The sequence below is a fragment of the Salmo trutta genome, chromosome 14 (assembly GCF_901001165.1).
Source record: "Salmo trutta chromosome 14, fSalTru1.1, whole genome shotgun sequence".
In the NCBI taxonomy this organism is placed as follows: Eukaryota; Metazoa; Chordata; class Actinopteri; order Salmoniformes; family Salmonidae; genus Salmo; species Salmo trutta.
In genome coordinates this window covers 84,490,334-84,752,833 of record NC_042970.1, presented here as the reverse complement: position 1 = coordinate 84,752,833, position 262,500 = coordinate 84,490,334, and the positions used below count along the sequence as shown (strand labels likewise).

Below are 262,500 nucleotides of genomic sequence, written 5' to 3'. Positions count from 1 at the left end.
TGACCAATAGAATGTGATTTGATTTGTAAAGCTCGCCATCATTGAACTCTGGAACAGTGGAAACGCATTCTCTGGAGTGATGAATCAGGGTTCACCATCTGGCAGTCCGACGGACAAATCTGAGTTTGGCGGTTCCCATGAATACGCTACCTGCCCCTATGCAGTTAAGTTCCAGTTAAGGGAAATGTTAACGCTACAGCATACAATGACATTCTAGACTATTCTGTGTTTCCAACTTTGTGGCAACAGTTTGGGGAAGGCCCTTTCCTGTTTCAGCATGACAATGCCCCTGTGCACAAGCGAGGTCCATAGAGAAATTGTTTGTCGAGATCGATGTGGAAGAACTTGACTGGCCTGCACAGAGCCCTGACCTCAACCCCATGGAACACCTTTGGGATGAATTGGGACACCGACTGTGAGCCAGCCCTAATCGGCCAACGTCAGTGCTCAACCTCACTAATACTCTTGTGGTTGAATGGAAGCAAGTCCCCGCAGTAATGTTCCAACATAGTGGAAAGCTTTCCCAGAAGAGTGGAGGCTGTTATAGCAGCAAAGGGGGGACCAACTTCATATTAATGCCCATGATTTTGGAATGAGATGTTACATACTTTTGGCCATGTAGTGTATCTACACTGAGTTGACAAAAAATTATGAACACCTGCTCTTTCCATGACGTAGACTGATCAGGTGAATCCAGGTGAAAGCTATGACCCCTTATTGGTGTCACTTGTTAAATCTACTTCAATCGGTGTAGATGAAGGGGAGGAGACAGGTTAAATACGTTTTTTTAAGCCTTGAGACAATAGAGACATGGATTGTATATGTGTGCTATTCAGAGGGTGAATAGGAGAGTCAAAATATTTAAGTGCCTTTGAACGGGGTATGGTAGTAGGTGCCAGGCACACCGGTTTGTGTCAAGAACTGCAATGCTGCTGGGTTTTTCACACTCAACAGTTTCCTGTGTGTATCAAGCATTGGAATCATCATGGGCCAGCATCCCTGTGGAACGCTTTCGACTCCTTGTAGAGTCCATGGGGCTGTTCTGAGGTCAAAATGAGGGGAGATATTGTTCTATGATCTATATACAGTGAGGGAAAAAAGTGTTTGATCCCCTGCTGATTTTGTACGTTTGCCCACTGACAAAGAAATGATCAGTCTATAATTTTAATGGTAGGTTTATTTGAACAGTGAGACAGAATAACAACAAAAAAATCCATAAAAATGCATGTCAAAAATGTTATAAATTGATTTGCATTTTAATGAGGGAAATAAGTATTTGACCCCCTCTGGATCAGAAAGATTTCTGGCTCCCAGGTGTCTTTTATACAGGTAACGAGCTGAGATTAGGAGCACACTCTTAAAGGGAGTGCTCCTAATCTCAGTTTGTTACCTGTATAAAAGACACCTGTCCACAGAAGCAAACAATCAATCAGATTCCAAACTCTCCACCATGGCAAAGACCAAAGAGCTCTCCAAGGATGTCAGGGACAAGATTGTAGACCTACACAAGGCTGCAATGGGCTACAAGACCATCGCCAAGCAGCTTGGTGAGAAGGTGACAACAGTTGTTGAGATTATTCGCAAATGGAAGAAACACAAGACAACTGTCAATCTCCCTCGGCCTGGGGCTCCATGCAAGATCCCACCTCATGGAGTTGCAATGATCATGAGAACGGTGAGGAATCAGGCCAGAAGTACACAGGAGGATCTTGTCAATGATCTCAAGGCAGCTGGGACCATAGTCACCAAGAAAACAATTGGTAACACACTACGCCGTGAAGGACTGAAATCCTACAGCGCCCGCAAGGTCCCCCTGCTCAAGAAAGCACATATATATGCCCGTCTGAAGTTTGCCAATGAACATCTGAATGATTCAGAGGACAACTGGGTGAAAGTGTTGTGGTCAGATGAGACCAAAATGGAGCTCTTTGGCATCAACTCAACTCACCGTGTTTGGAGGAGGAGGAATGCTGCCTATGACCCCAAGAATACCATCCCCACCATCAAACATGGAGGGGGAAACATTATGCTTTGGGGGTGTTTTTCTGCTAAGGGGACAGGACAACTTCACCGCATCAAAGGGACGATGGACGGGGCCATGTACCGTCAAATCTTGGGTGAGAACCTCCCTCCCTCAGCCAGGACATTGAAACTGGGTCGTGGATGGGTATTCCAGCATGACAATGACCCAAAACACACGGCCAAGGCAACAAAGGAGTGGTTCAAGAAGAAGCACATTAAGGTCCTGGAGTGGCCTAGCCAGTCTCCAGACCTTAATTCCATAGAAAATCTGTGGAGGGAGCTGAAGGTTTGAGTTGCCAAACATCAGCCTCGAAACCTTAATGACTTGGAGAAGATCTGCAAAGAGGAGTGGGACAAAATCCCTCCTGAGATGTGTGCAAACCTGGTGGCCAACTACAAGAAACGTCTGACCTCTGTGATTGCCAACAAGGGTTTTGCCACCAAGTACTAAGTCATGTTTTGCAGAGGGTCAAATACTTATTTCTCTCATTAAAATGCAAATCATTTTATAAAATGTTTGACTTGCGTTTTTCTGGATTTTTTGTTGTTGTTATTCTGTCTCTCACTGTTCAAATAAACCTACAATTAAAATTATAGACTGATCATTTCTTTGTCAGTGGGCAAACGTACAAAATCTGCAGGGGATCAAACACTCTTTTCCCCTCACTGTATCTGTGGGGATAATGTTCTATGATCGATATATCTGTGGGGATAATGTTCTATGATCTATATATCTGTGGGGATAATGTTCTATGATCTATATATATGTGGGGATAATGTTCTATGATCTATATATCTGTGGGAATAATGTTCTATGAATATATATATATATATATATATATATATATATATAGTGGGGAGAACAAGTATTTGATACACTGCCGATTTTGCAGGTTTTCCTACTTACAAAGCATGTAGAGGTCTGTAATTTTTATCATAGGTACACTTCAACTGTGAGAGACGGAATCTAAAACGAAAATCACATTGTATGATTTTTAAGTAATTAATTTGCATTTTATTGCATGACATGAGTATTTGATCACCTACCAACCAGTAAGAATTCCGGCTCTCACAGACCTGTTAGTTTTTCTTTAAGGAGCCCTCCTGTTCTCCACTCATTGCCTGTATTAACTGCACCTGTTTGAACTCGTTACCTGTATAAAAGACACCTGTCCACACACTCAATCAAACAGACTCCAACCTCTCCACAATGGCCAAGACCAGAGAGCTATGTAAGGACATCAGGGATAAAATTGTAGACCTGCACAAGGCCGGGATGGGCTACAGGACAATAGGCAAGCAGCTTGGTGAGAAGGTAACAACTGTTGGCGCAATTATTAGAAAATGGAAGAAGTTCAAGATGACGGTCAATCACCCTCGGTCTGGGGCTCCATGCAAGATCTCACCTCGTGGAGCATCAATGATCGTGAGGGATCAGCCCAGAACTACACGGCAGGACCTGGTCAATGACCTGAAGAGAGCTGGGACCACAGTCTCAAAGAAAACCATTAGTAACACACTACGCCGTCATGGATTAAAATCCTGCAGCGCACGCAAGGTCCCCCTGCTCAAGCCAGCGCATGTCCAGGCTCGTCTGAAGTTTGCCAATGACCATCTGGATGATCCAGAGGAGGAATGTGAGAAGGTCATGTGGTCTGATGAGACAAAAATAGAGCTTTTTGGTCTAAACTCCACTCGCCGTGTTTGGAGGAATAAGAAGGATGAGTACAACCCCAAGGACACCATCCCAACCGTGAAGCATGGAGGTGGAAACATCATTCTTTGGGAATGCTTTTCTGCAAAGGGGACAGGACGACTGCACCGTATTGAGGGGAGGATGGATGGGGCCATGTATTGCGAGATCTTGGCCCACTACCTCCTTCCCTCAGTAAGAGCATTGAAGATGGGTCGTGGCTGGGTCTTCCAGCATGAGAACGACCCGAAACACACAGCCAGGGCAACTAAGAAGCATCTCAAGGTCCTGGAGTGGCCTAGCCAGTTTCCAGACCTGAACCCAATAGAAAATCTTTGGAGGGAGCTGAAAGTCCGTATTGCCCAGCGACAGCCCCGAAACCTGAAGGATCTGGAGGAGGTCTGTATGGAGGAGTGGGCCAAAATTCCTGCTGCAGTGTGTGCAAACCTGGTCAAGAACTACAGGAAACGTTTGATCTCTGTAATTGCAAACAAAGGTTTCTGTACCAAATATTAAGTTCTGCTTATCTGATGTATCAAATACTTCTGTCATGCAATAAAATGCAAATTAATTACTTAAAAATCATACAATGTGATTTTCTGGATTTTTGTTTGAGATTCCGTCTCTCACAGTTGAAGTGTACCTATGATAAAAATTACATTTACATTTACGTCATTTAGCAGACGCTCTTATCCAGAGCGACTTACAAATTGGTGCATTCACCTTATGATATCAGACCTCTACATGCTTTGTAAGTAGGAAAGCCTGCAAAATCGGCAGTGTATCAAATACTTGTTCTCCCCACTGTATGTGGGGATAATGTTCTATGATCTATATATCTGTGGGGATAATGCTCTATGATCTATATATCTGTGGGGATAATGCTCTATGATCTATATATCTGTGCGGATAATGCTCTATGATATATCTGTGGGGATAATGTTCTATGATCTATATATATGTGGGGATAATGCTCTATGATCTATATATATGTGGGGATAATGCTCTATGATCTATATATCTGTGGGGATAATGCTCTATGATCTATATATCTGTGGGGATAATGCTCTATGATCTATATATCTGTGGGGATAATGCTCTATGGTTCTGGAGTTATTTCTATCAGAGGGGATAATGACTTGAATTCTAAGGAATTGTGCCATGTCATTATGTCTGTGAGAACTAATCTAGGCCGGATGTTATCAGTGATGTTATAATGTGTTATTGTTGTTGGGATGTTTCTCTCTAGCTCTACTTTACTGAGATGCCATCTATGGATGTGTACGTGCGTAGCTACGGAGGCTGGATGTTATCAGTGATGTTATAATGTGTTATTGTTGTTGGGATGTTTCTCTCTAGCTCTACTTTACTGAGATGCCATCTATGGATGTGTACGTGCGTAGCTACGGAGGCTGGATGTTATCAGTGATGTTATAATGTGTTATTGTTGTTGGGATGTTTCTCTCTAGCTCTACTTTACTGAGATGCCATCTATGGATGTGTACGTGCGTAGCTACGGAGGCTGGATGTTATCAGTGATGTTATAATGTGTTATTGTTGTTGGGATGTTTCTCTCTAGCTCTACTTTACTGAGATGCCATCTATGGATGTGTACGTGCGTAGCTACGGAGGCTGGATGTTATCAGTGACCTCCAGGCTTCATGCTCACCTACTGACCAAGGAGCTGGTCAGAGTCCAGGCTGACTACAACCACACCTACCACTACGGAGTGGGTTACGACAGGTAGGCCTGGACACACACATATGCACAAACACATTTTTGCATGTACACACACACACACAAACTAATCTCAGATACACACACACACACACACACACACAAACTAATCTCAGATACACACACACACACACACACACACACACAAACTAATCTCAGATAAACACACACACACACTATGATCTCATAAATACACATACACACCCCTCTCTCTCTCTCTCTCTCTCTCTCTCTCTCTCTCTCTCTCTCCCCCTCTTAGTTTTGATTCTGTCCTGTGTTTCTGTCTGTCTCTATCTATCCCACTTCCTATATGAACTATCTCTGTCTCTCTGTCTCTCTGTCTCTCTGTCTCTCTGTCTCTCTGTCTCTCTGTCTGTCTGTCTGTCTGTCTGTCTGTCTGTCTGTCTGTCTGTCTGTCTGTCTGTCTGTCTGTCTGTCTGTCTGTCTGTCTGTCTGTCTGTCTGTCTGTCTGTCTGTCTGTGTATTGATTCTTTCCTGTGTTTCTCTCCAGTCCTCTGAAGCTGCTGAACAGACACAATGAGGTGTGGTACGTAGCTGAGGGAGAGGCCGTCTGCTCTGACCCCCAGGAACCAACCCCACCACACACACCTACCCCCCCACACACACCCAACGCCACACCCAATGCCACACACACACCCAACACCTCACACACACCCAATGCCACACACATCTCCTCCAGCACCATCGCTGACTCCCCCTCAGATCTCCCAGCCAACCGGCCACCCACCCCCTCCCAGGCCCCCGAGGTGACCCCCTCTCAGGGCCCGGTGGTCGGGGAGAGCCCCTCGGCCAACAGCTCTGACTCCCAGGTGGACGGCCCCTGGAACAACACTGTCGAGGCCTCCCTGGAGGACACCCCCTCTGATAACTCTGTAGCCGACCCCACTGACCTCAACCTGGCCTAGCCCTGGAATACTATATATGACCCTGAACAGTAGAGGGGTACGGAGGGCTGCTGTGTTGATAGAGCTCCTTCAGTTAGATGTCCATTTGGGATTGGGCCCTTGCCTCAGTATTTACTGTAATACACCACTGCCCCCTACTGGTGTCATATTGTTACTACACATATTAGCTTTATTCACCTGCCGCTCACCTGCTCTCCATGTTACCACAGTGATCTGTTATCCATGTTACCGCACTGATCTGTTATCCATGTTACCACACTGACCTGATATCCATGTTACCACACTGATCTGTTATCCATGTTACCACACGGACCTGTTATCCATGTTACCACACTGATCTGTTATCCATGTTACCGCACTGATCTGTTATCCATGTTACCACACTGACCTGATATCCATGTTACCACACTGATCTGTTATCCATGTTACCACACGGACCTGTTATCCATGTTACCACACTGATCTGTTATCCATGTTACCACACTGATCTGTTATCCATGTTACCACACGGACCTGTTATCCATGTTACCACACTGATCTGTTATCCATGTTACCACACTGATCTGTTATCCATGTTACCACACTGATCTGTTATCCATGTTACCACACTGATCTGTTATCCATGTTACCACACTGATCTGTTATCCATGTTACCACACTGATCTGTTATCCATGTATCATATCAACTAATTAATCAATCGACCAATCAACAACAGACTTGGAGCTGCTTATCATATCCCTCTTTCCATAATGAATGTCAGCCCTACATAACAACTGTGTTGGTTTGAGTCAGCCCTACATAACAACTGTGTTGGTTTGACTCAGCCCTACATAACAACTGTGTTGGTTTGACTCAGCCCTACATAACAACTGTGTTGGTTTGAGTCAGCCCTACATAACAACTGTGTTGGTTTGACTCAGCCCTACATAACAACTGTGTTGGTTTGAGTCAGCCCTACATAACAACTGTGTTGGTTTGACTCAGCCCTACATAACAACTGTGTTGGTTTGAGTCAGCCCTACATAACAACTGTGTTGGTTTGAGTCAGCCCTACATAACAACTGTGTTGGTTTGACTCAGCCCTACATAACAACTGTGTTGGTTTGAGTCAGCCCTACATAACAACTGTGTTGGTTTGACTCAGCCCTACATAACAACTGTGTTGGTTTGACTCAGCCCTACATAACAATTGTGTTGGTTTGAGTCAGCCCTACATAACAACTGTATTGGTTTGAGTCAGCCCTACCTAACAACTGTGTTGGTTTGAGTCAGCCCTACATAACAACTGTGTTGGTTTGAGTCAGCCCTACATAACAACTGTGTTGGTTTGAGTCAGCCCTACAAAACAACTGTGTTGGTTTGAGTCAGCCCTACATCACAACTGTGTTGGTTTGACTCAGCCCTACATAACAACTGTGTTGGTTTGACTCAGCCCTACATAACAACTGTGTTGGTTTGACTCAGCCCTACATAACAACTGTGTTGGTTTCAGTCAGCCCTACATAACAACTGTGTTGGTTTGAGTCAGCCCTACAAAACAACTGTGTTGGTTTGAGTCAGCCCTACGTAACAACTCAAGATCTAACCCTGGCCAATGGCAGCGCTGTAGATCATCTCACCCTGGCCAATGGCAGTGCTGTAGATCTCACCCTGGCCAATGGCAGCGCTGTAGATCTCACCCTGGCCAATGGCAGCGCTGTAGATCTCACCCTGGCCAATGGCAGCGCTGTAGATCTCACCCTGGCCAATGGCAGTGCTGTAGATCTCACCCTGGCCAATGGCAGTGCTGTAGATCTCACCCTGGCCAATGGCAGTGCTGTAGATCTAACCCTGGCCAATGGCAGTGCTGTAGATCTCACCCTGGCCAATGGCAGCGCTGTAGATCTCACCCTGGCCAATGGCAGTGCTGTAGATCTCACCCTGGCCAATGGCAGTGCTGTAGATCTCACCCTGGCCAATGGCAGTGCTGTAGATCTCACCCTGGCCAATGGCAGTGCTGTAGATCTAACCCTGGCCAATGGCAGTGCTGTAGATCTAACCCTGGCCAATGGCAGTGCTGTAGATCTCACCCTGGCCAATGGCAGCGCTGTAGATCTCACCCTGGCCAATGGCAGCGCTGTAGATCTAACCCTGGCCAATGTCAGCGCTGTAGCAGTATGGTAGCTTTATTCTCCTTTATCATTATTCATTGTTTACAGAGAAACAGTTTTATTTCTGTCACACTGACTAGAAGGTTCTCCACTCGTTGTCGTCTCCGTTTTGTATTTATTTGTCATTATTTATAAATGTATTTTGTGTAGTTTGCGAGCAGCCTTTACATTCAGCTTGATATCAGTCGGTAGTGTATAATTACTCACCATGTTGTCTGTATGACTCTATGGTGTGTGTGTAAATGCTTAACTTGTATCATTAGTAAAATAGTCGAAATGTAACAATTTAAAAGTGATAGACTGATGTTTCATCTGTAATGTACCTGAGAGGGTTTGTTCGTCTGGTTGTAATATCTGTCAAGTCCTGAGGATGGCGCAATAAACCACTAAAACAAACATACTGAGTCATAGAATTATTACTGTGTGGATTTGGACTTCACTAAACCAGAGTTCATATATTTATATGGCTTCAACACCCTTTGAATGGAGATTGGTGTTTCTTCCAGGGCAAGGTTTAATCTGTGTCTGGGACACCAGTTTCTAAATGTAAAGTCACAGATCCAGGCTGCATCACATCCGGCCGTGATTGGGATTGTAAATAAGCATTTGTTCTTAACTGACTTGCCTAGTTAAATAAAAATAAAAGATCAGGAGGGAGCATATAGTCTGAAGTCAGTTGATGTTCATTCAACCACATATTGACTCAATTAACCCTAGTCAGGATTAAACCTACTCCTGGATTCATCTAATCTGTGAAAACAGCCCACAAAAGCTAGTTTCTCAGTCCCAGATTACGCCTCTACTCCTGGATTCATCTAATCTGTGAAAACAGCCCACAAAAACTAGTTTCCCGGCCCCAGATTACGCCTCTACTCCTGGGCTCTGGTATTCATGAAGCGTGTCTGAGTGCTGATCTAGGATCAGGTTCCCCTGCCCATTGAATTCCATTCATTCTTATCTAAAAGACATGTATCATAGATCATAATCCTTTGATTTAGCACACGATCAATGCAGCGTCATCTTAAACAATGAAATACTCAGTAAAACACAAAGAAAAACACCATCTCATTGTAGGGTCAGGTTTTTATTATAAATGGAAACGTCAAATGTAATTTAAATAAAACAGAAGAGAGAGAGGCTACAGGTCATGATGTTCAGGTCAGAATGTGGACTGTGTGTGTTCTGCCAGGTGAGCTGTGTGTTAGTAGAAGAGAGAGGCTACACGTCGTGTGTGTGTGTGTGTGTGTGTGTGTGTGTGTGTGTGTGTGTGTGTGTGTGTGTGTGTGTGTGTGTGTGTGTGTGTGTGTGTGTGTGTGTGTGTGTGTGTGTGTGTGTGTGTGTGTGTGTGTGTGTGTGTGTGTGTGTGTGTGTTGGGGGGGTAGGGGGTTCCGTGGTCCTGGAGAGTGTTGTGACGTGGATCAGAGTAGGGAATCACTATATGGGAACTTTGGTAATATCACCAGTAGAGACTTTACCTGAGAGAGAGAGAGACGGAGAGAGAGAGAGAGACATTGAGTAGCAAAATCATTTTTTCAATGTTGTAATATCTCTATCCTCACCTTCCATGGTGGAGCTGGTCTAGTTATTATATCTCTATCCTCATCTTCCATGGTGGAGCTGGTCTAGTTATTATATCTCTATGTTCACCTTCCATGGTGGAGCTGGTCTAGTTATTATATCTCTATGTTCACCTTCCATGGTGGAGCTGGTCTAGTTATTATATCTCTATCCTCACCTTCCATGGTGGAGCTGGTCTAGTTATTATATCTCTATGCTCACCTTCCATGGTGGAGCTGGTCTAGTTATTATATCTCTATGTTCACTTTTTATGGTGGAGCTGATCTAGTTATTATATCTCTATGTTCACCTTCCATGGTGGAGCTGGTCGACAAGCTGGTGGAAGACGAGTTGCTACCGGACACGGTCATGCCCCCGCCCGATGACATCATGATGGAACCTCCGCTGGACACCGTCGCGGCACCTCCTGATGACACCGTGGCTGGTCCCCCACCGGACACTATCGCGACGCCTCCTGATGACATAAGAGCTGGTCCCCCGCCGGACACCATTGCAACGCCTCCGCCTGATGGCACCGTGCCGGCTGCTGCTGGCGCAGTGCCGCCTCCTGATGGCGCCGTGCCGCCTCCTGATGGCGCCGTGCCGCCTCCTGATGGCGCCGTGCCTCCTGCTGATGGCGCCGTGCCTCCTGCTGATGGCGCCGTGCCGCCTGCTGATGGCGCCGTGCCCCCTGCTGATGGCGCCGTGCCCCCTGCTGATGGCGCCGTGCCCCCTGCTGATGGCGCCGTGCCCCATGCTGATGGCGCCGTGCCGCCTGCTGATGGCGCCGTGCCGCCTGCTGATGGCGCCGTGCCGCCTGCTGCTGGCGCCGTGCCGCCTCCTGATGGCGCCGTGCCTCCTCCTGATGGCGCCGTGCCGCCTGCTGATGGCGCCGTGCCGCCTCCTGATGGCGCCGTGCCTCCTCCTGATGGCGCCGTGCCTCCTCCTGATGGCGCCGTGCCTCCTGCTGCTGGCGCCGTGCCTCCTGCTGCTGGCGCCGTGCCGCCTCCTGATGGCGCAGTGCCGCCTGCTGATGGCGCAGTGCCGCCTGCTGATGGCGCCGTGCCGCCTGCTGATGGCGCCGTGCCGCCTGCTGATGGCGCCGTGCCTCCTCCTGATGGCGCCGTGCTTCCTCCTGATGGTGCCGTGCCGCCAGCTGATGGTGCCGTGCCGCCAGCTGATGGCGCCGTGCCGCCTGCTGATGGCGCCGTGCCTCCTCCTGATGGCGCCGTGCTTCCTCCTGATGGAGCCGTGCCTCCTCCTGATGGCGCCGTGCCTCCTCCTGATGGCGCCGTGCCGCCTGCTGATGGCGCCGTGCCTCCTCCTGATGGCGCCGTGCTTCCTCCTGATGGCGCCGTGCCTCCTCCTGATGGCGCCGTGCCTCCTCCTGATGGCGCCGTGCCTCCTCCTGATGGCGCCGTGCCTCCTCCTGATGGCGCCGTGCCTCCTCCTGATGGCGCCGTGCTTCCTCCTGATGGCGCCGTGCCGCCTGCTGATGGCGCCGTGCCTCCTCCTGATGGCGCCGTGCCTCCTCCTGATGGCGCCGTGCCTCCTCCTGATGGCGCCGTGCCTCCTCCTGATGGCGCCGTGCCTCCTCCTGATGGCGCCGTGCCTCCTCCTGATGGCGCCGTGCCTCCTCCTGATGGCGCCGTGCCGCCTCCTGATGGCGCCGTGCCGCCTGCTGATGGCGCCGTGCCGCCTGCTGATGGCGCCGTGCCGCCTGCTGATGGCGCCGTGCCGCCTGCTGATGGCGCCGTGCCTCCTGCTGATGGCGCCGTGCCTCCTCCTGATCGCGCCGTGCCTCCTCCTGATGGCGCTGTGGCTGATCCGCCGCCGGACACCATCGCGGGGCTTCCTGATGACATCATGGCTGGTCCCCCGCCGGACACCATTGCTGCGCCTCCTGATGACATCATGGCTGCCCCGCCCCCAGAACTGCTGGAGGTAGAGCTAGTGGAATGCATGGAACTTCCTCCCGTCCCCACTCCTCCTCCCGAGGATTTCACCTCCAACACAGTGGTTCTGGTCACAACAGTCTTACCTGAGTACATAGACAAACGTGTTAATAAGACGTTTAAAACATATACATATAAAGCAATAGTCCGCCCCAGTGGACGAGTCATATTACCCATAAAAACACCAGAAATGGTGGTAGAGAGAGAGGGGGGAGAGAGGGTGGTAGAGAGAGAGGGGGAGAGAAGGTGGTAGAGAGAGAGTGGGGAGAGAGAAGGTGGTAGAGAGAGAGGGGGGAGAGAGGGTGGTAGAGAGAGAGGGGGGAGAGAGAAGGTGGTAGAGAGAGAGGGGGAGAGAGGATGGTAGAGAGAGAGGGGGAGAGAGGATGGTAGAGAGAGAGGGGGAAGAGAGGGTGCTAGAGATAAAGAGTGGTAGAGAGAGAGGGGGAGAAGAGGGTGGTAGAGAGAGCGGGGGAGAGGAGAGGGAAGGGAAGGGGAAGAGAGGGAGCGAGGGAGAGAAATGGAGAGGTAATTTACGATTGAACACCAGGAATGGTTCCAATGATTTTTCATGCCATTAATATTTCACGTCGTGAATTTTACAAACACTTCAAATGAAGCGTGTGTTTGGTGTAGGTTACGGTGATTCGGAAAGCATTCAGACCCCTTCCTTTCCACATTTGTTACGTTACAGCCTCATTCTAAACTTGATTAAATAAATGTTTTTCCTCAATCTACACCCAATACCCCATAATGACAAAGCGAAAACAGGTTTTTAGAAATTTTTGCAAATGTATTAAAATTTTTAAAACAGAAATACCTTATTTACATAAGTATTCAGACCCTTTGCTATGAGACTCAAAATTGAGTTCAGGTGCATCCTGTTTCCATTGATCATCCTTGAGATGTTTCTACAACTTGATTGGAGTCCACCTGTGGTAAATTCAATTGATTGGACATGATTGGGAAAGGCACACACCTGTGTATATAAGGTCCCAAAGTTGACAGTGCATGTCAGAGCAAAAACCAAGTCATGAGGTCAAAGGAATTGTCCGTAGAGCTCCGAGACAGGATTGTGTCGATGCACAGATCTGGGGAATTTCTGCAGCATTGAAGATCCCTAAGAACACAGTGGCCTCCATCATTCTTAAATGGAAGAAGTTTGGAACCACCAAGACTCTTCCTAGAGCTGGCCGCCTGGCTAAACTGAGCAATCGGGCGAGAAGGGCCTTGGTCAGAGAGGTGACCAAGAACCTGATCGTTGCTCTGACAGAGCTCCAGAGTTCCTCTGTGGAGAACCTTCCAGAAGGACTACCATCTCTGCAGCACTCCATCAATCAGGCCTTTATTGTAGAGTGGCCAGACGGAAGACACTCCTTAGTAAAAGTCACATGACAGCCCACTTTTCCAAGAGGCAACTAAAGGACTCTCAGAACATGACAAACAAGATTCTCTGGTCGGATGAAACCAAGATTGAACTCTTTGGCCTGAATGCCAAGCGTCACGCTGGAGGAAACCTGGCACCATTCCTACGGTGAAGCATGGTGGTGGCAGCATCATGCTGTGGGGATGTTTTTCAGCGACAGGGACTGGTAGACTAAAAGTACAGAGAGACCCTTGATGAAAACCTGCTCCAGAGCGCTCAGTACCCTAAGCAACAACCCTTAGCACACAGCCAAGACAACACAGGAGTGGCTTCAGGACAAGTCTCTGAATGTCTTTGAGTGGCCCAGCCAGAGCCCAGACTTGAACCTGATAGAACATCTCTGGAGAGACCTGAAAATAGCTGTGCAGCGACGCTCCCAATCCAACCTGACAGAGCTTTAGAGGATCTGCAGAGAAGAATGGGAAAAATTCCCCAAATACAGGTGTGCCAAGCTTATAGCGTCATAACCAAGAAGACTCAATGCTGTAATCACTGCCAAAGGTGCTTCAACAAAGTACTGAGTAAAGGATCTGAATACTTATGTAAATGTGATGTTTCCGTTTTATATTTTGTATTTTTTTGCTACAATGCATTGTCATTATGGGGTAACGTGTGTATATTCATGAGGGAAAAAAACGATTTAATCAATTTTTAGAATTAGAATATAATGTAACAAAATCTGGAAAAAAGTCAAGGGGTCTGAATACTTTCCGAATGCACTGTACCTTGGCGTGATGTTTTGATAGCCGTGTAAATCTCGGACAGTGTGAGTTTTACCAATATATTCGCCTAAATTTACTCCCAAAAAATTGGACATGCTAATTGTTGACAAAAGTTAACTTGTCCGGCGGGAGAGATTTGTGCAGTAATCAGAACTTCACGCCAGTGTAAGCCTACACCAGACACAGACCAGGTTATCAACACGTCACGCCAGTGTAAGCCTACACCAGACACAGACCTTGAATAAAAGTAGTTCCAAAATCCCAGATGGAAAAATGAATGGTGAAAAAACCATTGGAACCATTTCTGGGTTTTATGACTCATACTGTGGTACTCAATACTTGATAAGCCTTCCCTGTGGCTCAGTTGGTAGAGCATGGTGTGTGCAACGCCAGGGTTGTGGGTTCGATTCCCACGGGGGGCCAGTACAAAAAAAAAATGCATGAAATGAAAATGAAATGTATTTATTCACTACTGTAAGTTGCTCTGGATAAGAGCGTCTGCTAAATGACTAAATTGTAAATGATAAGAGCTGTGATTCCATAACTTTGTACTTCAAATGTTTTCTTTTTGTATTTAACAGACTCTTGAAAGATCAGCCTTTCATGCATGGGCTGAGAGTGATCCTAACTAACAAGTTTTACCTGCCGACCTCCTGGCCCCTCCAGAGACCACCATGCCCCCTCCCAGGTCAGCCCCTCCAGAGATCATGCCCCCTCCCAGGTCAGCCCCTCCAGAGATCATGCCCCCTCCCAGGCCGGCTCCCTCCAGCAGATGCTTATACTGCTGGATCTCCATCTCTAGACGACTCTTGATGTTCAGAAGGATCTGGGAGAGCGAGTGAGAGAAGGGGAGGTAGAGCGCGAGAGAGGGGAGGTAGAGAGCGGGGGGGGTAGAGGGAGAGAGAGAAAGAAAGAGGGGGAAAGGAGGGAGAGAGGGTGGGAGAGAGGGTGGTAGAGAGAGAGGAGGGAGGGAGGGTGGTATAGAGAGAGGGGGAGAGAGGGTGGTAGAGAGAGAGGGGGAGAGAGGGGAGGGAGAGAAGGTGGTAGAGAGAGGGAAGGGGGAGAGAGGGTGGTATAGAGAGAGGGGGAGAGAGGGTGGTAGAGAGAGGGGGGAGAGAGGGTGGTAGAGAGAGGGTGGTAGAGAGAGGGAAGGGGGAGAGAGGGAGCAAGGGAGAGAAGTGGAGAGGTAATTTATGATTGAGCCGGCATTCGCAGCACTTACCATGAATGCGATATCCGTGAATGCTGGAGAAATTACGCATTGTGAGCTGTCTGTAACGCTGCTCTGTAACGCTGCTCTGTAACGCTGCTCTGTAACGCTGCTCTGTAACGCTGCTCTGTAAGCTGTTCTGTAACGCTGCTCTGTAACGCTGCTCTGTAACGCTGCTCTGTAACGCCGCTCTGTAACGCCGTTCTGTAACGCTCCTCTGTAACGCTGCTCTGTAACGCTGCTCTGTAACGCCGCTCTGTAACGCCGCTCTGTAACGCCGTTCTGTAACGCCGCTCTGTAACGCTCCTCTGTAACGCTGCTCTGTACGCTGCTCTGTAACGCTGCTCTGTAACGCTGCTCTGTAAGCTGTTCTGTAACGCTGCTCTGTAACGCTGCTCTGTAACGCCGCTCTGTAACGCCGTTCTGTAACGCTCCTCTGTAACGCTGCTCTGTAACGCTGCTCTGTAACGCCGCTCTGTAACGCCGCTCTGTAACGCCGTTCTGTAACGCCGCTCTGTAACGCTCCTCTGTAACGCTGCTCTGTACGCTGCTCTGTAACGCTGTTCTGTAACGCTGTTCTGTAACCCTGCTCTGTAACGCCGTTCTGTAACGCCGCTCTGTAACGCCCCTCTGTAACGCCGCTCTGTAACGCCGTTCTGTAACGCCGCTCTGTAACGCCCCTCTGTAACGCTGCTCTGTAACGCTGTTCTGTAACGCTGTTCTGTAACCCTGCTCTGTAACGCCGTTCTGTAACGCTGCTCTGTAACGCTCCTCTGTAACGCTGCTCTGTAACGCTGTTCTGTAATGCTGTTCTGTAACGCTCCTCTGTAACGCTACTCTGTAACGTGCCTTGGATTGAATCCCTAATCAGTGATTGTGAGTGATTCAGTATAGAGGTATGGTTACTGTACCTGATAGTCCTGGCTCTGCTCAGTGGTGCTGGCCCTTATAGAGGTCAGTTCTCCCTCCAGGCCCATCACCTTGCCACTATACCCAGACAGACGTTGCTGGAACTGGGACTGAACCTCCAACAGCCTGGCCTCTAGGTTAGCCATCTGGAGGAGGGCAGGGTGGGGGGCAAACAGAGAGAGAGACACGAAGGAAACACACACACAGGGAAGACACACACATTTAGCATGATTGGAAGGGATTGGAGTGGGGACAATTGGGGGGTATAGTGAGTGAGTGGGCATGGTAGGGTTTGTATAGTGTGTGTGTGTGTGTGTGTGTGTGTGTGTGTGTGTGTGTGTGTGTGTGTGTGTGTAGGACCCACCCCCATACGTAGTCCCTGGTATTCCATCTGTAGAGTTTGTATAGTGTGTGTGTGTGTGTGTGTGTGTGTGTGTGTGTGTGACCCACCCCCATACGTAGTCCCTGGTATTCCATCTGTAGGGTGAGTGTGTGACCCACCCCCATACGTAGTCCCTGGTATTCCATCTGTAGGGTATGTGTGTGTGTGTGACCCACCCCCATACGTAGTCCCTGGTATTCCATCTGTAGGGTGTGTGTGTGACCCACCCCCATACGTAGTCCCTGGTATTCCATCTGTAGGGTGTGTGTGTGTGTGTGTGTTTGACCCACCCCCATATGTAGTCCCTGGTATTCCATCTGTAGGGTCTGGTAGCGGTTCCGTAACTCTGTCATCTCCGACGTGGTCGTCGTGGTCGTCTCCATCAGCACCGCCGACTCTGCCTGCTTCATCTCCACCTGACACACACACCACACAGAGAGCCACACGTCACACACACACCACACAGAGAGACACACGTCACACACACACACCACACAGAGAGACACACGTCACACACACACACACCACACAGAGAGACACACGTCACACACACACACACGCACGCACACACACACACCTCTGATACATGTTTTAATGTTGGCCTGCTGTCGTGCCTGTGTTGGCGTGGTAACAGACCTGTTTCATGTACCAGGCCTCGGCCTGTCTGCGGTTTTTCTCCACGGCCGCCTCGTACTCCGACCTGACTTCAGCCAGCATCAGAGACAGGTCCTGGCTCTTAGCAGCCTGGACATCCACGTTCACCTGGCCTGTCATCCCCCCACGCATGGACAACAGCTCCTAGAGAGGTCACAGGTTAGGGGTCAGAGGGTGAGAGAGAAACACAGAGGAAGAGAGAGATAGACCAAGAGAAACACAGCGGGAGAGAGAGATGGACAGAGAGAGAAACAGAGAGAGAGAGAGAAACAGAGAGAGAAACAGAGAGGGAGAGAGAGATAGACAGAGAGAGAAACAGAGAGGGAGAGAGAGAGAGAAACAGAGAGGGAGAGAGAGATGGACAGAGAGAGAAACAGAGAGGGAGAGAGAGATAGACAGAGAGAGAAACAGAGAGGGAGAGAGAGATAGACAGAGAGAGAAACAGAGAGGGAGAGAGAGATAGACAGAGAGAGAAACAGAGAGGGAGAGAGAGATGGACAGAGAGAGAAACAGAGAGGGAGAGAGAGATGGACAGAGAGAGAAACAGAGAGGGAGAGAGAGATGGACAGAGAGAGAAACAGAGGGAGAGAGAGAGACAGAGAAACAGAAAGGGAGAGAGAGATAGACAGAGAGAGAAACACAGAGGGAGAGAGAGATAGACAGAGAGAAACAGAGAAAGAGAGAGTGAGAGAAAAAGAGACAGAGACAGGTGTGCCCTCACCTCTTCATGGCTCTTCGCCATGGAGACCCGTTCGTTCTCGTACCCCTGCAGGTCCTGCATCATGGCTGTGATGTTCATCTCAAACTCCCGCTGCAGGTTCCTTAGACCCCCAATGTCCCCCTCCACACACTGGCGCAAAGACAGCTCATTCTCCCACCTGGCAGAAATACAATGAATAAAGATGACACCATATTAACAGGCCCAGAGAGTTGAGTGACAGATCCGTTAGTTCTGTGGGGTTTTAGGCTGGGTATCTGTAAAGCCCTTTTGTGACAACTGCTGATGTAAAAAGGGCTTTAACTCTACAGGATTGGTGGGTCCCCCCGCGGGACGGTTGAGCTAACGTAGGCTAATGTGATTAGCATGAGGTTGTAAGTAACAAGAACATATCCCAGGACATAGACATATCTGATATGGGCAGAAAGCTTAAATTCTTATTAATCTAACTGCACTGTCCAATTTACAGTAGCTATTACAGTGAAAGAATACCATGCTATTGTTTGAGAGTGCACAATTATGAACTTGTATTTTGTGTTAATAAACCAATTAGGCACATTTGGGCAGTCTTGATGCAGCATTTTGAAAAGAAATGCAATGGTTCATTGGATCAGCCTAAAAGGTTGCGCATGCACTGCTGCCATCTACTGGCCAAAATCTAAATTGCGCCTGGGCTGGAAAAATACATTATGACTTTTCTCTTGCGTTTCAAAGATGAAACGCACAAAGATGAAACGTACAAAAAAATAATACAAAAAACACACGTTTTTTTCTTTGTACTATCTTTTGCCAGATCTAATGTTTCATATTCTCCTACATTAATTTAACATTTCCACAAACTTCAAAGTGTTTCCTTTCAAATGTTATTAAAAATATGCATATCCTTGCTTCAGGTCCTGAGCTACAGGCAGTTAGATTTGGGCATGTCATTTTAGGCTAAAATTGAAAAAAGGGGCAGATCCTTAAGAGGTTGTTTAAGAAATGACTGTGATTGATTGACAACTGCAAGATAAGGACCAATAAAACTAGTTCATAGCCTACACGCTACACACAGTGAGCATTTCAACCATAGAAACAGAATCATTCTAGTTCTATTATTTCAACACCGGGTCAGGTGAACTCGATAACTGCCATGGTTTTGTTATAAGAAATATATGTTTTGTAATCTGAGAGTGATAGATAATGAAGAAAATCAGTGGGGTTCCAACTACAAGGAAAGACCCTATAGAAGTAGCCTATGATAACGGTGAGCATTTCATCTCCCGAACCAAAGCTGTTAGCCTGGGCACCTGTCTGTTAGTGCTATCGTTCCACTCCTTGCCACTCCCTGTTTGGAATGTGACACGACGTAAAAATGAGTGGAATGTTAGCCTGGTACCAGTCTGTTTGTGCTAACAGCTGTGTCTTCTAATTCACGTCCTTGCCATTTCCTGACAAGAAATTGTCCAATAAACTTGGTCTGTAGGAGAAGATGAGGATTAAGTAATGAATTGAGTTGTTTGGACTATCTATAGGCTACAGCTGATTGAATTATTTTCTTTATTGGTCCCTACTTCATTGAGACAGTGTATATATTGTTGATTAATTCTATAGGTAACAACTGGTACCTACAGTACTTCATTGAGACAGTGTATATATTGTTGATTAATTATATAGGTAGCAACTGGTACCTACTTCATTGAGACAGTGTATATATTGTTGTAACAACTGTGTGGGAGTTGTGCATAAAGAAACATTCTCCTCCAGGACTTAAAACCTGTTTCACTGTTCAGGATATGTCCACTATGTATCAATGAGATACCTTAATGAAGAAAATAATTCAATCAAGTTTCCATGACAATCTACTCAAAATGTTGCCAAGGACACTAAAGTATTCATCCATCCATTTATCCATCCATCCATCCAATCATCCATCCATCCAATCATTTATCCGTCCATCCAATCATTCATCCATCCATCCAATCATTCATCCATCCATCCAATCATTCATTCATCCATCCATCCAATCATTCATCCATCCAATCATTCATCCATCCATCCAATCATCCATCCATCCAATCATCCATCCATCCATCCTACTTGACTCTGAAGTCGTCAGCGGTCAGCTTTGCGTTGTCGATCTCCACAGCAATCTGAGAGTTCTGTATCAGGAAACCCATGAGCTGCAGACAGAGACAGGAGTCAGACACTGTGTGTGTGTGTGTGTGTGTGTGTGTGTGTGTGTGTGTGTGTGTGTGTGTGTGTGTGTGTGTGTGTGTGTGTGTGTGTGTGTGTGTGTGTGTGTGTGTGTGTGTGTGTGTGTGTGTGTGTCCCACAAGCCATTTCACAAATGATGATGCTTTCCAAAAATATCATAATTTTTGGAGAAATAATTTCCAAAGACGTTTTTAGGGCATGTAGTAAGGTATTCAAATGATGCACTCAATAACATACCCCATAATGTACTCAATAACCATAATGTACACAATAATCATAATGTACTCAATGACATACCCATAATGCAGTCAACAACATACCCCATAATGCAGTCAACAACATACCCCATAATGCACTCAACAACATACTCCATAATGTACTCAATAACATACCCCATAATGCACTCAACAACATACTCCATAATGCACTCAACAACATACCCCATAATGCACTCAACAACATACCCCATAATGCACTCAACAACATACTCCATAATGTACTCAATAACATACCCCATAATGTACTCAATAACATACCTCATAATGTACTCAATAACATACCCCATAATGCACTCAATAATATACCCCGTAATGCACTCAATAACATACCCAATAATGTACTCAATAACATACCTCATAATGTACTAAATAACCATAATGTACTCAATAACCATAATGTACTCAATAACATACCCCATAATGCACTCAATAACATACCCCATAATGTTCTCAATAACATACCCCATAATGTTCTCAATAACCATACCTCATAATGTACTCAATAACCATAATTTACTCAATAACATACCCCATAATGTTCTCAATAACATACCTCATAATGTACTAAATAACCATAATGTACTCAATAACCATAATGTACTCAATAACATACCCCATAATGTTCTCAATAACATACCCCATAATGTTCTCAATAACCATACCTCATAATGTACTCAATAACCCTAATTTACTCAATAACATACCCCATAAGGTTCTCAATAACATACCTCATAATGTACTAAATAACCATAATGTACTCAATAACCATAATGTACTCAATAACATACCCCATAATGCACTCAATAACATACCCCATAATGTTCTCAATAACATACCCCATAATGTTCTCAATAACCATACCTCATAATGTACTCAATAACCCTAATGTACTCAATAACATAGCCCATAATGGACTCAATAACATACCCCATAATGGACTCAATAACATACCCCATAACGCACTCAACAACATACCCCATAACGCACTCAACAACATACCCCATCATAATGCACTCAACAACATACCCCATCATAATGCACTCAACAACATACCCATAATGCACTCAACAACATACCCCATAATGCACTCAGTAACATACCCCATAATGCACTCAGTAACATACCCCATAATGCACTCAATTACATACCCCATAATGTACTCAATAACGTACCTCATAATGTACTCAATAACCATAATGTACTCAATAACATACCCCATAATGTACTCAATAACATACCCCATAATGCACTCAATAACATACCCCATAATGCACTTAATAACATACCCCATAATCTACTCAATAACCATACCTCATAATGTACTCAATAACCATAATGTTCTCAATAACATACCTCATAATGTACTCAATAACCATAATGTACTCAATAAAGTACCCCATAATGTACTCAATAACATACCTCATAATGTACTCAATAACATACCCCATAATGTTCTCAATAACATACCCCACAATGTTATCAATAACATACCTCATAATGTACTCAATAACCATAATGTACTCAATAACATACCCCATAATATACTCAATAACATACCCCATAATGCACTCAATAACATACCCCATAATGCACTCAATAACATACCCCATAATGCACTCAATAACATACCCCATAATGTACTCAATAACATACCCTATAATGTACTCAATAACATAGCCCATAATGTACTCAATAACATAGCCCATAATGCACTCAATAACATATATGACTATAGCAAATATAGATAAGATCATCTACAATACTGGATATTATTTTAGCAAAAACATCCCAAGACATTTAGCAGTAGGCTGCCACTGGGCACATACTGTATGTCAATTCAACGTCTGTCCCACATTGGTTCAACGTAATTTCAATTAAATGATGTGGGAACAAAGTTGATTGAACCAGTGTGTGCCCAGTGGGATAGTTCTTTTACAAATGGCAAGCTCGCTCAGGGAGAGAGACGGAGAGAGATAGTTTTAACCCTACCTGCTCCATGAGTGGTTTGAGTGTTGCGTCGTAGATGGTCAGGTCGTGCGCCTCCACCTTGTTGAAGGTGAAGGTCTTCAGCTTCTCCTCCAGCTGGTGGTTGGTGGCCTCCAGCTGGCGAACCTTCTCCATGTAGGTTGCCAGGCGGTCGTTCAGGTTGTGCATGTGCTGCTTCTCGTTACCGGCGAACCCGAGGGACGTGTCCTCAACACCTCCACCGTACCCGAAACCTCCTCCTCCACCACCTCCACCGCCCCCGAACATCCCGCTTCCGCCGCCACCAGTGCTCATCCCACTCCCCAGACCTGCCATGTGGCTGGAGGATGACATCCTGAACCCTCCTCCTCCACCGTCTACAAAGCCCTTCCCGAAGCCCAGACTAGCGCCTCCTCCTCCGGCCCCAATGCCCATTCTGCTCCCGAAGCTGGAGCGCATTGACGACCCCCCGGCGGAGGACAATGCCATCTTCCGGCTCCCGAACCCGGAGAAAGAGTTGGCGGAGAACCGCTGCTTCCCGGACAGACTCATCGATCACGACTACAACAGTGACTACGCTCTAGCCGAGAGAAAGAGACTGCCTATCTTTCAGTCTTCTGTCCTCTACTGCTACTGCTGCTTTTGCTGCTGCTGCTGAGGTGGCGAGGGTCTGAAGAGGCTGAGAGAGCCTGTGACCGCGGCTACTGTCACCGAGCTTCAAGTGTTAATATCCAGAGTATTAAGTGATGGATATATATATACAGCGGCACTGGCTCGCTCTCCACGCCCCGGTAAAGCGCAATTGGCCACTGGTAGCCGAACCCCCCAGCCCCAGGCCAATGTTCCTTGATCTTTTGGGTGGAGCTGAAGGTACAGGGAGGTGAACTGTGTATTAATGTGACTGTCACGTGGCTAAGGGCGTGGCACTGCACACAGGACAGCCCACAGGGCTCTGTGGAAAAGTAGTGCACTATGCAGGGATGTAAAGTACTTAAGTAAAAATACTTTAAAGTACTACTTACAATTGGGTACTTTAACCACCACTGGAAAGTAGTGCATTATGTAGGGAATAGGGTGCCATTAGGGATGTATCTTAAGGTAAAGTAGTGCACTATGTAGGGAATAGGGTGCCATTAGGGATGTATCTTAGGGTAAAGTCAAATCAAATCACATTTTATTTGTCACATACACATGGTTAGCAGATGTTAATGCAAGTGTAGTGAAATGGTTGTGCTTCTAGTTCCGACCATGCAGTAATATCTAACAATTCCACAACAACTACCTTGTACACACAAGTGTAAAGGAATGAATAAGAATATGTACATAAAAATATATATGGATGAGCGATGACCGAACGACATAGGCAAGATGCAGTAGATAGTATAGAGTACAGTATATACATATGAGATGAGTAGTGTAGGCTATGTAAACATTATATAAAGTGGCATAGTTTAAAGTGACTAGTGATACATTTATTACATCCAATTTTTAATTATTAAAGTGGCTAGAGTTGAGTCAGTATGTTGGCAGCAGCCACTCAATGTTAGTGATGGCTGTTTAACAGTCTGATGGCCTTGAGATAGAAGCTGTTTTTCAGTCTCTCGGTCCCAGCTTTGATGCACCTGTACTGACCTCGCCTTCTGGATGATAGCGGGGTGAACAGGCAGTGGCTCGGGTGGTTGTTGTCCTTGATGATCTTTTTGGCCTTCTTGGCCTGGTGCACTATGTAGGGAATAGGGTGCCATTTGGGAAATATTTACAAGTGTTTTTCTATTACTTTTACATAACGGTCCATTAGGGCGCTTCTCATTAAGCGAAAATTCTGAATATGTGTGTGCGTGCGTGCGTGCGTGTGTGTGTGTGTGTGTACCATTAGGTGTGTGTGTCAGCCAGTTTGTGTGTACCATTGGGTGTGCCAGTTTGTGTAAGTGATGATGATGACAGTTTGTGATTGATTGTTGATTTAACACCCAACATAATGACAGATGCCTGGCTGAGACAGGCCTACATGGCACAGAAAGTGATTCAATGCAAGACACACTTGAATTTATGTAACCCAATCAAAATCCTCCCAGATGATGGCCTCTCTTTTAGACTTTCTGACTGATTCCAAAAGTTTGCAACAGATTTTGATCTTCACAAATTAAAAGTAATAAAAACAAATAAACAGAATAGAGAAGACACCCTTCAGGACAAATCCCTTCTTCGATTCGACCCACAGTGGGGAAAGATCTCTCCTTTCGCGATCCCACGGTTTGCAGCCAGCGCATTCACACTGCCTGCAGCGGTGTGCAAAAAAAGTGGCCCGGTTGCATTTCTTTACCAAGACCAAGGGGTTGGGTGTTGTTGTTGTTGTTCATCACAGCGAAAGTAATCAAATGAAGCATAACGACGTTTACATGTAGCTTCGAAGGGAAGGAATGGTTTAAATGCACATATCAAAGATAGGTTTATTTGAAGTGTTGTCCGTGTGCGCACTGCACATCTCGAGGCCTCCCAACCGCGAGCCCTGTGCCTAAACTTTTGATACACATTTAAGATTGATTTATGGATTGTTGGAGAGAGGAAGAGTGGTGAGGGAGACACTGGAGAGAGAAATGGGGAGAGTGTGTGAGAGAGAAGAGAGGGAGGAGATAGAGAGAAAGAGATAAAGAGAGAATGATAGTGGGAGAATGGAGAGAGAAACGACGAGATAAAGAAAGAGATTGCCTCTTGGCACAGCAGTCAGGGTGTTGTGATTGAACCTGTCAGGATGCTCAGGTGTTCTGCTCATCTGTCGCCCCGGGAGTCCTGGGTACAATTATAGGCCTTATTATTAAGGAGGGGGAGAGGGGGAGGGGGAGAGGGGGAGGTGGTGTGGGAGATTAAGAAGGGGGAGGGGGACACAACACCTTGAGTGGGAAAGTGTGTAGTAATTTGGAGAATAAAAACGTATTTAAAGCTTATGTAACTATGGAGATATAAAACGTATATAAAGCTTATGTAACTATGGAGATATAAAACGTATTTAAAGCTTGTGTACCTGTGGAGATATAAAACATATTTAAAGCTTGTGTAACTATGGAGATATAAAGCTTATGTAACTGTAGAGATATAAAACATATATAAAGCTTGTGTAACTATGGAGATATAAAACGTATTTAAAGCTTATGTAACTATGGAGATATAAAACGTATTTAAAGCTTATGCAACTATGGAGATATAAAACGTATTTAAAGCTTGTGTAACTATGGAGATATAAAACGTGTATGTGTACACCTAAGCAAATAACTTTTACACGTATGGTTATACACACAGGGCCTACAACCGTAAAATCATTTTGATAACAACAAGCAATGCAGTTTTATAATAACTTCATTTGTGAAACGCCTATCTGACGTTCTTCTTCTCACCTCTGAGACAATGGCTGGCAGCGGCCCACGTTGTGTGGTGTCTAATGGTTAATCTAATGTTTATGTTCGTCCTGTGTGGTTTTCCCCAGCCCAGCCCTGTGATGGGAGGACTGCTGGAGGAGTAGTACTAGAACACAGTGTACAATCTGTCTGCCTAGCATTTGTCTCCTTATCCTAGCTCCTAACCTTCTATATCCCCTAGCTCCTAGCCTGTGTCTCCTTATCCTAGCTCCTAACCTTCTATATCCCCTAGCTCCTAGCCTGTGTCTCCTTATCCTAGCTCCTAACCTACGTCTCCTTACCCTAGCTCCTTGCCTTCAATATCCCCTAGCTCCTAGCCTGTGTCTCCTTACCCCAGATCCTAGCCTTCTATGTCCCCTAGCTCCTAGCCTATCTCCTTACCCTAGCTCCTAGCCTTCTATGTCCCCTAGCTCCTAGCCTATGTCCCCTAGCTCCTAGCCTATGTCTCCTTACCCTAGCTCCTAGCTCCTATGTCCCCTAGCCTATGTCTCCTTAACCTAGCTCCTAGCCTTCTATGTCCCCTAGCTCCTAGCCTACATCTCCTTACCCTAGCTCCTATGTCCCCTTGCTCCTACCCTGTCTCCTTACCCTAGCTTCTATGTCCCCTAGCTCCTAGCCTATGTCTCCTTACCTTAGCTCCTATGTCCCCTAGCTCCTAGCCTGTCTCCTTACCCTAGCTCCTATGTCCCCTAGCACCTAGCCTGTGTACTTACCCTACCTCCTATGTCCCCTAGCTCCTAGCCTATGTCTACTTTCCCTACGTCTCCTAGCTCCTAGCCGATGTCTCCTTACCCTAGCTCCTATGTCACCTAGCTCCTAGCCTGTCCTTACTCTAGCTCCTATGTCCCCTAGCTCCTAGCCTGTCTCCTTACCCTACCTCCTGTGTCCCCTAGCTCCTAGCCTGTCTACTTACCCTACCTCCTATGTCCCCTAGCCTGTCTACTTACCCTACCTCCTAGCCTATGTCTACTTACCCTACCTCCTATGTCCCCTAGCTCCTAGCCTATGTCTACTTACCCTAGCTCCTATGTCCCCTAGCTCCTAGCCTGTCTCCTTACCCTAGCTCCTATGTCCCCTAGCTCCTAGCCTGTCTACTTACCCTAGCTCCTATGTCCCCTAGCTCCTAGCCTGTCTACTTACCCTACCTCCTAGCCTATGTCTACTTTCCCTACCTCCTATGTCCCCTAGCTCCTAGCCTATGTCTCCTTACCCTAGCTCCTATGTCCCCTTTAGTCCCTGAGGTAATATCTAGATCTGATTGTAGCAACATGACTTTCAAATGCTCTCAGGTGTCTAGTGTGTAGGGAGGGGGTAGGAGATGGGGGGGATTCTGATGAATTTCTTTGTGTACGCTGATAAACGTGAGTCCATGCCTCAGCACCTTGGAGGTATGCAGACACAGAGAGAGGGGGGAGGGTGGGAGAGAGAGAGAAACGTAGAGAGAGCCAGAGAGAGAGAAACAGGTAGAGGCAGAGAGAGAAAGGGGACGGGGGAGAGAAACAGAGAGAGAAAAGAGAGAGAGAGAGAGAGAGAGAGGGATGATGTATTGTAAGACAGTGAAGTGGTGCATCTTGGGTAATAATGAGTGTTAATCAGGGTGTCATCAGATCTCTCATCACACCCTTTATTCTCCATTCACATGGCTAAAGCAATTACACAGCAGGAATCACTAACAACACCTGTGTGTGTGTGTGTGTGTGTGTGTGTGTTTGTGTCTGTGTGTCTGTGTGTTTGTGTCTGTGTGTTGTATTTGTGTCTATGTGTTTGTGTCTGTGTGTTTGTGTCTGTGTGTTTTATTTGTGTCTGTGTGTTTGTGTCTGTGTGTCTGTGTGTTTGTGTCTGTGTGTTTGTGTCTGTGTGTCTGTGTGTTTGTGTCTGTGTGTCTGTGTGTTTGTGTCTGTGTGCACCCAAGAGAAAGCCTTTGTGCACACGTACGTGTGTCCATCTTTCAGAAAGCAAAAAAGTGCATGTTGTGTGTACGTGCGTGCATGTGTGTGTTTGTATGTGTTTGTGTGTTGCATCTCAATTATATAAATTTACCACTCCTTGTTTAACCTACAGAACACAGACATAACTCTATCACTATACATACCCTAGTACAGGGATTTCCACTGTGACCCTACGAGGTCCGGAGCCGGCTGGGTTTCTGTTCTACCTGATCATTAACTACACCCACCTGGTGTCCCAGGTCTAAACCCGTCCCTGATTAGAGGGGAACAATGAAACAATGCAGTGGAACTGGCTAAGAGGTCCAGAGTTGAGTTTGAGGACCCAAGTAGAATGTACATATATTATAACTATCACTATACCCTAGTAGAATGTACATATATTATAACTACCACTATACCCTAGTAGAATGTACATATATTATAACTATCACTATACCCTAGTAGAATGTATATATAACTACCACTATACCCTAGTAGAATGTACATATATTATAACTACCACTACACCCTAGTAGAATGTACATATATTACAACTACCACTATACCCTAGTAGAATGTACATATATTACAACTACCACTATACCCTAGTAGAATGTATATATAACTACCGCTATACCCTAGTAGAATGTACATATATTATAACTACCACTACACCCTAGTAGAATGTACATATATTATAACTACCACTATACCCTAGTAGAATGTATATATATTATAACTACCACTATACCCTAGTAGAATGTACATATATTATAACTACCACTATACCCTAGTAGAATGTACATATATTATAACTATCACTATACCCTAGTAGAATGTATATATAACTACCACTATACCCTAGTAAAATGTACATATATTATAACTACCACTATACCCTAGTAGAATGTACATATATTATAACTACCACTATACCCTAGTAGAATGTACATATATTATAAATACCACTATTGTCACGCCCTGACCTGAGTGAGCCTTTTTTATGTCTCTATTTAGGTTTGGTAAGGGTGTGATTTGGGTGGGCATTCTATTTCCTTTTTTCTATGCTTTGTATTTCTTTGTTTTGGCCTGGTATGGCTCTCAATCAGGGACAGCTGTACATCGTTGTCGCTGATTGGGAGTCATACTTAGGCAGCCTGTTTTCCTTTGGGGTTTGTGGGTAGTTATTTTCTGTTTTGTACATTTTGTGACCTGACAGAACTGTTGGCTGTCGTTCATTTTCTTGTTTGTTTGAAGTGTTTCTTATTATTAAAACATTAACATGAACACTCACCAAGCTGCGCTTTGGTCCCCTTCTTCTACAGACGACAAGCGTTACAGAACTACCCACCATAAGAAGACCAAGCAGCGTTGATTGGAGCATCGGGTTGACGGATGGACTTGGCAGAAGGAGCGAAGATTCTGGGAGGACAAGTTACGGGAGCTACGGGAGCCCAAGAGGCAGCCCCCCCCCCCAAAAAAATGGGGTGGGGGGGCACACGAGAAGTTGGCCTGAGTCAGGATGGAATACTGAGCCAACTTCCCGTGCTTACAGGAGGCATCATAGTACTGGTCAGGCACCGTGTTATGCGGTAGAGCGCATGGTGTCCCCAGTACGTGTTGAGAGCCCGGTGCGCTACATCCCAGCTCCTAACGTCTGCCGGGCGAGAGTGGGCATTGAGCCGGGGCGGAGTGTTCCAGCTCAGCGCATCTGGTCTCCGGTGCGCTGTCTCGGTCCAGGTTATCCTGCGCCGGAGCTGCGTACTGTGTCTCCGGAGCGCTGGGATGAATCAGTCCGTCCTGTGCCTGCGCTCCACCCGCGCCGGGCTAGGTTGGGTATTCAGCCTGGAAGATGGGCAACAAGCATACGCACCAGATCTCCAGTGCGACCCCACAGTCCAGTACGCCCTGTTCCCGCTCCTCGCACTAGCCCTGAGGTGCGTGTTTCCAGTCTGGCACATCCAAAGCCAGCACCACGCACCAGGCCTTCAGTGCGTCAGCCCAGTCCAGGATGTCCTGTTCCCGCTCCTCGCACTAGCCTTGGGGTGCGTGTCTCCAGTCTGGTACCTCCACTACCAGCACCACGCACCAGGCCTCCAGTGCATCAGCCCAGTCCAACTCGTCCTGTTCCTGCTCCTCGCACTAGCCTTGAGGTGCGTGTCTCCAGTCTGGTGCCTCCACTACCAGCCCCACGCATCAGGCTTCCAGTGCGTCAGCCCAGTCCAGAGCTTCCGACGACAGTACCCCGTCCAGAGTGTCCGGCAACAGTGCCCCGTTCAGAGTGTCCGGCAACAGGGCCCCATCCAGAGTGTCCGGTGACAGTGCCCCGTCTAGAGATTGCCCACAGTCCGGAACCGAGAGAGACGGCCTACAGTCCGGGACCGAGTGAGACGGCCTACAGTCCGGAACCGAGAGAGTCGGCCTACAGTCCGGGACCGAGTGAGACGGCCTACAGTCCGGGACCGAGTGAGACGGCCTACAGTCCGGAACCGAGTGAGATGGCCTACAGTCCGGAGCTCCCAGAGTCGCCCGCCTGTCCTCCGGCGCAGCCAGAGTCGCCCGCCTGTCCTCCAGCGCAGCAAGAGTCGCCCTCCAGTCCGGGGCCCGCGGCGAGGGACCCCGCTCTAGAGGCGCCACCAAAGTGGGGTGAGCCAGTGGTGGAGCGGGGTCTGCGTCCCGCTCCAGAGCGGCCACCGCGGAGAAATGCCCACCCAGACCCTCCCCTATAGGTTCAGGTTTTGCGGCCGGAGTCCGCACCTTTGGGGGGGGGTACTGTCACGCCCTGACCTGAGTGAGCCTTTTTTATGTCTCTATTTAGGTTTGGTCAGGGTGTGATTTGGCTGGGCATTCTATGTCCTTTTTTCTATGCTTTGTATTTCTGTTTTGGCCTGGTATGGCTCTCAATCAGGGACAGCTGTACATCGTTGTCGCTGATTGGGAGTCATACTTAGGCAGCCTGTTTTCCTTTGGGGTTTGTGGGTAGTTATTTTCTGTTTTTTACATTTTGTGACCTGACAGAACTGTTGGCTGTCGTTCATTTTCTTGTTTGTTTAAAGTGTTTCTTATTATTAAAACATTAACATGAGCACTCACCAAGCTGCGCTTTGGTCCCCTTCTTCTACAGACGACAAGCGTTACAACTATACCCTAATAGAATGTAGATTTATTATTACTATCACTATATCCTAGTAGAATGTACATTTATTATAACTACTAGTAGAATGTACATATATTATAATTATCACTATACCCTAGTAGAATATACATATATTATAACTACCACTATACCCTAGTAGAATGTACATATATTATAACTACCACTATACCCTAGTAGAATATACATATATTATAACTACCGCTATACCCTAGTAGAATGTACATATATTTTAACTACCACTATACCCTAGTAGAATGTACATATATTTTAACTACCACTATACATACTCTAGTAGAATGTACATATATTTCGGTATATTTATTTCTTCTATACAGTAGTTCCTCTCTACATTTCTTTTCTAGGTTGTTTAGTAAATACTACTTGAGGTCTTCTCAGTCAGTTAGCTGCTGCAGGGCATTTACAGTGACATTATATATAGTATAATTCAACTATATACAGTTGGGTTGTGATTATCATAATGATATAACCCTCAAATAAGAGAGAGAGAAACACTGTTGATGAATTAAGACAGGGAGGATGGGAGGGGAAAGAGAGTTTGTGAGTGAGCGAGAGAGAGCGAGCGAGAGGAGAGATGGAGACATGGTGTTAGGGAGGGAGAGAGAGCGAGAGAGAGAGGAGAGAAAGAGAGATGAAGAAAGGGTGTTAGGGAGGGAGAGGGAGTGCGAGAGAGACGGAGAGAGACAGAGAGAGATGGAGACATGGTGTTAGGGAGGGAGCGAGAGAGACAGAGAGAGAGAGAGGAGAGAGAGAGGTAAGACCAGACCAGTTCATCAGGTTCAGAGAGAGGAGGTAAGACCAGACCAGTTAGTTGGGTTCAGACGACTGTTTAGTTCAGATAGACAGAGTCAGGTTTTAAAACACATCTACTTTATTAACCCTACTGTACCGTGGGTGGGTCATAACCCCTGTCCCCTGACCTTTAACTTTCAGGGTTTTACATTTCTATTGGCTGACAACCCATAAGAACCAGTGCTTGACTTGGACTGAAATAGGTGCCAGTACTCAATTTGAGTGCCGGTACTGTTTATATTTAGGTGCAAAAACTCTGCAATAGTTTAGAGCTAATATTCTGTAAGAGGTGCAGGAAGTCAAGCAGTAGAACATTTGAGGTGCCGTTCGGTACTCAGTTCCGGTGAGCTCCTGCCCAAGTCAAGCACTGTGAGGCCACATGTCCATGCTGCAGCGTCTTTGTACAAATCAGTTATGGCAGTTTAGGGATAGATTCAATCCATAGCGCAGAACATCCATCCGCCGTATAGCGTGATTGAAATTTAAAGGTAATTTCCGATTTGGCCAACATATTCTGCGTTTATCGAGAATGCAGTCTCGGCGAATGCGAGAACAGTCCTTTAAATTTCAGTCGAGCTATAGCGCAGAATCGGATTGAATCTAGGCCTTAGTCTGCCAGCGATGGCCCGTCCGTCACAATTATGTACAATCTTTGATTTTGTGCTATTTGGTGAACACACATCTCGTGTTCTTTTCTCCTAATCACATTAAAGAAACAACACACGTCTTCCATTCCTTGTTTTGACCGTAGTTTGCAGGATAATAAAAGTCCAACTTTCAAAATAAAAGTCCCGTGCCTGCCAGTCATTAGGCAGAAGGCATTAGAAGGATTGTGTTCGTGTTATAAAACAGAAAACTTTAATCAACCTATGGCTATCAGCATGCCTCCAGCCTTTCAGCTAGTAGTGAACAGAACAGAACATAAGGCCAAAGGGTTTATGGGTATCAGAGAAACAATCATTTTGTACCTCAGACATTTACAGGAGAACATTTTAACTAAAAAAGAGAAAGATACACTATTTGTGTAGAGTTTGTTTCCTGTGTAGTGTAACCATTTAAAGATTGAAAAGGTAATTTTTACAATAACTGGTCTTCAGTATCCCCCGTGTGTGGACGAGTCTTAGAGCCTTCACTATAAGGGTGGATAGTTGGACTGTTCCATTTCCATGCACATACAGGGGAGGGAAAGCACCTCGTCAATAGTCAGTAGGTCCGATGAGATTTAAGGGCGAGAGGGGTAGTGTGTCCCATGCAGGACAAACAGTAATTAAGTTGTTTGTGTGTGTTTGTGTGTATCCATTCCTGTATGTATGTATATATACATATTTATTTTGGTTTGCCAGACCTCTTGCTGTGCCACAGGTGTCCTGGTAACGTGAAGGCGTCGACACTCATGGACATGGTCTTGGACGGGATACAGCTGAACTGTTTCCTGTCGGAGCTGTACTTATAGATAGACTCCACCAGGGCGGGGCTTACGACACGCGGGCCCACCCCGGCCAATCGGATGAGCTCGTCAGTCTCGGGGCTCATGGTGTAGACGGCTCGGAACTGACAGTTGGAATCACGGAACAGAATCAGGAAGTGGTTGGCTGGACTCTTCTCCATCTCCTGGTGGGGGGAGAGAAAACAATGTTTGTGTGGATGAAAACTTGTCTTCTGTGTGTGTGTGTGTGTGTGTGTGTGTGTGTGTGTGTGTGTGTGTGTGTGTGTGTGTGTGTGTGTGTGTGTGTGTGTGTGTCTGTGCACTTTTGAGCTGTATTTCTAAGAGAACTCATTTGTTGTCAGGTCTGGTTAGTCAGTACTGTGTGCACTGTATGAGTTGTGTGATATACAGTGAGGACTTCCCACCTCCACCATCTTGTTCTTCTGAGTCTCGTTGACCTTGCCAGCCAGACAGCAGCGAGACAGGGCGTTGTGGATGATGAACTTATTGGACTTGAAGCTCGGCTCCTTGAACAGTTTGGGCCCTGGGAAACACACACACACACACACACACACACACACACACACACACGCACACACGCACACACGCACACGCACACACAACACACCCACAAACAAGTTTAGATTTGATTTAGGGTACAACAGTTTTATAACAGGACAATTCTTTGACATCATTCCATTTCCTATCACATGGTGTCGTACCGGTGTATTCTGGGATGGAAGGGGAGGAGCCATTGGAGCCGATCTCCCAGTCCTTGTCTCCGTTCTGATTGGCCAGTCGGCTCGGTGACATCAGACGTGAGGGCGAATCAGGGCGGCTGGAAGACAGGAAGGGTAAGAGTTAGTAGAATACTGAAGGTGTAGTTCTGAAATGTGATTGGCGCATCAGCAGTTTTTCTCTTGTTATGTCAGTCACTGACAGTCACTCAATTAGCCATGTCAGTTAAATGTTTTTAGATAGTCTAGCGGCCAGCTATGTAAACTTGTAATCATGGGCGAATTACCGGCCGGGATGGGCCCCATTGATTGTGTTAGTCAGTTTAACTTAGATATCCTATAAAAAAAAATCCTATGCAAACATTTTTCTCCACACATGGCAAAATGTGTAGAATTGCATTTCAAATTTTTGGATGGATTTGGTTACGCAGATGTGCGAGCAAGTGAGGCCCCTCATGATTAGTTTTTTTGTGGCCCCCACCCACATTGTGGCGGCCCCCACCCATTCTGTTTTAAATTACATTTACATTTAAGTCATTTAGCAGACGCTCTTATCCAGAGCGACTTACAAATTGGTGCATTCACCATATGATATCCAGTGGAACAACCACTTTACAATAGTACATCTAAATCCTTTAAGGGGGGGGGGGGGGGGTAGAAGGATTACTTTATCCTGTCCTAGGTATTCCTTAAAGAGGTGGGGTTTCCGGTGTCTCCGGAAGGTGGTGATTGACTCCGCTGTCCTGGCGTCGTGAGGGAGCTTGTTCCACCATTGGGGTGCCAAATTAATTGTTGTTTTTACTTCTATGGTAGTTGTGAATAGCTCGGGTGGCCTTCTTTTTTTTTACCCCGGATCAATATACCAGAGAGAGAGAGACAGGGAGAGAGAGAGAGAGAGAGAGAGAGAGAGAGAGAGCGAGAGAGAGAGAGAGAGAGAGAGAGAGACAGGGAGAGACAGGGAGAGAGAGAGAGGGAGGGAGAGAGAGAGAGAGAGAGAGGGAGGGAGGGAGAGAGAGAGAGATAGATAGAGGTAGAAGTGTTACCTGGATGGTTTCTTGGTAGGGTCAGAGACGGTGTTGTCAGAGACGGTGTGGTCAGGGACGGTGTGGTCAGGGACGGTGTGGTCAGGGACGGTGTTGTCAGAGACGGTGTGGTCAGGGACGGTGTGGTCAGAGACGGGGCTTTCTGAGTCGTCAGCCAGGTTGAGAGAGGAGTGAGAGTACACCTTAGTCAACTTAGAACCTGGAGAGAGAAAAGAGAGGAGGGAGAGAGAGAGAGAGAGAGAGGAGGGAGAGGAGAGAGAGAGAGGGAGAGAGAGAGAGCGAGAGGAGAGAGAGGGAGAGAGAGAGAGAGAGATAGAGAGGAGAGAGGGGGAGAGAGAGAGAGAGATAGAGGAGAGAGAGGGAGGGAGAGAGAGAGAAGGAGGGAGAGAGGAGAGAAAGAGATAAGAAGGGAGAGAGAGGAGGGAGAGAGGAGGGAGAGGAGGGAGATGAAGAGAGGGGGGTACAGTATGTTGATAACTTGTCATTATGCAGAGTAAAGCAGCAGAAGACTAGAGTATCAGGGTGCTGGGCTGGAACAAAAGCCTTCACCTCCGTCCCCCCGACCCCCCTTCCAGACACTGGAAAGGGGAACAGTAGAGCGCCTAGCTAACACACACAGACACCCTATTGTTACAATTCCATTACCCATAGTGCTCTTGGCTGGGCTGCGGGACAGCTGTGACTCCTCCCGAGTCACGCTCCGAGGTCGGGGGCGGGACTTCTTGGTGGCGACTCGTCCCTGATTGGGGGGTTTCTGACGCAGCACCTTATCCAGGTCAGACATGATGCGTATCTGCTGGCGGTGGGCGTACTCCCTCCGCGTGAAATCACCACGGCGACTGGGCGTGGCCGGGGGGGTGAGGGAGGGGACACCGGCCGCGGGGGGAGGGGTGCAGGACAGGGGAGGGGTCTGTGGGAGAGAGCCTCTTCGCTCCTCCTCCTCAGAGGGGGGTCTAAAAGAAAGATGGAGGGGAAGGGGGGGTTATGGTGATGATCTATATGTTTATTTGTTGAGTGGATGATGAGTGTCTGTCTGTCTGTCTGCGTGTCTGTCTGCGTGTGTGTGTGTCTGTCTGTGTCTGCGTGTGTGTGTGTGTGTGTGACCTGCTCTCTCTCTCCTGTTCGTTCCACTGTCTCCTCCTCTTCAGTTCCTCTGTTCTTTTCTGCTGTCTCTCCAACAGAGCAGCTCTCCTCTGAGCCATCTCATCTTCACAACGCACCTCCTCCTGCACACACACACACACACACACACACACACACACACACACACACACACACACACACACACACACACACACAGTCATTACTTTATTTGCTACATCTAGAAACACATCATCTTTGATTTCCTTATGAGTCAATAATGAAACGATGAACTTGAATTAACGTTGTGTTATCTACATCTAAGGGCAGAGGGTTAGTTAGGGCTTGTTTCTGGGAGGGACTATTCTCTCCTTCTCCGTCTCTCCCTCCGCCAGACTCACCTTGAAGAAGAATCCAACCGCTCCTCTCGACTCCGATTCCACTGAGGGTTCTAGGAGTTCTGTGTTCTGTGTCTGTTCTACTTGATCCCCCGTAGATTCTCTCGGTTCTCCCGTGGGTTCCGTAGGTTCCAACGTTTCTCCTGTTGGAGGTTCTGTGTGGTCGCTCATGGAGTCAGAGAAGAACTCCTGTCCTTCTGTGTCAGTTGGCTCGTCACTGCTCCCCTCTGGCCCTCCCAGGGATGACAATGACACCTCCATCAGGCTGCAACGATTCCCTCCTCCTCCTCCTCCTCCTCCTCTCCCTCCCTCCCCTCCTCCGCAGTAAGCGGCCGACAGCGACAGGGTCTCACTCTCAAAGGAGCCCTCGGAGGGGGCTCCAGAGCTGCTGCCACCCCCAGAACGGCCTCTCCTGGGCTGGGGAAACACGGGCCGGCCTCCCCCTGACCCCTCCTCCAGCTCCAGGCTGAACTGGGTGGGCGTCTCGCTGGAGCCCGTCTCCGAGGTACTCTCCTCAGGCTGGGGCAGCATGGCGGCAGGGGGTTCCTGGGGTGTGCAGGGGCCCCCGATACGGAAAGAGGAGGAGGTCTGGACCTGGCACTGGCTGGGGGAGACGCGTCGCAGGTGGGGGAGGGAGTCCACATGCTGCGGGGGGGTGAGGACACGGGTGGAAGGAGGGAACTTCAACTCAGATGGGCGGGGATGGGAGGGGCTACGGGGGGAGGAGGAGTGGATCTTAGTGCGGGGGGCAGGGCAGGAGGAGGAGGGCTGGGGGAGGGCCCTGCGAGAGGGGGAGGTAGTGGAGGTGGGGGGTTTGGAGCCTGCAGGGATCACCCAAGCCTTACTGATGCTCTTGGTCGGGGTTCTAGTCGGACTCTTAGTGGGGGTCCTGGGTGGTGTCCTGGGTGTACTTTTAGGTGTGGTTTTAGGTGTGGTTTTAGGTGTAGTTTTAGGTGTGGTTTTAGGTGTAGTTTTAGGTGTGGTTTTAGGTGTGGTTTTAGGTGTGGTTTTAGGTGTGGTTTTAGGTGTAGTTTTAGGTGTGGTTTTAGGTGTGGTTTTAGGTGTGGTTTTAGGTGTGGGTTTGGGTGTGGTCTTCTTGCCCATTAGCTGTTGTTGTTGTTGGGTCAGTTTCTGCATGTCGTTCTGTAGTGACCTCAGAGCCTCACTCAGCTTCAGGACCACCTCATTATACTCCCCTAGAACAGCCCCTCCCCCCGGCTCAGGCCCCTCCCATTTATCCGCCCCTTTCTCAGCCCCCTTCCTCGTATCCATGGAAAACGTCACCTGCTTCTCCAATCGCGCCTGCGGGCGGGAGTTCCCTTCGTCTGCCTTGTCTTTCTTCTTCCCTTTCTCCTCTTCCACTTCTCTCTCCTCCTTCTCCTCCTCCTCTTTCAGCTGCTCCTCCATGCGGCTGAGACGCTCCTCCAGAGATATAGGCTCCTCTCCTCCCTCTCCTCTCTTCAGCTGTAGGAAGGCAGTCTTGCCCAGCCTCTGTCTGTGTCTGGTGAATATGGCCTCTATGCGTCTCTTCTGGGCCTCGATGGCTCTGCGTTTCTCCTCCAGGCGGGCCCCCAGCTCCCAGGCCTCTGTACCCGGCTCAGGGTGCTTCCCTCCTGGGCTGGGGGTGGTGTGGGTGGGGGTATGGAGGGTGGGGGTGGTGGGGGTGCTGGCTGACTCCTCTCCCGGTGCGGCCGGCTGTCTCCTTCTGTCCCGCCGCTCGGCGAAGCTCGTCATCTGCGGGCTGCCGCTACTGCCACCGGTGTTGCTGATGCTGCCGTTGCCGTGACGACCATGGCCAGGGCGGACGTTGCCGGGGGCGTTTCTAGGAAGGTCGTCGGAAGCTTCCGATGAGTCCACACTTCCGTCGCGGAGGACCGAGTCATCGTCCCGCGAGCCATCCGATGTCCGTCTCCCCTTCTCCCCCCTCTCCCTGCCTCCCACTCTCCGCTTCTCTCCTCCGCCCCCTTCCCCTCCTATTGGTTGGTAGAGCATTCCGGAGCGGCAGGGGGCGGAGCTGCTGAGCTGGGTCAGGTTGTCTTCAGGAGAATGAAGGAAGAAACCTGCAGGAGCTCCTTCTGGACACAAGCGTGGCTCTGGCCTTCCTCTTCCTCCTCCTCTCTCTCCTCCTTTATCTCCTTTCTCTCCTCCTTTCCCTCCTCCACCTCTTTCTCCTCCTCCAGGAGTGTGGATGATCTTGACGGTCTGCAGCTCCCCTAGGGCCTGTGTGTGTGAGTGTGTGTGCGGGCCCCAGGAGGAGCGTTGAGGGACAGAGGCGCTGACCAGGTGACTGAGGTCCTCGGGGGGGCTGTAGGGGACCCGTGTCATCCCCGATGACATCATGCTCGATGAAGTCATCATGGCGGGCACGCCGGCGGTCAGGCTGTTGGTGCTGGCAGAATGCACGGGGTTGCCCATGACAACGTCCACGTCACTGTCTAGACCGAATGGAATACTGAAGGTCACAGCCGAGAGAGGACGACTGGAGAGAGAGGGGGAGAGAGAGAGAGAGATGGAGAGGGAGAGAGGGAGGAAGAGAGAGAGATGGAGAGAGAGAGAGAGATGGAGAGAGAGAGATGGAGAGGGAGAGATGGAGAGGGAGAGAGAGAGAGAGAGAGAGGAGAGAGAGGAGAGAGAGAGAGAGAGATGGAGAGGGAGGGAGAGAGAGATGGAGAGGGAGAGAGAGAGAGAGAGAGAGATGGAGAGGGAGGAAGAGAGAGAGATGGGAGAGGGAGAGATGGAGAGAGAGAGATGGAGAGGGAGAGAGAGAGAGAGAGAGAGAGAGAGAGAGAGAGGAGATGGAGAGGGAGGGAGAGAGATGGAGAGGGGAGAGAGAGAGAGAGAGATGGAGAGGGAGGAGAGAGAGATGGAGAGGAGAGAGAGAGATGGAGAGGGAGGAAGAGAGAGAGATGGAGAGGGAGAGAGAGATGGAGAGAGAGATAGGGAGGAAGAGAGAGAGAGAGAGATGGAGAGAGAGATGGAGAGGGAGAGATGGAGAGGGAGAGAGAGAGATGGAGAGGAGAGAGAGATGGAGAGAGAGATGGAGAGGGAGAGAGAGAGAGATGGAGAGGGAGAGAGAGAGAGAGAGATGGAGAGAGAGGTTCAATCAACTGGGAGGATGGTAATAAATATATATTTCCACAGGCTGAAACAGTCCGCCACCCTACTCACCGGATCTGTTTCTTGGTCCACATGTTCCCTTCTAAAGGTGACAGAAAGGGAGATGTAGTCAGGAATACATCTCCAACACTTAGACTTCTCTCAATTGCATACTCCTCATCTTCTCAAAACCCATTGGATGAGAAAGCCAGGGGTCCCTCCCCTCTGACCTTTACCCTCCAATGGGTTATGAGAAATAGACGAGGAGAGAGGACAGCGAGGATTATGCAATTGAGGAAAAGCCCACAGACGCAGAAAGGCAGCTTTAAACTACATTACCCAGAATCCTCATCTCTCTTACCAGGTGACGCAGGAGAGGATATGTGGACAAAGGGCTGTTTGAAGATATAGGAGGGAGAGCCACTGGAACAGAAAACACATTATTATTCATCTGTAATATACGCCACGTCTTATTCTGCCATAGATACAATAATCAGGCCATGTGGATGTGTTTCTGTTTGGTTTCTCACTGCTCTTTGGGGTCTAGACCCATAACATATCATGACAAAGACTCCTGAAAACTTCACATTTTAGAGACGCCAATGAGATTCAGTATATAACACAGACTCATAGTAATGGATGTGAAAGAACATGGAAATACATTGCACTTGATCGATTGCTGTAGTTTCCCGGTTGCTTTGCACTGTCAAACAATAACTATATGTAGAATGAATATGTGTGTCCTGATTTTACCTGTTGCTGTTCCCACTGACAGGACTGGTGCAGTCCAACAACCCCGAGGCATCTGGCACACAGAGAAACCTATTCATGTTATCAACCATAACGCCAAATAAACAGGTTATACAGCAGTCTAATCTCTCTCTCTATCTCTCTCACACACACACACACACACACACACACACACACACACACACACACACACACACACACACACACACACACACCTCCCCTACCTGTCAGGTCTAGAGGTAGTAATGGCTTGACAAAGTCAGGTTTATGCACCTCGAACCATCCTAGCAGCTCTGCTATGAAACTCATGATATTCACCTGAAGGAGAACAGGGGAATGAACACCTTTAACTTTTAATAAAAAATGTATACGTTTTTAATTGAACCCTTTTTTACAGTAATAATCCAGTAACAACATTCTAGCTGATCAGCTGTCATTTACAGACGGGGAAGTGGTAGGTTAAAGGAGAGTTACAGATGTAGGATCTTCATTTGATCACTCTTTTTGTTTTCATTTTTATTTCACCTTAATTTAACCAGGTAGGCCAGTTCTCATTTACAACGGCGACCTGGCCAAGATAAAGCAAAGCAGTGCGACACAAACAACAACACAGAGTTACACATGGAATAAACAAACGTACAGTCAATAACACAATAGAGAAAAAGTCTATATACAGTGTATGCAAATAGCGTGAGGAGGTATGGCAATAAATAGGCCATAGTAGTGAAGTAATTATAATTTAGCAAATTAACACTGGAGTGAGAGATGAGCAGATGATGATGTGGAAGTAGAAATACTGGTGTGCAAAAGAGCAAAAAAGTAAATAAAAACAACATGGGGATGAGGTAGGTAGATTGGATGGGATATTTACAGTTTGGTGGTGTGAGTGAAGGAGGTTTTGTTGCGAATCAGGAAGCCGATTCTAGATTTAATTTTGGATTGGAGATGTTTAATACGAGTCTGGAAGGAGAGTTTATAGTCTAACCAGACACCTAGGTGTTTGTAGTTGTCCACATATTCTAAGTCAGAACCGTCCAGAGTAGTGATGCTAGTCAGGCAGGCGGGCGGGTGCGGGCAGCGAACGTTTGAAAAGCATGCATTTAGTTTTACTAGCGTTTAAGAGCAGTTGGAGGCCACGGAAGGAGTGTTGTATAGCATTGAAGCTTGTTTGGAGGTTCGTTAACACAGTGTCCAAAGGGCCAGATGTTAACAGAATGGTGTCATCCGCGTAGAGGTGGATGAGGGAATCACCCGCAGCAAGAGCGATATCGTTGATATATACAGAGAAAAGAGTCGGCCCAAGAACTGAACCTTGTGGTATCCCCATAGAGACTGCCAGAGGTCCGGACAACAGGCCCTCTGATTTGACACACTGAACTCTATCTGAGAAGTAGTTGGTGAACCAGGCGAGGCAGTCATTTGAGAAACCAAGGCTGTTGAGTCTGCCGATAAGAATACAGTGATTGACAGAGTCGAAAGCCTTGGCCAGGTCGATGAAGACGGCTGCTAAGTACTGTCTTTTATCAATGGCGGTTATGATATCGTTTCGTACCTTGAGCGTACCTGAGATGCACCCGTGACCAGCTCGGAAACCGGATTGTACAGCGGAGAAGGTACGTTGGGATTCGAAATGGTCAGTGATCTGTTTGTTAACTTGGCTTTCGAAGACTTTAGAAAGGCAGGGCAGGATGGATATAGGTCTGTAACAGTTTGGGTCTAGAGTGTCACCCTCTTTGAAGAGGGGGATGACCGCGGCAGCTTTCCAATCTTTAGGGATCTCGGACGATACGAAAGAGAGGTTGAACAGACTGGTAATAGGGGTTGCAACAGTGGCGGTGGATAATTTTAGAAAGAGAGGGTCCAGATTGTCTAGCCCAGCTGATTTGTACGGGTCCAGGTTTTGCAGCTCTTTCAGAATATCTGCTATCTGAATTTGGGTGAAGGAGAAGCTGGAGAGACTTGGGCAAGTAGCTGCGGGGGGTGCGGAGCTGTTGGCCGGGGTTGGGGAAGTCAGGAGGAAAGCATGGCCAGCCATAAAGAAATGCTTATTGAAGTTCTCGATTATCGTGGATTTATCGGTGGTGACAGTGTTCCTAGCCTCAGTGCAGTGGACAGCTGGGAGGAAGTGCTCTTATTCTCCATGGACTTTACAGTGTCCCAAAACTTTTTGGAGTTTGAGCTACAGGATGCAAATTTCTGTTTGAAAAAGTTAGCCTTTGCTTTCTTAATAACTGACTGCGTGTATTGGTTCCTGACTTCCCTGAAAGTTGCATATCGCGGGGACTATTCGATGCTAGTGCAGTCCGCCACTGGATGTTTTTGTGCTGGTCGAGAGCAGTCAGGTCTGGAGTGAACCAAGGGGTATATCTGTTCTTAGTTCTAAATTTTTTTGAAAGGGGCATGCTTATTTAAGATGGTGAGGAAATTACTTTTAAAGAACGACCAGGCATCCTCGACTGACGGGATGAGGTCAAAATCCTTCCAGGATACCCGGGCCAGGTCGATTTGAAAGGCCTGCTCGCAGAAGTGTTTTAGGGAGCGTTTGACAGTGATGAGGGGTGGTCGTTTGACCACGGACCCATAGTGGATGCAGGCAATGAGGCAGTGATCTCTGAGATCCTGATTGAAAACAGCAGAGGTGTATTTGGAGGGCAAGTTGGTCAGGATAATATCTATGAGGTTGCCCATGTTTACGGATTTTGGGTTGTACCTGGTGGGTTCCTTGATAATTTCTGTGAGATTGAGGGCATCTATCTTAGATTGTAGGACTGACGGGGTGTTAAGCATATCCCAGTTTAGGTCACCTAACAGAACAAACTCTGAAGATAGATGGGGGGCAATCAATTCACATATGGCGTCCAGGGCACAGCTGGGACCTGAGGGGGGTCTATAACAGCAGTGAAATACTTTTTCTGGAGAGATTAATTTTTTTAATTAGAACCTCGAACTGTTGATGAGAATTTGTAGGGTATTCAAGGTTTAAAAAGGCTTCTAAAGTTTGTAATGTCCGCTTAAAAACATCAGACTTGATTTTCCCTAATGAAAAATGTATCAACCCCTACAAAAATGTCTATTATATTATAATCCACATAATAATCCACATTCTCCTATTGCTGCAGGATTATTTTCCTGCTGTAGCAAAGTAGCTCAAATTAAGATCCTACATCTGTAAGTCTATGTTCTGGACAGAGACAGCTCTATAGAGTTGTACGTATGTGTGGTGTTGTGGAGAGATCTTATACATTGACATTGACAGAGTTGTACGTACGTGTGGTGTTGTGGAGAGATCTTATACATTGACATTGACAGAGTTGTACGTACGTGTGGTGTTGTGGAGAGATCTTATACATTGACATTGACAGAGTTGTACGTACGTGTGGTGTTGTGGAGAGATCTTATACATTGACATTGACAGAGCTGTACGTACGTGTAGTGTTGTGGAGAGATCTTATACATTGACATTGACAGAGTTGTACGTACGTGTGGTGTTGTGGAGAGATCTTATACATTGACATTGACAGAGTTGTACGTACGTGTAGTGTGGGCGGGGCGTAGAGCAGGTCCTCCAGCTCCAGGTGACAGCACCTCTGTAGACTGGTCTCACTGATCTCTCTGATCAGCTGCAGGTTATACAGACTGTCTGCTACAGACATGGTGTCCTTCAGACATACATCTAGAGGAGAGAGGGGGGAGGAGGAGGAGGAAGAGGGGGAGGGGAAGGAAGAGAGGGGTAAGGAGAGGAAGGAGGAGGGGGAGGAGGGGAAGGAGGAGAGGAGGAGGAGAGAGGGAGGAGGAGAGGGGGAGGAGGAGGGGGGAGGGAGAGGACGGAGGAGGGTGAAGGGGGAGGATAGAGGAGAGGAGAGGAGGGAGGAGGGAAAAAGGGAGAGGGGGAGGGGAAGGAAGAGAGGGGGAAGGAGAGGAAGGAGGAGGGGGAGGAAGGAGGGAGGAAGAGAGGGGGAGGAAGGAGGAGGGGGAGGAGGAGGAGGGAGGAGGAGAGGGGGAGGGAGAGAAGGAGGGTGAAGGGGGAGGAGGAGGGTGAAGGGGGAGGAGAGAGGAGAGGAGGGAGGAAGGGAGAGGGGTGAAGGGGGAGGAAGAGAGGGGGAGTGAGAGGAAGGAGGAGGGTGAAGGGGTAGGAGGAGGGAGGAGGAGAGGGAGAGGAGGAGGGAGGAGGAGAGGGAGAAGAGGGAGGAAGGGAGAGGGGTAGATATCAGAGGTGTGTGTGTGTGTGTGTGTGTGTGTGTGTGTGTGTGTGTGTGTGTGTGTGTGTGTGTGTGTGTGTACCCTCCAGTGGCAGCAGGTCAGGACAGTAGTAGTGCAGAACAGCAGCTATAGCACAGCCATTAGACAGATCCCTTACACCAGACACCAGAGGAAAAGTAGGAGTCTGCTTTGACAGAACCTTATCCTTCCTATAACGGATCTGACAGGGAGGGAGGGAGGGAGGGAGGGAGGGAGGGAGGGAGACAGACAGACAGAGAGAGGAGAGAAAAAAACAACAGTTAACTACCTATTGTTGAATTAGTTATTGAGACCAAAAGGCCCAGAATTACCCCACAATACAGATGACTTTGCCACGACGTTTAGAGAAATGATCAAGACATGTCATAACCTCCGCAGCCAGCCAATAATCCACCAACACAGCAGAGAAAAGAAATCTGACAAACCAAGCACAAGACTTACCGCAGCACAGTACTTTGCTGAGCACACACACACACAAGCGCACACGCTGAACAGAGTTATGGCTCACATGTCAAACGAGACATTGCAGTGAAAAGAGAGATGGGAGACAGAAAGGAAGTGCAGAAAAGAGTTGTGATGAAGCAGTGTGAGCTGAGACTATAGCGCTCTCTGGTGGACATGCAGTGAAACAACAGGCAGTACAACCACAAGGCACTTGAGTGACTGAACCACTAAGGATAAAGAAGAAATCAAGTGAGACCAGAAAAAGACAAGCTCCTTCCTCTAGAGAACTGTGTTAGCAGACTGAAAAACGACAAGCTCCTTTCCTCTAGAGAACTGTGTTAGCAGACTGAAAAACGACAAGCTCCTTCCTCTAGAGAACTGTGTTAGCAGACTGAAAAACAACAAGCTCCTTCCTCTAGAGAACTGTGTTAGCAGACTGAAAAACAACAAGCTCCTTCCTCTAGAGAACTGTGTTAGCAGACTGAAAAACGACAAGCTCCTTCCTCTAGAGAACTGTGTTAGCAGACTGAAAAACGACAAGCTCCTTCCTCTAGAGAACTGTGTTAGCAGACTGAAAAACGACAAGCTCCTTTCCTCTAGAGAACTGTGTTAGCAGACTGAAAAACGACAAGCTCCTTCCTCTAGAGAACTGTGTTAGCAGACTGAAAAACGACAAGCTCCTTTCCTCTAGGGAACTGTGTTAGCAGACTGAAAAACAACAAGCTCCTTTCCTCTAGGGAACTGTGTTAGCAGACTGAAAAACAACAAGCTCCTTTCCTCTAGGGAACTGTGATTGCAGACTGAAAAGAACTGGATAGTTGAGACACAGCAATATGGTGGAGCCACAAGTGTACAAGTGTGGAAGTGTACATGAAGACCAGATAGAGGGTAACCGATCAAATCAGCCCCAATGTGTCATTCCGACCAGAATGTGAATCAACAAGAAATATTGATAAAACATACATGTATAAAATAAAATCATAAATAACAGTGAATAAATAATATATAGTGTTTCCATCCCCAGACAGCAGGGTTGGAATGTCTGTCTGTCTGTCTGTCTGTCTGTCTGTCTGTCTGTCTGTCTGTCTGTCTGTCTGTCTGTCTGTCTGTCTGTCTGTTAATTAGCTGAGAGAGAGAGCAGCCACAAGGTTGGAATGTCTGTCTGTCTGTCTGTCTGTCTGTCTGTCTGTCTGTCTGTCTGTCTGTCTGTCTGTCTGTCTGTCTGTCTGTCTGTCTGTCTGTCTGTCTGTCTGTCTGTCTGTTAGCTGAGAGAGAGAGAGAGCAGCCGCAGGGTTGGAGTGTATTTCTGTCTGTATGGCTGCCTGTCTGTTAGCTGAGAGAGAGAGACGAGGAAGAGGAGGAGGAGGAGGAGGAGGAGGAGGAGGAGGAGGAGAGGAAAGGGAAGAGTGGCGTATACGTTACCACTGGAGGTTTATTCCCAGACTCCTCCTTCAAACAAAAAGCGATGGCATGCTGGATGAGGATGGCAGAGAGAAGGACAAGCGTAAACACCCACGGGTCACCATGGGAACTGCCATACACAGTCACGTGACGAGGGGGAGGCGGGGGACAGGGGGGTTGAGGAGGGGGAGGGGGGGAGCAAAGATACATTAAGGTAAGAACCCTTCCCACGATGCACAGGAGAGAAGTTTCCCCTAGGTACAGATCTAAGATCAGTTCCCCCTCCCCCAATCCTTAATCATTAGTGGGGAAAATGCACAAACTGACCAAAGATCAGGCCAGAACTTCCCCCTACTCTAGCCCCATCACCCCCTCCACCATCTAAACTGAGTGTAAAAAACATTAGGAACACCTTCCTACATTACATTTGTTGCACCCCATTTTGTCTCAATTCGTCAGGGAATGGATTCTGCAAGGTGTAGAAGGCGTTCCACAGGGATGCTGGCCCATGTTGACTCTAATGCTTCCCACAGTTGTGTCAAGTTGGCTGGATGTCCTTTGGGTGGTGGACCATTCTTGATACACAGGGGAAACTGTTGAGTGTGAAAACCCCAGCAGCATTGCAGTTCTTGACACAAACCCTGTGACCCTGGTACCTACTACCATACCCTGTTCAAAGGCACTTAAATCTTTTGTCTTGTCCATTCACCCTCTGAATGGCACACATACACAATCCATGTCTCAATTGCCTCAAGGCTTACAAAATCCTTCTTCAACCTGTCTCCTCCCCTTCATCTACACTGATTGAAGTGGATTTAACAAGTGACATCAATAAGGGATCATAGCTTTCACCTGGATTCACCAGGTCAGTCTATGTCATTGAAAGAGCATGTTCCTAATGTTTTGTCCACTCAGTGTAGAGGTAGATGATGAGAGGTGAGTCGTCCTTAACCACAGGATCAGGGGCTGTAGTCATAAAGCCTCTCAGAGTGCTGATCTAGGATCAGTCCCCTCCCTCCTTTTATTCCTTAATATTTAAGAGGCCAAACTGATCCTAGATCAGCACTCCTACTCTGAGACGCTTCATGAATACGGACCCTCTGTCAGTGACTATAACCTCAGAGGTTCAAAGTTCATAAGGTCAGGGTCATGTATATAGTGTCACATTAGCAGAGAGAGAGAGAGAGAGAGAGAGAGAGAGAGAGAGAGAGAGAGAGAGAGAGAGAGAGAGAGAGAGAGAGAGAGAGAGAGAGAGAGAGAGAGAGCGATAAAAAGGAGCACACTTACTGGGACCAGTTTCCAGTACCAGCGGGTGGGACACTGCCATACAGAAGCGAGGGATGTGAGAGAGGAGGATAGAGAGAGAGAGAAAAGAGAGAGATAAAAGAGAAAGCAGTAGAAGTGATAGAAACTTTAGGGACACAGCAGTTTAGTCTTTAGTAGCAGTCTTATTTTGATGTTTAGAAATGCTTGCGTGTGTGTGTATTTATGTATGTGTGTGTGTTTATGTATGTGAGTATGCGTGTGTGTTTATGTATGTGTGTATGTGTGTGTGTACTAACTGTTGGTTGAACAGGCTGAGGGTCTGTGCAGGATGGGACCTCCTCATCCTCAGTGCTCTCTCTCAACTTCTGATTCAACTGCAGAGAGAGACAGACAGTTAGAGACAATCACATGTCAACAGTACCATGGTCCTAATCTAGAATGACCAGGTCGTGTTCTAGAATGACTTGGACATACGTGTTCTAGAATGACCTGGTTGTGATCTAGAACGTTCTGGTTGTGTTCTGGTCGTGTTCGAGAATGACCTGGTCGTGTTCTGGGGTTCTATAAAGACCTATTGATGTTCTAAAATGACCTGTTTCTGATCTACAACGTTCTGGTTGTTCTTCTGATCGTGTTCTAGAATGAGCTGTAGGGCTGGGCGATAAATCAATATCAATAAATATCGAGGTGGGGCCTCTCTGGTAGCACAGCATCGCAGGGCTAGCTGTGCTACCAGAGATTCTGGGTTCGAGCCCAGGCTCTGTCGCAGCCGGCCGCGACCGGGAGGCCCATGGGGAGGCGCACAATTGGCCCAGCATCGTCCGGGTTAGGGAGCGTTTGGCCGGCAGGGATATCCTTGTCTCATGGCGCACTAGCGACTCCTGTGGAGGGCCGGGTGCAGTGCACGCTGACATGGTCGCAAGGTGTACGGTGTTTCCTCCGACACATTGGTGCAGCTGGCTTCCGGGTTGGATGTGCATTGTGTCAAGAAGCAGTGCGGCTTGGTTGGGTTGTGTTTCGGAGGACGCATGGCTCTCGACCTTCACCTCTCCCGAGTCCGTACGGGAGTTGCAGTGATGAGACAAGACTGTAACTACTACCAATTGGATACCACGAAATAGGGGTAAAAAAAAAAAAATATCGAAGTAATTACTTCCCTCAATAATGATACAAAAACGTTTAGATTCATTTTCGATAACGTCGATATAGAATAATTAGGTACAGCAGTCCATTTCACCTCTGTGACGCAGCAGGAACGTGCGGAGAAGTGACAATAAACACTAAAAAACACTTTGCACCTTGAGTGATGGAGTAGCCACTATTAACCACGAACAATGAGTGATGTAGGCAAAAACAGTGGCAGTAATAGCCATGGAGAATGAGCAAGGGCAGATTCAGCTGCTTCAGTTATTTGGAAGTGGTTTGGCTTTTTGAAGTCCGACAAAGACAGATGGCCGTAGACAGATGGCTACCAAGTCTGGTAATACGACAAACCTTTTTCCACATCTGAAGCAAAATCACTCTTAGGAACATGCAGAAAGTTTGAGTTTGCGCCACAGTATTGATAAACGCCCCTCAAGCACCAGCCAATCTAGGGATGTTCGCCCGAAGCAGTCAACACTGACAGCGTTTATGCCCTACGAGCAAACATCGAAAAGACACAAAGACATCACAAATGCTATTATGCATTGCATTGCTAAGGACATGCTACCAATTAGCACAGTCGAAAAGGAAGGTTTCAATAGGCTTATCAATTTAATTGACCTCAGGTACGTGCTCCCTGGCCGCAAACATTTCTCTCACACTGTCACGTCCTGACCAATATAAGTTGTTATTTTCTATGGTAGAGTGGTCAGGGCGTGACAGGGGGTGTTTTTGTGTTTGTTCTATGTTCTCTATTTCTATGTTTGAGTTTCTAGTTTATCTATTTCTATGTTGAGGTTTATTGGGTTGACCTTCAATTGGAGGCAGCTGTTCCTCGTTGCCTCTAATTGAAGGTCATATTTAGTAGGGGTGTTTTTTCCTGTTTGTGGGTAGTTGTTTTCTGTTTTGTTCCTTGTACCTGACAGAACTGTTGACGGTTGTTTTTGTGTTGTTTTTGTATTTAGTGTTTCATAAGTAAAATATGAGCACTTCACATGCCGCGCCTTGGTCCCCTTTGTACGACCCGCGTTACACACACCGCACTGCCTAAACACTACGCCGAGTGTAGGGAAAAAGTTGAAGAACAGTTCAAGACAGATTTGATGTATTTTGCTACTAATACCGATCTGTGGTCTAGTCACATGTCAGAGCCTTACATTAGCCTCACTATCCACTATATTGACAAAGAGTGGAATCTTCAAAATAAATGCCTTCAAACATCATACTTTCCCGACGACCACACGGGTGAAGCTATAGCAGAGGGGCTCATTGACGCTCTCGCCTCCTGGGGACTCAGTCAAGACAGACAGGTCTGCATTACAACAGATAGACCATAAGGGTGAAGCTATAGCAGAGGGGCTCATTGACGCTCTCGCCACCTGGGGACTCAGTCAAGACAGACAGGTCTGCATTACAACAGATAGTGGTGCGAACGTGGTGAAGGCCGCTCAAATCAACAAACGGACCCGACTGCAATGTTTTGGACATCGTCTGCACTTGGCCATTGGTAAGTAACCTTGTCAATTGTGTATATTGAAGTGATTGGTAAGATGAAACTAAATGTGCATTTTTCATCAACTGATTAAGTTAAATATTACATTTGTACATAACTAAAGGGATTATTGTGATTTTAACATTTGATTAAAATCTCTTGATTTCTCTTAGAGAGAGTGGGTAGAGACAAATGGGTGGATCAAGCAATTGGACTGTGTAAGAAAGTGGTAGGTGCCTTTGCCTATTGGTGGAAAAAGAAGAGAGACCTGACAGTTGCTCTAAAAGAACACAACCTACCCCAGCACAGCTACCAGCTGGGGATCACGTCAAAAGATGGTGCAAAGAGTACTGGAGCGGGAGAAAGACATTTCACAGGTCTTGTCCAGAGACAAGAAGACCCGGCACTTAGCTCCCACCTGTACAGATAGATGTTCTTGAGTCCATCAACCAGGCATTGACCCCACTCCTCGAATTCACAGATGCTCTGTCTGGTGAGTCTTATGTCACTGTGTCTTACCTGAAGCCAATACTACACCTGTTCAATACAGAGGTCATGAAACCTGATGGTGAAACAGAGCTCAACCAAACCATCAAAACGGTAGTCATGGACTATCTGAATGAGAAATATCCTGACCTTGCCACAGATGACCTCCTGGACATAGCCTCGTTGGTCGACCCTCGATTTAAAACGCATTACATCAAAGAGGAGAAGGTGGGCCACATAAAAGCAAGAGCTGTCTCAGAGATGGTGAATGAGGGAGATGAAAACCCAGGCCCAGCACAGGAAGACATTGCTGCTGCTTCACCACAACTGACAGCTAAAAAGAGAAAGTCACTGGGCCGTTTTTTCAAGAAGCTCCACCACAGGTCTTACTGAAATCCAGCTGGTAGACAAGGAACTCAGCTGCTACCTTCAGTCTCCTGATGCTGACAGTGAAACCAAATCCACTGGACTGGTGGAAGATCCACCCCCCAAAACACTTTCCCAAAGTCAGCTATCTGGCAAAGCGCTACCTGTGCATTCCTGCGACCAGCTCCCCATCAGAGCGTGTTATTAGCACAGGTGGCAACATAGTGACCTTCCATAGGGCAGCTTTAAAGCCAGAGACCGTAGACAGACTTGGATTTCTTGCTTGTAACTTGTAAGACATTTTTACATTTACATTTAAGACAACAACTATCCCAGCTTCAACTGTGACGTACCATTAGGCTAACAGTTATAAACAACTATCCCAGCTTCAACTGTGATGTACCATTAGGCTAACAGTTATAAACAACTAACCCAGCTTCAGCTGTGACGTACCATTAGGCTAACAGTTATAAACAACTATCCCAGCTTCAACTGTGATGTACCATTAGGCTAACAGTTATAAACAACTATCCCAGCTTCAACTGTGATGTACCATTAGGCTAACAGTTATAAACAACTATCCCAGCTTCAACTGTGATGTACCATTAGGCTAACAGTTATAAACAACTATCCCAACTTCAACTGTAATGTACCATTAGGCTAACAGTTATAAACAACTAACCCAGCTTCAACTGCGATGTACCATTAGGCTAACAGTTATAAACAACTATCCCAGCTTCAACTGTGATGTACCATTAGGCTAACAGTTATAAACAACTAACCCAACTTCAACTGTGATGTACCATTAGGCTAACAGTTATAAACAACTATCCCAGCTTCAACTGTGATGTACCATTAGGCTAACAGTTATAAACAACTATCCCAGCTTCAACTGTGATGTACCATTAGGCTAACAGTTATAAACAACTACCCCAGCTTCAACTGTGATGTACCATTAGGCTAACAGTTATAAACAACCTTCCAGCTTCAACTGTGATGTACCATTAGGCTAACAGTTATAACGCATATTGACTTGCACTATTTGTTTATTTATTTTTGTATTTCTTGCTCATGACATGTAAGGGTTTACAGCTTTAAAAAAAAGTGGAGTTAAAATGTTATTTGTGAGTTCTACTTCTGACAATAAATAAGACACCTTAAAGTCTTTGGTTTGATCAGGCAGGCTTGAGTCTGAAGCAGACATGCACCTTTTAAACATTATTTGATTAATATTGTGATAATTATCGTTATCGAATGAAAGAAATATATATTGTGATAATTTATTTGCCATATCGCTCAGCCCTAATGACCTGGTTGTGTTCTAGAATGACCTGGTTGTGTTCTAGAATGACCTGGTTGTGTTCTAGAATGACCTGGTTGTGTTCTAGAATGACCTGGTCATTTTCTGGTCGTGCTCTGGTCTTACCCGGTTAACCCAGAAGAGGAGGGCATTCTCCCACGGAGCCCCGCCTCCCATTTTCTCCGCCTCTGCCGTCATCTTAACCTTGCCCACCGTCTCCATGGCAGCCAGTGACATCAGTGAGTCAATCAGGACCAGGTGGGCCCTCTAGACCAATCAGACAGAGAGAAGCAGACCATGAGCCAATCATGAGAGAGCAAAGGATCAATGATAGGAGTAACGTTAGGGTTACACACACACACACACACACACACAGTAACACACACTGTAACACACACTGTAACACACCGTCTTGATGGGCGTGTGGCTGAGGTCTTCCTCTGTGATGGCCACATCTTGGTCCCTGGGCTCCAGGCCCCTCTTGGTGAGGAGCTGCAGCAGTGCGGAGTTGTCCCCTGGGGGCCCCTGAGTAGCGGGCTGGGAGACCCCGTGGAGCAGGGCCTGGGTCCTACAGTACAGCTCAGGGGACAGGAGTAGCTGGGAGACTGAGGGCTTGAGGTGCTCCTGCTCATACTTGTCTCTGTACAGAGGCTCTCGCAGCTCCACCGGGACATTCTCTATGGTGGAGGAGAGGGGTAAACAATGAGGAACCGTAGAACTACCTGAACATTCTCTACAAGGGGACAGAGGACAACCTATAGAGTTATAACTGTAGGACTACCTGAACACTCTCTACAGGGAGAAAGAGGACAACCTATAGAGTTATAACTGTAGAACGACCTGAACATTCTCTACAGCGAGACAGAGGACAACCTATAGAGTTATAACTGTAGGACTACCTGAACATTCTCTACAGGGAGAAAGAGGACAACCTATAGAGTTATAACTGTAGAACGACCTGAACATTCTCTACAGGGAGACAGAGGACAACCTATAGAGTTATAACTGTAGAACGACCTGAACATTCTCTACAGCGAGACAGAGGACAACCTATAGAGTTATAACTGTAGAACTACCTGAACCTTCTCTACAGGGAGACAGAGGACAACCTATAGAGTTATAACTGTAGAACTACCTGAACATTCTCTACAGGGGTACAGAGGACAACCTATAGAGTTATAACTGTAGGACTACCTGAACATTCTCTACAGGGAGACAGAGGACAACCTATAGAGTTATAACTGTAGGACTACCTGAACATTCTCTCTCTCCCCCCTCTCTATCTCTCTCTCCCCCATCTATCTCACTCTCTCCCACTTTCAATCAATTACTACAGAGAGAAAGAAAGGATGAAAGAGTGAATGTACAGACTCTCTCTCTCTCTTCATCTCTCTCTCTCTAGACAGGCATATCACACAGAGGACAGATATGTAATCATTTGCATGAACAACTCAGCCAGGCGACAGTGTGTGTGTGTGTGTGTGTGTGTATGTCTGTGTGTGGGTGGGGTGCCATGCCGCACTGCAACACACACATCCCTCGGCTGGGCTCAGGGACCCACATCCCCTTGTTCTGCTGCTCTAGGAGAGGGAAGGATGATCTGAGAGATTGGAGCAGCTCTCCCACTGGCAAGGAAGGAAGAAATATCTAACTCTGGACTGGACTACTCCCCTCCTTCTCCTCTCTCCTTTCTCCTCTCCTCCTCCTCTCCTCTCCTCTTCTTCTTCCTCTATTGGAGTGGGCTCCAAGAAGAAAGAGAGAGGACAATAATTCCAGGTGGGCTGTTGATAGAGGAAGAAGGAGAGGGATCTGATCTAGGCTGCGTCTGATAGGACACACTATGTTTACAGCCATTGTTATCAGCAGGACTATGGTCCTTGACACACACACACACACACACACACAAACATACACACACAAACACACATAGTCCATCTGTAAATAGCCCACCCAATCTACCTACCTCATCCCCATACTGTTTTTATTTTATTTACTTTTCTGCTCTTTTGCACACCAGTATCTCTACATGCATATCATCATATGCTCATTTATCACTCAGTGTTAATCTGCTAAATTGTAATTATTCGCTCCTATGGCCTATTTATTGCCTTACCTCCTCACACCGTTTGCACACACTGTATATAGACTTTCTTTTTTCTACTGTATCATTGACTTGTTAATTGTGTTATTGGCTTGTTTATTGTTTATTCCATGTTATTCCATGTGTAACTCTGTGTTGTTGTCTGTGTCACACTGCTTTGCTTTATCTTGGCCAGGTCGCAGTTGTAAATGAGAACTTGTTCTCAACTTGCCTACCTGGTTAAATAAAGGTGAAATATATATATATATATTTTTTAAAACACACACACACACAAACACACCAAACTGTAGTAGGTTCAACTCTGTGTATTCAAGCTACAGAACACTGGGGATAAATGGAACGCTGGTTGCCATGGGAACGGCAGAAGAGGAGAAAGCCATTCCGTCTCAATCAAAAGGAATGACTGTGGCTCTGGACTGCTGAGCAGGGCCCAGCTAACCCAATTAGCATCATGCTAATCTAATCCAGTAGAAACAGGTTAAGAACGCTAAAACAGCAGAAACACACACAGGGCCGTGGAGGTTCAAAACAAACAGAGGCTTTGACTGAGACTGTATGGCAAGGAGGGTTGTATACAACATACACAGCTATGTAAGGACCAGTGGAGGCTGCTGAGGGGAGGACGGCTCATAATAATGGCTGGAACGGAGCAAATGGAATGGCAACAAACATCTGGAAACTGTGTTTGTTGTATTTGATACCATTCCACTGATTCTGCTCCAGTCATTACCACGAGCCCATCCTCCCCAATTAAGATACCACCAAACTCATGTGGTAAAGACACACACACACACACACACACACACACACACATCCCTCGGCTGGGCTCAGGGACCCACATCCCCTTGTTCTGCTGCTCTAGGAGAGGGAAGGATGATCTGAGAGATTGGAGCAGCTCTCCCACTGGCAAGGAAGGAAGAAATATCTAACTCTGGACTGGACTACTCCCCTCCTTCTCCTCTCTCCTTTCTCCTCTCCTCCTCCTCTCCTCTCCTCTTCTTCTTCCTCTATTGGAGTGGGCTCCAAGAAGAAAGAGAGAGGACAATAATTCCAGGTGGGCTGTTGATAGAGGAAGAAGGAGAGGGATCTGATCTAGGCTGCGTCTGATAGGACACACTATGTTTACAGCCATTGTTATCAGCAGGACTATGGTCCTTGACACACACACACACACACACACACAAACATACACACACAAACACACATAGTCCATCTGTAAATAGCCCACCCAATCTACCTACCTCATCCCCATACTGTTTTTATTTTATTTACTTTTCTGCTCTTTTGCACACCAGTATCTCTACATGCATATCATCTTATGCTCATTTATCACTCAGTGTTAATCTGCTAAATTGTAATTATTCGCTCCTATGGCCTATTTATTGCCTTACCTCCTCACACCGTTTGCACACACTGTATATAGACTTTCTTTTTTCTACTGTATCATTGACTTGTTAATTGTGTTATTGGCTTGTTTATTGTTTATTCCATGTTATTCCATGTGTAACTCTGTGTTGTTGTCTGTGTCACACTGCTTTGCTTTATCTTGGCCAGGTCGCAGTTGTAAATGAGAACTTGTTCTCAACTTGCCTACCTGGTTAAATAAAGGTGAAATATATATATATATATTTTTTAAAACACACACACACACAAACACACCAAACTGTAGTAGGTTCAACTCTGTGTATTCAAGCTACAGAACACTGGGGATAAATGGAACGCTGGTTGCCATGGGAACGGCAGAAGAGGAGAAAGCCATTCCGTCTCAATCAAAAGGAATGACTGTGGCTCTGGACTGCTGAGCAGGGCCCAGCTAACCCAATTAGCATCATGCTAATCTAATCCAGTAGAAACAGGTTAAGAACGCTAAAACAGCAGAAACACACACAGGGCCGTGGAGGTTCAAAACAAACAGAGGCTTTGACTGAGACTGTATGGCAAGGAGGGTTGTATACAACATACACAGCTATGTAAGGACCAGTGGAGGCTGCTGAGGGGAGGACGGCTCATAATAATGGCTGGAACGGAGCAAATGGAATGGCAACAAACATCTGGAAACTGTGTTTGTTGTATTTGATACCATTCCACTGATTCTGCTCCAGTCATTACCACGAGCCCATCCTCCCCAATTAAGATACCACCAAACTCATGTGGTAAAGACACACACACACACACACACACACACACACACACACACACACACACACACACTGGAGCCTAAACTAAACACACACAATGGAATGTGTTCATTAACACAGAAAGGGGAAGAAGGAGAGGGATCTGATCTAGGCTGTGTCTGATAGGACACACTATGTTTACAGCCATTGTTATCAGCAGGACTATGGTCCTTGACACACACACACACACACACATCATGTCTGACACACGATCCTCTATTGATCTCTTATAGATTTAGAAGTCACTTAACCTCGATGAAGACACTTACTTTAACCGTTTACACTATAATACCGATGTTACAGTGCAAGACAGAGTGCATCTGTGCAGTGAGTGTGCCAGATGTTGACGTTTGCTTTTCAACTCCCGCATTGGGCTGACTGAGATTTATTTCGGGAATAGGCTACTAACGTCAGGTAGCCTTCTACATACGCCAGGTAGCCTTCAACATACGTCAGGTAGCCTTCAACATACGTCAGGTAGCCTTCAACATACGTCAGGTAGCCTTCAACATACGTCAGGTAGCCTTCAACATACGTCAGGTAGCCTTCTACATACGTCAGGTACCCTTCTACATACGTCAGGTAGCCTTCAACATACGTCAGGTAGCCTTCTACATACGTCAGGTAGCCTTCAACATACGTCAGGTAGCCTTCTACATACGGCAGGTAGCCTTCAACATACGGCAGGTAGCCTTCTACATACGGCAGGTAGCCTTCTACATACGGCAGGTAGCCTTCAACATACGTCAGGTAGCCTTCAACATACGTCAGGTAGCCTTCTACATACGGCAGGTAGCCTTCTACATACGGCAGGTAGCCTTCTACATACGGCAGGTAGCCTTCTACATACGGCAGGTAGCCTTCTACATACGTCAGGTAGCCTTCTACATACGTCAGGTAGCCTTCAACATACGTCAGGTAGCCTTCAACATACGTCAGGTAGCCTTCAACATACGTCAGGTAGCCTTCAACATACGTCAGGTAGCCTTCAACATACGGCAGGTAGCCTTCAACATACGGCAGGTAGCCTTCTACATACGTCAGGTAGCCTTCAACATACGTCAGGTAGCCTTCAACATACGGCAGGTAGCCTTCAACATACGGCAGGTAGCCTTCATCATACGTCAGGTAGCCTTCAACATACGTCAGGTAGCCTTCAACATACGTCAGGTAGCCTTCAACATACGGCAGGTAGCCTTCTACATACGGCAGGTAGCCTTCAACATACGTCAGGTAGCCTTCAACATACATCAGGTAGCCTTCAACATACGTCAGGTAGCCTTCAACATACGGCAGGTAGCCTTCAACATACGTCAGGTAGCCTTCTACATACGTCAGGTAGCCTTCAACATACGTCAGGTAGCCTTCAACATACGTCAGGTAGCCTTCAACATACGGGAATCGATACAGTTAAGAGGCTCAAACTCACGATAGACAGACAGGCTGCTAAGGTCACGGTTAGGTTTGGAATAAGGGTTAGTGTTAGGGTAAGGGTTAAGGTTAGGGTTAAGGTTAGGGTTAAGGTTAGGGTTAGTGGATAGTTAGTTGAAATGTTGTTGACAGTTATTGAACATCTACAAACCATCTACAAACCATCCAAATAAAATGTTCCCGATAGAACTGCCATGAACAGAGCTGAGGTTATTATGACTCCCTGCCAAAATAAAGGTTAAATCAACTATAGGCCTACATGTTCTATATTCTACATGTTCCCTATTCTACATGTCTCATAATCTACATGTCCCATATTTTACCTGCATTGTTTTCTACATAGGCTATTTATATCTGAACCTTCCAAGACGTTGCGTCCTACTGCGCGCTGCAGAGGACATTACAATTCTACAAAATGGACGTGTTAGCAGGCCTGTAGGTTGACAAAGGGAACCCCCAGGTGCAACTGCAGGGAAATGTGTAGGCTACATAAAAACGATTAGGCGAGATTATAATCTTTCCTCGTCTCCTTTCCTTAATGGTAGGGGTACAATCGCTAATCTGATATAAATTGGCAGGTGAAAGACGTGGTTATAATCTATCCACTTCGCCTATCGGTGGTGGTGGAAACTTGTCCCTTTGTGGCAGCTGTATAGCTGACGTTTAACCACAGGCTATATGAGTGGCAGTGTCACCGTCACACGATTGTGTGGATCTATAACACAATCTATAACACACAAGCAATGCATGCGTACGGCTACGAGAAGGCTGGACCACGGTGATGTAGCCTATGCGTGTGCGCGTGTAACACTGACACACATATGGAAGGGATATCCATTTAGGCTACCACGCACGCGGTGGCATAGGCCTACACTCATATTAGCCTGATATGTGGCGCGTGCAACACATTTAACTAGCAGATAGGCCTGTTGATCTGGAGTGTAGGCCTATATTATCGTCCAATAGTATTACAGGCCGCGATATAAATAATAGATTAACTGACGATAGAAGTAAAAGAGGAAGGCGGTGACGTTATCCTCCTCCGCCCATACGTCTGGCCTTCTCTTTCTTAACCATTCTGGTTTCTGAACCTATAGAATCACCTAATTTAAAATACAAAATAAAAAGGTGAATGAACAGATACTCTGTAACATATGGCATTCAACGCGGTCACCTGTGAGAGTGAAATGGCCAGAGAAGCAGTAGCCAACAGCCTGTGATGAAGAAGATAGAAGTATGGGTGTGAGCGTTTGAGATGCTTTGTGCGTGAGTCGCCTGTCACATCTAGCTGTAGTCTATAATCAGACACATCGTAGCCTTGACAACATAAACCTTTTTCGAATAAAATATAATTATTCCATTATTATTAACAGTAAATATCCGTGATTCTGTCCAATAGACGCCCTGGGAAAAACATGAACCTCTGTGGCCTGTCCATTTCCCCGTTATAGCCTAGGGACACCCGCCAACTGCATCAATAACGGGAGAAACGTCAACCGGTAAATCGCCCATGATAAATAAAGGCCATCTAACCTGCGGATCCGTATGACTTCGCCAGTAGCCACCGGACGCTGGCGCACACCTTGGCTCGGTTGAAGTCGTACTGATCCAACGGTTTAATCTCCGGTACCGTGGATGTCTTCCTCATCTCACCTGCATCCTCCATAGCCCCACCAGTCCACCCAGCCGCTCCGGGAAGGGAGGGAGGAGGAGTGCACGCGATTTACAAAGAGGGGTGTTACCGCAGCAGCAGCAGCTGCCGGAGAAAAATAAATAAAAACAATATAACAACAGCGATTTAAATCCTAATTGTTGCTGTGTTGCGGCGCAGAATTAACGGTGACTGCTGTGCTGAGACCGTCTATGTCACCACCGCCTGATAATTACGATGTTGGTCCTTATTGCCGCTGCGAGCAATGCGCGGTCACTTGCTGCGTTGGCATCAGTGGGCTTGGGGATGATGGGTTGTAGTGGTATACTGATCCACGGAGACAACCGCTTTTCAGGACATTATTTCCATTCTTTCTGCTCTGCGAAGCTGTTCCATCACAGTAGTCCCCATGCAGTAGGCTGCTGCACACGCATCCAGATGTAGGAGAGCCGTCACACATTCATTGACCTAGTTTTCAGGTGCTGCTGTAGCCAACGGTCCTGTATGGGGGGTGATAAGGGACATATATAAGCCTAGGCAACCGTACCACCTGACATGCCTTACTAATGTCTGCGTGACGTCTGCATTGCGTGTTAATGAAAGTCATAATGTGCATATGTAACCGATGAGAAATGGCTAGTTAGTTAGCGGTGGTGCGCGCTAATAGCGTTTCAATCGGTGACGTCACTCGCTCTGAGACCTGAAGTGGTTGTTCCCCTTGCGTTGCAAGGGCCTCGGCTTTTGTGGCGTGATGGGTAACGATGCTTCGTAGGTGTCAGTTGTTGATGTGTGCAAGGGTCCCTGGTTCGAGCCCAGATTGGGGTGAAGAGAGGGACGGAACCTACACTGTTACACATAGTTTATATTTATATTAATTACATCTCAACCATAAATGTTACAAACGTAACATTGTTCCCGTGCAAGCAGACATTCCGACGTAGCCACCTTGAACTATAGTGTAGCCTACGTCTTGTGTATTTCCTGTTATCACTAATGGCCTAGAAAAGATGATGCCCAATCTATAGATCATCTCTTTCCCTCAACACCTCATGGCATAGTATGTTATCGTATCTCACTGTATACAGATCTAAATGTTGTTGGCCAATCCCAGACTGTGTTGTTACCAGTTCCACATCAGACAACCAATAAGAGTTGTGTCCACGGCTTTCATAGGAGGTCATAGGTGCAATTCGGCTCTTTGGGATGTCCCTTCAGTCGAATAGAACAGTTCATAGACTTTCCCAGAGGATCCCTGCTATCCTTGGGATGTCCATACCTCTATCAAGTATAAATGTAAATTGGTTAAGTTTAGTGTTAGTTTAGGGTAAGGACATCCTAAGGAATCCGGATAGCAGTGACCATTCATAGAGTGAGAGACTGGCACGGTATTTGAGAGCTCGGCGGCAACACAGACATTCATTTGTTTGTTTATTTTTTACAAGTGGCAGAAGCGATTTTTGAGTGTTTGCCCCAGATAGTTTCCTTATTAGAGACGATGAAAATAATTACCAAGATGTCCTTGATCCAATTGAGGAGTAAGTAGGCTATATTTAAGTTGTGATATCGTTAGAAAATATTTAGGTCTACTGTGTTAAGGCAAATGTGGTTTATTTGAAAATAATACTTTTTTGTTGATAACGTATTGTCAAAAGCACATAGGCAATATTATCTACTGTGTCGATAGTGGAGTAGGCTAGTGTATAATAACGTCATTTTATGTGCTAGTATTATTTATTTAATGAATTAATTCAATTGTAAATGAAATAACTACTTTTCACTGAAGAAGGGAAACAAGGTACAACATGCAACTTCGATGGAAGACCTAAAATCAGGCCTGACAATATCACAACGGTATCCTAATATAGTGTGGATACAGTAGTAGCCTATTCTACAACAATGTAACTGTATGTGCTAGTATTATTTATCTAATTGATCAATTAAATTGTAAATGTGGATGGGTACGCTATTTCATTCAATGATTACGTTATTGTACAAGGTAGATACAGGAGTAGTCTATAGTCTACAATGATTACGTTATTGTACAAGGTAGATACAGGAGTAGTCTATAGTCTACAATGATTCCGTTATTGTACAAGGTAGATACAGGAGTAGTCTATAGTCTACAATGATTACGTTATTGTACAAGGTAGATACAGGAGTAGTCTATAGTCTACAATAATAACGTAATTGAATGTGCGATAGTAACATTTATTTCATTGATGAGTACAATTGTAAATGCGGATGGGTAGGCTACTTCATTCAGTGAATACTGAATATATTGCTATCTCTGGGAGAATGTTAATGACGGCTTTTCAGCTGTTGATCTATGGCTACCACAAGTAACCACATCCTCTTCTCCTGTTCAACTACTTTGCCACCACACTACAAAGGACTGTACATATACCCCTGTGCCCATGTCAGTGTAACATGATCCATCCAAGGCCTCAACTGGATGCCTAAAATGTGAGAAATGTATGCAAGATGCTATAGTGTGTGTGTGTGTGTGTGTGTGTGTGTGTGTGTGTGTGTGTGTGTGTGTGTGTGTGTGTGTGTGTGTGTGTGTGTGTGTGTGTGTGTGTGTGTGTGGATGGATGGAGTTCCAAGTAAAGACTTGATAAGATGGCAAAGGCGATAGTGATGAGAGTGAGAGCATAGAGTATGAAAATAAAGACCCCCTTCGGATCTAAAATGAGTGTGGGGTGCCGCTTGTGTCTCCTTTTTGTCCGTTTGAGGATACCACAGTCACCACTGGTGGAGGTTCTTGGAACACTGCGATTTAAGTCTGAGCAGAGGTTGACGAAAACCTTCAAAAGCGGTGGTGTTATGTTGCGTGTTATCTTGAATAGCAGGCAGATGTTTGAGTACAGAATCAAATGGTGTAAACTTAACAGGTTAAACTTGTTGAGTACACTCTTTGAGAAAGGGGTTCCAACAGGGTTCTTTCGCTGTCACCAAAGGAGAACACCTTTTGGTTCCAGGTAGAAGTCTTTTTGATTCCATGTAGAACCCTCTGTGAAATGGAGCCCAAAAGGGTTCTACCTAGACACAGAAAGTGTTCTACCTGGAACCAAAAAGGGTTCTCCTATGGGGACAGGGGAAGAATCCTGTTAGTTTGTAGATAACACCTTTTTATCTGAGTGTAGGCCTCTATTGCAGTCGTGGTTCCGTGGATATCTGTGAAAAATAAAATTCCTTGGTGGTGGTGGGTTAAGATAATCAGAAATACTATGAAACATCCCCACTTTTAGCACACATTTGCAAGCAGGCAAAGTAGCCTATGTGTGCTGAGGCATGTGTGATCACTCAACATTGACAGGACCAACAAAAAAGACATGCTTGGGACTCCCGAGGGGCTCAGCGGTCTAAGGCACTGCATCTCAGGGCTAGAGGCACCACTACAGACCCTGGTTTGTTTCCAGGCTGTATCACAACCAGCTGTGATTGGGAGTCCCATAGGGCAGCACACAATTGGCCCAGCGTCGTCCGAGTTAGGGTTTTGCTGGGGTAGGCTGTCATTGTAAATAAGAAGTTGTTCTTAACTGACTTGCCTGGTTAAAGTAGAATAATAATGTTAAATAAAGGTTAAATCAAAAAAATATTTAAAAACATGCAAACAAAAGATGACGTGTCTAACTTGCACCATTATGCAATTATTAGGTGACTAGATACACTGCTGCTACATTGACCACCCCATTTGTTTTGTACAATGCTACTACTCTCTGTTTATTATCTATGCAGTCACTTCACCCCTACCTAAATGTACAAATTACCTCAACTAACATGTACCCCCTGCACACTGACTCGGTACCGATACGGCCTTTATATAGACTCATTATTGTTATGTTATTGTGTTACTTTTTATTATATATATATATATTTTTTTTTTTTTACTTTAGTTTATTTGGTAAATATTTTCTTAAACTTTTCTTGAACTGCACTGTTGGTTAAGGGCTTGTAAGTAAGCATTTCACGGTAAGGTCTACACTTGTTGTATTCGGCACATGTGATAAAGTTTGATTTGATTTGAAATAGCTAATCCTGGCTACCAATGTTCTATTATTAATTTATTGAGGCAAGCAGATCAGAGATGTCAAGGTGGTACTCAAGCATATGCCATGTGTGTGACACACATATGTATGGTCATATTTTTATGTTTTATTTTGTTTATTTTGCCTCCCAGGTATTTGCAGTTAATGTATGTATATAATTACTGCCGCTAGGGGAGCTGTGACGTCAATGAAGTGAGTTAGTGAGATATTTAACATTTCTTCTTCATGATGGAGAATGACTAGTTCTGAAAACAAACCTTTCTCTGTCTCATCATTTTATCCATAAAACATCTCTATGAAGAATTGCATGTGTTAATCCGGTAAACTGGGAAATGGGGAGAAAACTAGGTAAAATCATGACATCAGTGATTTTCAGGTCAGAGAAAGATGCCAGAGATTCCGAGTTGGATGACTGTTCAGAACAAAACGAAAATGGTATTACCTTTGCTGATCTTCGTCAGAATGCACTCCCAGGACTGCTACTTCCACAACAAATGTTGTTTTTGTTCCAAATAATCCATAGTTATGTCCAAATACCTCCGTTTTGTTTGTGCGTTCAGGTCACTATCCAAAGGGTAACGCGTGAGCGCATATCGAGACAAAAAAATTCAAAATGTTCCTTTACCGTACTTAGAAGCATGTCAAACGCTGTTTAAAATCTATTTTTTATGGTATTTTTCTCGTAAAATAGCGATAATATTCCAACCTTACAATAGTGTATTCATTCAAAGACGAAAAGAAAAAACAGCATGGTCGCGGGACCGCGCATCTCCAATCTCTTAGTCACCAGGCAGACCACTGACAAACTGAGCTACCATACTCTGCCCAGAGACAGGAGACGCCTCAATCCGCATTCTGAAGGCTTTAGAGAGCCAATGGAAGCCTTAGAAAGTGCCGCGTAACAGCTCAGATACTGTTGTTTCAAAAGGGACTAGAAAGAAAAACTACAAATTTGCAGACAGGCCACTTCCTGCTTGGAATCTTCTCAGGTTTTTGCCTGCCATATGAGTTCTGTTATACTCACAACCACCATTCAAACAGTTTTAGAAACTTTAGAGTGTTTTCTATCCAAATCTACTAATAATATGCATATTCTCGTTTCTGGGCAAGAGTAGTAACCAGTTTAAATCGGGTACGTTTTTTTTCATCCAGCCGTGAAAATACTGCCCCCTATCCCAAACAGGTTAAACTAACACCTAAAAGGTAGACATTTTTAAGGCGTTCATGGTAAGATCATTCATAATAAACTTACACACAAACTGGCACGTGACACGTTACGCTACATGAACACTATGTCTACATGACGTGTACGTGTCACGTGACGTGAACGAGTCGGCAGTTTGATGCCTTAGAAACAAACTTGTCTCCATTGACAGTCCATGTTAATTCATGGAGTTATTTTATGGCTAGGAAGACTTTAGGTGACTTGGTGAGAGGGATCAGTAGCTTCACGAGGCTTAATTCTGGCATGAATCACCCCCCATAGTCCAGCGACCAAATCGCACATGAGAACGAGTCGCAGTAACAGAGAAGGGGCGGGTTCTTATGATACACTGACTAGCCCAGGCATATAGCCCGTTTCCAATTCTTCTTCTTCAAGGGTCTATTGTATTCATTAACGTCATAGATAGGGCTATTGTTGACCTATTTAAATAGGCTATAGACAAATACGAGAACGAGGCTATTATCGGTTAATGTCCCACAAAAAGAGTAAGTAACTTTGACGTTAACTTCAAAATTCGCAAATAGCGCTCAACAAGGAAGTAAAAACTAAACACCATCAGAAGAATACCAGACGAAGAAACTATTATCAGGTGAATCTTTTTTTTCTTCATCTTTAGGTAGGAGGAAAGACTTAGTCTACTTATGCCATAATGTATACAGTGTATCTCTTCTCTAGGCAGGTTTATATGGACAATCGACAAAAGTAATATCGGACCAAAAAATTATAATAATTGCGTCATGTGTAATGGAAACGGCAGATATAGGAGACGTTTTCAAAAGATCGACAGGTGTGGATTTTTCTTTTGTCGGACTTTCTTTATTGTGACAAATTATGATGGAAACGATTTTTCTTGAATAAATGATCATTACCGAATAGGCTACTTTTGTAGGTACGTAGGGCATGTGATGTCATCACGTGACTATAAGCACCACTTCAAACTATGAAAAATAATATTTATTTGCAGGACAAGGATTGTCCTGACTTTAAAGAATGCCTGAAATGCCTTGCCTTGCTTTTCTGGTTGGCTGGCAAGTTTCACCATTCAATTATTCAAGATCTACTGGAGTGCACGTTTCACCGTGGCGATATGTATGAGGATTATTAGAATATGGCAAATATTAGTCAATTATTGCATTCTATCCATGCTGGCTTTCACGGGCTACCTGAGACATGAAACAGATAGTTGGGAGGGCAGACAGGCTACCTGAGACATGAAACAGATAGGTGGGAGGGCAGACAGGCTACCTGAGACATGAAACAGATAGGTGGGAGGGCAGACAGGCTACCTGAGACATGAAACAGATAGGTGGGAGGGCAGACAGGCTACCTGAGACATGAAACAGATAGGTGGGAGGGTAGACAGGCTACCTGAGACATGAAACAGATAGGTGGGAGGTCAGACAGGCTACCTGAGACATGAAACAGATAGGTGGGAGGGCAGACAGACTATCGCCAATTCATTAATGCTCATTTTATTATGTCATTACGCAAAGCTATTTTTATTTAGACAAGATAGTTAATTGGATACGCACCCTAGCAGGCAATTGTCGAATCTGTTTTCTATGCGAACTTTCTAAATGTTGCCCAAAAAAAATCGCTGGACAAGTTAATGGAAACATAAGCTAGGTTTCCATCAAATTGGAGACAGATTTTAAATGTGAATATTGTAATATCTGCATAAAATCAATATGCGCATTTCCCCCGATCAAATTGACTTGTTGTGGACAGTGGCGATTTTAGCATGTAAATCTTGGTGGGGCAAAAAAACAAAATATTTGGGATGCATGTCAGTAAAACCACAACACTAAACAATACATTAATTACAAACTGTTAGGGCCTACATAAAGCCGTACCAACAACAGAGTCCCAACAGCAGTCCCAACACCTTACCTGTTGGGACTACTGGGAAGAGTCCAGTCGGTGTGTGTGGGTAGAGTCCAGTCGGTGTGTGTGGGTAGAGTCCAGTCGGTGTGTGTGGGTAGAGTCCAGTCGGTGTGTGTGGGTAGAGTCCAGTCGGTGTGTGTGGGTAGAGTCCAGTCGGTGTGTGTGGGTAGAGTCCAGTCGGTGTGTGTGGGTAGAGTCCAGTCGGTGTGTGTGGGTAGAGTCCAGTTGGTGTGTGTGGGTAGAGTCCAGTCGGTGTGTGTGGGTAGAGTCCAGTCGGTGTGTGTGGGTAGAGTCCAGTCGGTGTGTGTGGGTAGAGTCCAGTCGGTGTGTGTGGGTAGAGTCCAGTCGGTGTGTGTGGGTAGAGTCCAGTCGGTGTGTGTGGGTAGAGTCCAGTCGGTGTGTGGGTAGAGTCCAGTCGGTGTGTGGGTAGAGTCCAGTCGGTGTGTGTGGGTAGAGTCCAGTCGGTGTGTGTGGGTAGAGTCCAGTCGGTGTGTGTGGGTAGAGTCCAGTCGGTGTGTGTGGGTAAGTCCAGTCGGTGTGTGTGGGTAGAGTCCAGTCGGATGTGTGTGGGTAGAGTCCAGTCGGTGTGTGGTGGGTAGAGTCCAGTCGGTGTGTGTGGGTAGAGTCCAGTCGGTGTGTGGGTAGAGTCCAGTCGGTGTGTGGGGTAGAGTCCAGTCGGTGTGTGTGGGTAGAGTCCAGTCGGTGTGTGTGGGTAGAGTCCAGTCGGTGTGTGTGGGTAGAGTCCAGTCGGTGTGTGTGGTAGAGTCCAGTCGGTGTGTGGGGTAGAGTCCAGTCGGTGTGTGGGTAGAGTCCAGTCGGTGTGTGTGGGTAGAGTCCAGTCGGTGTGTGTGGGTAGAGTCCAGTCGGTGTGTGTGGGTAGAGTCCAGTCGGTGTGTGTGGGTAGAGTCCAGTCGGTGTGTGGGTAGAGTCCAGTCGGTGTGTGGGTAGAGTCCAGTCGGTGTGTGGGTAGAGTCCAGTCGGTGTGGTGGGGTAGAGTCCAGTCGGTGTGTGGGTAGAGTCCAGTCGGTGTGTGGGTAGAGTCCAGTCGGTGTGTGGGTAGAGTCCATTCGGTGTGTGGGTAGAGTCCAGTCGGTGTGTGGGTAGAGTCCAGTCGGTGTGTGTGGGTAGAGTCCAGTCGGTGTGTGTGGGTAGAGTCCAGTCGGTGTGTGGGTAGAGTCCAGTCGGTGTGTGTGGGTAGAGTCCAGTCGGTGTGTGTGGGTAGAGTCCAGTCGGTGTGTGGGTAGAGTCCAGTCGGTGTGTGGGTAGAGTCCAGTCGGTGTGTGGGTAGAGTCCAGTCGGTGTGTGGGTAGAGTCCAGTCGGTGTGTGGGTAGAGTCCAGTCGGTGTGTGGGTAGAGTCCAGTCGGTGTGTGTGGGTAGAGTCCAGTTGGTGTGTGGGTAGAGTCCAGTCGGTGTGTGTGGGTAGAGTCCAGTTGGTGTGTGGGTAGAGTCCAGTCGGTGTGTGTGGGTAGAGTCCAGTCAGTGTGTGGGTAGAGTCCAGTCGGTGTGTGGGTAGAGTCCAGTCGGTGTGTGTGGGTAGAGTCAGTGCAAATAGAAAGGGGTTCAATGCAAATAGTCCGGGTAGCCATTTGATTAACTGTTCAGCAGTCTTATGGTTTGGGGGCAGAAGCTGTTCAGGAGCCTTTTGCGAGGGGAAAAACGTGCACCCCTTTAGGTATCTAGGACCGAGTCTAGAAAACCATGATGATAAAGGCTAGCCTGTACTGCAGGTCCCTGTGTGTTATGATAAAGCCACTAGCCTGTACTGCAGGTCCCTGTGTGTTATGATAAAGCCACTAGCCTGTACTGCAGGTTCCTGTGTGTTATGATAAAGCCACTAGCCTGTACTGCAAGTCCCTGTGTGTTATGATAAAGCCACTAGCCTGTACTGCAGGTCCCTGTGTGTTATGATAAAGCCACTAGCCTGTACTGCAGGTCCCTGTGTGTTATGATAAAGCCACTAGCCTGTACTGCAGGTCCCTGTGTGTTATGATAAAGCCACTAGCCTGTACTGCAGGCTGTACTGCATACACATTTTTTTTTGTTTTGGCTGTTAAACTTACTCCTTATGTTGTCTCTCTGTCTCTCTCAGGGGAGGACACTGACTGTCTGATATCATGGATCAGACTCCTCAGTCTCTCACTCCAGCCCAGCATTCTGGTCCTTCGTCCTCCATTACGTCTCAACCTGCCCCTACACCGTCCTCCATCATGGCTCAACCTGCTCATCCACTGTCCTCCATTATGGCTCAGGGTGGTTCTGTTGTCGCTGCACCCCAACTTGTTGGCTGCAATGTCGGAGGTTCAGTTTATCAACAGATCAGTGTTACTATGGCTTCGCATGGTGCTGGTAAGACAATTCTTTATTGTTATTTTTGTAGCTCCACAAAAACAAGACCAATTATTACAGAAATGTTGATTAGTTAATATGCAGTGTCCCTGTCAAATAATACTATACAATTAAGCTAATATTTTGTGTTCTGAAAGGGTACGACAGTTGAACTAAGCTAATGAGGTATTTGTAAGTTGTATTCTTCAAGAATTAATGGGTATACAGTATATAATTAATTTTAAAGTCCAAAAATGGATGTACCAATTGTAGACTAACACACACACACTCATAAAGTACGCCCATAAAGGAAATTGGACTTTGAAACCAGTAACTGAAGGTATTGTGTTCGTTACGTTACTGAATACTGCAGATAAAAACACTGAGGTAAAGATACTTTATACATCCAACGACACTATCAATTTTCTTTCCTCATTAGATGAAGAGCTGCCAAAAGTCAAGGACAAACACAAGTCCAACATGAAGAAGAAGTTTGGGAGCATCTTTGAGGGGCTTGGAAAACGGGGAAACCCAACATTGCTTGACAAGATCTACACAGAGCTCTACATCACAACTGGGGAGAGTGAAGGGGTTAATAAAGAGCATGAGGTATGGCAGATTGATGATACGGCTCGGACCACAGCATTTCAAGACCATGCAATCAACTGTAATGACATCTTTAGATCTTTAGACCCTAAGACAGAGGAACATAATGACAAATCCCAATCCAAACAAGAGGTACCCATCAGAACTGTGCTGACAAAGGGAATCGCTGGCATCGGAAAAACGGTCTCAGTGCAGAAGTTCATCCTTGACTGGTCAGAAGGAATAACCAATCAGGATGTAGATTTTGTCTTCGCACTTCCATTTAGGGACTTGAATTTGATCAAAGATGACTGCAATCTATTGGAACTCCTGAGTGACTTCCACCCTGATCTAACAGATATGAAGGATGCAAAGAAGGTGGTCAGCGGTAAAGTCATGTTCATCTTGGATGGCCTCGATGAAAGCCAACTTCCACTGTGTTTCCGTGACAACAAGAGGTTGTCTAATGTAACCAAGACAACATCAGTGGACGTGCTGCTGACAAACCTCATCAAGGGGAATCTGCTTCCTTCTGCTCTCCTCTGGATAACCTCCCGACCAGCAGCAGTTGATAAGATACCCTCAGACTGTTTTGACCGTGTCACTGAAGTTCGAGGATTCAACGACCCACAGAAAGAAGAATACTTCAAGAAGAGATTCAGTGATGATGAGAACCTGGCCAGCAAAATCATCTCCCACATAAAGACATCAAGAAGCCTCCACATCATGTGCCACATACCGGTCTTCTGTTGGATTACTGCCATGGTTTTTGGGAAAATGTTGAGGGAAAATGACCATGGAAAAGTCCCTCTGACTGAGATGTACATTCGCTTCCTACTCACTCTGACAAACATGAAGAACAAGAAATATAATGGGAAAAACGAACCAGATCCTCGTAATCTGTCAGAGTCTGACGTACAGATCATTCTGAAGCTTGGAAAACTAGCCTTCCAAAACTTGGAAAAGAGCAATCGGGTGTTTTCTGAAGACTATTTGAGAGAGTGTGGCATTGATGTCAACGAAGCCTTCTTGCACTCAGGGATGGGCACAGAGATCTTCAGAGAGGAGGACCCAATGTTTCAAGCAAAGATGTACAGCTTTGTGCATCTCACCATTCAAGAGTTCTTTGCAGCACTCTATGTTGCTTACTCATATGCCAGTGAAAATGTCAACCCATTTTGTTTAAGAGACTACCAAGAGCTACCAAGAACAAATGACAGTGATTCTGGGGACACATATTTTGGAGACAGGGATGATGACTACAGGGCTGATGACTACAGGGATGATGACTGCAGGGATGATGGCTACAGGGATGATGGCTACAGGGATGATGACTGCAGGGATGATGGCTACAGGGATGATGGCTACAGGGATGATGACTGCAGGGATGATGACTGCAGGGATGATGACTGCAGGGATGATGACTGCAGGGATGATGACTGCAGGGATGATGACTACAGGGATGATGGCTACTGGGATGATGACTACAGGGATGATGACTGCAGGGATGATGACTACAGGGATGATGACTGCAGGGAGGATGACTACTGGGATGATGCATGCAGGGAGGATGACTGCAGGGATGATGACTGCAGGGATGATGACTGCAGGGATGATGACTACTGGGATGATGCATGCAGGGATGATGACTACAGGGATGATGACTGCAGGGAGGATGACTACTGGGATGATGACTGCAGGGATGATGACTGCAGGGATGATGACTGCAGGGATGATGACTACAGGGATGATGACTGCAGGGAGGATGACTGCAGGGAGGATGACTGCAGGGAGGATGACTGCAGGGAGGATGACTACATGGATGATGACTACTGGGATGATGGCTACGGTGATGATGACTGCAGGGATGATGACTACAGGGATGATGACTACTGGGATGATGCATGCAGGGATGATGACTACAGGGATGATGACTGCAGGGAGGATGACTGCAGGGATGATGACTACTGGGATGATGACTGCGGGGATGGTGACTGCGGGGATGATGACTGCGGGGATGATGACTGCGGGGATGATGACTACAGGGATGATGACTACATGGATGATGACTACTGGGATGATGACTGCGGGGATGATGGCTACGGTGATGATGACTGCAGGGAGGATGACTGCAGGGATGATGACTGCAGGGATGATGACTACAGGGATGATGACTACAGGGATGATGACTACAGGGATGATGACTGCAGGGAGGATGACTGCAGGGATGATGACTACTGGGATGATGACTGCAGGGATGATGACTACTGGGATGATGACTGCAGGGATGATGACTGCGGGGATGATGACTGCGGGGATGATGACTGCGGGGATGATGACTGCGGGGATGATGACTGCGGGGATGATGACTACAGGGATGATGACTGCAGGGAGGATGTCTGCAGGGAGGATGACTACATGGATGATGACTACTGGGATGATGACTGCGGGGATGATGGCTACGGTGATGATGACTGCAGGGATGATGACTACAGGGATGATGACTGCAGGGAGGATGACTGCAGGGATGATGACTGCAGGGATGATGACTGCAGGGAGGATGACTGCAGGGATGATGACCGCAGGGATGATGACTGCAGGGATGATGACTACAGGGATGATGGCTACGGTGATGATGACTTCAGGGATGATGACTGCAGGGATGATGACTACAGGGATGATGACTGCAGGGAGGAGGACTACTGGGATGATGCATGCAGGGATGATGACTGCGGGGATGATGGCTACGGTGATGATGACTTCAGGGATGATGCTTGCCTTGATGATGCCTGCCTTGATGATGACTGCCTTGATGATGACTGCAGGGATGATGACTGCAGGGATGATGACTACAGGGATGATGACTACAGTGATGAGGGCTACAGGGATGAAAGCTGGAGCGAGGACGAAGACTACATGCCACAACACAGCGGTTCTCAGCAGCAGCAGAAAACATTGCATGACTTGCAGAGGAGTGCGGTGGATGAATCTTTGAACAGCGAGACCGGTCACTTAGACCTCTTCCTCCGCTTCCTTCTGGGCATCTCACTGGAGTCCAATCAGATCCTCTTGAAAAGCATACAGCTCCAGACAGAGGGAGACAAAGAGAGCATCCAGAAGACCATCCAGTACATCAAAGATAGGCTTTCAGACAAAAAACAAAGACAATATCCTTCCCCAGAGAGGTGCATCAATCTCTTTCACTGTTTGATCGAGTTGAACGATACCTCGTTTGTGAATTAAATTAATGTCACGTCCTGACCCTGGTAAGAGGTCATTTTTCCTTTATGGAGTGGTCAGGGTGGGACAGGTGGTTGTTTTGGATGATTTGGGGTTTTCTGTTTCTATGTGGGGTTTTTCTAGATTTCTATTTCTATGTTTCGGGCCAGGTATGGTTTCCAATCAGAGACAGCTGTCTATCGTTGTCTCTGATTGGAAGCCATACTTAGGCAGCCTGTTTTTCATGTGTGGGTAGTTGTTTTCCGTTTAGTAGTTTGGAAACCTGACGGAACTGTTGGCTGTCATTTTGTTTCTTTTGTAAAGTGTTCTATTTCTTCATTAAACTTCGAGATGAGCACTAAACACGCTGCGCCTTGGTCTACGCCATTTGACACCTGTGACAATTAACCTCTTAATAAATGGATCACTAGTCACTTTAAATAATGCCACTATAATAATGTTTACATATCTTACATTACTCATATCACATGTATGTACTGTATTTTATACCATCTACTGCACCTTGCCTATGCTGATTGGCCATTGCTCATCCATATACTTATATGTACATATTCTCATTCAACCCTTTAGATTTGTGTGTATTAGGTAGTTGTTGGTGAATTGTTAGATTACTTGTTAGATATTACTGCTTTGTCGGAACTAGAAGCACAAGCATTTCGCTACACTCACATTAACATCTGCTAACCATGTGTATGTGACCAATAACATTTGATTTGATATTTGATTTGGTACGGCTAAGAAAGAGAAACACTCTCAGGCTCATCGACTGTAGTCAGTGCAAGAGGCAGGGGCAGAAATCCCAGTGGGGACGGGGGGGACACGACCCCCCCATCCTGGGAAAAATATGATTTGTCCCCCCCAATATATCACTGAAACATAACTATGTAATTTAAATAATATTAATAATACGCAATGAAAGCAATTCTGCTGATTATAGACACTTAATAGCGCGTTTTTAAGTTTTAAAAGATTGCGACCCCACCACCCTTTGCCTCACAATGGTTTGATCCACTGCCAGTTCCTTAGCTTGCGAGGTAACAGAGAGGTCGTATCTACTGTCTGAAAGGCACTCAATGCACGTAACTGACGTGAGGTTAATCCAGTCAATCGCGCACACACACTAGCTGAATATGCAGAGCTAGCGCGCAAATATTAACTATTAAGCTAGCTAGTACCTATTCCATTTATGTGGCATCGTATGTTGTGTAAATGGTGAACTCATACAGCTGTCAACTCTTGTCATTTTAATCCGTTTCACATTTGCTAGCTACCTTTTAGATCGAAGCCCAAATAGAATGATTGAAGATGATAGAAGCCCATCTCCTACTGTAAATAACCTACACACTGTGTGTGTAGCCAGCCAGCCAGGTAGAAAAATGGCAGAAAAATAAAAGACGGACATCAGAGTATTTTTCAATACACCAAAACACATAGTAAGAACCCTAGTAGCCTAATATCTCAAAGACTAGTTGATAAAATGTTCATAAGAAAGAAATGAAATTCTAATGGAAATGTTTCACAATGATGTCATTAGGCAGAGCAGGCAACAGATGGCACACAGACAGCAGAGTTGGGGACAGATATGCAGGGACAGACTGGCAGAGACAGGGAGTCTCAGGTAAGTTTGTTGAGTCTTTGTTTGGCAACATTATGAAAGGTTCTCAATTTTTTTGACTTGTAAAATAGGAACATAATTGGAAAATGCCATGGATACCCCCACTCTCAACTTAAACTGGTGACTGAACTAAGATTTGTTAAAGGCAATGGTATTGCTGTTGTGATTAGTTGTGTAGTTTTGGGTACCGGTAGTTAGGAGTACGGCAAACACCTTATTTCTTTGGTTCCTCAATATACATTTACCATATTACAATGTAGGCTATGTGTTACAGCACTACTTTTGGTGTCCCCCTGAGGAATTGCTCTTGAGAAAATTTCATGTAATTGTCCCCTCCAAAGTTGATATCAGATTTTCGACCCTGGCAAGAGGGCCAACTGACAAATACGGCTGTGTAAGATGGCAGCCTGACTTTCCCACAGAATAAACTTTGGAGGCAAACCGTAAGGAAATGGAGCAGCTTTATTCCAGAGAAGGGCCAGCAGAAGGTAACAGAGGACAACTCTCACAGCTCATGCAAGCAACATTTTACTTACAGCGCTGTGCCATCAACGCTAGCCCAGCACCTAAGATAGCCGAGCTGAGGAGTAAGTGGCCGTACCTTTTCACACACAAGGAACTCTACAACCACTTCAAGTTACTGACAGTGGTCTCAATCCTGAAAAAAATGGATGCAACGATGGCAGAAAAAGGAAAGATTATCATCCAATACTTCTGCTACAAACCAACAAATGAAAAGGTTCATCGTGTCAAGGTTTGAAAAGGATGGAGCGACTGCAGTTGGCCTTGAGTTGTCCTCCTGCTGATGGTCCATTTCAAAGGAAGGGCGGATGCATTCCTACAGGCCAAGGTGAGTTTTACATTCATCTGCATCTTATGCATAAGATAAGAATTGTCTTTGTATTTTAGAAGTTTAAAATGATGATGTGCCAAATGTTCAAAATATGTTAATTGAAAGTTATAGTATTAGTTGTTTTATATCTTTCAGGTGTCAGCCACAGCCACAGATGTGGAGGGATCAATTCCCCTGCCGGACTCACCAAGACTGATTGTTCAAGGTAGTATATCCAATAAGACTTTCTGTGTGAGACATTGTTTTTAGACAGGTCCTTACAATAGCAATGTTTCACAGAGGTAATTGTGAAACATAAATGTAATCTGATTTCAGGTGACACAATGGCTGCTGCCAAATGGATGATAAGCATGGAGAAGAGGGTCATGATGTCGGCCCACTCCAACTTTGTGGCAGCGCTGGCAGCTTTCTCTTTGCCTCATTCTACACCTTCAATCTGCAGTACCGAGGAGGAGGCTTCACGCAACTTAGAGTTCATCCAAAGGTAAACAAAAATATGCTTCTTCCTGGGGAGAATGCCATTGGGGGAGGGACTTTAAACTGAGGCGTTTTCTATCACAGCTTGGTTTGGCAGGCTCATTTAATCAAGATATGTTGATACATTTGAAAGGCTCCTTTGTCAGAGCATAAACACATAATGCGAAGGAATTATTTGGACTGGGGACAATGTACAGAGGTAATGCAGAGCACTTCAGACACTATTGAAGACATCGGGGGACATAATCATCTTTCTAAAATGTTGCTTGGATGTGCTCTTTGTTTTCACAGATGTTTTGCTGGACTCAATCCATCCACTGGCTCGATGACCGCCACAGCAGAGGTCGTCAGCAAGAAAACACAAAGTAGTGGAGAAGAAGAGACACAATTAGTGTACGTCTGTACTCTGCTCAGGAAGATAATGGACTTTTAACAACTATAGACTAGTTCCTCCTGGGCAAACATTTCAGTTATTTTAGTCAATTGTGAACTGCTCAAGTAAGTTTGGTTTGTCACTGGGGTAGACTCTTTTCTTGTGTTTTACACCTTCAGTGTTTGAAAATGATTCAGTATGAACTGAAATGGACACATTGTTGAGGAAGTAATGCTACTTTGGATGTTTGGAAATGTCTGGCATTTACTCAACTTGAGTAGGCAACCTTCATTAAAGCTTGAGTATGTAGTTTTGGGAAAGGCATAAAAAGGAAATGTGGGAATAAGACAAAATATCCATCGAGATCTTTTCTAACCATAATCTCACGTAATTAAAAAGTCCAATGACCCTTACCAATACTACATACTCTGCGTTTAACCTGGGAGTGAAGCTAAGGACAAGCCTCCTAAGATAAGGCCAGGCAGACATGTTGCACAAAACTCTGTTGAGAGTAGGACTACTACCCCTCTTAGTAGGAAACAAGATATATATATAAAAAAAAAAATATTTGTTTTGAGCTCAAAGCGAGGCAATGCAATTTTTTAGTTACCTGTGTCTGAAAGGTTACTTTTATGTCAAAAGCTAAGATACATACAGTAAACCAGTGCCTTTCTTATCTGTAATTCTGTCACTTTCTATGCTGAACCAGTTATAAACATGCACCTTATTCAGGACCTTGAGTTAACATTAATATCACTATGAGTTCACATGCTGCTGCTGAGAAACTTTATATCTCTGTTTTTTATTTTAGGAACGAAGATTATAAAGATATTTACGAAGATAAATCAGAGCTTTTAATAAGAGCTTGACTGTTTCCTCTCTCTCTCTCTACAGAGACAAGTCATCCAGCTACTGGTGAGTCACACAGAAATGTGTACATTCTCAAAAGAAATAGAGAAACACATTGAGTCAATTTCAGTCAAACCTCTGTACTTATTTGATATGAACAGATACAGCGCTGCTAAAATAACACAGAATTTTAATCTCCATTATAGTTCACTTTTCGTCTGCATTTTGCGACATTTAAAACACAGCGGTGGCCTAAACTTTATCCTATTTGAAGTGAATTTATTACGCTAACATCATGAATTGACCGTGTAAAGAAGTCACACATTTTAATCTTCAAATGTTTAGGCTACGTAGCATCCTCTACATTGGGAGTACTAGGTTACGTCTGTACAAAAACAACCCATGATGAGTCAACCAGCATGAAGAACACATGGTTCAGTTTGGGCACTTTCATTCGTTTGGCATTTAGCAATGTGAAACCGACCAGACCACATGAAAAACATTCAATGTAGCAAACTCTGATTAGAACTATAGCAAACTAACTTTGTGTGAAAACGCCCATAGTGACATATAACAGACACTAGAACGGCCCACTCGGACTAACAAACCACTCAATATATCTCTATATTTTTTCTCATTAGAAGTAGACCTGCAAGGACTGAAAAACAACCTCAAGTCCAACATGAGGAAGAAGTTTGGCAACATCTTTGAGGGCATTGCAAAACGTGGAAATCAAACATTGCTCAACGAGATCTATACAGAACTCTATAACACAGCTGGGGAATCCAACATTGCTCAACAAGATCTATACAGAACTCTATATTACAGCTGGGGAATCCAACATTGCTTGACAAGATCTACACAGAGCTCTACATCACAGCTGGGGAGAGTGAAGGATGTTAATAAAGAGCATGAGGTTCGGCAGATTGAAGATACGGCTCGGACCAAAGCATTTCAAGACCATGCAATCACTGCAATGACATCTTCAAATCCATATTCCAACAAGAGGCACCCGTCAGAACTGTGCTGACGAAGGGTATCGCTGACATCGTAGAATCAGTCTCAGTGCAGAAGTTCATCCTTGACTGGGCAGAAGGAATAGCCAATCAGGATGTAGATAGTCTTCACCCTTCCATTCTTCCATTCCATTCGTAACAAAGTTAACCAGTACAGTCTGTTGGAGCTCCTGAGTGACTTCTACCATGAACTTTTAAATATGAAGGACACAAAGAAGGTGGTCGACGGTAAAGTCGTGTTCATCTTGGATGGTCTGGATGAAAGTCAACTTCCACTGGATTTCCATGACAACAAGAGGTTGTCTAATGTAACCAATCCAACATCAGTGGACGTGCTGCTGACAAACCTCATCAAGGGGAATCTGAAAGACCCACAGAAAGAAGAATACTTCAAGAAGAGATTCAGTGATGATGAAAACCTGTCCAGCAAAATAATCTCACACATGAAGACATCGAGGAGTCTCTTCATCATGTGTCACATTCCAGTCTTCTGTTGGATTACTGCCATGGTTCTTAGGAACATGTTCTGAAGAAGTCCCTAAAACTCTGACTGAGATGTACATTCGCTTCCTTCTCACTCTGACAAACATGAAGAACAAGAAGTTCACGAGAAAAATGAATCAGATCCTCGTAATCTGTCAGTCTGTTATCTGTCAGTCTATTGTCCCCACATGCTCCAAGATGGAAACCATTGTCCCTGTACCTAAGAAAGCAAAGGTAATTGAACTAAATGACTATCGCCCGTTGCACTCAACTCTGTCATCGTGAAGTGCTTTGAGAGACTAGTCAAGGATCATATCACCTCCACATTACCTGCCACCCTAGACTCACTTCAATTTGCTTACCGCCCCATAGATCCACAGATGATGCAATCTCCACCACACTGCACACCTGGACAAGAGGAATACCTATGTAAGAATGCTGTTCATTGACTATAGCTCAGCATTCAACAACATAGTACCCTCCAAGCTCATCATCAAGCACGAGGCCATGGGTCTGAACCTCGCCCTGTGCAACTGGCTTCCTGACTGGTCGCCCTTAGGTGGTGAAAGAGGAAACAACACCTCCTCTTTGCTGATCCTCAACCCTGGGGCCCCACAAGGGTGTGTGCTCAGCCCTCTCCTGTACTCCCTGTTCACCCATGACATCTCACTCAACGTCAACAAAACTAAGCAAATGATCATGGACTTCAGGAAACAGCAGAAGGATCACCCCCCTATCCACATCAATGGGACCGCAGTGGAGAAGGTGGAAAGCTTCAAGTTCCTCGGCATACACATCACTGACAAACTGAAATGGTCCATCCACAGAGACACTGCGGTGAAGAAGGGGCAAGAGCGTCTCTTCAACCTCAGGAGGCTAAAGAAATTGTCTTAACACCTAAAACTCTCACAAACTTTTACAGATGCACATTTGAGAGCATCCCGTCGGGCTGTATCACCGCCTGGTACGGCAACTGCACCGCCCACAACCGCAAAGCTCTCCAGAGGGTGGTGCGGTCTGCCCAACGCATTACCGGGGGCAAACTTTCCACCCTCCTGAACACCTACAGCACCCGATGCCATAGGAAGGCCAAAAGGATCATCAAGGACATCAACCACCTGAGCCACTGCCTGTTCACCCCGCTATCATCCAGAAGGTGAGGTCAGTACAGGTGCATCAAAGCTGGGACCGAGAGACTGAAAAACACCTTCTATCTCAATGCCATCAGACTGTTAAACAGCCATCTCCAGCACATCAGAGGCTGCTGCCTATAGAGATAGATTAGGAATCACTGGCCACTTTAAGGAAATGAAACACTAGCCACTTTAATAATGTTTATGTATCTTGCATTACTCATCTCATATGTGTAAACTGTACTCTGTACTATTCTACGGTATCTTAGTCACTTTAATTGTGTGTAAATATTACATCACCCATTTCATATGTATATACTGTACTCTAGTCCAATGCCGCTCTGACATATGTATGTATATATTATTATCCATTCCTTACTTAGATTTACGTGCATTTTGGGTATATGTTGTGAAAGTTAGATATTACTTATCAGATATTACTGCACTGTCGGAGCTAGAAGCACAAGCATTTCGCAACACCTGGAATAACATCTGCTAAACACGTGTATGTGACCAATACATTGGATTTGATTTGTACCGATTATTCTGAAGCTTGGAAAACTAGCCTTCCAAAACTTGGAAAAGAGCAATCTGGTGTTTTCTGAAGACGATCTGATAGGGTGTGGCATTGATGTCAAAGAAGCCTTCTTACTCTCAGGGATGTGCACAGAGATCTTCAGAGAGGAGGACCCAATGTTTAGAACAAAGACATACAGCTTTGTGCATCTCACCATTCAAGAGTTCTTCGCTGCACTCTACGTTTCCTACGTTTATGTAAGTGAAAATGTCAACCCGTTCATTTCAAGACATACGAGGTTACCGGTTCCTCTTGATGAGGAAGACATCCTCCCTCAACCTGAAGGTTCTCAGAGAACATTGTTTGACTTGCAGAGGAGTGCTGTGGACGAAGCGTTGAAGAGCGAGACCGGTCATCTCGACCTCTTCCTCCGCTTCCTTCTGGGCATCTCACTGGAGTCCAATCAGATCCTCTTGAAAAGCCTACAGCTCCAGACAGAGGGAGACACAGAGAGCATCCAGAAGACCATCCAGTACATCAAGGATAAGCTCTCACCTGGCAACTATGGCAACCAGGTTTTTTAGATGTTTTGAAGCAGTACTCCTCAGAGCAGTGTATCAATCTCCTTCTCTGTTTGATGGAGTTGAACAATAACTCGCCGGTGGAGGAAATTCAAAGTCGGACTGAGAGGAAGTTGACCCCTGGTCAGTGTTCAGCGCTGGCCTACATGCTGCTGATGTCAGAGGAGGCGCTGGGTGAATTTAACATGAGAAAATACAGTACAACACTAGAGGGTGGTAGGAGACTGGTCCGGTAGTTAGACACTGCAGGAAGGCTATGGAAGGTCAGTTGTTTTTTATCATCAGTTTGCTTTGCAAGCATTTCCAAGAATTCCATGATTACATACAAGCCAAGTCCAGGCCAATGTCTGCAAAGTAATAAGGCACCATTTTAAAACACAATTGAAGCAGAATATTTTGTGGTAGGAGGGCTGCAGTTGACTTACCTTCTATTACCTTGGAAGTGTTTATTGTTTTGTATTAATTCATATGATTCTAAATTGGGATAAATCTGTTTAAACCCACCTGTGAAGTAATTCTAAGTAAGTGAGGAAATTTAATCATAGAATTATATGCATAAATTACCAATAATTTGTATTGGAAATTGCACATTTTTTGTTGGTATTCCTAGGTTTGTGGGATGCGTTCTCAAAGAGGACTTCTATGATACGTTTGGCTCATCTCTGGTGTCGGAGAACAGCCGTCTGACAGAGCTGGACCTCAGCTACAACAAACTGACAGACACCGGGGTGGAGAGGAAGTCCACTGGGCTTATGAGTCCACACTGTAAACTGAAGATACTGAGGTGGGATATTTATCACAAGTGTTTCGAATAATGTCAATCGTTCATTTAGGACCATGTCACCACTTTAGAAGAAATGACTGTGATTCTATATTTGACTCATGACATTGTTTAGGTTTAGAGAGACCTCTGGTTTTGTACTGAAGGGGTTTGGCTGCTGTTGTGACCTGACTTTATTGTCCTTCTGTTGCACCTCACTGTTTCATTACTGGCAGATGCAGATCCATTGGTAGCAATGATAACCAATAATGATTCATGTCAATAAAGCTTTGCTACTGAACTGTTGTGTCTAATCTGTCTACTTAGACGTAACGTCTCATCAATGCACAGTTAACGTTGATATATATCGATGACAACATGACTTGATAATTAAGACTTGCTATAAGCATTCGTAACCGCGCCATTGGATTCATAACATATCCATTCATTCCTAACAGCTCCAGACTAATTGTATACATATCTACTAAATGGTGTGAATTTAGTTTTGATTGAGGTGAACCTGCCAGACACCCTGGTCCTTCTGTTCTGTAGTCACTACACTAGCAACCACGCAGAAGCAATCTGAATTAGTCCAAATGATACTCTACTTTTCATTGCAAAACATTTTGCAACTGTTTGCAACGGTGTCCGACTAATGAATACACCCCTGTTCTCTGACAGGGAGGGGCGGGGAGTAATGAGCTGATAAAGAGAGAGACAGAAGTGGAAGCGAGACTTCTGGCTCTCAAAGTTTCTCTGTTTCAATGGAAGTCAATGTACTAAGTAGACTGCTATCATTGGTGTCTATGGGAGAGCCACCCCCTTCAGTAGACCAGACCCATCTGCTATCATTGGTGTCTATGGGAGAGCCACCCCCTTCAGTAGACCAGACCCAGCTGCTATCATTGGTGTCTATGGGAGAGCCACCCCCTTCAGTAGACAAGACCCAGCTGCTATCATTGGTGTCTATGGGAGAGCCACCCCCTTCAGTAGACAAGACCCAGCTGCTATCATTGGTGTCTATGGGAGAGCCACCCCCTTCAGTAGACCAGACCCAGCTGCTATCATTGGTGTCTATGGGAGAGCCACCCCCTTCTGTAGACCAGACCCAGCTGCTATCATTGGTGTCTATTTGTTATTTTGCGTGTATTGTGTGAGGGGAGTGTGCAGGTGTAAGAAACATGTCTCCCGCCTCCCGGGTAGCGCAGTGGTCTAAGGCACTGCATTGCAGTGCTAGCTGTGACACCAGAGACTCCGGGTTTGAGCCCAGGCTCTGTCGCAGCCGGCCGCGACCGGGAGGTCCATGGGGCGACGCAACAACCCAACCTAGCCGCACTGCTTCTTGACACAATGCACATCCAACCCAGCGTCGTCTGGGTTAGGGAGGGTTTGGCTGGCAGGGATATCCTTGTCTCATTGCGCACTAGCGACTCCTGTGGAGGGCCGGGCGCAGTGCACGCTGACCAGGTCGCCAGGTGTACGGTGTTTCCTCCGACACATTGGTGCGGCTGGCTTCCGGGTTGGATGTGCATTGTGTCAAGAAGCAGTGCGGCTTGGTTGGGTTGTGTTTCGGAGGACGCATGGCTCTTGACCTTCACCTCTCCCGAGTCCGTACGGGAGTTGCAGCGATGAGACAAGACTGTAACTACCAATTGAATACCACGAAATTGGGGGGTAAAAAAAAAAAGAAGAAAAGTGTCCAATCATGTCTGATTCTGGGCAGTGATTGGTCGGCTCTACAGTAGCAATACTAGTTTCGGAACAGTAATGTGGCAGGTTGGTTAGAATCTTATTGGTGACTCGTGATGTCACGGCAAAGAACAGGTGTGCTACTGTCAGACAGACTCCATTTTGACATGAAGACATGACAGACAGCAGACTGACACGACACACAACTGCTATGAGGGATTCTCTACTCCCTGTCTGCTATGGGGGGCTCCTCTCCTCCCTGTCTGCTATGGGGGGCTCCTCTCCTCCCTGTCTGCTATGGGGGGCTCCTCTCCTCCCTGTATGCTATGGGGGGCTCCTCTCCTCCCTGTCTGCTATGGGGGGCTCCTCTCCTCCCTGTCTGCTATGGGGGGCTCCTCTCCTCCCTGTCTGCTATGGGGGGTTCCTCTCCTCCCTGTCTGCTATGAGGGATTCTCTACTTCCTGTCTGCTATGGGGGCTCCTCTCCGCCCTGTCTGCTATGGGGGGCTCCTCTCCTCCCTGTCTGCTATGGGGGCTCCTCTCCTCCCTGTCTGCTATGAGGGATTCTCTACCCCCTGTCTGCTATGGGGGCTCCTCTCCGCCCTGTCTGCTATGGGGGCTCCTCTCCCCCCTGTCTGCTATGGGGGCTCCTCTCCCCCCGTCTGCTATGGGGGCTCCTCTCCTCCCCGTCTGCTATGGGGGCTCCTCTCCTCCCCGTCTGCTATGGGGGCTCCTCTCCTCCCCGTCTGCTATGGGGGCTCCTCTCCTCCCCGTCTGCTATGGGGGCTCCTCTCCTCCCCGTCTGCTATGGGGGCTCCTCTCCTCCCCGTCTGCTATGGGGGCTCCTCTCCTCCCCGTCTGCTATGGGGGGCTCCTCTCCTCCCCGTCTGCTATGGGGGGCTCCTCTCCTCCCCGTCTGCTATGGGGGCTCCTCCCTGTCTGCTATGGGGGCTCCTCTCCTCCCTGTCTGCTATGGGGGCTCCTCTCCTCCCTGTCTGCTATGGGGGCTCCTCTCCTCCCTGTCTGCTATGGGGGCTCCTCTCCTCCCCGTCTGCTATGGGGGCTCCTCCCTGTCTGCTATGGGGGCTCCTCCCTGTCTGCTATGGGGGCTCCTCTCCTCCCTGTCTGCTATGGGGGCTCCTCTCCTCCCTGTCTGCTATGGGGGCTCCTCTCCTCCCTGTCTGCTATGGGGGCTTCTCTCCTCCCTGTCTGCTATGGGGGCTCCTCTCCTCCCTGTCTGCTATGGGGGCTCCTCTCCTCCCTGTCTGCTATGGGGGCTCCTCTCCTCCCTGTCTGCTATGGGGGCTCCTCTCCTCCCTGTCTGCTATGGGGGCTCCTCTCCTCCCTGTCTGCTATGGGGGCTCCTCTCCCCCCTGTCTGCTATGGGGGCTCCTCTCCTCCCTGTCTGCTATGGGGGCTCCTCTCCTCCCTGTCTGCTATGGGGGCTCCTCTCCTCCCTGTCTGCTATGGGGGACTCCTCTCCTCCCTGTCTGCTATGGGGGGCTCCTCTCCTCCCTGTCTGCTATGGGGGCTCCTCTCCTCCCTGTCTGCTATGGGGGCTCCTCTCCCCCCTGTCTGCTATGGGGGGCTCCTCTCCTCCCTGTCTGCTATGGGGGCTCCTCTCCTCCCTGTCTGCTATGGGGGTTCCTCTCCTCCCTGTCTGCTATGGGGGGCTCCTCTCCTCCCTGTCTGCTATGGGGGCTCCTCTCCTCCCCTTCTGCTATGGGGGGCTACTCCTCTAAGTAGCGTGTGTTTGGGGGGGTATGCTGTAGCGTTAACATTTCCCTTAACTGGAACTAAGGGGCCCAAACCATGAAAAACAGCCCCAGACCATGACATCCACCTTCACCCCCACCACCCAAAAATATATTCTCCCTGCTTAACATCAAGAAGGAGTCAAATCCCAAAGATTATACCTGGCAAATGTTAAACCTTTAATTTAAACGTGACCTAGGCCCTAGACCAGGGGTGTCAAACGTCCGGCCCGCGGGCCGGATCAGGCCCGCAAAGGGGTTTAATCCGGCCCGCGATATGATTTTGTAAAGTATAAAAATGAGCTGCAATTTTTCAATAAAAGAAACTGCTGTTCCAATTGCGTCCACTGGATGGCGCAATAGCAATTGTGTTAAGCAAGCAAACTGTTTATACCGGAGCAGAGCAAGTAGGTCAAGCAAGTGCAGCCAGTCCAGATGAGCTACTTTGTTTTGCCCGCGATAATTATTACGGCTTCTACTTTTAACATTTTGTGCTATGGCACCCTCATTGCCCCAATATGTCTCTGTCAAAAAAGAGAAAAGTGGACGCAGAGTGCAGTGTTCCAAGAAAAATGGTCATCCTCCTATTTATTCACGGAATTGAATGGGAAAGCTGTATGTTTGGTGTGTTCACAGCATGTTGCAGTGCTGAAAGAGTATAACCTTCGTCGCCACTATGTGAGTCTTCATGCCGACAAATATGACAACTTTCAAGGACAGCAGAGAAGAGAAGAGAGAAGGTGAATGAACTGTTGGCGGGTCTGAAGAAACAGCAGTCTGTGTTTACTCACAGCCGAGACATCAGTGACGCTGCAGTGAAAGCTAGCTACCTCATTGCTAATGAAATCGCAGTGGCTTCAAAACCATTTAGTGAGGGTGAATTTGTAAAAACATGCATGATGAAGGCAGCGGAGATTGTGTGCCCTGAAAAGCGCCAGGCTTTTGCAAATATCAGCCTGACAAGAAACACAGTTGCAGACAGGATTTCCAATCTTTCAGTGGATTTGGACAGCCAGTTGAAGCAAAAAGTAAAGTCATTTATTGGGTTTTCAGTTGCAATTGATGAAAGTACGGACATTACAGATGTTGCACAACTGGCCATTTTCATCCGCGGAGTTAATGACACATTGACCGTCACCGAGGAGTTCGTGGAGTTGGTGCCGATGACAGATACAACGACAGCAGCTGATATTTTCACCGCACTTGTTGGCGCGCTGGACAGGGTCGGAGTGGACTGGTCCCGCGCTGTCAGCCTGGCTACAGATGGTGCGCCCTCAATGATCGGGAAAAAAGCAGGCGTTGTGACAAAGTTCAAAGAGAAAGTGCAATCTGCAAATGGAGGACGTGATTTTTGGACTTTTTACTGTATTTTGCACCAGGAGGCTTTGTGTTGCAAGTCATTAAAGATGGATAACGTCATGAAGGTGGTCATCCAAACTGTTAATTTCATCCGATCCAGAAGCCTGAATCACCGTCGGTTTGACAGCCTTCTCAGAGAGAAAGACCACATCCATGGCCTGCCATACCACACTGAGGTAAGATGGTTAAGCCGAGGTGCTGTGCTTAGGCGTTTCTTTGATTTACGAGAAGAAATTGAACAGTTCATGGAAGAAAAGGGCAAACCAGTGTTAGAATTTCATTCCGCAGAATGGATGCAGGACCTTGCATTTATGGTGGATGTTACAGAGCACCTGAATAACTTGAACAAACAGCTGCAAGGGCGCAACAAAGTCGTCACGCAGTATTATGACAGCATACGTTCTTTCAAGTTGAAGCTGTCATTGTGGGAGACGCAACTCGCCGGTGGTGATGCAGCTCACTTCCCCTGTCTGAAAAATGTGTGCGCGACCCAACATGTGGCAGACATGAAGCGGTTCAAAGATAAAATAACGAACGGCACTGTTACGGGAGTTTGAGCAACGCTTTCAGATTTTTGGTGAACTGGAGAAAGACTTCAACGTTTTTTGCTCGCCATTCACCGTGAATCCCTCTGATCTGCCCGTCAGCATCCAACTTGAAATAATAGACTTGCAGTGTGACTCGGATATGAAGGGCAAATTTGCCGCAGCTGGCTTGGACACATTTTATCAGAATCTCTTGCCAGGTTACCCCAACTTGACAGCCCTCGCTGCAAAACTGTTGTGCATGTTTGGAACCACATATCTTTGTGAGCAAGTTTTCTCTGTAATGAGCATAAATAAAACAAAGATGCGCTCAAGGCTCACGCACAAGCACTTGAATCACATCCTGAAGTTGGCTGCCACTCAGGATGTGACGCCTGATATTGATGCGCTGGTGAAAGCTAAAAGATGCCAGGTATCAGGAGTCAAATAAACTATGCAACCCCACTTAAAGTGCTGCATGAGACACCCTGATATAGTTCTGTGATCTGTGATATACTTCTGTGAATCACTGAGGCATTGTGTGTTTGTGTGTTCTTTTTCTTTAGAATTTTCAAATAAACTTGGTGTTTTATGATTAATAGTGATGTTGTGCTTGTACTATTGTGGACACACTGTCCTCAGGCTCCAGCTTTATGTTTTATGTTGATCGTATTAAAACAAAGAAAACAATCTGAAGTTGTTGTTTTTAAGTTATATATACCATGATTTTACCGGTCCGGCCCACTTGGGAATAGATTTTCCTTCATGTGGCCCCTGAGCTAAAATGAGTTTGACACCCCTGCCCTAGACAGAGACAGAGAGAGAGAGAGATGGACCGATACACACACAGCTTTGTACTACAAGTTAAGACACTCCTCTCTGCCTATTTGTTTGAATCAATTTTTATCCAATCACCAAGCCTGTTAGAACAGAACAGTTGCCAGAGGTGATGAAACTTTGCGTTTAACCGGAAGTAGCCTACCGTACAACGCCCAGAACAGAGGGAAAAGAAACGAGAACGAGAAAGACGCGCCGTTGTAGACGGGACGACAAGACAACTTACATACGGTAAATGTCGTCTTTTTAATGATTCAAAGCTCTATATGACCGTTATATTGATATGTGTAACATCCTACCCATGTTGTACATTTGTCTTTTTCTGTTTATGTGTTGAGATTTAAATAATGTCTGCTTTGCTGCACGGTGTCTCGCTCTTATCAGACAGACAGTTTTGTATTACAAGCTAAGGCGTATTTGTTTGAATCCATTTCTATCCAATCACCAAACCTGTTAGAACAGTTGCTAGATGTTATAACACTTTACGGTTAACTGTAATGTTCAGGAAGTAGTCTACTATACAACGCTCAGAGTAGACAGGACAAAAAGACAACTTACATACGGTAAATGTCGTCTTTTTAGGGATTCTAAGCTCTATATGACCGTTTATAATGATGTGTTACATCCTACCCATGTTGTACATTTTTGTCTTTTACCATTTTTGTTTATGTGTTGAGATTTAAAGAATTGCTTGCTTTGCTGCACGGTGTCTCGCTCTTATCGTGGTCAGGTCGTCTGTTAAAGAAAATGTATAAACTGGGTGGTTCGAGTCCTGAAAGCTGATTGGCTGACAGCCGTGGTATATTTAAGCAGTAAGGCACCTCTGGGGTTGTGATATATGGCCAAGGGCTGTGTCCAGGCACCTTAGCCGTGGTATATTGGACATATACCACACCTCCTCGGGTCTTATTGCTTAAGTATACTCAGTGGCGTACCAGGTTAAATAACATAAATATACTACGGCATCTTTCTGGAAACTATATCCTTTGTGTATCCTACATGTTTATGATGACAATTCAACCTTATGTGATTATGGCATAGGACTAAAATACTGATACTGAAATGAGACTGTTCTGAGGGCAAAAGGGTGCAACTCGATATAAGGAAGGTGTTCAGTGTATATTTTCTGTTCTCTCTCTGGCTCTCTCAGGGGAAGGGGACTGACTTTCTGATATCATGGATCAGACTCCTCAGTCCCTTGTTCCAGCCCATGACTCTGACCCTCTGTCCATCATTACGGCTCAACCTGCCCCTCCGCCGTCCTCCATTATGGCTCAGGGTGGTTCTGTTGTCGCTGCACCCCAGCTTGTTGGCTGCAATGTCGGAGGTTCAGTTTATCAACACATCAGTGTTACTCTCCCTTCACATGGTGCTGGTAAGACAATTCTTTATTGTTATTTTTGTTATAATAGCACAAGAAAAACAAGGCGAATTATTACAGAAATGCTGCTTAGTTAATATGCAGTGTCCCTGTCAAATAATACAATTAAGCTTGGAGCGGCAGGTAGCCTAGTGGCTAGAGTTTGAGTCAGTAACCAAACGGTTGCTAGATCGAATCCCCGAGCTGACAAAAATCTGTCGTTCTGCCCCTGAACGAGGCACTGTTCCTAGGCCGTCATTGTAAATAAGAATTTGTTCGTAACTGACTTGCCTAGTTAAATAAAAAATATATATTTTGTGTTCTGAAAGGGTACGACAGTTGAACTAAGTTAATGAAGTATTTGTAAGTTGTATTCTTCAAGAATCAATGGATATACAGTATAGAATTAATTTTAAAGTCCAAAAATGGATGTCCCAATTGTAGACTAACACACACACACACACACACACAAAAACACAATCATGAAGTACGCCCATAAAGGAAATTGGACTTTGAAACCAGTAACTGAAGTAAAGATACTTTATACATCCAACGACACTATCAATTTTCTTTCCTCATTAGATGAAGATCTGCCAAAAGTCAAGGACAAACACAAGTCCAACATGAAGAAGAAGTTTGGGAGCATCTTTGAGGGGCTTGGAAAACGGGGAAACCCAACATTACTTGACAAGATCTACACAGAGCTCTACATCACAGCTGGGGAGAGTGAAGGGGTTAATAAAGAGCATGAGGTATGGCAGATTGATGATACGGCTCGGACCACAGCATTTCAAGACCATGCAATCAACTGCAATGACATCTTTAGATCTTTAGACCCTAAGACAGAGGAACAAAATGACAAATCCCAATCCAAACAAGAGGAACCCATCAGAACTGTGCTGACAAAGGGAATCGCTGGCATCGGAAAAACAGTCTCAGTGCAGAAGTTCATCCTTGACTGGTCAGAAGGAATAACCAATCAGGATGTAGATTTTGTCTTCGCACTTCCATTTAGGGACTTGAATTTGATCAAAGATGACTGCAATCTATTGGAACTCCTGAGTGACTTCCACCCTGATCTAACAGATATGAAGGATGCAAAGAAGGTGGTCAGCGGTAAAGTCATGTTCATCTTGGATGGCCTCGATGAAAGCCAACTTCCACTGTGTTTCCGTAACAACAAGAGGTTGTCTAATGTAACCAAGACAACATCAGTGGACGTGCTGCTGACAAACCTCATCAAGGGGAATCTGCTTCCTTCTGCTCTCCTCTGGATAACCTCCCGACCAGCAGCAGTTGATAAGATACCCTCTGACTGTTTTGACCGTGTCACTGAAGTTCGAGGATTCAACGACCCACAGAAAGAAGAATACTTCAAGAAGAGATTCAGTGATGATGAGAACCTGGCCAGCAAAATCATCTCCCACATAAAGACATCAAGAAGCCTCCACATCATGTGCCACATACCGGTCTTCTGTTGGATTACTGCCATGGTTTTGGGGAAAATGTTGAGTGAAAATGACCATGGAAAACTCCCTAAAACTTTGACTGAGATGTACATTCGCTTCCTACTCACTCTGACAAACATGAAGAACAAGAAGTATCACGAGAAAAATGAATCAGATCCTCGTAATCTGTCAGAGTCTGACGTACAGATCATTCTGAAGCTTGGGAAACTAGCCTTCCAAAACCTGGCAAAGAGCAATTTGGTGTTTTCTGAAGACAATTTGAGAGAGTGTGGCATTGATGTCAACGAAGCCTTCTTGCTCTCAGGGATGTGCACAGAGATCTTCAGAGAGGAGGACCCAATGTTTCAAGCAAAGATGTACAGCTTTGTGCATCTCACCATTCAAGAGTTCTTTGCAGCACTCTATGTTGCTTTCTCATATGCCAGTGGAAATGTCAACCCATTTCGTTTAAGAGACTACCAAGAGCTACCAAGAACAAATGACAGTGATTCTGGGGACACATATTTTGGAGACAGCGATGATGACTACAGGGATGATGGCTACAGCGAGGATGAAGACTACAGGCCACAACACAGAGGTTCTGAGCAGCAGCACAAAACACTGCATGACTTGCAGAGGAGTGTTGTGGATAAAGCGTTGAACAGCAAGACTGGTCACTTAGACCTCTTCCTCCGCTTCCTTCTGGGCATCTCACTGGAGTCCAATCAGATCCTCTTGAAAAGCCTACAGCTCCAGACAGAGGGAGACACAGAGAGCATCCAGAAGACCATCCAGTACATCAAAGATAGACTTTCAGATGAAAGACAATATCCTTCCCCAGAGAGGTGCATCAATCTCTTTCACTGTTTGATCGAGTTGAACGATACCTCATTTGTGAATGAAATTCAAAGGTTCTTGACGTCCAAAAACCCTGCTGAGAAGAAGCTGACGCCTGCACAGTGCTCGGCGATGGCATACGTACTCTTGATGTCAGAGGAAGTGTTTGACAAACTGGACCTGAAAGTGTACAACACGTCAGATGAGGGGCGTAAGAGGCTGGTCCCAGCTGTTCGATGCTGCCGAAAGGCTATGTGAGTTGAAGTGTTGATGTGTACAGTATGTCACTATATGTCTTCTAGCCATTTAATTAGTCCTATACTACATCCACACCTCTCATAATAAACATCTCTCCTCTGTAGACTAGCAGACTGCCGCCTTACGACGAGTTGCTGTGAAACGGTGGCATCTGCACTACAGCTGCCTGACTCCCACCTGAGAGAGCTAGACATCAGCGTCAATTCCCTGTTGGACCTGAAGCCCCTCTCTGTTGGACTGAGGAGTCCCAACTGCCGACTGGAGTCACTTAACCTGAGCCATATCAAGCTGGAAAGATCAGGACCAGAGCTTCTAAAGGCTGTGCTGATGGGTCCTCTCAACCATCTACTTGTGTTGAGGTGAGTGCTGATGGGTCCTCTCAACCATCTACTTGTGTTGAGGTGAGTGCTGATGGGTCCTCTCAACCATCTACTTGTGTTGAGGTGAGTGCTGATGGGTCCTCACAACCATCTACTTGTGTTGAGGTGAGTGCTGATGGGTCCTCACAACCATCTACTTGTGTTGAGGTGAGTGCTGATGGGTCCTCACAACCATCTACTTGTGTTGAGGTGAGTGCTGATGGGTCCTCACAACCAGCCACTTGTGTTGAGGTGAGTGCTGATGGGTCCTCACAACCAGCCACTTGTGTTGAGGTGAGTGCTGTGCCTGGACCAACACACAGCAGAACACTTTTGAACAGTTAGTAACCGTCAAATCTACTCTGGCAAAGAAACCAAGCAATAGCTATAATGATAAACAACTTAAATGACGGTGGCATGCATGTTGGCAAGTTTGACCAATTCAATAATCTTTTGTTGTTTCACATAGACTCACCGGGTGCGATCTCAAAGATGACATTTGTGAAACCGTTGCCTCAGCTCTCCAGTCAGCTGGCTCATGTCTGACAGAGCTGGATCTCAGCTACAACAAACTGACAGACACCGGGGTGAAGCAGATCTCCAATGGTCTTTTGAGTCCACACTGTAAACTGAAGATCCTGAGGTGAGTAATGAAAATGTAATAAAAAATTAAAGGGGAAGTTCAGGATCAATAGAAGGGATTGGGACATACGTGCCATTTTTCAAAATGGTCAAATCAACTCCATATGTGGTTTGACATTAGGTGATTTGTTCATTTATGTAAAAACATTGCACACATGCCCTTATCCATTACCATTGATTGTTAACTAGCTTCTTAGTCCAGGATTTGGCTTAATCTGTGTCTGGAAAACGGCCCTACAAGTTAATTTATTCTGGATTAAAGACAGCTCCCCTTTACATTTTGTTTATACATTTTTTTTATGTTGGACAGACTGACTGGTTGTGAGGTTACAGAGGAGTCCTGTGGAAGTTTGTCCTCTGCTATAGCAGTCTCTCAGCTCGAGGAGCTGCGTCTGGGCTGCAACAAACTGGGAGACTCTGGAGTAAAGCTGCTGTCTGCTGGACTGATGGATCCACACTGTCAGATACATACTCTGGGGTGACAAATAAACTGCTATGTTTCATCTTCCGTATGTTATAGTAGAATAAGCATTTTATTACTGCATCTTTAAAACTGTACCGTAACAATGGAAACACCAAGACAACAGTGTTAAATTCTCTCTCTTTCTCTCCCAAGGCTAAGGGAGTGTAATCTCTCCAGACGTTCCTGTGTCTCTCTGGCTCCTGTCCTGTGGTCATACTCAGTACTGAGAGAGCTGGACCTGAGGGACAACAATCTGTGGTACTCTGGAATGAGGCTCCTCTCTGCTGGACTGAGGAACCCCAAATGTGCCTTACAGAATCTTAGGTAGATTATACATTTGATATTGTGAAATCATACTGTAAACCTCATAACTTAGGTAGATTACACATTTTGATATTGTGAAAGCATACTGTAAACTTCAGAACTCAGAAACAGTAGAATAGGAAGGATTGAACTGCATGTAAATAGAATTGAAACTTTTTAACCAAAAAAAATATATACTCTAGCAGTTGTTCATTGTTTTATGCTGTCTCTTCTCTCTGTAGGCTTTCTGGTTGTCTAGTCACAGAGAAAGGCTGTACGTTTCTTGCCTCCGCTCTGGAGTCAAACCCCTCCCACCTGAGAGAACTGGACCTGAGCTTCAATCACCCAGGAGACTCCGGAGTGAAGCTGCTCTCTGATAGACTGAAAAATCCACACTGTAGACTGGATAAACTCTGGTAAATGGAAAATGTAGTTGATTTGACTTTTGCTTCTGTAAATTGCGCCGACAGAGATGGTCACCTTGTTTCGCGTTCTTAGGAATCAATGCAGTATCTTTTTTTTTTTCTTGCATTGTTAACCCAGGAAATCTTAAGTCTTATTACATACAGCCAGGAAGAACTATTGGATGTAAGAGCAACGTCAACTTACCAACATTACGACCAGGAATATGACTTTCCCGAAGCGGATCCTCTGTCCGAACCACCACCCAGGACAATGGATCTAATCCCAGTAGCCGACCCAAAACAACGGCGCCGTAGAAGGGGCAGACAGAGCAGCCTCCTGGTCAGGCTCCGTAGACGTGCTCACTGCACCCGAGTATACTACTCGCCAATGTCCAGTCTCTTGACAACAAGGTAGACGAAATTTGAGCAAGGGTTGCCTTCCAGAGAGACAGAGATTGTAGCATTCTCTGTTTCACGGAAACATGGCTCTCTCGGGATATGTTGTCGGAATCGATTCAGCCACTGGGCTTCTCCATGCATCGCGCCAACAGAGATAAACACCTCTCTGGGAAGAGGAAGGGCGGGGGTGTATGCTTCTTGATAAACGACTCATGGTGCAATCATAACAACATACAGGAACTCAAGTCCTTCTGCTCACCCGACCTAGAATTCCTTACAATCAAATGCCGGCCATTTTACCTACCAAGAGACTTTTCGTCAGTTATATTCACAGCTATGTACATTCCCCCTCAAACAATTCACTGGACCCTATGTAAACTGGAAACTATATATCCGGAGGCTGCATTTATTGTAGCTGGGGATTTTAACAAAGCAAATTTGAGAACAAGGCTACCTAAATTTTATCAGCATATTGATTGCACGACACACAGGGCTGATTCTCGACCACTGCTACTCTAACTTCCGCAATGCATACAAAGCCCTCCCCTGCCCTCCTTTCGGCAAATCCGACCACGACACCATCTTGCTCATTCCGTCTTATAGGCAGAAACTCAAACAGGATGTACCAGTGACGAGAACCATTCAACACTGGTCTGACCAATCGGAAGCCACGCTTCAAGATTGTTTTGATCACGCAGGCTGGAATATGTTTCGGTCAGCCTCAGAGAACAACATTGACCTATTCGCTGACTCGGTGAGTGTGTTTATAAAGAAGTGCATTGGAGATGTTATTAAAACCTACCCTAACCAGAAACTGTGGATGGATGGCGGCATTCGTGCAAAACTGAAAGTGTGATCCAACGTATTTAACCATGGAAAGAGGTCTGGAAATATGGCTGAAGTGTAGTTATTCCCTCCGCAAGGCAATCAAACAAGCGAAATGCCGGTACAGGGACAAGGTGGAGTCGCAATTCAACGGCTCAGACACGAGACGTATGTGGCAGGGTCTACAGGAAATCACGGACTACAAAAACAGCCACATCACGGACACTAACGTCACGCTTCCAGACAAACTAAACACCTTCTTTGCCCACTTTGAGGATAATACAGCGCCACAGTCACGGCTTGCTAACAAAGATTGCGTCTCTCCTTCTCTGTGGCTGACGTGAGTAAAACATTTAAACGTGTTAACCCTCGCAAGGCTGCTGGCCCAGATGGCATTACCTAGCCACGTCCACAGAGCATGCGCAGACCAGCTGGATGGTGTGTTTACGGACATATTCAATCGCTCCCTATCCCAGTCTGTTGTCCCCACATGCTTCAAGATGGCTACCGTTGTTCCTCTACCCAAGAAGGCAAAGATAACTGAACTAAATGACTACCGCCCCGTAACACTTACTTCTGTCATCATGAAGTGCTGAGAGGCTAGTCAAGGATCATATCACTGCCACCTTACCGGCCACCCTAAACCCACTTCAGTTTGCATACCGCCCCAACAGGTCCACAGATGACGCAATCGCCATCATACTGCACACTGCCCTATCCCATCTGGACAAGAGGAATACCTATGTAAGAATGCTGTTCATTGACTACAGCTCAGAATTCAACACCATAGTACCCTCCGTGGCCATGCACTCCTCCAACTCAATCATCAAGTTTGCAAGCAACACAACAGTAGTAGGCTTGATCACCAACAACGATTAGACCGCCTAAAGGGAGGAGGTGAGGGCACTTGGAGTGTGGTGTATCACAGCCTGGTACGGCAACTGCACGACCCTCAACCGCAAGGCTCTCCAGAGGGTGGTGCGATCTACACAACGCATCACCGGGGGCAAATTACCTGCCCTCCATGACACCTACAGCACCCGATGTCACAGGAAGGCCAAAAATATCATCAAGGACAACAACCACTCGAGCCACTGCCTGTTCACCCCGCTATCATCCAGAAGGCGAGGTCTGTACAGGTGCATCAAAGCTGGGACTGAGAGACTGAAAAACAGCTTCTACCAGACTGCTAAACAGCAATCACTAACTCAGAGAGGCTGCTACCTACATTGAGACCCAATCACTGGCCACTTTAATAAATTGATTACTTGTCACTTTATACAATGCCACTTTAAGAATGTTTACATTATGACATTTTATACCATCTATTGCACTTTACATATGCCACTCAGCCATCGCTCATCCATACACTTATATGTACATATTCTCATTCACCCCTCTAGCTTTGTGTGTATTAGGTAGTTGTTGGGGAATTGTTAGATATTACTGCATTGTCGGAACTAGAAGCACAAGCATTTCGCTACACTCGCAATAACATCTGCTAACCATGTGTCTGTGACCAATAAAATGTGATTTGATAACACCTCATTGCTCAATGGGCTTCCAAGACTATTTTATATAGTGAAATCAAGGCAATCTCCACTGTAATCAGGTTCAATAGGTCCTACATTACTTTTTTTTGTCCCACAGTTTGGACCATAGTGGAGAGTCCAGAATCAAACCAGGCCTGAGGAAATGTGAGTCATCAAACTACAATTAGAAAAATAAAAGGTAGCTTTTTAAGCAAATTGTAAAGAGAGCATAACATATGTGTTTCTGCTGTTTTGTCTTGCTACAGATGCCTGCCAGCTGAAGTTGGACTTAAGGTCAGCAGATGGTGACCTGACTCTGTCCGAGGACAACACGAAGGTGGTGAGGAGAACGCAGGTTCACCCATATCCTTATTTTGATTTCTCGGATTCAGATGACTCCGATTGCTCACATCGGACCAAAAAGTTGGATAAGTGGGCCAAAGTACGCTGCAGGGAGCCCCTGTCTGATGGTCGTTTCTACTGGCAGGTTGAATGGACTGGCTGGGTTGACATTGGGGTGACATATACACCCAGATGGGATATTGAGAAGAAGAGGTCTTGGGGGCTTTTCTGCTGCAATGAACAGTACACATTTATTCATAGTAACAGGATCTCAGTTATATCAGTACCCAGACCTGACCCAAAGTGTATAGGAGTGTATCTCGACTTTCCGGACGGCACTCTGTCCTTTTACAGCGTCTCCTCTGGTACACTGACCCACCTGCACACATTCCACACCACGTTCACTGAGCCACTCTACCCTCAGTTCCAAATCATGTGTGATGAGATTGAGATATTTGGCTCAGTTAAGATCCAAACTCTGTGAATGAAAAGCAGCCATCACCAGAGTAACTGACAGAGATGTTTTTTTATTCATTATGTCTGTATTTTTTACTACATCTTCACTCAGAGAGAAGACAATGATGTTTTGATTAGAAACCTTTATATAATAAACGTAATAAATATTTACCATTCACACATTGTTCAGCTTTGAGTGTGGAAATGGTCTTTGGAAGTTGTTTCATGTTTATTATTCATTATGTTTTATTATTAACATGTTTATAATTATTAGTTTGTGTAAAAGCTATTTGAGTTTAGTTGAAGTGTCAGGCCCTGACCTGAGAGAGACGGTTTATTTATCTATTTTGTTAGGTGTGGGGTGGGCAGTCTGTTATATTTCCATGTTGTCTTTCTTTGATTGGCCGAGTATGGTTCCTAATCAGAGGCAGCTGTCTATCGTTGTCTCTGATTGGGAATCATACTTAGGCAGCCCTTTTTCCTTCCTTCAGTGTGGGATCTTGTTTTTGTACAGTTCAGTTAGCCTGCAGAACGTGATGTTCGTGTTCCATTGTTTATTGTTTTGATTTAGTGTTCTGAGTTAAAATAAATATTTGAACATGAGCATTCACCACGCTGCACCTTGGTCTCCTCATTTTGACGAACGTCACATGAAGCAGCGAGAGAGTCACTACAGAATAATAGAAGAAAGAGAGAGGGAGACAATAAAAGGACAATGATACTGCAGAGTGGTTGAGGAAAGAGAGGGAGGGGGGAGGAGAGAGAGTGATAGGAAATATTTTTATAACGTAACCAAGATAGGCTGTGGTCTGTCGTTTCCAATGGTAACAGATGAGTCATAGTGGGCAGAACAAGCAAGGAGGTGGGCAGAGCCGAGCACAATCTAGGGAGATCCTGTTGGCGGTGTTCTAGCATGCATTTGCATATTTCCGTTAGGGAACGCCTACTCTGTGAAGTGCGCGTGTGCAATAACAAAATTTGCCTTTTCACTCCTAAACAACACGTTTTAAAACTTTGGCAAAGGGTAAAGTATACAAAGTTAACAGATTCTAGTTTGGGAAACTGAAAACTTTGAGATCAAATGTTTCATAGATGAGAAAATTGTCCAAAATTGATCTCGTTCCATTTTCACCTGTTGCGGATCCTTCACATTTATGCATCAGGTGAAATATCTGTCATTGTTCTATCTGTGGTGATAATGCAGACTGCTAGAGGAAAGCGAGAGACCTAATGTCTACCTGGCCAATCACTCCACCGTGGACTTGGAACAGCCTTTACGACATTTACATTTTAGTCATTCAGCAGACGCTCTTATCCAGAGCGACTTACAGTAGTGAATGCATACGTTTCATACATTATTTTTTTCTCCGTACTGGTCCCCCGTGGGGAAAAGAGGTCCACCTCTACAATGCAGCAATCCCAACTTTCGCCAGGACCCTGAAGGACATCACCCTCAACCGTAGGCCCAGCACTTCACATAGGAGCAACAGAGCAATGAACACCCCGCCTAGACCAGCGAGACACACTCCCAGACCTGCAAGACCCCCTCCTGAAGGACCTGCACCGAGAGAACCCACTCCAAGAGGACCTAAACCCAGACCACAGCATCACCAGCCACACCCAAACCAGCTAAGACCACCCCAAGCAAACCCTGGCCACACCCCCGCATATCAGACCTATGCCCCTTCTGCCCACCCCATGCCCCCCGCCCCTGCGGCAAGGACCTCAACATGACAGCAGGACGTATGCCCAGGCCGTGAGCAGCGCAACTGGGCCAACCCCCACTATTACTCCCGCCGAAGACTCATCCTGTGACCTAAGAGGTATGTATCAGATGCTCAACATACTCTGCTCACACCTACTGTGATGGTCCAGGCCTAAACCACACAAAAACAACACTAGACACTATGGAACACAAAGCTTTTACTATCTCATCCTGGAATTTAAAAGGTCTGAGGTCATCTGCCTTTGGCCTAAAGAGCAGGAACCTAGACATCAAATAAATTGGAAATACAGACCTTGTCATTCTACAAGAAACGTGTTATAAAGGTATCCCACTGGTTGCACTCTAGGTTACAGAGAGCTGGTAGTCCCATCCACCACACTACCAGGTGGGTGGTATAGAGGAGACGGACCCACTGGTTGCACTCTAGGTTACAGAGAGCTGGTAGTCCCATCCACCACACTACCAGGTGGTATAGAGGAGACGGACCCACTGGTTGCCTACTAGGTTACAGAGAGCTGGTAGTCCCATCCACCACACTACCAGGTGGGTGGTATAGAGGAGACGGACCCACTGGTTGTCCTCTAGGTTACAGAGAGCTGGTAGTCCCATCCACCACACTACCAGGTGGTATAGAGGAGACGGACCCACTGGTTGCCTACTAGGTTACAGAGAGCTGGTAGTCCCATCCACCACACTACCAGGTGGGTGGTATAGAGGAGACGGACCCACTGGTTGTCCTCTAGGTTACAGAGAGCTGGTAGTCCCATCCACCACAATACCAGGTGGGTGGTACAGAGGAGACGGACCCACTGGTTGTCCACTAGGTTACAGAGAGCTGGTAGTCCCATCCACCACACTACCAGGTGGGTGGTACAGAGGAGACGGACCCACTGGTTGCCCACTAGGTTACAGAGAGCTGGTAGTCCCATCCACCACACTACCAGGTGGGTGGTACAGAGGAGACGGACCCACTGTTGCCCACTAGGTTACAGAGAGCTGGTAGTCCCATCCACCACACTACCAGGTGGGTGGTACAGAGGAGACGGACCCACTGTTGCCTACTAGGTTACAGAGAGCTGGTAGTCCCATCCACCACACTACCAGGTGGGTGGTACAGAGGAGACGGACCCACTGTTGCCCACTAGGTTACAGAGAGCTGGTAGTCCCATCCACCACACTACCAGGTGGGTGGTACAGAGGAGACGGACCCACTGTTGCCCACTAGGTTACAGAGAGCTGGTAGTCCCATCCACCACACTACCAGGTGGGTGGTACAGAGGAGACGGACCCACTGGTTGTCCTCTAGGTTACAGAGAGCTGGTAGTCCCATCCACCACACTACCAGGTGGGTGGTATAGAGGAGACGGACCCACTGGTTGCCCACTAGGTTACAGAGAGCTGGTAGTCCCATCCACCACACTACCAGGTGGGTGGTACAGAGGAGACGGACCCACTGTTGCCCACTAGGTTACAGAGAGCTGGTAGTCCCATCCACCACACTACCAGGTGGGTGGTACAGAGGAGACGGACCCACTGTTGCCCACTAGGTTACAGAGAGCTGGTAGTCCCATCCACCACACTACCAGGTGGGTGGTACAGAGGAGACGGACCCACTGTTGCCCACTAGGTTACAGAGAGCTGGTAGTCCCATCCACCACACTACCAGGTGGGTGGTACAGAGGAGACGGACCCACTGTTGCCCACTAGGTTACAGAGAGCTGGTAGTCCCATCCACCACACTACCAGGTGGGTGGTACAGAGGAGACGGACCCACTGGTTGTCCTCTAGGTTACAGAGAGCTGGTAGTCCCATCCACCACACTACCAGGTGGGTGGTACAGAGGAGACGGACCCACTGGTTGCCCACTAGGTTACAGAGAGCTGGTAGTCCCATCCACCACACTACCAGGTGGGTGGTACAGAGGAGACGGACCCACTGTTGCCCACTAGGTTACAGAGAGCTGGTAGTCCCATCCACCACACTACCAGGTGGGTGGTACAGAGGAGACGGACCCACTGTTGCCCACTAGGTTACAGAGAGCTGGTAGTCCCATCCACCACACTACCAGGTGGTATAGAGGAGACGGACCCACTGGTTGTCCTCTAGGTTACAGAGAGCTGGTAGTCCCATCCACCACACTACCAGGTGGGTGGTACAGAGGAGACGGACCCACTGGTTGCCCACTAGGTTACAGAGAGCTGGTAGTCCCATCCACCACACTACCAGGTGTGAAACAGGAAAGAGATTCAAGGGGTATGCTAATTTGGTATAGAGCAGACCTAACCCACTCTATTAAATTAGTCAACATTTTACATCTGGCTAGAAATTAACAAGGAAATTATCTCAACAGAGAAATGTCCTCATGTGTGCTACCTATATCACCCCAATATAATCCCCATACTTTAACAATGACAGCTCCTCCAACCTAGAGGGGGAGATCAACCATTTCCAGGACCAGGGACATGTACTAGTCTGTGGCGACCTAAATGCCAGAACTGGACAAGAACCTGACACCCTCAGCACACATGGGGACAAACACCTACCTGGAGGTGACAGCCTTCCCTTCCCCATATGCCCCCCTAGACACGACTACATAACCAACAAAAACGGGTCACAACTCCTGCAGCTCTGTCAGCTGTTAGCCAGCCTGTCAGCTTAGTGGAGTCTGCCACTAGCACAGTCAGTGTAGTCAACTCAGCTATCCCCATTGAGACCGTGTCTGTGCCTCGATCTAGGTTGGGCAAAACTAAACATGGCGGTGTTCACCTTAGCAATCTCACTGGAATAAAGACCTCCTCCATTCCTGCCATTATTGAAAGAGATTGTGATACCTCACATCTCAAAATAGGGCTACTTAATGTTAGATCCCTCACTTCCAAGGCAGTTATAGTCAAAGCCAATTCCTCCTTTGGCCATCTCTCCTTCCAGTTCTCTGCTGCCAATGACGAATGAACTACAAAAATCACTGAAACTGGAAACACTTATCTCCCTCACTAGCTTTAAGCACCAGCTGTCAGAGCAGCTCCCAGATTACTGCACCTGTACATAGCCCATCTATAATTTAGCCCAAACAACTACCTCTTCCCTTACTGTATTTATTTATTTTGCTCCTTTGCACCCCATTATTTCTATTTCTACTTTGCACTTTCTTCCACTGCAAATCCACCATTCCAGTGTTTTACTTGCTATATTGTATTTACTTTGCCACCATGGACTTTTTTGCCTTTACCTCCCTTATCTCACCTCATTTGCTCACATTGTATATAGACTTATTTTTCTACTGTATTATTGACTGTATGTTTGTTTTACTCCATGTGTAACTGTGTTGTTGTATGTGTCGAACTGCTTTGCTTTATCTTGGTCAGGTCGCAGTTGTAAATGAGAACTTGTTCTCAACTTGCCTACCTGGTTAAATAAAGGTGAAATGAAATAATCACTGATCATAATCTTTATGTGATTGGCCTGACTGAAACATGGCTTAAGCATGATGAATTTACTGTGGTAAATGAGGCCTCACTTCCTGGTTACACTAGTGACCATATCCCGCAAAGGCAGAGGTGTTGCTAAGGTGTTGCGAATTTTCCAAGCTGTTTAAAGGCACAGTCAACTTAGTGTATGTAAACTTCCGTCCCACTAGAATTGTGATACAGTGAATTATAAGTGAAATAATCTGTCTGTAAACAATTGTTGGAAATTACTTGTAGACGCACAAAGTAGATATCCTAACCGACTTGCCAAAACAATAGTTTGGTAACAAGAAATTTGTGGAGTGGTTGAAAAATGATTATTAACGACTCCAACCTAAGTGTATGTAAACTTCTGACTTCAACTGTATATACATAATGACATTTGAAATGTATTTTATTATTTTGGAACTTCTGAGTGTAATGTTTACTGTAAATTTGTATTGTTTACTATCTACTTCACTTGCATTGGCAATGTTAACATATGTTTCCCATGCCAATAAAGCCCTTAAATTGAATTAAATTGAATTGAGAGAGAGAGAGAGGGAGGAGGGGGGATAAAGGGAGAGTGATAGAGAAAGAGAGAAATGAGGGGGAGAGTGATACTACAGAGTGATAGAGGAAAGAGAGAGAGAAAGGGAGGAGGAGTGGAGATAAAGGGAGAGAAATGGAGAGCGATATAGGAAAGAGATATAGGAAAGAGAGAGAGAGGGTGAGAGGGGATAGAGGGGGAGAAGGGATAGAGATAGCGGGAAGAGTGAGGGAGGAGGGGAATAAAGAGAGAAAAGAAGAGAGAGACAAGGAGGAGGGGGAGAAAGGGAGCGAGAGAGGAAAGAGAGGGAGGGGGAGAAAGGGAGCGAGAGAGGGAGGAGAGAGGGAGGAAGAGGGGGAGAAAGGCAGAGATAGAGGAGAAAGGGAGCGAGAGGAAAGAGAGAGGGAGGAGGAGGGGGAGAAAGGCAGAGAGAGGAGAAAGGGAGGGAGATGGAGGAAAGAGAGAGACAAGGAAGAGGGGGAGAAAGGGAGCGAGAGAGGGAGGAGGAGGGGGAGAATTATACTGTTGAGCAGAGGTGGGAAAACCTTTTGTCTCAGATACAAAAATGTAGCCAATTTGTTTGTTTGATTTCTTCATCAAAATCTATTTGAGGGATGGAAAAAAGGGCCTTTATTGGAAAATATATAGGTCCGTTATAATTTATACATACTTTATATCTAGTATCTAGTTGAAGACGTTCAAGGGTTGCCTGGAGTGTTTTCCTCCTCCTCCCCTCTCCTCCTCCTCCTCTCCTCCTCCTCCTCCTCCCCCTCCTCTCCTCTCCTCTCCTCTCCTCCTCCTCCTCCTCCTCCTCCTCCCCCTCCCCTCTCCTCCGGTGTATGTGAATGTGTGTGGGTTTTGTTTGAGTGTCAGTGTAGTGTGTGAGTTATTGTGTATATACTCTGCATAAGCAGTATAGTCTTGTGAGTGTGCATAGAGTCAGTGCAAGACAGGGTCAGTGGGTTACCATTGGGTAACCATTTAGCAGTCTTATGGTTTGGGGGTAGAAGCTGTCAGACAGGCTCAGAGAACTGATGCTCTGGTACAGTTTGCCGGAAGGTAGCAGAGTAAACAGTCTATGGCTTGTATATTGGCTGGTGTTGCTAAACCTTTAGAAACTCCAAATTAATTATTAACCTTAAAAGGGCGTGCCAAGGCTATGTTATCGCATTTGACCGTCGATATTGCGACAATACAAGTTATGAGTAGGCATTGGCAGGTGTTGCAAGAGAGCATAGACATTAAAACCTGCCTACAAATGAGATCATGAGGGAAGTGAAAATTTAGTCAGAGACAAAGAACACTTTGATTAGACAAAGAAACTTAGGCTGAGTGTGGTGAGTGCACTGTAACAAATTGCTGTAGTTTTTACAGTAAAAGCGCACAGAAATTCCCTGTTTTATCCATTAACAATGTGTTAATGTTACAGTAAATGTTACAAAAGCAAACAAAATACAGGTATGATGATTTACAGCGAATAACAGTTTGTCCTAGGCACATTGGATTATGGGATTGCACGGTCTTTTCGGGTGAATTCTTGTACAAGACCTCTACACTGAAGCAGTCATCAGGTGGGTTAAATCATGTTTTACATTCATCAGCCATACAATAAGATGATTTCTCACTAGGTTACGGCTCCCGACGTAACATTAGCCTACAGAATCACATAGCCTATTGTAAAGAATTGGCTATTTGGACACATCGCGCTTTCCACTTGCCCGAGCAGTCTCCTGATGGAAGAGAACATCTGCAATTGCGGTCAGTAGGCTACATGAACCGAGGTAAAGACAGTTTCAGGTTGGATATTCGACAGATATTCGCCTGTAGTTTTCCTAACGTCCACCAACAGCAGTTAGGGGCCGTCAACATAGTGACAAACCACATTTTTCAAATTTCAATAGCTTTTTAACCATTACTTCTAAAAATGTTAAAACTGGTTGTAGCTAACCCAATGGCATAGACACACATTTCACACACCTTTTTTTTGTTGATTTTCAATTATTTATTTAATTTGAAAAAATTCAATAGCTCCTTGGTCATGTGACCTACTGACCTCAAAAAAGGTTCAGCATGTCCACTGACTACCCTTCTATATTGCACACCCTTTAGTTTGTCCATTTTCATTTCACACGTTTTTACATGAATTGTTCAAACCTTCTAATTTCAATAGCTCCTTGGTCATGTGAACTACTGACCTCAAACAAACTTCCGAATGGCCACAGACTAACCTTATATATTACACACCCTTCCTTTAAGCATCTCTGTTCAAACACCTCTCCTGTCCTGGCTCCATACAGCCGGATCTTCTGCGGATCTTTTCAGTGTCCATGTGAAAGATAGTTATTGCGAGGCTGGAACATTTGTTAACTTCCACTTATTTTGTTGAACACCCATGTGAAATGAAGGCCTGCAAAACTGCCTCTCTCCCTCCACAGATCTGATTCCGAGCTTCTGTGGCCTTTTTTAATACGTCCCATGTTTTTTCGATTAGTTAGGTTTCGTCAATGAGACATTTTATTTTGCATAAAGATGTTTTGACATTTGGCAATGTTGTTAAAATCTTGCTTGTCTCACAGTCAAGCTGACAATAGTTTTGGATATATTTGCGAGTGGGCAAATTAACTATGGCGCATGTCTACTGTCAATCCTTCAATACTATGGACTAAAATAGCCAATGAAAATACGTGAAAAAGCTTATTTGTCAATAGGTAGGTAAAGGCGCAGCAGGGTAAAACGGTTGCCATGTCAGCACCCACTGTCTATTTCTAGTTGCTTATTACACTATATTAAAATACCAAAACAGATAATCACAATACGAAAAATCCACCCCGTACAAAACCACTTTGTAAGAAATTACTGTTAATATTTGTTCATTTTGAACCAAAACATTTACCTGGACAATAAATGACTTACAATGTCCTCTTTGCATTAACGGCTGTGAAAGGCAGACTGGAGTCTTGAGCCAAAGAGCTGGGTGACCAAAGCAAATATTAAACAAACTTGTAAAAGTATGCTTTAGACTAACAACAACCAGCTTAGTGGTCAACATGACTGTCACGCCTGCTCTCCCTCCCTGGCGCTCGAGCGCCAGGCTGCCCATCATTACCCACTCCTGTCACCATCATTATGCACACCTGTTACCATCGACACGCGCATCAGCTCTTTATTGGACTCAGCTGGACTAAATCACCTGTCAGCATTAATGTCTTTATGTTTTCATGTCCAGACACTGTTGGTGTTCCGTTTCATGTCCGTTATTTATTCAAATGTTCACTCGCTGTACTTACTTCTCGTCTCCAGCGTCTGTCGTTACAATGACAACTCATGTCACAGTACCATGCAGCTGTACGCGGCAGCTACAAAGGACAGTCACATGTATTTCCAAACAAATGTGGACAAAAAAACATAACAATAACTATTACAAACAACAGCAAGTATTGCATGGAGTGCATAAAGACGACCAGTGTACAAGCAAACATAAGTTGCAGTGATCTTGTGCAGAGTGGTGATGGCAGATATACAGAGCATCAAGGCACCCTTCCCTGCGGTTCTACAAATGACATCATGGATCAGGGTTACTTGTTAGAGGGAGAAAAGTAGTAGAGTTTTATTTATGTTTGTCTGCAATGCACTGAGACCAATGGATTTTTCACTCATTGCCAGGTGTGTGACCCAACACGTTTTGGCCCCGTGTGGGCAGCCCTTATCCGCCTCAAGTAGTAATGGCCCACAGTCATATATTAAACAGTAGATGGGCTGATGTCATAGGCCAACTTTATTTACTCTGAGGCCACCCTCAGGCAAATGAGTCCGTTACATCTGGACCAGAACCAGGTTATTCTCCAGGGCTGTGACCCTCATCAAAAAACAAGTCCAAAAAATAGTGATGACTACAACAGCACCCCCCTCTACTGTCCATATCCCACAGCTGACTTAACATTTACCATTGCACGGAGCTGTTGTATTTCTTTATTAACATTCATACAGCTGTGAAAGTGTTTTTTATCGCTGCCAACAAGATTTCTATGTTGCAAAGTCAAATTAAACAGAACTAGTAGGTAGTATACGTTTATGTACTAGGGAAAACAAGGCTGTTTGACTTGAAATGACTTACCGGAGTCACACAAAAAGCTTAGTCTTTGACATTAGTAAGGACAAAAACGCTTTCAGATCTACAAGCTACATTGAAGCTTCAGACTATATCGTTTCATTTGACAGATAGTTGTTTACATTGACATGGAAAAGCACGGCCTCCAGTCCGACTGGGTGAAAGCATCTGGTTCAAGCATATTGTTAAAGAATATTCACAATAGAAGAACCTGTGTTGCTTTGTTCGTTGACTATAAACATTGCCAGATTGTTTACATGGCGGTGCCTGTATCATTCAGCAATAGCAACTGTTATCTCTCCGGCGGCAAACAGACTTGCTGTCTCCAGCTGACCATTTGCTTACTGGCCTGGGCAAATGTGCGCCTCTGTCATCTTATCAAAGACCACGTTGTCTTTAACCACGACAGCTTTTCCAAGGGAAAACCCAGGCTCATATAGACATTCTAAATTGCTCGTAAAACACTTCAGGAATTCAAGTTTTCTTCAAAGACAAAAGGATTCCCTCTAAGATAGTCACACAAATGTAAGCATTTATTAGTGTATTTCTTATTATTACCTTGTAAAAGTTGAATGTAGTTACAGGTGAAGATGGGCCTGCTATGTCTGTCACGTCCTGACCATAGTAAGATGTTATTTTCTATGGTAGAGTAGGTCAGGGTGTTACAGGGGGTGTTTTGTGTTTTTCTATTTCTATGTTCTTAGGTTCTAGTTTTTGTATTTCTATGTTGGCTTGTTTGGTATGATCTCCAATTGGAGGCAGCTGGTCCTCGTTGTCTCTAATTGGAGATCATATTTAAGTAGGGGTTTTTCTTCCTGGGTTTTGTGGGTGATTCTTTTTGAGTAGTGTTTGTTCTCCTCTGCATCACGGTGTGTTGTTTTTGTCTATTCAGTTATTTTTGATGTATTGCATGAGTTTCACAGAGTAAATAAAATGTGGAACTACACCCACGCTGCACTTTGGTACGCTACTCCTTTCGACAGCCGAGACAATGTCATTGTTAGTTGTGTAGTTCTAATGTACGGTGTGCGGCAGTAGATTTTACTCCTAAGACAAATGGTTGGATATATACAGTTGAAGTCAGAAGTTTACATACACTTAGGTTGGAGTGAATAAAACTCATTTTTCAACCACTCCACAAATTTCTTGTTAGCAAACTATGGTTTTGGCAAGTCTGTTAGGACATCTACTATGTGCATTTACAGACAGATTATTTCACTTATAATTCACTGTATCACAATTCCAGTGGGTCAGAAGTATGCATACACTAAGTTGACTGTGCCTTTAAACAGCTTGGAAAATTCCAGAAAATGATGTCATGGCTTTAGAAGCTTCTGATAGGCTAATTGAAATCATTTGAGTCAATTGGACGTGTATCTGTGGATGTATTTCAAGGCCTACCTTCAAACTCAGTGCCTCTTTGCTTGACATCGTTGGAAAAATCTAAAGAAATCAGCCAAGACCTCAGAAAAAAAATCGTAGACTTCCACAAGTCTGGTTCATCCTTGGGAGCAATTTCCAAACGCCTGAAGGTACCACGTTCATCGGTACAAACAATAGTACGCAAGTATAAACAATATGGGACCACGAAGCCGTCATACCACTCAGGAAGGAGACACATTCTGTCTTCTAGAGATGAACATACTTTGGTGGGAAAAGTGCAAATCAATCCCAGAACAACAGCAAAAGACCTTGTGAAGATGCTGGAGGAAACAGGTACAAAAGTATCTATATCCACAGTAAAACGAGTCCTATATCGACATAACCTGAAAGGCCGCTCAGCAAAGAAGAAGCCACTGCTCCAAAACCACCATAAAAAAGCCCAACTACGGTTTGCAACTGCACATGGGGACAAAGATCGTACTTTTTGGAGAAATGTCCTCTGGTCTGATGAAACAAAAATAGAACTGTTTGGCCATAATGACCATTGTTGTGTTTGGAGGAAAAAGGGGGAGGCTTGCAAGCCGAAGATCACCATCCCAACCGTGAAGCATGGGGGTGGCAGCCTCATGTTGTGGGGGTGCTTTGCTGCAGGAGGGACTGGTACACTTCACAAAATAGATGGCTTCATGAGGAAGTAAAATTACGTGGATATATTGAAGCAACAGCTCAAGACATCAGTCTGGAAGTTAAAGCTTGGTCGCAAGTGGGTCTTCCAAATGGACAATTACCCCAAGCATACTTCCAAAGTTGTGGAAAAATGGCTTAAGGACAACAAAGTCAAGCAAGGTATTGGAGTGGCCATCACAAAGCCCTGAACTCAATCCTATAGATCATTTGTGGGCAGAACTGAAAAAGCGTGTGCGAGCAAGGAGGCCTTCAAACCTGACTCAGTTACACCAGCTCTGTTAGGAGGAATGGGCCAAAATTCACCCAACTTATTGTGGGAAGCTTGTGGAAGGCTACCCGAAACGTTTGACCCAAGTTAAACAATTTAAAGGCAATGCTACCAAACACTAATTGAGTCTATGTAAACTTCTGACCCACTGGGAATGTGATGAAAGAAATAAAAGCTGAAGTAAATCATTGTCTCTACTATTATTCTGACATTTCACATTCTGAAAATAAAGTGGTGATCCTAACTGACCTAAGACAGGGAATTTTTACTAGAATTAAATGTCAGGCATTGTGAAAAACTGAGTTTAAATGGCTAAGGTGTATGTAAACTTCCAACTTCCAACTTCAACTGTATGTGCATCAGCCAGGTGGCATATCTTCAAGTCCTTATTGATGAATATATCCGTTTCAGACCTGAGAGTTTTCCTGACAAACCCCTCAAGCCAAAGCACCATTATCTCTGCGATTACCCCAGCTTATCATTAGGGTCAGCCAACTTATTCATCTCTGGACGTTGAGGTTTGAAAGTAAGCATACTTACTTCAAGCAGTGTGCATGGAAATTACACAACTTTAACAATCTATGTGGGACTCTAGCAGAGAGACACCAACAGTTCCAAGCCTATTTAAGTGCTGGCAGTTTATTTCCGCCTCTCATTCAGGTAGATAAGAGAACTGACTTTCATGCCAGTGATTACAACAAGAATATTGAGGATTCAGTCACTCCATTTCAGTTCAAATCTGACAACACAGTTGTTTCAAATGATGTCACTGTCAAAGGCACAAGGTACTTCCAGAGAAGGGCCAGCAGAAGGTAACAGAGGACAACTCTCACAGCTCATGCAAGCAACATTTTACTTACAGCGCTGTGCCATCAACGCTAGCCCAGCACCTAAGATAGCCGAGCTGAGGAGTAAGTGGCCATACCTTTTCACACACAAGGAACTCTACAACCACTTCAAGTTACTGACAGTGGTCTCAATCCTGGAAAAAAATGGATGCAACGATGGCAGAAAAAGGAAAGATTATCATCCAATACTTCCGCTACAAACCAACAAATGAAAAGGTTCATCGTGTCAAGGTTTGAAAAGGATGGAGCGACTGCAGTTGGCCTTGAGTTGTCCTCCTGCTGATGGTCCATTTCAAAGGAAGGGCGGATGCATTCCTACAGGCCAAGGTGAGTTTTACATTCATCTGCATCTTATGCATAAGATAAGAATTGTCTTTGTATTTTAGAAGTTTAAAATGATGATGTGCCAAATGTTCAAAATATGTTAATTGAAAGTTATAGTATTAGTTGTTATATTTCTTTCAGGTGTTAGCCACAGCCACAGATGTGGAGGGATCAATTACCCTGCCGGACTCACCAAGACTGATTGTTCAAGGTAGTATATCCAATAAGACTTTCTGTGTGAGACATTGTTTTTAGACAGGTCCTTACAATAGCAATGTTTCACAGAGGTAATTGTGAAACATAAATGTGATCTGATTTCAGGTGACACAATGGCTGCTGCCAAATGGATGATAAGCATGGAGAAGAGGGTCATGATGTCGGCCCACTCCAACTTTGTGGCAGCACCGGTAGCTTTCTCTTTGCCTCATTCTACACCTTCAATCTGCAGTACCGAGGAGGAGGCTTCACGCAACTTAGAGTTCATCCAAAGGTAAACAAAAATATGCTTCTTCCTGGGGAGAATGCCATTGGGGGAGGGACTTTAAACTGAGGCGTTTTCTATCACAGCTTGGTTTGGCAGGTTCATTGAATCAAGATATGTTGATACATTTGAAAGGCTCCTTTGTCAGAGCATAAACACATAATGCGAAGGAATTATTTGGACTGGGGACAATGTACAGAGGTAATGCAGAGCACTTCAGACACTATTGAAGACATCGGGGGACATAATCATCTTTCTAAAATGTTGCTTGGATGTGCTCTTTGTTTTCACAGATGTTTTGCTGGACTCAATCCATCCACTGGCTCGATGACCGCCACAGCAGAGGTCGTCAGCAAGAAAACACAAAGTAGTGGAGAAGAAGAGACACAATTAGTGTACGTCTGTACTCTGCTCAGGAAGATAATGGACTTTTAACAACTATAGACTAGTTCCTCCTGGGCAAACATTTCAGTTATTTTAGTCAATTGTGAACTGCTCAAGTAAGTTTGGTTTGTCACTGGGGTAGACTCTTTTCTTGTGTTTTACACCTTCAGTGTTTGAAAATGATTCAGTATGAACTGAAATGGACACATTGTTGAGGAAGTAATGCTACTTTGGATGTTTGGAAATGTCTGGCATTTACTCAACTTGAGTAGGCAACCCTCATTAAAGCTTGAGTATGTAGTTTTGGGAAAGGCATAAAAAGGAAATGTGGGAATAAGACAAAATATCCATCGAGATCTTTTCTAACCATAATCTCACGTAATTAAAAAGTCCAATGACCCTTACCAATACTACATACTCTGCGTTTAACCTGGGAGTGAAGCTAAGGACAAGCCTCCTAAGATAAGGCCAGGCAGACATGTTGCACAAAACTCTGTTGAGAGTAGGACTACTACCCCTCTTAGTAGGAAACAAGATATATATATAAAAAAAAAATTATTTGTTTTGAGCTCAAAGCGAGGCAATGCAATTTTTTAGTTACCTGTGTCTGAAAGGTTACTTTTATGTCAAAAGCTAAGATACATACAGTAAACCAGTGCCTTTCTTATCTGTAATTCTGTCACTTTCTATGCTGAACCAGTTATAAACATGCACCTTATTCAGGACCTTGAGTTAACATTAATATCACTATGAGTTCACATGCTGCTGCTGAGAAACTTTATATCTCAGTTTTTTATTTTATGAACGAAGATTATAAAGATATTTACGAAGATAAATCAGAGCTTTTATTAAGAGCTTGACTGTTTCCTCTCTCTCTCTACAGAGACAAGTCATCCAGCTACTGGTGAGTCACACAGAAATGTGTACATTCTCAAAAGAAATAGAGAAACACATTGAGTCAATTTCAGTGAGTCAAACCTCTGTACTTATTTGATATGAACAGATACAGCGCTGCTAAAATAACACAGAATTTTAATCTCCATTATAGTTCACTTTTCGTCTGCATTTTGCGACATTTAAAACACAGCGGTGGCCTAAACTTTATCCTATTTAAAGTGAATTTATTACGCTAACATCATGAATTGACCGTGTAAAGAAGTCACACATTTTAATCTTCAAATGTTTAGGCTACGTAGCATCCTCTACATTGGGAGTACTAGGTTACGTACTGTACAAAAACAACCCATGATGAGTCAACCAGCATGAAGAACACATGGTTCAGTTTGGGCACTTTCATTCGTTTGCCATTTAGCAATGTGAAACCGACCAGACCAAATGAAAAACATACAATGTAGCCAATAAACAAACTCTGATTAGAACTATAGCAAACTAACTTTGTGTGAAAACGCCCATAGTGACATATAACAGACACTAGAACGGCCCACTCGGACTAACAAACCACTCAATATATCTCTATATTTTTTCTCATTAGAAGTAGACCTGCAAGGACTGAAAAACAACCTCAAGTCCAACATGAGGAAGAAGTTTGGCAACATCTTTGAGGGCATTGCAAAACGTGGAAATCAAACATTGCTCAACGAGATCTATACAGAACTCTATAACACAGCTGGGGAATCCAACATTGCTCAATGAGATATATACAGAACTCTATATTACAGCTGGGGAATCCAACATTGCTTGACAAGATCTACACAGAGCTCTACATCACAGCTGGGGAGAGTGAAGGATGTTAATAAAGAGCATGAGGTTCGGCAGATTGAAGATACAGCTCAGACCAAAGCATTTCAAGACCATGCAATCACTGCAATGACATCTTCAAATCCATATTCCAACAAGAGGCACCCGTCAGAACTGTGCTGACGAAGGGTATCGCTGACATCGGAGAATCAGTCTCAGTGCAGAAGTTCATCCTTGACTGGGCAGAAGGAATAGCCAATCAGGATGTAGATTTTGTCTTCGCACTTCCATTTAGGGACTTGAATTTGATCAAAGATGACTGCAATCTATTGGATCTCCTGAGTGACTTCCACCCTGATGTAACAGATATGAAGGATGCAAAGAAGGTGGTCAGCGGTAAAGTCGTGTTCATCTTTGATGGCCTCGATGAAAGCCAACTTCCACTGTTTTTCCATAACAACAAGAGGTTGTCTAATGTAACCAAGACAACATCAGTGGACGTGCTGCTGACAAACCTCATCAAGGGGAATCTGAAAGACCCACAGAAAGAAGAATACTTCAAGAAGAGATTCAGTAATGATGAAAACCTGTCCAGCAAAATCATCTCACGCATGAAGACATCGAGGAGTCTCTTCATCATGTGTCACATTCCAGTCTTCTGTTGGATTACTGCCATGGTTCTTAGGAACATGTTCTGAAGAAGTCCCTAAAACTCTGACTGAGATGTACATTCGCTTCCTTCTCACTCTGACAAACATGAAGAACAAGAAGTTCACGAGAAAAATGAATCAGATCCTCGTAATCTGTCAGTCTGTTATCTGTCAGTCTATTATCCCCACATGCTCCAAGATGGAAACCATTGTCCCTGTACCTAAGAAAGCAAAGGTAATAGAACTAAATGACTATCGCCCGTTGCACTCAACTCTGTCATCGTGAAGTGCTTTGAGAGACTAGTCAAGGATCATATCACCTCCACATTACCTGCCACCCTAGACTCACTTCAATTTGCTTACCGCCCCATAGATCCACAGATGATGCAATCTCCACCACACTGCACACCTGGACAAGAGGAATACCTATGTAAGAATGCTGTTCATTGACTATAGCTCAGCATTCAACAACATAGTACCCTCCAAGCTCATCATCAAGCACGAGGCCATGGGTCTGAACCTCGCCCTGTGCAACTGGCTTCCTGACTGGTCGCCCTTAGGTGGTGAAAGAGGAAACAACACCTCCTCTTTGCTGATCCTCAACCCTGGGGCCCCACAAGGGTGTGTGCTCAGCCCTCTTCCGTACTCCCTGTTCACCCATCACTGAGTGGCCAAGCACGCCTCAAATTCAATCATCAAGTTTGCAGACAACACAACAGTAGTAGGCTTGATTACCAACAACGATGAGACAGCCTACAGGAAGGAGGTGAGGGCTCTGGGAGTGTGGTGCCAGGAACATAACATCTCACTCAACGTCAACAAAACTAAGCAAATGATCATGGACTTCAGGAAACAGCAGAAGGATCACCCCCCTATCCACATCAATGGGACCGCAGTGGAGAAGGTGGAAAGCTTCAAGTTCCTCGGCATACACATCACTGACAAACTGAAATGGTCCACCCACAGAGACACTGCGGTGAAGAAGGGGCAAGAGCGTCTCTTCAACCTCAGGAGGCTAAAGAAATTGTCTTAACACCTAAAACTCTCACAAACTTTTACAGATGCACATTTGAGAGCATCCCGTCGGGCTGTATCACCGCCTGGTACGGCAACTGCACCGCCCACAACCGCAAAGCTCTCCAGAGGGTGGTGCGGTCTGCCCAACGCATTACCGGGGGCAAACTTTCCACCCTCCTGAACACCTACAGCACCCGATGCCATAGGAAGGCCAAAAGGATCATCAAGGACATCAACCACCTGAGCCACTGCCTGTTCACCCCGCTATCATCCAGAAGGTGAGGTCAGTACAGGTGCATCAAAGCTGGGACCGAGAGACTGAAAAACACCTTCTATCTCAATGCCATCAGACTGTTAAACAGCCATCTCCAGCACATCAGAGGCTGCTGCCTATAGAGATAGATTAGGAATCACTGGCCACTTTAAGGAAATGAAACACTAGCCACTTTAATAATGTTTATGTATCTTGCATTACTCATCTCATATGTGTAAACTGTACTCTGTACTATTCTACGGTATCTTAGTCACTTTAATTGTGTGTAAATATTACATCACCCATTTCATATGTATATACTGTACTCTAGTCCAATGCCGCTCTGACATATGTATGTATATATTATTATCCATTCCTTACTTAGATTTACGTGCATTTTGGGTATATGTTGTGAAAGTTAGATATTACTTATCAGATATTACTGCACTGTCGGAGCTAGAAGCACAAGCATTTCGCAACACCTGGAATAACATCTGCTAAACACGTGTATGTGACCAATACATTGGATTTGATTTGTACCGATTATTCTGAAGCTTGGAAAACTAGCCTTCCAAAACTTGGAAAAGAGCAATCTGGTGTTTTCTGAAGACGATCTGATAGGGTGTGGCATTGATGTCAAAGAAGCCTTCTTACTCTCAGGGATGTTCACAGAGATCTTCAGAGAGGAGGACCCAATGTTTAGAACAAAGACATACAGCTTTGTGCATCTCACCATTCAAGAGTTCTTCGCTGCACTCTACGTTTCCTACGTTTATGTAAGTGAAAATGTCAACCTCGTTCATTTCAAGACATACGAGGTTACCGGTTCCTCTTGATGAGGAAGACATCCTCCCTCAACCTGAAGGTTCTCAGAGAACATTGTTTGACTTGCAGAGGAGTGCTGTGGACGAAGCGTTGAAGAGCGAGACCGGTCATCTCGACCTCTTCCTCCGCTTCCTTCTGGGCATCTCACTGGAGTCCAATCAGATCCTCTTGAAAAGCCTACAGCTCCAGACAGAGGGAGACACAGAGAGCATCCAGAAGACCATCCAGTACATCAAGGATAAGCTCTCACCTGGCAACTATGGCAACCAGGTTTTTTAGATGTTTTGAAGCAGTACTCCTCAGAGCAGTGTATCAATCTCCTTCTCTGTTTGATGGAGTTGAACAATAACTCGCCGGTGGAGGAAATTCAAAGTCGGACTGAGAGGAAGTTGACCCCTGGTCAGTGTTCAGCGCTGGCCTACATGCTGCTGATGTCAGAGGAGGCGCTGGGTGAATTTAACATGAGAAAATACAGTACAACACTAGAGGGTGGTAGGAGACTGGTCCGGTAGTTAGACACTGCAGGAAGGCTATGGAAGGTCAGTTGTTTTTTATCATCAGTTTGCTTTGGAAGCATTTCCAAGAATTCCATGATTACATACAAGCCAAGTCCAGGCCAATGTCTGCAAAGTAATAAGGCACCATTTTAAAACACAATTGAAGCAGAATAGTTTGTGGTAGGAGGGCTAATGTTGAAGTGTTCTATTACCTTGGAAGTGTTTTTTGTTTTCATTCACATGATTCTAATCTGATCTGTTTAAACTCACCTGTGAAGTAATTCTAAGTAAGTGAGGAAATTTAATCATAGAATTATATGCATAAATGATCCAATAATTTGTATTGGAAATTGCACATTTTTTGTTGGTATTCCTACGGTTTGTGGGATGCGTTCTCAAAGAGGACTGCTATGATACGTTTGGCTCATCTCTGGTGTCGGAGAACAGCCGTCTGACAGAGCTGGACCTCAGCTACAACAAACTGACAGACACCGGGGTGGAGAGGAAGTCCACTGGGCTTATGAGTCCACACTGTAAACTGAAGATACTGAGGTGGGATATTTATCACAAGTGTTTCGAATAATGTCAATCCATACAGCCCCTTCAATTCCATATTCTCTCACTCCAGACTTGTCCGTTGTGAGGTCACTTCCTGTGTCCCTTGCTCTAGCAGCCTCCCAGCTGGAGGAACTGCATCTGAGTTGCAACACCCTGGGCGACATGGGACTGAAGCGGCTCTTTGCTGGACTGGAGGATCCTCACTGTCAGATACAGAAACTGGGGTGACAAATTATGATAGTAAAACGCTGTTAAAAAATATGAATAAAATAAATGTATGTGTGTGGTATATATAGTTTTATTTTATATTCTGTATTCTTTGTATTAATTTGGGACCAAAATCTTATTTCAAACTTTCTCTCACTAACTCCATTCTCCAACTCTCTCCCTCGTTCTTCTCTTAGATTGAGGCAGTGTAATCTATCTGAGATATCCTGTGAGTCCCTGGACTCTGTCCTGTGTTCAAACTCAACCTTGAGAGAGCTGGACCTGAGAGACAACGACTTGGGGGATTCAGGAGTGGAGCGACTCTCTGCTGCACTGAGGGGACCCTCGCTGTGCCTTGCAGGTTTCTGGGTGAGAGTCTCACACAATGCCGTTGCAGTATAAATGTAATATTGAGTGCGAGTGTGTTTGAGTGTGTTTCACTCAATCCAATGCCAACTGCTCTCTGCAGGCTGTCTGGTCACAGAGGAGGGCTGTGCTTCTCTGGCTTCAGTTCTGAGGTCAAACCCCTCCCACCTGAGAGAACTGGACCTGAGCTTCAATCACCCAGGAGACTCCTGAGTGGAGCTGCTCTCTGCTAGACTGAAGAAACTCATGCAAATGGAAAATGTTGCTTCTGTTAACACCTCATTGCTCATTGGGCTTTCAAGACCCTATTTTATATAGTGAAATCATCAAGGTAGTCTCCACTGTAATCAGGTTCAATCGGCCCTACCTGACAAGTTAGTGTAGGAGGATGATCCACGTTGTAGACTGGAGGAAGTAGATTTCCCCACTTTGAATACCGCTGAACAAATGACAACAATGACTGGAAGAACTGTGTGAACAGCACAATGAAGTCTGTCTGTCTGTCTGTCTCTCAGTCTGTCTGTCTCTCAGTCTGTCTGTCTGTTTCTCTCTCAGTCTGTCTGTTCTTTTGCCTCTCCTATAGTTTGGAACATGGTGGAGAAAACAGTATCAAAACCAGGCATGAGAAAATGTGAGTCTGAATACAAATCTGATATAGAAGAATGTGAATATGATGTACAGGAACCTGTCCAGCCCCAACATGTTATTGCGCATTTGAATCACCATCAGTAACGACTTCCGCTACTCCCAGGATGTGCTCTGTACCCAGGGCCTGTCTGGAGGCTGTTTATACTGGCAGGTTGAGGGGACCGGCGCCTTTTCTATTGGGGTGACGTTCACAGAAAACAGTCCCAGGATGTGCTCTGTACCCAGGGCCTGTCTGGAGGCTGTTTATACTGGCAGGTTGAGGGGACCGGCGCCTTTTCTATTGGGGTGACGTTCACAGAAAACAGACCCAGGATGTGCTCTGTACCCAGGGCCTGTCTGGAGGCTGTTTATACTGGCAGGTTGAGGGGACCGGCGCCTTTTCTATTGGGGTGACGTTCACAGAAAACAGACCCAGGATGTGCTCTGTACCCAGGGCCTGTCTGGAAGCTGTTTATACTGGCAGGTTGAGTGGATCAAAGAACATCTTTTGATTATTATCTCTCCTGTTACGACGACAGCTGCAATTTTTCAAGCCAGATAAATAACATCCTCCTCAATGTGGCAATCTTCCCCACCTCCAAGTGTGGCGATCTTCCCCACCTCCAAGTGTGGCGATCTTCCCCACCTCCAAGTGTGGCGATCTTCCCCACCTCCAAGTGTGGCGATCTTCCCCACCTCCAAGTGTGGCGATCATCCCCACCTCCAAGTGTGGCGATCATCCCCACCTCCAAGTGTGGCGATCATCCCCACCTCCAAGTGTGGCGATCATCCCCACCTCCAAGTGTGGCGATCATCCCCATCCCCACCCCCACCTCTGTGTGTGGGGTGTTTCTGGCCGGCACTCTGTCCTTCTATGGTGTCTCCTCAGACATACTGACCCATCTGTACACGATACTCAACATGCCGTTTTTCACTGAGCCTAGATATCCAGCATTCAAGACTCCCAAAGTGGGAGAGTTTGGCTCTCTCAGAATACAAACCGTGTGATCCGATTCACAACCAGGGAGAGTTTGGCTCCGTCTGACTCACTATATTACCAAGTGCTAATCAGCCGGGCATAGAGGCTTGGCATATTGGCCGGGCATAGAGGCTGGGCCCAGAGGCTGAGTCATATTGGCCGGGCATAGAGGCTGGGCCTAGAGCCTGGGTATATTGGCCGGGCATAGAGGCTGGGCCTAGAGAATGGGTATATTGGCCGGGCATAGAGGCTAGGCCTAGAGGCTGGGCATATTGGCCGGGCCTAGAGACTGGGTATATTGGCCAGGCATAGAGGCTGGGCCTAGAGGCTGGGTATATTGGCCGGGCCTAGAGACTGGGTATATTGGCCGGGCATAGAGGCTGGGTATATTGGCCGGGCATAGAGATTGGGCCTAGAGGCTGGGTATATTGGCCGGGCAGAGAGCCTGGGCCTAGAGGCTGGGCATATTGGCCGGGCCTAGAGGCTGGGTATATTGGCCGGGCAGAGAGGCTGGGCCTAGAGGCTGGGCATATTGGCCGGGCCTAGAGGCTGGGTATATTGGCCGGGCAGAGAGGCTGGGCCTAGAGGCTGGGTATATTGGCCGGGCAGAGAGGCTGGGCATTGTACTGTGTGTGACCTTAATGTTGTTCTATTGTGTTGTCAGCCACTCCAAATAATAATATGATGATGCCAAGATGATTCAATAATGATGTATTACTGATATGAAGATGACGTAAATCAGGGATGGGCAACTGGCGGTGCTGCCCACCCTGGTCCATGTACTCTTATAACCTCTACCCGGCACAGTCAGAAGAGGACTGGCCACCCCTCAGAGCCTGGTTCCTCAGTAGGTTTCTTCCTAGGTTCCTTCCTAGGTTCCTTCCTAGTCACCTTGCTTCTGTTTGGGGTTTTTGGCTGGGTTTCTGTATAAGCACTTTGACATCTGTTGATGTAAAAAGGGATTTATAAATAAATGTGATTGATTGAAGAGAGGAAGGAGGGAGGAGAGTGATTCTATATCAGCAGGGATGGGCAAACTTTTGGGGGGGATTTCAGGGGGGGGGGGCTGATTTGTTTGTTGTTCGATTTGTTTGTGTAAAAAGGTCAGTTATTAAAATATACAGGTCCATCATCATTCCTCCATTCTTTCTATCTGGTTGAAGACGTTCAAGTGTGGCCAGGTGTTTTCTACCCCCCCTCTTTAGAATGCACACAAAGATGAACAGTCAGCTAGAATGCAGTGTAACCTGTCGAACCTGTCTGGTGATGACAACACTAAAGTTACTTAACAGCTTCTGATCAGTAATGTAACAGGTGGGTTAGAATCTGATCCTCGATCTGATCTTAGTCCTGACTCGGGGAAGAACAGGTGTGTTACTGTCATACAGCCTCCATTTTGACTGAGACACAGAGGAGACCTGAACACTTGACAGACAGCAGACTGACACGACACACAACTACAGTGAGTATATATGTTTGTGAGAGAGAGATGTTTTGAAAGTTTGTTTGTGGTGTTTGACTGTATGTTGGTTTTGTTTACCATGTCTAAGTGTATATGTCTTTCCCAATATTTGCTTGTGAATGTTTGTTTCATGTCCAAGTTCAGCTGTTTTTTGGTGTGTGTGTGTGTGTGTGTGTGTGTGTGTCTACGTGCAAATTAGTAGTCTCGCATTATGTCTGTTTTGGGTCATTTGAATTTAGTATTAATGAACCTTTTGCTATTATGTCATTCCAGATCAGTACACAAGAACCTCTGCTCTCTTCCTCCCCCTCCTCTCTTCCTGTCTGCTATGGGGGGCTCCTCTCCCCCTGTCTGCTATGGGGGGCTCCTCCTCTAAGAAGACTGTATTTGGGGGGAGTAAGAAGAAACAGGACTCAGTGTTGCCCTGGAGTGAACTGAAGGGGGCACTATCCAGTAAGAAACAGAAGAGAAGCATCATTCTTCCTACTCTGGACAAACTGTCAGTGGATAACCTGAAGAGGGAGGTCCTTACTCCCAATAATACGTTTTCAGTGGCCGGGAAGAGGAAGGAGTCGCTGTCAATCAAGAGGCTGTCATTGGGTAACTCTAGGAAGGAGTCCGTGTCACCGAAGAGTCTCTCTCTGGGTAAGAGGAAGAAAGGAGAACAGAAGATATTCTCTCTGCTTAATACCAAGAAGGAATCACCTCCACAATCCAAAAAGATATTCTCTCTGCTTAATATCAAGGAATCTCCACCACAATCCAAAAATATATTCTCTCTGGTTAACACCAAGAAGGAATCTCCACCACCAACCAAAAATATATTCTCTCTGGTTAATGTCAAGAAGGAATCTCCACCACCAACCAAAAAGATATTCTCTCTGATTAACATCAAGAAGGATTCAACTCCTCCACCACCAACCAAAAATATATTCTCTCTGGTTAATATCAAGAAGGAATCACCTCCCAAAGAGAGATTATCCCTGGCAAATGTTAACCCCTTACTTTAAACCTGACCTAGGCCCTGGACAGAGAGACAGAGGGATGGATGGACAGGCAGTCAGACAGACAAGCAGACAGGACAGAGAAAATCAGATGGACAGACAGAGACAGAGACACAGATGGACAGACAGAGACAGGTGGACAGAGTCGGCCGTCATTGTAAATAAGAATTTGTTATTCACTGACTTGCCTAGTTAAAAAATGTAAAGATGGACAGACACAGAGTGTTTAGCTTCTAGTTTGTGTCCTTATTCTCATTCCTTGCAGCATCATAAAGACAGATATGGTCAAGCGATGGCCGTACCCAGTGGCACGATGCCGCCAGGCATAACCAAGCGATCAGGCAGACAGACACAGATTAGGAATGTTTTCATTTTTCTGGCTTTATTTTCAGATGTTTTGGTACAAAAATAAAAATAAATCAGTAACAGATTTTTAAATGAAAGACAAAAAAAACAGTCTCTAAAATGTAGTATTTTTTTCATTTTGGGGGGGAAATTATTTTTTCATATGTGCTTATGATAATAATGCATATTATCAGGCATATCTAAATATTTAGAATATTCATAACCAGCATTTCCCTTTTTTAGTTTCTCAGTTAGAAACATTTTCCCTTTTCAGAGATGATTTCAGCCAGTAATGGTGAGAATAATCTCTCCTTTCTACTTAAAGGTGCACTCGTTCACTACAGAGTCAGAGAGAGACAGGTGGACTGAGTCAGAGAGAGAGAGAGAGAGAGACAGGTGGACTGAGTCAGAGAGAGAGAGAGAGACAGGTGGACTGAGTCAGAGAGAGAGAGAGACAGGTGGACTGAGTCAGAGAGAGAGAGAGACAGGTGGACTGAGTCAGAGAGAGAGAGAGACAGGTGGACTGAGTCAGAGAGAGAGAGAGACAGGTGGACTGAGTCAGAGAGAGAGAGAGACAGGTGGACTGAGTCAGAGAGAGAGACAGGTGGACTGAGTCAGCGAGAGAGACAGGTGGACTGAGTCAGCGAGAGAGAGACAGGTGGACTGAGTCAGAGGGGGACAGGTGGACTGAGTCAGAGAGAGAGACAGGTGGACTGAGTCAGAGAGAGAGACAGGTGGACTGAGTCAGAGAGAGAGACAGGTGGACTGAGTCAGAGAGAGAGACAGGTGGACTGAGTCAGAGAGAGAGACAGGTGGACTGAGTCAGAGAGAGAGACAGGTGGACAGACAGAAGTGTTGTAGGTTTTCTTTAATAGAAGCGGTTTCCATCATTTCTGAACATGAAAGTGATTGTGAGGTCACAGCAACAACCAGAACACATCAGTCTACAATACAGACTGGTCTATAGTCTATTCATTCATTCTCTAGACAGCTAAACAACTGGCTCTGACACCAGCTTGAAATACACTTCTTCATGTTACCATACTATAACTTGATTGATGACTTTACAAGGAATCTATATGTTAGGGGTCAAGGAAGGGTCAAGAGGAAGTGAAGGTTACTGTGAGAGAAATGAGTAAGGTGAACAGGAGGTCACTGATACACATGGAGAAAAAGTCACCGGATGAAAGAGGAGCTGCTGTCAGACGGCTCGAACGCCAAGACAACGAGGCAACATCGGGGCAGTAGTTCTGAGAAGGTACAACCTGATCTCCTCTTGACATATAAAGGCCTGTTTGATCATGTGTAAAATGTGCTTGCAGCGGAGGCATCCAGTGGGGGGAATAAACTTGGTTTGAGTTTTTTTCTAGTCGTCCGTTTGAGTTTTTACTCTTTTCAGAACCTAACAATACATTTAATAACAGTAAAATGTCTTTACAAATACCCCCCCTTCTTAAAACTCACCTAACATGTTGTGCAGTACACACACACACACACACACACACACCTCTCCAACCCCTGCACTAACACACACACACACACCTCTCCAACCCCTGCACTAACACACACACACCTCTCCAACCCCTGCACTAACACACACACACACCTCTCCAACCCCTGCACTAACACACACACACACACACACCTCTCCAACCCCTGCACTAACACACACACACACACACCTCTCCAACCCCTGCACTAACACACACACACACCTCTCCAACCCCTGCACTAACACACACACACACACACCTCTCCAACCCCTGCACTAACACACACACACACACACACACACACACACACACACACACCTCTCCAACCCCTGCACACACACACCCCTCTCCAACCCCTGCACACACACACACACCTCTCCAACCCCTGCACAAACACATACACCTCTCCAACCCCTGCACACACACACACACACCTCCAACCCCTGCACACACGCCTCTCCAACCCCTGCACACACACACACCTCCAACCCATGCACACACACTTCTCCAACCCCTGCACACACACCCCCACACCTCTCCAACCCCTGCACAAACACACACCCCCACACCTCTCCAACCCCTGCACAAACACACACCTCTCCAACCCCTGCACAAACACACACCTCTCCAACCCCTGCACAAACACACACCTCTCCAACCCCTGCACAAACACACACCTCTCCAACCCCTGCACAAACACACACCTCTCCAACCCCTGCACAAACACACACCTCTCCAACCCCTGCACAAACACACACCTCTCCAACCCCTGCACAAACACACACCTCTCCAACCCCTGCACAAACACACACACACACACACCTCTCCAACCCCTGCACAAACACACACCTCTCCAACCCCTGCACAAACACACACCTCTCCAACCCCTGCACAAACACACACACACACACCTCTCCAACCCCTGCACAAACACACCTCTCCAACCCCTGCACAAACACACACACCTCTCCAACCCCTGCACTAACACACACACACCTCTACAACCCCTGCACAAACACACACACCTCTCCAACCCCTGCACTAACACACACACACCTCTACAACCCCTGCACTAACACACCTCTCCCCCTCACTGTATACACTCAGCGCAGACTATTCCCGTAAGATCAACAACAAAAATGCATAAATAAAATGTCATATTAAAAATAAAAAGTCATAAATATACAGTTCTGATTGTAATGATGGCTTTTCTACTGAGCTGGCTGGTGAAATGAACAGGAGGTTAGGTAGACAACATGTCAACATCTCTGAGGAGTGGATATGGGACAATGCGAACAGAAAAGTCAGTGCGGTAACTGTAGTTATTGGTCATGTTTCTGTAACATACAGTATCATCAGTCATACAAACATTTTACATCAATACAACTAAAAATCACATCTATACAATAAAAATATTTAGCATGATTCAGAAATTCCCCCCAAAATAATCACACAATGTGTGTGTGTGTGTGTGTGTGTGTGTGTGTGTGTGTGTGTGTGTGTGTGTGTGTGTGTGTGTGTGTGTGTGCGTCAGCTCTCTGTGGACGTCACCATGTCCTCTGTTCCCTTCAGGATGAGAGGAGCTCCCCTGGTCTTCTCCTCCAGCTCCGCATCACGATTGTTAGACGGCTGGAGAGGGAATGAGAGGCAGGATGAAGGGGATTAGGTGGAGGATGAGGAGAGAGGGAATGAAAGGAGAAAGAGAGGGAGTTAGTAAGGTTCAGCGATTGGAGAGAGGGAGAGAGACAGATGAAGAAACAGAGAGAAATACAGTGTGGTGTCTTTCACAGAGTTAGGTGTTCAGTAGCTTCATCAATGCTTCTCTCTCTGACAAGCACAGCAATAAACTGGAACACAGCACGTACAGATATCATCCCTGCTTCTCTCTCTGACAAGCACAGCAATAAACTGGAACACAGCACGTACAGATATCATCCCTGCTTCTCTCTCTGACAAGCACAGCAATAAACTGGAACACAGCACGTACAGATATCATCCCTGCTTCTCTCTCTGACAAGCACAGCAATAAACTGGAACACAGCATGTACAGATATCATCCCTGCTTCTCTCTCTGACAAGCACAGCAATAAACTGGATCACAGCATGTACAGATAACATCCCTGCTTCTCTCTCTGACAAGCACAGCAATAAACTGGATCACAGCATGTACAGATATCATCCCTGCTTCTCTCTCTGACAAGCACAGCAATAAACTGGATCACAGCATGTACAGATATCATCCCTGCTTCTCTCTCTGACAAGCACAGCAATAAACTGGATCACAGCATGTACAGATATCATCCCTGCTTCTCTCTCTGACAAGCACAGCAATAAACTGGATCACAGCGCGTACAGATAGGAGACACAATAAGGACACAATACAACCAAGCTATAACCTAAATATAACCCACAACCTATTTATTTAGCCATTTCTGTGGGTGGCAGGTAGCCAAGAGGTTAAGCGTGTTGGGCCAGTAACAGAAATGGTTGCTGGTTCGAATCCCAGAGACAACTAGGTGAAGAATCTGTCAACGTGCCCTTGAGCAAGGCACTTTGACCCTATCTGCTCCTGTAAGTGGCTCAGGATAAGAGCGTCTGCTAAATTACTAACATGTCTAGCTTCTAGTTTGTGTCCTTATTCTCGTTCCTAGCAGCATCATAAAAGACAGACATGATCAAGCGATGGCTGCACCCAGTGGCACGATGCCGCCAGGCATAACCAAGCGATCAGGCAGACAGACACAGATTAGGAATGTTTTCATTTTTCTGGCTTTATTTTCAGAGATGTTTTGGTACAAAAATAAAACTAAAAAACAGTAACAGATTTTTTAAATGAAAGAGTATTATTACATTTTTTAAAAATGTTTTAAAATATGTTTTCATACGTGCTTATGAAAATAATGCATATTAACAGGCATATTTATTTTAAAAAATCTAAATATTTTGAATATTCATAACCAGCATTTCCCTTTTATAGTTTCTCAGGTATGAACATTTTCCCTTTTCAGAGATGATTTCAGCCAGTAATGGTGAGAGTTGGGGTCTGTCCCAATAATCTCCTTTCTCCTGAAGGGTGCACTCGTTCATGACATTCCACACAGCATTGGATTGGTGGAGGCATGGGCTAGAGGGAGTTCCCACCATATTTCTAATACCAGTCATTTCCTTTCAAATCAGTGAAGGGAAGTGAACGAGTGCACACTTTGGAAGAAGAGACAATTGGGACGTGGCCCAGGAGTGTAGAAGAGGACTTGCTTTCACTTGACCACTGGGGGGCGCTAATGTATATCACACGTTACTGTGTGTGTGTGTGTGTGTGTGTGTGTGTGTTTGTGTGCGTTTGTGTAAAAGTACGAGGGGAACATATTTCACTGTCACACCAGAGTTAGTGCAGAATAGCGTGCGACACTGAAATGTTTCCCCTCCCTCCTGTATTGTGCCGTTTGTTCGTTCTCCATTAGTGACATCACTGACAGGATGTGTAAACGTTTAACTGGTGTTTGTGTGGGGTACTGTAAACACACACACACACACACACACTCCTGTGTCTCCACACAGAGAGCAACGACACAGTGATGAGTCAGCCGTGTTTGTTTGTGTGTGTGTGTAATGTATCTATGCGTGTGATAGTGTATGTGTGTGCGCACGTGTGTGTGTAATGTGTCTACGTGTGTGAGAGTGTGTGTGCGCACGTGTGTGTGCGCACGTGTGTGTATGTGTAATGTGTATGCGTGTGATAGTGTGTGTGTGCGCTCGTGTGTGTACACACATGCCATAGCTACAGGTCACAGGAAGCATGACAAATAGTCAGACCCGTTTCAACAACTAACATCTGGTTTACATTCCACCAGGCTGTCCAGGGTGACAGACAACCTTCCAACAACGTTATAGAGACATTGTCAGTACTCAGAAAGTCTGTATGGAAAAGAGTTGCATTATCAGAGTCCAGTATGGACCCAGGTGAAGACCAAAACATTCACTGCAGGGGCTGGCCTTACTCAACCGGACTCATTCAAGTCTTGGCGTTGCAGAACATCTCTTTCTCTCTAGACACACAGATTGGGACAGTGCATCTGCATTAGAAGCTGCCCAGCACCATGTTAACAGAGTAGAAATCAGCCCTCTCAATCCACTCACAACATTATGTTTGATCAGGTCTCTTTTTCCAAACAGCACGTAGACTGCCCCCCCTCTAGTTTCTAAAAACACGCAGTCCCTTCTCCAAACAGTCCATCTACCGTTAGTTTCCAAACAATAACATCTGCATGATTAACTATTCATATGGTTCTATGTTGATTAGAACAGAGACTGATAGGGCTGGTATGTTACAGTGTACAATAAAAGCTAGCGCAACATACAGTATTATAACAACGAGCCTACAAACACTCAAACACGGTATATTCTCTGTTTGCTTGTAAAGGGAGGGGGGATACCTCGTCAGGTGTACAACTGAATGCCTCCAACCGAAATGTGTCTTCCGCATTTAACCCAACCCCTCTGAATCAGGAGGTGGTTGTCGTCGAGGCCTGGTTGTTGTAGGGCTATTTTGTGACATTGTTATGGTAGTTGTTGCACTGTAATTCTGTTGTTGTAGGCGTTTTAGTGGTATTGTGTAACGTTGTCGTTATTGTCGTGGTATTGTGTTACGTTGTACTTATTGTAAGTGTTGTCATGGTATTTTGTTATGTTGACGTTATTGTAGGTGTCGTCGTGGTATTGTGTTACATTGTCGTTAGTGTAGGTGTTGCCATGGTATTTTGTTATGTGGTAGTAGTCACATTAGTGGTCTTGTAGTTATTTTTTAAATGTTTTGTTAAGTTGTAGTGGTTATAGTGGTTGATGTCGTTGCGGTGTGTCAGTGCATGGTGGTTGCTATGGTAGAGTTTGGAGGCCATAACGTTGTTGTTACGGTGTAGTTGATGTCATTGTGACCGTGTAGCTACGTTGTTGTCACAGGACTGTTAGCTAGTCGTCTGAGTGGGCATGGTATTGAACGTTGCTATAGCACCCTGTCACTGTTGACATTTTTACGGTGTAACTGCTTGTTACGTCGTCATCGTACGTCTGTCACCTATATGCGTCTACTGTCCTCGTCTAATCGTCTGTGTCCGAGTGGTCGCCGTGGGGACTTATATGATTGTTGTCGTCGTTGTGGTTGTCGTGGTGATTGTTGCCGTTGCTCTCAGAGAGTACCTCTTGCTCCAGGGTGTTGCAGCGCATGCCGGACAGCGTGTCTTTGTGGCCGGTGCCGCCGCGGCGACACAGGCAGCAGAGGATCCTCTTGAAGGTCTGTAACATGTCCGTGTCTCTGAAGCTGTAGATGATGGGGTTGACCAGGGAGTTACACTCAGCCAGGACCAGACAGTACTTCTCATAACGCAGCACCTGGCACGATTCACAGCCCAGACCATCCAACATCAACAACACCAGGCCCGGGGTCCAGCAGATCACAAAACAACCTGGAGGAGAGAGAGGAGGGGGAGGAGAGGAGGGGCAGAGGAGGGGGAGAAGAGGAGGGGCAGAGGAGGGAGAGGAGAGGGAGAGGGAGAGGAGAGAGAGGAGGGGGAGGAGAGAGAGGAGAGAGAGGAGGGGGAGGAGAGGAAGGGGAGGAGGGGCAGAGGAGGGAGAGGAGAGAAGAGGGGGAGGAGAGGGAGGAGGAGGAGAGAGAGACAAATGTAAAAATTCAGCTGGTCAGTGAATAGTGTACAGTATCCACTGTCAGTGTGTGACTTGGGGTTGGTCGGACAGATCTGATTTCATTATGATAACATTCAATTACACAATTTCACGCCTCAGGAATTCATACTGTACACACACACACACACACACACACACACACAGTGACAGAGAGAGAAGGGGAGGTTGAAATGGAGGAGTGTTTTTGTGTCGATGTGGTTTAACTATGCTGTTCCCTGTCAGGACATGCACAGACATTCCTCGCTCACATTTTTGTTTTACTATCCTTGTGGCGACCAAACAATTGATTCCCATTCAAAATCCTATTTTCCCAAACATATAACCCTAAACCTAACCCCGAAGCCTGAATTAGCCTTTTTCCTTCTGAGGACCGGCGAAATGTCCCCAATTGTCTGAATGTTCTTTGTTTTAGCATCCTGTGAGGACTTCTGGTATCCACTAAAACCCAAAACACACACAGCCTCGATCACTCACACTTGCCATGCCAGAAAGAGAGACAACCAGAAATGTAAGGATTCCGTATGAGCCTATATGTGAGAAACAGAGAAGTCAAATTCCTTCTCGAGGAATTTAATCAGAAGTTAAAAATGCTGGAGCAGAAGCTTGGAAGAGGGAGAGAAGCAGGAAAGAGGAGAAGGAAGGAAGGAAGGAAGGAAGGAAGGAAGAAGGGAGGGAGAGAGGGAGAGAGGGAGGGATGTGGGGGGGAAGTAGAGTGTCTGGTTAAACGAGTTAGGACAAGCCAGAGAGGTGCCTGAATGCCAGAGAAAGAGTGAGTGTGTGTGTATATGTATATACAGTTGAAGTCAGAAGTTTACATACACTTAGGTTGGAGTCATTAAAACTTGTTTTTCAACCACTCCACAAATTTCTTGTTAACAAACTATAGTTTTGGCAAGTCGGTTAGGATATCTACTTTGTACATGACAAGTCATTTTTCCAACAATTGTTTACAGACAGATTATTTCACTTATAATTCACTGTATCACAATTCCAGTGGGTCAGAAGTTTACATACACTAAGTTGACTGTGCCTTTAAACAGCTTCCAGAAAACGATGTCATGGCTTTAGAAGCTTCTGATAGGCTAATTGAAATCATTTGAGTCAATTGGAGGTGTACCTGTGGATGTATTTCAAGGCCTACCTTCAAACTCAGTGCCTCTTTGCTTGACATCATGGGAAAATCAAAAGAAATCAGCCAAGACCTCAGGAAAAAAATATCGTAGACCTCCACAAGTCTGGTTCATCCTTGGGAGCAATTTACAAATGCCTGAAGGTACCACATTCATCTGTGCAAGCAATAGTACGCAAGTATAAACACCATGGGACCACGCAGCTATCATACCGCTCAGGAAGGAGACGCGTTCTGTCTCCAATAGATGAATGTACTTTGGTGCGAAAAGTGCAAATCAATCCCAGAACAACAGCAAAGGACCTTGAGAAGATGCTGGAGGAAACAGGTACAAAAGTATCTATATCCACAGTAAAACGAGTCCTATATCGACATAACCTGAAAGGCCGCTCAGCAAAGAAGAAGCCACTGCTCCAAAACTGGCATAAAAAAGCCCAACTACGGTTTGCAACTGCACATGGGGACAAAGGTCGTACTTTTTGGAGAAATGTCCTCTGGTCTGATGAAACAAAAATAGAACTGTTTGGCCATAATGACCATTGTTGTGTTTGGAGGAAAAAGGGGTAGGCTTTCAAGCCGAAGAACACCATCCCAACCGTGAAGCACGGGGGTGGCAGCATCATGTTGTGGGGGTGCTTTGCTGCAGGAGGGACTGGTGCACTTCACAAAATAGATGGCTTCATGAGGAAGTAAAATTACGTGGATATATTGAAGCAACAGCTCAAGACATCAGTCAGGAAGTTAAAGCTTGGTCGCAAATGGGTCTTCCAAATGGACAATGACCCCAAGCATACTTCCAAAGTTGTGGCAAAATGGCTTAAGGACAACAAAGTCAAGGTATTGGAGTGGCCATCACAAAGCCCTGACCTCAATCCTATAGAAAATGTGTGTGCAGAACTGAAAAAGAGTGTGCGAGCAAGGAGGCCTACAAACCTGACTCAGTTACACCAGCTCGGTCAGGAGGAATGGGCCAAAATTCACCCAACTTATTGTGGGAAGCGTGTGGAAGGACCCACTGGCTCCAGGTCATCTATAAGTCTTTGCTAGGTAAAGCCCCGCCTTATCTCACTGGTCACCATAGCAGCACCCACCCGTAGTACGCGTTCCAGCAGGTATATCTCACTGGTCACCCCCAAAGCCAATTCCTCCTTTGGCCATCTTTCCTCCCAGTTCTCTGCTGCCAATGACTGGAACAAATTGCAAAAATCACTGAAGCTGGAGACTCATATCTCCCTCACTAACTTTAAGCACCAGCTGTAAGAGCAGTTCACAGATCACTGCATATAGCCCACCTGTAAACAGCCCATCCAACTACCTCATCTCCATACTGTTATTTCTTTTTTTGCTCCTTTGCACCCCAGTATCTCTACTTGTACATTCATATTCAGCACATCTATCACTCCAGTGTTTAATTACTAAATTGTAATTATTTCGCCACTATAACCTATTTATTGCCTACCTTCCTTATCTTGCCTTATTTGCACATACTGTATATAGACTTTTCTGTTGTGTTAATGACTGTATGTTTCTTATTCCATGTGTAACTCCGTGTTGTTGTTTGTGTCGCACTGCTTTGCTTTATCTTGGCCAGGTCGCAATTGTAAATGAGAACTTGTTCTCAACTGGCCTACCTGGTTAAATAAAGGTGAAATAAAAAAAAATACAAAAATAAAAGTGACCCAAGTTAAACAATTTAAAGACAATGCTACCAAACACTAATTGAGTGTATGTAAACTTCTGACCCACTGGGAATGTGATGAAAGAAATAAAAGCTGAAGTAAATCATTGTCTCTACTATTATTCTGACATTTCACATTCTTAAAATAAAGTGGTGATCCTAACTGACCTTAGACAGGGAATTTTTACTAGGATTACATGTCAGGCATTGTGAAAAACTGAGTTTAAATGTATTTGGCTAAGGTGTATGTACATTTCCAACTTCAACTGTGTGTATGTATGTATGTATGTATGTATGTATGTATGTATGTATGTATGTATGTATGTGTGTGTGTGTGTGTGTGCGTGCGTGCCCCCGTCCCTCCTCACCCAGGATCATAGACACAGTCTTCATCAGGTTGAACACAGTCTCCTTGTGTCGTATCTGGCTGGTGTGCTGAGACATCCTCTGGCTCTTGTGTCTGACGTACACAAAGATCCTGGTGTAGGCAGCCACCATGAGAGAGAAGGTGAACAGGTTAAGCACAGCCCAGAACACCAGGTAGGAGCGTTGGTACATGGGGGCCATGGTGGAGCAGTTGTCCAGGTCACACAGACAGTGCCAGCCCATGGTGGGAACCAGGCCCATGAAGATGGCTAGGCCCCAGATAGCGGCGATGAGCAGCACCACGCGGCGGTTGGTCATCTTACTGTGGAGCTAAGACGATATACACTTTATTAGTCCATAACAGATGGAAATGTTCCTACCGCTTTCTCCCGACCACTCTGATATACCTCTACTGTAATATCAAGACACACACACACACACACACCTGCATGGTGAAGATGGTCTGGTGGCGCTCCAAGGCGATGGCCAGGAGGTTCAACACCGATGCTGTCAGACTGGAGTCGATCAGGGTCTGGAGGGAGGAATAATTCATCTATACTTGAAGGGTTTTAACGTACTGATCGTGATAGATGAGAGGAGACAGGAAAGGTAGGAGAGATGGAGAGTCAGAAGACCAGAGGGTGGATTACAACCCACGCTGACTGGTAAACTTGGCTGTACAGTCGTGGCCAAAAGTTTTGAGAATGACACAAATATTAATTTCCAAAGTTTGCTGCTTCAGTGTCTTTAGATATTTTTGTCAGATGTAATTATACTTCATTCCATAGTAACAAGTATTTCATAAGTGTCAAAGGCTTTTATTTTTTATTTATTTCACCTTTATTTAACCAGGTAGGCAAGTTGAGAACAAGTTCTCATTTACAATTGCGACCTGGCCAAGATAAAGCAAAGCAGTTCGACAACATACAACAACACAGAGTTACACATGGAGTAAACAACATACAGTCAATAATACAGTAGAAAAAAAAATAAGACTATATACAATGTGAGCAAATGATGTGAGATAAGGGAGGTAAAAGCAAAAAAATGCCATGGTGGCAAAGTAAATAAAGTATAGCAAGAAAAACACTGGAATGGTAGATTTGTAGTTTGAAGAAAGTTCAAAGTTCAAATATAAATAATATGGTGCAAAGGAGCAAAATAAATAAAATAAATAAATACAGTAGGGGAAGAGGTAGTAGTTTGGGCTAAATTATAGATGGGCTATGTACAGGTGCAGTGATCTGTGAGCTGCTCTGACAGATGGTGCTTAAAGCTAGTGAGGGAGATAAGTGTTTCCAATTTCAGAGATTTTTGTAGTTCGTTCCAGTCGTTGGCAGCAGAGAACTGGAAGGAGAGACGACCAAAGGAGGAGTTGGCTTTAGGGGTGACCAGAGAGATATACCTGCTGGAGCGCGTGCTACAGGTGGGTGCTGCTATGGTGACCAGTGAGCGGAGATAAGGGGGGACTTTACCTAGCAGGGTCTTGTAGATGACCGTGTTTGGCGACGATTATGAAGTGAAGGCCAGCCAACGAGAGCATACAGATCGCAGTGGTGGGTTGTATATGGGGCTTTGGTGACAAAACGGATGGCACTGTGATAGACTGCATCCAGCTTGTTGAGTAGGGTATTGGAGGCTATTTTGTAAATGACATCGCCGAAGTCGAGGATTGGTAGGATGGTCAGTTTTACGAGGGTATGTTTGGCAGCATGAGTGAAGGATGCTTTGTTGCGAAATAGGAAGCCAATTCTAGATTTCACTTTGGATTGGAGATGATTGATGTGAGTCTGGAAGGAGAGTTTACAGTCTAACCAGACACCTAGGTATTTGTAGTTGTCCACAAATTCTAAGTTAGAACCGTCCAGAGAAGTTATGCTGGATGGGCGGGCAGGTGCAGGCAGCGATCGGTTGAAGAGCATGCATTTAGTTTTACTTGTGTTTAGGAGCAGTTGGAGGCCACGGAAGGAGAGTTGAATGGCATTGAAGCTCGTCTGGAGGGTTGTTAACCTCTCTGGGGTATGTGGGACGATTTCGTCCCACCTACGTAACAGCTACTGAAATTCCAGTGGCGCGATTTTTGAATCGTTAGAAATACTATTACTTCAATTTCTCAAACATATGACTATTTTACAGCTATTTAAAGACAAGAATCTCGTTAATCTAACCCCACTGTCCGATTTCAAAAAGGCTTTACAACGAAAGCAAAACATTAGATTATGTCAGCAGAGTGCCCAGCCAGAAAAAATCAGACACCCATTTTTCAAGCTAGCATATCATGTCACATAAACCCAAACCACAGCTAAATGCAGCACTAACCTTTGATGATCTTCATCAGATGACACACCTAGGACATTGTGTTATACAATACATGCATGTCTGTTCAATCAAGTTCATATTTATATCAAAAAACAGCTTTTTGCATTAGCATGTGACGTTCAGAAAAAGCATAACCCCCGCAAACTTCCGGGGAATTTACTAACAGTTTGCTAAATTACTCACGATAAACGTTCACAAAAAGCATAACAATTATTTTAAGAATTATAGATACATTACTCCTCTATGCACTCGATATGTCCGATTTTAAAATAGCTTTTCGGATGAAGCACATTTTGCAATAATCTAAGTACATAGCCCGGCATTACAGGGCTAGCTATTTAGATAACCACCCAGGTCAGCCTCCACCAAAATCACATTTCCTATAAGAAAAATGTTCTTACCTTGCTTGTTCTTCATCAGAATACACTGCCAGGACTTCTACTTCAATAACAAATGTTGGTTTGGTCCCAAATAATCCATCGTTATATCCAAACAGCGACGTTTTGTTCGTGAGTTCTAGACACTATCAGAATGCTTCTTCACGGTCCCGCGCATGGCGCATTGGCGTGTCAAAAATGTCTAAATATTCCATTACCGTACTTCGAAGCATGTCAACCGCTGTTTAAAACCAATTTTTATGCCAGTTATCTCGTAGATAAGTGATAATATTCCGACCGGGAGTATGCATTGAGCCTAAACAGCCGAATAAAATTTCTCCTCAGAAGCGACTCGTGCACGCGCCTCATTCAAAGGTCCTCGGAGCAGCCACTTACAAAAGGTGATAATGTGTTTCAGCCTGAGACTCCCTCGTAAACCTTCAGTTATTTCCCGGGCTCTGAGAGCCTATCGGAGCCCTGGGAATTGTCACGTTACAGCTAAGATCCTTACTTTTCAATAAAAAGATGTAAGACGCACGACTCCTTGTCAGACAGGGTACTTCCTGCTTGAAACCTTGTCAGGTTTTTGCCTGCCATAGGAGTTCTGTTATACTCACAGACACCATTCAAACAGTTTTAGAAAATTCAGAGTGTTTTCTATCCAAACCTGAACAATAATATGCATATTCTAGCTTCTGAGTTGGTGTAGGAGGCAGTTAAAAATGGGAACATATTTTTCCAAAATTCTCAATACTGCCCCCTAGCCCAGACAGGTTAACACAGTGTCCAAAGAAGGGCCAGAAGTATACAGAATGGTGTCGTCTGCGTAGAGGTGGATCAGAGATTCACCAGCAGCAAGAGCGACATCATTTATGTATACAGAGAAAAGAGTTGGCCCAAGAATTGAACCCTGTGGTACCCCCATAGAGACTGCCAGAGGTCCAGACAGTAGGCCCTCCGATTTGACACACTGAACTCTGTCAGAGAAGTAGTTGGTGAACCAGGCGACGCAATCGTTTGAGAAACCAAGGCTACTAAGTCTGCCGATGAGGATGTGGTGATTAACAGAGTCAAAAGCTTTGGCCAGGTCAATGAATACGGCAGCACAGTATTGTTTCTTATCGATGGCGGTTACGATGTCGTTTAGGACCTTGACCTTTATTGACAATTACATGAAGTTGATGCAAAGAGACAATATTTGCAGTGTCAAGACCTCTGCAATCCGCCCTGGCATACTGTCAATTAACTTCTGGGCCACATCCTGACTGATGGCAGGATGAATTCTTGGAGTTTGTCCGAATATGTGGGTTTTTGTTTGTCCACCTACCTCTTGAGGATTGACCACAAGTTCTCAATGGGATTAAGGTCTGGGGAGTTTCCTGGCCATGGACCCAAAATATCTACGTTTTGTTCCCCGAGCCACTTAGTTATCACTTTTGCCTTATGGCAAGGTGCTCCATCATGCTGGAAAGGGCATTGTTTGTCACCAAACTGTTCCTGGATGGTTGGGAGAAGTTGCTCTCGGAGGATGTGTTGGTACCATTCTTTATTCATGGCTGTGTTCTTAGGCAAAATTGTGAGTGAGCCCCCTCCCTTGGCTGAGAAGCAACCCCACACATGAATGGTCTCAGGATGCTTTACTGATGGCATGACACAGGACTGATGCTAGCACTCACCTTGTCTTCTCCGGACAAGCTTTTTTCCGGATGCCCCAAACAATCGGAAAGGGGATTCATCAGAGAAAATGACTTTACTTCAGTCCTCAGCAGTCCAATCCCTGTACCATTTGCAGAATATCAGTCTGTCCCTGATGTTTTTCCTGGAGAGAAGGGGCTTCTTTTCTGCCCTTCTTGACACCAGGCCATCCTCCAAAAGTCTTCGCCTCACTGTGCGTGCAGATGCACTCACACCTGCCTGCTGCCATTCCTGAGCAAGCTCTGTACTGGTGGTGCCCCGATCCTGCAGCTGAATCAACTTTAGGAGACGGTCCTGGCGCTTGCTGGACTTTCTTGGGCGCCCTGAAGCCTTCTTCACAACAATTGAACTGCTCTCCTTGAAGTTCTTGATGATCCGATAAATGGTTGATTTAGGTGCAATCTTACTGGCAGCAATATCCTTGCCTGTGAAGCCCTTTTTGTGCAAAGCAATGATGACGGCATGTGTTTCCTTGCAGGTAACCATGGTTGACAGAGGAAGAACAATGATTCCAAGCACCACCCTCCTTTTGAAGCTTACAGTCTGTTATTCAAACTCAATCAGCATGACAAAGGGATCTCCAGCCTAGTCCTCGTCAATATTCACACCTGTGTTAAATGTTTTGGGGGGATTCAGTTCATTTGCATGGCAAAGAGGGACTTTGCAATTAATTGCAATTCATCTGATCACTCTTCATAACATTCTGGAGTATATGCAAATTGCCATCATACAAACCGAGGCAGCAGACTTTGTGAAAATTAATATTTGTGTCATTGTCAAAACTTTTGGCAACGACTGTACATGTGTGGGGGTTCCTCGGCATTAACTGCTGGACCACAGCGGCCACAAGCGTCCTTTTTTCAACTATGTGGGCATTTTGCTCATAATAGCTTAGTAAGCATAAATCACACAAACCTACAGTACTTTGACAGGAAAAGTTTTCCCAGTTTGAAAGAAAAAATGTGGATTAATCGATTCATGGGCCCTAGCAAGCATCAACTCAGGGACGGACCAGGATCAGAAATCAGCCCAGACTTTTCTGACATGCCGGCCCATTTTTTCCTCAAGGACCTCATCACTAGCTAAATAATGCTAATTATGTGGAAAAGAAACTGCCCTTTGGGCAGTCCATTTCTGCATCAACTAATCCTATGGGAAGAACTTGTCTTGTGCTCCTGGCTTACTGGCCATTTGTTCTTGGGACAGATTGATGGTCCAGGGTTAGGGTATGTGTTGGACTCTCCTACCTGGCGTACAAACCACTGGTTCTGGGACAGCTTGATGGTCCAGGGCCCAGTGTGGAACATCAGGTGCAGGTAGGCGATACCTGAGAACAGGTCTGCTGCCGCCAGGTTGCCTAGGGGACAGTAGACAAGGACATTAGTAGGGTTGTTAAGGGGGGTAATATTATTGGTAACTTTATAAAATGTACCAGTACACTCCTGGAGTTTAGGGAATTTTCACAGATGTAAAGAATATGACATAAATATGACTAAATGTTTTGAAAGTATAATTTACCAAAGATTTTATAGATTTAAAAATGACCAAAACTTCAGAAAATTCTGGTAAGTTTGGTAAATTAGTGGGAGCAGCTGCTAATTGACAGACACACACACCCTACCTAGCAGATAGTAGATAGGGAAGTGGAATCGTCGGTTGATGAAGATGGCCACCATGACCAGGATGTTGGCCAGGATGACGATGACAGACACACCCATGCCCAGGCTCACCACCACGTAGTCCCGAGGACGCCAGTGGGCGCTGATGTTCTTGCCACTTTGTTCGTAGAAGAACTGCACTGAATGGTTGAAGTAGCACCTGTGGATGTCATCTGTCAACTTGTCCATCTTGACCAATCAGAGGGGTTGGATGGGGTGGAGCGTAGAGTGGGCAGGAGTTAAGTGGAGTGAGGGTGACCAATTGGATTGTCCGGATGGATGAGTGGTGGCGGGGGTTGGAGTGGATGGGACTCGCCCTATTGGTGGGTTGGGGGCGGTCTCGCCATGAGCGGTGGGAGGGAATGGACGGCGTCCAGTTTGATTGATGTCTATCTCCTCCAATCGTGTGTGGGCTGAGACGTTGTCCCTTCTCTTTGGTCTGTGGGGGGAAGAGAAGTAGAATATTTAACAACATAGTTGAAGACACACACACACTATTTTAATTATGACTAGCGTTAGGAGTTTGTCCTTTAGAGCCTTCAACTCGGGTCTAGAGATGTTCCTTTAGAGCCTTCAACTAGGGTCTAGAGATGTTCCTTTAGAGCCTTCAACTAGGGTCTAGAGATGTTCCTTTAGAGCCTTCAACTAGGGTCTAGAGATGTTCCTTTAGAGCCTTCAACTAGGGTCTAGAGATGTTCCTTTAGAGCCTTCAACTAGGGTCTAGAGATGTTCCTTTAGAGCCTTCAACTAGGGTCAAGAGATGTTCCTTTAGAGCCTTCAACTAGGGTCTAGAGATGTTCCTTTAGAGCCTTCAACTAGGGTCTAGAGATGTTCCTTTAGAGCCTTCAACTAGGGTCTAGAGATGTTCCTTTAGAGCCTTCAACTAGGGTCTAGAGATGTTCCTTTAGAGCCTTCAACTAGGGTCTAGAGATGTTCCTTTAGAGCCTTCAACTAGGGTCTAGAGATGTTCCTTTAGAGCCAACAACTAGGGTTTAGAGATGTTCCTGGGCCTGAGGCTAACACTGAAGAAACATCCTCCTGTAACAAACATCCCTACAGCAGGTTGTTCTGGTCCTGAGGTTAACACTGATGAAACATCCTCCTGTAACAAACATCCCTACAGCAGGTTGTTCTGGTCCTGAGGTTAACACTGATGAAACATCCTCCTGTAACAAACATCCCTACTGCAGGTTGTTCAGGTCCTGAGGTTAACACTGATGAACCAGCATTCCTACAGCAGGTTGTTCTGGTCCTGAGGTTAACACTGATGAACCAGCATCCCTACAGCAGGTTGTTCTGGTCCTGAGGTTAACACTGATGAACCAGCATCCCTGCAGCAGGTTGTTCTGGTCCTGAGGTTAACACTGAAGAAACATCCTCCTGTAACAAACATCCCTACAGTAGGTTGTTCTGGTCCTGAGGTAAACACTGATGAAACATCCTCCTGTAACAAACATCCCTACAGCAGGTTGTTCTGGTCCTGAGGTTAACACTGATGAATTATCCTCCTGTAACAAACATCCCTACAGCAGGTTGTTCTGGTCCTGAGGTTAACACTGATGAAACATCCTCCTGAAACAAACATCCCTACAGCAGGTTGTTCTGGTCCTGAGGTTAACACTGAAGAAACATCCTCCTGTAACAAACATCCCTACTGCAGGTTGTTCTGGTCCTGAGGTTAACACTGATGAAACATCCTCCTGTAACAAACATCCCTACAGCAGGTTGTTCTGGTCCTGAGGTTAACACTGATGAAACATCCTCCTGTAACAAACATCCCTACAGCAGGTTGTTCTGGTCCTGAGGTTAACACTGATGAAACATCCTCCTGTAACAAACATCCCTACAACAGGTTGTTCTGGTCCTGAGGTTAACACTGATGAACCAGCATCCCTACTGCAGGTTGTTCTGGTCCTGAGGTTAACACTGATGAACCAGCATCCCTACTGCAGTGTTGACTGTAAACCAGGCTGCCTGCTGGGGTTTAGATAACAACATACCTTCTACCTCAGTGTATGATCTGTGTAGTCTTTACTGAACCAGGGGAGTTATTACCGATGTAGTGATGTCTTGATTCTAGCAGGTTAGTGGACTGAAGATAGTGATTTACAGTAACCTAACTAGTCTCTCTCGACCTCCCTCCCTCCCTCCCTGGGCTCTACTCTCCTCCTAACAAAAGAAACAACAGAGCAGCTTTCTGGAGCAGAGACACACCTCACAATTACACAATCCAGCAATGTAACCTAATCTCAATCCAAACACACAGCAACACACACACAGCCTCAGTGCCCCCACTCTACGACTGCGAGACAGAGGGAGAGAGGGAAACAGAAAGAGATTGAAAGCGGAAGAGGGGAAACGAGAGAGGGAAGATGAAATGTATACAGGAGAGGAATGGAAGAGACTGAAAGGGAAAGAAAACATGAAGGATTGGGGGGGAGAGAGAGGGGTGTTAAATAGCTGAGTTGGAGTCAGAAACAGAGGAATGCAGAGGGAGTGTTTGTGGTGTGTGAGTGTGTACTAAGAGATGGTCTCCCTATCTGACCGCTAAACAGAATGGAAGTACAGCTCTCCCTCTCTAAAGCACTAGATATCTAAACCACGACCACCAGCTAACCTTCTCCTGACGTAATCATCCGGCCTTTACCTAGCAGACATCTTAATCCACAGCCACTCAGAGTAGTGTCTGCACTGTGCAGAAGAGCACTTAAAATGGGAGGCCCCAGAGGAAATCAAACACATGACCCTGGCATTGCGAGAACCATGCTCTACCAACTGAACCATACAGGACCTCTACCCTGATCTTACTGTCTAACTGAACCATACAGGACCTCTACCCTGATCTTACTGTCTAACTGAACCATACAGGACCTCTACCCTGATCTGACTGTCTAACTGAACCATACAGGACCTCTACCCTGATCTGACTGTCTAACTGAACCGTACAGGACCTCTACCCTGATCTGACTGTCTAACTGAACCGTACAGGACCTCTACCCTGATCTGACTGTCTAACTGAACCATACAGGACCTCTACCCTGATCTTACTGTCTAACTGAACCATACAGGACCTCTACCCTGATCTGACTGTCTAACTGAACCGTACAGGACCTCTACCCTGATCTGACTGTCTAACTGAACCGTACAGGACCTCTACCCTGATCTGACTGTCTAACTGAACCGTACAGGACCTCTACCCTGATCTGACTGTCTAACTGAACCATACAGGACCTCTACCCTGATCTGACTGTCTAACTGAACCGTACAGGACCTCTACCCTGATCTGACTGTCTAACTGAACCGTACAGGACCTCTACCCTGATCTGACTGTCTAACTGAACCATACAGGACCTCTACCCTGATCTGACTGTCTAACACTCACAGCAGAATAAACAGCTGTAGGACTACTAGGTGCTTATAGGTTCTGACAATCTGTTTTGTGTCACTGTGTGTACCACAATGAGCATGGAGAAAATAAAGAAAATTCTCTGGTTTTCTGAGGAGGTCCGACAAGATTGTAGCCAAGCATGGACAATGTCAAGGCTACAAGTCCATCTCCAGAGACCTTGATGTTCCCGTTTCCACCATACGTAATGTTATCAACAAGTTTAAGGCCCATGCCACTGTAGTCGACCTCCCAGGACGTGGCTGCAAGAGAACACTTGGTAGAAGATTGCAGCGACGGATTGTTTGAAAGGTGGAGAAAGCACCTCGATCAACTGCCACAGAGATTCAAGCTGACCTTCAGACACACAAGGTACGACAGTTTCAACTCTGTCCATCCGTCTCCAACTCAATGAAAGGGGGTTATATGGTAGGAGACCCAGCAGGATCCCACTGCTGAGAGAGAGACATCGGAATTGGCCAAAACACATCTGAACATTTCAAAATTCTTCTGGGAGAATGTCCTGTGAACAGATGAGAACAAATTAGAGATTTTTGGTAAAGCACACCATCTCTAAGTGTACAGCCTTCAAAGACAAGAACCTTCCCTACAGTCAAACATTGAGGAGGTTCAGTGACGATTTGGGGTTGCTTTGCTCCCTCTGGCACTAGACACTAGCTCATATCCTGCTTAGGTTCTTCTTCAGGATAAGATGCAGCTTTGATATCCCACTCATGACTATCCCTGAATCCATGAATAAACAGAGCATTCCTCATTTAAATATATGGGTTAAATGGAATAGTAACTGAAATATGGACACTGGACTGGCCTATAACCTGCAGCGGAATTATGCATTCCTTGCAGTGAAATGAAACAAAATGTTAATGTCGTCTCGGGAACAGGAGTGGAGAAATGATTTCTTTCTTTCAGCATCTCTTGAGGAAATGTGAATGTAATGTGTTATCCTTATCACTGTTATGCCAGCAGACAGTATTTCAACCACAATATATGCACCCAAGACCAACTGAAGTCTTAGCTGGAGACAAAACAGTTTCAGATACCTAGATATCTGGTAGAATTACATCACAGCTCCTATCTATATATCTAGATATCTGGTAGAATTACCTCACAGCTCCTATCTATCTAGATATCTGGTAGAATTACCTCACAGCTCCATCCATCCATCCATTATATATCTGGTAGAATTACATCACAGCTCCATCTATCTAGATATCTGGTAGAATTACATCACAGCTCCATCCATCTATCTAGATATCTGGTAGCAGTACATCACAGCTCCTATCTATCTAGGTATCTGGTAGCAGTACATCACAGCTCCTATCTATCTAGCTATCTGGTAGCAGTACATCACAGCTCCTATCTATCTAGATATCTGGTAGCAGTACATCATAGCTCCTATCTAGATATCTGGTAGCAGTACATCACAGCTCCTATCTAGGTATCTGGTAGCAGTACATCATAGCTCCATCTAGCTAGGTATCTGGTAGCAGTATATCACAGCTCCTATCTATCTAGATATCTGGTAGCAGTATATCACAGCTCCATCTATCTAGATATCTGGTAGCAGTATATCACAGCTCCATCTATCTAGGTATCTGGTAGCAGTACATCACAGCTCCTATCTATCTAGATATCTGGTACCAGTACATCACAGCTCCTATCTATCTAGATATCTGGTAGCAGTGCATCACAGCTCCTATCTATCTAGATATCTGGTAGCAGTACATCACAACTCCATCTATCTAGGTATCTGGTAGCAGTACATCACAGCTCCTATCTATCTAGATATCTGGTAGCAGTACATCACAGCTCCATCTATCTAGATATGTGGTAGCAGTACATCACAGCTCCTATCTATCTAGATATCTGGTAGCAGTACATCACAGCTCCTATCTATCTAGATATCTGGTAGCAGTACATCACAGCTCCCATCTATCTAGCTATCTGGTAGCAGTACATCACAGCTCCTATCTATCTAGCTATCTGGTAGCAGTACATCACAGCTCCTATCTATCTAGATATCTGGTAGCAGTACATCATAGCTCCTATCTATCTAGATATCTGGTAGCAGTACATCACAACTCCATCTATCTAGGTATCTGGTAGCAGTACATCACAGCTCCTATCTATCTAGATATCTGGTAGCAGTACATCACAGCTCCTATCTATCTAGATATCTGGTAGCTGTCCTAGCTTCAGGGGGAGGCTGGTTCCACCATTGGGGAACCAGGAGAGAGAAGAGCTTGGACTGGGCTGAGCGGGAGCTGCCCTCCCGTAGGGGTGGGAGGACCAAGAGACCAGAGGTGGCAGAACAGAGTACTCAGGTTGGGGTGTAGGGTTTCAGCAGAGCCTGCAGGTAGGGAGGGCCACTTCCTCTTGCTGCTCCGTAGGTAAGTACCATGGCCTTTTAGCATCCACACTTCTACATTAATGTGGATCCAATGACACAAAATGTATATTTAATTGATTTTAAAGTCAGGCTATAACGCAACAAAATGTGGATAAAGTCAAGGGATGTGAATACTTTCTGAAGGCTCTGTACATACCAAACATAGGCTCTAGTAAAGGGACTCCTAGTCTTCACCCAGTAACTCAGACTGTCACTGGTCATTTCACTTCCCTTACATGCTTTTAACGTGTTCCCATTGTGACTCTTGGTGCGTTAGGCTACAGGCCTAGTATGTTTTAGTTGTAAAATACAATTATTGTTATTAGATGCCTTATTCTGATCACAGTTTATCATTCCAGACCAATATCCCTTAGATAAATGTTGTATATAATGTTATGATAGCATGACGCTTTGTAGCATATTGTTTTTTTTTTACCTTATTCTTTCAGTAAAGGTATTGTTTTACTAATATGACAATACTAGTGTATGTCCCTTCTCTGCAAGGCTTTGGAAAACCTCCCTGGTCTTTGTGGTTGAATCTGTGTTTGAAATCCACTGCTCGACTGAGGGACCTTACAGATTATTGTAGGTGTGGGGTGAGGTAGTCATTCAAAAATCATGTTAAACACTATTATTGCACCCTGAGTCCATGCAACTATTTTGTGACTTGTGTTGGAAACTAACTAATTGACTTGAGGATGTTTTAGTATGTTTATAATCATATAACAAAGGGGGCCTGTCTCTGAGACAGAATGTTTCCATAAGGTTGAGATAGGAGTCATACAGTATGTTAGAGCCAATTGATTGTAAACTACTGCCATGTAACACTGTCTTATAGCTTCACTGTTTTATATCCATATATCTATCTATCTCTCTCTATATATATATATATATATATATATACACTGCTCAAAAAAATAAAGGGAACACTTAAACAACACATCCTAGATCTGAATGAAAGAAATGATCTTATTAAATACTTTTTTCTTTACATAGTTGAATGTGCTGACAACAAAATCACACAAAAATAATCAATGGAAATCCAATTTATCAACCCATAGAGGTCTGGATTTGGAGTCACACTCAAAATTAAAGTGGAAAACCACACTACAGGCTGATCCAACTTTGATGTAATGTCCTTAAAACAAGTCAAAATGAGGCTCAGTAGTGTGTGTGGCCTCCATGTGCCTGTATGACCTCCCTACAACGCCTGGGCATGCTCCTGATGAGGTGGCGGATGGTCTCCTGAGGGATCTCCTCCCAGACCTGGACTAAAGCATCCGCCAACTCCTGGACAGTCTGTGGTGCAACGTGGCGTTGGTGGATGGAGCGAGACATGATGTCCCAGATGTGCTCAATTGGATTCAGGTCTGGGGAACGGGCGGGCCAGTCCATAGCATCAATGCCTTCCTGTTGCAGGAACTGCTGACACACTCCAGCCACATGAGGTCTAGCATTGTCTTGCATTAGGAGGAACCCAGGGCCAACCGCACCAGCATATGGTCTCACAAGGGGTCTGAGGATCTCATCTCGGTACCTAATGGCAGTCAGGCTACCTCTGACGAGCCCATGGAGGGCTGTGCGGCCCCCCAAAGAAATGCCAGCCCACACCATGACTGACCCACCGCCAAACCGGTCATGCTGGAGGATGTTGCAGGCAGCAGAACGTTCTCCACGGCGTCTCCAGACTCTGTCACGTCTGTCACGTGCTCAGTGTGAACCTGCTTTCATCTGTGAAGAGCACAGGGCGCCAGTGGCGAATTTGCCAATCTTGGTGTTCTCTGGCAAATGCCAAACGTCCTGCACGGTGTTGGGCTGTAAGCACAACCCCCATCTGTGGACGTCGGGCCCTCATACCACCCTCATGGAGTCTGTTTCTGACCGTTTGAGCAGACACATGTACATTTGTGGCCTGCTGGAGGTCATTTTGCAGGGCTCTGGCAGTGCTTCTCCTGCTCCTCCTTGCACAAAGGCGGAGGTAGCTGTCCTGCTGCTGGGTTGTTGCCCTCCTACGGCCTCCTCCACGTCTCCTGATGTACTGGCCTGTCTCCTGGTAGCGCCTCCATGCTCTGGACACTACGCTGACAGACACAGCAAACCGTTCTTGCCACAACTCGCGTTGATGTGCCATCCTGGATGAGCTGCACTACCTGAGCCACTTGTGTGGGTTGTAGACTCCGTCTCATGCTACCACTAGAGTGAAAGCACCGCCAGCATTCAAAAGTGACCAAAACATCAGCCAGGAGGCATAGGAACTGAGAAGTTGTCTGTGATCCCCACGTGCAGAACCACTCCTTTATTGGGGGTGTCTTGCTAATTGCCTATAATTTCCACCTGTTGTCTATTCCATTTGCACAACAGCATGTGAAATTTATTGTCAATCAGTGTTGCTTCCTAAGTGGACAGTTTGATTTCACAGAAGTGTGATTGACTTGGAGTTACATTGTGTTGTTTAAGTGTTCCCTTTATTTTTTTGAGCAGTATATATATTTAACAGTGAAGCTAGAGAATATATATATATATATATATATATATATATATATATATTCTCTAGCTTCACTGTTAAATATCATTATACTATCTGTGTTCTAGCTTCACTGTTAAATATCATCATACTATCTGTGTTCTAGCTTCACTGTTAAATATCATTATACTATCTCAGTGTTCTAGCTTCACTGTTCAATATCATTATACTATCTCTGTGTTCTAGCTTCACTGTTCAATATCATTATATTATCTTAGTGTTTTAGCTTCACTGTTCAATATCATTATATTATCTCAGTGTTTTAGCTTCACTGTTCAATATCATTATATTATCTCAGTGTTTTAGCTCCACTGTTTAATATTATATTATCTCAGTGTTCTAGCTTCACTGTTCAATATCATTATACTATCTCAGTGTTATAGCTTCACTGTTCAATATCATTATATTATCTCAGTGTTTTAGCTTCACTGTTCAATATCATTATATTATCTCAGTGTTTTAGCTTCACTGTTCAATATCATTATATTATCTCAGTGTTTTAGCTTCACTGTTCAATATCATTATATTATCTCAGTGTTTTAGCTTCACTGTTCAATATCATTATATTATCTCAGTGTTTTAGCTTCACTGTTCAATATCATTATATTATCTCAGTGTTTTAGCTCCACTGTTTAATATCATTATATTATCTCAGTGTTTTAGCTTCACTGTTCAATATCATTATATTATCTCAGTGTTTTAGCTCCACTGTTTAATATCATTATATTATCTCAGTGTTTTAGCTCCACTGTTTAATATTATATTATCTCAGTGTTATAGCTTCACTGTTCAATATCATTATATTATCTCAGTGTTATAGCTTCACTGTTCAATATCATTATATTATCTCAGTGTTTTAGCTTCACTGTTCAATATCATTATATTATCTCAGTGTTTTAGCTTCACTGTTTAATATTATCTCAGTGTTTTAGCTTCACTGTTTAATATTATATTATCTCAGTGTTATAGCTTCACTGTTTAATATTATATTATCTCAGTGTTATAGCTTCACTGTTTAATATTATATTATCTCAGTGTTTTAGCTTCACTGTTTAATATTATATTATCTCAGTGTTTTAGCTTCACTGTTTAATATTATCTCAGTGTTATAGCTTCACTGTTTAATATTATAGCGCACAAGACATTTCACAGGTGTTTTTTCTTCACTGATTACCATTTAATCGATGTGTATTGGATGTCATATCATTTGAAAGGGCTGTTTCTCAGCTTTCAAAATATGTATCATACTTTCAAATATGGTTTGACACCAGTAGAGTATTCTCATTAAGATACACAGAGGTCATGGTCTCAGAAAATTCAGGAATTCCAAAACTCTCCTGCCGATGATGCAACAATGCCAATATGGCGACACCCAGTTAGCTGGTGTTCTAAGGCCTAGTGTTTCATTCCCCTTTAACTGAGAGTGATAAACAGAGAGCTGGCAGTTAAAAATGGGCCATGCTAAAACACCTACATCCTGTAGCGGGCTGCTTATAACGTTAGCTTTGGGCAACAGGGTTAAGTAGCTGGCTAGCCATTTATTTTCATGAACTGAAGATCAACTTCAATAGGCGAACAATAGGCGAACAACAAGTGGCAACCTAGCTAATACTTACTCACAAGGATTCCTAAATCATTGCTAAGAATAATGAAAATGACAGCAATTTCTACTGGTCATTGTTTTCAGGCTGGTTGTATTGGTGCTAGCTAGGTACCAAGCTAAAGCTAGCTACCCTAGAAGTTGCGGTCGTACAAATTATGCTTTATTACCAAAGCGGTATTGTAAACATCGTTCGTGGCCGGTGTTTGCAGACTTTTTTGTATAGATTTGACAGTGCTACTGTATCTTTTCTGGCAAGCAAAGACCCAAACGGCGTTCCATAGTATGTATGTCGAAAAGCTAATAGCAGTGACGCTATTACTGTGTAACTGCGGTAGGGCAACATCTGAAAAATAGCGCACTTGTTAGTGTGTACCGGTGCTCGACCAGTCAACGAAAGCCGACATCACCCACAACAGAACGGTTGATTGTCAAGGGCAATGAATTCCATTATCTTGGCTTTAATGGATTTCGTCTTTGAGTTGTCTCGCTGAAATGTTCTTACTCTTTCAAATGCCTCCTCGACTTATTGACTGCTCGATCCACACAGCAGACATTGTGGGCTAGGTTAGAAATGCTGTGTTGCAGTGTAGCGCAACATTTTACATGGCGTTATTACGTCATGTACCTACTTTGTACAGGTATGCACAGTAGCTTTGACATAGGTTTCTAACATCGGGCGTTAAACTAGACATCGGGCCGATACCAATGTTGGCATTTTTAGCTAATATCGTCCGATTCCGATATGTTCACCGATATATCGTGCATCCCTAGTTCGAATGTTACGAAACGTTTTCGTGAGAAGACCGGTTTTCAGCATATCTCAATGTCTGACAAACAATGCTGTAGCTCAGCCACCTTCCACCACAGATGCAGAAGTGAGACGTCGGCGGATGTTGTGATTTGAGACACATCCAATGCAACAAAACATATTTCTAGATTAAATTGACAGATTCTGATGGGGATGACCGGTGCGTCAATCGACTCCAGGGAGTTAAACAGATTCTGAGAGGTGTGCGTGTGTACGTGTGTGTGTACGTGTGAGATTAAGAGAGAGGAAGTGTGTGTCTCATATCAGAACTCTAAACACTGAGCTGTCTGATTTATACTTCCTGTTATGCCAGAGTGTGTGTGTGTGTGTGTGTGCGCGCGCGCACTGGGAAGAATCAGTAAACACTAGTTTGAATGCAAACAGGTCATTACAGATGGAGACACACCCTTTGCGGTAGCCTCATCCCTTCTCTCCCTCTCCTTCCCTCTCCTTCCCTCTCCTTCCCTCTCTTCGCGTTTCTTAAAGGAAAAGTGATTTTTTTTTTACAACCAAATCTAAAAAACAAATATGTAAATGGTATGTTCTAGAAGTATCCAACCTGTATTAGGTTGTATTCCCTGTAGTGTGACTCGAGCCGTCTCGCCTACACAGCTGTTCCATTCACCGTGTAGACTGCTGCTACAGGTAACTCCCAAAATAAAGGAAACACCAGCATAAAGTGTGTTAATAGGGCATTGGGCCACCAGAACAGCTTCACTGCGCCTTGGCATACATTCTACAAGTGTCTGGAACTTCCTGTATGGAAGCAACCCATGCTTCAGTTTCAATATACTTTCTCCCCCTCATTTACTCAAGTGTGCCCTTTATTTTGGAAGTTACCTGTAGAATGGACGGAGAGGTATCGCTGGAGGCACATCAAAATGGAATACAGCGTTGTGGCCAAAGTTCACAATGACGTGTAGTTACAACTCTGTTATATTAGTCTACATTCTACTGTCCAGTCTGTCTAGTTATAACTCTGTTATATTAGTCTACATTCTACTGTCCAGTCTGTCTAGTTATAACTCTGCTATATTAGTCTACATTCTACTGTCCTGTTATATTAGTCTACATTCTACTGTCCTGTTATAACTCTGCTATATTAGTCTACATTCTACTGTCCTGTTATAACTCTGCTATATTAGTCTACATTCTACTGTCTAGTCTGTCTAGTTATAACTCTGTTATATTAGTCTACATTCTACTGTCCTGTTATATTAGTCTACATTCTACTGTCCAGTTATAACTCTGCTATATTAGTCTACATTCTACTGTCCTGTTATAACTCTGCTATATTAGTCTACATTCTACTGTCCAGTTATAACTCTTATATTAGTCTACATTCTGTCCAGTCTGTCTAGTTATAACTCTGTTATATTAGTCTACATTCTACTGTCCTGTTACATTAGTCTACATTCTACTGTCCAGTTATAACTCTGTTATATTAGTCTACATTCTACTGTCCTGTTATATTAGTCTACATTCTACTGTCCTGTTATAACTCTGTTATATTAGTCTACATTCTACTGTCCTGTTATAACTCTGCTATATTAGTCTACATTCTACTGTCCAGTCTGTCTAGTTATAACTCTGTTATATTAGTCTACATTCTACTGTCCAGTTATATTAGTCTACATTCTAATGTCCAGTCTGTCTAGTTATAACTCTGCTATATTAGTCTACATTCTACTGTCCTGTTATAACTCTGTTATATTAGTCTACATTCTACTGTCCAGTCTGTCTCGTTATTACTCTGTTATATTAGTCTACATTCTACTGTCTAGTTATAACTCTGCTATATTAGTCTACATTCTACTGTCCAGTCTGTCTAGTTTTAACTGTGTTATTTTGTATTAGTCTGGGTTAAACTGATTACCACAGTCAGTCCACCCAGAGAAACCAATGTAGGGTGAGTTCAGCTCTCCCTAGTCCTGTAGCCTTTAACATTGAGTCAGTATAAAACAGCACTGCTGTATGTGTGTGTGCAGGGGCGGAAATCCCGGGGGGGACGGGGGGGACACGACCCCCCCATCCTGGGAAAAATATGATTTGTCCCCCCCAATATATCACTGAAACATAACTATGAAATTTAAATAATATTAATAATACGCAATGAAAGCAATTGTGCTGATTATAGACACTTAATAGCGCGTTTTTAAGTTTCAAAAGATTGCAACCCCCCACCCTTTGCCTCACAATGGTTTGATCCACTGGCAAGGTAACAGAGGGGTCGTAGCCACTGTCTGAAAGGCACTCAATGAACGTAACTGACGTGAGGTTAATCCAGTCAATCGCGCACACACACTAGCTGAATATGCAGAGCTTGCACGCAAATGTTAACTATTAAGCTAGCTAGTACCTATTCCATTTATGTGGCCTCGTCAAAGATGGAATCTTTGCTATCGTCAATTTATTCCGAGATCAGCATGCAGATGATGTAAGTTAGTGCTTCAAAGTCCCTGTGATAAGGTTAGCGATAAACTGAAGTCCAAACTGAACAGAACTACACTCTCTTCTACCATGGTCTTAAATATATTTAATGGTCTCGTTGCAAAAGCTAAATTGTCGCAAGGGAACTTTTATTTATTTATTTTATTTAACCCGGGTAGCAAAGATTATAGCAAACACCACTGAATTGGTGCTCGCTAGCTTTGCAAATTCAACTATTGTTGGAAGCCAGCCAATATGAAAGAAACTATTAAAATTACAAAAGGTTGCAGCATATGTTGTGTAAATGGTTAACTCATACAGCTGTCAACTCTTGTCATTTTAATCCGTTTCACATTTGCTAACTACCTTTCAGATCGAAGCCCAAATAGAATGATAAAAGATAAGATGATAGAAGCTAATCTCCTACTATAAATAACCTACACACTGTGTATGTGTGTAGCCAGCCAGCCAGGTAGAAAAATGGCAGAAAAATAAAAGACGGACATCAGAGTATTTTTCAGTACACCAAAACGCATAGTAAGAACCCTAGTAGCCTAATATCTCAAAGACTAGTTGATAAAATGTTCATAAGAAAGAAATGAAATTCTAATGGAAATGTTTCACAATGATGTCATTAGGCAGAGCAGGCAACAGATGGCACACAGACAGCAGAGTTGGGGACAGATATGCAGGGACAGACTGGCAGACAGGGAGTCTCAGGTAAGTTTGTTGAGTCTTTGTTTGGTAACATTATGAAAGGTTCTCCATTTTTTTTACTTGTAAAATAGGAACATAATTGGAAAATGCCATGGATACCCCCACTCTCAACTTTAACAAATCTTAGTTCAGTCACCAGTTTAAGGCAATGGTATTGCTGTTGTGAGTAGTTGTGTAGTTTTGGGTACCGGTAGTTAGGAGTACGGCAAACACCTTATTTCTTTGGTTCCTCAATATACATTTACCATATTACAATGCAGGCTATGTGTTACAGCACTACTTTTGGTGTCCCCCTCAGGAATTGCTCGAGAAAATTTCATGTAATTGTCCCCCCCAAAGTTGATATCAGATTTTCGCCCGTGTGTGTGTGTGTGAGTCAGATGGGCCCCCTATATGCGGCTCCGTGCAGCGAGCCTCTTCTATTCTTGTCATACAACTACACACACACACAACTCCCCCTCTCCCCTCCTTCTGCGTTATCAGTCGAGATGTTGTTTCGTTCCAATCTTACCGAGAATTAAGAGCAGTTTCATCCGCAAGCGGAAAGTCATTTTCTAGTTTCCAAACAAACCCCCCACCGTATCTTTCTATTACATCAGAAGGCTGGCCACAAGAATGACTTGACGTGAGAGAGACGTTGACTGTTTTCTGAGAAACAAAAGGTGTTTTCATTGTTCACATCTCCAACCGTGGGCCCACCACTAGTTGACTTCCAGGATGCAGGTCTCGTTTACTTCCGTCTCCCTGTTCCTCACTTTACACTGTCACTATTCAGATCCTCTTAGCTTATTTACACAGACAAAACCCCATCTCTTGACATTCAGTTAGCTTCTTTTCGGGATATGTTAAAGGGGTAGGAGGTAAAGAACATGGTACATATTGACCCAGCTGGAGACCTTCTGCCTCAGTCTCTGCCTGTGTGCAAGTGGATGTGTTTGAGTTGTCTCCCCCCCCTTTCACACACACCTTTACAACGTTTAATTGATAGGTTACCAAAGAGATAAGCGAGATCAACAGTGTATTGTGGTGAGCTCTGTGTAGATCTACAGGGGGCAAAGCAGTGCTGGACAGAGCAATCACCGTGGAGGAGCCGCCCGGCGCCGGGGGGCAATAAAAACAACAGATAACACCGTGAGGTTAACTCTGGCCCATTAAATAGTCTTCTTTTACGCGCTCTCTCTCCGAACGATCCACAGAGCGAGTGCGTGGGAATTGCAGAAGCAGAGCGCTTGCATGCAGCATGTGGGTGCGCCAGGCCGAGTTTGCACCTTTTTTAGTTTTTTGGTGTGAAACATGTTGGTTTGACAAGTTTAGAAACATTACTCTCAATAGGTCTATGCAAACTGCTGTAATTGACCATATGACTGCTGAAACAAAGAACAGAACAAAAAAAAAAGTAGGCTAAAAAAGCCACATAAAATCTATATATTTTACAGCCTATATCCGGGAAACAAGCACAAACACTACATGCACACGTCAACTCGTGCAGTTACCACGGAATGTCACGCGATACAGCGGTGGAACCGCAAGCCAGCCAGCGACACACAGCAAAACCGAGAATATTTAACAAAGGTTATTAACAGGGTTTTTCGTAAGGAAAACCTCCACAACCATTATCCAAAAGTGCTGAGAATGCACAATGTTCTTTTAGACTTGTTTTTACGAGTTTATCAAGTTAAACCAGTCATTAAGGCCTATAACGTAGCCTAAATTAAGCTTTTCGCACGTAGCCTATCCGAGTTTAGCTTTCACTCACTAAACAATGAAAATGTGCTTTCGTTAAAACTAAAAACTAAAAACATATCAAAACATCAAATTCCTTACCTTAGTCTTGCCTTAGCGCCTATCCCTTCATATCCGCTTCCAGAAACGAGTTTAGTCTTTGTTTAATCCATAAATTTGTCCTAAAATTACAATCCAAATTTGACTTTCGAGTGACTTTGGTCGTTTGGCCGCAGTTTACCTGTGCGCGGTAGAGAAAGGGTGCGGCGGAGCGTGTCTCTGTCAGAATGTGGCTTGGACAACCTGGGAGCCCAACGTACCCGCCTCTACTGCTCCCCGGTTGGATACTGGAACGGAAAGACAACCAATGAGAGGAGAAGAAAGGATGATTGACAGCGTAAGTACAGTGTTTGGCGAAAGCAGGGTTTTTACCCCCATGCTGGGCTGTAGTGTTGGGTGTGATTTTGTTTTGACAAGGAGCAAGACGTTATGTATAGAACAAGACAATAGAAAGGCTAAAGGTCTCCTAGGGGCGTCTGAAGACACAGATTATGCTATAGGCGTTAGGAGATGACAGTTATGCTAGGAGCCTAATAGAATAATACCCTACACATTATAAACATTGAGATAGGACAAAATACGTTTAAAATAAGCAAAATAATATAATTATAGTCTACATACATTTTTAGCTGTCTCTCCCTCATCATAGTTAAATAAAGGTAAATATATATATATATATATATATATATATATATATATATATTTTTCATGGACTGAGGTTGAGAGCTCTTTTTAGGTAGGACGGTGGGCAGGATATTATTACAATGATAAATGTGTAGGCTTTTGATTAGTAGAGTTTTATATTTAAGCAATAAGGCCCGAGGAGGTGTGGTATATGGCCAATATACCACAGCTAACAGGTGGCACAGTGGTCTAAGGCACTGCATCTCAGTGCTAGAGGCGTCACTACAGACCCTGGTTCGATTCCAGGCTTTATCACAACTGGCCGTGATTGGGAGTCCCATAGGGAGGCACACAATTGGCCCAGCGTCGTCCGGGTTTGGCAGTGGTAGGCCGTCATTGTAAATAAGAATTTGTTCTTAACTGACTTGCCTAGTTAAATAAAAAAACAGCTGTTCTTATGCAGTGTGCCTGGACACAGCCCCCCCAAAAAATCTAAAATAAACACATTTTCACAAGCTCCTTTTAGGCAGGACGGTGGGCAGGCATATTATTACAATGATAAATGTGTCGATTTTTATATTTAAGCAATAAGGCCCGAGGTGGTGTGGTATATGGCCATTATACCACGGCTAACGGCTGTTCTTGTCATGACGCAACGCAGAGTGCCTGGACACAGCTCTTAGCCGTGGTATATTGGCCATATACAACAAACTCAGAGGTGCAGTGTTGCTATTATAAACTGGTTACCAACGTAATTAGAACAGTAAAAATGTATGTTTTGTCCTACCCGTGGTATACTGTCTGATGTACCACGGCTGTCAGCCAGGGCTCGAGCCACCCAGTTTATAATCAGAATCCCCTTCACTCTCCTTCTCCTTCTCCCCCCTCTCTCTCCTTCTCCTTCTCCCCCCTCTCTCTCCTTCTCCCCCTCTCTCTCTCTTTCTCCTCTCCCTCCCCTCTCTGCTTCACATTATGAATGACTCAAACCCCAGCCCTTCGCTCCAGTGCCAGTACCACATAGTTACTCAATATGTTCCCCACATTTGTTGTGGTTTACGTGTTTAAAACAGAGAAGGCTTTTTCTGTGACACACAGTGTTGTTTCAGGAGAGGTTGATCTCTCCAGCTTGTTGTATGACAACAGAAGTAATCAAAACATTTAAACTAGACTAATGAAACTGTTTAAGTTTGCGTCCTAAATAGAACCCTATTCCTTTTTTTTTTAAATTGTACCTTTATTTAACTAGGCAAGTCAGTTAAGAACAAATTCTTATTTTCAATGACTGGGTTAACTGCCTTGTTCAGGGGCAGAATGACAGATTTTTACCTCGTCAGCTCGAGGATTCGATCTAGCAAACTTTCGGTTACTAGTCCAATGCTCTAACCACTAGGCTATCTAGTGCACTACATTTACATTTGAGTCATTTAGCAGACGCTCTTATCCAGAGCGACTTGCATGCATTTCATGCATTTTCATGCATTTGTACTGGCCCCCTGTGGGAATCGAACCCACAACCCTGGCGTTGCAAACACCATGCTCTACCAACTGAGCCACAGGGAAGGCCCCACTACTTTCGACCTGAGCCCTACATGTTGGCTTGACTTCCAATATATACATGAGCCTCTCCTTATACGACTATCCTCAAGACCACAGTCTAGTTTCCTAACAGCAGTCTCTCATTTTGTGTGTGTTATAAGCAGTTTCTTTGCGCAAGCATGTCTCTGTGTGTTGCTGTGTGTGTGTGTGGCTGTGTGTTGCTGTATGTATGTGTCTCTGTGCAGCTGTGTGTCTCTGTGTGTGTGTGTGTCTGTGTGTGGCTGTGTTTTTCTGTGTGTGTCTGTGTGTGTCTCTGTATGTCTCTGTGTGATCAGTCTGGTCCATCATCCTGACCAAGACAATCTGTGAACAGAAGGCAAACTGACCAGATCAGGATGGTTGAACAAGGCTAGTTTTAATCAATGACCCATGGAGAACTAGGTCTAGCTGTGCCTCATTACTTGGCAGCCACAGTGCTAGTTTGAAGAAACTATTGACTTGAGATGATCAAATGTAAGGATATGAATTCTTGGCTGTTTGGTTTGGGGATGATTAAACTGTTGCGACACAATGTTCAATGTTTACGGAAGATTAGCTATCAGACATACAAACGTGTGTGTCCAGCATGTGTGTCCCCAGTATGTGTGTGTTTGTCATTGTTTCCAGTTATTTAACTAGCCGTCTCAACTTCCTGCTGTGTTCTTCGTGTCACAGGAAGCTCTGCCGCTGCTAGGCAACCCAGACACACACACACACGCACGCACGCACACACACACACACACACACACACACACACACACACACACACACACACACACACACCTGTGAGAGACAGAGGAAATAGAAGTGCATTGTGTCTGAGAGGAAGTGTAATTGGAGATAGGAAGAGGAGAGATAGATTAGGACAAGAAAAGGAGGGAAGATGAGAAAGAGGGCGAGGAAGCTGGGAGAATGGATATCTTAAGGTGAATGCACCAATTTGTAAGTCGCTCTGGATAAGAGCGTCTGCTAAATGACTTAAATGTAAATGTAATGTAATATGTTTAGAAAAGAGAGAAAGAGAGAGGGGTGATAGGAGAGAAAGAGAGGGGTAGGAGAGAAAGAGAGAGGGGTGATAGGAGAGAAAGAGGGGGATAGTAGGAGAGAAAGAGAGGGGTGGTAGGAGAGAAAGAGAGAGGGGGATAGTAGGAGAGAAAGAGAGGGGTGGTAGGAGAGAAAGAGAGAAGGGTGGTAGGAGATAGAGGGAGGGTAGAAGAGAAAGTGAGAGGGGTGGTAGGAGAAAGAGAGAGGGTTGGTAAAAGAGAGGGAGGAAGAGAGATGGAGGGTAGGAGAGAAAGAGAGAGGTTGCGAGAATTGGAAACATGTAAGAGAGAGAGAAGGAAAGAAGTGGGAGATGACAGCCAAACTGCATCACCCTCCCATCATAAAATCGACTCTCAGCCTGGAACAATGACTGGGCCTTCTACAATGTGTCAGTCAATCTGAACTTGATGTGTGAGCATTTGCAATTATCAATGTGTGTGTGTGAGAGAGTTGTGTGTGTGTGAATCACATATGGAGTTGATTATGTCATCTGGCATCAATTTAGGGAGGGCCTTGATGTCCCAATGATTACCCCCCCATCCCTTGAGAGAGAGAGGCATGTGCTTTGCGTGTTCTGTGTGTCTCTGTCTTTGCGTGTATCTATGTATTTTATTGTACAGTGTGTGTGTGTGTGTGTGTGTGTGTGTGTGTGTGTGTGTGTGTGTGTGTGTGTGTGCGTATCCATCTATGTATTTTATTGTACAGTGTGTGTGTGTGTGTGTGTGTGTGTGTGTGTGTGTGTGTGTGTGTGTGTGTGTGTGTGTGTATCTATGTATTTTATTGTACAGTGTGGTGTATGTGTCTCTGCCTCGGTTTCTATCTCTGACATAATATTCTCCACAGACTTCCTGTTCCCAACCACGGTTTCTCACAGGAGCTAGCTACCCAGAGACTGTGTGTCATCGAACTGTGTGTGTGTGCTCTAAAACTCCTAGCACCGCTCTAAAACTCCTAGCACCGCTCTAAAACTCCTAGCACCGCTCTAAAACTCCTAGCACAGCTCTAAAACCGCTCTAAAACTCATAGCACCGCTCTAAAACTCATAGCACCGCTCTAAAACTCATAGCACCGTTCTAAAACTCCTAGCACCATTAAAACTCCTAGCACCGCTCTAAAACTCCTAGCACTGCTCTAAAACTCCTAGCACCGCTCTAAAACTCATAGCACTACTCTAAAACTCCTAGCACTACTCTAAAACTCCTAGCACCATTAAAACTCATAGCACCGCTCTAAAATGCTTAGCACCACTCAAACTCATAGCACCGCTCTAAAATGCTTAGCACCACTCAAACTCCTAGCACCGCTCCTAGCACTGCTCTAAAACTCCTAGCACCGCTCTAAAACTCCTAGCACCGCTCTAAAACTCCTAGCACCGCTCTAAAACTCATAGCACCGTTCTAAAACTCCTAGCACTACTCTAAAACTCCTAGCACCACTCTAAAATGCTTAGCACCACTCACTCCTAGCACCGCTCTAAAACTCCTAGCACTGCTCCTAGCACTGCTCTAAAACTCCTAGCACCGCTCTAAAACTCCTAGCACCGCTCTAAAACTCCTAGCACCGCTCCTAGCACCGCTCTAAAACTCCTAGCACCGCTCTAAAACTCCTAGCACCGCTCGATAACTCCTAGCACCGCTCTAAAACTCCTAGCACCGCTCTAAAACTCCTAGCACCGCTCTAAAACTCCTAGCACCGCTCTAAAACTCCTAGCACCGTTCTAAAACTCCTAGCACCACTCAAACTCCTAGCACCACTCAAACTCCTAGCACCACTCAAACTCCTAGCACCACTCTAAAACTCCTAGCACCGCTTTAAAACTCCTAGCACCGCTCTAAAACTCCTAGCACCGCTCGATAACTCCTAGCACCGCTCGATAACTCCTAGCACCGCTCTAAAACCGCTCTAAAACTCATAGCACCGCTCTAAAACTCATAGCACCGTTCTAAAACTCATAGCACCGTTCTAAAACTCCTAGCACCGCTCTAAAACTCCTAGCACCGCTCCTAGCACTGCTCCTAGCACTACTCTAAAACTCCTAGCACCGCTCTAAAACTCCTAGCACCACTCTAAAACTCCTAGCACCACTCTAAAACTCCTAGCACCACTCTAAAACTCCTAGCACCGCTCTAAAACTCCTAGCACCGCTCTAAAACTCCTAGCACCGCTCTAAAACTCCTAGCACCGCTCGATAACTCCTAGCACCGCTCGATAACTCCTAGCACCGCTCTAAAACCGCTCTAAAACTCATAGCACCGCTCTAAAACTCATAGCACCGTTCTAAAACTCATAGCACCGTTCTAAAACTCCTAGCACCGCTCTAAAACTCCTAGCACCACTCTAAAATGCTTAGCACCACTCAAACTCCTAGCACTGCTCCTAGCACTGCTCTAAAACTCCTAGCACCGCTCTAAAACTCCTAGCACCGCTCTAAAACTCCTAGCACCGCTCTAAAACTCCTAGCACCGCTCTCAAACTCCTAGCACCGCTCTCAAACTCCTAGCACCGCTCTCAAACTCCTAGCACCGCTCTAAAACTCCTAGCACCGCTCTAAAACTCCTAGCACCGCTCTAAAACTCCTAGCACCGCTCTAAAATGCTTAGCACTACTCTAAAACTCCTAGCACCGCTCTTGCACCTCTTCTAGCACTGCTCTAAATCTAATCAAATCAAATGTATTTGTATAGCCCTTCTTACATCAGCTGATATATCAAACTGATGTACAGAAACCCAGCCTAAAACCCCAAACAGCAAGCAATGCAGGTGTAGAAGCACGGTGGCTAGGAAAAACTCCATAGAAAGGCAAAACCTAGGAAGACACCTAGAGAGGAACCAGGCTATGAGGGGTGGCCAGTCCTCTTCTGGCTGTGCCGGGTGGAGATTATAACAGAACATGGCCAAGATGTTCAAATGTTCATAAATGACCAGCATGGCCAAATAATAGTAATCACACTGAACAGGTCAGGGTTCTATAACCGCAGGCAGAACAGTTGAAACTGGAGCAGCAGCACGGCCAGGTGGACTGGGGACAAAAAGGAGTCATCATGCCAGGTAGTCCTGAGGCATTGTCCTAGGGCTCAGGTCCTCCAAGAGAGAGAAAGAAAGAAAGAAAGAAAGAGAGAAAGAGAACTAGAGAGAGCATACTTAAATTCACACAGGACACCGGATAAAACAGAAATAATCCAGATAACAGACTGACCCTCTAAAACTCCTAGCTCCGCTCTACAACTCCTAGCTCCGCTCTACAACTCCTAGCTCCGCTCTACAACTCCTAGCTCCGCTCTACAACTCCTAGCTCCGCTCTACAACTCCTAGCTCCGCTCTACAACTCCTACAACTCCTAGCTCCGCTCTACAACTCCTAGCACCACTCCTAGCACCGCTCTAAAACTCCTAGCACCTCTATTAGCAATTCCCTATAACTCCTAGCACCGCTCTATAACTCCTAGCACCGCTCTATAACACCGCTCTATAGCACCGCTCTATAACTCCTAGCACTGCTCCTAGCACCACTCTATATCTCCTAGCACTGTTTCTCTATTCCAACTATTTTACAGGAGTAGATCATCATAGTCTCCTTTCTGGTTAACTTTCCCCCAAGGGCTGAACTAAGGTCAGTCATGTCCACACCCTGAAGGTTTCCATTGGGTTGGGGTAAGGGAAAACTGATCCTAGATCTGTGGTTAGGGACATGGTCTGCCTGGAGAAGGGAATGAATGTGACTCACTGCTTCTACAAGAGGCACATGATTAGAACATGGAACACACACACACAAGAGAACCAGTATCAGGGAGGGAGACCCGCACGCACACACTTCTATTTTCATTCACCAAAACCACGGTAGTGACTGAGCCAGTGCTCTCACACACACACGTCATATCTGAGCCAGCTTTTTTTTCTCTCTCTCCCTCTCTCTCCCTCTCTCTCCCTCTCTCTCCCCCTCCTATGTACACAGCTTCACCCTCTCTTCCCTGTCCCAGCCTAATTTTCCTTATATTTTCTCCTTCACTCTACTTCTCCCCCCCCTCTCTCTCGCCCCACCCCCTTTCCTCCCTCTCTCCCTGGGTGATGATAAAGTCATGGATGTGCTCTGGCAGCAAGCCCTCGAATTTGGTTTCTACTCTGAGTGTTTTCTTCTCTGTGGGGTTCTGGAAACGCTCTGTCTTTCTGTCACGCCCTTGACTTGATTCTCCCAAACAAAATCAATATGCAAAAGCACAATGGCCATGATGTCAGTGTGTGTGTGAGAGAGAGAGGGAGTGCGAGGAGAACATTTGCTCTAATTTGTTACTGAAAGTTCTAGGCTGTTTTAAGAGAGGAGTTATGCCTTAAATCTGAGAGTAGGAAAGTGTCGGACAGTCACACACCTCTCACACACACACACACACACCTCTCACACACACACACACACACACACACACCTCTCACACACACACACACACACACACACACACACACACACCTCTCACACACCTCTCTCTCCCGGTGATTATCAGCAGCACGGTAGAGACGCACGGCTATCAGTCCTACGAAGGTCAGAGCAACCCAAACAATGTCTCCATGGAGACAACACACACACACGACTTACAGCACAGGGGACTTATAGCCAGTGTCGGGGAAGCTACTCTGAAAATATAGTTTACCAATTACTTCAAACTGGAACAAGTTAAGATACATTTAAGCTGCCCCTTAAGATAAATATTTACTGAACTAGTCACTTTTCAAAAGTAGTTCATGATGAATTATCATATCTAAATCTAAAAATGTCATAGACAACAAATTGCAAGAAAGGGAAATACCTTGTCAGTTTTACAACTGAATGCATTCAACTGAAATGTGTCTTCCGCACATATCACTATGGTAAGTCGCTCTGGATAAGAGCGTCTGCTAAATGACTTAAATGTAATGTAATGTAATGACTCAGATGTTAACAGAATGTGTCATTTGGCCTATTAAACACAAAAAGTAGTTCCAACAGTTAGCTACGCAGCTACATGACAGATAAAGTAGTTCCAGTAGTTAGCTACACAGCTGTTTGATTCCATTCTACTGAATCCGCTTCAGCCATAACAACGAGCCTGTCCTCCCCAATTAAGGTGCCACCAACCTCCTGTGGTTGAACTATATGTAGTTCACTACCCAACACTGCTTATAGCACAGACACATGTAATAACAGACAGGTATGGCAGCACACAGACAGACAAGCATGTATTTAATAACACAGACAGGTATGGAAGCACACAGACATGTATGGAAGCACACAGACAGACTAGCGTGTCCCCCTCTCCCTCGATCTCCTTCAGACACACACACACTCATAGTATTTACACAAGACTTTACACTACACTGTACATACACACATTCAATAACTCTCAGGTAAGTCAGGTTTATGCGCACGCACACATTCTCTCTCCCTCTCTCTCCAGCAGCCTCACATCAACCACACCCTCTGCTGGTTACCACCGGAACTGCATGGTGAATATCCATTCAACTGAACCACAGAAGGTGCTCTTTGGACGAGCAACGTCAGCACGGCATAGACTAAGATACAGTACTTAGAATAGAGTGGAAAATATGTAAACATTATTAAAGTGACTAGTGTTACATTATTCAAATGGCCAGTGATTCCAAGTCTATAAAGGCTGCATCACATCCGGCCGTGATTGGGAGTCCAAGAGGGCGGCGCACAATTGGCCCAGCGGCGTCCGGGGTAGGCTGTCATTGTAAATAAGAATTTGTTCTTAACTGACTTGCCTAGTTCGTTATTTATTTATGTATATAGCGCAGCAGCCTCTGTGTTAGTGATGGCTGTTTAACAGTCTGACAGCCTTGAGATAGAAGCTGTTTTTCAGTCTCTTGGTCTCAGCTTTGATACACCTGTACTGACCTCACCTTCTGGATGATAGCGGCGTGATTATCTTTTTGGCCTTTCTGTGACATCGGGTGCCGTAGGTGTCCTGGAGGGCAGGTAGTTTGCCCCCGGTAATGAGTTGGGCAGACCACACCACCCTGTGGAGAGCCCTGCGGTTGTGGGCGGTGCAGTTGATGTACCAGGTGGTGAGACAGCCCAACAGGATACTCTCAATTGTGCATTGGTAAAAGTTTGTGAGGGTCTTAGGGGCCGAGATAAATTGCATCAGCCTCCTGAGGTTGAAGAGGCACTGTTGCGCCGCCTTCACCACACTGTCTGTGTGGGTGGACCATTTCAGTTTGTCAGTGATGTGTACGCAGAGGAACTTGAAGCTTTTCACCTTCTCCACTGCGGTCCCATCGATGTGGATAGGGGGGTGCTCCCTCTGCAGTCCACGATCAGCTCCTTTGTTTTGTTGATGTTGAGTGAGATGTTATTTTCCTGGCCGCACACACCCAGGGTCCTCACCTCCTCGCTGTAGACCATCTCGTCATTGTTGGTAATTAAGCCCATTACTGTTGTGTCGTCTGCAAACTTGATGATTGAGTTGAAGGCGTGCTTGGCCACGCAGTCATGGGTGAACTGGGAGTACAGGAGGGGGCTGAGCACGCACCCTTGTGGGGCCCCAGTGTTAAAGTCAGTGAAGTGGCAGTGTTGTTTCCTACCTCTTAAGTCACATTTCCATTTGGAATACGTCCCAAATGGCAACCTACTCCCTATATAGTGCACTAGCTTTGACCAGATCCCTATGGGCCCTGGACACAAGTAGTGCACTATGAAGGGAATAGACAAAATAACTTTGACCTCTAACAAAACACACAGCCTCTGCTGGGTACCACCAGAACTGCAGGGTAAATACCCATTATACTGAACCTCATTATAGGGCTCTCTCTCAAGTCACATTTCCTCGATTCCTCACATCCTATGTCCTCACCTCCTTCTCAACTGTATTGAAGGAGAAGGTCCCTCCCCTCAGACCTTCTCCTCCAATGGGAATGCGAAAAATCTAGGAAAGATAGTAACAAGGCAATTCTTTGTGTCGACCCACGCATGTCCCACTCAGTGACTCCAGCCAACCAAACAACACAGTGTCATTTTTTTGGATCATTTTAATACTTTTCTTTTTTTAAAAAAGAGATGTTTTACTCCATAATCAGAACAGAATGTATCCATCTACCTTAACACCTCACTCACCAACATACCAACCGGTGATTCAAAACAAAACAATGACAAGAAACAGAACAAAACAAACAACCGTCAAATATGAAAAAGGGGCAAAATTAAATAAAAACATCCCAAAAAGAATAAAAGGAACAGATAGTGTATGTAGAGCTGTATACAGGGGTTTGATGTATATCTGGACATGACAACACCGCAGGCCACGCCCCCAGAACACTTACAGCTATGGCACATGACAACAACCCCGACTGTTACCACAGAAACTAAAAACATAGCAGAACATTTTTACAAAAAACAGGAAGTGAATAAAAACTAAATAAAAGCTATGATACGGATGGTAGAGGAAGATGATGATGACAGGAGAGAGAGATTAACAAATGGAAGTGAATAAAAACGAAATAAAAGCCATGATACGGATGGTAGAGGAAGATGATGACAGGAGAGAGAGATTAACAAATGGAAGTGAATAAAAAAGAAAATGAGTAAGAAGCTAACGAAGAAAAGAAAGGAAGTGTAGTAGCAGGTGGATGTAGCTACAGAACAGTAGAACAAAGTTACGTAGTTATAGGCCAGTGCAGTCAAAAGCGTGATTTTCCTGTGTTTTATTTATATTTCCACACTATAAGGTTGGAATAATACTGTGAAATTATGAAAATGATGATAATGCCCTTTTAGTGTAAGAGCTGTTTGAAAAGAAAATCAGCCTGTTTTGGTGGGATGGAGTTTTGGCCTGCCTGGTGACATCACCATGCAGTAAATTCGTTGATAGACCAATAAGAAAGAGTTCCAAACCTCTGTCATTAACAGCTACTTTTCAGTTTCCCCCTCCCCACTCAGACCACTCCCAGACAGTCCTAGCAACATTCTTGCTTGAGAAATTGCTCTTCGCTAAGAATCTATTTTTGGCCATTTTAACTGAAAACAATCACAGTAACATACCTAATTGTTACCCAGAAATTATTTGGTATTTAGATAAAAACAGAGGCCTTTAAACTCTTGAATATCTGAACTTGATACAGAGAAAAACAGGATGAGAGAAAGGAGGTTATGAACAAGACAAAACAATTTTTTATAGCATCATAAAAAAAGTTTTTTTTTTGTTTGTTTTTACAGTCAATTCTCTAAAAAAACTAAAGGGAATTGAGCACAAGGCAGATTAGCCGTTCTCCCTCCCAACAACATAATCCAATTATTTTTAGGGACTTTTCATCGTATATAATATATATTTAGGCATCTATCTATCTATCTATCTATCTATCTATCTATCTATCTATATATATCTATATATATCTATATATATATATATATATAGAGATAGATATATATATATAGAGATATATATAGAGATATGTATAATCTGTGGCGTGTGTTCATTTACAGGTCAGATCTGTAAGGCAAGAGCCACATTCCAACACCTTTAAAATGTACCCCTCTCTCCCTCCTTTCTTCACTCATCCTTCCTCTTTCCCTCCTTCCTTCCCTCTCTGCCTCCTTTCTTGAAATAATCAATGAATCAGACATGACTGAAAAAATGGAGTTCAAGCTTTTACACATTCAAGTTGTGTCAAGTCAGTGATGTCACAAAGAACAAGGAGAGTGAGAAGGAAGGAAGGGTGCTTCTTTATAGTGCTGGGGTGTGACCCCGGTGTTCATCTTGCTGTCCGGAGAGAAACTGAACCCATCTCAGGGGATACGTTCCAAATGGCACCCTACTCCCTATATAGTGCACCACTTTTGATCAGATCCCCATGGGCCCTGGACACAAGTAGTGCACTATATGAAGGGAATAGGGTGCCCTTTTGGGACCTAAACATGATAACACACACAGCCCACCCACTTCTCCCTCCCCATCTCCTCACCCACCCCGCTTAAAACCCAACATCAAAAAACAGGGAGAGAAAAATACTAGATTAAGAGAGAAATGAATGAAAGAGAAAGAAGTCTGTCCATCCTCTCGCCCGCCCCTCCCTCTCGCACGTTAGAAGAACAGGTGTTCTTCTTCTTCTTCTTTCTCCATTAAACCCTCTTTTTTCTTCTTCTTTATTTTCAGGTAATAGTTCTCAGTCCTCCCCTCCTCCCTCGGTTTCATTTCAGAATACAAGAGGAGTTCAAATATCTGTTTATCGATAGGTATCCGGTTTTACCATTGCCCACGGCAACAACCAATCATCAACAATAAACGGGCAGTTAGACACAAAAAACGCATCTGAAATTGCAAAAAGTGGAAGTTGTACTCCCGGTCCCCACCGCTGGGGGGGGGGGGGGGTGGGGGGGGGCTCCACCTTATTAATGTACCTCACCTCAGTCTCCTTCAAGTCTCTGCAGCTCACATCCTGGTCTGGGGTCTCTAATCAAAGAGAGGGAGGGAGGGGGGGTGTTGTGTGTGAAATCCCAGCCATGGTGGGATAAGGTAGAGTTCATATCTCTTTCTCTCCCTCTCCTCCTTTCTCAATCTCTCTCTCAGAAAAGGTTCTCTTCAAAGATGGCCATCAAGTCGCTCTGGAAGTTAATGTCAATGGTGTCCGCCATCTGTAGAGAGAGGGGGATGAGAGAGAGCGAGAGAGAGAGAGGAACTAGATGCAGTGTTAATCTTTCCCATCTTTTCTCAGCTAAACTACCTCTCCTCTGTATTATTGTAATATAACTGAATATACATAATAACAAGAATATACATATATTAATGAGTATCTTTATGATGATTCTCTCCTCTCTCCTGCTATACTAGTATATCATGTTAGTATTATGGTAGTATAACTGCTATAAAGTATTACCACCTCTCTTCTGCTAGAAAAGTATATTATGTTAGTATTATAGTAGTACAAATGGTATTAAGTATTACCACCTCTCCCCTGCTATACTAGTATATTATGTTAATATTACAGTAGTATAAATGCTATTAAGTAATACCACCTCTCTCCTCCACCTCTCCTGCTATACCAGTATATCATGTTAGTATTATAGTAGTATAACTGCTATAAAGTATTACCACCTCTCTCCTGCTATAATAGTATATAATGTTAGTATTACAGTAGTATAAATGCTATAAAGTATTACCACCTCTCCTAGTATGTTACTATTACAGTAGTATAAATGCTATAAAGTATTACCACCTCTCCTGCTATACTAGTATATCATATCATGTTAGTATTATAGTAGTATAACTGCTATAAAATATTACCGCCTCTCTCCTCCTCCTTTCCTGCTCGCGGCGTCTCGCCAGCTCCCTCTGCTGGTCCATGGCGTTCTGTGCTGCGGCCGAGGGTGGGGGTGTGGCCTGTTGAGTGGGAGGGGCCTGTGGGGAGTCGGCGGGAGGGGTTGAGGCGGGGGGCGTGGGGGCTTGAGGCGAAAGTTGCTCCTGGCGACGGCGAGAGTCCTCCTGGACACGCCCCCTCCCCTGCTGCTCCACAGAGTCCTCGTCGTCACGGCTACTGGAGAAGAGAAAGCGGAGTGTCAGAGGGGGAGGAGCTTAGATGGGGTGCTAGAATGAGCTTCTCCCTCTATCCATCCTTCCCTTCTAACCGTAGTTTCTACCTCGGCTGAGAGGTCTTCTCCCTCTCCTCCTCCCTTTCCTCTCCCTCCATCTCTCTTCCCTTCTAACCGTAGTTTCTCCTGCTCTCTCCTGGCCTGTGCTTTCAGTTCTCTCTCTCCTCCACTATCTCCCTGCCCTTTCCCTCTCTCCATCCTTCCCCCTTACCGTAGTTTCTCCTGCTCTCTCCTGGCCTGCTCGGCCTGTGCTTTTAGCTGTTTCTCTCTCTCCTTCTCTCGGGCGGCGCGACGGAACTGTTCGAAGCTGTCGCTAGACGAGCGGACAGCGGAGGCTGGGGTGGACTGAGAACGCTGGGCCAAGCTGGCCCAAGAACCCATGTTCTTTAACTTCACATCCTGGGAGGGAGAAAGTGTAGTGGGAGGGGGAAGAGTGCGACACAGACATTTCGTTAAATCTAAATCTATTTTATTTATGTAAGTGGAATTTCATAGGAAGGGTCCAGACACTTTTTTTTTGTGATTTCACATGCTTTTGAGAAACTTACCCCAACCAGCAAATCATGTTTTTGAGAAACCCGAGCAAATCACATCCTCATTTTGTAGTATGGGAGCTCTGATACAAACACGAACAAAGGCTCCAAAACACCCAAATATGTCCTTTTATAAAGGACAAAGCTCTCAGTATTGTAATGCAGGTCTGTAGATGTTGTACACATGACGTTGTGTCATTCTGAACTTGAGCCACAACGCTGTATTCCATTTTGTTCAACTCAAACAATTTTAAGCACGTGCATATTGGCGTGCATGGGTGTACTTCCTCGTTCCCAAATCTTACTGTGTGCATGTAGGCTAAATTAGGGGGGAGGTGCTACCGACATAGGTAAGGTATTGCTTTCCTTACGATGTCAGTCACTCACGAGAAAACAGACAAGAAAGGAAACAGCACACCAAAGTAGTTTTAGTTGTTAGGTTTGCTGAATATTGCTGAAAATGGTTCACAGATGTGCAATCCCAAAAACACAAGAAAAAAAACATGGTACTATAACTTTTCACTGACTTCCTTTGGATGACCGATATCTAATGAGGCTTTGGCTAGTTGTTCTGTATAGACACGTAAAACACTCCCGTCTACAGACTTCCTTTGGATGACCGATATCTAATGAGGCTTTGGCTAGTTGTTCTGTATAGACACGTAAAACACTCCCGTCTACAGACTTCCTTTGGATGACCGATATCTAATGAGGCTTTGGCTAGTTGTTCTGTATAGACACGTAAAACACTCCCGTCTACAGACTTCCTTTGGATGACCGATATCTAATGAGGCTTTGGCTAGTTGTTCTGTATAGACACGTAAAACACTCCCGTCTACAGACTTCCTTTGGATGACCGATATCTAATGAGGCTTTGGCTAGTTGTTCTGTATAGACACGTAAAACACTCCCGTCTACAGACTTCCTTTGGATGACCGATATCTAATGAGGCTTTGGCTAGTTGTTCTGTATAGACACGTAAAACACTCCCGTCTACAGACTTCCTTTGGATGACCGATATCTAATGAGGCTTTGGCTAGTTGTTCTGTATAGACACGTAAAACACTCCCGTCTACAGACTTCCTTTGGATGACCGATATCTAATGAGGCTTTGGCTAGTTGTTCTGTACAGACGCATAAACACTCCCGTCTACAGACTTCACACGTTGAATCTACAGGTCTACAGGGAGCATTTTTCTGATGACGAGTAAAACCACCACAGAGAAGAAAAGCAATCGCTGTAAGACGTTTCCGGACACGTCTAGGACCTGCAGAAAGAGCAATTGAGGGAAGAGATAGGCGTTTGCTATTGTTCTGTAAATCAGGACATTATGTTCAAGTTGACCTAAACTGGTTTTGAGAAGCCATTTCACAGCCACCACACAAATGGTAATCTCAAAACCGGTTTAGGCCGCATGTCTTGATTTACAGAATAATAGCAAACCACTCAAAGCAAAATGGGGCGCACATTATTCACAGGAGACTTCCGGAGTTGGGTCAGTAACCTTGATTTACAGGACAATGATGCTTAACGGCCCATCTCAGGGTCCCAGACTCCTACGGTGATTGGGACCAAGACAACAATGGTTTGATGACTGTCTTATCTGTAGAGCATTCTAGAAGGCCTGGGCTGATCCACAGAGCTGCGTGTGTACTGGTCTTCTACTACTTTAATTGGGAGTAAAAGATTGCCTATTGTCAAGGTTGAAGCAGTGTCTGTTTCCTTACACCAGTACCCCCAACAGCACACATTGTTGTTGTTGCCCCGGACAAACTCACCTGATTCAACTCATTGAGGGCTTGGTGATTAAATGAGAAGTTAAATCAGGTGTGCATGTCCAGGGTTACAATAAGAATGTGTACTGTTGGGGGTTGTTGAGGACTGGAGTTGGGAAACACAGGCTTACACACACACACACACACACACACACACACACGGCTGCCTCTAATGCACCACACCCTGCAATAACAACAACTATGTACCTACTGTACGCTTGATTATATATTTTACTATTTAAATCCAGTCACTTTATCCTCCCATCCACCATGTAGTCCATGTTACTGTCAATATGTATTCTCCCATCCACCATGTTACTGTCAATATGTATCCTCCCATCCTCCATGTAGTCCATGTTACTGTCAATATGTATCCTCCCATCCACCATGTTACTGTCAATATGTATCCTTCCATCCACCATGTAGTCCATGTTACTGTCAATATGTATCCTCCCATCCTCCATGTAGTCCATGTTACTGTCAATATGTATTCTCCCATCCACCATGTAGTCCATGTTACTGTCAATATGTATTCTCCCATCCACCATGTAGTCCATGTTACTGTCAATATGTATTCTCCCATCTACCATGTAGTCCATGTTACTGAACTGATACTGTCAATATGTATCCTCCCATCCGCCATGTAGTCCATGTTACTGTCAATATGTATTCTCCCATCCACCATGTAGTCCATGTTACTGAACTGATAATGTCAATATGTATTCTCCCATCTACCATGTAGTCCATGTTACTGTCAATATGTATCATCCCATCCGCCATGTAGTCCATGTTACTGTCAATATGTATCATCCCATCCACCATGTAGTCCATGTTACTGTCAATATGTATTCTCCCATCTACCATGTAGTCCATGCTACTGTCAATATGTATCATCCCATCCACCATGTAGTCCATGTTACTGTCAATATGTATTCTCCCATCTACCATGTAGTCCATGTTACTGTCAATATGTATTCTCCCATCCACCATGTAGTCCATGTTACTGTCAATATGTATTCTCCCATCTACCATGTAGTCCATGCTACTGTCAATATGTATCCTCCCATCCACCATGTAGTCCATGTTACTGAACTGATAATGTCAATATGTATTCTCCCATCTACCATGTAGTCCATGTTACTGTCAATATGTATTCTCCCATCCACCATGTAGTCCATGTTACTGTCAATATGTATCCTCCCATCCACCATGTAGTCCATGTTACTGAACTGATACTGTCAATATGTATCCTCCCATCCACCATGTAGTCCATGTTACTGTCAATATGTATCCTCCCATCCGCCATGTAGTCCATGTTACTGTCAATATGTATCCTCCCATCTACCACGGTCCATGTTACTGTCAATATGTATCCTCCCATCCACCATGTAGTCCATGTTACTGAACTGATACTGTCAATATGTATCCTCCCATCTACCACGGTCCATGTTACTGTCAATATGTATCCTCCCATCCTCCATGTAGTCCATGTTACTGTCAATATGTATCCTCCCATCCACCATGTAGTCCATGTTACTGTCAATATGTATCCTCCCATCCACCATGTAGTCCATGTTACTGTCAATATGTATCCTCCCATCCTCCATGTAGTCCATGTTACTGTCAATATGTATCCTCCCATCCACCATGTAGTCCATGTTACTGTCAATATGTATCCTCCCATCCTCCATGTAGTCCATGTTACTGTCAATATGTATCCTCCCATCTACCATGGAGTCCATGTTACTGTCAATATGTTATTATATGTTCTTCAACAGTGAAATAAAAGTTTTACACGCGTTCTCCCATTACTCAATTTGAAATTGAAAACGTTTCTAGAAGAGCAGGGAAGACACGTGCTGAAAAGTCATTGTCACTTGTTGCACAGAGTGGGGTGCGCTAGCGGGACAACGGTGTCTCGTCACCAGACACATCTAGATTTGACAAGGCTGGCACAAGCAGGTCCCACTCCACGCAGCAAAGTCACTCGTCTTCAGTGGGCATCGCTCACCAGTGCACCACCCGTCCCGAGTCGGGCCTCAGCTTCTGGTTGAACGCCTCGCTCTCTTGCTCTCTGCTAAAGATCCTCGTCGGTGTATTCCGGTTCAAATAAATAAGGCTCGGCCCCTTTTTGTATTCGTAGTCAGACATGTCGGTTGCGTAGCGGTTTGAAAGGAAAAATAACTAGCTAGCTTGGTATATTAGCAACCGCCAGCTGTGTGTTTTTACAGCAGACACCTTATTGTAGATTAGTAACCGCCAGCTGTGTGTTTTTACAGCAGACACCTTATTGTAGATTAGTAACCGCCAGCTGTGTGTTTTTACAGCAGACACCTTATTGTAGATTAGTAACCGCCAGCTGTGTTTTTACAGCAGACACCTTATTGTAGATTAGTAACCGCCAGCTGTGTTTTTACAGCAGACACCTTATTGTAGATTAGTAACCGCCAGCTGTGTTTTTACAGCAGACACCTTATTGTAGATTAGTAACCGCCAGCTGTGTTTTTACAGCAGACACCTTATTGTAGATTAGTAACCGCCAGCTGTGTTTTTACAGCAGACACCTTATTGTAGATTAGTAACCGCCAGCTGTGTTTTTACAGCAGACACCTTATTGTAGATTAGTAACCGCCAGCTGTGTTTTTACAGCAGACACCTTATTGTAGATTAGTAACCGCCAGCTGTGTTTTTACAGCAGACACCTTATTGTAGATTAGTAACCGCCAGCTGTGTTTTTACAGCAGACACCTTATTGCAGACTGGAGTGTGCTTCTGAACCACGCCTCCCTAAGGGTTTGGGAACGAGGAAGTACACACATGCGCGTGCATTGAAATATCTCTTTAGTTGAACAAAATGGAATACAACGTTGTAGCTGAAGTTCAGAATGACACAACGTCATGCATACAACATCTACAGACCTGCATTACAATACTGAGAGCTTTGTCCTTTATAAAAGGACATATTTGGGTGTTTTTGGAGCCCGTGTTCGTGTTTTTTCGTGACCCCCCATATACTACACAACGAGGATGAGGAAGTGATTTGCTCAGGTTTCTCAAAAACATGTGAAATCACATGGATCCTTCTATAATATGCTATTTACATATAAAAAAGGAAACTTCTCCTTTAAATGAAGTCCTGAATCTACATGCTTTGTTCTAGTATGATTCTGACTCTCTCACACCTGTGTCTTCTTGGCGGTGATGGGAGTTTTAGCCTCCTGCTTCAGTTTGCTGTCCTGATGGGAAGGGGGAGGGGCCGGGGAGTCCGGGAGGCGGAGCCCAGGACGAGAACCGTCCAATAGCTTCACATCTGATCCTGCAGGAGTCGAATGATTGGTTAATACAGGTAACCTATTTACTGTGAAGAAATTCAAAAATAGACACTCTACCTTCGAGGCAGAGAGACACACAGACAAATCTCTCCCGCTCTCTCCCTAACGCTTCTTACACACACAGAGCCAGGTGTGTGTACTCACTGTGTGTGTGTTTGTTGTCTTGTGGTTTGTGGTGTCGCTGGCCGGGGCTGAAGGGGGAGGGGGGCAGCACCGGGGAGGGGAGCGGCTTCTCCTCTTTCACCCTTTGGTTCTGCAGTGAACACACAGGGTTAACACACACACACACACACACACACACACGCAATGTACAGTACACAAACACACACTGTACACACACACACACACTCTCTTTGTGTACTCACAGGTTTCTTGGGCTGGGAAGGGGACTGTCTCATTGGTGGGAACTGAGGCATCTGGGGAGAATGTATCATCAGAGGGGAGGGGCTCTCCCTCAGAGGACCTATCACAACGGGAGAAACACCAGTATGGAAATTAGTGGGGTAGAGGTCTTCACGGAAATACCCTAACCTGATTACCTGAGATCCAAACAGTCTGAAAATATGTCAAATACCGACCAGATCCAATATTATACTGATGAAAATAAATATCCTCTATAATATCACATTTGGTACACATGGCAGTTGGTTCAGTCAAAAGAATAAATCTCTCAAGTCAAAACAGTTCTGCTGGCTTTGAGTAGCAATAAAGACCCGTTTTTTATCTGATACAGATCCGACCCAATTTGAATCGACTTGGATATATCGTGTCTGTGTCGAACGGGAAATTTCACGGATCCAATTCGGTTCAGATCTTCCTTTTTCGGGATCCAAGAATCCCTCTAGTGGGTGTTGTCTGCCTGTCTGCCTGCCTGCCTGCCTGTATTATCTCTCCTACCTGTATTGAAAGGCTCAGTTTTGATCCGTGGTGATGGTTGTGGATGTAGTATCTGCTTGAGCCCTTTCTGTGCCGGGTGCATGGTGCTCTGTTGCTGGGGGAACGACATCCCCTGTCCCGCCTGCTGCATGTGTGTGTGAGCGTGTGAGTGAGCGTGTGTGTGAGGGTGTGAGTGAGGATGTGTTGCGAGCCTCTGCTGTTGCTGGGTTGGAGCGGCCGCTGCCTGTGACTGAGTCTGCATGGCCTGCATGAGCTGAGACTGGACCCGCCCAGGAGACTGTGTGTGGGCCGGGGGCCGGGACTGGGCCCGCCCAGGAGACTGTGTGTGGGCTGGGGGCCGGGACTGGGCCCGCCCAGGAGACTGTGTGTGTGCCAGGGGCCGGGACTGGACCCGCCCAGGAGACTGTGTGTGGGCCAGGGGCCGGGACTGGACCCGCCCAGGAGACTGTGTGTGGGCCGGGGGCCGGGACATGAGCTGAGACTGGACCCGCTCAGGAGACTGTGTGTGGGGGTGTATGTGTGCCGGGGGCCGAGACGACTGCAGGTACATGTGCACCTGGCTGAGCGGAAGGGGAGGGGTTTCAGAGTGAGTGGGCACGGCCTCCTCGTCGTCCTCAAATAGGGCTTGAGGGGGTTGGGCCGAGACCCCCAGGATTCCGTGGGGGGTGGGGGGAGAGGGGACACAAGGGCGAGGGAGGGAGGGTTGGGGAATAGGGAGGGAGGGTTGGGGAATGTGGAGGGAGGGCTGGGGGGGAGGAGGAGCGGAGGAGGTGGAGGGGGGGAGGGAGGAGGGGGGAGGCTGAGGGGGTTTGGGGGCCGCTCGGTTGCTGGGGCGGGACGGCTGCTGGGGGAGAGCGTTGTGGAGTGCTACAGAGAGAAGGGAGCGAGGAGAGAGAGAAGGGAGGGAGGGAGGAGAGAGAGAGAGAAGGTAGGGAGGAGAGAGAAGGGATGAGAATGGGGGTGAGGGACAAAAAGAGTAAGTACAGAAATAAATTATATTTCTAAAATCTAAATGTTTCATTAAAACCAAAACCCCTCAACACAATGAAGTGTAGAAATGTGTGGTGTGTGTCTGTTCATCCACATACCTGGGGAGAGCATGATGGAGGGCATGACGGCTTGGTGGCTGAGGAAGGGCTGTGTGCTCTCAGAGGTGTGTGTGGCCGGGTGTGTGTGTGTGTTGGTAGCGTTGAGGTGGGGGGGTCCGGCGGCAGGGGCCCCCAGTTCATTACGGGGGGGCTCCCCCACCTGCTGGCTCAGATGGGGGGCCAGGAAGTGAGCTAGGGGGTCAAATGGCAAAGAGGAGTCCAGAGAGGTCACGGGGACAGTGGGGATGGAGGAAGGAGGAGGGGGGGCGAAGGGGTGTTGATGCTGCTGCTGGGGGGGTTTGGATTGAACTAGGGGGGTCTGGGGGGAGGAGGGGTCCAGAGGGGCAGTGATGCTGACCCTGCCCCTGCTGGACTGGTGGGGTCTCTTAGAGTATATATTGCTAGAGGAGGACTTTTGCTGCTGGGGGGCCAGCCCTGAGAGAGAGAGAGAGAGAGAGAGAGAGAGAGAGAGAGAAAAAAAAGAGAGAGCAGGAGAGAGAGGGAGCGCAGGAGAGAGAGGGAGAGAGGGAGCGCAGGAGAGAGAGAGAGAGAGAGCGCAGGAGAGAGAGAGGGAGCGCAGGAGAGAGAGAGAGAGAGAGGGAGCGCAGGAGAGAGAGAGAGAGAGAGGGAGCGCAGGAGAGAGAGAGAGAGAGAGAGCAGGAGAGAGAGAGAGAGAGCGAGGAGGAGCAGGAGAGAGAGAGAGAGAGAGAGGGAGCGCAGGAGAGAGAGAGAGAGAGAGAGGGAGCGCAGGAGAGAGAGAGAGAGAGAGAGAGGGAGCGCAGGAGAGAGAGAGAGGAGAGAGAGAGGGAGCGCAGGAGAGAGAGAGAGAGAGAGGGAGCGCAGGAGAGAGAGAGAGAGAGAGGGAGCGCAGGAGAGAGAGAGAGAGAGAGGGAGCGCAGGAGAGAGAGAGGGAGCGCAGGAGAGAGAGAGGGGAGCGCAGGAGAGAGAGAGAGAGGGAGCGCAGGAGAGAGAGAGAGGGAGCGCAGGAGAGAGAGAGAGGGAGCGCAGGAGAGAGAGAGAGGGAGCGCAGGAGAGAGAGAGGGAGAGAGAGAGGGAAAGAGAGACAACATAATGAAAATGATGTGTGTACAGGGCTTGACATTTAGGTCAATTTCCCAGCGGCACACCGGGCCAGTGCCAACTGAAAGCTACTGGCCCGAACGGAAAAACTATTGGCCCAGATCAGGGGAGGAGTGGAAAGAGATGAAAGTAGCCAATAGTCTAATAGTCTATAACTATAATAACCTACCTCCACACACACAAATCCTTACATTGTAACTTAATATCATATTGACATGAAAAAAATAAAAACTTTGCGCAATCTCAAAAAGGGTGTTATTGTTAGTGACCTTGAACAGTGAGCAGGCTTGTAAGACCCTATAACATTAGATTGTTTTTGCCAAATAAGGTTCAGTTTTCCTAGTTTTTTCATTCTCAAAATCACAACTTGTTTCTTTCTGAGAGCTAAATTGGATGTTCAAAGTCCACAGCAATGCTTTAAATCACATCAGGAGGCCACTTCTGAGGTCTGGAAAAAACCATACTGAAGTTCACCTTTAATTCAATTGCGCACCGAGGAAGAGACAGTTGTGTTTGGCTAGTGGCGTTTCTGTACTGTACAATGTCCACCCCGTTGATAGAAATCATCATGATATCATTCTGTCAGGTGGTCCTACTTCACAGACAACATTTCATTGGGAAGGTTTTTGTGGGAAGCCTTTAGAAATGACTGTTTCCTCCATGCTAACTGTCTCCTCCATGCTAACTGTCTCCTCCATGCTAACTGTCTCCTCCATGCTAACTAGCTACACAACAACAGGCTTTACTTCTTCAGAAAGATGCACAAATCCCTGATGCATTCTGTCGTTCTACTGACAGCTGCTTCACAACCAGCTGACCGACAGCTGCTTCACAACCAGCTGACCGACAGCTGCTTCACAACCAGCTGACCGACAGCTGCTTCACAACCAGCTGACCGACAGCTGCTTCACAACCAGCTGACCGACAGCTCCTTCACAACCAGCTGACCGACAGCTGCTTCACAACCAGCTGACCGACAGCTGCTTCACAACCAGCTGACCGACAGCTGCTTCACAACCAGCTGACCGACAGCTGCTTCACAACCAGCTGACCGACAGCTGCTTCACAACCAGCTGACCGACAGCTGCTTCACAACCAGCTGACCGACAGCTGCTTCACAACCAGTTGACTGACAGCTGCTTCACAACCAGTTGACTGAGAGCTGCTTCACAACCAGTTGACTGAGAGCTGCTTCACAACCAGTTGACTGAGAGCTGCTTCACAACCAGTTGACTGAGAGCTGCTTCACAACCAGTTGACTGAGAGCTGCTTCACAACCAGCTGACTGAGAGCTGCGCACTCCTGCTGCCCGACTCAAACTAGTGATACCCCACTCAAACTATGTATTATGAGCCATGTGTGTGTGTGTAGTGTTGTGTGTGTTACCTGTGTTGTCGCTGTCAGAGGAGTCACTGCTGCCTGATGAAGATCCCGTCTTCATCTTCATCACACTGGTCACCTCCAGAGCCTTCTCTACTGCTTCACACACACACAGGATGGGTTAACACTCTCTCCCTGGATGGGTTAACACTCTCTCCCTGGATGGGTTAACACTCTCTCCCTGGATGGGTTAACACTCTCTCCCTGGATGGGTTAACACTCTCTCCCTGGATGGGTTAACACTCTCTCCCTGGATGGGTTAACTGGTCATTCTGGTCAATATTATTTCACCCTCCCTCCCTCCCTCCCTCCCACCCACCCTCCCTCCCTCCCTCCCTCCCTCCCTCCCTCCCTCCCTCCCTCCCTCCCGCAGACCCACGGTGAACACACACATCCTCTCCTGGTGTGTCATTATTTCACCACCACTCTCTCTTTCTCCCTTATTTTTCCGTCCCTCCTTCCCTCCCTCTCGCTCCTTTTTACCTGGCTGTGATATCTTCTTCTTTCTAAGGCTGGTCGAGATGCATTTCTCAGGCTCTCTCCCTCCCCATCTCTCTCTTACCTGGCTGGGATTTCTTTTTCTTTCTAAGGCTGGTCCAGACATATTTCTCCAGCTCTCGGAGCGTCGAGGGTTTCAGCGTCTCAAAGTCGATCTCTATCTCGTCTGGGTTGGTGTTCTTGAGCGATGGCTCTCGTGATTGGATGATGTGGACGACGCGGCCAAGCTTGTCGCCGGGCAGTTTATTGATGTCCAGACTGAGCTGGCGTTTCTCCTCGTAGGACATTGGCTTACACCTGTCAGCTGCCCCGCCCACAAACACACCTGGGACACAGACAAATACATTAACATTTTTAAAAATACTTTTTTTTTTTTTTTTTTTTTTTTTTTATCTTACAAAATCTCTCTCTCACTCACTCACTCGTGTCATCTTCTGCCTCCAGCGAGGCTGAGGGGGCAAGGGGGGTGGAGCCGGTCTGATGTGGGGCGCCCGGACGACTGTTCTTCATACTTTCTTTTTTACTGTGGAGAAAGAGAGAGATGATGTCAGAGAGAAATGATTAATCAATCAGAAACCTCCACTGTCCATCCTGCGTTTATCCATCCTACCCAGATTTCTCTACCTGGGCTTCTCTCCATCCATCCCACCTGGGCTTCTCGCCATCCATCCTACCTGGGCTTCTCGCCATCCATCCTACCTGGGCTTCTCTCCATCCATCCTACCTGGGCTTCTCTCCATCCATCCATCCTACCTGGGCTTCTCTCCATCCATCCATCCTACCTGGGCTTCTCTCCATCCATCCATCCTACCTGGGCTTCTCTCCATCCATCGATCCTACCTGGGCTTCTCTCCATCCATCCATCCTACCTGGGCTTCTCTCCATCCATCCATCCTACCTGGGCTTCTCTCCATCCATCCATCCTACCTGGGCTTCTCTCCATCCATCCATCCTACCTGGGCTTCTCTCCATCCATCCATGCTACCTGGGCTTCTCTCCATCCATCCATCCTACCTGGGCTTCTCTCCATCCATCCATCCTACCTGGGCTTCTCTCCATCCATCCCACCTGGGCTTCTCTCCATCCATCCTACCTGGGCTTCTCTCCATCCATCCTACCTGGGCTTCTCTCCATCCATCCTACCTGGGCTTCTCTCCATCCATCCTACCTGGGCTTCTCTCCATCCATCCTACCTGGGCTTCTCTCCATCCATCCTACCTGGGCTTCTCTCCATCCATCCTACCTGGGCTTCTCTCCATCCATCCTACCTGGGCTTCTCTCCATCCATCCTACCTGGGCTTCTCTCCATCCATCCTACCTGGGCTTCTCTCCATGCTTCTCCATCCATCCTACCTCGGTTTCTTGATCTTCTTGGGCATGGTCACCGGCTCCTTGCTGTTTTTGCTCTTTCTGATTGGCTGGAGGATGGCAGGGGGAGGGATCTCCGGTGGCTCCTCCCCTCCTATCTTCTTCTTGTACTTGTCTTTATTCTTCTTCTCCTTCTCCCTCTCTTTTCTCTTGGGCTTGGTGGCCTGGGGCGTGGACAGAGCGGCCAGCTGTTCGTGAACAGCTTTGAGCTGTAGGACAGACAAGCACACAGGAGGATGTTAAAAGAGAAACACAGCTTCCTCTAAACTCTTTCATTTTCTCCACCCCTCCTTCCTCTCTTCTTTTACCGGTTCTGTGTTCAGGTGAAAATCCCTTGCTCTCCCTCTCCTCTCCTTCTGTCTCTCTCTTCTCTTCTTTTCCTAACCCCTTTCTTAATTATTTTATTCTTTCTCTTTGGGTGAGTCAGTATCAACACAGTGTTTTATCCTTCCTACACTTTCTTTACCTCTTTCGCCCCCTTCACCGTCAGGAGATCCCTTCTCCTCTCCCCCTCACCTGTTCCTGTAGCTCAGCCAGTCTCTGTGTTCTCTCGTGTTCCAAACCTCCCTCGGAGGATTCTGATTCCGACGAGGAGGAGCTGTCATCGGAGGAGGAGGGGGGTCGGGGGGCAGGGGGCTGTTTGGCTGAGGGGGTGGGGAGGGGGTGGAGGGTGGGGGCAGGGAGGGGGTGGAGGGCAGGGGAGGGGATGGGTTTGAGGGCTGGGGAGGGGAGGGGGGCCGTCTCCTCAAGCTCGTCTGGCATTTTGGCAAAGCGCATCTCAAATACGTCCTGTAGAGAGAGAGAAAGAGAGAGCTTTGTCAATATTAACATATGTTTCCCATGCCAATAAAGCCCCTTGAATTGAATTGAGAGCGGTCAGAGCTATGAACCATGGGAACTTTAGTCCGTGGCACAGTGAGATTTGTAGTTCATCATTCATCCATTCAACACTGTTTATGTTGACACCTGTCATTGTCTGAAAGTGCTGTTGGTTGGTTGTATTTTTTGTTTGTTATGATTGTCAGATGTGTTGTAGTTGTTCACCTGTAGTTTGCGTGCCATATTGACCACGCTGTGTAGTTTACCTGTAGTTTGCGTGCCATATTGACCACGCTGTGTAGTTTACCTGTAGTTTGCGTGCCATATTGACCACGCTGTGTAGTTTACCTGTAGTTTGCGTGCCATATTGACCACGTTGTGTAGTTTACCTGTAGTTTGCGTGCCATATTGACCACGTTGTGTAGTTTACCTGTAGTTTGCGTGCCATATTGACCACGTTGTGTAGTTTACCTGTAGTTTGCGTGCCATATTGACCACGCTGTGTAGTTTACCTGTAGTTTGCGTGCCATATTGACCACGCTGTGTAGTTTACCTGTAGTTTGCGTGCCATATTGACCACGTTGTGTAGTTTACCTGTAGTTTGCGTCCCATATTGACCACGTTGTATAGTTTACCTGTAGTTTGCGTGCCATATTGACCACGTTGTGTAGTTTACCTGTAGTTTGCGTGCCATATTGACCACGTTGTATAGTTTACCTGTAGTTTGCGTGCCATATTGACCACGTTGTATAGTTTACCTGTAGTTTGCGTGCCATATTGACCACGTTGTGTAGTTTACCTGTAGTTTGCATCCCATATTGACCATGTTGTGTAGTTTACCTGTAGTTTGCGTGCCATATTGACCACGTCATGGTCTGGGGGGTTGTATTTGTAACAGTTGGAGAACATCAACCGGACATCAGCAGCAAAGTCCTGAGCATCTCTGTACTGCCTGCTGTCCAGCTTATCCTGAGGGAACAAAGACACACAAGGTGAGGGGAAAGAGACACGGTTACCAATTAACACAACCAGTGAAAACAAGGGTTTCATTTAGGAAAATGTGGTGCCAGACATTTGACCGGCAGCGTTTTAATTTACCAGATCCATATGCATTGGGTGCATAACCCATTAGGCGCCCACCCAAGGTGCTCAGAATGACAGAAATCACATTTAGATTATGGTAATTCATCTAACAGAGCATGCAACTACAGGATGCAACAGCGTGTCCTTCTTAACAAATTCCGATGCGCCTGGTGAAAACATAAACACCCCCCCCATTCAATGCATTACCCAATAACCCCCTGGTGCTACACCTTCAATGTATTACCCAGAACCCTCTGATGCTACACCTTCAATGCATTACCCAGAACCCCCTGGTGATACACCTTCAATGTATTACCCAGAACCCCCTGGTGCTACACCTTCAATGCATTACCCAATAACCCCCTGGTGCTACACCTTCAATGTATTACCCAATAACCCCCTGGTGCTACACCTTCAATGTATTACCCAGAACCCTCTGATGCTACACCTTCAATGCATTACCCAGAACCCCCTGGTGATACACCTTCAATGTATTACCCAGAACCCCCTGGTGCTACACCTTCAATGCATTACCCAATAACCCCCTGGTGCTACACCTTCAATGTATTACCCAATAACCCCCTGGTGCTACACCTTCAATGTATTACCCAGAACCCTCTGATGCTACACCTTCAATGCATTACCCAGAACCCCCTGGTGATACACCTTCAATGTATTACCCAGAACCCCCTGGTGCTACACCTTCAATGCATTACCCAATAACCCCCTGGTGCTACACCTTTAATGTATTACCCAGAACCCCCTGGTGCTACACCTTCAATGCATTACCCAGAACCCCCTGGTGCTACACCTTCAATGCATTACCCAGAACCCCCTGGTGCTACACCTTCAATGTATTACCCAGAACCCCCTGGTGCTACACCTTCAATGTATTACCCAGAACCCCCTGATGCTACACCTTCAATGTATTACCCAGAACCCCCTAATGCTACACCTTCAATGTATTACCCAGAACCCCCTGATGCTACACCTTAAATGCATTACCCAGAACCCCTAGTGCTACACCTTCAATGCATTACCCAGAACCCCTAGTGCTACACCTTCAATGCATTACCCAGAACCCCCTGGTGCTACACCATCAATGCATTACCCAGAACCCCCTGGTGCTACACCTTCAATGCATTACCCAGAACCCCTAGTGCTAGACCTTCAATGCATTACCCAGAACCCCCTGATGCTACACCTTCAATGCATTACCCAGAAGCCCCTGGTGCTACACCTTCAATGCATTACCCAGAAGCCCCTGGTGCTACACCTTCAATGCTTTACCCAGAAGCCCCTGGTGCTACACCATCAATGCATTACCCATAACCCCCTGGTGCTACACCATCAATGCATTACCCAGAACCCCCTGGTGCTACACCATCAATGCATTAGCCAGAAACCCCTGGTGCTACACCATCAATGCATTACCCAGAAACCCCTGGTGCTACACCATCAATGCATTACCCAGAAACCCCTGGTGCTACACCATCAATGCATTACCCAGAAACCCCTGGTGCTACACCATCAATGCATTACCCAGAAACCCCTGGTGCTACACCATCAATGCATTACCCAGAAACCCCTGGTGCTACACCATCAATGCATTAGCCAGAAACCCCCTGGTGCTACACCATCAATGCATTAGCCAGAAACCCCTGGTGCTACACCATCAATGCATTACCCAGAAACCCCTGGTGCTACACCATCAATGCATTAGCCAGAAACCCCTGGTGCTACACCATCAATGCATTACCCAGAACCCCCTGGTGCTACACCATCAATGCATTACCCAGAACCCCCCTGGTGCTACACCATCAATGCATTACCCAGAACCCCCTGGTGCTACACCATCAATGCATTACCCAGAACCCCCTGGTGCTACACCATCAATGCATTACCCAGAACCCCCTGGTGCTACACCATCAATGCATTACCCAGAACCCCCTGGTGCTACACCATCAATGCATTACCCAGAACCCCCTGGTGCTACACCATCAATGCATTACCCAGAACCCCCTGGTGCTACACCATCAATGCATTACCCAGAACCCCCTGGTGCTACACCTTCAATGTATTACCCAGAACCCCCTGATGCTACACCTTTAATGTATTACCCAGAACCCCCTGATGCTACACCTTCAATGTATTACCCAGAACCCCCTGGTGCTACACCTTCAATGTATTACCCAGAACCCCCTGGTGCTACACCTTCAATGTATTACCCAGAACCCCCTGGTGCTAGACCTTCAATGTATTACCCAGAACCCCCTGGTGCTACACATTCAATGTTTTACCCAGAACCCCCTGGTGCTACACCTTCAATGTTTTACCCAGAACCCCCTGATGCTACACCTTCAATGTATTACCCAGAACCCCCTGGTGCTACACCTTCAATGTATTACCCAGAACCCCCTGATGCTACACATTCAATGTTTTACCCAGAACCCCCTGGTGCTACACCTTCAATGTATTACCCAGAACCCCCTGGTGCTACACCTTCAATGTATTCAGATCTATAAGAGGAGCAGATAGAAGTTCCTCTACGGTCTGTCTGGTCTTCCTCTCAGACAGCTGGGAGGTCCACTGCTGATGACGTCATCACTCATCTAATGAACAATGAGTGAGTGAGGGACCACTTTTGATGAGCTCACCTTGACGGTTCCGAGGTCCATAGGGTGTTTGATGATGATGTGGTAGTCGTGGAGGCCGAGGGCGTGCGCGTCGACAGGCTTGTAGAACGGCCACGCGTACGCAATGTGTTTCTTAGACAACATGTCTCTGATCAGACTCCCACAGAACAGCAGCTGCTCCTAGAAGAGGAGGAGAGGGGAAGAGAGGGGAAGAGAGGGGAAGAGAGGGGAAGAGAGGAAGAGAGGAAGAGAGAGGAGGAGAGGGGAAGAGAGGGGAAGAGAGGGGAAGAGAGGCGGAGGAAAAAGAAAGACATGAACCACTGATATACAGACAGACAACCCTAACCCTGTACAGACAGACAGACAGACAACCCAAACCCTGTAGACAGACAGACAGACAACCCTAACCCTGTACAGACAGACAGACAGACAACCCAAACCCTGTACAGACAGACAGACAGACAACCCTAACCCTGTAGACAGACAGGCAGACAGATACAACCCTAACCCTGTAGACAGAGAGGCAGACAGATACAACCCTAACCCTGTAGACAGACAGGCAGACAGATACAACCCAAACCCTGTAGACAGACAGGCAGACAGATACAACCCTAACCCTGTAGACAGACAGGCAGACAGATACAACCCAAACCCTGTAGACAGACAGGCAGACAGATACAACCCAAACCCTGTAGACAGACAGGCAGACAGATACAACCCAAACCCTGTAGACAGACAGGCAGACAGATACAACCCAAACCCTGTAGACAGACAGGCAGACAGATACAACCCAAACCCTGTAGACAGACAGGCAGACAGATACAACCCAAACCCTGTAGACAGACAGGCAGACAGATACAACCCAAACCCTGTACAGACAGGCAGACAGATACAACCCAAACCCTGGACAGACAGGCAGACAGATACAACCCAAACCCTGGACGGACAGACAGACAGACAGACAGACAACCTTAACCCTGTACAGACATCAGGCGTTTATATACATCAGTGATTTGAACCTTCTGGTTGGCCAGCTTCTCTACTGCCGCCCCCCACTGTTTTAACCTTTTGTTTTATTAGGAGAATAATACCTGGCGCTTGGGGCTCCCGCTATGACTCGTTAACGCTCCGCCCCCAGGGACCCCCCCGCCTAGCCCCAGGTGGTGCTGGGAGTCGGGCTGGGCGGGCTCTCGTTTGGGCTGCTTCAGGGGGCGGTTACTGCTCTCGCGGCGGGGGCGGGGGGGCTCCGTCGCCACGGGAGACGACTCGCTGAGCTGGTCGTTGGCGCTGGGCGTGGTGGTGTCAGCCTTCCTCTTCTGGCTCTTCCTCTGCTGCAGGGGGGGTTAAAGGTCAGGGGCTAGAGGTCAAGACAACACCACACATTCCCTAAGCATGACATATGACGAGTTGATCGATGTGCTAAAAGTACAAAAGTAAACATGGTCCTCGCTGGGTCCCCGGGGACAGGAATGAAGAGACATTCAAGTAGCAGTAAGATAATGACGGTACATGGGAACATCTCAGAGCATGACTGGAGGAAAGAGAGAGAATTCCTATATCAGATGTTAAGTAATATACGTTTGTCTCCTCGTTCCGCTCGACCACACACTTTCAGACTCCCGTACCCCCACCCCTTCTTTTCTCCCTCTGGTCTACTCACCTTAGCTGGGGGTGCGATGCTCTGGAGGATGGGTGGGGCAGCAGGGTGAAGGCCTGGGTGGGCTGGGGGCTGGTGGGGTACGTGGGTGAGGCCCTGGGCCAGGACATCCAGAGGGCTGACGGGGAAGGGGGGTCCCAGCTGGGGGGCATGGGAGGGAGGGGTGGGGGGAACGCGGGGGGGATGGGTCTGAGGGGGGAGGGCGAGGGGGAGGGTGGGGGGCCCCTGGGATACGGGGAGACCCCGAGTCTGAGGGCCCGGCGACGGGGAGGAGAAACCTCGGGTGTGGGGGGTGGAGGAGGGAGATGAATCCTGGCCGGAGTCAGACTTAGACAGGAAACCTGGAAGAGGAGGGGGGGGGTAGAGAGAGAGAGAGACAGACAGGGAGGGGATAGAGAGAGAGAGGGGGGATGGAAGTCCACCCAGAGTAAAATAGAAGAGAGAATAAGCAACAGAGAGGGGAAGACAAAAAAGTACTCCATCAGTAATGACAACAGTGATCTGAATCCCTCCATCAGTAATGACAACAGTGATCTGAATCTTCCCATCAGAACAAATCAGACTGTTGGAACTAAAAGCCACACTCCCTACACCGTACCTGCTTCTCTCTGCGCCGCCCTTCGCCCCTTGGTAACCATGGGGATCTCAGTCTCCTCCTGGGGCATCTCAGAGATCTTCTGAAGAAACATCTTCTCTAGAGCCTCTGCCATCAACACTATGTCGTCACCAGGCTGCACACACACACACACACGTCAGTTAACCCTAGCCCTACTATCAGATTTCTCTGTGTGTGTGTGTGTGTGTGTGTGTGTGTGTGTGTGTGTGTGTGTGTGTGTGTGTGTGTGTACACTGTACCTTGTTGTAGATGTAACAGTTGGTGAACATGGTGTTGAAGTCCTGTATACATTCCTGGGCGTTCCAATAGTAGCTGTTCTCCAGTCTCTTCTTGATGGTCCCCATGTCCATAGGAACCTTGATGATCTGATAGTAATCCTGGAGAGGAGAGGAGGAGGGAGAGAGAGAGGAGGACAGAGGAAGGGGGGGAGGAGGAGGAGGGAGAGAGAGGAGGACAGAGGAAGGGGGGGGAGAGGGAAAGAGAGAAGGACAGAGGACGGGGGGAGGAGGAGGGAGAGAGGGGTGGGGAAGGGAGGAGAGATAGGGAGAGGGGGGGTTAGAGGGAGAGAGGGATGGAGGGAGAGGGATGGAGAGGGAAAGTCTCTCCCTCTCTCCCCCATATCGCCCTCTCCATCTCTGTCCGCTCTACGGTAGCCTGGAGGGGCCATGAGAAGTGATTGTCCCCCCACACACACACACACTACTTACAGGCAGGCTGAGTTTGATGGCATCTACGGGAGCCTGGAAGGGCCATGAGAAGTGATGTTTCCACAGCGTCTTCAACAGCACCTTCAACAGGTACTGCAACACAAGAAACCTATTACCAACCCACCACTCAATCAACCAACCAACCAACCAACCCACCCACCAACCAACCAACCCAACACTCAATCAACCAACCAACCAACCACTCAACCAACCCAACACTCAATCAACCAACCAACCCACCAACCACTCAACCAACCCAACACTCAATCAACCAACCAACCCACCACTCAACCAACCCAACACTCAATCAACCAACCAACCCACCAATCAACCAACCCACCACTCAATCAACCAACCAATCAACCAACCAACCAACCAACCAACCACTCAACCAACCCAACACTCAATCAACCCAACACTCAATCAACCAACCAACCCACCAATCAACCAACCCACCAATCAACCAACCCACCACTCAATCAACCACTCAACCAACCCATCACTCAATCAACCAACCAACCCACCAATCAACCACTCAACCAACCCAACACTCAATCAACCAACCAACCCACCAATCAACCAACCCACCACTCAATCAACCAACCAACCCACCACTCAATCAACCAACCAACCCACCACTCAATCAACCAACCAGGGCCCTATAAATCTGCAATGGGGAGAACACGGACAGAATCATGGAATTCAGATATTAAAACAGAATTCAACCATATACATTTTTTTTTATTGAAGAACTCAGTAGGAAATCAACTAAATGTATTGAACTTCAAAATGCATCAGTGATTCCCTCCCACCCTCCCTCCCGAAGAGGCAACGGCACAGGAATGCCCGTCTGTGTGCTTTTTCTCTACCAATTTGTGTATTTGTGCCATTAGCGATGATGTTAATGATTACCTTCTGGTAGATGAAAAGGCTTTCACAGAAACCTTATCTATTAAATGTTAACTACAAAGTAGCGTATGTCTACCTGGCAGAATGATATCAGGATTATTTACATCATTCCAGTGGCCATTGAGTTTAGCTAACTCTGCAGTAACGACTGCTACAGAAACATCGTTAACCAAAAAACGGTCTCAGGCTGGTGCACAGTTGAATTAAAGGGTAGGTAAATCCACAAATTAAAACATATTTCATTTTTCCCAGACCTCAAAAGTGGTGTCATGATGTGGTTTAAGCATTGATGTGGACTTTGAATATCAAATTTTGTTCTATTAAAAAAAATAAAAAATATGATTTTGAGAGCGAAAACTGAGAAAAACAGAAACCGGAAAATACTCTACGGAATCAGGCAAAAAACATAAAACAAAATTATATTATATGGCCCCGACCGACAAACCAATCCATCAAACAGTACAGTATCAGTAGTCAAAGCTAGTTGTTCTGTGGTTCGAGAAAGACACACACACACTACCTGTAGCTGGTTGGTCTGTCGTTTAGGCCTCGCGGGGTTCCATGTCTCGGGGGGCGAGGGGTTACAGGAGAGGGAGCGGGGGGCGGGATCTAGGCTGCTGCCCGCCTCCAGGCCGTCTCCCATGGCGACGGAGGCAGGGCGTAGCAGGCGGGGAGGGGGGGAGTCCCAGTCAGACAGTTTGGACCCGGGAGAGGAGGCAGGCTAGACTGGGAAGCCCTCTCAGGCCATCACACAAAACGCTGGACTCTCTGGAGGGAGGAGGAAGAGTAACGTCATCATCGTCATCATCACAGCCCACTGGATTCTCTAGGAGGGGGAGGAAGAGTAACGTCATCATCACAGCCCACTGGATTCTCTAGGAGGGTGAGGAAGAGTAACATCATCATCACAGCCCACCGGATTCTCTAGGAGGGGGAGGAAGAGTAACGTCATCATCACAGCACACTGGATTCTCTAGGAGGGGGAGGAAGTAACGTCATCATCACAGCCCACTGGACCAGAACACTGACAAAGAGTTAAGTCTGTCCCGCTCTCTCTCCCTCCCTCCGTCTCTCGCCCTCCCTCCGTCCGTCCGCCCGCCCGTCCCTCTCCCCCGTCCGTCTCGTTCATCCCCCCATTCCGCGCCTCATTCATTCCTTTCCTCTGACTTCTCCTTCCTCTGACTTCTCCTTCCTCTGACTTCTCCTTCCTCTGACTTCTCCTTCCTCTGACTTCTCCTTCCTTGTGTTTTTCTTCTCTAAGAGCTGTATTCACTTTGCAGCCCCACTATGTAAATACAGCAACATGAACACAGTCCTATACATAAATACAGCTACATGAACACAGTCCTATACATAAATACAGCTACATAAACACAGTCCTATACACCGACCCCACTACGTACATACAGCTACATAAACACACAGTCCTATACACCGACCCCACTACGTAAACACAGTCCTATACACTGACCCCACTACGTACATACAGCTACATAAACACACAGTCCTATACACTGACCCCACTACGTACATACAGCTACATAAACACACAGACCTATACACCGACCCCACTACGTACATACAGCTACATAAACACAGTCCTATACACCGACCCCACTACGTACATACAGCTACATAAACACACAGTCCTATACACCGACCCCACTACGTAAACACAGTCCTATACACTGACCCCACTACGTACATACAGCTACATAAACACACAGTCCTATACACTGACCCCACTACGTACATACAGCTACATAAACACACAGTCCTATACACCGACCCCACTACGTACATACAGCTACATAAACACAGTCCTATACACCGACCCCACTACGTACATACAGCTACATAAACACAGTCCTATACACCGACCCCACTACGTACATACAGCTACATAAACACAGTCCTATACACCGACCCCACTACGTACATACAGTCCTATACACCGACCCCACTATGTACATACAGTCCTATACACCGACCCCACTACGTACATACAGTCCTATACACCGACCCCACTACGTACATACAGCTACATAAACACAGTCCTATACACTGACCCCACTACGTACATACAGCTACATAAACACACAGTCCTATACACCGACCCCACTACGTACATACAGCTACATAAACACACAGTCCTATACACAGACCCCACTACGTACATACAGCTACATGAACACAGTCCTATACACCGACCCCACTATGTACACACAGTCCTATACACCGACCCCACTACGCACATACAGCTACATAAACACACAGTCCTATACACCGACCCCACTACGTACATACAGCTACATAAACACAGTCCTATACACCGACCCCACTACGTACATACAGCTACATAAACACAGTCCTATACACTGACCCCACTACGTACATACAGCTACATGAACACAGTCCTATACACCGACCCCACTATGTACACACAGTCCTATACACCGACCCCACTACGCACATACAGCTACATAAACACACAGTCCTATACACCGACCCCACTACGTACATACAGCTACATAAACACAGTCCTATACACAGACCCCACTACGTACATACAGCTACATAAACACAGTCCTATACACAGACCCCACTACGTACATACAGCTACATAAACACAGTCCTATACACTGACCCCTGCACACACAAGCATATCAGCCTACTGTGTCACTGACTAATCAACAGAACTGGACTTTCCCAAACTTACCAACACACACACAGATCTATATACCGACCCCTGCACACACTGGCTGCCCAAACTAACCACCAAACTGGACTTCCCCAAACAACACACACCTACAGTCACACACACACACACACACACACACACACACACACACACAGCCCTAACACACATACACACAGTCTAACAGATAAAAGGTTAAAGGTCCTCTAACATGATTTGATTTAACGAGGCAAGTCAATTAAGAACCACTTCTTATTCACAAAGACGGCCTACCAAGAGGCAAAAGGCCCCCTGCAGGGCCGGGGGCTGGGATTCAAAATAAACATTTGGACAAAACAAGAGAGACACCACAACACTACATAAAGAGAGACCTAAGACAACAACACAGCACTGTAGCAACACAACAACACAGCACTGTAGCAACACAACACGACAACACAGCAGCAACACAGCACTGTAGCAACACAACACGACAACACAGCAGCAACACAGCACTGTAGCAACACAACAACACAGCACGGCAGCAACACAACACAGCAACACAGCACTGTAGCAACACCACACGACAACACAGCAGCAACACAGCACTGTAGCAACACAACAACACAGCACGGCAGCAACACAACACAGCAACACAGCACGGCAGCAACACAACACAGTAACACAGCACGGCAGCAACACAACACAGCAACACAGCACTGTAGCAACACAACAACACAGCAGGGCAGCAACACAACACAGCAACACAGCACTGTAGCAACACAACAACACAGCACGGCAGCAACACAACACAACACAGCACTGTAGCAACACGACAACACAGCACAGCAGCAACACAGCACTGCAGCAACACAACAACACAGCACTGTAGCAACACAACAACACAGCACTGTAGCAACACAACAACAACACGGTTGATAAAGGGGAGTGAGGCCTAAGAGGATTTTAGAAATAAGCATCAATCAGTGGATCTTGCGTCACGTATACAGCGATGGACAGTTTACAGAGGAGTATAGAGTACATCACCAGAACACTGACAGAGAGAGTTAAGCCATCCTCTGACATCACCAGAACACTGACAGAGAGAGAGAGTTAAGCCACCCTCTGACATCGCCAGAACACTGACAGAGAGAGAGTTAAGCCACCCTCTGACATCACCAGACCACTGACAGAGAGAGAGTTAAGCCACCCTCTGACATCACCAGACCACTGACAGAGAGAGTTAAGCCACCCTCTGACATCACCAGACCACTGACAGAGAGAGAGTTAAGCCACCCTCTGACATCACCAGACCACTGACAGAGAGTTAAGCCACCCTCTGACATCACCAGAACACTGACCTAATACTTCATGCTAGTACTCCATAACAAAAACAAGAGTTTACAAGCACATGGAAACCAAGATAACGCACAGGTGGAAACCGGGAAGAGACTGCAGAAAAGGACAGACAACAGTCAAGGACAACCACGTGAGTGAGGGTGTGTGTGTGTGAGAGAGTTACCTCCTCACAGTAACACAGTAGTATGCCATTTTCTCCAGTAAGAGATACCGTGTCTGGAAGTCCAGCAGACTTAGATCTAGACTGCATCTTAAAGTCCATAGAAAAAAAGTCTTAAACAAACCTCCAAACAATCCCAACACACACACACACACACACACACACAAACACACACACGCACACACGGTCAAGAGAGAGTCAGAAGTAATTCAGACTAACAGGAATTCACTAATCAGTAGAGTTCTGGAAGAGCAGGGGAAAGGATTCCTTGTGTTCTTTAGGAACAGAAGAGTGAAGAGCAGGGGAAAGGATTCCTCGTGTTCTTTAGGAACAGAAGAGTGAAGAGCAGGGGAAAGGATTCCTCGTGTTCTTTAGGAACAGAAGAGTGAAGAGCAGGGGAAAGGATTCCTCGTGTTCTTTAGGAACAGAAGAGTGAAGAGCAGGGGAAAGGATTCCTCGTGTTCTTTAGGAACAGAAGAGAAGAGCAGGGGAAAGGATTCCTCGTGTTCTTTAGGAACAGAAGAGTGAAGAGCAGGGGAAAGGATTCCTCATGTTCTTTAGGAACAGAAGAGTGAAGAGCAGGGGAAAGGATTCCTCGTGTTCTTTAGGAACAGAAGAGAAGAGCAGGGGAAAGGATTCCTCGTGTTCTTTAGGAACAGAAGAGTGAAGAGCAGGGGAAAGGATTCCTCGTGTTCTTTAGGAACAGAAGAGTGAAGAGCAAGGGAAAGGATTCCTCGTGTTCTTTAGGAACAGAAGAGTGAAGAGCAGGGGAAAGGATTCCTCGTGTTCTTTAGGAACAGAAGAGTGAAGAGCAGGGGAAAGGATTCCTCGTGTTCTTTAGGAACAGAAGAGAAGAGCAGGGGAAAGGATTCCTCGTGTTCTTTAGGAACAGAAGAGTGAAGAGCAGGGGAAAGGATTCCTCGTGTTCTTTAGGAACAGAAGAGTGAAGAGCAGGGGAAAGGATTCCTCGTGTTCTTTAGGAACAGAAGAGTGAAGAGCAGGGGAAAGGATTCCTCGTGTTCTTTAGGAACAGAAGAGAAGAGCAGGGGAAAGGATTCCTCGTGTTCTTTATGACAGCGGTCCCCAACCTTTTTTGGGCCACGGACCGGTTTAATGTCAGACAATATTTTCACGGACCGGCCTTTAAGGTGTGGCGGATAAATACACAAAATAAAATGATACGACCGGCATAAAAACTGTGGTATTTTTTAAATATAATAAACGTGAATCCACTGTATACTCGTATGCAACTTTATTAGCAGCGTCCTCGTAACATCGCACCAACAACATAACATGAGTAACATCCTCTCTGCCCCCTAACACTCTCTGGTCGCTATGGTAACGTTTAAACATGCCTTAAAAATAAGATACAACACAAAAACAAATATAAAGTGCATGAAAAATACAACTCACCATAACGCTAAATCAGTGGGAGCCCTGAGCTTGTTTCTCTGCAACGAGACGGTCCCATCTAGGGGTAATGGGAGACAATGACACCCGAAGTGCGTTGCTTATGTCCAGTCTACTCCGTAATTTAGTTTTGGTTGCTGTCACTGCAGAAAATCCCGCTTCACACAAATAGGATGTCAGAAATGGCAACAGGGTTTTCAGTGCTGTTGTGGCGATCTCAGGGTATTCTGCCGTGACTTTAATCCAGAACACCGGCAGAATCGTTGTCTCGAACATACTTTTAAGGCCGCCGTCATTTGCGATCTCCAGCAATTGATCTTCTTCTTGCATAGACATGCTGGATTCACCTGGTTTGTTGACAAATGGGTCGCGGATCCATTCCTTGGCAGTTCGTGGGTCTTTTGTGGTTGGGAAGTAGCGCTCAAACTCTTTTAAAAGCAAAGACAGGTGATCGTGCACCAGCTGGGACAATGAAGGCTCGGGCTCAGTCTCTTCCAAAATCCCCACGAATGTTTGAAACATGTCAAATATACCTCTGTTCACGCGCCGTCCCCACAAATCCAACGTATCACGTGACCGAGATAAGCGTCAAGAGTGAGTCATAAACGGATGTAACAGAGGGAATACGGTCATTTTTCAAAATAAAACATAGTTCAGACTCAGATAATAAATAAAACGGAAATAATGTAAGTTATTTATTCTTTCTCTGCGGCCCAGTACCAAATGACCCACGGCCGGTACTGGTCCGCGGCCCGGGGGTTGGGGACCGCTGCTTTATGAACGGAAGAGTCTGAAGACGAGCTGGTTCCAGTTCCAACAGTGAGACAGAAAGAGAAAGACCACATCTCTCCTTCTATTCCTCCTGCCCTCCCTCTCTCCTTCTATTCCTCCTGCCCTCCCTCTCTCCTTCTATTCCTCCTGCCCTCCCTCTCTCCTTCTATTCCTCCTGCCCTCCCTCTCTCCATGATCCCAGAGCACAGAAAGAAAAGGATGGAAGGAAGGAAACAGTGAGACAGAAAGAGATAGAGGGGAAAGGAGGGGATGGAATAACGAGAGAGGAATCTCATTCTAGATCTTTCTTTTATTTTCCCCTCCCTCTCCCTCCCTCTCCCTCCCTCCCCCTCCCTCCCTCTCCCTCCCTCCCTCCCTCCCTCCCTCTCTCTCCCTCCCTCCCTCCCTCCCTCCCCCTCCCTCCCTCCCTCCCTCTCCCTCCCTCCCTCCCTCCCTCCCCCTCCCTCCCTTTTTTCGTTCTGCCCCTGAACAATGCAGCTGACCCACTGTTCCCCGGTAGGCCGTCATTGTAAATAAGTATTTGTTCTTAACTGACTTGCCTAGTTAAATAAAGACTAAAAATAGAACCAAAACCCCAACATAAAACAATACATCCTCATTTCATCAGGGAAGTCCTTTGAGACTAGATATCTAGTTTACTAACACGTCTACCAACTAACTATCTAATGATGATGTGTAGTAGTAGTTAAATTAGGGCTGGAAATGGCCAAGAACCTCAAGATATATCGTATCGTGATATCGTATACTGATATTCTCAGGATTCTATACGTATTGTGATTCTATACGTATTGTGACTCTCAGGATTCTATACGTATTGTGATTCTCTGGATTCTATATGTATTGTGATTCTCAGGATTCTATATGTATTGTGTACTTTATATGTACTATATGTACTTTTTCAAGCAGAAATTTGCTTCCTGCAACACAAACTCAAAAAGATTCTGGGACACTGTAAAGTCCATGGAGAATAAGAACACCTCGTCCCAGCTGCCCACTGCACTGAGGATAGGAAACTCTGTCACCTCTGAAAAATCCACTATAAATGAGAATTTCAATAAGCATTTTTCTACGGCTGGCCATGCTTTCCACCTGGCTACCCCTACCGCGGTCAACATCACTGCACCCCCCACAGCTACTCGCCCATTTCTCCTTATCCCAAATCCAGTCAGCTGATGTTGTGAAAGAGCTGCAAAATCTGGACCCATACAAATCAGCCGGGTTAGACAATCTGGACCCTTTCTTTAAAAAATTATCTGCCGAAAATATTGCAACCCCTATTACTAGCCTGTTCAACCTCTCTTTCGTGTCGTCTGAGATTCCCATAGATTGGAAAGCAGCTGCTGTTATCCCCCTCTTCAAAGGAGGGAGCACTCTTGACCCAAACTGCTACAGACCTATATCTATCCTACCCTGCCTTTCTAAGGTCTTCGAAAGCCAAGTCAACAAACAGATTACCGACCATTTCGAATCCCACCGCACCTTCTCCGCGATGCAATCTGGTCTCAGAGCTGGTCATGGGTGCACCTCAGCCACGTTCAAGGTCCTAAACGATATCGTAACCGCCATCGATAAGAAACAATACTGTGCTGCCGTATTCATTGACCTGGCCAAGGCTTTCGACTCTGTCAATCACCACATCCTCATCGGCAGACTCAGTAGCCTTGGTTTCTCAAACGATTGCCTCGCCTGGTTCACCAACTACTTCTCTGATAGAGTTCAATGTGTCAAATCGGATGGCCTGCTGTCCGGGCCTCTGATAGTCTCTATGGGCGTGCCACATGGTTCAATTCTTGGGCCAACTCTTTTCTCTGTATACATCAATGATGTCGCTCTTGCTGCTGGTGAGTCTCTGATCCACCTCTATGCAGACGACACCATTCCATATTAGAGGTCGACCGATTAATCGGACTGGCCGATTAATTAGGGCCGATTTCAAGTTTTCATAACAATCGGCAATCTGTATTTTTGGCCACCGATTTTTTTTATTTTTTACACATTTATTTAACAAGGCAAGTCAGATTAAGAACACATTCTTATTTACAATCACGGCCTAAAAACGAGGGTTAACTGCCTTGTTCAGGGGGGATTCGTTTTTGCAACCTTCGGTTACCAGTCCAACGCTCTAACCACCTGCCTTACATTGCACTCCACAAGGATTAACAGGCTGACTACCTGTTACGCGAGGGCAGCAAGAAGCAAAGGTAAGTTGCTAGCTAGCATTAGACTTATAAAAAACTATCAATCTTAACATAATCACTAGTTAACTACACATGGTTGATGATATTACCAGTTTATCTAACGTGTCCTGCGTTGCATATAATCGATGCGGTGCCTGTTAATTTTCATTGAATCACAGCCTACTTCGACAAACGGGTGTTGATTTAACAAGCGCATTTGTGAAAAAAGTACTGTCGTTGCACCAATGTACCTAACCATAAACATCAATGCCTAACAGGAATATTTAGACTTAGCCACCCGTTAGATAAAATACGGAACGGTTCCGTATGTCACTGAAAGAAAACTTTTGTTTTCGAGATGATAGTTTCCGGATTCGACCATATTAATGACCTAAGGCTTGTATTTGTGTGTTTATTATATTATATTTAAGTCTATGATTTGACAGAGCAGTCTGACAGTGGTGGTAGGCAGCAGCAGGCTCGTAAGCATTCATTCAAACAGCCCTCCGCTGTGCTTCAAGCATTGCGCTGTTTATGACTTCAACCTGGGTGGGTATAATTTGTGGAACGTTCCAACAGGAATCTATTCCAAAAACTTCGTAAATAACAAGGTTTCCAAAAAACAACACATACAAAGTTGTATAGCGGCAGAATAAGATACCGGGTAGGGAGTGGTCTATTTCATTGCGTTTTTCACTCATCACATTTATTCCGAAAAATGTCTGTCCTCACATGTCTGTTTGCCTATGGACAAACATTAAGAATAAGCTACGTGGTGAGTTGATGCCTATTCGGCAGCTAGTTAGCTAGGTTTGGATGCGTTGCTACTTTGTATGCGTTGTTGCTTGGCAACCTTTTACTTTACGTTTTTTGGAACAGATTCCTGTTGGAACGTTCCACCCCTTCAAGCCTATCAACTCCCAAGATGAGGCTGGTGTAACCGATGTGAAATGGCTAGCTAAACGTCACTCGCTCTGAGACTTGGAGTAGTTGTTTCCCTTCCTCTGCATGGGTAACGCTGCTTCGAGGGTGGCTGTTGTCGATGTGTTCCTGGTTCGAGCCCAGGTAGGAGCGAGGAGAGGGACGGAAGCTATACTGTTACACTGGCAATACTAAAGTGCTTATAAGAACATCCAATAGTCAAAGGTATATGAAATACAAATCGTATAGAGAAATAGTCCTATAATTCCTCTAATAACTACAACCTAAAACTTCTTACCTGGGAATATTGAAGACTCTATTAAAAGGAACCACTAGCTTTCATATGTTCCCATGTTCTGAGCAAGGCACTTAAACATTAGCTTTCTTACATAGCACATATTGCACTTTTACTTTCTTCTCCAACACTTTGTTTTGCACTATTTAAACCAAATTGAACATGTTTAATTATTTATTTGAGGCTAAATTGATTTTATTGATGTATTATATTAAGTTAAAATAAGTGTTCATTCAGTATTGTTGTAATTGTCATTATTACAACAAAAAAAAAATCACAATAATCGGCCGATTAATCGGTATCGGCGGGCTTTGATCCTCCAATAATCGGTATCGGCGTTGAAAAATCATAATCGGTCGACCTCTATTCTGTATACTTCTGGCCCTTCTTTGGACACTATGTTAACAACCCTCCAGACGAGCTTCAATGCCATACAACTCTCCTTCCGTGGCCTCCAACTGCTCTTAAATACAAGTAAAACTAAATGCATGCTCTTCAACTGATCGCTGCCTGCACCTGCCCGCCCGTCCAGCATCACTAGTCTGGACGGATCTGACTTAGAATATGTGGACAACTACAAATACCTAGGTGTCTGGTTAGACTGTAAGCTCTCCTTCCAGACTCACATCACACATCTCCAATCCAAAGTTAAATCTAGAATTGGCTTTCTATTTCGCAACAAAGCATCCTTCACTCATGCTGCCAAACATACCCTCGTAAAACTGACCATCCTACCGATCCTCGACTTCGGCGACGTCATTTACAAAATAGCCTTCAATACCCTACTCAATAAACTGGATGCAGTCTATCACAGTGCCATCCGTTTTGTCACCAAATCCCCATATACTACCCACCACTGCGACCTGTACGCTCTCGTTGGCTGGCCCTCGCTTCATACTCGTCGCCAAACCCACTGGCTCCAGGTCATCTACAAGACCCTGCTAGGTAAAGTCCCCCCTTATCTCCGCTCACTGGTCACCATAGCAGCACCCACCTGTAGCACGCGCTCCAGCAGGTGTATATATATATATATATATATATCTCTGGTCACCCCCAAAGCCAATTCCTACTTTGGCTGCCTCTTCTTCCAGTTCTCTGCTGCCAATGACTGGAACGAACTACAAAAATCTCTGAAACTGGAAACACATCTCCCTCACTAGCTTTAAGCACCAGTTGTCAGAGCAGCTCACAGATCACTGCACCTGTACATAGCCCATCTATAATTTAGCCCATACAACTACCTCTTCCCCTACTGTATTTATTTTGCTCCTTTGCACCCCATTATTTGTATTTCTACTTTGCACTTTCTTCCACTGCAAATCTACCATTCCAGTGTTTTACTTGCTATATTGTATTTACTTTGCCATCATGGCCTTTTTTGCCTTTACCTCCCTTATCTCACCTCATTTGCTCACATTGTATATAGACACATTTTCCTACTGTATTATTGATTGTATGTTTGTTTATTCCATGTGTAACTCTGTGTTGTTGTATGTGTCGAACTGCTTTGCTTTATCTTGGCCAGGTCGCAATTGTAAATGAGAACTTGTTCTCAACTTGCCTACCTGGTTAAATAAAGGTGAAATAAATAAATAGTGATTCTCAGGAGCTATGAAGGAAAACAAGCTATGAAGGAAAAATACTGCAGTTTTAGTGCAAGCACAACCAACTAGCGCAAAAATAATATTACGATATTGCCAAAACGTTAGGATACATCTTAAAAAATATGTAACTGCATCAGTCCCCCCCCCCCCCATCACTATCTAATGATTATGTGTAGTAGTAGTTTATTCATTAGCCTGACATAAATACACATACCAACCTTTAAGACAGGTTTCAATCCAGAGCTGATTCAGAGGGGTTCGGTTAAAATACAGAAGACACATTTTTTTGGAATGCATTTAGTTGTGCAACTGACTAGGTATCCCCCTTTCCCTAATGATGATGTTTAGTCCTGGTAGGTTGTTCATTAGTCTAGAACACACACACACACACAAGCTGCTAGCTTACAGCTGGACTTACATGTTTGTCTGTTGTGGTGCAGGCTTGGTCTAGTCCAGAGGGAGTGTCATATCTCTCAGAATGGAGGGGTGGAGTAGTGACCTGGAGGGGGGCAGGAGAGAGGGGCTAGTCTTCCTTTGGTTGGTTGGTTGGTTGGTTGACGAGAGGGGTGGAGTAGTGACCTGGAGGGAGGCAGGAGAGAGGGGCTGGTCTTCCTTTGGTTGGTTGGTTGACGAGAGGGGTGGAGTAGTGACCTGGAGGGGGGCAGGAGAGAGGGGCTAGTCTTCCTTTGGTTGGTTGGTTGGTTGACGAGGGGGGTAGAGGGGGTATGAGAGAGAGAGAGCTGTAGAAGGACAAGGAATCACAACACTGGTGGAGAGAGAGAAACAGAGAGACCAACCAGTCTTCGGTTGGTTGGTTGGTTGGTTGGTTGGTTGGTTGACGTGGGGAGTAGAGGGGGGTCTGAGACAGAGCTGTAGAAGGACAAGGAATCACAACACTGGTGGGGGGAGAGAGAGAATATAGAGAAGAGAAGGGTTGTAGTGTGACTGTACGTCAGCAGTGTGTGTGGTGTGTCTAGAAGGCATTGTGTACAGTGCATTTTGGGAAGTATTCAGACCCCTTGACTTTTCCACATTTAGTTAAAAAATGTCCTCGGCAACCTACACACAATACCTCATAATGACAAAGCTTACAGGTTTTTAGACAATTTGTATAAAATATTTTTCTTTACAGAAATACCTTATTTACTTAAGTAGTCAGACCCTTTGCTATGAGACTCGAAATTGAGCTCAGGTTTCCATTGATTGTCCTGTGGTAAATTCAATTGATTGGACATGATTTGGAAAGGCACACACCTGTCTATATAAAGTCCCACAGCTGACAGTGCATGTCAAAGCAAAAACCAAGCCACGAGGTCGAAGGAATTGTCCATAGAACTCAGAGACAGGATTATGTTGAGGCACAGATCTGGGGAAGGGTACCAAAACCTTTCTGCAGCATTGACGATCCCCAAGAACACAGTGGCCTCCATCATTCTTAAATGTAAGAAGTTTGGAACCACCAAGACTCTTCCTAGAGCTGTCCGCCCAGGCAAACTGAGCAATCGGGGGAGAAGGGCCTTGGTCAGCGAGGTGACCAAGATCCCGATGGTCACTCTAACAGAGCTCCTGAGTTCCTCTGTGGGAGAACCTGGGAGAACCTTCTAGAAGGACAACCATGTCTGCAGCATCCTACCAGTCAGGCCTTTATGGTAGAGTGGTCAGACAGAAGCCACTCCTCAGTAAAAGGCTCATGACAGCCCGGTTGGAGTTTGCCAAAAGGCACCTAAAGAACTCTCAGACCATGAGAAACAAGATTCTCTGGTCTGATGAAACCAAGATTGAACTCTTAGGCCTGAATGCCAGGCGTCACATCTTGAGGAAACCTGGCACCATCCCTATGGTGAAGCATGGTGGTGGCAGCATCATGCTGTGGGAATGTTTTTCAGCGGCAGGGAATGGGAGACTAGTCAGGAATGAGGTAAAGATGAATGGAGCAAAGTACAGAGAGCTCCTTGATGAAAACCTGCTCCAGAGCGCTTAGGACCTCAGATTGGGGTGAACGACCCTAAGCACACAGCCAAGACAATGCAGGAGTGGCTTTGGGACAAGTCTTTGAATGTCCTTGAGTGGCCCAGCCAGAGCCCAGACTTGAACCCGATCGGAAATCTCTGGAAAGACCTGAAAATAAATGTGCAGTGACGCTCCCATCCAACCTGACAGAGCTTGAGAAGATCTGCAGAGAAGAATGGGAGAAACTCCCCAAATACAGGTGTGCCAAGCTTGTAGCGTCATACCCAAGAAGATTCAAGGCTGTAATCGCTGCCGAAGGTGCTTCAACAACGTACTGAGTAAAGGGTCTGAATAATGTGATATTTCAGTTGTTTTGATCAATTTGCTAACATTTCTAAAAACCTGTTTTTGCTTTGTCATTATGGGGTATTGTGTTTAGATTGATGAGGAGAAAGAAATATTTAATCCATTTTTGAAAAAGGCTGTAACGTAACAAAATGTGGAAAAAGTCAAGGGGTCTGAATACTTTCTGACTGCACTGTATGTTTGCATATGCAAAGACAAGAAGATGCAGAGCGTCTGTCTGTTGTGATGAAACAGACAGTGAAAACATGTAGTCATGTCTCCATGTGACTAACAATCAGTGTGAATGAGAGCCTTTGTCTAAGTCTCTACCCATACCAGAGAGAGACAGACAGGGTAAAGCAGGGGAGTCAAACTCATTCCATGGAGAGCCTAGTGTCTGCTGGTTTTTGTTTTTTCCTTTCAATTAAGACCTAGACAACCAGGTGAGTTCCTTACTAATCAGTGACCTTAATTCATCAATCAAGTACAAGGGAGGAGCAAAAACCCACAGACACTCGGTCCTCCGTGGACTGACTGACACCTGTGGGGTAAAGCATAATGTTTTACTGCTTATGTTATTGGAGGAAAACACACACACGATAATTGACAACTAACCCGACGCTGTCAAAACATTGGAGCCCAATCTCAAAGCAACGCGCACAGCAAGTGCGTCATTTTAGCTACGCACATTTCTCCAGACCATATAGGCCTCTACCCTCAAATAACATTAACTTTAAAGAGTTTTAGCTAGCTAGATAACCAATAGTCTGATTAATCAGGCTGTAATACACGATGAATTGGTATAAACAGCCTAAGACATTTGTGTGAAAAATCCTGTGTAAATGTTTCAGGATGTTGAATAAAATTGCATTTAAACTTACTCTACCGGTTGTCTGTGCAGAGACAAAATATCCACAGGAAATGACTGTTTAACTGACTTTTTAGGTTCAGTATATGGTTGGTACCATGGTAAAGATTGTACATGTAAAACTCAGTTCTTTGGTAAAATTAGTTTTACATTGGATATTCAGTTCTCTCATCAATAGCTATTGAACCAAGCATGCCATGCCAATGAAAATTGAAGGCTATATTCTGAGTCAAGGTAGGATGGAGAACAATCCATGGCTTTGTTTTATTTTTTAAAAGATTTAAATCTGAATATCCAATATAAAACTAACTTAATCTTGGTACCTATGGGCTCTCTAATAAGTTGGGTAAACAATACTTTCCTGTGGATAGTTTGTCTCAAATTTCAAGCAGCAGAAGGACAACCCGCACAGACAACAGGTAGAGTAAGTTAAAATGTAATTTCATATAACATTTTGTCTCATAAGGAATATTTCCACAATTTCACACAAATGTCTAAGGCTGTCTAGCTATACCAATTAATTGTATATTACAGCCTGATTAATCAGACTAGATAATGAAGTGAGAACAATGATCATGCAAAGTCAAAACACCCTGAATATAAGGTTCCAAAACAACGAGTAAATATATAAAATGGCGCTGCTTGTCTCTTACGTCTGTCTTTTATTCAAATAAAACTATTTCTAGAGACGCAATATGCATAGCAGATGATTAGGTTAAGTTGTCTAGTGCAGTGGTTCCCCAACTGTGGAGGGGTCGCCACAGGTTTTTCTTATTTTAGAAACTCATCCAGCTTTAAAAACTTACTCTTGAAAATTGTAATCTCTAAATTGGGTAGTACATCATCAGTTCCTCTTGTCGTGTTAGTCATTACAGCCCTTAGAGAACTATTTATAACTTGTCAGAAATGTCCAGATCAAGTAGCCCATGTCAGCTAACGTTTTTTTTATATAGATTTTTTAGCCCATAGTCATTTTTTTGTCACTCAAATATCACATGAATACACATTAGATACGGCAAAATGTATAGAATGGCAAGAAATGTGCTTTACAACTGCAAAATAGTCTTTGCACGCCATGACAACATGTGTAGAATTGCAGGTAATAAGCTTAAAACATGCAAAAGTTTGGGACGCCTGGTCTAGAAATACAACAGCTAGTCATGATAGCGGTCAGCATTTTTCTGACAGCTCCGTACGTAAACACCCTTTCAGAATACAACTTGGACTGTGTCGTTATTCTAGAAATAAACCTACGTCGTATTTCACGTGCTTTCAGCGCCACGGAGCGTAAACTACGCCCCAAACCAGGCGTAACTTCTGTCAAGAATACGGCCTACGGGGCTACAAACAAACAACCTAGCTAGCTACTAACGTTTGCCTGCTACCGTCCCCAGCTACCGTGCGCAATGACAACAGGGAGTGCCCATGCCCCTGAAAAACACCGTTAATATACCACCAAGGAGCACAGAGAACGAAAACACAAGATGTGCAATAAACTGCAAATCAGGTAACGTAAATACTGAGAATATTCATCTTCCCGTGCGCCCGCACCGGCGACAGGCCTGTGACAAGACAGCCCATGCCCCGCTAGGCACCTCGCGCACTGACACCAACCGAAATACTGCACCGAGTGGTGTGGTTCTGAGTGTTTTATCGGATTCCTGAGATTGAATGCCTTCGTTTACCATACCGGTATCGGTGGAGAGACACCCCCAAAACACGTTTATTTACCTTCTTCTGTCGGTTGTCAGCGCGCGCAGGTCTTCCTCACCCCTGAATCCAGAACAAACAGCCCCGTTCGACGTCAGTGACGTCAGACGCAAGGGGAACGTCAGGACGTCGTTCGGAGGAATGTCACCTCTCCACGAACGAATCCCCCTGTCCTCTCCCTACCTGTCTCCCGGAACATGCAATACCATGCAATAACTTCAAACACTGAAAAATATTATAGACCATTTCCCAATATACACTGGTCTGCATAAATGGCCATACATAGCATCACAATTAATTGCCCTATTGTCGCGTAACCACACACTCTCAATGGACTGGATAATTTATTGTGATAGATTATAAACAATTGCATAATTTCACCTTCTATAAATCACATAACCTTATAAACTATAGGTTCTTAATACTCGTATAATAAACTCATATTATGGTAAATTCTACCTTGAAGAAATGCAATTAATTCCACCTTTAGTGGAGTGAGCCCTCCACCTAGTGGTCAATCAATCACAAGTATGGTAGTATCAGAGAGGAAGAGGCGAAGTGAGAGGTTTACTCCGCCCAAAATTTGTACACGAAAATAAGGCCATAAAGTGAGAAATGTTTGTTTGGAGGTCAATTAGTGTCGAATTTGGTCAACAAAACATGTACTTTCTAATTTGCTACGTGAGGCTTATTTGATCAAATAGAAGTTTGAGGTTTGGTTAAATTGTTCATGAATGTACTGATATGGACGGCACATGGCAAAACATTTTTATTGGAGTTGTGCCTGTTGTCATAGTGATAGAAGACTCATTTACATTTTTCTCATTTAGCAGACGCTCTTATCCAGAGCAACTTATAGTAGTGAATGCATACATTTCATACATTTTTTTCTCCATACTGGTCCCCGTGGGAATCGAACCCACAACCCTGGCGTTGCAAACACCATGCTCTACCAACTGAGCCACACGGGACCTATGCATCATGGATATAAACCATTTTAGCATTGCCATTGAGGGCTTCCACCATTTTAAAGTAGCCAACTGGGTGGTGATTTCTATGAGTTGGGAGCGGTCCTCTATTGAAGAACAAAAAAATAACTACTTCATAATGGAGATAGCATCAATGGCGCTGCCCATGCCCTCACATACACTATAATGGCACAGATACAATGATGAATCTGCTATCTATCTCTATGGACTGTTGTTCACACATTTATCTGCCCTGACATTGGCTAAGAGGGTTGGGCCAGCAACCAAAATGTCGCTGGTTTGAGTCCCAGAGCCGGCAAAGTGGAAAAATCAGCCGTTCTGCCGATGAGCAAGACGGTTAACCCCCAACAACAACTACTCCCGGGACGTGGATGTCGATTAAGGCAAGTCCCCACACATCTCTAATTCAGAGGGGTTGGGTTAAATGCACCAGACACATTTCGGTTGAATGCATTCAGTTGTGCAATTGACTAGGTATCCCCCTTTCCCTTCCTACCTGATCTCGACTTCTCCCACCTGTCTTCTATCTTTGAGGACATGCATTTCCATTGTTAAAGCGGTCACTCAAATATCTTGTCAATATAATAGACAATCTTTGGTAGTATCAAAGATCCCAGAAATGTTCCATAAGCACAAAAAGCTTAAATCTCTTAAGTTTTGTGCACAAAATTGTTTACATCCCTGTTAGTGAGCATTTCTCCTTTGCCAAGATAATCCATCCACCTGACAGGTGTGGCATATCAAGAAGCTGATTAAACAGCATGATCATTACACCGATGCACCTTGTGCTGGGGACAATAAAAAGCCACTCTAAATGTGCAGTTTTGTAACAACACCACACATTTCAGTTGAAGGCATTCAGTTGTAGAACTGATTAGGTATCTCCTTTTTTTAATGTCAAAGTTGTAAAAAGACCCCCCATGGTGGAAGTGGGGTTATGGTATGGGCTGGCATAAGCTATGGACAACGAACACAATTGCATTTTATCGATGGAAATTTGTATGCAGAGATACCGTGACGAGATCCTGTGGTCCATTGTCGTGCCATTCATCCGCTGCCATCACCTCATGTTTCAGCATAATGCAAGGCCCGTGTCGCAAGAATCTGTTCACAGTTCCCCGGAAGCTGAAAATGTTCAAGTTCTTCCATGGCCTTCATATTCACCAGACATGTCACCCATTGAGCATGTTTGGGATGCTCTGGATCGACATGTGCAACAGCGTGTTCCAGTTCCCGCCAATATCCAGCAACTTGGCACAGCCATTGAAGAGGAGTGGGACAACACTCCTCAGGCCACAATCAACAGCCTAATCAACTCAATGTGAAGGAGATGTGTTGCGTTGCATGAGGCAAATGGAGGTCACACCAGATACGGACTGGTTTTCTGATCTACACCCCTACCTTTCTTTTAAGGTATCTGTGACCAACAGATGCATATCTGTATTCCCAGTCATGTGAAATTCATTCGGCCCTGATCTATGGATTTATTTAAATTCACTGATTTCCTTATATGAACTGTACCTCAATAAAATCTTCGAAATCGTTGCATGTTGCATTTATATTTTTGTTCAGTATATTTACACTTGATGCATACAGCCCACTTGTTCCTACCTTTTAGATGATTCATGGTCATCACGGTCAACAAGATTGTATTATGCAGAGTTACATTAAGACAATACCTTAAAGTAGCAGAAATGACAAAGCCTGCTCCTGTTTCGGTAAAAAGCCAAGGGATGGGACTGCAGAAATATAACCACTCAAATTCATAGAGCTATGGATGCAAGGACTGACCATCCATGATATCAAAATTATAGTTTTAAACATTGGAGTAAAACAAGCTTATATTTTTGGTTCTGATAAGGAATGACAACTGAACTAAAAGCTCATGGAGGCGTTTAGAAGTTGTGTTCATGTATTAATGGTACAGGTTCATTTAGAAGTCATGTTCTTCATGTATTAGTGGGTAGAGGTTCATTTAGAAGTCCAAAAATCTATGTAGTAACTGCCGAACGCCCTTTTAAACAACATACTACTTTGATCAGGGAAAGGGGGATACCTAGTCAGTTATACAACTGAACGTATTCAACTGGAATATGTCTTCCGCATTTAACCCAACCCATCAGAATCAGAGGTGTGGGGGGCTTCCTTAAATCGACGTCGTCGGCGCCCGGGGAACAGTGGGTTAACTGCCTGGCAGAACGACAGATTTTTACCTTGTCAGCTCGGGGATTCGATCCAGCAACCTTCCGGGTTACTGGCCCAATGCTCTAACCACTGCCTGCAGCCATCCTGCCGCACCCAATGTGAATGATTGGATTTACAGTGTAGTGTTAAGGTTGTCCTGAGCCTTTTAACCATGTGTGTAAATGAAGAATTTGACCCTATTCTAATCTAAACCCAGATCATCAGCCAGTCTGTTTGTGCGATCATGCGGACTCTAATTCTTTGTAATGGGTCTTGACAACAGCAATGGAATTGTCAAGAGCACAAAGAGATCTGAGACCAGGCTAGCAGAAATCAGCTCAACAAAGAAACCAAACCAACAGAAACATTTTAAACATTTATTCTCATCTGTCCAAAAAAGAACATGGATGACAACAGCAACCATCTGTAAAACTAAATCCTGCCCCATCTTTCAATCTAAACACACCAACAAATACATTTCAAATAAGTTTTGCACGTTTGGGAGGAGTCGATAAGAGACGAACCAATCAGCTCGGACTTCCTAGGAATCTAGCTATGACAGACAGGGAAGCGTGTCCAGGAGTAATACCAGGTAGGGGGTGTGTCATATCAATAACACTAAGTTCACGGTCCTCTACCCACTGAAACATGGTCAAAATATCCCAACGTAGCCCGACAGATTCAAAGGCACAACAAAAAAAGTCTACTTACACAGAAGAGAAAGTATATATGAAAACAGACGTATCAGAAGTATATTAGTGAGTCTCGGTTCTGAATGGAGGAGGGTGGGATGTACAGTAAGTATAAATGAATCTGATTGGCTGTTTGTGGGAGGGGTAGAGTGGGATTGGCTGGACAGGGGAGAGAGGGCTGTATTAATTGGTCCAGAGGGAGGTCAAAGGGTCATTGAGGGTAAAGGTCACTCTATGACGACCACGTCAGCATCGTCGTCTTTCTTCTCTACCGCCACACCCTCGTCCTCTCCTCCCACTCCTTCATCCTCCTCTTCCTCTCCCAGCTCTCCTTCCACTCCCTCATCCTCCTCTCCAAACTCATCTCCAACTTCAAACCCTTCCTCCTCTTCCTCTCCTCCCTGCTCCAGCTCTCCCTCAGCCTCACCCTGCGTCTCCCCCTCACCCTGTGTCTCCCCCTCACCCTGCGTCTCCCCCTCACCCTGTGTCTCCCCCTCTCCTCCCGCTACCTTCTCTACTTGCGCCTCCTTCTCCCCCCCGTCTGCTACCACCACTCCTCCCTCCTCCATCTTCTCCTCCTCTACCCCATCAGCCCCGGTGGCCGTCTGCGATGTCTCTGGCCCCGCCTCTTCCTTGATGGTCTCCGCCAGGCTCTCATTGGTCAGCTCAGCCTCTGACACCTCCATAATCATTGAGTCCTCTGGGTCCTGGTCATCCTGGTTACCGAGGAAGGGGTTCTCACCCTGCAGAGAGGAGAGAGGGGAAGGGCAGGGTCAGAGAGTGAGTGCGTGAGGCACAGAGAGTCAGTGTTTCTAAGGGGGTGGGGGGGTTCTGTGAGAGATAGGCGTGTGTGTGTGTACCTTGAGGTAACTCTCCAGCTTCTTTCCGATGATTTTGTGGTTGAGGATACTGCGAGCCACTGACAGACTGGCCCTCTTAGACTGCTCCATCATACCCTGGGGTCACACAGGAGGCAAAGGTCACACAGGGGTCAGTAGGGAAAAAGTCAGGGAGGGGATAGCAAAAATAAAATAAAAAAAGTGCTTGTTCCTCCAAATCTTCTGTATCCAACTATCCATGCTCCCTGCCAATCTCAACCAAGCAGGGTTTATGTAGGCCTGATTACCCACTGTGAGCATGCTACTGCAGAGAGGATGGACAAATGCGTTTTGAGACATGAGCCGAGGTGTCTAGTTAGCTGGAGAACACCTGTCATCTAGTTGCCAAAAAGGACCACAATGGTGTTTTATCCTCGATAATGACCTGCTGGAGCAGCGTTCTACTTTCAATGATCAACCAATCAGTTGACCGATCAACTAGGTAATTAACCAATCACTGTTTGGTCCTTGATAAACCTGCTGTATGTAAAGTAGTGTGCTGTAGCTTGGAAGATGCAGATAAATGTGACTCTGGATGACAGAGTCACATGTTTCTTATCATCATTAGGGCTGTGTTCCTAAAGAGGTTAAATCGTGTTTTTTTCCCATTCTTTGCCATGATAGTAACGAGTATCGCGATACTGGTATCATCCATCCCCTACAGTCAATATAAACTGAGCTGTGTAGTGACCTGGTATCATCCATCCCCTACAGTCAATATAAACTGAGCTGTGTAGTGACCTGGTATCATCCATCCCCTACAGTCAATATAAACTGAGCTGTGTAGTGACCTGGTATCATCCATCCCCTACAGTCAATATAAACTGAGCTGTGTAGTGACCTGGTATCATCCATCCCTACAGTCAATAGAAACTGAGCTGTGTAGTGACCTGGTATCATCCAGCCCCTACAGTCAATATAAACTGAGCTGTGTAGTGACCTGGTATCATCCAGCCCCTACAGTCAATATAAACTGAGCTGTGTAGTGACCTGGTATCATCCAGCCCCTACAGTCAATATAAACTGAGCTGTGTAGTGACCTGGTATCATCCATCCCCTACAGTCAATATAAACTGAGCTGTGTAGTGACCTGGTATCATCCAGCCCCTACAGTCAATATAAACTGAGCTGTGTAGTGACCTGGTATCATCCATCCCCTACAGTCAATATAAACTGAGCTGTGTAGTGACCTGGTATCATCCATCCCCTACAGTCAATATAAACTGAGCTGTGTAGTGTAGTGACCTGGTAACATCCAGCCCTACAGTCAATATAAACTGAGCTGTGTAGTGACCTGGTAACATCCAGCCCTACAGTCAATATAAACTGAGCTGTGTAGTGACCTGGTAACATCCAGCCCTACAGTCAATATAAACTGAGCTGTGTAGTGACCTGGTAACATCCAGCCCTACAGTCAATATAAACTGAGCTGTGTAGTGACCTGGTATCATCCATCCCCTACAGTCAATATAAACTGAGCTGTGTAGTGACCTGGTATCATCCATCCCTACAGTCAATATAAACTGAGCTGTGTAGTGACCTGGTATCATCCATCCCCTACAGTCAATATAAACTGAGCTGTGTAGTGACCTGGTATCATCCATCCCCTACAGTCAATATAAACTGAGCTGTGTAGTGTACTGACCTTGCGGTTGAAGTTGTGGTCGGGGGACTTGAGGTGTTTCTGTATTACGTAAAACTGCATTGGGATGAAGAGGTCACAGGCTGCACAGTGGGCTGCCTCCACCTTCTTCATGAAGTGTTCCATACCCAACTCTGATACAGAGGGAGAGACACAGGGAAATAGTTTGATCAGCATAAAATAAAACACAGAAAAAGCCTTTACAAATCCACCCTGTTCCACAGAAGAGTAGCACACAGACATACAGCATGTACACACCACACACACACAGTACCGTACACAACAGGGTTTCCGTTAGGAAAACGTAGCGCCGGACATTTGACCGGCAGCATTTTCATCTACCGGACATTTCAAGAAATGTACCAGACCCATATGCATTGGTTGCATTACCTGATTAGGTCGTCCGCCCACGGTTTCCAGAAATAAATAATAATTACATTTAGATGGTAATTCTCTTAACCGAACATGTAACTCAGATGCAATTTGAAGATGATAGAATACATAGGCAGGGTGTCCATAAGGCTAGGGGGATGCGTTCCCTTAAAGTACATTTGAATTGCCAAAATGATATATCCTAATTAGCTTACAAATGAGCTTTTTATTGATCTGTTTGTCAGCAGAGTAGGCTACCATGTAAATGTTGTCCTATTAAAAAAGGTTCTGCCAATGTCTCCAGTCATCTAAAGTCTGGTAGAATTGCATGAAATGTGTTTATGAAAAGGCCAACATTTTCCTGTGCAAAGAAAGGAGAAAACAAATGTATGATATATAGCCTGTGTCTACTCTAAGGCCTACTATTAGGCTAAATGATGTCTATCTAATCATCACATTAGGAATAGTAAGCTCTATAAACACTAGTCTGCAAATGCGAGAATGCATGGAATGTTTTATTGTAAATGTGAATTTTTAAAGGTGAAAATTTGCTTCTCCAAACTTGAAACCTGAAAGTTGATTTGAAAACCAATAGGACAGGAGAAAAGGGCTACTGGTTTCAATGGCAATAGGAAGTCTCTATCAAATAACTGCCTGCCCGTTTGGTTGGATTTTGGCTACTTTGAAGCAAGGTAAGACATGCCTCAATATGTAGGAAAAAAATATTTCAAAAGAATGAAGTATATGTTTTCAAGATTCATACGGCCTCCAGCTCATTACAAAGTAGTTTGTTGTTGCGATTGTTGCGCAATAACTGGTCTTATTACACGGACATGTTTTACTCCAGCAGCAACAAACAGCTGTCTGAGTATGACCAGCAGCTTCTCCACTGGTATTCCCATCAATGAAAAAGTTAAAGGGGGGGGGGGGGGGGGGGGGGGGGGGGGGGGGGGGGGGGCAATAGCCTGCTATTAGCAACTAACGGAAACTCTGGTAGACAACATATAAACACACTGCTGTCCTTACGCCTGGTGAGGTCCTGTTCCTTGTAGACTTGACAGATAGCAGCACAGTGGTTCTCCATCTGACTGGTCCTCTGCTCTGTCTTCTTATACTTGTTGTTCAGGTACTCCTGGTATGTACACACACACACAGTAAGAGGGGGGTTCCGCTCAAAACACATGGGAATCTGCATGTGTCTATGCCTTTGAGTGTGTGTATGTCCGTCTGCATGTGTCTGCCTGTGTGTGTCCACCTTTGAGAGTGTGTGTGTGTGTGTGTCTACCTGTAAGAAGTCTGTGGTGGGTTTGGACAGCTGACTGGACAGGAACTTGAAGTGATCTTTGTGGAACTTGCTCTCCAGGTGGGCTGCCATGTCCTCGTGGTAGAATGAACGGAACTTACACACCGAGCACGCAAACGTCACCCTGTCGATCACACAGAACAACAGTCAGACCACAAGCCTGCCGGCCCAAAGGCAGATATGTTGGAAGGTGTGGTGAGTGAAACTACAGCTAAGTGGTTAGTGTTGAGTAATGCATTATCCCCCCCATCCATTCACAGAGAAAAGACTACAGGAGGTCATTCTGCCCTCACCGAGTATATTTAGGAAAAGAAGGAATGAGAGCAGAGAGGGAGGGAGAGAGCAGGGAGGGAGAGAGAGGAAAGAAGACAGGTCATTCTGCCCTCACCGAGTACATACAGAGCCTTCAGGAAGTATTCACCACTTGATTTGTTCCACATTTTGTCTTACAGCCTGAATTTAAAACGGATTACATTTTTTTTTTTTTTATTGTCACTTGCCTGCACACAATGCCCCATAATGTCATAGCGGAATGATGTTTCATTAAACTTTTACAAATGTATTTAAAATGAAAGCTGAAATATCTTGGGTCAATAAGTATTCAACCCTTTGTTATGACAAGCCTAAATAAGTTCAGGAGTAAACATGTGCTTAACAAGTCACATAATAAGTTGCATGGACTCAGTGTGCAACAATAGTGTTGAACATGATTTTTGAATGACTACCTCATCTCTGTACCGCACACGTACAATTATCAATTATTAGGTCACTCAATCGCGCAGTAAATTTAAACCACAAAGACTAGGGAGGTTTTCCAATGCCTCAAAGGGCACCGATTGGTAGATTTAACCTGTTAGGGTATAGGGGGCAGTATTGAATTTTTTTAAAAATATGTGCCCATTTTTAACTGCCTATTACACCAACTCAGAAGCTAGAATATGCATATTATTGTTCAGGTTTGGATAGAAAACACCCTAAAGTTTCTAAAACTGTTTGAATGGTGTCTGTGAGTATAACAGAACTCACTTGGCAGGCAAAACCCTGAGACAGATTCTGACAGGAAGTGGATACCTGATGTGTTGAATTGACTTTAAGCCTATACCATTGAAAAACAAAGGGAAGGAGGAATATTTTGGCACTTCCTATTGCTTCCACACGATGTCCCCAGCCTTTACAAAGTGTTTTGAGTCTTCTACAGTGAGATCTGACTGAAGAAGAGCTTTGGAACGGCGATGGCCCATTAGACACCTTGCGCGTGAGTTGATGGTGGGTACTCTCATTCCGAAACGTTTTAAAAGAGAACCCAATGGTCCGCCTTGAATTTTATTCATGTTCTGGTTAAAAAAGGCCCTAATGATTTATGCGATACAACGTTTGACATGTTTGAACGAACGTAAATATATTTTTTCCGTTCGGGAAGTTAAGTCCGGCTGGCTTAGATCATGTGCTACAACACAGAGGTTTTTGGACATAAATGATGAGCTTTTTTGAACAAAACTACATTCGTTATGGACCTGGGATTCTTTGGAAGTGACATCTGATGAAGAGAATCAAAGGTAATGGATTATTTACATAGTATTTTCGATCTCTCCAACATGGCGGTTAGTCTGTATCGCAATGCGTATTTTTCTGGCGCAGTGCTCAGATTATTGCAAAGTGTGATTTCCCAGTAAGGTTAATTTTAAATCTGGCAAGTCCATTGCGTTCAAGAGATGTAAATCTATAATTCTTTGAATGACAATATAATATTTTACCAATGTTTTCTAATATTAATTATTTTGTTGTCATGACTTGACTGCCGGTATTGGAGGGAAACGATTTCCTGAACATCAACGCCATAGTAAAACGCTGTTTTTAGATATAAATATGAACTTGATAGAACTAAAAATGCATGCATTGTCTAACATAATGTCCTAGGAGTGTCATCTGATGGAGATTGTAAAAGGTTAGTGCATAATTTTAGCTGATTTTATGGTTTTGGTGACGCCTGTCTTTGAATCGACAATACACTACACACAGCTATTGTCAATGTACTCTCCTAACATAACCTAACTTTATGCATTCCCCGTAAAACCTTTTTGAAATCGGTAAACGTGGTTAGATTAAGAAGATGTTTATCTTTCAAAGGCTGTAAGTTAGTTGTATGTTTGAGAAATTTGAATTTTGACCTTTATTTGGTTTCAAATTTGCCGCTCTTGAAATGCACCTGCTGTTGATAGGGTGCGCCACGGGTGGCACGCTAACGTCCCACATAGCCCCAAGAAGTTAAAAAAAGCATACGCTGAATATCCCTTGGAACAGGGTGAAGTTATTAAATATACTTTGGATGGTGTATCAATACATCCAGTCACTAGTAAGATACAGGCGTCCTTCCTAACTCCGTTTCTGGAGAGTAAGGAAATCGCTCAGGGTTGGTGACTTTTACAGTCAGAGCTTAATAACAGAAAACTGAATATGGATCAACAAACGTTACTCCATAATATTAACCTAACTGAAAGTGAAAAGGAAGCCTGTACAGAATAAAAATATTCCAAAAACATGCATCCTGTTTGCAACAAGGCACAAAAGTAATACTGCAAAAATTGTGGCAAAGCATTTCACTTTTTGTCCTGAATACAATGTTGTTTGGGACATATCCAACACATTACAGAGTACCACTCTCCATATTTTCAAGCGCAGTGGTGGCTGCATCATGTTATGGGTATGCTTGTATTAAGGACTGGGAAATTTTTCTGGATAAAAAGAAACCGAATGGAGCTAAGCACATGCAAAATCCTAGAGGGAAACCTGGTTCAGTCTGCTTCCAACAGACACTGGGAGAGGAAATCACCTTTCAGCAGGACAATAACCTAAAACACAAGGCCATATATACACTGGAGTTGCTTACCAAAAAGACTGAATGTTCCTGAGTAACAGTTTTGACATAAATCTGCTTTCAAATCTATGGCAAGACCTGAAAATGGTTGTCTAACAATGATCAACAAGCAAGTTGACAAAGATTATTCTAACATGTATTGAATGGACAAAAAAGAGAATTAAATCCATTTTAATCCCACTTTGTAACAAAATGTGGAAAAAGTCAAGGGGTATGAATCCTTTCCGAAGGCACTGTATTTAGGAAAAGAAGATTCCGTATAATAACTGTGACCTCTGAGAAAGAGAAGAGAGAAGATATGTAAAGGAGAGACAGAAAAGGAAGAAAATTAGACAAAGAGAAATTAAGAGATGTATTTTGTAATAACTGACCTCTGGGTTTGACTTTTGGGTGTTAGTGTGACCCCTGACCTTTCCAGGAAGCCGCCCCTCTTCCTCCTGTTTTTGGGGACCTTGTCCTGGGGAGGAGTCTGTTTCCCTGTCTGGAGCTTCTTCTTCATCTGAGAGATCTCCTCCTGCATCGACACCACTGGGGAGAGAAGAGAGGTTATAGTTGGAGCGGAAGACAGATGGAGAGGTGAGGCGAAGATAGGAGGGGAGACTGGGAAAGAGCGAGGGAGAAGGAGAGGAGGTTTTCGTGTTGGAATGGAAAGAAGGAGGTGGTGACAGGGAAGCAAGGAGAGGGAGGGAAGCAAGGAGAGGGAGGGAAGCAAGGAGAGGGAGGGAAGCAAGGAGAGGGAGGGAAGCAAGGAGAGGGGCAGTCGATTGAAAATTACATCTAGAGTTGTGAAACGTCACCGAGCTTCAATAAAAGATGGGCGGAGCAGGAAAGAGACTGTAGGTAGGTTTGCATTGACCCAGGTTCATTTGACAAAAGCAATACAGCCAAAAAATAATACGGAAACGGCAGCTATAGGAGAAATGTTCTCTGCTCAACAATCTCTCTTTAGTCCAACTTTCTTTATAGCAGCAAATTAAACTTTTCCAAAGTATACTTTTTAAGGTATGCGGGGCATGTGATGTCATCACGTAACTAACTATAAGCTCGACTCCACATTTAATTCTAAACGCTTGTTAAATCAAGCTTACTTCATTTTTCAATTTATATTATTTTCACTGCATCAAGGATAGCGTACACAGATGTTTCTGCTTTTGCAGCCTTCAGTGTGTAGGTAAAACAAAAAAAAATCTTCAAAACAGCATTTGTAGGGAACAACCGATGAGCAGCAGGTGCTTCTAATCAGTGTTGCCACTCATCTGCCAATCAGGGACGAGGCTTCTCTGGTCTTCCTGTTTCACCATCCAATTCTATCAGATCTACAGGACTGCAAGTTTCACCATGGCGACACATTGGCACATGATAATTATTAGAATATGGCTCATTAGTCAATTATTGCATTCTATCTATGCTGGCTTTCGCATGTTACCTGAGACATGAAACAGATAGGTGGGAGGGCAGACAGGTTACCTGAGACATGAAACAGATAGGTAACCTGTCTGCCCTCCCACCTATCTGTTTCATGTCTCAGGTAACCTGTCTGCCCTCCCACCTATCTGTTTCATGTCTCAGGTAACCTGTCTGCCCTCCCACCTGAGACATGAAACAGATAGGTGGGAGGGCAGACAGACTACCTGAGACATGAAACAGATAGGAGGGAGGGCAGACAGGCTACCTGAGACATGAAACAGATAGGAGGGAGGGCAGACAGACTACCTGAGACATGAAACAGATAGGTGGGAGGGCAGACAGGCTACCTGAGACATGAAACAGATAGGAGGGAGGGCAGACAGGCTACCTGAGACATGAAACAGATAGGTGGGAGGGCAGACAGGTTACCCGAGACATGAAACAGATAGGAGGGAGGGCAGACAGGCTACCCGAGACATGAAACAGATAGGTGGGAGGGCAGACAGGCTAAACGGATCATGGAAACACTTCCAAGACACTAGATGGGAATGTGTTGTTTGTTTCTATGACAACACAGTTGAATGGAAACGCACCTTAGCAGGCTATTGTCCCATCTCATTACAATGTTTTCTAAATGTTCACTAATTATCATTACTTTAAATCACTGGGCAAGTTCATGGAAACTATTGATAGTCATTTTGTGAGGAGGAGAACAGGGGCCAGTTGGTGATGAAGAGGAGAACAGGGGCCAGTTGATGATGAAGAGGAGAACAGGGGCCAGTTGATGATGAAGAGGATAGTAGGAGGTCGAATAACAGAGGATGAGATGAATCCATCTTACCTTTCTCTCCATCAGCCGGGGCTTTGGTTGCCTGGAGAGGAGAGAAACAAAATGAGTACTGAACCACACACACGGTCACACAGATGTGTTAGTTAAGTCACAGCAGCTGGGGTCCTCACCTCATTTTCTTCACCATTGTTCTCTGCTGGTTCTGTCAGAGAGAGACAGAAAGACAGTCAAGTCAGACAGTGCATAGGGGTAGTTTGTGTGTGTGGACATTGTCGTCTGTTCTGTGTGTGTGGTACCTTCAGCGGTCTCTCCACCTGCGCTCTCTGTCTTGTTCATCTTGGACTCTGGTTCATCTGCTGCAGTCAGTGTCTGTTTTCTCTTCTTCTGACCGTCACGCTGACCACCACCAGGCTGCTGCTGCTGCTGGGGGACATCATCATCACATTGGTGACGTGGCCAGTGACACTGCTTCTTCAAAGTCAAATATCTTGAAAACGTGATTGCTGACATGCAAAACATTTTGGGACTATCAGTGGACTAATAAAACGTTTTCCATCTTTAACTTGGATCCCTTCACCATTGCTATAATAGACTTTTCAATAGATTCTCAAAAGGAACTTTTTAATAGATTCTCAAAAGGAACTTTTTAATAGATTCTCAAAATAAACTTTCAGTGGACTCCCCTACACATCTCCACTATTACCATGAGGCCTCCATCAGGGGCAGAAACAGGCAAAATAAAACCATAAGATTAAAACCCAGAGAAAGGACATTATAATGGACTTTGGTCCAGATCTCTGCTGGGTGGTGTTGGTAGGGGCCACTATTTCTTGGAGCAGGGCAGTTTCCTTTCAATGGGAGGGGGACAGTTCAGTTCAATCAAAGAGGCATTTGTGGCAATATTGAATAGGGACTGGGGGCGATAGAATGATGACCAAACTATGAGTTTGAGGGGGGCAAGGGGGAGCGTTGCTGTCAATGTGTTGGTTGTTGTCATGTCAATTATATCCACACCTCCCCAGTCCCTTGGCCCTGTAGGCAGGGTAGGGGAGTGTTTAGGGGGTTGATGAACAGGGGTTGGGGGGGGGGGGGGGGGGTTGGTAGGTCATCATGCCCTGCTGTGGGGCTGGCAGACTGGCGGGCAGTACGGTAGGGTACTTACTCGGTTGAGGGGCCTCTTGCGCCCGCGCTGGTGGCCTCCCTGGGGGCCCCCTCCAAAGTGGCGCCCTGGGAAGTCCTGGTGCCCAGGGACCCGGCCCTGTTGAGCGGACTGGTGGAAGGCCCCGGTCTGGGGGGGCATGCGGTGGCCCAGGAGGGATGGGAGCTTGCCCCTACCCCCGGGGGAGTGACCGCCACCTCCCCGGCCTCCTCCTCTTCCACCCATCCTACCACCTCCTCCACCCATGGGAGTGGGGTCGGATCTGCGGCCTCCAAACCCTCCGCGGCCTCCCCCCCTTCTCGGGGAGCGCTGGCCTGCTCCGGCCCAGCTTCCTCCTCCTTGGCCACTGGAGAAGGAGTCTCTCATGTTCTGCCTCTGCATCTTAGCAGCTCCGTAGGAGGAGGAGCTGTCAAAGCCTGAGCCTAGACCACCACCTCCTCCGAAGCCTGAAGCTCTTTGGGTCATGTCCCCTCGGCCATCGCCGTAACCATAGCTACCGGATCTGTAGAGATCCCGGGAGGGGAGGGAGGAGGGGCCCCGCGAGTCGAAGGACTCGTATTGGTCAAACCTGCGAAAAGGGGGGAGGGAGTAGTAGAACGAGCAGAGAGTGAGGGAGGGAATCTCTCTTCCCCTCCTTTTACTCCTCTCTCTGACATGTTTCCCCCCAAGATGATGAGCCACATTAGTGATGTCATAATGATGCAGAATGTTTCTGCCAATCCCAACGCCGCAGAGTCTTGATGTAGGCATTCACGGCAGGAAGGCTTTTCTGTCAACATTTGGTTTACACACATTTGAGCATTCCCCATTTCTCATCCACCTCACCCTTCTCTCTGAGTTCAAAGGGGGGTGGTTGGTACCCAAGTAGTGGGGGAGGGGGTTTTACCCCCCTTTCTAGTCAAGATGAGGTAGAGTGTCTCACCGTGTGGGGTGGAGGTGGGGACAGAGCTGGAGCTGTACTGAATATCAGGGTTGGTTCATGGGTCACAGAGAGACAGACAGACAAGAGCAGCCTTATAGAAACAGGACTGTTCCATGTGGCAAATTGTATGTGGGGGTGATTAGACTGTACCACAATACAGGGGGGCGGGGCATTTGATTGGTGTTCCTTGTGTATTTACAGGATGGGGCCTCAGCCAAAATATGACCTTGGTTGTCGTCACCTTCACTCGTTCTCTCCCCCCTCCCCCTCCCTCGAGCAACCTCCCGCTCAGACACAGAGAGTCAGGATGAGGTGGACATGTTGGTGTATTTGTCTGTTCTGAGTCAGATAGATCAGACAGGACAGTGCATTTGGGGGATCTGTGGGTGCTGCACATCTACCTCCATGACACAGGGGGGGGGCAGTATACTATAACGACCTGCTGCTGACTTCCCTGTGTCTGGGAACTGCGACTGTGGTGGTGAGGGATCTACCTGGGTATATGAATAAGAATCCATAACCATGACAGTATAATGAAGACAAACCAAACTACACCCAGGACAACATACTGGGTGGGAGGAGCCAGGTAGAGGCTCATCTGGATAGTTATCATTACTTCAACAACAGTTAAAACCCTCTAACTACAGCTTCTGGTTTAGACTAAACCTACTTGTGTTACCCAAACTAACCGACTGGACTACTTATCCTTAACATGTTATGTTTTAGCAAATCGAAGCAATACGTATCCTAGAGGTTTGAAAATCCCTAGAAAAATAAAAATGGTTCCCAATTCTACAAAATCAACCTTATGAGTTTACCCTTTAAATCAAAATGTTTCCCCAACCGAAAATACACTGGATATTTACCCTGTTACCCTTACCGTTACATCCTAGTCGTGTCCAGGGGGAGGGGCTAGCTAAGGAGGGCGGGGACAGGAAAGATATGGGTGGTATGTAGTGATTACAGGGAGAGGCTGTGGCAGCAGCATCGTGAGGTGATTAAAGCAGGGAGAGAGAGAGAGGCTGTGGCAGCAGCATCGTGAGGTGATTAAAGCAGGGAGAGGGAGAGGCTGTGGCAGCAGCATCGTGAGGTGATTAAAGCAGGGAGAGAGAGAGGCTGTGGCAGCAGCATCGTGAGGTGATTAAAGCAGGGAGAGAGAGAGGCTGTGGCAGCAGCATCGTGAGGTGATGAAAGCAGGGAGAGAGAGAGGCTGTGGCAGCAGCATCGTGAGGTGATTAAAGCAGGGAGAGAGAGAGGCTGTGGCAGCAGCATCGTGAGGTGATTAAAGCAGGGAGAGAGAGAGGCTGTGGCAGCAGCATCGTGAGGTGATTAAAGCAGGGAGAGAGAGAGGCTGTGGCAGCAGCATCGTGAGGTGATTAAAGCAGGGAGAGAGAGAGGCTGTGGCAGCAGCATCGTGAGGTGATTAAAGCAGGGAGAGAGAGAGGCTGTGGCAGCAGCATCGTGAGGTGATTAAAGCAGGGAGAGAGAGAGGCTGTGGCAGCAGCATCGTGAGGTGATTAAAGCAGGGAGAGGGAGAGGCTGTGGCAGCAGCATCGTGAGGTGATTAAAGCAGGGAGAGAGAGAGGCTGTGGCAGCAGCATTGTGAGGTGATTAAAGCAGGGAGAGGGAGAGGCTGTGGCAGCAGCATCGTGAGGTGATTAAAGCAGGGAGAGAGAGAGGCTGTGGCAGCAGCATCGTGAGGTGATTAAAGCAGGGAGAGAGAGAGGCTGTGGCAGCAGCATCGTGAGGTGATGAAAGCAGGGAGAGAGAGAGGCTGTGGCAGCAGCATCGTGAGGTGATTAAAGCAGGGAGAGAGAGAGGCTGTGGCAGCAGCATCGTGAGGTGATTAAAGCAGGGAGAGAGAGAGGCTGTGGCAGCAGCATCGTGAGGTGATTAAAGCAGGGAGAGAGAGAGGCTGTGGCAGCAGCATCGTGAGGTGATTAAAGCAGGGAGAGAGAGAGGCTGTGGCAGCAGCATCGTGAGGTGATTAAAGCAGGGAGAGAGAGAGAGGCTGTGGCAGCAGCATCGTGAGGTGATTAAAGCAGGGAGAGAGAGAGGCTGTGGCAGCAGCATCGTGAGGTGATTAACCTGTTTGGTATAGGGGGCAGTATTGAGAATTTTGGAAAAAATATGTTCCCATTTTTAACTGCCTCCTACACCAACTCAGAAGCTAGAATATGCATATTATTGTTCAGGTTTGGATAGAAAACACTCTGAATTTTCTAAAACTGTTTGAATGGTGTCTGTGAGTATAACAGAACTCCTATGGCAGGCAAAAACCTGACAAGGCTTCAAGCAGGAAGTACCCTGTCTGACAAGGAGTCGTGCGTCTTACCTCTTTTTATTGAAAAGTAAGGATCTTAGCTGTAACGTGACAATTCCCAGGGCTCCAATAGGCTCTCAGAGCCCGCGAAATAACTGAAGGTTTACGAGGGAACCTCAGGTTGAAACATATTATCGCCTTTTGTAAGTGGATGCTCGGAGGACCTTTCAATGATGCGCGTGCATGAGTCGCTTCTGAGGAGAAATTTTATTCGGCTGTTTAGGCTCAATGCATACTCCCGGTCGGAATATTATCACTTCTCTACGACATAAATGGCATAAAAATTTGTTTTAAACAGCGGTTGACATGCTTCGAAGTACGGTAATGGAATATTTAGACATTTTTGACAAGCCAACGCGCCATGCGCGGGACCGTGAGGAAGCATTCTGATAGTGTCTAGAACTCACGAACAAAACGTCGCTGTTGGAATATAACGATGGATTATTTGGGACCAAACCAACATTTGTTATTGAAGTAGAAGTCCTGGCAGTGTATTCTGATGAAGAACAAGCAAGGTAAGAACATTTTTCTTATAGGAAATGTGATTTTGGTGGAGGCTGAACTGGGTGGGTATCTAAATAGCTAGCCCTGTAATGCCGGGCTATGTACTTAGATTATTGCAAAATGTGCTTCATCCGAAAAGCTATTTTAAAATCGGACATATCGAGTGCATAGAGGGGTAATGTATCTATAATTCTTAAAATAATTGTTATGCTTTTTGTGAACGTTTATCGTGAGTAATTTAGCAAACTGTTAGTAAATTCACCGGAAGTTTGCGGTGGTTATGCTTTTTCTGAACGTCACATGCTAATGTAAAAAGCTGGTTTTTGATATAAATATGAACTTGATTGAACAGACATGCATGTATTGTATAACACAATGTCCTAGGTGTGTCATCTGATGAAGATTATAAAAGGTTAGTGCTGCATTTAGCTGTGGTTTGGGTTTATGTGACATGATATGCTAGCTTGAAAAATGGGTGTCAGATTTTTTCTGGCTGGGTACTCTGCTAACATAATCTAATGTTTTGCTTTTGTTGTAAAGCCTTTTTGAAATCGGACAGTGGGGTTAGATTAACGAGATTCTTGTCTTTAAATAGCTGTGAAATAGTCATATGTTTGAGAAATTGAAGTTATAGCATTTCTAACGATTCAAAAATCGCGCCACTGGATTGAAGTGGCTGTTACGTAGGTGGGACGAAATCGTCCCACATACCCCAGAGAGGTTAAAGCAGGGAGAGAGAGAGGCTGTGGCAGCAGCATCGTGAGGTGATTAAAGCAGGGAGAGAGAGAGGCTGTGGCAGCAGCATTGTGAGGTGATTAAAGCAGGGAGAGAGAGAGAGGCTGTGGCAGCAGCATTGTGAGGTGATTCAAGCAGGGAGAGAGAGAGAGGCTGTGGCAGCAGCATTGTGAGGTGATTAAAGCAGGGAGAGAGAGGCTGTGGCAGCAGCATTGTGAGGTGATTAAAGCAGGGAGAGAGGGTGTGGCAGCATTGTGAGGTGATTGAGAGTGATGGGGGTGTGAAGAGAAAGGGGGATTGATATGGAAAACAGCTAGCTGCAGATGTGTGGAAAACACAGGAGAGGCGCAGATCAGATGATTGAGAGTGTGTGTATGTATAGTGTTGAAAAGGCAGACTACACAACTGTGTGAAGGTGTGTGAGTGATCTTGAGTGCAAAGCCGTGTGTGTGGAGAGTTGAAACCGGGGGAGTGTTAGTGTTGGCTTGCTTCAGTTCGGCTGGTGCTAGCTATTATAGTTAGGCGAACTGAACGAGTGTGGTCGCATACTCCCTTAAAAGACCTTCGCTTGAAAAATGAGAAAAACACGGCAATAGTTTCTCCATTTTGAGGTGCTGTAGCCAGTATACACTCCCTCAAAATAGTCAAGAGTTAATCTAATAACTCACGGAATATCAAATGTTAACTTTTTTTGCAGAGATCAGTCAATTTTACATCCAACTTAGATGTCTTGTGCAGTATTTCTGCATGAAAAAATGCGCTTGAAAACCAGTCATCTCTCATTGAATGACAGACTTCCCTGAAGAATCGATACTGTTTGCCAGAACAACCCGGGGGGAAATGTACCGAAGACCACAAAAATGTTGTCATAATATATGCACGAGCTGTTCCAGACACTTTGGGCTGAGAAGCATGCGGGACGCCTTTACCAGCCAGAAAGTAGTGTGTGCAGGTCAGCTAGAGATCTGTGTGTGTTACCTGTCGCTGCGCCCCCCGCCCTTCATGCCTCCCTCCAGCTGCGTCAGCATGTCAAGGCGTTGGTTGATCTTAGCGATGACAGCGTCTGCACTGGTCCCCGTCGACAACAGAGAGCTCCCAGAGAGACCCCTCTTGTGCCCCCCTCCATAGCCCCCCATCCCTGACATGGAGTCCTTGTAGCCCCCTCCATACGGGTCATAGTTGTCTGAGCCTGGGGGGAGAGCAGAGATGGTTTTAAGGTGAGGATCACACAGTTTACAGGCAGGGGTATAGAGGTGTAGCTAGCTAGCTACCTGAATCAAAATTAGCCAAATCATAAGCTACCTCGTTTAAATTCCAATACATTTGATATGGGCGCCTTAGGCTAAGTGCATTTTGTAAATATGATAGGTCAACACAATCATGTTTAAAGCACAGGAGGCTGCTGAGGGGAGGACGGCACATAATGTCCAGGAACAGAGCAAAAGGAATGGCATCACACCTGGAAACGATGTGTTTTATAGGTTCTACTAATTCCACTCCAGCCATTACCGCGAGCCTGTCCTCCCCAAGTAAGGTGCCAGCTAACATTCTGTGGTGTAAAGTGTTACTGTTTATTCAACTAAAATCGCTGGCACATATTCTTTGGCAATTCAGATATGTAATGTTCTAGACTGGTGTGAACAGGTAGAGTACGTTCTCTCTCTCTTACCTCGGCTCCCCGACCCTCCACCGCCTCCCCAACTCGAGTATCCTAACAGATTAAAGAGAGGTTTCAAATTAAATGGTTATCTACAAGCACTCCAAAACGGGTTGTATAACGCAATGTGGCATATCAGAATAACGTACACACGCGTAGCATCGCTAACTAATGCATTCACAGGGGTGAACGTTTGACAAAGAAACTAGTTAGCCAGCTTCCTTAGCTGTAAGCTAACATCTAGCTAACATGTAGCTAGCTAACCAACTAACTTCGCAAGCTAACGTTAGTTAACTAGTCGGCAAACTTGCACATTCACAAACCATTTGGTAAAAAAATAAATAACATTAGCTATACCGTTAACGGTGGCAATCATAGCTAGTTAGTTAGTACGTTAACGTTAGTTACATAAACTTGAAGGGCTGTGGGGAACGTATTCTCTGGAGGGAAATGTAGAACAACGGGATATGGCGGCCATTTTATTAACGCCATTGTGGGTTCAAGTCGTGGCAGACGGACTCCATTTTAATGACATTACACACTAAGACTGTGGCGTTCTTTCTTTATAGCCACAGCTAGCTACGTATTACATGCATTACAGGTTCTGTAAAATGACCATGTGTAACATACCAAATAACGTTACTATTTTAGCTTGCTAGCCATCTTGAATGGCTAGTAATTAGCTCGCTAGCTAGCTGACCTTAGTAATATAACATCTTGAACATGAATAACCTAGTGAAAATATAAACCCATTGAAATATGTTGATACATACCTGAACTGTAGCCACGACCTTCCATAATTTGATGATATGTTATTGTTGTTTGCTGATTTTAAAAATATATATATATAAAGCTAGCTAATGTAGCCGTTAGCAAGGCAAACCAAGAACAACGGACACACCAGCGAGTGAATACGTTGAGCTACGATCACCAAACGACACCTCCTCGTTTCTCCCATTGGGTCATCCAAAAGCAGAACGCCACTCCCCATACTACTATTGGCTGATCATAAAACTCTACACTGTAATTGGTTATCCAGTCTGTCAGTTAACAAAAGCGAGTGACGGTAAAACAATGCTTTTAATCAGTTATTGTGAATAATCATAATTTTCTTTAACATATTTTATAGATTTTCCTTTTGAGAAAATATTAGAAATGAATTAGTAGTATGCTATAAGCCTGGACAGCAGTGAATGAAACAGTCAGAGAGCACACAACATGTACATAAAAATAAATACGTATTTGTTTGTTTTTTACTTGCATCCTAGGCACAATAGACAGATAAAATAGAGCAGGCTACAGGTAACTATCCTTCATTATTTTAACAACCATAGTCTATATGACATTTAACTTCAAAATTATAAATTGATTGTTTGTATCCTGGATCCTAATTGGACGAGCAGTGGTCTAGCGCCTATGCCTGCTGACAGTTTCATATGAATTATCTCTGTGCCATCATAAGAATTTCATGATGTTCATGTTGCTGTCCGAATCATCTCTTGTATTTATCTCATCTCGCACATATATTCCCCCTTGCTTATAGCCTAGCATTTATTTTGGTTTATACAATGACATTGTTGAATACTACTTTCTGATTGGCTTGAAGGGCATTGTAGAGCGTGCTTTATTTAAGCAATAAGAGGAGGTGTGGTGTATGGCCAATATACCACGGCTAAGGGTTGTATTTAGGAACGCCGAGTGCATGGACACAGCCCTTAGCCATGGTATATTGGCAATATATCACAAACCCAGGGGAGCCTTATTGCTATTATAAACTGGTGTCATGACGTTGGCCTCTTTGGGTACAGGGAGGACAGTTGACCCCCTACCCTTTTCAACATTCCCCAGCCTACCTTCCCCCACCCAGGCCCTGTGTGAAAGGGTTGTAAAAACTCTAAAATTCCAGGAGAATCTCTTGCCACATGGCCCATAGAGAGACACAGGAAATTCTTCCAACTCACAGAATTGGGGAGCCAAGCGACATTTGTGTTCTGCCCGACCGGTAGAAGGTATGGAAGATTGGTGAAGAATCCAGCTACGAACTGGTCCACTTGGTACAATTTTGTGATACTCAGAAGAGACAATATAGCCATATTACCATAAAACTGTTTATATAATAGCCTCAGCGATGAGACTTGCATCCACATGGTTGTATAAAATGTATTAATAAGGATAAAGCTATTTGTAATACATTGAGATGCTATGTACTGATGTTAATGTGATAGAATTGTATTTCTGTACCAAGCTTAACTCAGTCATCGGCACGCCCCCCAAAGACACAGACAGGACCAGGCGTCATTTGACAAGCCTGTTCTAGGGTCACCTATAAAAACCCCCACCCTGATTTACTTTCTTGAGACCAGGCCTCCACTCCATGGCCAATAGGTTTTACCATCCAATTCCTCTACTGAAAGTGAACTATACCACGTGGTTAACTTTTAGACTATCGAGACCGACAGAATAAGAACAAGTCTTTGATATTAATTATTAGTCTGCAGTTAAGTAAATTATATCATTGAACGCGAAGACCAACGAAACATCCATTCTATAACGACATTAATGAATGTCGCTTTGAAAGATCCATTCTAACCGAGAGAGAGAGAGAGAGAGAGAGAGAGAGAGAGAGAACTCTCCATCAGAACGACGCTCGAACAAGGATCCCGACGACACACTGAGCGTAAATATATATTGATTGCAATTGTTCCCGAATGAGTGAGCGTTCAATTGTCAATTGTTAATATTAATTAACTCTGTGTACCTCCTCAGCTGACCGTTTATGACCCATTGTCTAACAGACCAGCCATGCCTGTTAGCCATTAGGGCACGTTACTCTACCAATCCTTTGTGACGATAATTACTGTTTGTATGTTTTCTGTTAATTACTTAGTGTAGTAAATAAATGATTTTAAGACAATTGATGTATGGATGATTTTAGTAAAGACTGGGTTCGTGCAGATACAACAATTTACGACGTTTGGAATGAGACTGGACGCGAGGTAAAATACACCATTTAAACCAGAAGATAATCGGCCTATACTATAATATATGTTATAATATAGGAAAGTTATATTAGGAAAATTATAACTTTGTAATCTGAATATTTTCCTTGGTGCCCCGATCTCCTAGTTAATTACAATTAAACGATTAATCAGTTTAATCGCGTGATAATAATTACAGGGAGTTAATTGATAAACATGTCTTCAGTTTAATGGTACCCAAAGACACGACACTGGTTAGCAATGTAATTAGAGCAGTAAAAATAAATGTTTTATCAAACCCATGGTATACGGTCTGATATACCATGGCTTTCAGCCAATCAGAATTCAGAACACACCTTCCACGTCGTTCATTATTTTCCATAGAACGCATAGCCCCTCATTTATTATCCCTTACATAGCAGGGTTATAAGCCTCGCTGTCTCCCTGCCCGACCTCAGAAACAATGTTTCCCTTTAGAATGGCCAGCTCTGTACGGTTTTGCGCCCCATCTGCCTCGTGTGGTGGAGGAGATCTTCCTGGGCTATACTCAACCTTGTCTCAGGGTAGTAAGTTGGTGGTCAGTTGATTTCCCTCTGGTGGTGTAGGGGCTGTGCTTTAGACAAAGTGGGTGGAGTTATATCCTGCCTGGTTGGCCCTGTGGGCCACAGTGTCCCCTGACCCCCCTCCTGTCTCAGCCTCTAGTATCTATGCTGCAATAGTCTATGTGCCTCGGGGCTAGGGTCAGTCTGTTATATCTGGTGTATTTCTCCTGTCTTATCAGGTTTCCTGTGTGAATTTAAGTATGCTCCCTCTAATTCTCTCCCTCTCCCCTCCCGGAGGACCTGAGCCCGAGGACCATGCCTCAGGACTACATCGCATGATGACTCCTTGCTGTCCCCAGTCCACCTGGTCGTGCTTCTGCTCCAGTTTCAACTGTTCAGCCTGTGGTAATGGAACCATGACCTGTTCACCAGACGTGCTACCATGTCCCGGACCTGCTGTTTTATAAAGCCCTTTTTACATCATCAGATGCCACAAAGTGCTGTACATTATGCGGTATTGTGTGTAGATTGATGTGGGGGAAAAAACGGTTTAATTCATTTTAGAATAAGGCTGTAATGTAACAAAATGTGGAAAAGTGAAGGGGTCTGAATAGTTTCTGAGTGCAGTGTATCTCCTTGTGGAATAATGAAATTGTATGAATTGAAGTATCAAATAACGTTTTAATGAAAATATGTAATTCATTGTTATTTTAATATGTTGAAATAAAAGCAATAAGGCACACAAGGCAGTGCTGTATTCATGATACATCACTGCCTCTTGTGCCTCAGTGCTTTTAGAAAATGGTTACCAACATATGAAATACAGTATACAGCCTGGTATGGCAACTGCTCGGCATCTGACCGTAAGGCGCTACAGAGGGTAGTGCGTACGGCCCAGTACATCACTGGGGCAAAGCTTCCTGCCATCCAGGACATATATAATAGGCGGTGTCAGAGGAAAGCCCATGAAATTCTCATAGACTCCTGCCACCCAATTCATGTTTTCTCTGCTACCGGTACCGGTACCGGAGCGTCAAGTCTAGGATCAAAAGGCTCCTTAACAGCTTCTACCCCCAAGCGATAAGACTGCTGAACAATTAATCAAATGGCCACCGGACTATTACGTTGGTGTACTAGGCCGTACGCACTACCCTCTGTAGCGCCTTGCAGTCGGAGGCCGAGCAGTTGCCATACCAGGCAGTGATGCAACCAGTCAGGATGCTCTCGATGGTGCAGCTGTAGAACCTTTTGAAGATCTGTGGACCCATGCCAAATATTTTCAGTCTCCTGAGGAGGAATAGATTTTGGTGTGCTTGGACCATGTTAGTTTGTTGGTGATGTGGACACCAAGGAACTTGAAGCTCTCAACCTGCACCACTACAGCCCCATCGATGAGAATGGGGGCGAGCTCGGTCCTCCTTTTCCTGTAGTCCACAATCATCTCCTTTGTCTTTATCACGTTGAGGTAGAGGTTGTTGTCCTGGCACCACACTGCCAGATCTCTGACTTCCTCCCTATAGGCTGTCTCGTCGTTGTCGGTGATCAGGCCTACCACTGTTGGTCATCGGCAAACTTAATGATGGTGTTGGAGTCATGCCTGGCCGTACAGTTATGAGTGAACAAGGAGTACAGGAGGGGACTGAGCACGCACCCCTGAGGGGCCCCTGTGTTGAGGATCAGCGTGGCAGATGTGTTGTTACCTACCCTTACCACCTGGGGGCGGCCCGTCAGGAAGTCCAGGATCCAGTTGCAGAGGGAGGTGTTTAGTCCCAGGGTCCTTAGATTAGTGATGAGCTTTGAGGGCACTATGGTGTTGAATGCTGAACTGTAGTCAATGAATAGCATTCTCACATAGGTGTTCCTTTTGTCCAGGTGGGAAAGGGCAGTGTGGAGTGCAATAGAGATTGCATCATCTGTGGATCTGTTGGGGCGGTATGCAAATTGGAGTGGGTCTAGGGTTTCTGGGATAATGGTGTTGATGTGAGCCATGACCAGCCTTTCAAAGCACTTCATGGCTACAGATGTGAGTGCTACTGGTCGGTAGTCATTTAGGCAGGTTAACTTAGTGTTCTTGGGCACAGGGACTATGGTGGTCTGCTTGAAACATGTTGGTATTACAGACTCAGACAGGGAGAGGTTGAAAATGTCAGTGAAGACACTTGCCAGTTGGTTAGCGCATGCTCGGAGTACACGTCCTGGTAATCACTCTGGCCCTGCGGCCTTGTGAATGTTGACCTGTTTAAAGGTCTTACTCACATCGGCTGCAGAGAGCGTGATCACACAGTCGTCCGGAACAGCTGATGCTCTTTTGAAAAATTGTCGAAAACATTTTCAAATAATTAGAGAAAAAAGAATACAGCAATATATATTCATAGTAACAAATAACTCAATGTTACTTCTATCATTTTGATCAGACGCACATATACACACATACTTGTACGACAATTTCAGCATCTTATGTTTTCTTACTTTGTGTTTTCTCATTTTGGACAAATTTGTAAAAGCCGTCCTGGATAAATGGTCGACTCATAATCACAAAAATATTACATGACCAAATCAAATTATATTGGTCACATACACATGTTTAGCAGATGTTATTGCGAGTGCAGAGAAATGCTTGTGAAAAATAGTTATTCCCAGCTGTATGTAATAACACAACATTTTCTGGGCTAACAATGTAAGAAATAATACATAAAAAAAATACTGCAAAGTTTCCTAAGGACTGGAAGTGAGGCGGCCCTCTATGTTGGCGCCATCTTTAGACACCAGACAGCAGTACATAAATAAATCAAATTCTCCTTACAATAACTACTTTGGTTTAACAAAACGGCATACAAAATCTCAATCAAATAGTTGGTGTTTTATTTTCTTACATGCATGCAAGGTACAAAGGGACAGAATAGAATATAATCGGTTAAATATCCTTCATGGGTTATTTTAAAAACACCATAAAAAAAGCACCATGAAATGACCCATATTTCACTACACAGACATGATAGTAATATTATATACATAACAAATGTAAGAACACATTTAGTTTGATCCCTAAGCATCTCATAAAAAAAGATGAACATAAAAAAATGAAAGGGCAATAGACCAACAATACTCAACGGGATATGACCATAAGATCATGGTTTCAACAAAAACATTTTTTTAAAGCATTTAAATCAGTGGTTCTTAACCTGGGTTCGATCGAACCCCAGGGGTTCGGTGAGTCAGTCTCAGGGGTTCGGCCGAGGTCAAGACACACACCCGACTCATATGATTCGTGATGACACGCCCCGCTTGGCCATCATTGGCTGCAGGTGATCACGCAACATCGCTTGGCCTATCTGTGCTGCAGGGAATTTGGCGCGCTCAGTAGTCGAATTGTGACTGTCGTGATGGTACGTCGTGTGATTTCTTTCTTAATATTTTAATCCCTTCATACTAACTATGTCGAGCAAAAAAAGAAAGTGGTCGGACGAATATGTACAATATGGATTCACATGTATAACGGAACGTGATGAGAGTCAGCGTCCTAACTGCATGATTTGCAATGCCAAGTTGAGCAATTCTAGTCTATCACCGGCAAAACTAAGATAACACTTCCTTAAGCTGCATGGAAATGGACAATACAAGAACACAACGCTCGCTGGATTCAAGGTGAAGAGAGCCATTTTTCCAATTAAGAAGGGTTTGGTGAATGCGCATATGAAACTGGTGGGGGTCAGTACCTCCAACAAGGTTAAGAACCACTGATTTAAATGTTTCTTCCAAGAGAAACAAGTATTTGTACGAAACCCCTCCCGAGCAGGACGGGAGCCTGCTCCTCATTGGTCGACACACACAACTAATCAACTAGATCGCCACCACCTGAAAGGGGTGGGGCTAGCCCTTTAAATGACCTGCAGTCATTAGTTCTCTCTCAACCAAACAGCACAGATCACTCAACGGTGCGCATTGCCTGTGAGCAGCAGCCAAGGTATGTAGTTTGTACTGTTATGTAGATTGATATTGTTTCTGGTTTGATTGTTGTGCACTTCTTATTTGCTCATTGTGTAACACTAGCATGTGGAGTACTACATTTGGGTATGTTTGCCCTTTATTTACCATGTGCCTCTGTTTTGCATCAACATTGTGTTTTTGTTTGTTCCTTGACATCTCCATTTTGTTAACAGTTACACCGTCTGAACCCTACGAAGACCAGATACACATCTATTCAATAGAAGGTCAAGGCAACCCTCTTTCTGTTCATGCAGACATACCCACTGTGTTACTGCCCAGCCATCCCGCCAAGACTAATATATTTTACACTTCAGAACGATCACATCTAGTATCTTTGTTGTTAACCAGATCGGTACTTATTTTAGGAGGCTTTCTGTTTTCCTCTCCTGTCCATTATGCTGTCTTTTGAAACCGTTTGAAATTCTTTGCTAATGCCACTACTGCTAGTCCCGCTACTCCTGCTATTATTACTACTCCTGCTGGTACTCCCAATGCTAGTCCTGCAACTCCTACTGCTGATCCTGCTACTCCTGTCGTACCTGCTGCTACTACCAATGCTAGTCCATCTACCCCTGCTAGTGCTACCAATGCTATGCCTGCTACCCCTACTAGTACTCCCAATATGCCTTTTATTTCTTACAATGCTGGTCTGACTGCTGCTTGCATTACTTCTGTTGGTACTACCAATGCTGGTCCAGCTCTTCCTCTTGATCTCGCTAGTTTTGCTATTCCCAATGCTGGTCTGGTTGCTACTGTTGGTCCCGCTACTCTCACTACTCCTGAGATTATTAACTTAATGGCTGCTGCCAGACGAGCTGCTGCTGTAGCACCCCAAGTTGTAGACCTGCTCTTTATCTTCTGGGCTGTGATCTCAGTCTGAGCATTATGGTCTATCTCGTTGGTGTAGTGCCACCCCTTTTTTCACCTCCACCATCTCTTCTATCTTCTCCAGCAGCTCTGTGACCTGACTGTGGTCCTCCATATTTTCATTATTGAATGAGTGATATCTGCCTCCACAGCTGTTGATGAGTGGCTGTAGGTTCTGTTTCATGTAGTCATCCACTGTTTCCTCTGAGTCGGGGTGAATCAGCACAGGTGACTAATATCATGATGTAGTCCAAGGCATCTTCTCCGACGTTCTGCTGGATCCACTTCAGTGTTCCCCCTCGTCCTCTGTCAACCTTACCCCCAGCAGGAACACATGGGGTCTTGTCCATGATGGGGATTGACTTGTCCATGATGCATCTGGCTATCTCACTTCTCCTGTCCTCGCCCAGTCCTGGGGTGTCCAACACTTCAATTTTCCTCCCATTTGCCTCCCTACTCTGTTTCTCACATGCTTTGGTGACCGACTCAGGAGATGAGTCCACTTTAAAGGCCTCTCTCCCAAGGATGGTGTTTCCTGTTGCACTCTTCCCTACTCCAAGAGGAACAATCCTCAGATCAGTTATTTTGTTCTTCAGATACTATAGAAGAAACAGTTAGACAGGCTTTAAAGGTACACTATACAGATATTAGTAAAGGATGCAAAAACACAACTCCAGACTGGGAAGCCTAGAAATAGAACATATCTACCGCTTCTTGGACTTGCTTCCAATGAGAATGACAGATCTATAACTCAAATTTCTACATGAATTTGGTGTCGTCTCCCAAAAAGTGACATTGTACCTTTAATAGACTTAATGCCCTTTGATTATCAGCAATACTCAGTGCACAACAAAGGCACTAAAATGTAATTTTCCCTGACTGTGGACTTGCCAGATTGTGGAGGTAAGAAATGTAAGCACCCTTATTATTATTAATATTGTTCTCACACATGTACAAGTGTGTATTGGCTTTTTTTGTTGTTGTTGCATGTCTCACCCTGAGTGGGGGCAAGGGATCAGCTATTATTGATGGTGACCCTGGATCAACAAGGGCACATCAATAGATTTTTCACCTAGTCAGCACAGGGATTGGAATCAGTTACTTTTTTGTAACTGGCCCAATGCTCTGAACCGCTAGCATACCTGCCACCTGACGTGTGTGTGAAAAGAGAGCACTGCTCAGTCAATACTTACTGTTGAGAGGTACTGAAATGCTAGCTCTCTTCCTCTCCACTGTTGATATAAAAACAGAGTAAATTGTACTGACAACATACTCTAGATTAAAATACATTTAAGAATTCTCCACAACCCTGACAGACTTACCTGTACCAGACGATGATGCCATATCTTTCTCCTGGTGGATGCTCTGAAATTACAAACATCTTTTACCATCCTATAGTATTCATAGATTTGCACTTAAAAAAAATATATCTATATTATTGGAGAGATCAGTATACATACAAACAGACAATGATAAAATATGCTAGGGGATACAACAGACAGATTATACAAAGACCTTAAAACAATGTGTGCATCTTAACAGCTTTCTTATTAGAACAATGTATAATGGTCTTAATGCTTGTTTTCCTTCCAGAAAACACAAGTGTTTTTTTTATTAGTAAATTTACATTTATGAATATGACATTTTGCCATTGGCACAATTAGATTTATAAGGTAATTGTTTCTTTATCTTTTATGGTTAAGGAAACCGAGCAGCACATTCTCTCAAACAATTTATCAAGAATATTAATTATAAAACTGAATCTTTCCATAATTGTTTACATTTAGACAATGCCAAAATAAATGTGAAACTGTTTCTGGATGCTCAACAGAAAGTACAATGAATGTTAATGTCTTTAAGTTTCTTCAGGTAATGATTTGCAGTGTAATACTTATGGATTGTTCTGAAAGAGACCTCTTTGACCTTGTTAAGAAGCAAGTATTTGTGTAGTAATAACCAGACTTTTTCCCAACAGATATTAGTGACCGATGTATTCCAGTAACTTGTGACAAAAGGAATGGATACAATATCCCTTTGAAATACTTCCTATTGGAGAGTCAACTGGATTAAGTGAGGGTAGGTCAAGAAGGTGCGGTCTGGCTACACCTCTAAATAACAAGAGTTCCTGATGGAATAGCATCAAAGGCTATGGTGAACTCTCTGTGTTACAGGGATATTGTAACAAGAGAAATTCCTCATAACTGAGTAACAATCCTTCCGCATTAAAAAGTTGAAACACCAGTAGGATATGATTATTGAACCAGTTTAAAAATAAATAAAATAAAGACTTGTTTCTATACAAAATGTCCTTATTGTTCCAAATGAAATACCTATGCGGGGAAATATTGTTCATATATTAATGACCACGCTAAGAACACTTGTCTGTGAAAAGCAGATCATTTTGCAGGAATCTTATCAATGTCATAGTTACAAAGTAACATAAAATTGAGGCCACCAAAACTGGAGAAGATATGAGGGGTGAAATTCCAAATTGATGTGGGATTCTTTTAAAATATGTTTAGCCCAATTTATAAGTATTATTCAAAGTAGGAAAATCTAAAAAATGGAGTCCACCATATATGAGTTCATAATGACAGATTTCATAATGAGTATGATTTTTTTTTTTTTTTTTTCCTTCTCCAGATGAAGTTGAAAAGCACCTGGTCAACCGCTTTACCTATTTTGTTGTCAAGATCTAGGGACTGGGCTGCATAAGTACGTCTGGAGATACCTTCTGCTTTAGAAAGCAATACTCGACCTTTCAAGGATAAATCCCTCTGCAACCAATGGTTAAACTTTTTGTTTTTTTCAATAATAGGTATAAAATTTAATGAGCATCTTTCCTGTTAATCCTTAGATATGGTAATCCTAAGGTATGTTACTTTTTCCTTGACTGGAATATTGCATATAGAGGGTATCAGTCTTAAACAATTCACACTTAATTTTTAGGCGAAGACCAGATGCTTTGGAAAATATATTTATCACGTCGACTGCTCTAGGAATCTGGTGAGCATCTTTCAAAAAGAGGGTTGTCATCTGCAAGTTGACTTACGATAATATCTCTGTCCGCAATAGAGATCCCTTTTATATTACTGGATTTAACAAAACTTGTAAGAAGTTGGGTTGCAAGCAGGAAGAGGTAAAGTGAAATTGGGCAACCTTGCCTAATTCCTCTTTTCAAATCAAATCTAGGATAAGTGCCATGCTTTAATTGAACTGTTCCCATTCATATTGTTTTTTTTCTTTCCATAAAGGTATATTGATTTTTATAATTTGAACACATACATTTTACATTAGTCTTAACTAGAGAAACAAACATACAATATACTCTGTAGTTTAATTGTTGGTAACCAGATCTGTACTACCTTTTTAAGAGGCTTTTCCACCCAGCTGTTGTTGATTTTGTTGTACATTCTTTTTTTAATCTCTGCAAATGCTACTCCTACTATTCCTGCTGGTATTCCCAAAGCTAGTAGTGATACTCTTACTGCTGTTACTCCTGAGGCTAGTACGCATTCTGTTACCCCTACTCCTGTTGCTCCTCCTAGTACTCCTAATGGTATTCCCAAAGCTAGTAGTGATACTCTTACTGCTGTTACTCCTGCGGCTAGTACGCATTCTGTTACCCCTACTCCTGTTGCTCCTCCTAGTACTCCTAATGGTATTCCCAAAGCTAGTAGTGATACTCTTACTGCTGTTACTCCTGCGGCTAGTACGCATTCTGTTACCCCTACTCCTGAAGCTCCTCCTAGTACTCCTAATGGTATTCCCAAAGCTAGTAGTGATACTCTTACTGCTGTTACTCCTGCGGCTAGTACGCATTCTGTTACCCCTACTCCTGTTGCTCCTCCTAGTACTCCTAATGGTATTCCCAAAGCTAGTAGTGATACTCTTACTGCTGTTACTCCTGCGGCTAGTACGCATTCTGTTACCCCTACTCCTGTTGCTCCTCCTAGTACTCCTAATGGTATTCCCAAAGCTAGTAGTGATACTCTTACTGCTGTTACTCCTGCGGCTAGTACGCATTCTGTTACCCCTACTCCTGTTGCTACTCCTACTATTCCTGCTGGTATTCCCAAAGCTAGTAGTGATACTCTTACTGCTGTTACTCCTGCGGCTAGTACGCATTCTGTTACCCCTACTCCTGTTGCTCCTCCTAGTACTCCTAATGGTATTCCCAAAGCTAGTAGTGATACTCTTACTGCTGTTACTCCTGCGGCTAGTACGCATTCTGTTACCCCTACTCCTGTTGCTCCTCCTAGTACTCCTAATGGTATTCCCAAAGCTAGTAGTGATACTCTTACTGCTGTTACTCCTGCTGCTAGTACGCATTCTGTTACCCCTACTCCTGATGCTCCTCCTAGTACTCCTAATGGTATTCCCAAAGCTAGTAGTGATACTCTTACTGATGTTACTCCTGCGGCTAGTACGCATTCTGTTACCCCTACTCCTGTTGCTCCTCCTAGTACTCCTAATGGTATTCCCAAAGCTAGTAGTGATACTCTTACTGCTGTTACTCCTGCGGCTAGTACGCATTCTGTTACCCCTACTCCTGAAGCTCCTCCTAATGGTATTCCCAAAGCTAGTAGTGATACTCTTACTGCTGTTACTCCTGCGGCTAGTACGCATTCTGTTACCCCTACTCCTGATGCTCCTCCTAGTACTCCTAATGGTATTCCCAAAGCTAGTAGTGATACTCTTACTGCTGTTACTCCTGCGGCTAGTACGCATTCTGTTACCCCTACTACTCAAGCTCCTCCTAATGGTATTCCCAAAGCTAGTAGTGATACTCTTACTGCTGTTACTCCTGCTAGTACACCTTCTGTTACTCCTACTCCTGTTGCTCCTGCTCTTCTTCCTCCAGCTCGTTATCCTCCTGCTGCTGCTGCACCTACTCCTCCTGCTGTTTCAGTAGTGTCCCAAGCTGTACTCTTCATCCTCTGGACATCCTCACATTGTGTAGTCACAGACTCAGAAGAGAACTCTTCTATAAACACCTCTTTGGTGTTTATAGAGCTTGTTCTTTATCTAATGCATTACAACCACTACTCCACTAATACAGCTTCTGCTACTACGTCTGACTGACTGGGAATACCACTGGGATTATCTATAGACAATGTCTTTCAGTCCTGAGAAGATGTGTTCTGGGTCCAGGAACCTGGCCCACAGTAGGACACTGGTAACACTGGCATGCTTAGTACCGCGGTTTAATAATACGTCTACCGTTATCAAGTTTATAGAGGTGGTAAAATAATTAGGAAAAGGAGCTATGAAAGGAAGAAAGAGAGCTAGGATTATGCAAAGAGTTAACGTGCATGTGGTCGGGATTCTCCACGGCCAGTAGTATTGATTTCAGTGACAGGCCAGTTGTAGTGATAGACAATCTGCTGTGGGTCTGCAGCTGGATGCCTGTTGTTCGGATGGGTTTCTCGTCTACACACTGAATGACTGAGGGGAATCAAAGGTAGTAACACAACCTGCCCAGTAGATGGCAATACTGTAGGCCTACGCAAACTCAAAGCAGTGACATCACAGATTGTGTAATCTTGTTTTAAAAAATGTTGTAGTACAGCATGAACAAGATATACAGCTGTTTCAATTAATATAATCCAAAATGACAAAATAATATTATTGTTAGAAGTTGAAATAATGGCACAGATACTCTTTTTTATGGAAACACTGCAGTAGCCTAGGATTACTGCAGGGGACAAATCTAAGCATTGTGTCAGTTTGCCTTCAAATTGACAAAGTGGCTGCAGGATCTTCTATCCAACCGAGTCCGGAGCTAAATGAATCCCCACAACATCCATTTTTCTGTCAACCTATGCATTGAGTCTGAGTCTGGGATATGGGAGGTTCACATTTGTTTCCTCTATAACCCATAATGGAATCTCATAATACATGTTTGATCATGGTGCAAAGGGGGTGCATCATGGTGCAAAGGGGGTGCATCTAACGCCACACCCATTTACTAATGGTACACAACATGGTACACAACATGCTACAAGACCATGGTGCTTGCCTACGGAGCTGTGAGGGGAACGGCACCTCCGTACCTTCAGTCTCTGATCAGTCCCTACACCCAAAGAAGGGCACTGCGTTCATCCACCTCTGGCCTGCTGGTCCCCCTACCTCTGAGGAAGCACGGTTCCCGCTCAGCCCAGTCAAAACGGTTCGCTGCTCTGGCACCCGAATGGTGGAACAAGCTCCCTCACGACGCCAGGACAGCGGAGTCAATCACCACCTTCCGGAGACACCTGAAACCCCACCTCTTTAAGGAATACCTGGGATAGGATAAAGTAATCCTTCTAACCCCCCCCCCCCCCCCCAAAAAAAAGATTTAGATGCAATATTGTAGTGGTTTTTCCACTGGATATCTTAAGGTGAATGCACCAATTTGTAAGTCGCTCTGGATAAGAGCGTCTGCTAAATGACTTAAATGTAAATGTAAAAATGTCAATAAAATATTTATTTTATACTTATGTTGCATGCAAGGCACAATAGACAAATTCAATTTAATCAGTGATATATCCTTCATTGATTTTTAAAAACACCATGAAATTACCCATGTTTCACTACACAAACATGATAGTAACATTTATTCACATTGCAATGATAAATAAGTGGGGTAGACTGATTTTTAAAAGTACATAAGTTCCTTCCATAAAGGTATATTGATGTAAGTTTGTTTTATAATTTGAACACATACATTTTACATTAGTCTTAACTAGTGAAACAAACATACAATTCTGAAAATGATATACTCATGTAGTTTAATTGTTGCTGTTAACCAGATCTGTACTACCTTTTTCGAGGCGTTCTCTTTTCCACCCGCCTTTTGTCGATTTCAGTGTACGTTTTTATAAAAATCTCTCCAAATGCTACTCCTGCAAATGCTGCTACTCCTGCTCCTGCTATTCCTGCTGGTATTCCCAAAGCTAGTACCGCTACTCCTCCTGCTACTCCTCCTAGTACTGCTGCTAGTACACCTTCTGTTACTCCTGTTGCTGCTGCTACTCCTGCACCTCCTCCTGCTACTCCCTCTTTTCCTGCTACTCCTGCTGCTACTGCTGCTGTTGCTACTCCCCCTTCTCCTGCTGCTACTTCTCCTGCTGCTACTTTTCCTGCTACTCCTGCTGCTGCTACTGCTGCTACCCCCCCCTCTCCTGCTGCTACTTCTCCTGCTGCTACTTTTCCTGCTACTCCTGCTGCTGCTACTGCTGCTACACCCCCTCTCCTGCTGCTACTTCTCCTGCTGCTACTTTTCTTGCTGCACCTCCTGCTGCTACTCCTCCTGCTGTTTCAGTAGTGTCCCAAGCTGTACTCTTCATCCTCTGGACATCCTCACATTGTGTAGTCACAGACTCAGAAGAGAACTCTTCTATAAACACCTCTTTGGTGTTTCCTGTTGCACTCATCCCTGCTCCAGTCTTCCCCAGCTGAATGATCCCCAGACCAGATACTGAAAAAGACCGTTACAGACAACAAGCTATAAAATACATGTATTTTCCTTGGTTATCATCCCTGTATGTAGTGGAGGTGAGTCGGACTCAAGCTCTTCTGATGAGGCGGCATAAAATACGTGTCACCCTCAGCTTGAGACAGAATGTCCTCTTGGCCTAATGGTTAAGGTGTTGGTTTTCTATGCGGGAGACCAGGGTTCAGATCTGACTGGTGACATTGATGTCAAGTGGAGAGGGCACCACTAAATATATGTAGAGGGAACCAACCAATATTTACAGTCAGGGGTGGAGGTTGAGCGATTAATCGGAATGGCTGATTTAATTAGGGCCGATTTCAAGTTTTCATAACAATTGGTATTTTTGGCCACCAATTTGCCGAATTAATTTTTTTTAATTATTTTTTTCCGGTTACTACGCTCTAACCACCTGCCTTACATTGCACTCCACGAGGAGCCTGCATGGCAGGCTGTTTACCTGTTACGCGACGGCAGCAAGAAGCCAAGGTAAGTTGCAAGCTAGCATTAACCTTATCTTATAAAAAAAAAACGATCAATCTTAACATAATCACAAGTTAACTACACATGGTTGATGATATTACTAGTTTGCGAACTAATTTGCCAGAATTGTACGAATTATGACATAACATCGAAGGTTGGGCAATGTAACAGGAATATTTAGACTTAGGGATGCCACCCGTTAGATAAAATACAGAATGGTTCCGTATTTCACTGACAGGAAAAACGTTTTGTTTTCGAGATGATAGTTTCCGGATTCGACCATTTAATGACCTAAGGCTCGTATTTCTGTGTGTTATGTTATAATTAAGTCTATGATTTGATAGAGCAGTCTGACTGAGCGATGGTAGGCAGCAGCAGGCTCGTAAGCATTCATTCAAAACAGCACTTTCGTGCGTTTTGCCAGCAGCCCTTCGCAATGCATTGCGCTGTTTATGACTTCAAGCCTATCAACTCCCAAGATGAGGCTGGTGTAACCGATGTGAAATGGCTAGCTAGTTAGCGGGTGCACGCTAATAGCGTTTCAAATGTCACTCGCTCAGACTTGGAGTGGCTGTTCCCCTTGATCTGCATGGGTAACGCTGCTTCGAGGGTGGCTGTTGTCGATGTGTTCCTGGTTCGAGCCCAGGTAGGAGTGAGGAGAGGGACGCAAGCTATACTGTTACACTGGCAATACTAAAGTGCCTATAAAAACATTCAATAGTCAAAGGTATATGAAATACAAATCGTATAGAGAGAAATACTCCTATAATAACTACAACCTAAAACTTCTTACCTGGGAATATTTAAGACTCATGTTAAAAGGAACCACCAGCTTTCATATGTTCCCATGTTCTGAGCAAGGAACTTAAACATTAGCTTTCTTACATGGCACATATTGCACTTTTACTTTCTTCTCCAACACTTTGTTTTTGCATTATCTAAAACAAATTGAACATGTTTCATTATTTTTTTGAGGCTAAATTGATTTTATTGATGTATTATATTAAGTTAAAATAAGTGTTAATTCAGTATTGTTGTAATTGTCATTTACAAATAAATATATATTTTTTTTTTTTGGTCCTCCAATAATCAGTATCGGCGTTGAAAAATCATAGTCGGTCGACCTCTAGTCAGGGGACCGACCGATACTTACAGTCAGGGGAATGGGTCATCGTATCTCTCTTCCCCAGATCTGTTGAGATATAAAAAGAGGATGTTGTTTATTATTATTATTATTATTATTGTACCAGAACAAGCTCTGCTCGAACATCACTACAACACTGATGCATGCTGACCTCTACAAGATGCCAAATCTTTCTCCTGGTGGCCAACTCTGAAATGACATCACCTTGTCAGTGAACCGTACCTGTAATATTATAATTATACTTAATCTAATGCATTACAACCACTACTCCACTGATACAGCTTCTGCTACTACGTCTGACTGACTGGGAATACCACTGGGATTATCTATAGACAATGTCTTTCAGTCCTGAGATGTGTTCTTGGTCCAGGAAACTGGCCCACAGTAGGACACTGGTATGCTTAGTACCACGGTTTAATAATAGGTCTTCCGTTATCAAGTTTATAGAGGTGATACAATAATTAGGAAAAGGGGTTATGAAAGGATATTAGGAAAGGAATAAAGAGAGCTAGGATTATGCAAAGAGTTGATGTGTGTTTGGTCAGGATTCTCCACAGCCAGTAGTATTGGTGTTAGTGATCGACAATCTGCTGTGGGTCTGCGGATGGATGCATGTTGTTCAGATGGGTGTGAACCTACAACACCCGATGTCACAGGAAGGCCAAAAAGATCACCAAGGACAACAACCACCCGAGCCACTGCCTGTTCACCCAGCTATCATCCAGAAGGCGAGATCAGTACAGGTGCATCAAAGCTGGGGCCAAGAGACTGAAAAACAGCTTCTATCTCAATGCCATCAGACTGTTAAACAGCCATCACTAATATAGTGAGGCTGCTGCCAACATACAGACTCAAATCTCTGGCCACTTTAATTAATGGACTTAATAAAAAGTAGTCACTTTAAATAATGCCACTTTGCTAAATGTTTACATATCCTACATTACTCATCTCATATGTATATACTGTACTCTATACTATCTACTGCATCTTGCCTATGCCGGACGGCCATCGCTCATCCATATATTTATATGTACATATTCTTATTCATTCCTTTACATTTGTGTGTATAAGGTAATTGTTGTGAAATTGTTAGATTACTTGTTAGATATTACTGCATGGTCGGAACTAGGAGCACAAGCATTTCGCTACACTCGCATTAACATCTGCTAACCATGTGTATGTGACCAATAAAATGTGATTTGAACAATGTAGTTCAAACCCATCTCTTCTACACACTGAATGACAGTTCATAGGGGAATCCAATGTAGTAACACAACCTGCCCACTACATGGCAATACGTATCGTAGGCCTATTCAGACTAAAAGTAGTGACCAGCAGTTCTAATTCGTCATTTTCAGCAGTGACATCCCAGAGTTCGTATTTTTGATTGTGTAATCTGCAGTGCACATCAACACAAGATAAGAAACTGTCAAAATGTAATGATTCTGGATTATAAATATTAAAGTATTGTTAGAAGTTAACATCTGTACATTATTTCATCTTTATATAGAACGCTGGAGTAGCCTAGGGTTACCGCGGAAGCAGAGGGCAAATCTAAACGTTACCTCTGTTTTGCAGTTAAATTGACAAAGTGGTTGCAGGATCTTCTATCCACCTGACTCCGGATCGAGTTGAATCCCCAAAACCTGAGTTTTCTGTCGACTGGTGCACCTAGTGTGGATACAGGTGAAAGCTGCAGACTGGGAGGTTCACATTGTGTTATGGGTTATACACGGAAACAAATCTATCACCTGTTAGAACATGCAGAAAAGTGGGTGTGTCTATCAGTCGCTGTGTTTACATATTTTATCTCCCTGTGACAGATATCAAACTTTCCTTAATAACAAACCATTTAAGAATGGTACGCATGTCAAATGATTTGCTATTTTATTTGTTTATACTGCATGCAAGGCACAATATACAGATATGACCAGTTACAGGTAACCATACTTCCTTCTTTTTTTTAACCATGAAATGACCCATGTTTCACCACAGAGACATAATAGTAACATTATTTACATTGAAAGTGTAACAACATTTAGTTTGGTCCCTAAACATCCCAATAAAGATGAAGATCAATAGCCTGATGTCAACAGGTAAACCACAATAGGTTCCTTCCATTATTCTAACAAGAGAAACAAGCACACCCTGCCAAACAACGTTCTCTTCCCCGTCAGAGTCCTCTCTAACATATATAACTGGCCCCATATACAGGGCGTGAGAATGAAATGTGTAAGAGGTTAGAACACCCAATAAGAATGTGGGTACAACAAATGGAGTTATGAAGGAACTCTGGAATGTAGAATGATACTTCAGTTCTAGTCAGTCATCTTCTAGGCACTTGGACATTGATTATCATTTCATGACCCAGGCATCACATTGAACCCCGTAGTGTTGTGGGTCGAGCAGGCTGCCGTTGTTGAGGTCGGAGTTGAAAGGTCATTGAGCTTAAGAGGTGCTTCCTGTGGTGGGAGGTCTGGTTCTCTTGGCTGCGTTTTCCTCCACGGTGAAAGTGTAGTTGTACTGTAAACACACAACATGGACGATACACTACAACGGACCACCCAGTAACACAATCAGTACAAAAACATGGTCGACACTACGACGGACCCCACAATAACACAATCAATATCACAAAGGACCCCACAGTAACACAATCAGTACACAACATGGTTGACACCCTACGAAGGACCACACAGTACAATAATCATTATCACAACATGGTCGACACACTACGAAGGACCACACAGTACAATAATCATTACCACAACATGGTCGACACACTACGACGGACCCCACAGTAACATAACATGGTCGACACACTACGACGGACCCCACAGTAACATAACATGGTCGACACACTACGAAGGACCACACAGTACAATAATCATTACCACAACATGGTCGACACACTACGACGGACCCCACAGTAACGCAACATGGTCGACACACTACAATAATCATTACCACAACATGGTCGACACACTACGATGGACCCCACAGTAACACAACATGGTTGACACCCTACTAAGGACCACACAGTACAATAATCATTACCACAACATGGTCGACACACTACGACAAACCCCACAGTAACACAACATGGTCGACACACTACAATAATCATTACCACAACATGGTCGACACTACGACGGACCCCACATTAACACAACATGGTCGACACACTACAACGGACCACACAGTAATACAATCAATACCACAACATGGTCGACACACTACGACAAACCCCACAGTACCACAACATGGTCGACACACTACGACGGACCCCACAGTAACACAACATGGTTGACACCTTACGAAGGACCACACAGTACAATAATCATTATCACAACATGGTCGACACACTACGAAGGACCACACAGTACAATAATCATTACCACAACATGGTCGACACACTACGACGGACCCCACAGTAACATAACATGGTCGACACACTACGACGGACCCCACAGTAACATAACATGGTCGACACACTACGAAGGACCACACAGTACAATAATCATTACCACAACATGGTCGACACACTACGACGGACCCCACAGTAACGCAACATGGTCGACACACTACAATAATCATTACCACAACATGGTCGACACACTACGACGGACCCCACAGTAACACAACATGGTTGACACCCTACTAAGGACCACACAGTACAATAATCATTACCACAACATGGTCGACACACTACGACAAACCCCACAGTAACACAACATGGTCGACACACTACAATAATCATTACCACAACATGGTCGACACACTACGACGGACCCCACAGTACCACAACATGGTCGACACACTACGACAAACCCCACAGTAACACAACATGGTTGACACCCTACGAAGGACCACACAGTACAATAATCATAACCACAACATGGTCGACACACTACGACAATACCCCACAGTAACACAACATGGTCGACACACTACGACGGACCCCACAGTACCACAATCAATACCACAACATGGTCGACACTACGACGGACCCCACAGTACCACAACATAGTCGACACACTACGACGGACCCCACAGTAACACAATCAATACCACAACATGGTCGACACTACGACGGACCCCACAGTAACACAACATGGTCGACACACTACGACGGACCCCACAGTAACACAATCAATACAAAAATACCACACACACACCTCATTTTCAATGTCCTGGACAGACTTGATACGAATGTTGTTCAGAGTGTTTGTTGGGGTCTAGGAGGAAAGAGAGGGGGAGGAAAGAGAGACAGGTTAGACTCATGGTATTGTAGAGTGTTTGTTGGGGTCTAGGAGGACAGAGAGGGGGGGAGAGAGAGACAGGTTAGACTCATGGTATTGTAGAGTGTTTGTTGGGGTCTAGGAGGACAGAGAGGGGGAGGAGAGAGAGACAGGTTAGACTCATGGTATTGTAGAGTGTTTGTTGGGGTCTAGGAGGACAGAGAGGGGGAGGAGAGAGAGACAGGTTAGACTCATGGTATTTCAGAGTGTTTGTTGGGGTCTAGGAGGAGAGAGAGAGACAGGTTAGACTCATGGTATTGTAGAGTGTTTGTTGGGTCTAGGAGGAAAGAGAGGGGGAGGAGAGAGAGACAGGTTAGACTCATGGTATTGTAGAGTGTTTGTTGGGGTCTAGGAGGACAGAGAGGGGGAGGAGAGAGAGACAGGTTAGACTCATGGTATTGTAGAGTGTTTGTTGGGGTCTAGGAGGAAAGAGAGGGGGGGGGGGGAGAGAGACAGGTTAGACTCATGGTATTGTAGAGTGTTTGTTGGGGTCTAGGAGGAAAGAGAGGGGGAGGAGAGAGAGACAGGTTAGACTCATGGTATTGTAGAGTGTTTGTTGGGGTCTAGGAGGAAAGAGAGACAGGTTAGACTCATGGTATTGTAGAGTGTTTGTTGGGGTCTAGGAGGACAGAGAGGGGTAGGAGAGAGAGACAGGTTAGACTCATGGTATTGTAGAGTGTTTGTTGGGGTCTAGGAGGAAAGAGAGGGGGAGGAGAGAGAGACAGGTTAGACTCATGGTATTTCACCACTGGAAGTAAAAGTAGTCCATGTCACTTTACCAGTAAAACGATGGCGGTTGGTATTTCAACTTACCGTGCCGTTCGTTTGGGTCTTGAACTTGGGGTGTAGAGTGAAGGGAACACCATCTATGGCTGGAGAGGGAGGGAGAGAAGAGAGATGGAGGGTAGAAAGAGTGAGAGAGAGAGAGAGGGATGGTAGGAGGAGAGGGGGGGTGGAGAGAGGTATTTGGTATTTTGGTAGGATCCCCATTAGCTGTTGTAAAAGCAGCAGCTACACTTCCTGGGGTCCACACACAACATGAAACATGACATAATAGACTTCCTGGGGTCCACACAACATGAAACATGATATAATACTCTTCCTGGGGTCCACACACAACATGAAACATGACACAATTCTCTTCCTGGGGTCCACACACAACATGAAACATGACACAATTCTCTTCCTGGGGTCCACACAACATGAAACATGACATAATAGACTTCTTGGGGTCCACACACAACATGAAACATGACACAATTCTCTTCCTGGGGTCCACACAACATGAAACACGATATAATACTCTTCCTGGGGTCCACACAACATGAAACATGACATAATAGACTTCTTGGGGTCCACACACAACATGAAACATGACACAATTCTCTTCCTGGGGTCCACACAACATGAAACACGATATAATACTCTTCCTGGGGTCCACACAACATGAAACATGATATAATTATCTTCCTGGGGTCCACACAACATGAAACATGATATAATTCTCTTCCTGGGGTCCACACAACATTAAACACGATATAATACTCTTCCTGGGGTCCACACAACATGAAACATGATATAATTCTCTTCCTGGGGTCCACACACACACAACATGAAACATGATATAATTCTCTTCCTGGGGTCCACACACAACATGAAACACGATATAATACTCTTCCTGGGGTCCACACAACATGAAACATGATATAATTCTCTTACTGAGGTCCACACAACATTAAACACGATATAATACTCTTCCTGGGGTCCACACAACATGAAACATGATATAATACTCTTCCTGGGGTCCACACAACATGAAACACGATATAATTCTCTTCCTGGGGTCCACACACACAACATGAAACATGATATAATACTCTTCCTGGGGTCCACACAACATGATATAATTCTCTTCCTGGGGTCCACACACACAACATGAAACATGATATAATTCTCTTCCTGGGGTCCACACAACATGAAACACGATATAATTCTCTTCCTGGGGTCCACACACAACATGAAACATGATATAATACTCTTCCTGGGGTCCACACAACATGATATAATTCTCTTCCTGGGGTCCACACAACATGAAACACAATAGAATTCTCTTCCTGGGGTCCACACACAACATGAAACATGATATAATTCTCTTCCTGGGGTCCACACAACATGAAACACGATATAATTCTCTTCCTGAGGTCCACACACAACATGATATAATTCTCTTCCTGGGGTCGACACAACATGAAACATGACATAATAGACTTCCTGGGGTCCACACAACATGAAACATGATATAATACTCTTCCTGGGGTCCACACAACATGAAACACGATATAAATTCTCTACCTGGGGTCCACACACAACACGATATAATTCTCTTCCTGGGGTCCACACACAACATGAAACACGATATAATTCTCTTCCTGGGGTCCACACACAACATGAAACATGATATAATACTCTTCCTGGGGTCCACACAACATGAAACATGATATAATTCTCTTCCTGAGGTCCACACAACATTAAACACGATATAATACTCTTCCTGGGGTCCACACAACATGAAACATGATATAATTCTCTTCCTGGGGTCCACACAACATGAAACATGATATAATTCTCTTCCTGGGGTCCACACACAACATGAAACATGATATAATACTCTTCCTGGGGTCCACACAACATGAAACATGATATAATACTCTTCCTGGGGTCCACACAACATGAAACATGACATAATACACTTCCTGGGGTCCACACAACATGAAACATGATATAATTATCTTCCTGGAGTTCACACACAACATGAAACATGATATAATTCTCTTCCTGGGGTCCACACACAACATGAAACACGATATAATTCTCTTCCTGGGGTCCACACACACAACATGATATAATTCTCTTCCTGGGGTCCACACACAACATGAAACATGATATAATACTCTTCCTGGGGTCCACACACAACATGAAACATGATATCATTCTCTTCCTGGGGTCCGCACAACATGAAACATGATATAATTCTCTTCCTGGGGTCCACACACAACATGAAACATGATATAATTCTCTTCCTGGGGTCCACACAACATGAAACACGATATAATTCTCTTCCTGGGGTCCACACACAACATGAAACATGATATAATTCTCTTCCTGGGGTCCACACAACATGATATAATTCTCTTCCTGGGGTCCACACAACATGAAACATGATATAATTCTCTTCCTGGGGTCCACACACAACATGATATAATTCTCTTCCTGGGGTCCACACACAACATTATATAATTCTCTTCCTGGGGTCCACACAACATGAAACATGACATAATACACTTCCTGGGGTCCACACAACATGAATTTTTTTTACATTACATTTTACATTTTAGTCATTTAGCAGACGCTCTTATCCAGAGCGACTTACAATAGTGAATACATACATTTCATGCATTTTTTATTTTATTATTATTTATTTTTTTACTACGATTGTTATGCACTTCAGCAGTCCTGTTCTGTGAGTATGTGTATATCGGTCATATACCACAAACCCCTGAGATGCCTTATTGCTATTATAAACTGGTTAACAACGTAATTAGAGCAATACAAATGTATGTTTTGTCATATCCGTGGTATATGGGCTGATATACCACAGCTGTCAGCCAATCAGCATTCAGAACTCGAACCACCCAGAATATAATCTTTAATAAAACACTTTTTTCTCAACCTTACAGTACATGAATAAAAATGTTTTTCAAACACTTGTTTTGAAACATTCCATCTAACGTCTAACAACTCTTAAGCCTTATATTACAGAAGTCCCCAAAGCACGTTGTAGAATTACCAAATACGATCAATGAGAATGGCAGGAAAGATTGACCCGATCACAAAAGGATTCTAGTGATAACATTGCATTGGATGGCAGCTAGCCTTATGTTAGACACTGCAGAGGTACTGCAGCCTAGTAGTTCACTAAACTAAAATGTTTTCATGATTTTGTCAGAGAGTTTAGGACTCCTGTCAGCTCCCAGAGCTAGCCTAAAACAAGGCTTAAGCTCAGTAGGCTAACAAAGTCTTAAATCGCCCAGATGACCAAGAGACAGTACAGTGCCCTGTCGGTCACACTATTTTGAAAGAAAACGTCCTTTGTGTAAAATAACTAGCTAGCTAACGTTAGCTTGCCACAATCCACCAGAAAGCAATTAGGCTGCTTGATAACAACATGGCCGAGTCATAGACCATGTAGTGGCACTGAATGAAATGTGCTTGCTAAGAAAGGGTCAAGTAAAGTAAGTCATTTGTAGACGTTTCTAGACTTGAGAAAATATACCTATTTTTATTTTCCTGTTTTGCAAGCTAGATATCGAGCCAGGCTCTGGTCACATGAACTGTATCCCTACCCTAGGCAGCTGGCAACGCCTTACAAATGAGTCATGCCATACCACAAAGCTTACCATATAGTTAACTGGCATAGCCTTTTTCAAAGAATGTGACATAGTTAGATAGAGTATTCTTATAGTACTGTTTGCAATACACTAGCTAGCTAACGTTAGCTAGCTAACAATTAGTTAGTTATGAATACTATGAACCTCGACTACTTTTGATAAAGCCGACTGAGAAGTCGGCAAAGTTAAGAAGTAAACATCTGTTAAGTAACCACTAACATTAGTAAGACTGGCAGCAGCAACAACAACAAAAAGTGTCGAAGTTGTAGCTAGCAAGCTGTCATTCGTTAGCAGCTAGCTACTGTACCTCTGGTATTATTGTTGTTATGATTCCATAACTAACTAACGTTAACTAGCTATAGTTAGATAAATGACATGGCTGGCTAGCTGTCAACCAATAAAATAATACAGAACATTAATAGACAGGAACAGCTCAAGGACAGAACTACATACATGGTCAATACACTACAACAGACATGCATACAGACAGACAGACAGACATGCATACAGACAGACATGCAGACAGACAGACAGACAGACAGACAGACAGACAGACAGACAGACAGACAGACAGACAGACAGACAGACAGACAGACAGATAGAGAGAGGAAGGTAGGTAGAGAGAGGAAGGTAGGTAGAGAGAGTAGAGTTAGAGAGAGTAGAGTTAGAGAGAGGAAGGTAGGTAGAGAGAGGAAGGTAGGTAGAGAGAGGAAGGTAGGTAGAGAGAGTAGAGTTAGAGAGAGTAGAGAGAGAGAGGAAGGTAGGTAGAGAGAGGAAGGTAGGTAGAGAGAGTAGAGTTAGAGAGAGTAGAGTTAGAGAGAGTAGAGTTAGAGAGAGGAAGGTAGGTAGAGAGAGGAAGGTAGGTAGAGAGAGTAGAGTTAGAGAGAGGAAGGTAGGTAGAGAGAGGAAGGTAGGTAGAGAGAGGAAGGTAGGTAGAGAGAGGGAGGTAGGTAGAGAGAGGAAGGTAGGTAGAGAGAGTAGAGTTAGAGAGAGTAGAGTTAGAGAGAGGAAGGTAGGTAGAGAGAGGAAGGTAGGTAGAGAGAGGAAGGTAGGTAGAGAGAGCATCAGTCTTTATAACATGTACAGTATCTGTCTCTTTTCTAGAAGTGTTTTCTGAATTTTGGTCAACCTGAGATGCCGTAGATGTTGCTGCTGTCAACCACTTTGTCCACAGCATCGTTCAACTGGAGGTTGCTGCGGCGATGGCTGAGCTTCCTGTCAGGGGGCAAGGGTGGAGCGTTGCTATGGAGACAGGGAGACCTAAGTCAGTCTGTGGAATTCTGAGTAGAGGTTTACCATCACTCTCACCTGGATCTGAGATTTACCTGGCCACAGAGAGAAGGTTACCATCACTCTCACCTGGATCTGAGATTTACCTGGCCACAGAGAGAAGGTTACCATCACTCTCACCTGGATCTGAGATTTACCTGGCCACAGAGAGAAGTTTACCATCACTCTCACCTGGCACTGAGATTTACCTGGCCACAGAGAGAAGGTCACCATCACTCTCACCTGGCCACATAGAGAGGGTAACCATCACACGCACCTGGTTCTGAGATTCACCTGGCCACAGAGAGAAGGTTACCATCACTCTCACCTGGCCACATAGAGAGGGTTACCATCACTCTCACCTGGCCACAGAGAGAGAGGGTTACCATCACTCTCACCTGGCCACAGAGAGAGAGGGTTACCATCACTCTCACCTGGCCACAGAGAGAGAGGGTTATCATAACTCTCACCTGGCTCTGAGTTCCACCTGGCCACAGAGAGAGGGTTACCATCATTCTCACCTGGCCACAGAGAGAGGGATACCATCACTCTCACCTGGCTCTGAGATTCACTTGGCCACAGAGAGAGATTTACCATCACTCTCACCTGGCTGAGATTCACCTGGCCACAGAGAGAGGGTTACCATCATTCTCACCTGGCCACAGAGAGAGGGATACCATCACTCTCACCTGGCTCTGAGGTCCACCTGGCCACAGAGAGAGAGGGTTACCATCACTCTCACCTGGCTCTGAGTTCCACCTGGCCACAGAGAGAGGTTTACCATCACTCTCACCTGGCCACAGAGAGAAAGGTTACCATCACTCTCAACTGGCTCTGAGTTCTACCTGGCCACAGAGAGAGGGTTACCATCACTCCCACCTGGCCACAGAGAGAGAGGGTTACCATCACTCTCACCTTGCTGAGATTCACCTGGCCACAGAGAGAGAGGGTTACCATCTCTCTCACCTGGCCACAGAGAGAAAGGTTACCATCACTCTCACCTGGCTCTGAGTTCCACCTGGCCACAGAGAGAGAGGGTTACCATCACTCTCACCTGGCCACAGAGAGAGAGGGTTACCATCACTCTCACCTGGCTCTGAGATTCACTTGGCCACAGAGAGAGGTTTACCATCACTCTCACCTGGCCACAGAGAGAGAGGGTTACCATCACTCTCACCTGGCTATGAGATTCACCTGGCCACAGAGAGAGAGGGTTACCATCACTCTCACCTGGCTCTGAGTTCCACCTGGCCACAGAGAGAGGGTTACCATCACTCTCACCTGGCCACAGAGAGAGAGGGTTAGGATCCCTCTCACCTGGCTATGAGATTCACCTGACAACAGAGAGAGGGTTACCATCACTCTCACCTGGCTCTGAGATTCACCTGGCCACAGAGAGAGAGGGTTACCATCCCTCTCACCTGGCCACAGAGAGAGAGGGTTACCATCACTCCCACCTGGCCACAGAGAGAGAGGGTTACCATCACTCCCACCTGGCCACAGAGAGAGAGGGTTACCATCACTCTCACCTGGCCACAGAGAGAGAGGGTTACCATCACTCTCACCTGGCTCTGAGATTCACCTGGCCACAGAGAGAGAGGGTTACCATCACTCTCACCTGGCCACAGAGAGAGAGGGTTAGGATCCCTCTCACCTGGCTATGAGATTCACCTGACAACAGAGAGAGGGTTACCATCACTCTCACCTGGCTCTGAGATTCACCTGGCCACAGAGAGAGAGGGTTACCATCACTCTCACCTGGCCACAGAGAGAGAGGGTTACCATCCCTCTCACCTGGCCACAGAGAGAGAGGGTTACCATCACTCCCACCTGGCCACAGAGAGAGAGGGTTACCATCACTCCCACCTGGCCACAGAGAGAGAGGGTTACCATCACTCTCACCTGGCCACAGAGAGAGAGGGTTACCATCACTCTCACCTGGCTCTGAGATTCACCTGGCCACAGAGAGAGAGAGTTACCATCACTCTCACCTGGCCACAGAGAGAGAGGGTTACCATCACTCTCACCTGGCTCTGAGATTCACTTGGCCACAGAGAGAGAGGGTTACCATCACTCTCACCTGGCCACAGAGAGAGAGGGTTACCATCACTCTCACCTGGCCACAGAGAGAGAGGGTTACCATCACTCTCGCCTGGGTCTGAGAATCACCTGGCCACAGAGAGAGAGGGTTACCATCACTCTCACCTGGCCACAGAGAGAGAGGGTTACCATCAGGGGTTATAGTCAGAGAGATGTCCTGTGTAGGTCCTACCTGGTTAATAGAAGTTAACCAGGCCAGTAGCCACACACCAAGATCTGAGTCTCTCACTTGAGAGTTACCTGGACAGCAGGTGTACAGTACCAGGGTCTGAGAGGTAGCAGCCTCACCTAACCTAGTCTCACCTGGGTGGAAGGTCTAAGGTAACAGTCTCACCTAACCTAGTCTCACCTGGGTGGGAGGTCTAAGGTAACAGTCTCACCTGGGTGGGAGGTCTAAGGTAACAGTCTCACCTGGGTGGGAGGTCTAAGGTAACAGTCTCACCTGGGTGGAAGGTCTAAGGTAACAGCTTCACCTAACCTAGTCTCACCTGGGTGGGAGGTCTAAGGTAACAGTCTCACCTAACCTAGTCTCACCTGGGTGGGAGGTCTAAGGTAACAGTCTCACCTAACCTAGTCTCACCTGGGTGGGAGGTCTAAGGTAACAGTCTCACCTGGGTGGGAGGTCTAAGGTAACAGTCTCACCTGGGTGGAAGGTCTAAGGTAACAGCCTCACCTAACCTAGTCTCACCTGGGTGGAAGGTCTAACGTAACAGCATCACCTAACCTAGTCTCACCTGGGTGGGAGGTCTAAGGTAACAGCATCACCTAACCTAGTCTCACCTGGGTGGGAGGTCTAAGGTAACAGTCTCACCTGGGTGGAAGGTCTAAGGTAACCGTCTCACCTGGGTGAGGGGTCTAAGGTAACAGCCTCACCTGGGTGGGAGGTCTAAGGTAACAGCCTCACCTGGGTGGGAGGTCTAAGGTAACAGCCTCACCTGGGTGGAAGGTCTAAGGTAACAGCCTCACCTAACCTAGTCTCACCAGGGTGGGAGGTCTAAGGTAACAGCCTCACCTGGGTGGGAGGTCTAAGGTAACAGCCTCACCTAACCTAGTCTCACCTGGGTGGAAGGTCTAAGGTAACAGTCTCACCTAACCTAGTCTCACCTGGGTGGAAGGTCTAAGGTAACAGCTTCACCTGGGTGGGAGGTCTAAGGTAACAGTCTCACCTGGGTGGAAGGTCTAAGGTAACAGTCTCACCTGGGTGGGAGGTCTAAGGTAACAGTCTCACCTGGGTGGGAGGTCTAAGGTAAATGTTCTTACCTGGGTCTGAGGGGCAGTGGAGGAGAGGTCTGTCCCAGGGATAGATACCTGGCTGACAGGTGAGGGTGTTCTGTACATGGGTCTGAGGGGGTAGTTACCGGGGTCTGAGGAGGTAGTTACCTGGGTCTGAGGGAGTAGTTACCGGGGTCTGAGGGGGTAGTTACCTGGGTCTGAGGAGGTAGTTACCGGGGTCTGAGGGGGTAGTTACCGGGGTCTGAGGGAGTAGTTACCGGGGTCTGAGGGAGTAGTTACCGGGGTCTGAGGGAGTAGTTACCGGGGTCTGAGGGAGTAGTTACCGGGGTCTGAGGGGGTAGTTACCTGGGTCGGAGGGGGTAGTTACCGGGGTCGGAGGGGGTAGTTACCGGGGTCGGAGGGGGTAGTTACCGGGGTCTGAGGGGGTAGTTACCGGGGTCTGAGGGGGTAGTTACCGGGGTCTGAGGGGGTAGTTACCGGGGTCTGAGGGGGTAGTTACCGGGGTCTCAGGGGGTAGTTACCTGGGTCTGAGGGGGTAGATACCGGGGTCTGAGGGGTAGATACCGGGGTCTGAGGGGGTAGTTACCTGGGTCTGACGGGGTAGTTACCGGGGTCTGAGGGGTAGTTACCTGGGTCTGACGGGGTAGTTACCTGGGTCTGAGGGGGTAGTTACCGGGGTCTGAGGGGGTAGTTACCGGGGTCTGAGGGGGTAGTTACCGGGGTCTGAGGGGGTTGTTACCGGGGTCTGAGTGGGTTGTTACCGGGGTCTGAGTGGGTAGTTACCTGGGTCTGAGGGGTAGCGGAGGGGGGTTCTGGTCCAGGGAGAGCTGACGGAGGTCAAGGCTGAGGCTGCGAGGCTTTGCCTGGGGTAGAGGGCTGGAGAAGGGCCCCTTCTTACACCACATCACATAGCCATGCATGTCCCTGAGACAGACAGGACAACACACCAGTTAGGACAGACACACCAACCCCTGGTCTCCCAGACACACACTGAGAGTAGCTCAATGGAGGATCTTCATTGAAATGTTGTTCTTTTGTCCAGGACCAAGCTACATTAGTGGGATGTGTGTGTGTATGTCTCTGTGTGTGTGCGTCTGACCCTAAACAGGTGTAGTGCTGCAGCATCCTCCTAGTCTTAGCAGTCAGTTTAATGTCCAGTACAGCAGTCTCCACACCGCCCACTGGCACCATGCGGACACACACACGCTTCTTCTTAGACACAGAGGCCCCTGGACACACACACAGACGGACGGACACACACACACACACACACACACACATTTTTAAATACTTCAAAAAATCCAGTTAAAAATGGAGATTCAGAGGACATATAGATCACAGTTCCTATAGATGTCTGGTCTTAGCCATCCAGAACATAAACAGACATTCATCACGTTGTATGAAACATGACAAAACCACCTAAACAACTACTGTCCTACTAAAAACTACTTTTTAATAACTTTCAGTAGTCGCTTGTTAATAAATTAATTATGAACATTTTCCAAGCATCTGTAAAACATGTCTCAGTGTTCCTCCAGGTGTTTAGGTATTTAATAAGCATCTGTAAAACATGTCTCAGTGTTCCTTCAGGTGTTCAGGTATTTAATAAACATCTGTAAAACATGTCTCAGTGTTCCTCCAGGTGTTCAGGTATTTAATAAACATCTGTAAAACATGTCTCAGTGTTCCTCCAGGTGTTTAGGTATTTAATAAACATCTGTAAAACATGTCTCAGTGTTCGTCCAGGTGTTTAGGTATTTAATAAGCATCTGTAAAACATGTCTCAGTGTTCGTCCAGGTGTTGAGGTATTTAATAAACATCTGTAAAACATGTCTCAGTGTTCGTCCAGGTGTTGAGGTATTTAATAAACATCTGTAAAACATGTCTCAGTGTTCGTCCAGGTGTTCAGGTATTGAATAAGCATCTGTAAAGCATGTCTCAGTGTTCGTCCAGGTGTTCAGGTATTTAATAAACATCTGTAAAACATATCTCAGTGTTCCTCCAGGTGTTGAGGTATTTAATAAACATCTGTAAAGCATGTCTCAGTGTTCCTCCAGGTGTTGAGGTATTTAATAAGCATCTGTAAAACATGTCTAAGTGTTCTTACAGGTGTTGAGGCGGGCAGCAGGTACTCACTAGGCTCCAGGTGTTCAGGTATGTAACAGTACCCATGAGGAACAGTCTCCTTGTCTGAAATGACCTGGACATCTGATACTACCATACCACCTGACATGTCCTAGAGAGGGGGAGATGTTTATTCAGGCATGTGGCGTGCATGTGACTGTCTGTGTGTGTGTGTGTGTGTGTGTGTGTGTGTGTGTGTGTGTGTGTGTGTGTGTGTAACACACCTTGCTGTAGCAGAGGTAGTAGCCAGCCTTCATGGCGAAGCTCCGTGTGAAGTTAGCAGCAGCTCCATCCTCAGTTATACTAATCTAGAAAGAGTGAGAGAGGGGAGATAGAGAGGGGAGAAAGAGGGAGAGGAGGGGAGAGAAAGAGGGTGAGAGACACAGAGGGTGAGAGACACAGAGGGTGAGAGAGAGAGAGACAGAGGGTGAGAGAAACAGAGGGTGAGAGAGACACACAGAGGGTGAGAGAAAGAGAGACACAGAGGGTGAAAGAGAGAGAGACACAGAGGGTGAAAGAGAGAGATGTAGTCTGACCTCTTACTGTCTCCTCTATGAGCCTTTATGTAGTCTGACCTCTTACTGTCTCCTCTATGAGCCTTTATGTTGTCTGACCTCTTACTGTCTCCTCTATGAGCCTTTATGTTGTCTGACCTCTTACTGTCTCCTCTATGAGACTTTATGTAGTCTGACCTCTTACTGTCTCCTCTATGAGCCTTTATGTTGTCTGACCTCTTACTGTCTCCTCTATGAGCCTTTATGTAGTCTGACCTCTTACTGTCTCCTCTATGAGCCTTTATGTTGTCTGACCTCTTACTGTCTCCTCTATGAGCCTTTATGTTGTCTGACCTCTTACTGTCTCCTCTATGAGCCTTTATGTTGTCTGACCTCTTACTGTCTCCTCTATGAGCCTTTATGTTGTCTGACCTCTTACTGTCTCCTCTATGAGCCAAGCCTTTATGTTGTCTGACCTCTTACTGTCTCCTCTATGAGCCTTTATGTTGTCTGACCTCTTACTGTCTCCTCTATAAGCCTTTATGTTGTCTGACCTCTTACGGTCTCCTCTATGAGCCAAGCCTTTATGTAGTCTGACCTTAAATTATCTCAATCTATTTCCTACTTCTTCTGCCTGTATCCCTCCCTCCTCCCTTCCTCCCTCTCACTCCCTACCAGGTTGAAGTCTTTGGGACAGGTGCTGCTGTTGGAGGCCCAGGCCACTGCCGTCACCGGCATGTTGTGGGCGCCACCACCGTGCTCCATCAGAGACATCTGGAGAAGAGGAGAGGAGATGGACAGGAAGCGAGAGAAGAGAACAAAGGGGAGGAGAGAAGGGGAAGAAGATAAGGGTTATAGAACCCGGCAGAGGAGGTTAATTATGACGGTTGTTCCTGAATAAATTATCTTAAGGATTGTCAACAATGCGACGTTCTCCATTTCTCCCAACAACCACTACTCTATCAGACAGAACATTGTGGAGCAACTATCATGGTATAGCTGTGAAAATATACAATTATTGTGCCCGATTTCCATATTGATATTTGGCTTTGCTAGCATAACAAAGGAATGGTTGTTTTGACAGGTGACTGCCAACATCCAGTCAATAAATAAAACTAGCAAACAACTGTGAAACTAGCTAAAAGCGGTGATTTGATCACTAAACCCCGGTATTAACGTTAGCTATAAATGGCCCATTGTTAGGAAAATAGCTAGCAAGTTAGCTAACCTAGCTAGCTAACATTTATTTGACAGGTGAGTCAAACATATTTTTTCCTTCACGTTTCCGAGATTTCACTCAGTTTTCAAAAATCCTCGTAAAAACATGGTACTTACTCTGTTTTTCGTTTCAACCTTTCTCGCTTTAGACTGTAGATGAAGTCAGGTAAACAACTTTTTAGAGGCGAGCAAGAACTTCTTATGACTTTTCCTTGTCTCCTTTCCAGGAAATACAGGAGATTCTATGACTACTATTCCCACCAAGCACCGGGACATGCCAAATAATTACGCCAGCACTGTGAAGAGGATAAACTGGTATTTCACCTCAGCGCCAGATGGTGCTACTGTCCTGAAATAATATTGCTATCTCCCTTTACTTGTTACTGTAATCTATGCAAAGGGTCTAAATGCTGTGGCATTTAATTGTGTGATTTATGGTTGGTGTTTGGAGAAGCAGAGAGAGAAGGAAAGAGAATTAGACCCAACCAAATCATGACAACTAAAATATAATTATTTGACACATTCGAAAGAATTAACCAAAAAACGGAGGAAACTGGAATGCTATTTGGCCCTTAACAGAGAGTACACAGTGGCAGAATACCTGACCACCGTGACTGACCCAAAATTAAGGAAATCTTTGACTATGTACAAACTCAGTGAGCATAGCCTTGCTATAGAGAGAGACCGCCGTAGGCAGACCTGGCTCTCAAGAGAAGACAGGCTATGTGCACACTGCCCACGAAATGAGATGGAAACTGAGCTGCACTTCCTAACCTCCTGTCAAATGTATGAGCATATCAGAGACGCATGTTTCCCTCAGATTACACAGACCCACAAAGAATTTGAAAACAAAGCCAATTTTGATTAACTCTCATATCTACTGGGTGAAATACCACAGTGTGTCATCACAGCATCAAGATTTTGACTTGTTGCCACAAGAAAAGGCCAACTAGTGAAGAACAAACACCTTTTGTAAATACAACCCATATTTAAGTTTATTTAGTTTCCCTTTTGTACTTTAACTATTTGCACATTATTACAACACTCTACATAGCCATAATGACATTTGAAATGTCTCTATTCCTTTGAAACTTTTGAGTGTATTGTTTACTGTTCATTTATGATTGTTTATTTCACTTTTGTTTATCTATTTCACTTGCTTTGGCAATGTAAACATGTTTCTCATGCCAATAAAGCCCTTTGAAATTAATTGAATTGAGAGAAAGGCATGGATTTATATATTAGTTATGATGCAGGCAGTACAAACAAAAGACACACAGAAATATACTGTCACACACAGAGATATATATACTGTCACACAGATAAATATATATATACTGTCACACAGAGAGATATATATATACTGTCACACAGACACAGATATATATACTGTCACACAGATTAATATATATATACTGTCACACAGAGATATAAATACTGTCACACAGAGATATATATACTGTCACACAGACACAGATATATATACTGTCACGCAGAGATATATAAACTGTCACACAGATAAATATATATACTGTCACACAGATATATATACTGTCACACAGATATATATATATATATATATATATACTGTCACACACACATATATATATATATACACTGTCAAACACACAGATATATACTGTCACACACACACACACACAGAGAGAGAGAGGGGCATACAGCGCATTTCGGAAAGTTTTCAGACCCCTTGACTATTTCCACATTTTGTTACGTTACAGCCTTATTCTAAAATTAATGAAATAGTTTTTTCCCCCTCATCAATCTACACACAATACCCCCAAATGACAAAGAAAAAACAGGTTTTTAGAATTTGACATATCACATTTATATAAGTATTCAGACCCTTTACTCAGTACTTTGTTGAAGCACCTTTGGCAGCGATTACAGACTTCTTGGGTATGATGGTATGAGTCTTCTTGGGTATGATGATACAAGCTTGGCACACCTATATTTGGGGAGTTTCTCCAATTCTTCTCTGCAGATCCTCTCAAGCTCTGTCAGGTTGGATGTGGAGTGTTGCTGCACAGCTATTTTCAGGTCTCTCCAGAGATATTCGATCGGGTTCAAGTCTGGGCTCTGGCTGGGCCACTCAAGGACGTTCAGAGACTTGTCCCGATGCCACTCCTGCGTTGTCTTAGCTGTGTGCTTAGGGTCGTTGTCCTGTTTGAAAGGTGAACCTTTGCCACAGTCTGTGGTCCTGAGTGCTTTGGAGCAGGTTTTCATCAAGGATTTCTCTGTACTTTCTCCGTTCATCTTTCCCTCAATCCTGACTAGTCTCCCATTCCCTGCCGCTGAAAAACATCCCCACAGCATGATTCTGCCACCATCATGCTTCACCGTAGGGATGGTGCCAGGTTTCCTCCAGATGTGACGCTGACATTCAGCCCAAAGAGTTCAATCTTGGTTTCATCAGACCAGAGAATCTTGTTTCTCATGGTCTGAGAGTCCTTAAGGTGCCTTTTGACAAACTCCAAGCGGGCTGTCATGTTCCTTTTACTGAGGAGTGGGTTCCGTCTGGCCACTCTACCATAAAGGACTGATTGGTGGAGTGCTGCAGAGATGATTGTCCT

At 45.3% G+C, this 262,500-nt stretch overlaps 10 protein-coding genes, 3 long non-coding RNA genes and 1 other non-coding gene across 21 annotated transcripts in view; 5 read left to right on the top strand and 9 right to left on the bottom strand.

The window, feature by feature from the left end:
* Positions 1-7,838, top strand: part of LOC115147742 (heme-binding protein 1) — an 11,487-nt gene extending 3,649 nt beyond the window's left edge. The window contains exons 6-7 of the mRNA XM_029690040.1: positions 5,295-5,458; positions 5,964-7,838. Of these exons, the coding sequence (XP_029545900.1) occupies positions 5,295-5,458; positions 5,964-6,378 (579 nt within the window). The 3' untranslated portion in view covers positions 6,379-7,838. The remainder of the gene's footprint in view (positions 1-5,294; positions 5,459-5,963) is intronic.
* Positions 7,839-9,594: 1,756 nt separating this feature from the next.
* LOC115147741 (keratin, type I cytoskeletal 9) lies at positions 9,595-23,233 on the bottom strand. Its single transcript, XM_029690039.1, has 9 exons — positions 22,523-23,233; positions 20,139-20,221; positions 18,063-18,219; positions 17,324-17,485; positions 16,978-17,103; positions 16,308-16,451; positions 14,829-15,012; positions 10,397-12,127; positions 9,595-10,004 (listed from the first exon to the last, which is right to left on the bottom strand). The coding sequence occupies exons 1-9, from the start codon at positions 23,048-23,050 to the stop codon at positions 9,964-9,966; spliced, it is 3,156 nt and encodes a 1,051-aa protein (XP_029545899.1). The 5' UTR covers positions 23,051-23,233; the 3' UTR covers positions 9,595-9,963.
* An 8,634-nt stretch (positions 23,234-31,867) lies between these two features.
* Positions 31,868-60,287, bottom strand: LOC115147920 (calmodulin-regulated spectrin-associated protein 3). The gene is made up of 20 exons (XM_029690170.1): positions 59,716-60,287; positions 52,882-53,150; positions 52,600-52,740; positions 47,983-48,060; positions 47,708-47,740; positions 46,442-46,492; positions 44,618-44,756; positions 43,870-44,009; positions 40,561-40,654; positions 40,340-40,391; positions 39,948-40,009; positions 39,659-39,689; positions 36,494-38,969; positions 36,117-36,238; positions 35,658-35,965; positions 35,149-35,211; positions 35,013-35,103; positions 33,955-34,070; positions 33,658-33,776; positions 31,868-33,417 (listed from the first exon to the last, which is right to left on the bottom strand). Exons 1-20 carry the CDS (start codon positions 59,846-59,848, stop codon positions 33,133-33,135), a joined length of 4,803 nt encoding a protein of 1,600 aa, XP_029546030.1. The 5' UTR covers positions 59,849-60,287; the 3' UTR covers positions 31,868-33,132.
* Positions 60,288-65,411: 5,124 nt separating this feature from the next.
* LOC115147739 (uncharacterized) lies at positions 65,412-73,160 on the top strand. The gene is made up of 3 exons (XM_029690038.1): positions 65,412-65,696; positions 69,082-69,338; positions 69,757-73,160. The coding sequence occupies exons 2-3, from the start codon at positions 69,107-69,109 to the stop codon at positions 73,143-73,145; spliced, it is 3,621 nt and encodes a 1,206-aa protein (XP_029545898.1). The 5' UTR covers positions 65,412-65,696; positions 69,082-69,106; the 3' UTR covers positions 73,146-73,160.
* Positions 73,161-81,030: 7,870 nt separating this feature from the next.
* LOC115147740 (uncharacterized) lies at positions 81,031-82,100 on the top strand. The gene is made up of 2 exons (XR_003866476.1): positions 81,031-81,302; positions 81,650-82,100. It is a non-coding gene; the product is annotated as an uncharacterized LOC115147740 (long non-coding RNA).
* A 5,888-nt stretch (positions 82,101-87,988) lies between these two features.
* Positions 87,989-97,806, top strand: LOC115147737 (NACHT, LRR and PYD domains-containing protein 3). Its single transcript, XM_029690037.1, has 10 exons — positions 87,989-88,192; positions 89,112-89,336; positions 89,904-91,860; positions 91,969-92,223; positions 92,693-92,866; positions 93,176-93,343; positions 93,482-93,652; positions 93,874-94,047; positions 96,910-96,956; positions 97,058-97,806. The coding sequence occupies exons 2-10, from the start codon at positions 89,138-89,140 to the stop codon at positions 97,615-97,617; spliced, it is 3,705 nt and encodes a 1,234-aa protein (XP_029545897.1). The 5' UTR covers positions 87,989-88,192; positions 89,112-89,137; the 3' UTR covers positions 97,618-97,806.
* Positions 97,807-120,814: 23,008 nt separating this feature from the next.
* Positions 120,815-123,132, top strand: LOC115147736 (uncharacterized). Its single transcript, XR_003866474.1, has 3 exons — positions 120,815-120,933; positions 121,207-122,642; positions 123,117-123,132. It is a non-coding gene; the product is annotated as an uncharacterized LOC115147736 (long non-coding RNA).
* A 1,951-nt stretch (positions 123,133-125,083) lies between these two features.
* LOC115147735 (lysophosphatidic acid receptor 2) lies at positions 125,084-154,649 on the bottom strand. 3 transcript variants are annotated; one of them, XM_029690035.1, is made up of 7 exons: positions 154,396-154,649; positions 138,658-139,133; positions 138,284-138,393; positions 133,091-133,177; positions 132,648-132,975; positions 128,969-129,234; positions 125,084-125,404 (listed from the first exon to the last, which is right to left on the bottom strand). In XM_029690035.1, the coding sequence occupies exons 2-7, from the start codon at positions 138,881-138,883 to the stop codon at positions 125,306-125,308; spliced, it is 1,116 nt and encodes a 371-aa protein (XP_029545895.1). In that variant the 5' UTR covers positions 138,884-139,133; positions 154,396-154,649; the 3' UTR covers positions 125,084-125,305. The 3 variants fall into 3 exon arrangements, with proteins under 3 accessions (XP_029545895.1, XP_029545896.1, XP_029545894.1); XM_029690036.1 differs by lacking the exon at positions 125,084-125,404 and adding an exon at positions 126,525-127,821; XM_029690034.1 differs by lacking the exon at positions 125,084-125,404 and having other exon boundaries at positions 126,526-129,234.
* Positions 154,650-166,717: 12,068 nt separating this feature from the next.
* On the bottom strand, positions 166,718-204,935 carry LOC115147919 (bromodomain-containing protein 4). Its single transcript, XM_029690169.1, has 24 exons — positions 204,833-204,935; positions 200,357-200,589; positions 189,064-189,311; positions 187,635-187,727; positions 187,167-187,304; positions 186,910-187,042; positions 186,315-186,652; positions 185,746-185,985; positions 184,676-184,834; positions 181,776-181,904; positions 180,633-180,905; positions 180,102-180,325; positions 179,171-179,271; positions 178,813-179,073; positions 178,257-178,349; positions 175,791-176,225; positions 175,502-175,569; positions 174,703-175,420; positions 174,171-174,268; positions 173,950-174,058; positions 173,656-173,789; positions 168,376-168,563; positions 167,860-168,109; positions 166,718-167,210 (listed from the first exon to the last, which is right to left on the bottom strand). The coding sequence occupies exons 3-24, from the start codon at positions 189,184-189,186 to the stop codon at positions 167,142-167,144; spliced, it is 4,374 nt and encodes a 1,457-aa protein (XP_029546029.1). The 5' UTR covers positions 189,187-189,311; positions 200,357-200,589; positions 204,833-204,935; the 3' UTR covers positions 166,718-167,141.
* Positions 204,936-205,709: 774 nt separating this feature from the next.
* trnaa-ugc (transfer RNA alanine (anticodon UGC)) lies at positions 205,710-205,784 on the bottom strand. Its single transcript has one exon. It is a non-coding gene; the product is annotated as a tRNA-Ala (tRNA).
* A 2,563-nt stretch (positions 205,785-208,347) lies between these two features.
* On the bottom strand, positions 208,348-226,177 carry LOC115147732 (A-kinase anchor protein 8-like). Of its 4 annotated transcripts, none has more exons than XM_029690033.1 (13): positions 226,016-226,177; positions 225,256-225,299; positions 224,565-224,775; positions 219,106-219,670; positions 218,240-218,366; positions 218,114-218,145; positions 217,995-218,025; positions 216,157-216,274; positions 212,854-212,995; positions 212,595-212,700; positions 211,200-211,330; positions 209,537-209,632; positions 208,348-209,419 (listed from the first exon to the last, which is right to left on the bottom strand). In XM_029690033.1, the coding sequence occupies exons 1-13, from the start codon at positions 226,039-226,041 to the stop codon at positions 208,904-208,906; spliced, it is 2,145 nt and encodes a 714-aa protein (XP_029545893.1). In that variant the 5' UTR covers positions 226,042-226,177; the 3' UTR covers positions 208,348-208,903. The 4 variants fall into 4 exon arrangements, with proteins under 4 accessions (XP_029545893.1, XP_029545890.1, XP_029545892.1 ...); XM_029690030.1 differs by having other exon boundaries at positions 216,118-216,274; positions 218,240-218,363; positions 226,016-226,175; XM_029690032.1 differs by having other exon boundaries at positions 216,118-216,274; positions 218,240-218,360; positions 226,016-226,175.
* LOC115147734 (uncharacterized) lies at positions 209,739-211,191 on the bottom strand. Its single transcript, XR_003866472.1, has 2 exons — positions 210,246-211,191; positions 209,739-210,195 (listed from the first exon to the last, which is right to left on the bottom strand). It is a non-coding gene; the product is annotated as an uncharacterized LOC115147734 (long non-coding RNA).
* A 6,987-nt stretch (positions 226,178-233,164) lies between the features above and the next one.
* LOC115147731 (GTPase IMAP family member 7) lies at positions 233,165-239,794 on the bottom strand. Its single transcript, XM_029690029.1, has 4 exons — positions 239,750-239,794; positions 234,940-234,982; positions 234,811-234,849; positions 233,165-234,167 (listed from the first exon to the last, which is right to left on the bottom strand). The coding sequence occupies exons 2-4, from the start codon at positions 234,959-234,961 to the stop codon at positions 233,806-233,808; spliced, it is 423 nt and encodes a 140-aa protein (XP_029545889.1). The 5' UTR covers positions 234,962-234,982; positions 239,750-239,794; the 3' UTR covers positions 233,165-233,805.
* Positions 239,795-244,591: 4,797 nt separating this feature from the next.
* Positions 244,592-260,174, bottom strand: LOC115147730 (multivesicular body subunit 12A). 3 transcript variants are annotated; one of them, XM_029690028.1, is made up of 10 exons: positions 260,027-260,174; positions 259,367-259,465; positions 258,422-258,505; positions 258,210-258,309; positions 257,172-257,301; positions 256,856-256,996; positions 252,600-252,712; positions 247,836-247,894; positions 246,900-246,959; positions 244,592-245,244 (listed from the first exon to the last, which is right to left on the bottom strand). In XM_029690028.1, the coding sequence occupies exons 2-10, from the start codon at positions 259,463-259,465 to the stop codon at positions 245,170-245,172; spliced, it is 861 nt and encodes a 286-aa protein (XP_029545888.1). In that variant the 5' UTR covers positions 260,027-260,174; the 3' UTR covers positions 244,592-245,169. The 3 variants fall into 3 exon arrangements, with proteins under 3 accessions (XP_029545888.1, XP_029545886.1, XP_029545887.1); XM_029690026.1 differs by lacking the exons at positions 244,592-245,244; positions 246,900-246,959 and adding an exon at positions 247,039-247,242; XM_029690027.1 differs by lacking the exons at positions 244,592-245,244; positions 246,900-246,959 and adding an exon at positions 247,472-247,712.
* Between the last annotated feature and the right edge of the window lie 2,326 nt (positions 260,175-262,500).

Bases quoted from the DNA above. Each gene is read 5' to 3' on its own strand.
- LOC115147741 (XM_029690039.1), bottom strand. From the start codon at position 23,050: ATGAGTCTGTCCGGGAAGCAGCGGTTCTCCGCCAACTCTTTCTCCGGG. The intron at 17,104-17,323 runs GTCTGTTACCAC...TGTGTGTGTCAG, and splicing joins AGGCCTGGTACATGAAACAG to GTGGAGATGAAGCAGGCAGA. The intron at 10,005-10,396 runs GTGAACATAGAG...TCTCTCTCTCAG, and splicing joins GACCAGCTCCACCATGGAAG to GTAAAGTCTCTACTGGTGAT.
- LOC115147920 (XM_029690170.1), bottom strand. From the start codon at position 59,848: ATGGAGGATGCAGGTGAGATGAGGAAGACATCCACGGTACCGGAGATT. The intron at 52,741-52,881 runs GTGTGTTACAGT...TGATTGGTCTAG, and splicing joins GCCACACGCCCATCAAGACG to AGGGCCCACCTGGTCCTGAT. The intron at 40,655-43,869 runs GTACGTACAACT...GTTCTCCTTCAG, and splicing joins ACGCCCCGCCCACACTACAC to GTGAATATCATGAGTTTCAT.
- LOC115147739 (XM_029690038.1), top strand. From the start codon at position 69,107: ATGGATCAGACTCCTCAGTCTCTCACTCCAGCCCAGCATTCTGGTCCT. The intron at 69,339-69,756 runs GTAAGACAATTC...TTTCCTCATTAG, and splicing joins TATGGCTTCGCATGGTGCTG to ATGAAGAGCTGCCAAAAGTC.
- LOC115147737 (XM_029690037.1), top strand. From the start codon at position 89,138: ATGGATCAGACTCCTCAGTCCCTTGTTCCAGCCCATGACTCTGACCCT. The intron at 89,337-89,903 runs GTAAGACAATTC...TTTCCTCATTAG, and splicing joins TCTCCCTTCACATGGTGCTG to ATGAAGATCTGCCAAAAGTC. The intron at 92,224-92,692 runs GTGAGTGCTGAT...TGTTTCACATAG, and splicing joins AACCATCTACTTGTGTTGAG to ACTCACCGGGTGCGATCTCA.
- LOC115147735 (XM_029690035.1), bottom strand. From the start codon at position 138,883: ATGGACAAGTTGACAGATGACATCCACAGGTGCTACTTCAACCATTCA. The intron at 138,394-138,657 runs GTAGGGTGTGTG...ACTGTCCCCTAG, and splicing joins CCCTATCTACTATCTGCTAG to GCAACCTGGCGGCAGCAGAC. The intron at 129,235-132,647 runs GTGAGGAGGGAC...TCTCTCCTCCAG, and splicing joins GACTGTGTCTATGATCCTGG to GTTGTTTTGTGATCTGCTGG.
- LOC115147919 (XM_029690169.1), bottom strand. From the start codon at position 189,186: ATGGGAGACGGCCTGGAGGCGGGCAGCAGCCTAGATCCCGCCCCCCGC. The intron at 181,905-184,675 runs GTGAGCTCATCA...TTGTTCCCTCAG, and splicing joins TGGACCTCGGAACCGTCAAG to GATAAGCTGGACAGCAGGCA. The intron at 174,269-174,702 runs GTAGGAGAGATA...CCGTTGTGATAG, and splicing joins AACTGAGCCTTTCAATACAG to GTCCTCTGAGGGAGAGCCCC.
- LOC115147732 (XM_029690030.1), bottom strand. From the start codon at position 226,041: ATGGAAGGTCGTGGCTACAGTTCAGG. The intron at 218,146-218,239 runs GTACCACACACA...TCTCTCTGACAG, and splicing joins AGGTGGAGAGACCGCTGAAG to AACCAGCAGAGAACAATGGT. The intron at 218,026-218,113 runs GTGAGGACCCCA...TCTCCTCTCCAG, and splicing joins ACAATGGTGAAGAAAATGAG to GCAACCAAAGCCCCGGCTGA.
- LOC115147731 (XM_029690029.1), bottom strand. From the start codon at position 234,961: ATGGCATCATCGTCTGGTACAG. The intron at 234,850-234,939 runs GTAAGTCTGTCA...TTATATCAACAG, and splicing joins GGCATCATCGTCTGGTACAG to TGGAGAGGAAGAGAGCTAGC. The intron at 234,168-234,810 runs GTAAGTATTGAC...CTCTTGGAGTAG, and splicing joins CATTTCAGTACCTCTCAACA to GGAAGAGTGCAACAGGAAAC.
- LOC115147730 (XM_029690026.1), bottom strand. From the start codon at position 259,465: ATGTCTCTGATGGAGCACGGTGGTGGCGCCCACAACATGCCGGTGACG. The intron at 258,506-259,366 runs GTAGGGAGTGAG...CACTCTTTCTAG, and splicing joins GTCCCAAAGACTTCAACCTG to ATTAGTATAACTGAGGATGG. The intron at 247,243-247,835 runs GTAAGTTGAAAT...CTCTCCTCCTAG, and splicing joins AGACCCAAACGAACGGCACG to ACCCCAACAAACACTCTGAA.